The 237,262-nt window shown below is 48.2% G+C and overlaps 8 protein-coding genes and 1 long non-coding RNA gene across 16 annotated transcripts in view; 3 read left to right on the forward strand and 6 right to left on the reverse strand.

Moving 5' to 3' along the window:
* NLGN2 (neuroligin 2) overlaps positions 1-32,773 on the forward strand; it is a 67,652-nt gene extending 34,879 nt beyond the window's left edge. Inside the window, exons 3-7 of one of the 2 annotated variants that reach the window (XM_083472589.1) lie at positions 804-860; positions 11,771-11,920; positions 19,494-19,679; positions 25,610-26,399; positions 28,038-32,773. In XM_083472589.1, the coding sequence (XP_083328715.1) occupies positions 804-860; positions 11,771-11,920; positions 19,494-19,679; positions 25,610-26,399; positions 28,038-28,857 (2,003 nt within the window). In that variant the 3' untranslated portion in view covers positions 28,858-32,773. The remainder of the gene's footprint in view (positions 1-803; positions 861-11,770; positions 11,921-19,493; positions 19,680-25,609; positions 26,400-28,037) is intronic. The other variant, XM_083472590.1, reaches the window with a different exon arrangement.
* A 97-nt stretch (positions 32,774-32,870) lies between these two features.
* LOC310692265 lies at positions 32,871-35,098 on the reverse strand. The gene is made up of 2 exons (XR_014518695.1): positions 33,978-35,098; positions 32,871-33,513 (listed from the first exon to the last, which is right to left on the reverse strand). It is a non-coding gene; the product is annotated as an uncharacterized lncRNA (long non-coding RNA).
* A 13,953-nt stretch (positions 35,099-49,051) lies between these two features.
* Positions 49,052-57,571, forward strand: TMEM256 (transmembrane protein 256). The gene is made up of 4 exons (XM_083472940.1): positions 49,052-49,274; positions 50,603-50,640; positions 55,864-55,944; positions 57,088-57,571. The coding sequence occupies exons 1-4, from the start codon at positions 49,187-49,189 to the stop codon at positions 57,229-57,231; spliced, it is 351 nt and encodes a 116-aa protein (XP_083329066.1). The 5' UTR covers positions 49,052-49,186; the 3' UTR covers positions 57,232-57,571.
* A 5,188-nt stretch (positions 57,572-62,759) lies between these two features.
* PLSCR3 (phospholipid scramblase 3) lies at positions 62,760-94,343 on the forward strand. Of its 4 annotated transcripts, XM_083472824.1 has the most exons (9): positions 65,973-66,420; positions 66,931-66,955; positions 72,077-72,186; positions 80,865-81,142; positions 83,199-83,241; positions 84,208-84,428; positions 86,860-87,021; positions 88,876-89,037; positions 91,462-94,343. In XM_083472824.1, exons 3-9 carry the CDS (start codon positions 72,174-72,176, stop codon positions 91,522-91,524), a joined length of 942 nt encoding a protein of 313 aa, XP_083328950.1. In that variant the 5' UTR covers positions 65,973-66,420; positions 66,931-66,955; positions 72,077-72,173; the 3' UTR covers positions 91,525-94,343. The 4 variants fall into 4 exon arrangements, with proteins under 4 accessions (XP_083328949.1, XP_083328950.1, XP_083328948.1 ...); XM_083472823.1 differs by lacking the exons at positions 65,973-66,420; positions 66,931-66,955 and adding an exon at positions 62,760-62,972; XM_083472822.1 differs by lacking the exons at positions 65,973-66,420; positions 66,931-66,955 and adding an exon at positions 66,972-67,249.
* Positions 94,344-97,935: 3,592 nt separating this feature from the next.
* On the reverse strand, positions 97,936-202,848 carry TNK1 (tyrosine kinase non receptor 1). 2 transcript variants are annotated; one of them, XM_083472565.1, is made up of 15 exons: positions 202,201-202,848; positions 136,505-136,586; positions 127,609-127,779; positions 125,001-125,074; positions 120,718-120,915; positions 119,114-119,266; positions 117,942-118,210; positions 117,545-117,671; positions 111,986-112,132; positions 110,781-110,875; positions 108,303-108,506; positions 106,463-106,539; positions 104,179-104,528; positions 102,518-102,613; positions 97,936-100,586 (listed from the first exon to the last, which is right to left on the reverse strand). In XM_083472565.1, exons 1-15 carry the CDS (start codon positions 202,828-202,830, stop codon positions 100,464-100,466), a joined length of 2,796 nt encoding a protein of 931 aa, XP_083328691.1. In that variant the 5' UTR covers positions 202,831-202,848; the 3' UTR covers positions 97,936-100,463. The 2 variants fall into 2 exon arrangements, with proteins under 2 accessions (XP_083328691.1, XP_083328692.1); XM_083472566.1 differs by lacking the exon at positions 202,201-202,848 and having other exon boundaries at positions 136,505-136,657.
* On the reverse strand, positions 144,524-156,584 carry TMEM95 (transmembrane protein 95). Of its 2 annotated transcripts, XM_083472861.1 has the most exons (7): positions 155,826-156,544; positions 154,518-154,574; positions 154,264-154,344; positions 151,729-151,749; positions 146,684-146,764; positions 145,947-146,034; positions 144,524-145,213 (listed from the first exon to the last, which is right to left on the reverse strand). In XM_083472861.1, exons 1-7 carry the CDS (start codon positions 156,214-156,216, stop codon positions 145,168-145,170), a joined length of 765 nt encoding a protein of 254 aa, XP_083328987.1. In that variant the 5' UTR covers positions 156,217-156,544; the 3' UTR covers positions 144,524-145,167. The 2 variants fall into 2 exon arrangements, with proteins under 2 accessions (XP_083328987.1, XP_083328986.1); XM_083472860.1 differs by lacking the exons at positions 144,524-145,213; positions 145,947-146,034; positions 146,684-146,764 and having other exon boundaries at positions 151,247-151,749; positions 155,826-156,584.
* KCTD11 (potassium channel tetramerization domain containing 11) lies at positions 161,656-176,450 on the reverse strand. Its single transcript, XM_083472801.1, has 3 exons — positions 176,343-176,450; positions 168,033-169,139; positions 161,656-162,702 (listed from the first exon to the last, which is right to left on the reverse strand). The coding sequence occupies exon 2, from the start codon at positions 169,115-169,117 to the stop codon at positions 168,122-168,124; it is 996 nt and encodes a 331-aa protein (XP_083328927.1). The 5' UTR covers positions 169,118-169,139; positions 176,343-176,450; the 3' UTR covers positions 161,656-162,702; positions 168,033-168,121.
* Positions 188,365-208,817, reverse strand: LOC310692185 (asialoglycoprotein receptor 1-like). Of its 2 annotated transcripts, none has more exons than XM_083472843.1 (9): positions 208,550-208,817; positions 201,251-201,355; positions 198,969-199,094; positions 197,310-197,405; positions 195,381-195,452; positions 193,868-193,960; positions 192,470-192,612; positions 191,094-191,200; positions 188,365-188,921 (listed from the first exon to the last, which is right to left on the reverse strand). In XM_083472843.1, exons 2-9 carry the CDS (start codon positions 201,321-201,323, stop codon positions 188,771-188,773), a joined length of 861 nt encoding a protein of 286 aa, XP_083328969.1. In that variant the 5' UTR covers positions 201,324-201,355; positions 208,550-208,817; the 3' UTR covers positions 188,365-188,770. The 2 variants fall into 2 exon arrangements, with proteins under 2 accessions (XP_083328969.1, XP_083328970.1); XM_083472844.1 differs by having other exon boundaries at positions 208,544-208,756.
* A 5,358-nt stretch (positions 208,818-214,175) lies between these two features.
* Positions 214,176-228,961, reverse strand: LOC310692184 (asialoglycoprotein receptor 1-like). Its single transcript, XM_083472842.1, has 9 exons — positions 228,806-228,961; positions 227,781-227,884; positions 225,844-225,969; positions 225,633-225,728; positions 224,933-225,004; positions 221,956-222,048; positions 220,429-220,580; positions 217,858-217,964; positions 214,176-216,099 (listed from the first exon to the last, which is right to left on the reverse strand). The coding sequence occupies exons 2-9, from the start codon at positions 227,848-227,850 to the stop codon at positions 215,949-215,951; spliced, it is 867 nt and encodes a 288-aa protein (XP_083328968.1). The 5' UTR covers positions 227,851-227,884; positions 228,806-228,961; the 3' UTR covers positions 214,176-215,948.
* Positions 228,962-237,262: the final 8,301 nt, after the last annotated feature.

A 237,262-nucleotide genomic window follows, 5' to 3' on the forward strand; every position in this document is an offset into this window, starting at 1 on the left:
CTTTTGTCCATTTGCTGTATTTCTTTCCCTCAATTTGAACTACAAAACGGTGATTTTTCTCAAGTCAAAACGAGAGTACCCCCAAACATTCTCTTTAGGAAAAAAGCACCGGCGATAGCAAAGCAGGACAGTTTTTGCAGGCACACAGATTTCTTAAGAGGCCCGTTTCCGATTTAAAGATCCGGCGAGTTGCGAATAGAGGAATTTGGTGTGGCCCTTAAGTAAGTGAGTTTGTCTGCCCTCTCCCTGGCCGCTGTCCCAGGGGGGTTAAATGGTAATGAAATTTGGAAAGGGAGCCCCAAATGTCATCTAGTCCAATCCTCATTCTCCGATGCAGAAACCGCAAGCAAAGAATCCCTCCCTCCCAGGTAGTCCATATGGTTCTGTTATCCATTTCAGGATCTAACCCACCACCCACCCCACCCCTCCCAACCCGGTTCGTCTCTAACCAACCTTTAATTTCACAGCATCCGGTTTCTCTATAATTCTGTGTCATATATATAAATTTAATATATATATATATATATATATATATGCTTTTTTCGGTGGGGGGGAAAGGAAAAATAAAACTATCCCAGCAACATCACACACACACAAACCCAGGAGAAAAAACAAAACCTTTAAAAAACGAAAATTGTTTGTATTTTGCTAAAAGAAAGAAAAGAAATATTGCTTTTTTCCCTTTTTGCTGAAGCAGACGAGAAACGAAACGCAAAAACCGATCTCTTTTTTTTCTTGATCTTTCTCTCTCTTTTTACCCCCTTGTCCCATTTTTCTTTTTTCTTCTTTTTTCTTGCTCTTAGGTCCGCTCACGAAAAAGCGTGAGGAGGTGTCAACTAACAATCCCTCTCCAGACGAAGGTATTTTTCCTGCATGTTTCACAAATCTTGCTTTTTTAAAACAAAACAAAACAAAACAAAACAAAACAGAAACAGAAACAAAATATTTTCCTTTTTTATTTTTGGTTTTGGTTTTTTGGTTTTTTACTTCTTCTTCTTTTTAAATATATATATATATTGATTAAAAAAGAAAAGAAAAGAAACCAGAACAAATGATATATAAACTTTTGGAAAAAAAGCAACCCTCCCCCTCCCCTCTTTTTTCCTTTTTTTGGGAAAGCGCACCCCCCCCCCTTTCTTGTTTTCCAAAATCATCACAATTTTCGCTTCCTTCTTTCTTTACCTTTTCCTCTCTTTTTTTTCTCCTCCTTTTTTTTGGAAGGGAAACAAACAATAACAGTATCACCCCGTGCTAAACAATCCAGCTAGGGCCAGATGATTTACTGAGATTTAGAAGACTTTTTATTGCAAAGGGAAGAATTTCATTTGGGATTTGGGTGTGTGCTTGTATTTGTGGGTGGGTGTGGGGTGTGGGGAGGTGGTTGGTGTCCCCTCTGTTGTAAACAAAATGTGCCCTTCTTCCCTTATGGGGTATCCAAGAGCCCGTATAGAGTCCCTAAGTGGGTTCCCTATTGGTAGGAGAAAATAACAGAGGCCAACCAGAGAATATTGAGAAGCAAAGCGGCTAGTAAGCCTGATCTTTATTAAAGCTGTTGCAACAGGGTGCTCCCCTTACACGCAGGAAAGGAGGAGAACCCAGAACCCAGGTGTGCCCGCCCTTATATAGACATTTTAAATTGCCTGCCCTGGAGTCCAAGACCACCCCCAGAAACATCATACCTACATCACAGAAAAGGCGGTCTACAGCAGAAATCTGAGCGCATTGTTTACCTCCTGTCTGGCAGGTTATCTGATAATGCCTTATCTGATTGCCTTTCCTGGTAGTCTGGCCATTCCTTTGAGATGGTGATTTCCCAATTCCTGTAACAAGGAAGGTTTCCCCCCCCCCATCTCCTCCCTCCTTGCAGAGAAACATTTGGTCAGTTTGGGAGTCAAAATGGTTTCAGGTCGGTCTTCCTGTGCTGATCTATGTACGTGTTTGGTTGGTGAACGTTTATTATATATAGAAGACCTTAAATGTTATTATTACACCATCAAACCAAACCAAGCTTTGGCCTGTTTCCCATAGTCCTCCTCACTCACAAATTCCACAATAAAGTGGCTTTATTTTTGGTGAAGAAAAGTCCACGGGGGGTTATTTCCCTCCCAGTTTCTGAACTTGGTAACTTTTAATTCATTGTGAGAGAGGAACGGGCTTCATGGGACGGGATTCTGGTGTTCTCTGGTTCCCATTGTTTTCTTGCCTTTTCGAACTTAAAAATATATATATTTGGGTTATTTTCCCCCCAACCAGGGTGTCCCTTAAACAAGCCATCACCACCCCTTCAAAGTCCCCAGTTGTGAAAGGGGGAACATTTATTGTCACTCCCAAACAGAAAAAGTTGCTCTCCTCCCTTGTTTTCTTGGTCAGCAGCCGAGAACGGCTTTCGTCAGCCGGATGTCGATGTACTACAACTCCCATCAGCCCCAGCCAGCGTGGCCCAATGGCCAAGGGAGGATGGGAGTTGGAGTCCAACGAGACCTGGCTCCCCTCCGCCGCTTTGCACCCGGGCGGCATGGGAATTGTAGTTCAGGGATGGCAAGAAAGGAACTAGAGAGTGAAAGAATTGTAGGTGCTTTGACTGTTTGGTTAACAGGATACGGCCACAGCTTCTCGTAAGAAATGTTGCGTATTTGGGAGAAACGCAGAAAAAAAACAATGCCTTGTGCCATTTTCCCCATCTAACCCAGTGTTACCCGTTCTGGCTGGCAGCATCTCTCTGGGTCCTTGGCTGTTTCCTTTTAAAACGGAGACACTGTCGGGGTTTGAACCCACAACTGTCTGCATGCAAAGTGCTCTAGCACCCTTGAGCAAAGGGGTCCGACCCCCCAAAGCTAACCGATAAATACTTTTATGCGATAATTTCACCGATTTAGGGTGCAATGATGCGCCCATTTAAAGACCAAACAAGTTAAGAATTACCGTATTTTTTGCTCTATAAGACGCACCAGACCACAAGATGCACCTAGCTTTTGGAGAAGGAAAACAAGGAAAAAAATATTCTGAATCTCAGAAGCCAGAACAGCAAGAGGGATCGCTGCGCAGTGAAAGCAGCAGTCCCTCTTGCTGTTCTGGCTTCTGGGATAGCTGCGCAGCCTGCATTCGCTCCATAAGACGCACACACATTTCCCCTTACCTTTTAGGAGGGGAAAACTGAGTCTTATAGAGGAAAAAATACGGTATTTTCCTTTTTTGCCCCGCTCAGCAGTGGCCTTACTGTTTTTCATCACCTTTTGCCCCCAAACTATCAGACGTTTGTGTTTCGGGTGACCCTGCGGAATTATATCTCTCAGCGTTTTGGCCCAGCAGTGAATTTTCGTGAAATTTTCGGAGGAGAAAGGGGAACGTCTCGCTGAAAATCCATCTGCAAATATCTTCCCTCTCTCCCCCTTTTCTTTTTTTGCAACCACAACCCTTTATTTCGCCAGGACTGGAACGGCGCTGCTGAGAGTTCTAATTTGAGGAAAGAAAATGCAGTAAAGGGTTTGGGGGTTTGTGTTGTTTTTTAAAGGGTCTTGCAGCAAATTATTACGCAGAGGGAGCAGGAACTTGGTAGACTGGAATATTTTGGGTTTATTAGATGGAGCGGAGAAATTGGACTCGTGGGTCCTGGTGTACGCAGAGGGTTATTTCGTACCAACAAGAGTCCAAACTGCAACTCTCCCCCGGGTATTTTAATCCCGTGTAGGAAAAGAAAAACGAGCCGAAACGGTGGGAAATCCTCTGCTGTTAGCAAAATTTGCACACCGGTTGTGGTTCCAGCCTCTTTTCAAGGCTACGCAGACCGTTTTTGCTCGTAGATGAGCTACTGGATACCCTTAGTCCTCCGATAATTTGCCCAGTCCTCTTTTAAAGCCATCTAAGTTGCTGGCCACCCTGTGGCAGAGAGTTCCACAGGTTAACAGCGCTTCAGGAAGAAAGGCTATCTTTTATCTGTCCTGAAACTTCCAATGTTCAGCTTCATTTAATGTACTTTTAATCTCTTGTTGGAAGCTGTCCCAGAGTAATAAATTATTATTACTATTATTATTATTATTATTATTATTATTATTATTATTATTATATGCCCTACTGCCACGAGAGAGGGAGGAAATAATTTTCCTTGGGCCATGCGTACTTGATTTCTATCATGTTGCCTCTTAATCGTCTTTCCTCTCCATGAAAAAACATCCCAAAACTTTCTACAACCTTTAAACTGACCTCAGTTTCCCATTTCGTCCAGATCTCCGGAACTGTGGTTTCAGAACAAGCCAGTATGTCAAACCCACAATTTGGTTGTGGTTCAGTTTTAACAAACCACGGTGTTTCCAGGAAACCGCAGTTTGGATGTAATGGGGTTGGGGGACTGTGGTTAGTTTAAGAGCGGAAATTGACACTTCCGATCTCTCAGAACCTGAGGCTCGTGAACGCCGAAGCCTTTGCGTGTGGTTTTTATTGTCATAAAAACTAGGCAAATGGAAGCGGAGGAAAGAAGACAAAGCATAAAAAGAAACGCCTTGTTTCGCACCCACTGCCACACTTACTGATGGTGGCAGAATGAGGCGGTGGAACAGTTTCATTTTACTTATTTAAAATTTACACACTGCTTGCTTGTAAAAAAACAAATAAATCCTAAAAAAAAACAAGTTTACAAGGAGAAGAAAACAATAAATTTGCAAGGAAGAACAGTAAAAAAAAAAACCTCTTTAAAACAAACAAAAACTAGCAATAAAGTAAAAACAGATTAAAATGTACGTTCTACACATCTGTGCAGGCTTGTCTGAACAAAAATATTTTTTTTAGCTGGCCCCGAAAAGAGCCCAGCGAAGGCACCTGCCTGGTGGCAATAGGCAGGGAGTTCCAGAGGCTAGGTGCTGCCACACAAATAGATCAACAAGGGTTTACCCGGGGTGTAGAATGGGCTGCACTGCTTTAGGCTGAAAGAGAAGGGCCACATTTTTTACAATCTTCTACTAGATTGGGGGGGGGGGGTATCTTAAAAAAACACCTCCCTGCAAGTAGAAATCTGGCAGAGCAGGGAAGAGAAGACACCGGTTATCTGAAAAAGACTCCCTGCATGGGGAAACCATGAAACAGTGCCTGCTCAGGATTTTACCATTCAACTAAATAGAGTTTGGTGGAGTTAAAGCAGGGAAAGAATTTGGGGTTCACCATATACTTTAGAACCCCTTTCTTGTCCCATCCTGTGGCCTCCTCTCCAAAATAGGGAAAAAGAGAATTTCCTCCTCTGGAAAGCAGAGGGGGAGGAAAGAATCCCATCTCTTGCGGGGGCGCAATTAGTGCCAGCACCGTCCGTTAAGAGTTTGGGTGTCATCTTCGACACCTCCCTTTCCATGGAGGCGCAGATTGCAGCTACAACAAAGGCGGCATTTTTCCATCTCCGCCAAGCTAAGCAGTTGGCTCCTTACCTCTCTCGCCCTGACCTCGCCACTGTGATCCATGCAACCATCACCTCCAGACTAGATTACTGTAACTCTCTCTACGTGGGGCTGCCCTTGAGACTGACCCAGAAACTCCAGCGGGTGCAGAATGCCGCGGCAAGACTCCTTACGGTTTCCTCGCTACGAGATCACATTCATCCAATGCTTTACCTGCTTCACTGGCTCCCGGTCGAGTACAGGATCAGGTTCAAGGTGCTGGTTTTAACCTTTAAAGCCCTATACAGCTAGGACCCTCATACCTATGGGACCGCCTCTCCGGGTATGTCCCATGGAGGACCCTTGCGGTCTGCAAATAATAACATCTTGGAGGGCCACAGAGAGGTTAGGCTGGCCTCAACCAGAGACAGGGCCTTTTCGGCTGTGGCCCCGATCTGGTGGAACGCTCTGCCACAAGAGACCAGGGCCCTGCGGGACTTGACATCTTTCCGCAGGGCCTGCAAGACAGAGCTGTTCCACCAAGCCTTTGGCCAAGGCACAGCCTGACTCCCTCCTTTGGCAATCTTCACAGAACTCCAGCCCAATGGTTGCCATCAATTTGATTTGAATTAATTTTATAATGAAATGATTTTAGAATGTTGTACTATTTTATTGTTCTTCGCCACCCTGAGCCTGGCTTCGGGAGGGCGGGATATAAATAAATTATTATTATTATTATTATTATTATTATTATTATTATTATTATTATTGAATTAGTCATAGAATTAAAGAGTGGGGACACCAGGGGTCATCCAGTCTAACCCCATGCAATGCTGGAACTACGGCTGTTTTGTGAGCTAGTCCAGTTAGTGAGCTAAGATTGTGACCTGCGTTGTTCAGCCGAAGAGTACAAATTTAGAAAATCCTGGTCTGAAGACAAGGCGCACCCTTCTGAACACTTCCTGCGTGTGTTCCTGAGCACGTGCAGAGTTTTTCTTTCTTCCTTCCTCCCGTACCAATGCAGCCATATTCTGGCAGTACAGGACAGGTGTTTATTTCAAGTATCCATTTCTGCATATGTTTCCTTTATAAAGGAAAGGGCTCCAAATTGCTTATTATTTAAAACAGCAACAACGTTTCAGAGGTGTAGGTTAAAACCAAGAACTGAAACGAAAAATGTAACTTAAAACCAGTAAAACAGCGGCATAAAAGCAAATGAAATTAGGAAATCAGAAAAAACGAAGGCTGTTGCACGGTCTCCTGGGTCAAGGAAAACCTGGGCACATAATAATAAAAATAATAATACATCTTTCTTTCTTTATCCTTTTTATTTCTTGAATTTATAGCCTGCCGTTCCTCCCGGAGGGTCCCGGGGCTACAAACAGCGATGCAATTGAAAAGCAAAATGCAAAAGCCTTGCAGAACAGGTGGAAACGTTCTAAAAACAATTGCATCTAAAAGCAATTACAAGCTAGACTCTGCCCCCAAAGCAATTCCAACTAAAAATGAGGCTTCTAGTTCAAAGATTTTGGCGGCGCCTGGGACCATATTTCGTACCCAGCACATGTCTGAACGCGGGTTTGGGACATGAATGGGACGCGGGTGGCGCTGTGGCTTAAACCACCGAGCCTGGGACTTGCCGATCAGAAGGTCGGCGGTTCGACGGGGTGAGCTCCCGTTGCTCGGTCCCTGCTCCTGCCAGCCTAGGAGTCCGAAAGCACACCAGTGCAAGTAGATAAATAGGTACCACTCCGGCGGGAAGGTAAACGGCATTTCCGTGCGCTGCTCTGGTTCGCCAGAAGGGGCTTAGTCATGCTGACCACATGACCCAGAAGCTGTACCCCGGCTCCCTCGGCCAGTAAAGCGAGATGAGCGCCGCAACCCCAGAGTCGGTCACGACTGGACCTAATGGTCAGGGGTCCCTTTACCTTTACATGTCTGAAGCGAATGGCGTTTGCTGCTTCAGGTGGGGCCAGAGCGAAGGTGGGGCCAGAGATCTGGAGCCATATTCCACCTGAGGAAAAAGGTCTTCAAAATCAAATATCCCTGGGCTATTTATTTTTTTCCTTTTAGGGCAGCTGACACGGCGTTCGTTTAAAACAACGCCACAAAGCGCAAGAGGATACAGCAGAGGATTCAGCGTGGAACGGGTCCAAATTCAGAGCGGAGGGCTGTTTAAATGCCTTGGAGGGAGATTATAGAATTGTAGAGTTAGAAGGGGGCGCCGGGGTCATCTAGCCTGACCCCCCGTTTATTTACCTATTGTTCGTTTCGTTTGGCAAAACGCGCCTACCGCTCGATGTTGAGGAGAAGGAAAAGGTCTCAGAGCGGCTTACAGAAAGGATAAAGTGATAAGAGGATGGGTAAAAGCAGCTTTTTAAAAAAACATTTAGGAATAATGGACGAAAGATAATTCAACATCAACAATAAGCTAAAAAAACACAGATTAAAACACGTGTCAACAGCCTACGTGTCTTAAACAGCCTTGCCTAAACTAAAATGTTCAAAGCAGGCACCCCAAAAAGTGTGGAGCCTGACATCAAGTTGCAGGGAGTTCCAAAGTTATTAAATTTGCATCCCGATATATATATATATAAAATAGCATATCTGTTGGGGAAGACTTCTCACAGTGGCGAGCCAGATGGGAAGCTTACAAGCAGGACTCGAACACAGGATCTGAGCCTCGTTCCACCTGCTGTTTCCTACTGGTGGTAGAATATAGCCATTGCAATTATTATTATTATTATTATTATTATTATTATTATTATTATTTAATGCCCTTCATCCGAAGATGTCAGGGTGGTTCACAAGATTGAAATACAGCATAAAAGCACAAATAAATAGTTAAAGCAATAGCCCCTCTCTCCCACATTTAAAAATCTATGGAATATTAAAAAGACACAAGCCGGCTTGGAGAGGAACGTTTTCGGCTGGCCCCTAAAGATGTCGAATGAAGGTGCCCGGCTGTCCAAAGCCGTCTCCTCTTCCGTGAATTGGTCCAGTCCTCTTTGAAAGCCATCTAGGTTGTCTTCCTGTGGCAGGGAGTTCCATAGTTTAACAACGCTGAACGAAGCATGAAAAAGGTCTTTTTTTAATCTTCCAACGTTCACGAGTTCCAGTGTTGCCAGAGAGGGAGGCAAACTCTTTCTCGGTCTCTATGCAAGGCCTAATTTCATAGATTTTGGCTTTTTCTCTGAAACCAGAAATTCCCAAACGCCACAACCGCTCCCCGTTCCCTCGATCATTTGGGCTGGCCTTTTCTGGACCCTTTCGCAGCTCTGGTTTGCGGGTTGCCACCGGCAATCTGTACGCCAAGCAAAAAGAAGGTCGGCAACATATTCATCTCCCCACTTTGCAGCCCCCTCCCCTCCTGCGAAACATCTGGCAAACAGCTGGACCACGCAGAATTTCTCCTCGAAACACCCAGAGCAGGGCGAGGGCTCACCGCAGCAATCCTCAACCGGGTGCCCTCCAGAACCTTCAAACATCAGCGCCCGTCGGCGGCGCCTGCTGGCTGGGGTTGATGGGAGTTCCGGTCCAAAATATCTGGAAGGGGAAAGGATGGTTTACTGTATCGAAACGACTCAAAGGCCACCCAGTGGTTTTCACGGACCTGCCAATCTTCACGCAACAAATAACCATCAAGTTGCATGGGAATTGCAGGGATCTTTGGCCCAACATGGGTCTCGAACCCACAACCTTGAGATTAAGTGTCCTGTGCTGTAATTAACCAGTGGAACTCCCTGCCACCAGACGAATTGTCCCACAAATGGAATACACCTTCAAATCAGGATCGGAGAAATCCGTGGAGGAGAAAGAGAGGAATATCCGCGGCTCCTGGCCAGGATGGCTGTGCGCTGACCTCCACGGTCAGCGGCAGCGACGCTCCTGGATTCCAGCTGCCGGAAACCGCAGAAAGCAATTGCGGGTCTTGTGTTCGAATCCTGAATGCTGGCTTTCCCACAGGTTGGCCACTGTGAGAACAGGATGTGCCGTCGGCCTGATCCTGGCATTTCTAAACATTGACTAGAGCGGGTGGGAGCTGGAGTCCCAACAGCAGTGCGGTGTAGCGGTTAGAGTGCTGGATTAATAATAATTTTATAATAATAATAATTTATTATATATACCCCGCCCATCTGGCTGGGCTTCCCCAGCCACTCTGGACGGCTTCCAACAAAATATTAAAATACCATAATGCCTCAAATATTAAAAGCTTCCCTAAACAGGGCTGCCTTCAGATGTCTTCTAAAAGTCTGGTAGTTGTTTTTCTCTTTGACATCTGGTGGGAGGGCGTTCCACAGGGAGGGCGCCACCACCGAGAAGGCCCTCTGCCTGGTTCCTGTAACCTCACTTCTTGCAGGGAGGGAACCGCCAGAAGGCCCTCGGTGCTGGACCTCAATGTCTGGGTAGAACGATGGGGGTGGAGATACTCCTTCAGGTCTACTGGGCCTCTGACGCCGTTTAGGGCTTTAAAGGTCAGCACCAACACTTTGAATTGTGATCGGAAACGTACTGGGAGCCAGTGTAGGTCTTTCAAGACCGGTGTTATATGGTCTCAGCGGCCGCTCCCAGTCACCAGTCTGGCTGCTGCATTCTGGATTAGTTGTAGTTTCCGGGTCACTTTCAAATATAGCCCCACATAGAGCGCATGGCAGTAGTCCAAGCGGGAGATAACCAGAGCATGCACCACTCTGGCCGGACAGTCTGCGGGCAGGGAGGGTCTCATCCTGCGTACCAGATGGAGCTGGCAGACAGCTGCCCTGGACACAGAATTGACCTGTGCCTCCATGGAATGGAATGACTCCCAGGCTGCGCACCTTCAGGGGCACAGTTGCCCCATTCAGGACCAGGGAGTCCTCCACACCCACCCACCTCCTGTCCCCCCAGAACAGTCCTTCTGTCTTGTCAGGATTCAACCTCAATCCATTAGCCGCCATCCATCCTCCAACCGCCTCCAGGCACTCACACAGGACCTTCACCGCCTTCACTGGTTCTGATTTGAAAGAGGCAGAGCTGGGTATCATCCGCATACTGATGAACACCCAACCTAATGCCAGGGGGACCAGTTTGCCCAAAGTCAAACACACGTGTGTGGGGTGGTGGTGGTTTTTTTGGAGGGGATGCTCTGAGTCACGATTCCCTTTCCTTTGGCCCCACCCTCTTCCCCATCTGTTCCCCTCAGGAAAGGCGGGCGGGGGGGAGGGGCCGAGTGGAAACCGCTAATTAAGACCTTGGTGCGTCTAATTAACGCTCTCCCCTTGCAGCGAATTAATTAGGCTCCAGGTTGCCATGGAAATGGGATGTGACCTAGAAACGCAGGCCGGGGCTTGAGGAGAGGGGCTGCCCTTTTTCCGCATCTCTTCCCCCCCCCCCAGGGAGGCATGGTTTGGGGGCACAGCGGGTCACAGCCCCGCAAGCCCTTTGACCTTATCCCAGGGGCCAAAGACGGGCTGAGGTGTCGCGGGGGACGGAAACAGGGACATAAAACTCCACAAAAATCCAAAAATGAGACCCCCTCCATTGGCTAAGCTTCAACCATCGTCCTTTCATTCATCTCTGGCCTGGGACCCAGCTCACCTGCGGACCCCAAACACACCTGCCCCACCAGTTCCCTGGTCATCGGTTTGTGGGATTTGGGTCTGGGGTCCCGCCGGGATTCTGGATCTCGTTGCAATAGCGCCTCGTAACCCTACTGATCCGCTGGGGATCCCAGCCAAGGCCGCATTTGCACCCTGTCTTTAAAGCGCCATGGCTTCCCAGAGAATTCTGGGAGCTGTAGTTTGCTGAGGGTCGAGAGGAAAACCCCTCTGTTTTCCCCCTTGTGAGACTGCAATTCCCAGAGTTCCCTGGGAAGGGACATGGAGTGTCAAAACTGGCTTCCCCCAAGGAATCCTGGGAGTTGCAGTTCGGTTAAGGGTGGTGGGCATCGTGAGGTGACCCCCTCTCTGAGCTACAGTTCCCAGAGTGACTTAACACATCCACCCCTATTTTCAAGGGATGGAGGACTGTAGCTGTGTGAGGGGAATAGGGGTCTCCCTTAACCCTTCACGCAACTTGACTCCCAAAGGCCCAACAATTTCAGGGGCCCCGTGAGCGCCTGGTTTCGAGAACTCACGCTGCCCGTTCTCCCCTGTTACCATCCGACTCACCTCCCAGCCCTCCTCAGCTACCGATTCCTGCTGCGTATTCATGGACTCTCAGAACCGCAGAGTCGGAAGGGGGTCTCCCAAAGGTCATCCATCCCAACCCCCCGCCATTCGTGGAACAGCGGCACGCAGAGAGGAGCTGGCGTGTCTGCCGCGCGCTAGGGGAGAACCTCTCCGGCCTTCCTCCCAAAGAGGAACAGCGAGAGGCCGTCGCGGAGGGAACGGTCCCAGCCTCACGGCACCCATCTCTCCCTTCTCGCCCTGCAGATATCCGGGACAGCGGCAAGAAACCGGTGATGCTGTTTATCCACGGCGGATCCTATATGGAGGGGACCGGGAACATGTTCGACGGCAGCGTCCTGGCCGCTTACGGGAACGTCATAGTCGTCACCATGAATTACCGGCTCGGCGTGCTGGGTAGGGGGGCTTCGCTGGGGTGGGCCGGGGGAACGGAGCCCAAAATCTTGACTTCTTTCTCTTTCTCTTTCTCTTTCTCTTTCTCTTTCTCTTTCTCTTTCTCTTCCTCTCTCGTTTCCCCTAACATACCATGTTTTTTGCTCTATAAGACTCAATTTTTCCCTCCTAAAAAGTAAGGGGAAATGTGTGTGCGTCTTATGGAGCGAATGCAGGCTGCGCAGCTATCCCAGAAGCCAGAACAGCAGAGGGGTTGCTGCTTTCACTGCGCAGCGATCCCTCTTGCTGTTCTGGCTTCTGGGATTCAGAATATTTTTTTTCTTGTTTTCCTCCTCCAAAAACTAGGTGCGTCTTGTGGTCTGGTGCGTCTTTTAGAGCGAAAAATATGGTACATAAGTGTGAGAAGGGAGCAATAAAACCTCCGCATAAAACCTGGTTTCGTTTTCCTCTGCCGTTCTCGCGTTGCGTGCGTGCCACCGGCTCAAAGCGTTCGTTTTGCCTCAATTGGGATCGAGACTGGTTTGGCGGGGAGGGCAGGAACGGACGCCTAAAAATGCAGCGCTTTCTAAGAATCGGCCGGATAGTTAAAAACAAATTGCAGCCGACAACTCGTGTATAGTGCGATGCAAATTTCAGTCTATTGTCATGTTAGAACTTTTCTAAAGTTTTAAAGTGTTGTTGTGGGCAATTTCCGTGCTGGTAATTTTGTCGTTTTCTCTCTTCTTCTTCTTTTGTAAACTGGTTTGAGCTTGTTGCTTTTAACAACCAAGCAGTGTATAATCTTTAACTGAAATCAAATGAAATAAATACACCAGGCACCACAGGCCGGGCTCAGAGGTGGTGGGAAGTCTTGGTTTCTGCCTCTCCTGCAACGGACGTATTTTGAAAAATCGGAGAAATGAAAACCGATGTTGCGTTCTGGAAGTCGTGCGCGGTGAGAGGAAAATCTGGCCTCCTGTTCTGATCTCGGAACAGTTTTGTACACGGTTTTCTGTGCAGCCAATCTGTTCCCTGCCCATATACCAAAAAGTAAAGCAAGGTGTTTTGTTGAAACATATTTCTTTCTGCTCCAAACTGACCCTCATGGATATCCAAGCCGTGATGCACCTTTGCCCTGGACTTAAAATAGCTGTGACAGCTCAGTTGGTAGAATCTTGATCCCAGGGTTGTGGGTTCGAATCCCATGTTCGGCTAAGGATTCCTGAATTGCAGGGGGTTGGAATGGATGGCGCTCGGGGTCCTTTCCAACTTGGCAATTCCGTGATTCCACCTGTACGTTCGGGTGAGCGTTATGTGCACAGGAGAGCCGTTAGGAACATAGGAAGCTGCCGAATCAGACCTTTGGGGTACCTACGGGACTGCCTCTCCTGGCATGTCCCACAGAGGAACTTCAAACAAAAACATCTTGGAGGTCCCAGGCCACAGAGAGTTTAGGCTGGCCTCAACCAGAGCCAGGGCCTTTTCGGCTGTGGCCCCGATCAGGTGGAACGCTCTGCCACAAGAGACTAGGGCCCTGTGGGACTTGACATCTTTCCATAGGGCCTGCAAGACAGAGCTGTTCCACCAGGCCTTTGGCCAAGGCACAGCCTGACTCCCTCCTTTGGCAATCTTTAGCCTAATGGTTGCCATCAATCTGAGTTGAATTAATTTTATAATGAAATGATTTTAGAATGTTGTACTATTTTATTGTTGTTAGCCGCCCTGAGCCCGGGTTTGGCTGGGGAGGGCGGTATATAAATAAAATTTATTATTACTATTATTAATATTGTCCACACTGACTGGCAGCAGTGACCCTCCAGAGTTTCCAGCAGGTGATATTCTGAGGGACTGGACCTGGCATCTTCTGCAGGCAAGGCAGCGCTACTCCCTGAGCTATGGCCAAGTGCCCTTAAAATAACACAAGATTCTAGTCTTCTTTGCTCCGAAGGAATGGCTGCTATAAATAGGAACATAGCAAGCTGGAGTGTTACTGGAGGGGGAAACATATTGTGCTCCTTCTGGGGTAGTTTGTCCACCTTTTGGCCCCACGCCTGCCCTCAGCTCTCACTTGTGGCTCCTAGAAGCTGCCAGCGTGTGACAGGGGCCACACCCTGGGAACGGCTTCGACTGGCCGGCTGAACCAGGCGAGGGGAGCCAACGGGTCTCAAACTAACTCCGTGAGTTAGGGACTCTCTTTGCACGTGAAGACAGACTCTGGCAGATGTAGCGGACGAGACCAGGAGTGGCTCCAATGGTCCTGAAAGACCCACATTGGCTCCCAGTACATTTCCGAGCACAATTCAAAGTGTTGGTGCTGACCTTGAAAGCCCTAAATGACCTCAAAGGCCCAGTAGACCTGAAGGAGCATCTCCACCTCCATTGCTTCAGGTTAAGAACTTTGCTTCTGAATGGGAACAGAAATTGTGCTCCGGCGGCGCGGCAGCAGCAGGAGGCCCCATTAGCTAAAGTGGTGCTTCAGGTTAAGAACAGTTTCAGGTTAAGAACGGACCTCCGGAACGAAGAATGGCTGTACAGCAGCCATTCTCAACCCGTGGATCCCCAGATGTTGTGGAACTACAACTCCCATCACCCTAGCTAGCAAGGCCAGAGCTCAGGGGTGATGGGAGTTGTAGTCCAACAACATCTGGGGACCCACAGGTTGAGAACCGCTGCTGTAGAGGGAAGTGAGGGGCAAACAGGGCTCGCCCATCTAGGAGAAGGAAAACTCTCATCCTCAAACTCCGCTGCCTTGCGGGACATCTTCAGGAGAAGAAAAGGTTAAGGAGGAAACGCTATTTGTTGTTATTTAGCTGTTTAGTCATGTCCGACTCTTTGTGGCCCCCTGGACCAGAGCACACCAGGCCCTCCTGTCTTCCACTGCCTCCCGCAGTTTGGTCAGACTCATGCTAGTAGCTTCAAGAACACCGTCCCACCATCTCGTCCTCCGTCGTCCCCTTCTCCTTTCCCAACATCAGGGTCTTTTCCAGGGAGTCTTCTCTTCTCATGAGGTGACCAAAGTCTTGGAGCCTCAGCTTCAGGATCTGTCCTTCCAGTGAGCACTCAGGGCTGATTTCCTTCAGAATGGAGAGGTTGGATCTTCTTGCAGTCCATGGGACTCTCCAGAGTCTCCTCCAGCACCAGAATTCAAAAGCATCCATTCTTTGGCGATCAGCCTTCTTTATGGTCCAGCTCTCACTTCCATATATCACTACTGGGAAAACCAGAGCTTTAACTATACGGACCTACAAATCTGGAATGGAGTCCCTAAGGCGATTGGATGAGGCCTTGTTCGCCTCCTTCCAGCAACTCCTGCAGCGAATCTGGTGCCAAGCGTCCTACTCTCGTTTCATTTGGACCACACCTGCGAGGCCGAGAGGGGGGTCTTGTCGTCTGGGCATCCCAGGACCTCCGCACACACTGCCCAGTCTTGCACCCCAACGAGGTCACTTTGGGGCTGATGACGCAGTGGCTTGGCCTCACCCCGGAAACGCACTCCATTGTCTCTCGAGACTGACGGTTGCCAACGACAGGAAGCGGATACAGACTCTGGCTCCGTCTAGCTCAGACCTGCCTGGAGAAGCCATGAGGGATTTGAACCCGGGACCAGGTACCCTATCCACTCAGCTACGATGTCCCTTCCTCAAAGGGGAAGACGCATGCAGGCATTGCGTAATGTGGGAAGGGGGCCTCCCGCCGGCCTCTGGGTTCTGGGTTGGGGGTGAGATTCTGACCTGGAGCGTGGACCCCTCTTCTGAGGCTCAGCCTCGCCTGCCCGATTGGCGGTTCGAGCCCTGACTCGGCCCCTTCCTCTCGCCTCCGCTCCCCCTGCGGGTGTGAAATTTACCCAGGCGCAGTCGAAATTAATATTTCATTAAAAAGCTTTTAATAATTAACGGCGGGGCCTCGTTATCTCCAGCAAAAAAAAGAAAGAAAAGCGGGCGCCCCCGGGATGGAGCGATGATTAATTTTAAAGGAGACGTGGCCGTGCGGACGGGAGCCTTGAGCAGAGGCAGAAAGAAAGAAAGAAAGAAAGAAAGAAAGAAAGAAAGAAAGAAAGAAAGAAAGAAAGGCCTTTTCCGATCGATCGCTTTGCAGAGCTTCCCTTTGTGTTGTGTGTTGAATTGGGAACGGGAGGAAGTTAAGACCTAGGACCCTCGTACCTACGGGACCGCCTCTCCTGGTATGCCCCGCAGAGGACCTTAAGGTCCACAAATAACTGGTGATCCCGAGCCTCAAGGTGGTTAGATTGGTTTCAACTAGGGCCAGGGCCTTTTCAGTACTGGCCCCGACTTGGTGGAACGCTCTGTCCCAAGACACTAGGGCTCTGCGGCACTTGACATCTTTCCACAGGGCCTGCAAGACGGAGCTGTTCTGCCTGGCCTTTGGTTTGGACTCAGTCTGACCCTTATGTTTCCCTCCCCTTTTATGGTCTTGATTTATCAGCTATTTTAAAATGAGGCTGCATTTTAACCTGTATTTTAAATTGGTTTTTCCCCCCTCCCTCTCTTTTTCCCCTATTGTTTCTACTGTGATTTTATTTTATTGGTGTTAACTGCCCTGAGCCCAGCTCTGGCCGGGGCGGGCAGGGTATAAATAAAATTTATTATTATTATTATTATTATTATTATTATTATTATTATTATTATTATTATCAGGAGCAGCCTCTGCTGGAACCTGGTGCCTGCCAGATGTTGGGTGTTTTTTTTGGCGGGGAGGGAAGCCGGTTGGACTTGAAGTTTGGAATCATAAAATCATAGAATAGGAAGGGACCCAGGGGTCATCTAGTCCAACCCCACTGCGATACAGGAATCTCAGCTAAAGCATCCATGACAGATGCCCCCCCCCAACCTCTGCTTTAAAACATCCATGGAAAGGGAGTCCATTACCTCCTGAAGGAATCCGTTCCACATGGAGGATGCTTAACAACCTGGGACCAGTTTACCTGCAAAGTCGCTTTGCCAAACGCAACTGCTTCGGTCGGCAGAATTGGCGCTGCTATGGGACCTTGTGATTCCCGTTTTCCGCATTTTTAAGAACCCGATTGCTTAATGTGGCAGCGAGCAAGAGATCAATGCTGCTAAAAACATGCTAAAAACATGAAGGAACTTTTCACCACATGTGGTGGACCTGCCCCAAGGTGAAAGACTTCTGGGAAAAGATTTATAATGAATTGAAAAAAAATGTTGAAATATATATTTATAAAGAAACCAGAGGCCTTTCTTCTTGGAATAACAGGTCTGGAATTCCCCAAGAAAGATGTTAAATTATTTTTGTATGTCACAACTGCTGCTCGAATTTTACTAGCTAAGAAGTGGAAAACCCAATAACTACCAACTGCAGAAGAATGGCAGATGAAGATGATGGATTTTTTGGAGCTAGCCGACCTAACCGGAAGAGTCCGCCACCAGAAGGAGGAGGAGTATCAGGAGGAATGGACGAAATTTAATGACTATTTAGTTAAATACGTTAAGTTAAACTAATTGGAAATAGCTTGCAAGTAATAGATCATCTTAGGATTTCATATAAGTGTTGAATTAAGGTGTTTAATCCTGAATTGAAAAGTTAGAACGATGATAAGTGATTAAGTTTATAAGAACTTTGATTTGGAAAACCGTTAAAAGGATATGCAATGAAATCCAACCAAGGGGAAGCGAGGAAGTCACTAAGTCACTTAACAATGTTAACAAGTGTAATTTTAATAAGGTTATGATGTTTGTTTGTTTGTTTGTTTGTTTCTCTGTCTGTCTGTTTATAATTTTGTGAAAACCATTAAATTTTTTTTTAAATAAAATAAAATAAAAACATGTTATATTCTGTTGGAAGTTGCCCAGAGTGGATGGGCAATGCAGCCAGATGGGTGGGGTAAAAGTGATAAATTATTATTATTATTATTATTATTATTATTATTATTATTATTATGTACTGAAGTTCTCACCCTGGGCCAGCAGGGGGGATACTGTAGATAGTTTTCACTCAGGTCCACATATGCAAAGAAGGGATAGAAAGTGACGTTCAGTGATTGGATAGTTTCAGAAAGTTGTTGCAGTTGCGTGGTACTGGAGCTCTATATAAGCAGGCTGGCTGAGCCCTTCAGTTCAGCTCTGTTCTGGCCTGTGAATAAACAAGAGCTGTTTGAAGAATCGCTGTGTCGTCTGATATGTTCACCCACAACTTAACTATTATTATTATTATTATTATTATTATTATGACTATTATTGTTGTTGTTGTTGTTGTTATTTAAGACAAGGCTACCCAGATGCTTAGAAAGTTGAGGCAATTTGAATCTGTTGTGGTTTTTTTTTAAGTAGGGATCTGAGGCATCAAAAGATGTGTGTGTGTGTGTGTGTGTGTGTGTGTGGTTTCCCCCGGAAATCAGAGTTATCAGAGTGGCCGGGGCAAGCCAGCCGGATGGGCAGGATATAAATAATACAAATATTATAACATGATTATTATTATCAAAAGAGAGACCAGGGAGAAGAGTTGGTGAAAGAAGACTGGAAGAAATTCAAAGACTACTTACAGAAACATTGTAAAATTAATGAATGTTAGAAGGATGTTGGATAGAAACTAAGCGGTTTCCAGCTGTAATGCTTTAAGAGATATGAAAAAAAAGGTTTTATAAATGGGTAAAAGTTTAATGGTAAGGATTTGCTGAACTAACAAATCGAACTGGAATACAAAGAAGGGAGGTATGAGGAGGTCCGAGGAAATAAGTGTATGGAAGTTATGTTATTGAAAATTAATGTGTGTTTTTAACTGTTTTTTATTTTGTATGTTTATTTTTCTTTTTTTGTTATATCTTAAAAACTTTCAATAAATATTATTTTTTAAAAAAAAAGATTATTATTATCAAAAGAAATGTGTGTGTCCACACGCTTCTCGTTTCTCCCAAACCAGTCTCAATCCGAATTGAGAAAAAGCAACGACTCGGCTGTGTTTTAAGACGTACGCAGCCTAAATTTACCGTATTTTTCGCTCTATAGGACGCCCCGGACCACAGGACGCACCTTGTTTTAGAGGGGGAGAACAAGAAAAAAAAATCTCCCCCTCTCTGCTCAGAGCCCCTTCAGCGAAGCGGCAGGAGAAACGGAGCCCCTTCCATTTCTCCTCCTGCTTGGCTGAAGGGGCGCTGCGCAGATCTCCCTCTCTGCTGAAGCCAGGAGAGTCAGCAAAAGGAACCCGAAGCCTACGGAGCGCAGCAGGAACTCGTGGTGCGCTCCGAAGGCTTCAGGCGGCCATCCCTGAAGCCCGGAGAGCGAGAGGGGTCAGTGCGCACCGACCCCTCTTGCTCTCCAGGCTTCAGCGAAAGCAACGCGAAGCCTCCAGAGGGCGGAGGGAGCGCTCCCTCTGCGCTTCGGAGGCTTCGTGTTGCTATCGCTGAAGCCAAGGGGCCTGCATTCGCTCCATAGGACACACACACATTTACCCTTCATTTTTGGAGGGGAAAAGTGTGCGTCCTATAGAGCGAAAAATACGGTGTGTCGGCTGCAGGAGGATTGGCCTGCACTAAATCGCGTCTTTCCCCCTAGACGCTCGCCCTCTTCTTCCTCCTCCTGACACGGCTTTTTTCCTTTCTTTCCTTCCTTCCCCTCGGCAGGATTCATGAGCACCGGTGACCAGTCCGCCAAGGGAAACTACGGGATCCTCGACCAGATCCAGGCCCTGCGGTGGCTGAACGAGAACATCGGGCATTTTGGGGGCGACCCGGAACGGATCACCATCTTCGGCTCAGGGGCCGGGGCCTCGTGCGTCAACCTCCTCATCTTATCCCACCACTCGGAAGGTAGCGCTCGGGTCGTTCGACGTTATGGCGGCGGGTTGGCAGGGTTTTTTGGGTGGTGGGTGACGATCCCGTGCACGAGAAACTGGCGTAAAGCGAAGCGAGCTAAGGCAGCACAGTTTTGCACCCGATCCGAACCACATTCGGCAACAGGGGCCGCCGTTTTGCCTAAACCTGGCAGAGGGGAAATAATAATAATAATAATAATAATAATAATAATAATAATAATAATAATAATTTATTATTTATACCCCGCTCATCTGGCTGGGTTTCCCCAGCCACTCTGGGCGGCTTCCAACACAATATTAAAATGCAGTAATGCATCAAACGTTAAAAGCTTCCCTAAACAGGGCTGCTTTCAAATAAACATTTGAAATAGTTATTTACCCGTGTGGCCAAAACTGAACAGGCCTACGATCCGGCCTAAGTACCCCCAGTCTGGTCCCGCCCCACAGAACACCCCCTTTGGGGGAGACTTAGGCCCCAGTCTCCGTTCATCCAGCTTCGGCTGAGATGGGCATGAGGCAGGGCCTTCTCGGTGGTGGCTCCTCCCAGACCTTGGGACTCCCTCCCTCGAGAAGCCAGACAGGCTCCCTCCTGGTTGTCCTTCTGCCAGCAGGCAAAGACTGTTTCATTCCCACAGGCCTTTGGGGACTGACTTCATCATCATCATCATTATTTTAATTTTACATTTCAAAATAAACATTGTACAAACGTTAAAATATCAAATGACTTCCCTTCTTCTCCTTCCATGGCTCATTTTACGTATCATACATTCCTGAATATTTTACTATCACCCTTCAAATCAGTTTTCCACTTTTACAGCCATCAAAAATCACCACATTTTTCCGTGTATAAGACCCCCCCATGTATAAGACGTCCCCTATTTTTGCGGACTCCAAATTAAGAAAACACCCCACAGCACTATCCGTGTATAAGACGAGCCCCAATTTTAAGCCTAATTTTTTGGTTTAAAAAAACCCTAGTCTTATACACAGGAAAATATGGTATTCACTCTGTTGAATTTATCATAGTGCTGCCAGCGTTTTCAGCTGTGTACAGTTATTTTCCATATATTCAATAAATGTTTTCCACCCCTCTTTAAATATATGTTCTTCTTGCTCTCTTATTCTATGATGCCAATTTTCTTTACTTGGGACCTCGTTCACTTTCCATTTTAGGGCTAACAAAACACAGGCTACAGTTGTTGCGTACATAATTAACTTTTCTGACACCTAGGAATTTCTGTCTGGGTTATTCCCAACACCTGGGATGCGGGTGGCGCTGTGGGTTAAACCACAGAGCCTAGGACTTGCCGATCAGAAGGTTGGCGGTTCAAATCCCCACAATGACGGGGTGAGCTCCCGTTGCTCGGTCCATGCTCCTGCCAACCTAACAGTTTGAAAGCACGTCAAAGTGCAAGTAGATAAATAGGTACCGCTCCGGCGGGAAGGTAAACGGCGTTTCCGTGCGCTGCTCTGGTTCGCCAGAAGCAGCTTAGTCATGCTGGCCACATGACCCGGAAGCTGCACGCCGGCTCCCTTGGCCAATAAAGCGAGATGAGCGCCGCAACCCCAGAGTTGGCCACGACTGGACTTAATGGTCAGGGGTCCCTTTACCTTTTTATTCCCAACAAAAGGGACTCTGGGTTCTTTGGGGGGGAGGAATAGTTTTAAACATTTTTTTCAATTCATTATAAATTATTTCTCAATATACTTTTACCCTTTTACAATTCCACCATATATGAAAGAATGTTCCATCCGCTTCTTTGCATATCCAGCACTTATCTGATTCTGTTTTATAAATCTTAGCCAACCTACTCAGAGTTAGGTACCATGTATGAATCATTTTCAAATAATTCTCTTTCAATAAATAACATGCAGTAAATTTCAGGTTGCTTTTCCAAAGTTTCTCCCAGAGGTTAAGATCTACATTGTGTCCTATATCTATTGCCCAGTGTATCATTGAAAATTTAACTAGCTCGTCTTTTGTTTCCCATTCTAATAAAAAAATATTACATTTTAGGCAGAAGTTTATCCTTGTTTTGTAAGAATTCTTTTTCAAATTGTGAGCTTTGATCCAGAAATCAATTCTTTCTATCTAATTTAAACATGTCATATATCTGGTGATATTAACTCTCTTAATTGTAATTGCTTCAGTGGGAGATAACCGCAAATGTGTTTTTCTTTCCAGCAGTTTTTTTATATTTCTCCCAGACTCAATATAGATACTTCCTAAGATTGTGGTTCAAAAAGCTCTCATAGATTTTAGCCTTCCCATGCCAAAGACATGCATGCCAGCTGAATATTAAATCACGACCTTCTAAATCTAGAATGTCTGCATTGTCCAATACAATCCATTCTTTTAACCAACACAAACAAGCTGCCTCATAATACATTTGCATATCTGACACTTATCTGAAAGAATATTATTTATTAATATAGTTGCAGATTGATCAGTATAGATTGCTTTAATTCCCGCTACGAAAGAATTACCTATTTCTCTAAAACCTTGATCATAAATGACCATGAAATATTATCAAAAGCTTTCTCCACATCTAGAAAGATTAGCGTGGCCTATTTTTCATTTATTGCTTCCAGATACTCTCTTAAATTAATTACATTTCTTATATTGTCTTTCTTTTGTCGGCCTGGTATAAAACCCAACTTGTTCTCTGTGGACTGCCTCAGTTAATGTCCTTTTCGATCTATTAGCCAAGATTGTAGCAAATAGTTTGAAGTCAATCATGAAATAGGTCTGTAATTTTTGGTCTTTGTTAAGTCGCTGTCTTATTTGGGGATCAAAGTAACGAATGCATCTTTCCATGAGGCTGGGACTACTCCCATCACCAAAATTCTGCTCATTCTGTCCTTAAGTGGTTTTATAAGTGCATCCTGAATCCTTTTATAATAAATTGCGATAAGTCCACCTGGCCCTGGTGCTTTTCCCATCTTCATTCGATTTATTGCCATTTGCAGTTCCGATAAAGATATGGGTGTATTCAGAATTTGCCGGTTTTCCTTAGATACTCCGGGGTATGTGACAGTCACTTAAATAAGAATCCATTTTCTTAAAGTTCTCCTTCTCACAACAGTATAATAAAGAATTTCCCCAAAAAACCGCTTTCCTTAACTCTTTTGGGCTAGTCAAATGCTTATCCTCATCAACAATATTATTTATTGTCTTTCTTTTTTGAGTTGCCATGCTAATAATTTACCAGGTTTACTAGCAAATTCGAAAATTTTCTGTTTCATTAATTTAATTTTCATCTCAATCTCTTGATTAACTAACACCAAAAATTGTGCTTGCAGGGGTTTAATTACTTGACATACATCTTTCTCCTTTGGTTTTGCAATTAACTCCTTCTCTTTATTCAGTTGAGCATCTAATATCTCTTGTTTCTTTTTTCCCCCTTTCACTTTTTTGAAAAGCATTTTGTTGAATTAGGAAGCCTCTCATCACTGCCTTACTGGCATCTCACACTACACTTAAATCAGGTCAAATCAGGTCAAAAAATTATTGTAGAGAGTGTTGACCCTTACTTACAGTTTGTTCATTTTGCAACACCACATCGTTTAACCTCCACCTAGACGAAGATCAATTCTCACCTGTTATTGTCATCAAGATGGCATTGTGATCAGATAGTGTCTTAGGCTGAATTTCTACCCTTTGTACCCTGGTTGTTAATTCTTTCGAAGCCCATAAATAGTCTATTCTGCATGAAGAATTGTTTGTGTTTGAGAAAAAAGCAGATTGACGTTCCAATGGATGTTTAAGTCACCATAGGTCAATTACCATATTTTTCCGTGTATAACACGCCCCCATGTATAAGACGCCCTCTATTTGGGGGGGACTCAAAATTAAGAAAATGGGGGGATATTGTCAAGAGTTGTTGAGCTTTTGGGGGGGATTGCTCACCCGACACTGACAATTGCACGCATCGCAGAAGACACCAATCAACTGCCCAATCACCGCCGGCAGCTGCCAATCAACCACCCAGTTGACGCAACGGCAGCCAATCGCCAACAGCTCTTCACACAGCCACCAATCACCCGCCCTATCGCCGCTGAGAATCTCGTGCTCGCGGCTGCAACCAATCGCCCGTCACCCCTCAGCACTACTCATGTATAACACAAGCCCAAATTTTAAGCATAGTTTTAAAATAAAAAAAACGCCTTGTGTTATATACAGAAAAATACGGTAAGTCAAAATTGGGCACCATGTTGAAAAAAAGACATTTGGTAGTTTCCCTTCTTTTGAATTTATTTTCAGTACAGTTCTGTCTAAGTCAAGGGAAACAACAGCGTTAAAAGCACCCATCATCATCATTTTAGTATCACACAGATCAAACAATTTTTCTTCCAGATTTTTAAAAATCAGTTTTCCGTTCATTGGGGACATAAATTCCCACTACAGTAATTGGTTCCCCACCTAGTCTCACTTCAATAGCCATCATTCTGCCTTCTTCATCTTCAAAGGTGAATTTAGGATACATCATCACTCCTCTCTTTTTAGCTTTATCAGAATAGATAAACTCTTGTCCCAGACCTTTATTTATTAGTAATTTTCTATGTTGTCTTTTTATATGTGTCTCCTGTAAGCGAATGATGTCTAATTTCTGCTTTGTCAAGATGTGCGCTATTTTATTCCTTTTCGTTTTGTTATTTAGTCCATTTCCATTCCATGAAAGGATTCGAAGATCCGTCTTAAATCAGGGGTGTCCAAACTTTTTTCAAAGAGGGCCAGGTTTGATGAAATGAACATGCATGAGGGCCGACCAGAGCTTTTTTTAGGATTTTACCCCGGGAAGTAAACAAGGGCCAGATTAAACCGACCAATGGGCTGGATTAGGCCCCCGAAACAGACTTTGGATATGCCTGATCTTAAATTATGCTGTGTGTGTGTAATAAATATACATGTATATATACAGACACACACACACACACACACACACAGCCAAACCTTAGTTTTTGATTGTCTCTGATGCCAAACGTTTTGGCTCCTAATTGTCGAAAACCTGGAAGTAAGTGTTCTGGTTTTTGAATGCTTTTCGGAAGCCAAACATCCAACGCAGCAGACAAGCAGCTTCCGATTGGCTCTTCCGATTCCAAAAGCCAATCAGAAGCCATGCCTCGGAAATCAAATGTTTCAGAAGTTGAACGTCCTTTTGGAACGGATTACGTTTGACTTTCGAGGTGCCACCGTGTGTGTATATATCTCACAATTCCAGTTTTCCTTCTAGCCCCTTCCCTCTTTACTTTTTGTCCTCTTCTTCCTTCTCTTCCTCTTCAGTCAGCAGGAAGGCAGGACAAAGCAAAATAATCCCAATTAGATTATGCAGGAATCCACCAGTTTTTAAAAAATATATAGAAATTCACAATCCATAAAGCGCATCCCACTCAGTCAGCCAAAATCCAAGCAGGAAATTATATTTATATATTTGAGTGTGCCGTCCACTCCATAAAAGAAAAAAATTCAGAAGCCAAGAGAGAAGAGCAAAAAACTCTTCAGGAATCACTGATAAATCCTTACAGTAATCTAGGGGGTATACACCCAACTGCAGTAAGTTTAATAGCAATGGGGGGAAATAAAATATGCCGGGGGGGAGGACAATCAATCAAGCAATCAATCAATCAACTGATTTAAGTGTAGTGTGGGATGCCAGTAAGGCAGTGATGAGAGGCTTCCTAATTCAACAAAATGCTTTTCAAAAAAGAGAAAGAGGCACGTTTGTTCATTTTCTCCATTGACTTTGCAGCGCACACTTTGACCCTCGGTTGTCGAACATCTTGGAAGTCGAACGGTCTTCTGGAACAGATTACGTTTGACAACCGAGGTTCCACTGTAATCATCATCATCATCATCATACGTCCCAATGGCTTCTCCAGCCATTCCCTTCTCCTCTTGACCGCTGACTGTCCTTTTCCTTCCAGGTCTTTTCCAGAAAGCCATCGCGCAGAGCGGCACAGCCATCTCCAGCTGGTCGGTCAACTACCAGCCCCTCAAGTACACCCGCATGCTGGCCTCCAAAGTGGGCTGTGACCACATGGACACGAGCGACACGGTGGAGTGCCTGAGGCGCAAGGCCTACCGGGAGCTGGTAGACCAGGACATCCAGCCGGCCCGTTACCACATCGCTTTTGGTCCCGTGGTGGACGGGGACGTGGTCCCGGACGACCCGGAGATCCTGATGCAGCAGGGCGAGTTCCTCAACTACGACATCCTCATCGGCGTCAACCAGGGGGAGGGCCTCAAGTTCGTGGAGGACTCCATGGAAAGCGAGGACGGCATCTCGGCCAGCTACTTCGACTTCACCATCTCCAACTTCGTGGACAACCTCTACGGCTACCCGGAGGGCAAGGACATCCTTCGCGAGACCATCAAGTTCATGTACACGGACTGGGCGGACCGGGACAACGGCGAGATGCGCCGCAAGACCCTCCTGGCCCTCTTCACCGACCACCAGTGGGTGGCGCCGGCCGTGGCCACCGCCAAGCTTCACGCCGAGTACCAGTCGCCCGTCTACTTCTACACCTTCTACCACCACTGCCAGACGGACACGCGCCCCGAATGGGCGGACGCGGCCCACGGGGACGAGATCCCCTACGTCTTCGGGGTGCCCATGATCGGCGCCACCGACCTCTTCCCCTGCAACTTCTCCAAGAACGACGTCATGCTCAGCGCCGTCGTCATGACCTACTGGACCAACTTTGCCAAGACGGGGTGAGACGATTGTGCGAATGGATTGATGCACTAGGAGAAGATAGGTTCTTGGGTATTTTTCTTCCTTGGTGAGATCAGCAGAGCACCGCCCTTTGCAGCTTTAAAACTTGGAAGCTGATTTAACCTCCAAGAAATAATAATCCAGGATGCTTTAAGGCAGACTGGACCCCCCCCCCCCGGTATTATTCCTTTTCTCCCACTTAAAAACAACCATCTCTCACACACCTTGTTTTGTGAAGATGTAAAAGTAGCATTTACTTACATAATCCAGATCTCTGAGCAGCTAGGCAAAATGTTGCGAATCTGGCAATATATTGCGAATCAGGACGTGTGTGTTATGCAAAAATCACAATGTGGGGGAAACCGTAAAGCCAATGCTTCTCTCAATTCCTGCAGCCCCTCTTGACTCTGGTAGCTCAGCTGCCCCCTGACTCCTGCGGGGGGCAGCGAATCACAAGAGCAGCCACCAGCAAAAATCACAGTGAACTTTTTGTTTCAATTGTGAGATAAAGTGGAGGCGTAGAGCAGGGGTCCGCAAACTTTTTCAGCAGGGGGCCGGTCCACTGTCCCTCAGACCTTGTGGGGGGCTGGACTATATTGGGGGGGGGGGGAATGAACGAATTCCTATGCCCCACAAATAACCCAGAGATGCATTTTAAATAAAAAGACACATTCTACTCATGTAAAAACACACTGATTCCCGGACCGTCCGCAGGTCAGATTTAGAAGGCAATTGGGCCAGATCCGGCTCCCAGGCCTTAGGTTGCCTACTCATGTGCTAAGCTACTGAAGGTAATGGGGCCCTTTCTATGTCCAGCTGTCCTTTGTCAACAACAAATTGTCGCTGTTTTTTGTTTTGAAGATATGCTATCTGGTAATTGATGGACCTCATAGGTATCTTAAGCCATTTGCCCATGTTGCCCTGCAACCAGTCCATGCAGAATGTAGGCACCCTATATATAGAAAGGAGAAAACCTGTGATATTTTAGGGAGCAGGCTAGCAGGTGGGGGACGGATTTAGAAGGCGACTGGGCCAAATCTGGCCCCCAGGCCTTAGTATCCCCACCCATGGTATATAGAGTAATGATGATAAGCAACATAAATTGAAATTTTGAGGGAACCAAAGAAGGAGGGAGGGAGGGAGTGAAAGTTGTAGGTGGAATGATCAGTTGCTAAAGTTGAAATGTTGTTGCCTTGTTTGTTTGTTAAAATTTATACAGTGGTGCCCCGCAAGACGAATGCCTCGCAAGACGGAAAACTCGCTAGACGAAAGAGTTTTCCGTTTTGGAGGTGCTTCGCAAAACGAATTTCCTATGGGCTTGCTTCGCAAGACGACAATGTCTTGCGAGTTCCTGCTGGTTTTTTTTCCTCCCCCCCTTTTTCTAAGCCGCTAAGCCGCTTATCAGCTGATCCGATCAGCAGATAAGCCGCTAAAAGCCGCTAATAGCGCTAATCCGCTAATCCGTCAATGGGCTTGCTTCGCAAGACGAAAAACCCGCTAGACGAAGAGAATCACAGAAAGGATTCTTTTTGTCTTGCGAGGCACCACTGTAAATGAAATCATTTTGAAAAGCATTTTAATTAACGCAAGTGATGACGGTGATGGTGATCTCCGCCTCCTCTCCCCCCTTTCCGCAGGGACCCCAACCAGCCGGTGCCGCAGGACACCAAGTTCATCCACACGAAGCCCAACCGCTTTGAGGAGGTGGTGTGGACCAAGTTCAACACGAAGGACAAGCAGTACCTCCACATCGGCCTGAAGCCCCGGGTGCGAGACAACTACCGCGCCAACAAGGTGGCCTTCTGGCTGGAGCTGGTCCCGCACCTTCACAACCTCCACGAGCCGCCCTACACCTCCACCACCACCCGCATCCCGCCTTACGTCACCCGCTGGCCCACCACCCGCGTGGGGCCCAGCACCACCCGCCGGCCCATCCCCACCCTGCCACCGGACGAGGACGACGTGGTCCGCCCCCAACGCTACGTCCCCTTCCCGGGCGACTCGCGGGACTACTCCACCGAGCTGAGCGTCACGGTGGCCGTGGGGGCCTCGCTCCTCTTCCTCAACATCCTGGCCTTCGCCGCCCTGTACTACAAGCGGGACAAGCGCCACGAACTGCGCAGCGGGCGCCGGCTCAGCCCCCAGCGCAACGCGGCCAACGACCTGGTGCACGGCGGCCAGGAGGAGGAGATCATGTCGCTGCAGATCAAGCACTCGGAGCACGACGCCCACGACTTGGAGCCGCTGCGGCCCCACGAGATCCTGCGCCCCGCCTGCCCCCCCGACTACACCCTGGCGCTGCGACGCGCCCCGGACGACGTGCCCCTGATGACCCCCAACACCATCACCATGATCCCCAGCACTATCACGGGCATGCAGGCCCTTCACCCTTTCAACACCTTCCCCACCGGACACAACAACACCTTGCCCCACCCTCACTCTACCACCCGCGTATAGTCGCCTTCCCCTCCGTGCCCCTTGGCCGCCCCGCCCCGCTCAAGCAAAGAGCGGGCCACCTTTCCTGCCACGTGGACGGGTCTTTTGTACAACGTTGCGGGGGGAGGGGGGTCTAGCAGATGGAGGGGTCGGGCGATTTGGAGGTCCGCCCGTCTGTCCCCGCGGCACACGGCACGGACGGGCTGGCAACGGTTCTCCACCCTGCTTGGGTCCCGACACCCTTTGGCGACACCCGCGGCATGGCATGGCAGCAGAGGAGGGCGGCACCGGCAATCTCGCTTCCTTTTGGGGCGCTGGGGGTTCTTTCCGGCATGAGGCGAAGAAGCGGGTCGCCTTCCCACCCTCATTTTCCGGACGGGCGGCGGAAGAGCGGCCATGGTTTTCGCCGGCGCTCCCGGGAGGAAGATTGGCCTGCCATTCCTCGTCCATCTGGGTCCGGGCGGCAAAGGCATCCTTTGTCCTTCCGGGCGGAGATAAGGGAAGTCTGACTCGCAGGAAAAGAGTCCCCGCCGTGGCTGTGATTGACAAAAGAAGGCAGTCCCTCTGCCCCCAGGGGGGTCGGCGACGCCACTCAAAGCAGTCGGCTCGGCTTGGATGGATGGACGGACAGACGGTGGAGAGGAGGGGTGGGAGGGTCAAAGGTCAGAGAGAGGGGAGAAAGAGAGAGAGGAGCCGGTTCGCTTTGGCGCAACCTCTCTCTTGGTGGTGAAGGTGCCCTGTGGTCCGCCCAGCGTCAAATTCCCAGTGCTGGATTGCTGCGGAGGGAGCAGCCGGTCAGCCCAGACAAATTCTGGGCTGAGAGGTTTGCTAGAGATCCCGCCCCCTTTCTTTCACCACCACCCCTTATTTTTCCTTTTTCGAGTCTGTCTGGCGGAGGTGGAGAGAGAGAAGGGAAGGAGACCTGGAGGTGTGTGTGTGTCCAGAGTGCAGAAGCAGGGGCGCGTTCCTCCCCAAGGCAGTGGTCCTAGCGATGGCTGGTTCACGGCTGCCGAAAAAGGGTCGCCCTGCTGGAACGAGGAGCGACCCCTGCCTCTCTTCGCCGTTGGGGGGGGGGTACTTGTCAAAATCCCAGTGCCTTCCTTGCACAATTTGCAGAGGGTTAGTTGACCCTTTCTCGTCCGCGGGGGGCAGGACCGCCAATTTGCTGCCCCCACCTCCCTCCAATTTGGTGCAAGAGCTAAAGCTTTGCCCAGAATCACTAGGTGTTGTTGCTTTTTTGGGTGGGGGGGGGGACTTAACAGACAGTGTGGGGATGTGGAGCATCTAGAAGGGAACCCAGAGAGGGGGGGTTCAAAGCGGGGTGGGGGTGGGCAGGCAGCATGCGCCAACTAGCTTGTTCCCAAGGCGAAATTTTTGAATGCAACAACTGGAAATCCGCTTTCCCCCCTGAAGGGCCCCCCCCCCGAAGGGTGTGACTACAAGATTTGGGGAGGAGGGGGAAGCTGTTAAGAAAACCTGCAAAGGTACACTGCATGTTCCAGGCTTTATTATTTTAATTTTTAAAGATCTGAGCAAGGAAACGAAGGAGTGGCGATCGCGGGGCGTCAGAGTTTTAGTCTCTTTGACATGGGGGAGCATCGCTTGCCTTTTGCTTCGGAGAAACCAGACCTCCCCCCAGATCATTTCTCCCCCCCACAACCCCTCTTCTATGGCGGTGGGGGGAGGCTCCCCCCCTTCCTGAACACCCTCCTTGCGAGCTTCTGAACTTTCGCGGCTTTTCGGGTGGGATTCAGCCACGCATGGGCGCAAAATTCACTTTGTGCAGATCTAATTGGCCGGGAGGTCTTGTGCCAACATACCCATTTCTCTCTCCCCCCCCCCCCCACAAATGTCATAAAAACTAATTCACGGGCATCCGCTGAAACTGGGTGTCATAGGATTCAGGGCAGGCGAAAGCCCGTCGTGGTGCGACACAGAGTTAAACCCTGGAACTCCCTGCCACAGTGGCCATTTCTCAGGGCTTTAAAAGAGAATGAGGCAAATCCGTGTGCTCTGCCTTCACGGAGACCGTGATGCTTCTGGATTTTACTTGCTGGAAACCACAGGAGGGGAGAAGGCTCTTGGGCTCGGCTCTCGCTCGTGCGTTTACCATCATGTGCAAAATGCGCCCGAAAATGAGGGAGGCCACCCACCCTTTCTCTTGACCCATGCTTTGATTTTATCGTCTATTGGTTAATTCTCCCGGGTCCCAGGAGGTTCTCTCGCCATTCTGCAGCCGCGCCTTGCGATGATCCGATCGCACCCGCAGAGGAATTGATGCTCGGTTACGCAAAACCTCTATTTTGGATTTTCCGCACATCTGATAAGATCCGGTTCAGAGGGCAAAATCAGATGTCCGCAAAGCACAGCCGTGGAACAGCGGGAAAGCCCTTGAACCTGATCGGTCGGGACACAGTGCGATCAAAATATGGGTCAAACGACAGTGGGTGAAGCCCACAAAATCCACATTTTATGCGATTGATTTGCCCCTGGAGGTGCGTACCTGAGCAGCCTACATTCAGGTGTGATATTTTAACCTGTCCATTCTCCCTGTTTCACACAATTTGCTGTTTTAAGCAACCTCGCCCCTGTAGCTATTCGACATCAAAAATGCCCGTTTAAAAATAATCACAGAAAGCTTGTAAGGAGTGCTTTTAAAGAGGTGGCCTTTCTGGATTTTTGAAGGACAGGGAATCTCTGGTTTTTAGCAGGGTGGGGAGTTTGGGACAGCAGTTGTTTCCGGTGAACAATGTGTGGACGATGGGAAATTAAAGGACGGGTCCTTGCTTTGACGCAATGCCATCCAATTTCCTTGCAAACAGTTCCTCCGTATATAAATTGGCACCAAGGCGCAAGAAACAGGTCACCTGGAATCACCCTGTTTCTCTGCATAAAATTTCTGCAAAGTGGGTGCTTCCAGGTGGGTCCTTATTCCAGGATCTGAGGGTTGCTGTTTTGCAAGTGCAATTTTGTTTTTGTTCGCACAAGCCGCAGGACGTTTTTGGTGTTGGGAACGCCAGCCCGTTCGCCCTCCGCATTTCCTTTTTCTGCGAAACATCCAGCAAGTTAAAAAAAACAGCTGCGGTTGCCAGTGAAGGAATGAACGACACTAAGCCCCAGCTTGGTCCATCGAGAGCTGCAAATTTAAATTGGTGTGAAACAGGTTTGAAAGTTAACGCTTCTCCCCCTCCAAAGAACGTCGTTCAGCAAAAAGTGCAGAGTGTGCTTTTGTTAGTGACTTGCAGCCTTTTCCTACCGGACGGCGGCTACTCCGGTTCGTAGAATTGGACAGCTGGAAGGGAATCCCAAAGTCATCTAGCCCAACCCCTTGCGACGCAGGCTCCTCATTCGAGAGACAAGGCAGTTGCGATGGGTTTAGACGCGCCCCTCCTCCTTTGCAAACCTGTTTCCCCCTCGTTCCTTCCAGGAAGGCCCACTTTTCCTTCCCTCTTTGCGCTAGGTTTTCTATGCATGACGCAGGCGGGATCCGAGATATCTCCTCTTGGGGCAAAATGAAGTTTTGGATTTCGTCTCTCTAATTACGTCTGGGTTGGCAACCGACCCAAGGAGCAGGTGGGATAGCAGGCCGGGAAACAGCACCCTTCCAGAGAGAAGCTCTAGCACAGAAAACCGAGTCAAAATGTTCAAAGTCCTTCTTCGTGCAGTGCCGAGTTAGACTATGGAACTCCCTGCCACCGGAGGCAGAGATGCTTCCGGAAACCAGGAGAATGCTTTCTGTTCACATCCGGTTGGCCACTGCGAGAATAGGCCATTGGCCTGATCCTGCCACCCAAATCCACCCCGTTTGCCCTGCATAAGCTCCGCCTGTCCATCGAACCCTGCCCTCGATCGATGCCCACCTCCGCAGAACTGAGCCTTCTTCCCCGCGTGCCTCTCTCCCCGTAATACGCAGCTTGGCTAGCTTGCATGAGCCAGCTCTTGTTTCCTCCGAAGGCGCTCCTTTTCTGCGTGTGCCTTTTCCTCTTTGCTTGGGGGCCGGGTCGTGTAGGTTGAAGGGGAAGGGAGGGCACCTCTTTCTCAGATGGGGGTGGCGCAGGGGCGAAGTCTAAAGGGCGTGCCGCCGCCACCCCCCGACCCGGCGACCCTTCGTTCCCGACTTCCGTCTCCCATCCCCGCCGTGCAATATGGACCCATCTATGCACCCACGCGCACTTCCAGTGATCTCCTGGGATCCCCAGGATGACTCCTCGCCCCCTGCTCGGCCGTAGTACGCTCTTTCTAGAGCGACCTCGTACTTGCTGGCTCCAGTAAAGATGGGGGATCGTAGAAGAATAGGATTGTAGACTTGGAAGGGACCCCGAAAGGTCATCCAGTCGAACCCCCTGCAATGCATGAAAGGGAAATGTGATATTTTCGTTTTCAGAAGCACATCGTTCTCGGGTGGGTGTTTGGCTCTCGTTTTTCCTTTCCCCTCCTTTTCTGTCTCCCGTCCCCACTGCTGCCTTCCTCGCTTCTCGTGCCTCTGCCCTTCATTCTCATGGCTGGGGGCGTGTGGGGAGACCATTATCGTTTCCGGAATATTCCGACGACGAAAGAGGAAAGACGAAGGGGAGCGGATGAAGGCCGGTGGAGGGGAGGGGGAGGGCGGTTTTGGTTCTTAAGCCATTCTGAAGACTCCATCTTAACTTGGCGATGTTCCGAGTTGGTTTCCTTTTTCTAAAAAAAGAAAAGAATAAAAGAAGTTTATTATAAATATAAATAAATATATATATAGATATCTCCATTTTTTTAAAAAAGGAAAACAATTATTTTGTAAAAAAAAATAATGAACAAAAACAAAAATTTAAAATGATTAAATAGACGGGGCGGGCGGGAGGGCGGGGAACAAAAGCGAAATCTGTGCCAAACTCAGCAAACTTAGATGGGGGGTGGGGAGCATATTTTTTTCGGGGTGGTTTGTTTGTTTGTTTGTTTGGGGGGGCTGTTCTCTTGGGGTTTTTTTTTTGCAAATACCGAATTTCCTGGGACTCCTGTGAACAAAAAAAGTCTGTGCCAAGGAACGGAATGAAGTTCCAACGTGGGGTGCCAACGCACCTCTGGAAAGAGCGATGTCAGAGCCTTACACTGTTGCCAAATGCCGACCCCCCCAAAAAAAAACCTCGCCCCTTTGTCCTTTTCACCCCAAAAGCGCCAACTGCAATATCCCGGATCCGTCCGCCGGCGGAGAAAAGCACAGGCCATTTTGTTTGGAGGTCCAAGATGGCAGCCCAGATGTTCTCCGCGACCCAACATGGCCGCCTGAGGGACGACAACTACGGCGGCAGCTCTGAAACCGAAAAGTTGCCACGCGGGGCCTCCCCTCCGTTTGTTTCCGACGACGTCCTCCTTCCCGTTTGCCAAATCCGTTTGCCAAATCCAAGGCGGCCCTCTTTGCTTTCTGAAAGCCGACCGACGTGGCCTCCTTGGGGGCGGCTCCGTCCCGCCGTTCAAGATGGCCGCCCGGGAAACGATGCCTCCGCCACCTCGTTTTCTAAAAAAAAAATCAAGTGCTGCCTCCATCTGTCGGCTTCGCAGGCTGGCGCAAACCCGACTCAGAGGATTTATTCTTGCTAGGATGACGACGGCCATCGTTCTCGCCGTCCCCTTCCGACATTTCAAGATGGCCGCCGCCCCGTCCTTGTGGCCCGTTCAAGATGGCCGCCTTCCCACCGCCATGCGCCGCGACCCAAAATGGCTGCCAAGAACCTCGCCTCAGGCGGCACAAGAAGGAGGGTCGGCCTCCCCTCCTGCCGCCATTGTCCCCCCACTTGCAAACTGGAGAGAAATCTATTTTTATGAGACTTTAGGTTTGGGGCCAGGAAGGGGTTGATTTGGGGGTTTCGCAGAAAAAAAGCGAATTCTTTCCTGCACTCGGGGGCCACACACACCCACGGCCGAGTCCTCTGCGCCCCGTCCCCAAACTTGCGGACTCTCGCCGCCCACCCCAGAAAAGACGGACCATTTCTCATGGAAGAGGGCGCGACTGAAATCAAAAACACAAATCCCAAGGTGGTGCTCTTCTTCTTCTTCCTCCTCCTCTTTTCTTTCTTTTTTTAATTTCGTCGGTTTGTTACGATCGAGACACAGCTGGTGGGTCGAAACGCCTCTGGGGTGGCTTGCGGCACCCCCCCTTCCAGCCTCCGAGAGAAGAGGGACTTGGGGTGCAATTTGGGGGGAGGCGGGGGTCCGAGCTGAGATGCTGTACACATTTTTAAACCTTGCAAGAAATGGAAAATGATATTGTAAATATATAAAAAAAAATGATTTAGCCGCTGGGTGTGCTTCTTGAGCTCTTGGGGGGCTGCGGTGGGGTAGGGTGGGAGCAAGACCCCGGGGCTTCAGCCTTGAAAAGAGCCTTCTGTAACCTGGGGCTGGCAGACTGCCTTGGACTACAAATCCCATCGTGCTGGGAGTTGTAGTCCCAAAGAGCCGGCACTGGCAGGGGCTGATGGGAGTTGGAGTCCAGAACAGCTGGAGCTGGCAGGGGCTGATGGGAGTTGGAGTCTAAAACAGATGGAATTGGCAGGGGCTGATGGGAGTTGGAGTCTAAAACAGGTGGAATTGGCAGGGGCTGATGGGAGTTGTAGTCCAAAACAGATGGAATTGGCAGGGGCTGATGGAGTTGGAGTCTAAAGCAGATGGAATTGGCTGGGGCTGATGGGAGTTGGAGTCTAAAGCAGATGGAATTGGCAGGGGCTGATGGGAGTTGGAGTCTAAAACAGATGGAATTGGCAGGGGCTGATGGGAGTTGGAGTCTAAAGCAGATGGAATTGGCAGGGGCTGATGGGAGTTGGAGTCCAAAACAGCTGGAGCTGGCAGGGGCTGATGGGAGTTGGAGTCTAAAGCAGATTGGCAGGGGCTGATGGGAGTTGGAGTCTAAAACAGATGGAATTGGCAGGGGCTGATGGGAGTTGGAGTCTCAAACAGATGGAATTGGCAGGGGCTGATGGGAGTTGGAGTCTAAAGCAGATGGAATTGGCAGGGGCTGATGGGAGTTGGAGTCTAAAACAGATGGAATTGGCAGGGGCTGATGGGAGTTGGAGTCTCAAACAGGTGGAATTGGCAGGGGCTGATGGGCGTTGGAGTCTAAAACAGATGGAATTGGCAGGGGCTGATGGGAGTTGGAGTCTCAAACAGGTGGAATTGGCAGGGGCTGATGGGAGTTGTAGTCCAAAACAGATGGAACTGGCAGGGGCTGATGGGAGTTGGAGTCCAAAACAGATGTAATTTGCAGGGGCTGATGGGAACTGTAGTCCTAAACAACTTGACGGCTCCAAATGGCATAAGGCTGGTTAGACAATGGCTACCCGTTCCCAGGATGCCCTGCCTTGCACCATGTGCTCTACCAATAGGCATTGTGTGGCAGTGGCCAAAGGTAGCAGACGCTGTCGCCTCCCTTGTATCCGGCTGGATCCTAGATCTCATCCCGGTTCACTCCAGTTAAAAGGATCTGGAACACATCACGGAAGAGAACCGCCCAAGTCGAGGAGCTGCTGGGCCAGGCAGACTAACCTGGCCTATCACAGAACCGTTGTGTTGTAAGGGTCCACATGTGGTCATCCAATCCAACCCCCTGCAGTACAGGAGCCACAGCCAGGAGGCTTCCTGTTGGGTTGCTGCCTGGACCATAGCTGTCAACCATCCCTTATTTGGCGGGAAAGCCCCTCATCCCAGCGCCGTGTCCCGCTGCTGTCCCTTATTGATGATGTCCCTTAAATTTCCCGGGTTTCAAAGGAAGCCGCTCCTCTCCCTCCCTCCCTGCCAGCCAGGGAGGAGGGAGGCTCCAACTGTGTTGCTTGGCTGCGTTGCTCACCCAATAAGGAGTCTGAGAACGACTGGGGGGGTGGAGCTTGCATGCCTTGTGCCAATCAAATCGGCCGCCTTGCCTGGGGACTCGCCTTTGCTCAGCGCTTCCCAGCGGAGAGGCGACAGTGGTTTTCCTTGCTGCATCCCCTTTGCCGGGTTGCTGCGCTGTGGGAACCACCGCTTGAGGCTTCGTTTGGCTGCTGGCTGGGCTTTCTGCCTTTGGCTCGGAGGGGCTCAGAAGTCGAACATACCTGTGCCCGGAAAATCCCTTATTTTGGCTGCTGATCCCTTATTTTCAAGGCTGCGGGTCCCTTATTTTCAAATCTGTTGACAGCTATGACCTAGATGTGCCCCGTGCCTCATCCACCCCGGTGCCTTCTGGGGGGGTGGGGTTGCCCCTCGTCTAGAGGAGCCCTTGCCCCAAAGCACGGGACGAGGACACATGCTAGGAATGCAGAACGTCTGGGTTCGATCCCCAGTTAGGAAGCGAGTTAGACCACTGGGGTCCATCAGGAAGGCACACACGGACTGGCAGCAACAGCCCTCCAGGATTTCAGGCCCTACCTAGAGATTGGACCTTCGGCACTCCAAGCCGATGTCCCAGCACTGAGCGACGACGGCCCTTCCCCATAAGGTGCCGGGTTCAAATCCTCCCTTATGCGACGTGGCCTGGGCATCAGCTAGCCATCTCCACAGGGACCAGAGGCAGGGGAGAAATCTGGACACCGTCAGCCGAGCCTGCTGTTCAAAGACGCCCCGTGGCTCATTTTAATTGGATTCTTCCCGGCATGGAGCGTAATAGAGCTTCCTTTGCCCAAACCGGCTTTGAGAGCAAACTTTGGAGGCAGCACACAGAATCGTGGCTGAAAGGGACCCCCAAAGGCCATCTAGCCCAACCCCAGGAAATGCTGGAACGTGACGGGTCAGGGCTCCTTCCCAGGCCCTGTTTCCTCGCTCCTCAACCCCACCCCAAATGCACACCGCTCCCTTGATGCCGAAACTGCCCACTAAGGGCCCGTGCACGCCTCACCTGAATCTGGATCACGAACCTTTCTTTCTGCCCCACATTTTCTGCCCTATAGATTCCCTACAGGGCCACTGCTGCATCTCTCCTATTCAGATTTCCAAAGCTCTGAGAATCCCCGGGTTTATTGAATTCAGTGCATTTCATGAAATTTTCACACCGGCCAATTTTTACTTTCCTTATATTAAAGGAACATCAACCCCAAAGCGGTTTGCAAAACACTAAGCTTACTGTTTGGAACTCTTTGGAACATTCAAAAAAGGCTAAAATCAGCAAGAAACGGAAAGCAGGTTGAAACGTGCACACCGATGTTCGGCACACCTGGGTCCTCTCGCCTGAGCAAAAAATCCTTCCAAAAATGTACATCAAGTGGCAGGGAGTTCCAGAGGGTAGGGTATTATGGGGCAAGCATACCAGGACTGCCCTCCGGAAACCTGCAGGGGAAAAATGGAGGGCAGGGAGCAAGCCCGGTCTCTCCAACAGGGGGCGCCGTGGGGCTTGCGGCCTTCCCCAACCCGGTGCCCTCTGCATGTGTGGGGCTACAGCTCCCGGCCACCCGCAGGCCCCTCTCTTCTCCCATTAGGCCTTCCAGTTCGGAATCCCAGAACCGTGGCCTGGGAAGGGATCCCTTAGGGATCCACTAGCACAGCATGGAAATTGCAGCTTAAAAGGATCCACTGCTTTGAAACCTCCAGAGGAGAGCTGTGACCCCAAAACCTCTGCAGGGCAGAAGGAGGGTGAGAAGAAGAAGAAATCTCTAGGGAGATTTGGGGGGGGCAGGGAGTGGGATTGCGCAGGCCAAAGCCAATGGGTCCTGCAGCCTCGCGCCCCCATTGCAGCGGCACAAAAGCGACGTGACCTATATATTTTTTGCAAACGGTGCAGAACAGTGGCTTCGTCGCAGGGGAACCCAGAGGGGGACACTGCGGAGGATTTTGGAGGGGGCAGGCGAGGAGAAGGGCTTGGAAGAGGGCGGGAGGCGGGGCGTGCTTAGCAGCGCTATGGGGCACCCCCTTCCTGCCTCTCCATCCCTCTCCATCCCAATCCATTTCCCCTCTCTAAGCTCCACATCCATCTCGCCTTAATTGCCTCTCCTCCTCATCCATCCTCCACTTTCTCTCCTGTCTTCTTCTTTCTCCTTCTTCACCTCCCTCCCTTTCTCCCTTGCAAGTCACGGGATCCCCAAAGGTCATCCAGCCTGACCCCTTTGCAGTGCAGGGAAATCACCCAAAAAGAAAATCCCCCCAGCAGACGGCTTGTCTAAAAACCTCCCTGGAAGGAGAGTTCACACCACACCTCGCAAGGTCCCAGGGTCAGAGGATTGTACAGAAAGGGACCCCCAGCGGTCATCTAGCCCAACCCCAGAAACGCAGGGATCATACCTAGATCATATCTGCTGGTCTTTCTCAGCTGTTGCCCGGGATCGAGCTTTCTGCAAGCCAAGCAAGCACCCCACCCCTGACCTATGCCCCTTCCCCCTGTAAACATAGGCAGTGAGTCAGACCATTCGGGCCCCACCTAGCGCAGCGTTGCCTACACAGGCTGGCAGCAGCGACTCTCCAAGGCTTTAGACTCGGGGTCTCTTCCCAGCGCCACCTGCACATGAAGTTGGGGACCAAAACTGCCTTCCTTCTGCAAGCTGAGCAACTGCTCTGCCGCTGAGTTGTGCTCCTCATAATAATAATAATAATAATAATAATAATAATAATAATAATTTTTATTGATATCCTGCCCTCCCCAGCCGAAGCCAGGCTCAGGGCGGCTAACAACAATCAAATAGTACAACATTCTAAAATCATTTCATTATAAAAGTAATTCAAATCACATTGATGGCAACCATTGGGCTGGAGTTCTGTGAAGATTGCCAAAGGAGGGAGTCAGACTGTGCCCTGGCCAAAGGCCTGGTGGAACAGCTCTGTCTTGCAGGCCCTGCGGAAAGATGTCAAGTCCCACAGGGCCCTAGTCTCTTGTGACAGAGCGTTCCACCAAGTCGGGGCCACGGCTGAAAAGGCCCTGGCTCTGGTTGAGGCCAGCCTAACCTCCCTGTGGCCTGGGAATCATAGAATCCTAGAGTTGGAAGAGACCCCAAGGGCCATCGAGTCCAACCCCCTGCCAAGCAGGAAACACCATCAGAGCACTCCTGACATATGGTTGTCAAGCCTCTGCTTAAAGACCTCCAAAGTAGGAGACTCCGCCACACTCCTTGGCAGCAAATTCCACTGTCAAACAGCTCTTACTGTCAGGAAGTTCTTCCTAATGTTTAGGTGGAATCTTCTTGTAGTTTGGATCCATTGCTCCGTGTCCGCTTCTCTGGAGCAGCAGAAAACAACCTTTCTCCCTCCAATATGTGACATCCTTTTATATATTTGAACATGGCTATCATATCACCCCTTAACCTCCTCTTCTCCAGGCTAAACATGCCCAGCTCCCTTAGCCGTTCCTCATAAGGCATCGTTTCCAGGCCTTTGACCATTTTGGTTGCCCTCCTCTGGACACGTTCCAGTTTGTCAGTGTCCTTCTGGAACTGTGGTGCCCAGAACTGGACACAGTACTCCAGGTGAGGTCTGACCAGAGCAGAATACAGTGGCACTATTACTTCCCTTGATCTAGATGCTATACTCCTATTGATGCAGCCCAGAATTGCATTGGCTTTTTTAGCTGCCGCATCACACTGTCAAGTTTGTGGTCAACCAAGACTCCTAGATCCTCCAGGGACCTCCAGGATGTTTTTGTTTGAAGACCTTAAGGTCCTCCGTGGGGCATACCAGGAGAGGCGGTCCTGTAGGTACGAGGGTCCTAGGCCGTATAGGGCTTTAAAGGTTAAAACCAGCACCTTAAACCTGACCCTGTACTCCACCGGGCGCCAGTGCAACTGGTATAGCGCCGGGTGAATGTGATCTCGCAGCAAGGAGTCTCGCCGCGGCATTCTGCACCCGCTGGAGTTTCTGGGTCAGTCTCAAGGGCAGCCCCACGTAGAGCGAGTTACAATAATCCAGTCTGGAGGTGACCGTCGCGTGGATCACAGTGGCTGGATCAGGGCGAGAGAGGTAAGGAGCCAACTGCTTAGCTTGGCGGAGATGGAAAAATGCCGCCTTTGTTATAGCTGCAATCTGCGCCTCCATGGAAAGGGAGGTGTCGAAGATGACACCCAAACTCTTAACGGACGGTGCTGGCACTAATTGCGCCCCCGCAAGACATGATGGAAGCTGCCTTCTCCTGAATTCACCTAGCTCAATATTGTCTGCACGGACTGGCAGCAGCAACGCTGAGGAATTCCGGGCAAGGACATCTCTCCCAGCCCAACTGGAGATGTCATGGGGGGGGGGGGCAGGGAGCTGAACTTGGATCCTTCTACATGCCAAACAGGCGTCCTGCCACCAAGCCATAGAACCCTCCTGCTCTTTTGCCTGTTAATTTCACCCCCACAAACTCAAAAACATATATTCTCTCTGCTCCTCCCTTGCTCCAAGCATGTACCCATAAATCCTTCTCTCCCCCCCCCCAGAAAAAAAACCCCTCAACCCTTAAGCCGCCCTGAGCCTGGCCTTGGCTGGGGAGGGCGGGGTATAAATAAAAAATATTATTATTATTAAGCAGCACCAGGGGAGCCAACTCCTAGGGGCCCGAGATCCCTTCGACCCCCTCCCCCAAAGAAAATATTATTTTAAGGGAGCCTGGCATGGGCTTAGCCAGGATCTAATTTGGGGGGGGGGCAGAACCGAGATATCTGCAATTGGCCAGTTAGTTAACTATTTCTATTTATTTACTATTTATTTAGGTACCCCCCTGGCTCTGCCCACGGGGCCTGCCACCCCCCCCAAAAAAATCGATGAGCATGATCACACGTGCATGCGAAGCAACGTCTGATCCATTATGCAAAACGGGGTTCTCTGCCCCCCTCCCCCATTCTTTTATTCAGGTTGGCACCCCAAGGGGCTGCAACGGAGAGGTCGGCACTTCTGGAAGGGAGCGGGGGGGGGTTCAGTTCAGAAAAGCCCCCCCCCCGTCATTTTTTTTTTGCCGGGAGGGGGGATCCTTTTCCCAAGTCACGCATGGACCAGTCGAGGTTGGGAAGGGAGGGGGGATGCGCGTGGAGGAGACGAGGAGGCGACGCGTGTCAGCGTCACGTGGGGAGGGGGGAGCTCCCCCTTTGCCTCTTTTGCATTCTGGCTCTGCGCTCAGGGCTGCTAAAAATAGACCTCCTTTCCCTCTCTCTCTAACCCCCCCCCAACTATGTCGCAGAGAGAGAGGGGGGGATGGATGGGGGGGGAGAAGGGGGCGGCTGTGATGGCGCAGGGTTGCCATGGCAACGCCTGACTGGTTGCCCCCCCCTTTCAAAAGGATGCAAAGGGGAGCAAGGGCATTTTATTGGGGGGGGGAGAGACAGATGAGAGGCTGATGGACAGAGAAAACTGGGGGGGGGGTCATCCTCTAGCTGTCAACCTTTCCCTTTCCTTGCGAGGAATCCTATTCGGAATAAAGGAATTTCCCTTATTATTATTATTATTATTATTATTATTATTTTGGGGTTCAGCACCCAACGCCCTGGGTGGGTGCAGCCAGACTCCAGAGGCCGGCAAAAAATATTTTATATCCCCCCCCCCCAAGAGTCCAAAAATCCAGGAAGCGGCGTGAGAGGGGACCACCTTCAGCCGGGCTTCCTTGCTCAAAGGCACTCTGTACATGCTCAGGAGCCCTGCCTAGCGCGGGGGGGGGGGTCAGAAACTTTTTCAGCAGGGGGCCGGTCCGCCGTCCCTCAGACCTTGTGGGGGGCCGGACTATATTTTGAAAAATAAAATAAAACGTGAACAAATTCCTATGCCCCACAAATAACATCCAGAGATGCATTTGAAATAAAAGGACACATTCTACTCATGTAAAAACACGCTGATTCCCGGACCGTCCGCGGGCCGGATTGAGAAGGCGATTGGGCCGGATCCGGCCCCCGGGCCTCAGTTTGCCTACCCATGGTCTAGCCCAACGCCCAGTTTTATGCCCAACGTGGGTTTCGAACCCAAGACCCTGAGATTATAACAGCCTACCAATTGAACTCTCTGTTTGTTCAGGAGGGGCGAGAGGGAAGGCCTTGGCTCAAGCCAAGTTCAGGGAGTTGTGTGGGAGCTGGTGGTGGGGTGCAGTGGTTAGAGCGCCGGACTCGGCTCTGAGTTCAAATCTCCTTTCTAGGCCTCACCTGCCCCACAGGGATATTGTGGGGATTATTGGAAGAAGGGAAGAACAATGTACACTCCGCTTTGAGCTCCTTGGAGGGGAAAAGACGGGATATAAACACAACAAACAAACAAACAAACAAACAAACGGTTATTCCTCCCTACTTTCCTAAATTGTGATATGTTGGCCTGGAGGAAGGAAGTTGAGGCTCCCCATCGCAGAGATCTTTCCCCCTCTAAATAACAACAACAACAATAAGAATAAGAATAATAATTTTATTTATACCCCACCCTCCCCAGCCAAGACCAGGCTCAGGGCGGCTAACACCAGCTATAAAAACAATTGATTGAAATACGACTTAAAAACGAGATTAAAATGCAACGTGAAAATGCAGTCTCATTTCAGTAGAAACTCAAATCAAAAACTTTTGGGGGGATGAAAACGTCAAATCTTCACCAAGGCGCATATATATATATATGTGTGTGTGTGTGTGTGTGTGTGTATAATGCATAGATGATAGATAGATGATAGATAGAAATAGATATATGCAGATATAACTGCATATATATATATATATATATGTGCAGATATATGTGCAGATATATGTTTTCGTGCAGATATATATATATACAGTGGTACCTCGGGTTACATACGCTTCAGGTTACAGACTCCGCTAACCCAGAAATATTGCTTCAGGTTAAGAAATTTGCTTCAGGATGAGAAGAGAAATCGTGCTCCGGCGGCGCAGCAGCAGCAGGAGGCCCCATTGGCTAAAGTGATGCTTCAGGTTAAGAACAGTTTCAGGTTAAGAACGGACCTCCGGAACAAATTAAGTACTTAACCCGAGGTACCACTATATATATATAGATATATAGATATATATATAGATAAAGATATATATAGATATATAGATATATGAGGCCAGGTGAGTGCTGAGCAAGAGCCACTCTGTGTATGCTCAGAGGCACTGGTAAAAAAGAAATGTCAGCAAACATGTGCTACGAGTGGGGAGGGGCGTTATGGGATGATTTGGGCTAAAAATAGGTTTTGGGGCTGAGCCCTGCGAACTGCGGCTCCAGCCAGGCGTTTAACATTCCTGCTCTGTAACCTGCGGCAGCCGGAGGTGCCTTGTGGGGTTTCTTAGGCGCCGCCTTCCCTGTTCATTTATATTCTCCGGTGACAGGCATGGATAATTTATACGCTGGCAGTGGCAGATTAAAAGCTGCTTCGCTTCCTCTCAGCACAGGGCGGTAGCTCGGAGCCCGACTCCTGCCTCTCGGCTGGGGAAAGGACCCAGGCGTCCGGGCTGAGGCTCACCCAGGGAACGGCCTTCTCTGCCCAGAGACCACCCCCCAAATCATTGGGGAGAAAAGGCCATCACTCAGGGGTAGAGCATCTCTCGGTCTAACCCAGGGGTCAGCAGACTTTTTCAGCCGGGGGCCAGTCCGCTGTCCCTCAGACCTTGTGGGGGGCCGGATTATATTTTGGGGGGAAAATATGAACGAATTCCTATGCCCCACAAAAAAACACAGAGATGTGTTTTAATTAAAAAGACACATTCTGCTCATGTAAAAACATGCTGATTTCCGGACCGTCCGTGGGCCAGATTGAGAAGGCAATTGGGCCGGATCCTTAGGTTGCCTACCTACGGTCTAACCTTAAAACCTGACCCTGTACTCCATCAGCAGTGGCAATGGCCATAAGAAGATCTCTTGCTGTACCAAAGTTTCTTTGGAGAGGCAGGAGTGTGTGTGTGTGTGTGTGTGTGTGTGTGTGTGTGTGTTATAGAATCCTAGAATCCTAGAGTTGGAAGAGACCACAAGGGCCATCAAGTCCAACCCCCTGCCAAGCAGGAAACACCATCAGAGCACTCCTGACATATGGTTGTCAAGCCTCTGCTTAAAGACCTCCAAAGTAGGAGACTCCACCACACTCCTTGGCAGCAAATTCCACTGTCAAACAGCTCTTACTGTCAGGAAGTTCTTCCTAATGTTTAGGTGGAATCTTCTTTCTTGTAGTTTGGATCCATTGCTCCGTGTCCGCTTCTCTGGAGCAGCAGAAAACAACCTTTCTCCCTCCTCTAGGTGACCTCCTTTTATATATTTGAACATGGCTATCATATCACCCCTTAACCTCCTCTTCTCCAGGCTAAACATGCCCAGCTCCCTTAGCCGTTCCTCATAAGGCATCGTTTCCAGGCCTTTGACCATTTGGGTTGCCCTCCTCTGGACACGTTCCAGTTGGTCAGTGTCCTTCTTGAACTGTGGTGCCCAGAACTGGACACAGTACTCCAGGTGAGGTCTGACCAGAGCAGAATACAGTGGCACTATTACTTCCCTTGATCTAGATGCTATACTCCTATTGATGCAGCCCAGAATTGCATTGGCTTTTTTAGCTGCCGCGTCACACTGTTGGCTCATGTCAAGTTTGTGGTCAACCAAGACTCCTAGATCCTTTTCACATGTACTGCTTCACATGAACAGTGGTACCTCAGGTTACATACACTTCAGGTTACACACTCTGCTAACCCAGAAATAGTGCTTCAGGTTAAGAACTTTGCTTCAGGATAAGAACAGAAATTGTGCTCCGGAGGCGCAGCGGCAACGGGAGGCCCCATTAGCTAAAGTGGTGCTTCAGGTTAAGAACAGTTTCAGGTTAAGAACAGACCTCTGGAACGAATTAAGTACTTAACCTGAGGTACCACTGTATATGTTATATATAAAGGTAAAGGGACCCCTGACCATTAGGTCCAGTCGTGGCCGACTCTGGGGTTGCGGCGCTCATCTCGCTTTACTGGCCGAGGGAGCCGGCGTACAGCTTCAGGGTCGTGTGGCCAGCAGGACTAAGCCGCTTCTGGCGAACCAGAGCAGCGCACGGAAATGCCGTTTACCTTCCCGCCAGAGCGGTACCTATTTATCTACTTGCACTATGACGTGCTTTTGAACTGCTAGGTTGGCAGGAGCAGGGACCGAGCAACGGGAGCTCACCTCGTCATTGCGGGGATTCGAACTGCCGACCAGAGAGCAAGTCCTAGGCTCTGTGGTTTAACCCACAGCGCCACCTGCGTCCCTAATCCCCATGTTACACCCCCCCCCCAAACTACATCACTCATACATCATGAAAGGGGAGGTCTGGTGGCCGTAATCTGAGCATCCTGGACCCTGCCCCATGGTTCCCCTTGCCCTCCACCAAACACCCAGCAAGTGTAAGAAAAGAGATATTTACATTTCCCTGTTTCCCAGCCAAGTTAACCACACCCTTTTGTCTCCATCTGGGTTTGTTATTTCTGGAATGCTACCTGTCTGGCACTCAGGTATCAGGATGCCAGGGATTATCCCTCAGGCAGAGGGGCTGCTGAGGAGCTGAGCTCACCTGTCTATATGAATTTCTGAAGTTTTCCCAGTGAGCCAGTACATAGATACATTGATCAGTGAATTCTTACATTTGGTATCGTGCAGCAAAGGCCCTTTGAATAGACAGGAAGAAACTGCGACAAAGTGTTTTGCGGGGGGAAATCACAAAAGCGATTGTGCTGATTTTGGTAGTGGGCTGCAGGTGCATGATATCTGCTGGAGGGGCAACACCCCCCCCAACCTATACATAAATTCCTGCATTTATTTAAATACATATATATAAGTATACACACACACATATATATGTATATGTATATATATACATATATATTTTATATTTATGTTATATATAATATACATGATATATATATATATGTTAAAAAACAACAACCCCAGAACAAGCTATTTGGGGCAGAGAGCGGAGGAGGAGGAGGTGTTGGTGATGAATGCAATTTACACTGAACACTTCCTTGCCACCTTCCTCGGATGAGCAACACGGGATATCACGGGACCGAAGGTGGCGTGATCGGATAGCGGCAGGAAGGAGGGGTGCCTCCCACCCTTTCTCAAATCCCACTCTGCGCATGCTCCGATGCTCTTTTATTACCGTATTTTTCACCCTATAGGACACACTTTTTCCCCTCCAAAAATGAAGGGGAAATCTGGGTGCGTCCTATGGGGCGAATGCAGGCTTTTGCTGAAGCTTGGAGAGCGAGAGGGGTCGGTGCGCACCGACCCCTCTCACTCTCCAGGCTTCAGGAACACATCCGCAGCCTAGGCAGCCCTGCGGGAGGTCCGGCAGGGATGTCTAGGCTGCGGATAGCAGCCTGCTGCCCAGCGCGAGGGGCGCCCTGAAGCAGAGCGCCCCCCGCGCCAGGCAGACATCCGCAGCGTGGGGAGCCTTGCAGGAGTTCCCCGCAAGGCTCCCCACGCTGCGGATAGCAGCCTGCCGCCCCGCAGGGGGGGCGCCCTGATGCAGAGCGCCCCTCGCGCGGGGCAGACATCGGCCAGCCCCACAAGCTCGGGGGACAGCAGGGAGGCGCAGCGCCGCCATCCCGCTGTTCCTTGACCTGGTTCTGTTTCCCCGACCTGCTTTTGGGGGGGAAATAAAGGGAAATTTTTTTTCCTTTATTTCCTCCCCCCCCAAAAAACTAGGTGCGTCCTATGGGACGGAGCGTCCTATGGGACGAAAAATACGGTAGTTCACGTGTCTTGAAGATCTGCCTTCAGAACACCTCCCACAAAGACAGCCTTCGTTATGAACCTGGCGCCCTCTGGATCTTTTGGACTACAACTCCCATCATCCTGAGGCAGCTCGGCCAATTGTCGCGGACGATGGGAGTTTGTAGTCCGGCAGTGCCTGGGGACCTGGGGAAAAGCGGCTTAGAGGGGCCTTCGGCAAGCTGGCACCTTCCAGGTGTTTTGGACTACAAGTCCCATCAGTTCCCATTGTGCTGATGGGAGTTGTAGTCCAAATATCTGGAGGAAGACTGCAATGGGAGAAAAAAGAGAATTTTAGAAGATGTGAGATCCTGGTTCAAAGCAAACATCTGGAACTGGTCACATATGGAAATGGGATTGCGGTCTTATTGTGAGGTCTGGCCAATCCTTAATTAATAATAATAATAATAATAATAATAATAATAATAATAATAATAATAATAATATCCCACCCATCTAGCTGGGTTTCCCCAGCCACTCTGGGCAGCTTCCAACAAAGATTAAAAATACATTAAAACATCAGTCATTAAAAACGTCCCTAAATTGGGGGTGTAAACGCTTTTAAACCCTGAATATTTGCTAAAACTGCAGGTCGCTTTATAAACGGGGGTTTCCCCCTCTATCATTCACGCAAAACGTCTCCCAAAATTTTTTTAAAAACCCAAAACCTGTTACACTCGTGTTCATTTTTTTGTGCGTGGGTAAAGCGATTGATTCCTCGATCGACGCTCGTGCAATTAACCGGGCAAGGTTTTTTTTAAAAAAAAAAAACTTAATTTGTGGCATTGCTAAGCCAGCAATGCGGATGGCAGAGCCACCATCTACCCCAAAAATCAGCATTAAAAACCCGATGCTGTCGCCATGCGCTGAATGGTCGCGCCTTTGCCGCCCTCTGGTGGTCGACGCTTGCAAAAAAATTGAAAAATTGGGGGAGCGAGGAGAGAAATCCTAGTCTTGATGATGAAAAATAATTAAAGGACCAACGAGTGCTTTGAGAATTATTTGAATTTTATTTTAATTTTTTTTGCTTTTGTTTGAAATTTAAAAAAACAAAAACACCTGGCGCCCTCCAGATATTTTGGACTACTGGTGGGAGCTGCAGTCGGCAACATTTGGAGGGCGCCAGGTTGGGGAACGCTGAAACAGACAATGCCTCTTTATGATGGAAGATCATAAGGAGAAACCACATGGGGATCTCGTTTCCTCCACCAGGCGGCGCTGTGGAGACACTTGGGGTGCCGTAAATATTCTAAACAAGGAGCACATACCATTTCTTCCTTCCTTCCAAAAAGATGAGAAGAAGGTTGGCAGGATTTTTAACGCGCAGCCGCCTTTTCCTATTTGTCACGTGCTTACCGTATGCATCCTAAGAGCAGCGCACACCTTAATTTTTCCTTCCTCTTTAAGCTGCGGCAGAAGCTGCTGCAAGCGCGTTCCTACCAGGCGCCCCTCTGATTGGTTGACGTGCTGAGATGGACATCCCGGAGGCAGCCTATCAGGAGAATGGAACTGGAGGAGAGAGGCGGGGAGGAGGAGGAGGAACCGCGCTTCTCATTGGACGCGCCCGCGTTCCAATCCGGGACGCCGCACGCCATTGGCCAACCCTTTCCGAACTTTGGCTGATGCGGAAGGAAGGGCTGGGGAACGCCGATTGGCTGAGGCGCGGCGTTCTGCGGGGGCGGGGGCTGCATACTAACGAGGCGCCGAGGGCGCTGATTGGGTAAAACGCGCCGGGAGTCGGAAACGAAGTTGATACATTTTCACTTCGGGGATCGGAATGGTGGCGGGCGCCGGGGCGTTTTTCCGACGGCTCGGAGCGCTGAGCGGGGCTGCGGCCGTCGGGGCGGCCGCCTACGGGGCTCACGGTGAGGGCAGGCGGGTGCCGGGGCTGGAGAAGAGGGGGTGCAATCCTGGCCTCGATCCCGCGACGGTATTTGTGGGCAGCTCCCAAATACTGCGGAGAGAATACAGTGGTACCTCGGGTTAAGTACTTAATTCGTTCCGGAGGTCCGTTCTTAACCTGAAACTGTTCTTAACCTGAAGAACCACTTTAGCTAATGGGGCCTCCTGTTGCCGCCGCGCGATTTCTGTTCTCATCCTGAAACAAAGTTCTTAACCCGAGGTAATATTTCTGGGTTAGCGGAGTCTGTAACCTGAAGTGCCTGTAACCCGAGGTACCACTGTAACCTTGGATCAATTCTATGCTTCCAGGTGCCATAAGAAAGCTGCAGAGATAGTGCAGGATAGTGCGCACCCCGAAAATGATCTCTTTCAGCTTCTGCCTTCTGGAAGAAGGTACAGGGTTATAAAGACCAGGACTAGCCGCCTGAGAAACACTTTCTATCCAAATGCGATTTTTGTTTTAAACGCAGTGTAAGGTAGTCACGGCACGGGTGGCGTTGTAGTCTAAACCACAGAGCCCTGCGACGGGGTGAGCTCCTGTTGCTCGGTCCCTGCTCCTGCTAACCTAGCAGTTCGAAAGCACCTCAAAGTGCAAGTAGATAAATAGGTACCACTCTGGCGGGAAGGTAAGCGGCGTTTTCGTGCGCTGCTCTGGTTCGCCAGAAGCGGCTTAGTCATGCTGGCCACATGACCCGGAAGCTGGATGCCGGCTCCCTCGGCCAGTAAAGCGAGATGAGCGCCGCAACCCCAGAGTCGGTCAGGGGTCCCTTTACCTTTACCTGATTGCGAAATGAAATCAACCAACCAAACCACTCAAAGCGGTTTACTGCTACTGCTAATAGTAACGCAATAAAATGACCAGCAAGAAAAATGAGCAGTAACTTAAGGCTTTTGAAACGTTAAGTTACAACAGGCCCAAAACTTGCGCCATCAGCTTTCTAAATATCTGCATGGGCTTGTCTAAGGAATAATGTTTTTAGACAGGCACTGAAAAGAGTTCAGTGGAGGCACCTGCCTGAGGTCAATAGGCAGGGAGTTTCAAAGTTCACTTAAATATCACATTAGGGTTTTGGCTCGTTTAAGCTGAGAATTTCCCCGGGTGAATTGGGCTCTCTGGTTTGCCTCCCTTGTTTGTGTTCCAAGCTCAGAGCAAGGAGACTTTTCCTCCACCATATCGCATTTTGCAGCCGTCCGTTGGAGAGGCGTTGGTGACCCACCCCTTTTCCCCAGTTTATCTCCTGTGCAGTTTCTGCTAACTCCTCTCTCTCTCTCTTCTCCGCCCTCCTCCCAGATTTCCGTCGCAGCGACCGAGATGACTACTTGAAAGAGGTAAACGGTCTTATTTGGCTCAGTCTGTAGAGCATGAGACTCTTAATCTTAGGGTTGTGAGTTCGAAACCCACGTTGGGCAAATGATTCCTTCATTGCGGGGGGTTGGACTAGATGACCCTCATGGCCCCTTCCAACTCCACTGTTCTGTGATTCAATTTATTGCATTTGTATCTGTCACGCGGGTGACGCTGTGGGTTAAACCACAGAGCCTAGGACTTGCTGGTCAGAAGGTCGGTGCTTCGAATCCCCGCAACGGGGTGAGCTCCCATTGCTCAGTCCCTGCTCCTGCCAGCCTAGCAGTTTGAAAGCACGTCAAAGTGCAAGTAGATAAATAGGTACCACTCCGGTGGGAAGGTAAACGGCATTTCCATGCGCTGCTCTGGTTCGCCAGAAGTGGCTTAGTCATGCTGGCCACATGACCCGGAAGCTGTACGCCGGCTCCCTCAGCCAATAAAGCGAGATGAGCGCCGCAACCCCAGAGTTGGCCACGACTGGACCTAACGGTCAGGGGTCCCTTTACCTTTACCTGTTACGGAAAAATCTAGGTGCAAGGCTGCTCAGTCACCCAGCTGGTTGGGCAGAGATCGCAGGTCCCTGCTGAATAAAGGAAGGAGTCCAGCCACCAGCTGGGGCAAATAGTCGTAGACCAAAGTTTATTGCGCAACAGGTTCAAAGAGGAATTTTGAACCCCGAGGATGGGGTGACAAGGACTTTGAAAACTTTCCCGCCATATCCCAGAATACAGTTCGTACAGCATCATTGATACATCACTGACCTTTCACAAAAGGGGAGGGGTAGGCAGGGGTTACACTAGTTTAACCTTGGCAAACACGTCCAGACAAGTCCTTGGTGCAAGATTAGCATAAGGGCAAGACCCAGGTATAAGATGAGCAGAGGCAAAGACCTCTGAAGTCCCACCACCCAAAGTCCAATAGAAGTTCCTTTGCATGTCTGGACCCCTTGGCAAGTCCAGGGATGGGATTAGGCTTTCCTTGGCCAACAATCAGCTCAGCAATTGTCACCTCTGGACACTTCCTGGGGTAGGAGGTGTGTATACATGTCCTCACGTTTGGGAAAAGAGTCTCTTTTTCCAAGGGCAAAATAGTGTTGAAATGGAGGAAACTGGCAAAGGAGTTGATTTTATATGATTGTTAAAGCTAGGTAACTTCAAGTCAAAAAGATACATTTATGCATAATATTTGTAACATTTAACAACTTTAAAGATGTGCCTACCCCCCAGTAATTTCCGTAACAGTTGTGGTTTAGTCGTGTCCGCCTCTTCGTGACCCCTGGACCAGAGCACGCCAGGCCCTCCTGTCTTCCACTGCCTCCCGCAGTTTGGTCAAAGTCATGTTTGTAGCTTCGAGAACACTGTCCCACCATCTCGTCCTCCGTCGTCCCCTTCTCCTTGTGTCCTCCATCTTTCCCAGCATCAGGGTCTTTTCCAGGGAGTCTTCTCTTCTCATGAGGTGGCCAAAGTTTTGGAGCCTCAGCTTCAGGATCTGTCCTTCCAGTGAGCACTCAGGGCTGATTTCCTCAAGAATGGAGAGGTTGGATCTTCTTGCAGTCCGTGGGACTCTCAAGAGTCTCCTCCAGCACCAGAATTCAAAAGCATCGTTTACAGTGTCCCAAGGAGCCCACGGTGATGTGTACATGGTTGTGTCTTGCCTCATCTTATCCCCAGAACAACCCTCTGAGGTAGGCTAGGCTGAGAAGCAGTGGCTGGCCCCCAAGGTCACATCTTTGTGGCTGAGAGGAGATTCGAACCCTGGCCTCTCCCAAGGTCAGAGTCCAGTACTCTAACCACTACACCACACTGCTTTTCCCCCTTCCCTTCCCAGTCCCTTTGGCTAAGCGAGTTAAACCGGAACCGCCGGTTGTCATTGTTTGTGGGTGGAGAGAGAAACCCTTCCCTGGGGGGGGGGGTTCAAATTTTCAACCCCCGGGGGAGGAATGAAGTGGGGCAGGTTAGTGGAAGAAGAGGCAATATTGGGTGCGATAGATGGGAAATGAGTTTGTGCGTTCTTAACTAGATGGAAGGAAGAAGTTTGAAAAATTGACGGAAGTTTATAAAATTACACTAGGCACAGAGAAAGTGGACAGATAATTATTTTCCCTCCCTCCCTCTCCTAACCCTAGAACTTGTGAAGTTGAACGTTGGGAGATGTTCTTTGGCTTAAAGTGACTGGCAGATTTAAGAAATAATAATAATAATTCAGGAATTCAGTACCAGTAAAAGAAAGTTCTTCATCCAGCACATGATACCCAGCTCTACCTCTCTTTCAAATCAGAACCAGTGAAGGTCCTGTGTGAATGCCTGGAGGCGGCTGAAGGATGGATGGCGGCTAACAGATTGAGGTTGAATCCTGACAAGACAGTAGTACGGGAGGCGGACAGGTGTGGAGGACTCCCTGGTCCTGAATGAGGCAACTGTGCCCCTGAAGGACCAGGTGCGCAGCCTGGGAGTCATTTTGGACTCACAGCTGTCCTTGGAGGCGCAGGTCAGTTCTATGTCCAGGGCAGCTGTTTATCAGCTCCATCTGGTACGCAGGATGAGACCCTCCCTGCCTGCACACTGTCCGCCAGAGTGGCGCATGCTCTGGTTATCTCTCGCTTGGACTACTGCGATGCGCTCTACGTGGGGCTACTTTTGAAGGTGACCCGGAAACTACAACTAATCCAGAATGCAACAGCTGGACTGGGGACTGGGAGACCATATAACACCAGTCCTGAAAGACCTCCATTGGCTCCCAGGACGTTTCTGAGCACAATTCAAAGTGTTGGTGCTGACCTTGAAAGCCCTAGACAGCCTCAAAGGCCCAGTAGACCTGAAGGAGCGTCTCCACCCCCATCATTCAGCCCGGACGCTGAGGTCCAGCTCCGAGCGTCTTCTGGCGGTTCCCTCCCTGTGAGAAGTGAGCTTACAGGGAACCAGGCAGAGGGCCTTCTTGGTGGTGGCGCCCGCCCTGTGGAACGCCCTCCCAGCAGATGTCAAGAAAATAAACAACTACCAGACTTTTTGAAGGCATCTGAAGGCAACCCTGTTTAGGGAAGCTATTAATATGTGACATCTTAGTGTATTTTTGGTCTTTGTTGGAAGCCGCCCAGAGTGGCTGGGGAAACCCAGCCAGATGGACGGGGTACAAATAATAAATTATTATTATTATTATTATTATTATTATTATTATTATTATTATTAACCTGTGGAACTCCTTCCCGCTTTAAGGGAGGAGAGGACTGTTCATGGCTATTCTTGGGTCTCCGTGGTCGGAGGCAGGGATGCTTCTGAATACCAGTTCTTGGAAACCACAGGAGGGGAGAGAGGGGATCTTGTGTTCGAATCCTGATTGTGGGATTCTGATAATGGCAGCAGTGAGAACAGGAAGCTGGACTAGACGGGCCCTTTTTGGCCTGATCCTGCTGATTCCTCATATGTCCTTAAGAGGAATTGTGGCTGCTAGTCGGGGGCCCCTGGCACCCATCTCCATTTGGGCTCCAATCCTGGGAAGGGGCTGGGAGGGAACCCGGATGCCTGGGTTCTTTGCGGAAAGGAGATTGGGTGGCGCAGGTGGGTGGAGCTGCCCGTTCTTGGCGAGATCATGAACCAGCATTCCCGAATTTGCCTTCGTAAGACGCTCCTCTTACTTGAACGCTGGGTCGTCTATGCAAGCATTTTCAACCCGAAGCCACCAAGATGTAGCCACGCTTGTCCAATTCAATCTGCAGATTTCTTCCTGTGAAATACAGTGGTGCCTCGCAAGACGAAAAGAATCCGTTGTGTGATTCTCTTCGTCTAGCGGTTTTTTTGTCTTGCGAAGCAAGCCCATTGAAGGATTAGCGGATTAGCGTTATTAGCGGCTTTTAGCGGCCTTTAGCGGCTTATCTGCTGATCGGATCAGCTGATTAGCGGCTTAGAAATGGGGGGGGGGAGGGGAAAAAACCCAGCAGGAACTGGCAAGACATTGTCGTCTTGCGAAGCAAGCCCATAGGAGATTCGTTTTGTGAAGCACCTCCAAAACGGAAAACTCTTTCGTCTAGCGAGTTTTCCGTCTTGCGAGGCATTCGTCTTGCGGGGCACCACTGTACCGTATTTCTCGCCCCATAGGACGCACCGGCCCATAGGACGCACCTAGGTTTTTTTGGGGGGGAAATAAAGGGGGGGAATTTATTTTTTTTTTCCCAGGTGCGGGGCTGGGGCGGGGGAAGCCCGAGCTTCCACAGCCCCCAGAACAGGCTGCTATCCGCTAGCCGTGGGAGAGCTGCGTCTCCCACGGCTAGCGGAGAGCTTCCTGAAGCCTGGAGAGCGAGAGGGGTCGGTGCGCACCGACCCCCCCTCGCTCTCCAGGCTTCAGCGAAAGCCTGCATTCGCCCCATAGGACGCACACACATTTCCCCTTCATTTTTGGAGGGGGAAAAGTGTGTCCTATAGGGCGAAAAATACGGTAATCTCAAAGCTGTATTTCCCAGAGAAAAACACCAGCGATAAAAGCAGTGGCTTTAATTCCACATAGGGGGAAAAAACAATGGCACAATTTAAAACGAAAACGTTCCTAAAAACAGTTCCACGTATAGAAACAATTTGAAACACTTTCAAATCCAATACAGGTGTATAGGTAATGTATTTAAAACATGTATACAATACAATGTATAGATACTATATTTAAAACAAATGTTTATATTTAACCTTTTTTCTTTTTGCTTCTTGATGAAAAAGATTTAAGGAAATAATATAATACTGTGTAAAATATAACAAGTGTGATATAGGTTTTTTGAGAACAATCAGAAGTCTAGGTCTTTTTTGTTTTGTTTTAATTTTCTTGTATTTTCATTTTTTTCCCCGTATGGGATGTGATATAAATTGTAATATAGTATATTGATGTATAAATCTGTGGAATATGTTCAATAAAGACTTTTTAAAAAAATAATCCAATACAGAGGAAGCCTAGGAAAAGGAAGACACTGAAAAGACTACAAAGCCCATCATCCACGACCATTTCCTAAGCTTGCAGTGGATTATGGGCGTTGTAGTCCAACGTCGGGTGGGGAGGAAGCAAATGGCTGAAGTATAGAGATGGGGAACCTGTGGCTCCAGAAATTGCTGGACTACAACGGCCATTGCACTTGCAGGGGGTGATGGGAGTTGTGAGCCCACAACGACGACAGAGATGCCTGTGTGTGTTGAAACACTGTCCTCACCCTGATCTTTGACCTTCTTTTGTAGCTCTATGAAACGGCCAACAAATACCACTTCCTCCACAGCTTGGCTCTCCTGGCTGTGCCCCACTGCCGCTATCCCATGATGGTAAGGATGGATGACTTAGAATAGGATGGGGGGTTTTTGGGGGGGGGTTACAAGGTGCCAACCAAGCGCCTTAAAGACTCCAAATTTGCGTAGGGTTTATTCCTGAGACATTTCTTTTCCTAAAGGCACAGGTCAATTCTGTGTCCTGGGCAGCTGTTTACCAGCTCCACCTGGTACGCAGGATGAGACCCTCCCTGCCCACAGACTGTCTGGCCAGAGTGGTGCATGCTCTGGTTACCTCCCACTTGGCTACTGCCATGCGCTCTACGTGGGGCTACCTTTGAAGGTGACCCGGAAACTGCAACTAGTCCAGAATGCGGCAGCTAGACTGGTGACTGGGGGCGGCCGCCGAGACCACATAACACCGGTTCTGAGAGATCTGCATTGGCTCCCAGTACGTTTCCGAGCACAATTCCAAGTGTTGGTGCTGACCTTGAAAGCCCTAAACGGCCTCAAAGGCCTAGTAGACCTGAAGGAGCGTCTCCACCCCCATCGTTCTGCCCGGACACTGAGGTCCAGCTCCGAGGGCCTTCTGGTGGTTCCCTCCCTGCGAGAAGCAAAGCTACAGGGAACCAGGCAGAGGGCCTTCTCAGTGGTGGCGCCCGCCCTGTGGAACGCCCTCCCACCAGATGTCAAAGAGAACAACAACTACCAGACTTTTTGAAGACATCTGAAGGCATCCCTGTTTAGGGAAGCTTTTAATGTTTAACAGACAAGTGTATTTTAATACTTTGTTGGAAGCTGCCCAGTGTGGCTGGGGAAACCCAGCCAGATGGGCGGGGTATAAATAATAAATTCTATTCTATTCTATTCTAAAGCTGTTCCACAAGGCAGGGGAGGTTTGGGTAACCGTTGGGTATGGACGATGGGAGTCGTAGTCCAATGTTTGGCGGGTGCCAGGCTGAAAAAAGCTGTCCCCATCATCCCTGACGGTGGGACACGTACAGCCAGCCCACATTCTAGGTACTGATACTAACCTCAGAGTTGGGAGGGCACCCCAAATCTCATCTAGTCTGACCCCCTGAAATAAAACCTTTTTATTTCTATTCTTTGTATATTGTATTGTTGTTTTATTGCTGTGGCTGACGCAAATAAACATTCATTCATTCAGTGATTCTAACTTGCGCCTTCTGTTCCTCCCAGGCCGGCAGCATCCTGTCTCTGGGCATGGGGGTGTTCTCTGGCGCCCTGTATTACCACGCCGTGACAGGGGACCCGATCCTGACCAAGGCGGCCCCGTATGGTGGTTCCCTCCTCATCCTCGGCTGGATCGCCATGGCCCCTTGACACCCCGTTCTGTCCCCATGTGGCCCCTCTCTCCCATCGCCAGGGCAACCAGCCCTGCCCCTCATTACCCCCTTAGGCTAGCCAGAAGGGAGCCCTAGGAGAAGAGAGATTTCCAAATGTCAGTGGGATCCCTTGAGGTCTTTCGCCTGCCCCGAACGCATCTTGGAATTCCCTGAATGCCAAATCTCTTTTTAAAAGGCCAAGATCCTTCCCCCTCCCCCCAAAAAAAATTGGAACCAGATTTGAGTTTGCGATGGAGGCCTCAGAATGCAATGTCTGATTGGTGCTTTTCAATTGGTGTTTTTTAGCTTAATAAATGATGAGAGTGATTTGCCTTTTTAACTTTGCTGCCACATACACCCGGACAACACCATTACTGGCCCCAACAACATCACACATACCATCTCGGGACTATTTAATTGCTCATCATCTAACATTGTGTATGCCATCAAATGCCAACAGTGTCCTTCAGCTCTCTATATTGGACAAACAGGCCAAACCTTACGCCAAAGAATAAACGGACATAAATCTGACACCAAGAATCACAAAACAGAGAAACCAGTAGGAGAACACTTCAATCTCCCAGGACATTCTATACAAGATCTCAAAGTAGCTGTTTTACTACAAAGGAATTTCAGAAATAGACTGGAAAGAGAAGCTGCTGAATTGCAACTCATTACCAAACTTAAAACCATTGAGAGACCTGGTCTGAACAAAGACATTGGATTCTTATCTCATTATACATGACTAAGCCATTTCTCACCTTCTCACCCCTTGCCTTTTCCTGTAAGACCTATTGCAGTCGTTAAGAGTCGTCAACAGGCTCATCTCAGCTATCTGCCAATCTCCCATTCCCACCACCCTTCTGAGTAATACCCCTCCCCACCTTCTCACTATATAGAAGGATCTGGCAACTTCTGTTTCAGTGTATCTGAAGAAGTGTGCATGCACACGAAAGCTCATACCAAGAACTAACTTAGTTGGTCTTTAAGGTGCTACTGCAATGAATTTTTTTATTTTGCCTTTTTAAAAAACCCACACACCTTTTTTTTCCTGTGAATAAATTTATTCCGTGGATAAATGTCGTGGTAAATGGTGGCTATGTGTTAGATGTCACGCGTAAGCTACAAGCAGGAAGCACAAAGCGTTCCAGTGCTTCTCTTCCTCCCTCCCGAGGTTGCTAGACTACAACTCCCATCAGTCATGACTTCTCCCTGCTTTTGAGAGACAGAAGAAGGGCTAAAGGGCTTTTCAGGCAACCTGGCTGGCCGGGGATGTTGAGAGTTGTAGTCCAAAGCAGCTGGGGAGCCCTACGCTAACAGATTGAGGTTGAATCCTGACAAGACAGAAGTACAGGAGGTGGACAGGTGTGGAGGATTCCCTGGTCCTGAATGAGGCAACTGTGCCCCTGAAGGACCAGGTGCGCAGCCTGGGAGTCATTTTGGACTCACTGCTGTCCATGGAGGCGCAGGTCAGTTCTGTGTCCAGGGCAGCTGTCTACCAGCTCCATCTGGTACACAGGATGAGACCCTCCCTGCCCGCAGACTGTCCGGCCAGAGTGGTGCATGCTCTGGTTATCTCTCGCTTGGACTACTTCAATGCACTCTACGTGGGGCTACCTTTGAAGGTGACTTGGAAACTATAACTAATCCAGAATGTGGCAGCTGGACTGGGGACTGGGGGCGGCCGCCGAGACCACATAACACCGGTCTTGAAAGACCTACATTGGCTCCCAGTACGTTTCCGAGCACAATTCAAAGTGTTGGTGCTGACCTTTAAAGCCCTAAACGGCCTCAAAGGCCCAGTATATCTGAAGGAGCATCTCCACCCCCATCCTTCAGCCCAGACACTGAGGTCCAGCTCCGAGGGCCTTCTGGCGGTTCCCTCGCTGCGAGAAGTGAGGTTACAGGGAACCAGGCAGAGGGCCTTCTCGGTGGTGGCGCCCTCCCTATGCAATGCCCTCCCACCAGATGTCAAGGAAATAAACAACTACTTTTAGAAGACATCTGAAGGCAGCCCTGTTTAGGGAAGTTTTTAATGTTTAACAGACCACTGTATTTTAATACTTTGTTGCAAGCCGCCCAGAATGGCTGGGGAAACCCAGCCAGATGGGTGGGGTATTAATAAATTATTATTATTATTATTGCTCACTGGAAGGACAGATCGTGAAGCTGAGGCTCCAATACTTTGGCCACCTCCTGAGAAGAGAAGACTCCCTGGAAAAGACCCTGATGTTGGGAAAGATGGAGGGCACAAGGAGAAGGGGACGACGGAGGACGAGATGGTGGGACAGTGTTCTTGAAGCTACAAACATGAGTTTGACCAAACTGCGGGAGGCAGTGGAAGACAGGAGTGCCTGGCGTGCTCTGGTCCAGGGGGCCACGAAGAGTCGGACACGACTAAATGACTAAACAACATTATTATTATTATTATTATTATTATTATTATTATTATTATTATATTTTGGAAAAAGATCATAGAATTGCAGTTGGCAGGGATCCCCAAGGGTCATCTAGTCCAACCCCCAGCATGCAGGAATAAATTGGGTCATAAAATTCGTTGTTTAAAAAGTGGGGATGGGGAAACTTTGGCCGCTCAGATATTGGGACGCAAACTCCCCATGAGCCAGCAGGACCAATGGTTAGGGATGATGGGAGTTGTAGTCTAGGAACATCTGGAAGGATCTGGGCCTGAAATTCCCAGTGAATGCTCTTTGACAGATGCTAACCCACCGTTAAAAAATCTCTCTCCACGCATTTATTTCACCACCATTATTATTATTATAAAAAATATATGCTTTTATACAGTGGTACCTCAGGTTACATAGGGACGTGGGTGGCGCTGTGGGTTAAACCACTGAGCCTTGGGCTTACCGATCGGAAGGTCGGCGGTTCGAATCCCCGCAATGACGGGGTGAGCTCCCGTTGCTCGGTCCCTGCTCCTGCCAACCTAGCAGTTTGAAAGCACGTCAACGTGCAAGTAGATAAATAGGTACCACTCCAGCGGGAAGGTAAACAGCCTTTCTGTGCGCTGCTCTGGTTCACCACAGGAGGCAGCGACGGCCAAGAACCTGGATGGCTTTAAAAAGGGGACAGGGCAAATTCACGACGGAGAGGCTGCTATCGATGGCCACTAGCCAGGATGTCTCTGCTCTGCCTCTTCAGTTGGGAGTTAGCGATGCGTCTGAACGCCAGTTTCTGGAAGACACAGGAGCGGGAACGGATCATGGGCACCTGGTTGGCCGCTGTGAGAACAGATGCTGGTCTAGAAGATGGTACCTTGGGCCCGATCCACCATTGACCTGTTCATAATTTTTAAAAAACTGGCAGGTGAGGGGGTGGTTACGAGTCAGGACAAGACGGTAATTTCATGGCTTTGGTGCCACCACTGAAAGGGCCATGCAGGGAATCATCAGGGGCCGAGGAATGCTCAGGAACGCTTCTGGTGATGAACTTGAGACATCATTGGGAGAACAGTGGGCCCCACACTCTGTGGGGTGAACCAGCTAGGAAGGGAAAACGTTGAAATTGCTTTCAAACGGGGAGGTCAAGGGAGGTGGGACTTTGTTTTTCCATTTATGTACCCTGGTTTCAGGGTGGTTTTCGTTGCAAAACCATTGGGGTTTGACTTGTGGGGTTTTCACTTTTTTTGCTATGGGCTGTAGGTGGGGGCCATGTTTTCCCTCCTCCCAAAATAAACCCCCTTTTCCTCGTTTCAGGGGCTTCTGCAGCAGGGCGGAATAAAGTTTGAGAAGTTATTCCTGCCTAAGAGCCTAAAACTAAGCAGTGGTGTTTTAAATTCCTCTGGAGGGGTAGGGAGGAGGTTATGTTGCTGTTGTTGTTTAGTCGTTTAGTGGTGTCCGCCTCTTCGTGACCCCCTGGACCAGAGCACGCCAGGCACTCCTGTCTTCCACTGCCTCCCGCAGTTTGGTAGCTTCGAGATCACTGTCCCACCATCTCATCCTCCGTCATCCCCTTCTCCTTGTGCCCTCCATCTTTCCCAACATCAGGGTCTTTTCCAGGGAGTTTTCCCTTCTCCTGAGGTGGCCAAAGTCTTGGAGCCTCAGCTTCAGGATCTGTCCTTCCAGTGAGCACTCAGGGCTGATTTCCTTCAGAATGGAGAGGTTGGATCTTCTTGCAGTCCATGGGACTCTCAAGAGTCTCCTCCAGCACCAGAATTCAAAAGCATCTATTCTTCGGTGATCAGCCTTCTTGATGGTCCAGCTCTCACTTCCATACATCACAGCTGGGAAAACCAGAGCTTTAACTACACGGGCCTTTGTTGGCAAGGTGGTGTCTCTGCTTTTCAAGATGTTGTCTAGGTTTGTCATTGCTTTCCTCCCAAGAAGCAGGAGTCTTTTAATTTCATGACTGCTGTCACCATCTGCAGTGATCCTGGAGCCCAAGAAAGTAAAAAAAGGAGGTTATAGAGGGAAGTTTTCTCAGCACAGCGAAGCCTTAGGTTGACTTGGGGGTGGGAAGATCTCCACCCTCAAAGGAAAGTTTTTTTGGAGAGGGCGGGCCTACACAGGAACTCAGCCCCACAATCCTGGAAGGGCCAACTGTAGTTGCTCGAGTGGTAAAATCACTCTGCACATGCTCTGAGAAAAAACATAAACACAACACACTGCAACCAACCACACCCTGGGCCCTGTTGGCTTTTGCACCACCAGCAAAAATAAGTATCGGTTTATGTGATGCTGACACACAGACTTTGCTGACACACCATACAGAAGAATGAAATTTTACTGCCTCCTTTTCTCCCACACAACCCCATATTGCCTGTAATTGTAACGTCTCACTCGGAATGCGACTGATTTGTTTGACTTGAAAAGCGAGACTCTGTGTGTTCTATTGTTACTTCAGGAAATATTTTATTAAAAGCATGTAATAATAAAAAGAGACTTGCAGAGGGCTCTTTTAGGTGAGGCAGGGTGGGGGAAGCCTGAGCGCTTGAAATCAGTGGGGTTTGGAGCCCTACCTGGTCTTGAGATTAAATCTGGAGGGGAAAGGGGGCGGGGTCTATTCAGGGGGTTGGACTGGATGACCCTCGTGGTCCCTTCTGACCCTACAATTCTTTGATTCTAGGTCAGGTGCTACAGGGACTACAGCTTGACCGTGGCAACAGCCGGGAAGGGCCATCATTGCGCACCGGTTATTGCTATAAACACAAGGCGGGGATGTTTGCGCGTGGGCTAGATAGCTGTCACGTGTGAACCCTCCCAATCGGGTGGCGGAGAAGTGCTTCTCCCCAAGGCGTCGTGGAAACAGTCGGTGTCCAAAAGGCAAGTTCCTTCCTCCCAGCCAGCAGCGGGGCCGCGTTCTCGCGTGGCGGGGCGTCCAAACAAACAGCAGCGCAAGACGCGCGTCTCTCCCTCTCGCCCGCGAGGACTCCACAAAAAACCCACCAGCTGGGAGGGCGCCAGGTTGGCCGAGACCATTAACCCGGGCTAAGAGCCCCTAAGCTTTCTCCTTCCCCTCCCATCCCTCGAAGCAAAAGAGCAAGCCCGGACACGCCGCGTTCACACGACCGGCGCGCATCGCTCCTTTTTCTCTCTCGCTTCTCTCTCCGGGCGCGGCGCCGCTCCAGGGCTGCTGCCGGCGATGGGAGGGCGAGGGGGCGGCCCCTGCCTCGCCCTGCCCTCCCTCCTTCCCTCGGTCCATCCTTTTCCTCTCTTTCTCTTCTCTTTCTCTCCACCTCCCTCCCTCCGCCACTTTCTTTGCTGGCTCCAGGGCGTGAAGGTAACGCGGAGTGGGGAGAAGGAGCCGGGGAGGCGAAGGGGAGGCCCAAATAATGTGGGGCGGGGGGGGGGAGAGGGTCCTTGGCCTTGGCTCCCCCTCCATCCTCTACCCCCCCCCGCCAGGGGGCTGTTTGGGAAACCAGCTGAGATGGCCGGGAAAATAAAAGATGGGTATCTCCATCCTTTGCGCGCTTGGTTTGTTTCTGTTCCCGGGGAGAGATTTGGAGGGGGCTCTCATTTCAGGCCAGATTTGCAATTGCCGGGGGGGGGGTCTTTTCTTTCTCCTCCTCTTTCTCGTGTGAATGCGGACAGCGGGGAGGTTGTTTTGCAAAGAGGGAAAGTCCCCCCCCAGTCTTGCCCGGCGGGGGGGGAGATGGGAGGAGGAAGAAGAAGAAGGCAAATAAGTTTCTTTGGAGAGAGGATGGTTGGGTTTGGGGTCGCGCCCCTCCTCCCCATCTCCTTTGCTGGCTCCTCGGCGCAGCCTTGGCCATCCTGGCGCCCACCGTAGCGTCCTCAGCAGCTGGGGGGCGCCAGGTTGGCAGCTCTGGGAGCAGAGAAACCAGATGGTTTTAATTTTGCTGTTGTTGTTTCGCCTCCCCTCCTCTCCCAACATCCTTCCTGATTTTTCTCCCTTCCCTTAACCCAACAATCTCCCTTCTCTCTCTCTCTCTCTCTCTCTCTCTCTCTCTCTCTCTCTCTGCACCCAGCCTGAGAGACGCCTCGCAGCCAGGTGGCGGTTGCTTTGCAAAACACTGCAGAATTATGTTTCCAAGGTTCTCGGAAGGCTCCACAAAACGCTTTCCCCCCTCCTCCCTATGTTCCCTTCATCCAGGTTTCCTGTCCAGCCCTCGCCTTTGTTCTCGCTCCTCCTGCACAGCTTTCGATTCCCCGGCCTTGAGTGCGAGTTCTGCGACACCCAGAAGCCTGGCAAGGGAGGGAGAGCGGCTCTTGCACCCGGGTTCCGCTTGCTGGTTTTGCACAAGGACTTGGTGGGCTGCTGCGAAGGCAACATGCTGGATTAATGCTTTTTAAAAATGTCTCGCGGAAGTGGGGATGGCTGGGTTGTCTTCTGTTGTCTATTTTGTGTCTTCTATATTGTAATTTTTGTGGGGGACCGATCTGAGATCTGCAGGTGTAGGCCAGTACAGTGGTGCCCCGCCGCAAGACGAATGCCTCGCAAGACGGAAAACTCGCTAGACGAAAGAGTTTTCCGTTTTGGAGGTGCTTCGCAAAACGAATTTCCTATGGGCTTGCTTCGCAAGACGACAATGTCTTGCGAGTTCCTGCTGGTTTTTTTCCCTCCCCCCTTTTTCTAAGCCACTAAGCCGCTTATCAGCTGATCCGATAAACCGATAAGCCGCTAATAGCGCTAATCCGCTAATCCGTCAATGGGCTTGCTTCGCAAGACGAAAAAACCGCTAGACGAAGAGAATCACAGAACGGATTCTTTTCGCCTTGCGAGGCACCACTGTATACAAATAATAATAATAATAATAATAATAATAATAATAATAATAATAATAATAATAATAATAAAATAATGAGCCCCTTTGGCCTGATCTAACAGCCTCTCCTTAGGCTCTATTCCACCCTTTCTCAACCTGTGGGTCCCCAGATGTTGTTGAACTACAACTCCCATCACCCCTAGCTAGCAAGGCCAGAGCTCAGGGATGATGGGAGTTGTAGTCCAACAACATCTGGGAACCCGAACCGCTGCTCTAGTCATAGAATTGTAGAGTTGGAAAGGAGTTTAAGCATCGCGATAGCTCAGTCGGTAGAGCATGAGACTCCCAATCTCAGGGTAGTGGGTTCGAGTCCCGTGTTGGGCAAAAGATTCCAGCATTGCAGGGGGCTGGACTAGATGACCTTTGGGGGTCCCTTCCGACGCTACAATTCTGTGATTCTGTAAGGAGATCCTGCTGGATGAGGCCAGTGGCCCGTCTAGTCCAGCAACCTGCCTTCGCGGTGGCCAAACTGATGCCCCCAACAGGAAAGCAGCAAGCAGGATTCGAACACAGGAACCACTCTCCCTTCCTGTGGCTTGCAGCAACTGGGAGTCGGGAACAGCGCTGCCTCTTGACTGTGGAGGCAGAACACAACTATCCTGGCTAGTAGCCAACAATAGCTTTCTCCTGCATGAGCCTGTCTAATCCTCTTTTAAAAGCATCCAATTTGGCGTCCATCCTGTGGCAGGGAGTTCCGAAGTTTATATGCCGCACGCAGAAGGGCTTTTGTTTTATCTGTGTACTGTAGTGTGTAAAGTGATTTAGAGAGAGGTCTCTGCTCTCTAGGAAGTTACCATCTGAACACTGTAAACACTGGCTAGGGGGAGTGTATTATGGTTCGTATGTCGGACTGGGACCTGGGAGAGAGCCGGGTTCAAATCCTGACTCGGCCCTGAAGCTCGCTTGCTGACCTTGGGCCAGTCACTGTCCCCCAGCCTACCCTACCTCGCAGGATTGTTGTGGGGGTGAAAGAGGGGGAGAACCATGTACTCCACCTCGATTTCTTGGAGGAAAAGGGTGCGAATTAATGCAATTAATAAATAAATTCTCCTGGTGCTGCCTCGGTGCTGTCAGAGGATGCAAATATACCAGGGGGAATGAAGCAGGGGGTGGGATACGGCATGTAGAGCATGAGACTCTCGCGGTCTTGGGTTCGAGTCCTACATGGGGCAAAAAGATTCCTGCATTGCCGGGGGTTGAACTAGATGACCCTGGGTCCCTTCCGACTCTACAGTGATTTTATGTGTGTTTGAGCTTTGCCAGGAGGGAGAGAGAGGAAGGGGTTGATTAGAGAGCATCTGAGCTGCAGACTCTGAAAGATACAGGATTCCTGGGTGGCTTTTGCAAGACGGCGAAAAGCCGGGGATTTTGTGGCTTCTCTCAAGGGTGAGAAAACACCTTCTTGGCGAATTGTGGGGCGCTGTTTTTTTTTATCTTAAGGGAGTGAAAAACAGGCTCTCTTGCCAGCTGCTTTGCTTTGCTGGAAAGCCGCCTCCATCTTTCCGCGGGGAATCCCAGCCTCTCCCTTCCCAACCCAGAACCCAGCGCAGACATCTAGGCACACCCAAAGGTCACTGGGATTTTCAGGGAGAGCGGACTGGATCCCACGCAGTCTCCGGAGTTTGGAAGCGCCGCCTGGAAACAGGAGGCCTGAATCGTCCAACACACCCCCCCCCCTCCAGCAACAATCCCTGCTTTGGAACAAAACAAAAAAATTACACCCGAAACCCTGGGTGCCACCGAATTTTGGGGCAGGGCGAAGACTCTGATCTGTTGGTTTGCCAGTGAGAGGAGCCTGCCAAAAAAACCCCTATTTTTAAGAGGGTAGCTGCTGTCATGTGGTTTTTTAGCAAGGCTTTGTTTTCTTCCTCCCCCAAGTCGCTTGGGTGCAGAAGAAATATCAAGGCAGACTTTGTTTTCGCAAGGGGAGAGATTGATGGGGAGGCGATCTGGGTGGAAGAAGACTGGAAGAAATTTAAAGACTACTTGCAGAAGTATTGTAAAATTAAGGAATGTTAAAATGATGTCTGATGGAAAATAAGTGGTATTGGTAAAAAGATTTTTAAGAAAATGTCAATAGGGATTGACAATTGGAAAATTGATATTTATAATAGGTTAATATCTTGAGTGAGGATAAATGTTAGAGGGTAAGGACTTGCTGAATTAAATATCTGAACTGGAATACAAAAAGGGAGGTGTGAGGAGGTCAAGAAACTAGTGAATGAAGTATAAGATACGAAAATACTAATCTATTTTTTGTTCTGCTTTTTGGTTTTTCTTTCCCCCCCTTTTTTCTTTCCCTTCTTTTGTTAACTGTTTTCTATTGTGTATTTTTTATGTGTTTTGTCTCTGTATTTTTTCATTTTTGTAGTTTTTTTATGTTTAAATTTTGAAATTTTTTATTGTTCGTGAAACTTTAATAAACATTATTTTTTAAAAAAAAATTATGGGGAGGCGATCTGGGAGCCAGAACTCTTGGGTGAGGAGGACCAAGGGTGTGTGTGTGTGTGTGTGTGTGTGTGTGTCAGGACTCCTGGGTTCCTCGGAGAGGGCAGGAGGGTTTTGGAGGCTGAAAGTTCGGCTCAGAGGCCTGGCAAGGAGTCGGGGATTGCCTCTCCTTCGGCTGCTCCTGCCCTCCCCACGATGAGTCTGTGTGGGCTTGAGGAGGGGGGTGGGAAGCAGAGATCCTGTTTCACTTGGATCATGTGTCGCTCGCTTAGGCAAGAGGAGTGGGCGCCATTTCTGGAAAGCCGGACTCGGGGACGGGCATGAAGTGAGTAACGCCTGGAGGCTTCTGAGTTTGATTCTCCTTGAGACTTATGTGTTTGTGTGTGTCTTTGCACGCAACGCCTTGCACGGTTGCACAAATCTGTGTGTGGCCTCTGGCGTTTGGGCCAGAGGGTCTGGCGACTTTTAAACTGTTTCCCAATTCCCTCTGGGTACACGATTTGTGTTCTGTGACACTTTGTGTGTGTGTTTGTGTGTTGATGCCTATCATGTGTTTTCACTTGTAGGTGGGCTTGGGAGACTGGTGTGTGTGTGTGTGTGTGTGTGTGTGTGTGTGTGTGTGTGTGTAGATTTCTGTACTCTGGTGTATCACAGAATTGCAGAGTGGGAAGGGACGCCCCAAAAGGACATCTATTATTTTTTTTAAGTAATATTTATTGAACAAATTAATAAAGGTACAGAATAAAGGGGGGGAAAGAACATTTAACAGAATAAAAGAAAAAGAACAAAGAATACCGACAAACAAAACAGAAAAAAGATTAGGGTTTTCATATCCTATACTTCATCACTAGTTTCTTGACCTCCTCACACCTCCCTTTTTGTATTCCAGTTCAGATATTTAGTTCAGCAAATCCTTACCCTCTGTCCTTAACTTTACTCAAGATCTTAACCTATATTAACAATACATTTTCCCTCATTATCAATCCATATTTACATATTCTTATTAATCTTTTTACCAACACCGCTTATTTTCCATCCAACGTCCATTTAACATTCATAAATTTTACAGTATTTCTGTAGATATTCTTTAAACTTTTTCCAATCTTCTAGCCTAGCCCCCTTTAGTGGCAGGAATCGCTGCTAAAGAAATCCTGACTCGGTCAGAAAGGAAGTGAGAATTCTTTACACTTAATTCCTCTTCTTTGGTGTTTTTGACACCCTTGCGATTGTGCGAATTTGATTCTCTGTGTGCACGCTTTGGCATGGGTTGTGTGTGGGTGCGAATTGCCACCCAGAGATTCCGTGTTTCCTTGTGCGTTTAAAAACTGCGCAGTTCCACCGGTGAAGCATTTCTCACCTGCCACAGCCAGGAATTCTGCACACCTGTTGGATTCCGGCTTGCCTGCTAGCTGTTCAAAAGCTCGGGAGCCTTGCCAACGAGAGAGGTGGCAATTGTGTGTCTCCCCATTTTTTGCTTTCCTATTTTTGCTTTTTGTAAATAACCTTTTGTTTGGCTTCCTGGAGACAGGCCCCAGGTCTGCATTGTGATGAAGAATGAATGCAAAAGGGCAAGAGAGGGCAGCCAAAAGGGGTACCTCTGTGCCAACTAAGTTTACCCACTTATGTGCCAGTCGGCGAGGAGGCTCTGTGTGTGTGTGTGTGTGTGTGTGTGTGTGTGTGTGTGTTTGAATCTAGGAGAACAGCCCTCCTTGCTTTGCTGCAGCAACAGAGAATCACCTCTCTCCAAATGACAAAGCTCAGGTATACAAGGATAAGTGGGACGTCCGTATGGGTGCAGATTTTGAAAAGCGGGCGGCACAAATCCAGTATCCCTCATCACAGGGCAGTTGTTTCTCCTTTAACCCCCTGTGTCGGGATGCGGGAGGCGCTGTGGGTTAAACCACAGAGCCTAGGGCTTGCCGATCAGAAGGTCGGGGGTTCGAATCCCCGCGACGGGGTGAGCTCCCGTTGCTCGGTCCCTGCTCCTGCCAACCTAGCAGTTCAAAAGCACCTCAAAGTGCAAGTACAACAGTGTTTTGTGTGGTGTAGGCTCCTAGGATGTCAGTCATGGGCTCCCTAAAATATCACTGGTTTGCTCGTTTCTATATATAGGGTGCCTCCATTCTGCATGGGGACGCGGGTGGCGCTGTGGTCTAAACCACAGAGCCTAGGACTTGCCGATCGGAAGGTCGCTGGTTCGAATCCCCGCGACGAGGTGAGCTCCTGTTGCTCGGTCCCTGCTCCTGCCAACCTAGCAGTTTGAAAGCACATCAAAGTGCAAGTAGATAAATAGGTACCGCTCCGGCGGGAAGGTAAACGGCGTTTTCATCCACTGCTCTGGTTCGCCAGAAGGGGCTTAGTTATGCTGGTCACATGACCCAGAAAAACTGTCTGCGGACAAACATCTGCTCCCTCGGCCAGTAAAGCGAGATGAGCGCCGCAACCCCAGAGTCATCTGCAACTGGACCTAATGGTCAGGATTCCCTTTACCTTTTAAGACCTGTGTCAATTGAGGTCCTGGAGACCAAGCCTTGTGAGCAGGCATCCCCAACCTTCAGCTTTCCAGATGTTTTGGACTACAATTCCCATCATCCCTGACCACTGGTCCTGTTAGTTAGGGATCGTGGGAGTTGTAGTCCCAAAACATCTGGAGGGCCGCAGACTGGGGGTGCCTGCTTATGAGGAACGGTGGAGGGAATTGGGTAGGTTTAGCCTGGAGGAGAGGAGACTGGGAGATGATGTGATAGCCAGCTTCAAACATCTAAGAGGAAAGGGTGGACCAAGCTTGTTTTCTCCTGCTCTGGAGGCTAGGACCTCCAGTGGATTCAAGTTACCCAGAACACAGATTTGGAATACCGTATTTTTCGCCCTATAGGACGCACTTTTCCCCCTCCAAAAATGAAGGGGAAATGTGTGTGCGTCCTATGGGGCGAATGCAGGCTTTTGCTGAAGCCTGGAGAGCGAGAGGGGTCAGTGTGCACCAACCCCTCTTGCTCTCCAGGCTTCAGGAGAGCCCCGTCGCCAGCCCCGCAAACTCGGGGGACAGCGGGAGGCGCAGCGCGCCTTTCCCGCTGTCCCCCGACTTGGCTAGAAGGCTGGCGGAGGGCTTTCCCCTCCTCCAGCCCCGCAAGCTCCCAGAGCGATGCCAAAGCTGCACGCAGCTTCCACATGGCTCTGGGTCCCGTTCTGGGGGCTGGGGGAGGGGGAAGCTCCGCTTTCCCCGCCCCCAGCCCCACAAGCTCCCAGAGCGATGCCAAAGCTGCCAAAGCCCGAGCTTCCCCAACCCCGCGCCTGGGGGGGGGGGAATAATTTTTTTCCCTTTATTCCCCCCCCAAAAAAAAAATCTAGGTGCGTCCTATGGGCCAGTGCGTCCTATAGGGCGAAAAATACGGTAACTTTCTGAGGGTGAGAACAGTTCGACAGGGGAACGGACTCCCTCAGAAGTTGGCAGACTCCATTAGGTGTTTGAAAAGAGAGTTTGGGTGGCTATCCCTCAGGGAATCTTTAGCTGCTATTCCTGCAAGTGGAGTCCCTTCTATGAATCAGGACGTTAAAAAAAGTGATTTTTTTATTTTTTTATTTTTTAGATGATATGTATTGAATTTTTAGTTACATACTATACATACAGATGGGATGCGGGTGGGCGCTGTGGGTTAAACCACAGATCCCAGGACTTGCCGATCAGAAGGTCGGCGGTTCGAATCCCCGCAATGACGGGGTGAGCTCCCGTTGCTCGGTCCCTGCTCCGGCCAACCTAGCAGTTCGAAAGCACGTCAATGTGCAAGTAGATAAATAGGTACCACTCTGGAGGGAAGGTAAACGGCGTTTCCGTGCGCTGCTCTGCTTCGCCAGAAGCAGCTTAGTCCTCCTGGCCACATGACCCGGAAGCTGTACGCTGGCTCCCTCGGCCAATAAAGCGAGATGAGCGCCGCAACCCCAGAGTCGGCCACGACTGGATCTAATGGTCAGGGGTCCCTTTACCTTTACCTATACATACATTATATTTCACATTTGTTCTCGCTCTCCTGAGCTGACTTCCCTTCTTCCTCCTTCCGGCTTTTTTATGCCACCTTTAACTTTTCGCATTGTCTTTGTCCGTTTTATATATAATTGTTATTCTTCAATTTCCCCCCCCATAAAATGTCTGGAAACAAATAAATCTTTCCATATATACAATTCTTGTTGTCTGTCTATATTCATTTACAAATATTGTTCAACAATAGTCCTACTGTACATTTTTAATTCATTTTGATATTATTATCCAATAAATTTCTTGTATTTTCCCGTTATGAGGTTTATTTCGGTTCTAGTTGTTTCCCTATTTCACATCGTCTTCTCTATATAGAACATAAATTTCCCCCCATTCTTTTTGATATGTTTCATCACCCTGATATCGAATTTTTGCTGTTAGCTTGGCTATTTCTGCATACAGTGGTACCTCAGGTTAAGTACTTAATTCGTTCCGGAGGTCCGTTCTTAACCTGAAACTGTTCTTAACCTGAAGCACCACTTTAGCTAATGGGGCCTCCTGCTGCCACCGCAGCACGATTTCTGTTCTCACCCTGAAGCAAAGTTCTTAACCTGAAGCACTATTTCTGGGTTAGCGGAGTCTGTAACCTGAAGCGTATGTAACCTGAAGAGTATGTAACCCGAGGCACCACTGTATTCCATAACATTGTACAGTGGTACCTTGGGTTACATACGCTTCAGGTTACAGACTCCGCTAACCTGGAAATAGTACCTCGGGTTAAGAACTTTGCTACAGGATGAGAACAGAAATTGTGCTCCGGCGGCGCGGCAGCAGCAGGAGGCTCCATTAGCTAAAGTGGTGCTTCAGGTTAAGAACAGTTTCAGGTTAAGTACGGACCTCTGGAATGAATTAAGTACTTAACCCAAGGTATCACTGTACTGCAAAAAAAGGTGATTTTTAAAATCCAAATGCCCTGTGCTCTGTTCAGGCTTATTTGAGACGTCTTGGGCTGCTTTGCACCTCCTTCTCTTGAAAAAACATCCATTTTTTCTCATTGTCTCCCTGCCTCCACCCAAACAGCTGAGGCCAGACCTCCTAATATTTTACAGATCTGTTTGCTGTGCTAGCGACCAATATGCTTCTGTCCTGAAATGATCCTATTCTCTTCCTATTTCCTTGCAGGGACGTCCAAATGGAAGGCAGTCGCCGCTGCTGATCACAAAGTCACCGGAAACGGGGTCGTCGTTCACCCCCCACCCCTCGCCAGACGGTTACAAAAATGGCGGCTCCAGGTCTGGCCTCTCATCCCTGCCTTACCTTGCTTTTTAATTACGTCGCTAAATTACGGAGGAAACGGAGGAGCCGTTCCCCACATAAGTAGCAACTTGCACGTATATTTTGGGCGGGGAGGAATCCTTACGCGAGGGCAGTGTATTTAAAGTTTAATCCAACCCAGCTGTTTTGCAAAATCGCTCTTTTCAGAGGATGCAAAGTGGATTCCAGCCCTCGGGAAATCTATATATTGGCCTCCGATAAGGCAGTTAATTTTGCACGACGCAAGCAGTTGCACAGCCAAATGGCAGAAAGCTTGGATGCGTTTGATTTCTTTGCGTAAACTGGCCTCGTAGCTAGGCGGTCGATAACTTGCTTCCGGAATCTTGCCTCGAATACATTGTCCGCATGCACAAAAATCGGAACACAGCGCTGATAAATATTGTGTGCCTATTTAATACTACTTTGATCTCTCTTTCTCATAGAATTGTGCAGGTGAAACTCGAAAAATTAGAATATCACAATAATATTTATTATTTTTCATGCAAAGACATAACAAAAGAAAGAGTTAACAATAATAAAAAACAAAAAAACGAAAAGAAAAACATAAAATACATCAAATCACCACATAAACTAAAAGTTAGTTAATTAATTAAAATCCATCTTCATAGACATATTACTTGACTTCCTCAAGTCTCTTCCATCTGAATTTCTTAGTAATCATATATAGCAGTTTCTAATATCATTATTTCATAAAACCATATCACAGTCAAAATCATGTTTCCTAACTTTTCTTATCGTACGTTTTCTTATTTATTTATTTAACCCCAATTTAGTCCTAAGCCTAATTGATTCTTTCAAGTGATTACGTATCTTTAATATTGCAAGAAAAATTAGAATATCGTGGAGAAGTTCATTAATTTCGGTAATTCAACTTAAAAGGTGGAACTGATATATGAGATAGACTCATGACATGCAAAGCGAGATACGTCACGCCTTTATTTGTTATAATTGTGTTGAACCCATTGCAGGTGTTATGGATTGAATAGCTACTGCACCTTTTCACAATATTCTAATTTTCCGAGATTGTTAATTTGGGGTTTTCATCAGCTGTATGCCATAATCACCACAATTATAACAAATAAAGGCGTGACGTATCTCGCTTTGCATGTCATGAGTCTTATCTCATATATTAGTTTCGCCTTTTAAGTTGAATTACCGAAATAAATGAACTTTTCCACGATGTTCTAATTTTCCGAGTTTCACCTGTAGAGTTGGCAAGGAGTATAAATTAAACACACACAGTTCTGCCTTGGAAGCCAAACGCCTTAGCACTTGAACGCTTTGACTACCGAGTGCCGCAAACCCGGAAGTGATTGTTCCAGTTTGCAAATGTTCCTTTGGAACCCAAATGTCTACACAGGTTCCGCGGCTTCCGATTGGCTAAAGGAGCTTCCTGCAGAAGCCAATCAGAAGCCGCGCCTTGGTTTCTGAATGTTTTGGAAGTTGAACGGACTTCTGGAATGGATTCTGTTCGACTTCCAAGATACTACTTTATATATATATATATTATCTAGTCCAACCCCTTGCAATGCCGGAATCTTTTGCCTAGTGTAGGATTCGAACCCACAACCCAGAGGTTAAGCGGTTCACGCTCAACCGACTGAGCGATCCAGCCTTATCCATACCTCCCTTCTTCTCCAAAAATGGATAAAAGACCATTTCTTTTTTTTTAAGTCAGTCTGATCCTTTGGCTTAACGGTTTGTTTGGGGGGGGGCGGGCTGCCATTATTTCCACAGACAGGCACACATTTCCCCTCCGACAATTAACATGCAATATTTAATTCGCTGAGCTTGGTGGCAGAACACCTGCTTTTTGCAGGCAAGGTTTGGGAAAGACCCCTTTGTCCGAAATGCTTGGGACATCCGTTGCTGGTTAGGGGAGACCCCTCTTCCCCAACCTGGTGCCCTCCCCTGGCGGTGCAGAGAGCTATAGCCGCACAACTTCTGGGGGGCGTCAAGTCTGATTGACATATGGCCTCAAGGGGGGAGGAGCCAGCTGGGCCCCAGGGTCTCATGTGGCTGCAGCTCAAACCCTGACAATCAGCTGACCGTTGAAATGGGTCACATGACCTCAGATCACCTCTGTGCCAGATCCCACACGCCCCAGGGCTGGATCCGTGGTCTGGCTCAGAGTGCAGCAGTGCTTCTGAATGCCAGTCGCTGTTAAACCCAGTGTCGGTCTTGTGTTCGAATCCTGCTGGAGGGTTTCCCATAAGTGTTGGCCACTGTGGGAACAGGTTGCTGGACTAGACAGGCCTTTGGCCTCATCCAGTAGGCCATTCTTACGCTCCTACAGTCTGCGAAAGCCAGGATGGTGTAGGGGTTTAGTGTGTCCAACCAGGACCTGGGAGAGCAGGGTTCGAATCCTCCTCAGGGATCTCTGGCTGACCTCAGGATCCGGTCTGCTGCCAAGCCCAACTCGCAGGTTTGTTGTGGGGTTTAAATGAGGATCATTTCCGTCACCTTGAGCTTCTTGGAGGAAAAGGCGAGATAATAAAGAGATAATATGTAAGGCAGTGAGAGATTTTACTTTCTTGGGCTCCATGATCACTGCAGATGGTGACAGCAGTCCCGAAATTAAAAGACGCCTGCTCCTTTGGAGAAAGGCAATGGCAAACCTAGACAGCATCTTGAAAAGCAGAGACATCACCTTGCCAACAAAGGTCCGTATAGTTAAAGCTATGGTTTTCCCAGTAGTGATGTATGGAAGTGAGAGCTGGACCATAAAGAAGGCTGTTGGCCGAAGAATGGATGCTTTTGAATTCTGGTGCTGGAGGAGACTCTGGAGAGTCCCGTGGACTGCAAGAAGATCAGACCTCTCCATTCTGAAGGAAATCAGCCCTGAGTGCTCACTGGAAGGACAGATCCTGAAGCTGAGGCTCCAAGACTTTGGCCACCTCAGGAGAAGAGAAGACTCCCTGGAAAAGACCCTGATGTTGGGAAAGATGGAGGGCACAAGGAGAAGAGGATGACGGATGACGAGATGGTGGGACAGTGTTCTCGAAGCTACAAACATGAGTCTCACCAAACTGCGGGAGGCAGTGGAAGACAGGAGGGCCTGGCGTGCTCTGGTCCAGGGGGTCACGAAGAGGCGGACACGACTAAACGACTAACCAACAACAAAATATGTAAGGCAGCGACATCTTGCGTTCGAAAATGGAACCAGATGAGGGTTGGACTAGATGTCCTTTGGAGGGTCCTGTCTAACTCAAACCAAAAATCACCTGAATCTGCAGTCTTGGCTGCTTCTCCTCCAAGGAGCCTCAAGGTTGCCAAATGCTGATTCCTACAATATGCAAATGGCGTGTTCTCTCTCCTCGCCTGTCTTAATCATCTTTGCCCTTTCGGTCTTTATGCCAATCCCGCGACAGTCTTTGTACAGTGGTACCTTGGTGCTCAAACTTAACCTGTTCCGGAAGTCTGTTCCAAAACCAAAGCACTCAATTACCCATAGAAAGTCACGCAAAACGAATTAATCCGCTCCGGACATTTAAAAACAACCCCTAAAACAGCAATTTAACATGAATTTTGTTATCTAATGAGACCGTTGCTCCATAAAATGAAAGCAAGAATCAATGGACTGTACTATAAAATAAATAAGACAGTATTGTAGATGATAAAATAATAGTAACAATAAAAATTCCTTCCCTCCACTGATGATAGTCATTGTTTGGATGGGGGGCTTTTATCCATTTCCGCAGTCTCACACTCAGTCCGCTGAATGTTGGAAGATTTGGGGCAGAGGAAATAAAGTTCAGGCAGAGGGAACTGTGGAACTCCCTGCCACAGGAGACAGCAATGTCCACCAACTAGGATGGCTATAAAAGAGAATGAAATCAATTCATGGAGTAGGAAAGAGCTATCGATGGCTACTAGCCAGAATGGCTGTATTCTGCCTTTGCAGTTGGAGGCTGTAAATGCTTCCGAAAGCCGGTTGCTAGAAACCTCAGGAGGGGAGAGCGGGTCTTGTGTTCGAATCCTATTGCGGGTTTCCCAGAAGAGGCATCTGCTTGGCCCCCTGGGGTAACTGAAAGCTGGGCTGGCTGGCCTGATCCAGGAAGCACCTATCCTGTTCAGTGGGCGAGGAAGAGAAAAGAAAAGAGGGATTTGGAGAGAAACCGGAGAGGCGGAACTTGCGATTCCTGTCTCTGCTGCAGACATGGGCATCGGGGCATGAAAAGAGGCGCCGCTGCAGCCCCACCCAAGTCAGCTGCGATGTTCGTCACCCCTTTCCCTGGGGCAGGGCAAGGCCTATTGTGACGGGGCATAGCTGGAATGCAGCTGGGCAGGATTTGAGCGCAGGGGGCTGCGTCACCGTCTGCTCCCCCCCCCGGCTATTTTAACTTACCTGAGACGCCTGCAAGTCGCCTTCTCTGTGCTGGATTTCGGTATAAGCTAAACAAGCTATAGTTTAGGGCCCCCTCTCTTTGGGGCCCCCCCAAAAAATTAAAGGAGGGGGAACCCTGGATGTACATTTCCAAAATGTAAGATAAAAAGCAAATGAAATACCGTATTTTTTTCTCTATAAGACTCACTTTTTCCTTCCTAAAAAGTAAGGGGAAATGTGTGTGCGTCTTACGGAGCGAATGCAGGCTGCGCAGCTATCCCAGAAGCCAGAACAGCAAGAGGGATTTCTGCTTTCACTGTGCAGCGATCCCTCTTGCTGTTCTGGCTTCTGAGATTCAGAATATTTTTTTTCTTGTTTTCCTCCTCCAAAAACTAGGTGCGTCTTGTGCTGTGGTGCGTCTTATAGAGTGAAAAATACGGTATAAGCCTACCTACAGCAACAGTGTTTTGTGTTGTGTTGGCTCCTAGATGTAAGTAATGGGCCCCGCCTGCTCTCCTGCTCCCTAAAATATCACTGGTTTGCTCCTTTCTATATATAGGGTAGGGACGCGGGTGGCGCTGTGGGTTAAGCCACAGAGCCTAGGACTTGCCGATCAGAAGGTCGGCGGTTCGAATCCCCACGACGGGGTGAGCTCCCATTGCTTGATCCCTGCTCCTGCCGACCTAGCAGTTCGAAAGCACGTCAAAGTGCAAGTAGATAAATAGGTACCACTCTAGCGGGAAGGTAAACGGCTTTTCCGTGCGCTGCTCTGGTTCGCCAGAAGCGGCTTAGTCCTGCTGGCCACATGACCCGGAAGCTGGACACTGGCTCCCTTGGCCAATAAAGCGAGATGAGCGCCGCAACCCCAGAGTCGGCCACGAAGGGACCTAATGGTCAGGGGTCCCTTTACCTTTATACAAGCTATAGCTCAGCGCCCCACTCTCTTTGGGGCCCCCCAAAATTTTAAAGGGGGCAAAAACCTGGGTGTACATTTCCAAAATGTAAGATAAAAAACAAATGAAATATAAACCTACGTACAGCAACAGTGTTTTGTGTTATGTAGGCTTCTAGGGTGTAAGTCATGAGCCCCTCCTGCTCGCCTGCTCCCTAAAATATCACTGGTTTTCTCCTTTATATTATAGGGTGCCTACATTCTGCATGGACTGGTTGCAGGGCAACATGGGCAAATGGCTTAAGATACCTATGAGGTCCATCAATTACCATATAGCATATGTTCAGCACACAAAAAAGTGAAAATTTGTTGTTCACAAAGGACAGCTGGACATATAAAGGGCTCCATTACCTTCAGTAGCTTAGGGCATGGGTAGGCAAACTAAGGCCCAGGGGCCGGATCCGGCCCAATCGCCTTCTAAATCCGGCCCACGGGCGGTCCAGGAATCAGCGTGTTTTTACATGAATAGAACGTGTCCTTTTATTTAAAATGCATCTCTGGCTTATTTGTGGGGCCTGCCTGGTGTTTTTACAGGAGTAGAAGGTGTGCTTTTATTGAAAATGCATCTCTGGGTTATTTGTGGGGCAAACAAATTCATTCTCTCCCCCCCCCCTTTCAAAATATAGTCTGGCCCCCCACAAGGTCTGAGGGACAGTGGACCAGCCCCCTGCAAAAAAAGTTTGCTGACCCCTGGCTTAGGGCCTCATCAAACCTAAATCTAGCCCTGGGTGGGTCGATGCAGGTGCCCCCACTGGACTTTGGCCTCCCCCCTAAAATAGCTGCCCAAAGAACACCAATAGCATCCTGAACACTCCTTTTTATTAAAGAAAAATATTTTAAGCTCATGACCTGCTCTCACTTCCTCCCCGGCCGTGACTCCTCCCTGCTTTCCATTTGCAATTTCCTTTTTCTTTGTTTTCAGCTTTCTCCTCCCTGCCATTTCTGTGTATTTCCTCCTCCTAACACGCGTCCGCTCCTCCGATCGCTCTTTCAGGAGCTCCCGCAAAACCTTTCCTTTTGCCCCCTCTCCAGCCCAGCTCCCGTCTGACCTGGAACTCCCAGTTTCAGCTAGGAAGTTGCAAGCCGTTTAAAGACCTTTTTAAAAAAAATAAGGGGAAACAGAAAAGTCACAGAAGTGTGCTTTCAAGTTCTCCATAAATTATCTGGGAAATTCTAAAGCTTGCCCCCCTTTTTGTGGCTTCTCAGGTTGACCCTAATAAAGGTATTACCCAACTGTGGAGCTTAGAATATTCTTCTTATAGACACAACAATGGTTTGCTTTTTATAATATGGATCTTTCGGCAGGAATATTTATTTTTGGTTGCTTGGTTTAAGGGGGACACTGAGGCTGTGGTTTTTGTGATTTTTTACACCTCTCCATTTTTCCCATTCTGTATTTCTTTCTTTTTATATAATTAAATTTTCTGTTTTACGATTTAAAGGTATCCGTGACTTCCCTTCTCTTTCCATGGTTCATTTTACCTATCACAAATCCCTGCATATTTTACAAAAACTATACCATTCAGCATTCCATTATTGCATCCATCAAAACTTATTTAGACTGTTGAATTTATCTTAATGCTGCCAGCATTTTCTGCTGTACATAATTATTTCCCACATATTCAATAAATGTTTTCCAATCTTCTTTAAATGCATGTTCTTCTTGTTCTCATATTCTATATGTTAGGTCCGCAAGCTGCGCATATTCCATCAGTTTAAGTTGCCGTTCTTCTTTGGCTGGGACCTCGCTCGTTTTCCATTTTGGGGCTAACAAAACACGGGCCGCAGTAGTGAGATAGAGTATTTTTCGCTCTATAAGAGGCACTTTCCCCCTCCTAAAAAGCAAGGGGAAATGTGTGTGCGTCCTATGGAGCAAATGCAGGCCTCGCAGCTAAGCCAGAAGCCAGAACAGGGAGACGGAGCACTGCGCAGCTCTCCGTCTCCCTGTTCTAGCTTCTGGCTTAGCTGTGCAAAGCCTCCGCAGGGCAGCGGGATGAAGGCACCCCACTGTCCGGAGGCTTCGCGCGGCTCCTGTGGGGGACAGAGCACGCGACTCTGTCCCTTCCCCCACCTCCCAGAAAAGCCCCCAAGAACCGCGCTCCCTTTACAGAGCGTGCGGTTCTTGCAGGAGATGAGGGAAGAGACAGAGGGCAGCTTACCTGCACACAGCCTCTTCGGGCAGGGGAAGCCTTTATCCCGCTGCCTGGGAGAGGCTTCAGTGGCTATTCCCAGAAGCCAGATCCCTCTTGCTGTTCTGGCTTCTGGGATTCAGAATTCCCCCCCCCCCTTGTTTCCTCCCCCCCCCAAACTAGGTGCGTCTTATCACCTGGTGCATCCTATAGAGCGAAAAATACGGTACATAAATAACCTTTCATAATAATGTTTATTGAATATGTGGGGGGAGATTGTGTAGATTTGAAAACCCTGGCAGCGTCAAGATAAATGCAGGAGTGTAAATAAGTTTTGGTGGAAGTAATAATGGAAGACGGAACGGTTTAGTTTTTTGTAAAATAAGCAGGGATTTGTGGTTTGCAAAATGAACCATGGAAAGAGAAGAAGAGAAGAGGTTTTGGGGTCACAGGTCTCCTCCTTCGATGGATGTTTTAAAGCAGGGGTTCCTTTAAGCTGCAATTTCCATGTCGCAGTGGGTGGCCAACTCCCAAGTGACTGTGATCTACTCACAGAGTTAAAAACTGGCAGTGATCTATCCCCCTTTTGGGCGTCTAGGAAGGAAAGCCCTGTTTTTTAGGGGTTCAGGTCAAAGTTGTTGAACTTTTTTTACCCCGTTTCTTTGGGGTGCAGGGCAAAAATGTTGAGCTTTTTTTCGGGGGGGGGCAAAGTTGTAGAGCTTCTTTTGGGGGAGCCAGTGAGCTACCAGTGATCCACCACAGACGTCCAGTGATCTACCGGTAGATCACGATCTACCTGTTGGACATGGGCAATCGCTTCCTGGGCCACGGTTCTGGGATTCCTAGCTGAAAGGCTATAACTGTTTTATAATTCTTACTAAATTCTCTGTTTTACAAATTAGGATATTCATTTAAACCAGGCTTCCTCAGCCTCTGCCCTGCAGATGTTTTGAGACTACAATTCCCATCATCCCTGACCACTGGTCCTGCTAGCTAGGGATAATCGGAGTTGTAGTCCCAAAACATCTGCAGGGCCGAGGTTGAGGAAGCCTGGTTTAAATGAATGTCCTAATTAATTTAATAAGAATTCTAAAACAACAACAACGTAACATTTGTTTCTTAAAGGCACAGTAATGTTTATTTTTTTAAAGGATTTGCGAGTGTAGATGAGTCTTAAACAATCTCTCTCTCTTTCTCTCTCCCCCTCTCTCTCTCCCCATCCCATAGGGTACCACGTTCCACAGCCCGGATACCCCACTGCATCTCCCCCATACCCCATACACCAACCTCACCCTGTCCCCACGGCGCCGAGCCCTGGGTTCAGCGTCTATCCAGCCGGCAGCCCTCCAGCGGGGCAAATAATTCCCCCCCAGCCGCCTCCTCGTGCCTTTCGGGATCACGCCGCGACGCCCCACCACCACCAAGCTCCGGACCCCCATGCGGGCATCACCCCCTATCTGCCCGTGGCCAGCAGCATCCCACCTGGCCTTGAGTACCTGGCGCAGGTAAGGGTCCATATCCCAGCCGCCGGGCCTCGCGCTTTTCCCTGCCTTCGCCCTCCGGCTTCTCTGGCCGAAAGGATCTTGAGCAGCTTGAGAGGGACGGCTCACACCCTTCTTCCGCTTCGTGCGCCATTAACCTGTGGAACTACCCGCCACAGGAGGCAAGGACGGCTTTGAAAGAGGATGGGACAAATTCGTGGAGGTGGAGGAGAGGGCTATCGGTGGCTACGCTCAGGTCTCCGTGGTCCCAGGCAGAGATGGAAGGGTCATCTAGTCCAACCCAATCTTTTCCTCGAACCCACGACCCCGAGATTACTTTTGCTTTCAAACCTTTTATTGGCATCACATCCAAAACAAATTGCCACTTCCCCAGGGGTGCAAAACATTTGCTAAAAGAAAAAAGGAGGCAGAGCAGTCTATAGCCACATCTCTTGGTCTCCAGGGAGATCGGACGTCTGTGGTGTATTTTGACGACAAAAAACCAAATAGAGATATTTAGCCACTAACTTGGTGAGCTCCTGATCATTCCCCAGTAATAGGAAATGTATGACCTCCGTCTCTGGTTTCCATTTGGGGATACAGAGTTGATCTAGAAATGGTTGGTGGAGATCAGCGCCTTAGTCTGTGTTAGAATGCTTTACACAGGCGCAGGTTAATTCTGTGTCCAGGGCGGCTGTCTGCCAGCTCCATCTGGTACGCAGGATGAGACCCTCCCTGCATGCAGACTGTCTCACCAGAGTGGTGCATGCTCTGGTTATCTCCCGCTTGGACCACTGCCATGCGCTCTACGTGGGGCTACCTTTGAAGGTGACCCGGAAACTGCAACTAATCCAGAATGCGACAGCTAGACTGGGGACTGGGAGTGGCTGCCGGGACCACATAACACCGGTCCTGAGAGATCTACATTGGCTCCCAGTACGTTTTCGAGCACAATTCAAAGTGTTGGTGCTGACCTTGAAAGCCCTAAACGGCCTCAAAGGTCCAGTAGACCTGAAGGAGCGTCTCCCCCCCCCCCCATCGTTCTACCCGGACACTGAGGTCCAGCTCCGAGGGCCTTCTGGCGGTTCCCTCATTGCGAGAAGTGAGGTTACAGGGAACCAGGCAGAGGGCCTTCTTGGTGGTGGCACCCGCCCTGTGGAACACCCTCCCACCAGATGTCAAGGAAATAGGCAGCTATCCTATCTTCAAAAGACACCTGAAGGCAGTTTTTAATATTTAGTGTTGTATTGTTTTTAACACTCAATTGGGAGCCGCCCAGAGTGGCTGGGGAAACCCAGCCAGATGGGCAGGGTATAAATTTATTATTATTATTATTATTATTATTATTATTATTATTATTATTATTTATTTATTACACGTGACTGTCAGGCATAGAGAAAATGCTTGTGGGATGGATCAGAAATCATGTCCATGACCCAAACCCAGTCAAAGCGATGCTTTCACCGCTGACACAGCGGCTTGCTTCATTTTTCATAATTCCTCATAGCAATTCTACATGACCACTACACAAACAGGTCACACCTGCTCTTGAAGGTGGAGGCTCAGGTGTGGCCCCTGTTGAAAGCTGCCAGGTGAGGTCGGCTGAGCTGAACCGTGTCTCTAAATCGGGGAGTGTCCGGGTTCAGAAATGACAAGGGAGTCCATCTTTTCAGGCTTAGAAATGCCATATGTTTAAGTCGCTAGGATACCTCTTTAAACAGACACGGCTTCCCCCGTAAAATTCTGGGAGCTATAGTTTCATTGGGGTGTTGGTAGGAGACCTCCCTGTTCCCCTTCGAACAGCTACAGTTCCCAGAGTGATACCGTCTTCCATTTTTCTTCCCAGGGAACTCTGGGAATTCTAGCTCTCTGAGGGGAATGGGGGTGCCTCAAAAAACTATAATTCCCAGACTATATTTTGGGAGAAGCCAGGATGGTTGAAACCGGCATCACAGTGCTTTTAAATGCATGTGGCCTAGGTCTATGTTGTGGATTATTTCCCCCCCCCTTTTTTTTTTGAGGTGGGGGGAGACACACAATTTTTATTTTTCACTGATTTTTGTGGCCTCTGTCTCCTCAGGTTGACCAAATTTTGATACACCAGAAAGTGGAGCTTGTGGAAGGTGAGAGACGAATGACGGAGATTTGGCGTTCAGAGTCCACCAGGAAGTGGTTTCCTAAATCTTGACCAAAGTTTTGTTTTGTTAAAGCTTATGCACAGAGGGCCTGCCCTCTAGTTTGAGATTTGGGTGCTGTGGCGGTGTAATTCAGATGTTTAAATTCAGATGTCCCCACTTGGCCACGAAGCTCGTTAGTGAGCCTTGGAACTCCCTGCCACTTGATATCAGAAAGGCGCCTTCGCTGTGCTCTTTTTGGCCCCTGCTAAAAATGTTCTTGGTTAAACAAAACCAGTTGCTTAGAAATGCTGTTGTGAATTTTAATCTTAGTCTGTTGCTGTTTGAGCTTTCCAAAAGTCTCAAATTATTTCCATTAATTTTTCGTATTGATTATCTTCTTGTTTTATCTTACAGTGGTGCCTCGCAAGACGAAAAGAATCCGTTCTGTGATTCTCTTCGTCTAGCGGTTTTTTCGTCTTGCGAAGCAAGCCCATTGACGGATTAGCAGATTAGCGCTATTAGCGGCTTTTAGCGGCTTATCTGCTGATCGGATCAGCTGATAAGCGGCTTAGCGGCTTAGGAAAATGGGGGGGAGGGGGGGAAAACCAGCAGGAACTCGCAAGACATTGTTGTCTTGCGAAGCAAGCCCATAGGAAATTTGTTTTGCGAAGCACCTCCAAAACGGAAAACTCTTTCATCTAGCGAGTTTTCCGTCTTGCGAGGCATTCGTCTTGCGGGGCACCACTGTATTTGGAAGCCACTTTGGAACCGCAGAAAGAGGGGGAAGGAAGACAAGTTTTAAAAGTGTCAAAATGATTGTAAAATCAGTGAAATGTATAGATCTGAAAAGCATATATAAATAAAAAAGAAAAGAGGTTGCCGTGGAAGGCCGTCGATGGTGGCGCATGAGCCCGCCCGGCCTGTCGCATCACCGTAAGTGACACCATTTCTCCCCCCTCTTTCCCTCCCCAGCGTTCATAGGCTTTGAAGGCAACAACAAGTACGAAGTGCGCAACAGCCTTGGCCAGCACATCTTCCACGCCCAGGAGCAGAACGACTGCTGCACGCGAAACTGTTGCGGATCCCTGCGGCGCTTTTCCATGCGGCTGGACGACCCGGCGGGACGGGAGGTCCTGCGCATGGTGCGCCCCCTGAAATGTGTCAGCTGCTGGTTTCCTTGTTGCCTTCAGGAGGTGAGCAGTGCGCCTGGCCGGTCCATGCCGTGTGAGGTTCTGGTCGCCTTGCCTCAAAGAGGATACAGTCATACCTCGGGTTACAGACGCTTCAGGTTGCGTTTTTTCGGGTTACGGACCACCGAAACCCAGAAGTACCGGAAGGGGTTACTTCTGGGTTTCGGCAGTCGTGCATGCGCAGAAGCGCCGAATCGCAACTCGCATGTGCGCAGACGTGCCGCTGCGAGTTGCGAATGTGCATCCTGCACGGATCATGTTCGCAACCCGAGCATCCACTGTATTGTTTTTTGTTTAATTTTTTTAAAGATACAGTAATATCCCTATGGGACGCGGGTGGCGCTGTGGGTTAAACCACAGAGCCTAGGGCTTGCCGATCAGAAGGTCGGCGGTTCGAATCCCCGCAACGGGGTGAGCTCCTGTTGCTCAGTCCCTGCTCCTGCCAACCTAGCAGTTCGAAAGCACGTCAAAGTGCAAGTAGATAAAGAGGTACCGCTCCGGTGGGAAGGTGAACGGCGTTTCCGTGCGCTGCTCTGGTTCGCCAGAAGCGGCTTAGTCATGCTGGCCACATGACCCAGAAGCGGCCAATAAAGCGAGATGAGCGCCACAACCCCAGAGTCGTCCGTGACAGGACCTAATGGTCAGGGGTCCCTTTACCTTTACCTTTAATATCCCCATGCCTGAGTCTCATCACTCTCTCCCTCCTCTATTTCCCACTGTTATCCGCCTTGTCACTTAGATATTTGTTCCAAATTTCTTCGTATTTCTCCATTCTTATTTTGCGCCGACAAGCAATTCTTTCGTACGTAGCTAATCATGTTATCAATCCATATGCTCTGTGGAATCTTTTTGCGACTCTTCCAATTCATCCAAACAAGTTTTTTTTTTTTTTGCTTCTAATATAGCGCGATACAACCACTATTTTTGGCCCCTCGAGATCTTCCAAGTTTCCAGAATATAATTTAGAATTTAGAATTAAGAGGATGTTGTTAAAAGAGTTGGGAAGGGTTCAGAAAAGGGCAAAATGATCAAAAGGAGGGAGGGACTCGCTTACGAGTTTGCAATGTTTGGGACTTTTTGGTTTGGGGAAAAGGCGAGTACAGCGGTACCTTGGTTCTCAAACGCACCATATTCTTCGCTCCATAAGATGCACCTGACCATAAGACGCACCTAGTTTTTAGAAGGGGAATGCAAGAAAAAAATATTTTTTTAAGGGAGCGCTGAGCAGAGACTGAATGCATCCCCGGCTCTGCTAAGCGCTCCCTTTCACGAGCCGCGTGGAGCGTGTGTGCGGTACTTGCAAACTTTTCCCCAGGAAGGAGAACGGCAGCCCGGGGAAAATCCCCCAAGAGCAGCACGCTCTTCAAAGGGTGTGCGGCTCCTGCGGGCTTTTCTACGAGGTGGGAGAAGGGACTGACGCGGCCAGTCAGTCCCTTCTCCCTCCCTCCCCCAAGGGCCGCACGGAGCATGTGTGCGGCTCTTGGGGGCTTTTCCCGCCTGCCTCCCGCCTGCCTTTGCTCCGTAAGACGCACACACATTTCCCCTTACTTTTTAGGAGGGGGAAAGTGCCTCTTATGGAGCAAAAAATACGGTAATCCGTTCCGGGAGTCTGTTCCGAAACCAAAGCGTTCCAAAACCAAGGCACTCAATTACCCATAGAAAGTACAGTGGTACCTCTAGATACGAATCTAGAAGCATCTAGAAGGAAACATAACTAGCAACAGCACATCTGCGCATGCGTGCGTTGCTTTTCGCCGCTTCTGCACATGCGCATGACGTCATTTTGAGCGTCTGTACATGCGCAAGCGGCGAAACGCAGAATTTACTTAGCACAACTCTACAGAGCACAACTCTAACGCGCTCAACTCGAAGCGTATTCAACCCAAGGTATGACTGAAATGCAAAACGGATTGATCCTTTCCAGACTTTTAAAAACAACCCCTAGCGGAAATGACTGGCAGAATCCGAGACCAGGGAGAAGAGCTGGTGGAAGGAGATTGGAGGAAATTTAAAATTTATTTACAGAAACACTGTAAAATTTTTGAATGTTGGTGATGGTTGAAATGAACTGAAGGGGTTCTAGCAACAAGGTAAAATGTAAGATGAAACTGATAATAGATAAACGAATTGGATATGAATCTGCTGAACTAATTTTTAAAAAGGGATACAAAAAAGGGAGGCGTGAGGAAGTCAGGAAAATAAGTTAACTAAAGATGAGAAATTAAAAAAGAGGGAGTTTTGTTTTTCCTTTATGTGTTTTTCTTCTTTTTTGTGCTTAATGTTTGTATTTTTGTATTTTGACTTTGTATTTTTCTGTTTTTGTATCTTTTCTGAATTTTTTCATTGATAAATTTAATAAAATATTAATAAAATAAATCAAAACAACCCCATGAACAGCAATCTAACACGCAAAACTGTTCTCTTCTCCCCGCAGCTGGAAGTTCAGTGCCCACCAGGCACCACCATCGGGTACGTGGTACAGACGTGGCACCCCTTCAACCCCAAGTTCTCCATCCAGAACGTCGAGAAAGAGACGGTGCTTCGCGTTCTGGGGCCTTGCTTCGCCTGCAGCTGTGGCGGAGACGTCAACTTTGAGGTGCTCACGGGAGCAGGAGGCAGTTTGGGAAATTTCTACACACACACACATATCCCGAGATTTACTTTGTTGGCGAAGGGCACTTCAATATGGTACCCAACCGCTAAATCAGCTGTGAGGTGGCAGCCATGACAGCGAGTGATGTCCCGCAAGGCCGCCATATTGGTCGCCTTTGGTGCGGCCATGACTGTTAGCCACAGAGGCTGAAGAAGTGGCGAAGCTTCGCACAAACTGGCCAAAATGTATACAGTGGTACCTCGGGTTAAGTACTTAATTTGTTCCGGAGGTCCGTTCTTAACCTGAAACTGTTCTTAACCTGAAGCACCACTTTAGCTAATGGGGCCTCCTGCTGCCGCCGGAGCCCGATTTCTGTTCTCATCCTGAAGCAAAGTTCTTAACCTGAAGCACTATTTCTGGGTTAGCGGAGTCTGTAACCTGAAGCGTATGTAACCTGAGGTACCACTGTACATCACACCTCACGGTCTACTCAAGAGCAAATGGCATTTCGAGCTGTACTTAAATTTTGGGCAATCGTTCATAAGGATGCTCACTACTCCATAGCTGTCAACTTTTCCCTTTTCTTGAGAGGAATCCTATTCGGAATAAGGGAATTTCCCTTAAAAAAAGAGAAACGTTGACAGCTATGCACTATTCTAATGTACGGGCCAAATCTTCTTGCTTGCCCCACCACGTCTTTCTTCTCCAGAGGATGCACGGCTTCTGAGCATGTGCAAAGTGCCCTTTGCCAACAATGTAAATCTCGGGGGGGGGGTGTAGGTAGTTCTGTCCCTATAATTCCCAAAATAAAAGCTTCTGGTTGTTTTCTTTCCAAACGTTATTTTGAAAAATCTTTTTCATTTTGTTGTATATCATTTCCCAGTAATCTTACCGCAGGAACACCACATATGATAAAAGGAACCGTCTTTCTCTTCACATTTCCAACACTTATTTGATTTAGATTTACAGTGGTACCTCGGGTTACATACGCTTCAGGTTACATACGCTTCAGGTTACAGACTCTGCTAACCCAGAAATAGTACCTCGGGTTAAGAACTTTGCTTCAGGATGAGAACAGAAATCACGCTCCGGCAGCGCAGCGGAAGCAGGAGGCCCCATTAACTAAAGTGGTGCTTTAGATTAAGAACTGTTTCAGGTTAAGAACGGACCTCTGGAACGAATTAAGTTCTTAACCCGAGGTACCACTGTACATAGACAGATAATTATGAAATTATTGCGAGGTTTAATGAGTTAACTTTATATTTGGACAACTTTTCTGTTGTACTTTGTTGGAAGGAGAAAAATAATAATTTATTTGATAACAATTTAAACAATTTATTTAACTAAAGCAATAACATTATAGCATATGTATCCATGCTTGTTAACTGATGTAGTTAAACTATATATATATATACACACACACACACACACACACACACACACACACACACACAGACTGAGTTTTAGCACACATGAAAACCTTAAAACCTTATTTCCTGATGAATAGCCTTTGGACTATAATGTAACTTAAACAGAAAACTATCTTTAGAAAGATTTTTCCTCCAAAAGCATTTTATTTTAAAAATCTGATTTAAATTTTTTAGAAATCCAATTTAAATTTAAAAAAAACCAGATTTTTCAAAAAAAAAAATTTTTTAAAAAATCATTGATTTTTATCCACCCTGATCCAAAGCAAAGCTGGAGTCGTCGGTTCCTGTCCTGGGTGGAACAGGAAGTGGTGTGTGAGGTCACTTCCTTCGAATGGACGGCGGGGTGGCTTATGAGGTCACTTCCTGTGTTGAGCCTCTGATGTCACGGCTTGCGTTGCTGACCGCACCTCTCTGTACCTTCCTGCAGGTGAAGACCCGCGACGAATCGCGAGGTGTCGGGAGGATCAGCAAGCAGTGGAGCGGACTCCTCAAGGAAGTCTTCACCGACACAGACAACTTTGGGATCCAGTTTCCCATGGACCTCGATGTCAAGATCAAGGCGGTGCTTTTGGGAGCGTGTTTCCTCATTGTGAGTTCATCATCACCATCAGTTTATTTGCACGCCGCCTTTCCGCAGTTAAAAGAATGCCGAAGGCGGCTTACAACACGAAAAGGTGGCTTACATAATTACATAATTACAAATATAACAAAGTAGTAATTAAAAAAAAAGGGACATGGGTGGCGCTGTGGGTTAAACCACAGAGCCTAGGACTTGCCGATCAGAAGGTCGGTGGTTCAAATCCCCGCAATGACGGGGTGAGCTCCCGTTGCTCGGTCCCTGCTCCTGCCAACCTAGCAGTTCGAAAGCACGTCAAAGTGCAAGTAGATAAAGAGGTACTGCTCCGGCGGGAAGGTAAACGGTGTTTCCGTGCGCTGCTCTGTTTCGCCAGAAGCGGCTTAGTCATGCTGGCCACATGGCCTGGAAAAACTGTGGACAAACGCCAGCTCCCTCGGCCAGTAAAGCCAGATGAGTGCTGCAACCCCAGAGTCGCCTGCGACTGGACTTAACTGTCAGGGGTCCTTTACCTTTACCTTTTTAATAGGTATCTAAAGCTATTTGCAAGGGAAGTGGGTGGCGCTGTGGTTCGCCAGAAGCGGCTTAGTCATGCTGGCCACATGACCCGGAAGCTGTACGCCGGCTCCCTCGGCAAATAAAGCGAGATGAGCGCCGCAACCCCAGAGTCAGTCACGACTGGACCTAATGGTCAGGGGTCCCTTTACCTTTACCTTTAGTTATAAAAAAAAATTAAAAACGACATAACAAAACTGGACAATTTCCGCATAAAAACAAAGATACAAAGGTAAATATCAGTAATATCAGTTAATATCAGAAACAACAGGAAAAACTCCCAACAAAACTTTCCCCAAAAATACCCCCTCCAAAACAAAGATCCTTCCATCTCAGGGAACATGCCATAACTTTTAAATTAGAAGGATGGGATGTTTCGCCAGGAAATGTAAGCGCAGAGGACGGGTTTGACTTGGAGGTTGCTTGAGGTCTAGTAACTTGCCACCTTCCCTCGGAAATCATTCCTAGTTTTTGCATTTAATTTATATCGCTTTTATCCTGCCTTGTTGCTGTTGTTGATATTATTATGTATAGACCACTATATCATTTTATATATATATATATATATATATATATATATATATATATATATACACACACACACACACAGTGGTACCTTGGTTATTGAACGCCTCGGAAGTTGAACGCTTCGGTTTTCGAACACCAAAAACCCGAAAGCAAATGCTTCTGTTTTCGAATGCGCCTCGGAAGTCAAATGGCTCCCGCTGAGTTTTTTTCAATTTTCTCTATTGAATTTGCAGACCACCCTTTGCGCCTCGGTTTTCAAACGTTTCGGAAGTTGAACAGTCTTCCGGAACGGACTACGTTCGAAAACCCAGGTGCCACTGTATAGTTGTACCTCGGAAGTCGAACGGAATCCACTCCAGAAGTCCGTTTGACTTCCAAAACGTTTGGAAACCAAAGCGCGGCTTCTGATTGGCTGCAGGAAGGTCCTGCAGCCAATCAGAAGCCGTGGAAGCCCCGTCGGACGTTCGGCTTCTAAAAAAAGGTTGAAAACCAGAACACTCACTTCCGGGTTTTGATCGTTCGGGAGCCGAAACATACCAGTACCAAGGCGTTTGACAACCAAGCTACAGCTCTGTGTGTGTTTGTGTATAAAATCAAAGTGGTTTGCTGCAATAAAAGCAAGAAACCATACAATAAAACCATAAAAATTAAAAGAGAGAGAGAGAGATATCGATCAATAATATATCAATAAGAAGAATCAAATTTAAACCGCAGCATATAGAGCAGAAACAGGTGTGATCCAGTACAAAGTCTGTCAGAAGCACATCCTGTCGTCTTACTTTCATGGCGCTTGCTCTCTTCACCAATCAGCTGCCTAATAATAATAATAATAATAATAATTTATTATTTATACCTCGCCCATCTGGCTGGGCTTCCCAAGCCACTCCTTCCAACTGTTTTGGATCACAACTCGGCCATGGCGTTTGGAGGTGCCAATGTACCGTATTTTTTGCTCTATAAGACTCACTTTTTCCCTCCTAAAAAGTAAGGGGAAATGTGTGTGCGTCTTATGGAGCGAATGCAGGCTGCGCAGTTATCCCAGAAGCCAGACCAGCAAGAGGGATTGCTGCTTTCACTGCACAGCAATCCCTCTTGCTGTTCTGGCTTCTGAGATTCAGAATATTTTCCTCCTTGCATTCCCCCTCTAAAAACTAGGTGCGTCTTATGGTCAGGTGCGTCTTATGGGGCGAAAAATACGGTGGTCCAAAACATCTGGCGGGGAGCTGATCTATCCGGATACCTGAGTTGGGGTCTGTCTGCAGAACATAATACCCACCGACAATAAATCGCACCATCATAAATGAATAAATAAATTGCGTTACTTTACCGCTGGTTTTTCCTCTCCTCTCTCTGCAGGATTTCATGTTTTTTGAAAAGACGGGGGAAGTCGGACAGAGGAGTTCGGTGATCACAAGCTAGAACCTTCTCAAAACCAGGATTTCCATTTTTCTCGATGGACCCTTTTCTCAGTTCTGACATGACAACGGGGGAGTGGGTTGTGTGTTTGTGTGTGTGTGTGTGTGTTTGCATGTTTGTGCAAGGAAGAGCGACGGAATAGCGTCCCCGAGTTAGGCACACGGCCCCTCGCATTGTTCTAACCCACACAGAAGGAAAAACGAGGAAAAATTTAAAATGTCCTAGGTTACTGCTCTGTAGTGACTTGTTTCCGTAACAGCTTGAGGAAGATTTGGGCGGCCCAGGGTATTGCTTTCTGTCCGAGGCCCCCAACCCCACACCGATGGTTGTTACTCACAGAGTTCATAGACTTGTACGGTTTAAAGGGACACCCGAGGGTCATCCAGCCCAACCCCAAGTCCTCCTTCACACGGCGCACCGTTAACCTGCGGAACTCATTGCCACAGGAAGCGGCGATGGCCGCTAACCTAGATGGCTTTAAAAAATATTAGGCAAATTCACACAGCAATGCTTCTCCATACCTGTTTCTGAAGCCGCGCGAGGGGAGAGCGGCCTTTGTGGTCTGATCCTGTTTTGGGGCTTCTCATGGTGGGCATCTGGTTGGCTGTGGTGAGACCAGGATTCTGGCTAGACAGACCCAGCAAGAGGCTTTTAGGTGCTTATGATTTCTGGTGAAAGGTTTGGGTGTCTTGCGAAGGCCGTGTGTGGGGCTGAATCGACGTTTTCTTTGGCAGGGTCTGGATTGGGACCAAAGCCTTCTGGCAGGCTGTGGTTTTTATCCCTGCGTTTTGAGGTGCCAAAAGTGATTGGGCCTTCGAGGGAGTAGTCCATCCTTGGAACGCGAAGAGGTGGCTATTGCTACGGCTGTTGCTGCGCACAAGGTTTTCTGCCGTTTTCCGTGCACCGAGCCTTAAAATGTGGGGAGCGAGGCTTGGAGACTCTCAGGTCTCTTCCATCAGGCCGGCGTCTCGTTTCTGCAATGGCAGAGAGCTGGATTTAATTAAGGTTGCTTACAGAGGCTGCGGGGTCAGGTTTCAAACTCCCGACTGAGACAATAGGAAGGAGGGCGCAGGGACAGGAAGAGAAATGAGATGTTCCTTTCTGGAAACACAGAAACCAGCAACGCGCTTGGATGCGTGAAAGAACATTAGCCGGCCTTTTTTCAATAATGAAAAAAGAGGCGATTTTGGGCGTGGGAGATTCCAGGCGTCGCAATGATGTAGCCAGGCCGTAAACATTCAATAAAAAGTTAAGAGCCTGCTGGGTCAGGATCCATCTGGATCAGCAATCCGTTCTCACCGCAGCCAACCGGATGCCCATTATGGGGAACCACCATCAGGATTCGAACACAAGCCCTTTCCCCACCTGTGGATTCCAGCAACTAGTATTTGGGCGCATGGCTGCTTCCGACCGCGGAGGCATAGCCGTTGTGACCAGATAGCCTTCGCCTCCTCCGTGCGGGTGTCAAATCCTCTTTTAGAGTTGTCTGGGTTGGCGGCCATCCCTGTGGGAGGGAGTTCCATAGTTGCTCCTGCGCGAGTTTTGCATCCCATTTCTGGGACGCATGATGCGCAAGATGAGCGAGGGCCGCAGTCCCGAATTCTGCTCCATTTCTGGTTGTTTTCGCTCGGCGTTTGGTTTCGAAACTAGCCTTCGTTGGTTTAGGACAGAAGTCCCCAGCGTTCTTTGGACACGAGGGCCCATTTGGAAAATTTGAAATATTGTTGTGGGCGCCTCAAAATACCCATTGCGCAGTGGCGCAGTGTGCTCTGACAGAATGAGTGGGACAGAGCCTGAGTGCATGTGTCTGTGTGTGAGAGAGAGAGAGAGAAATAGAGAGATGGAAGGAAAAAATGACTTTAAGAAAACAGGCTTTGTTGTTGTGCCGTGAGAGAAAGCGCAAGAGAGCGTGGATGTTGGATCGTTCAGCTGCTCCCCAAACCTCCCTTGTACATTTTTTTCTTCTGGGAGGGGGCTCACTGTCAGAACTAGGCCCCGAGCCCCATTTAATCTCTTCTGGGCTTCTGCCAAAGCCTCTGGTCTCCAAACCGAGATATCAAACCACTTCACAGATCTGCACACTGGTCATCCACGCCACATTGCCTTAACCACTAAACCTGGGAACGCCCCTATCTATCCTTTTTTAAAAAATAAAAAAGGAATGGGGGGTTGTTGTTGTCCCCCTCTAACGTCGGGTTTGCAGCAGCACCTCCCCGTACGTCGAGGAAACCCAACGCTTGCATAATATCACTTAACGTTCTTTGTGTTTTATATATATATATATATTTAAATGTTTACACCTCTGGTGTCTTGCGGTGGGTTTGGGGTACGGGAGGGGGAATAGAGAGAGGAAACGGATGGGGGTATTTTAGACCCTCCTCACACACACACCCACTGCGCCAAAAGAAAACAAAGAGGGTAAAAGTCGAAGCCTTTCGAGTTTTGAGTTGACAGCGGCGGCTCACGAGGACGGAGGCTGCGGAGGAGCGAGAGGCGATTTGCACGATGTAGGGGGGGTTGCACGTGACGAAATCCAGCCACCGCCAAGCTGTTAAAACTTCGGAGAGGTCGAGGCGAGCAGCAGGACAATTGACTGTTGGCCAAAGGAAACGGCTGGACAACTTGGCTCGCGTCTCATCAACGTGGCCATGGTTGTCGTCTTCGGAGCTGGTGTTTAGCCGGACAGGTGAACGGGATTGTAGAAGGAGCGGTTCCTCCGGGGGGGTGGGGAGCTGCAAGAGAGGCGAGTGCCTTGTTTCCTTGACCACACCTTCTGTTCCTCCGCAGCAAACCAAAGAATAAATGTATGTAGTTGTTCTGCAGTCCTTTGTGTCGCCTTGTAACTTTTCTCCCGTCGCCTCGACCACTCTTCTCCCGACGCCCAGCAGAGTTCTTGGAGTTGTAGATTTGGAAAGGGATCCCAAGGGTAATCCAGTATGCGGGTGATACCCAGCTCTACCTCTGTTTCAAATCAGAACCAGTGAAGGTCCTGTGTGAGTGTCTGGAGGCGGTTGGAGGATGGATGGCAGCTAACAGATTGAGGTTGAATCCTGACAAGACAGAAATACGGGAGGCGTGCAGGTGTGGAGGACTCCCTGGTCCTGAATGGGACAACTGTGCCCCTGAAGGACCAGGTGCGCAGCCTGGGAGTCATTCTGGACTCACCGCTGTCCATGGAGGCGCAGGTCAGTTCTGTGTCCAGGGCAACTGTCTCCCAGCTCCATCTGGTACGCAGGATGAGACCCTCCGTGCCCACGGTCTGCCTCGCCAGAGTGGTGCATGCTCTGGTCATCTCCCGCTTGGACTACTGCAATGCGCTCTACGTGGGGCTACCTTTGAAGGTACCTCCATTCGATCCCAGTATGTTTCCGAGCACAATTCAAAGTGTTGGTGCTGACCTTGAAAGCCCTAAACGGCCTCAAAGGCCCAGTAGACCTGAAGGAGCGTCTCCACCCCCATCGTCCAGCCCAGACACTGAGGTCCAGCTCCAAGGGCCTTCTGGTGATTCCCTACCTGCGAGAAGCCAAGTTACAGGGAACCAGGCAGAGGGCCTTCTCGGTGGTGGCGCCCTCCCTGTGGAATGCCCTCCCAGCAGATGTCAAGGAAATAAGCAGCTCTCTTATCTTTAAAAGACATCTGAAGGCAGCCCTGTTTTGGGAAGGTTTTAATATTTAATGCTGTATTGTTTTTCACACTCAATTGGGAGACGCCCAGAGTGGCTGGGGAAACTCAGCCAGATGGGCGGGGTATAAATAAATTATTATTATTACTACTGCTACTATTATTATTATCCAGCTAATTGTCTTAAATCTGGTTTGCAGGTCACCACAATGGAAGGTCTATGAATCTTTTTTCCCCTCCCCCAGTGGAATTTATTATCATTACTGTTCATTTCAATTCCACACTGCTTTATATTTTAAAGAAAGAATATCAAAGCGGTTTACATCGAATGAAAGAGTGCAGAATAAAACAAGTTCAAGCTTCGAAGAAAATATTCAGAGCCTTCTCTGAGGGACATTTTTGTTTCCCCATATTGATTTTACCTACTTAATTTTATAGAGCTGCCCCAGAGCAGAAGGAGTCTAGGAAGGCAGTGGGGTGTAGTGGTTAGAGCGTCAGGCTGGGACTTGGGAAATCATCACTGACCATATGGGTGAGGAGAAGAACGTAGTCGTCGTGGTTGGGGAAGAAACGCAAAGAGATTGCAGTGTGCTTCTGGGAGTAAAGGTAAAGGGACCCCTGACCATTAGGTCGTCATGGGGTTGCGGAGCTCATCTTGCTTTACTGGCCGAGGGAGCCGGCGTTTGTCCGCAGACAGTTTTTCCGGGTCAGGGACCGAGCAATGGGTTAGCTCACCCCGTTGCGGGGATTCGAACCACTGACCTTCTGATCGGCAAGCCCTAGGCTTCTGTGATGTTTTGTTATTGCTTTGGAAGTCTATTAGAAGAAGCACTGGAAATGTTGATGGAAAAATTGATGCATCCATTTAACTGTGCTGCATTCTATTAAGAACATAGCATCATAGAATCTTAGAGTTGCAATTTCATTTCTCGTAACTGGGATCCATTGGTTCAAGTCCTACTCTAGAGCAGGAGAAAAGAAGCTAGCTCCACCTTCCAGGTGACGGCCCTTCAGATATTTGAAGATGGCTATCATCTCTCTTCTCATTCTCTTCTCCAGTCTAAACATCCTCAGCTCCTTCGACCGTTCCTCATCAGGCATGGTTCCCAGTCCCTTGATCATCTTGGTTGCCCTCCTCTGCACACCTTCCAGCTTGTGAGCATCCTTCTTAAACTCTGGTACCCAGAACTGGACACAGTACAGTGGTCCCTTGGTTCTCAAACGCCTTGGTACTCAAACAACTTGGAACCCAAACGCTGCAAAACCAGAAGTAAATATTCCGGTTTGCGAACTTTTTTCAGAAGCTGAACGTGCTCCGTATTGAGTGCTGCGCTTCCGTTTTGAGTGTTACGCTGAGGTTTGCCTGTTTTTGCTATTTATTTTGCGTTTTTGTGGCTGTGTGGAACCCAGTTCAGCTACTGATTGTGTGACTGCAGTACATTGTTTATTGCTTTCATTTGATGGATCGGTGGTCTCGTTAGGGAGTAAGGTAAAGGTAAAGGGACCCCTGACCTTAGGTCCAGTCGTGGCCGACTCTGGGGTTGCGGCGCTCATCTCGCTTTACTGGCCGAGGGAGCCGGCGTACAGATTCCAGGTCATGTGTCCAGCATGACTAAGCTGCTTCTGGCGAACCAGAGCAGCACACGGAAATGCCGTTTACCTTCCCGCCAGAGTGGTGCCTATTTATCTACTTGCACTTTGATGTGCTTTCGAACTGCTAAGTTGGCAGGAGCAGGGACCGAGCAACGGGAGCTCACCCCGTCATTGCGGGGATTCGAACCGCCGACCTTCTGACCGGCAAGTCCTAGGCTCTGTGGTTTAACCCACAATACCACCCGCGTCCCGTCACGTTAGGGAGTAAACTTCATGTTAAATGGCTGTTTTAGGGGTTGTTTTTAAAAGTCTGGAATGGATTAATCCGATTTGCATGACTTTCTATGGGAAAGAGCGCCTTGGTTTTGGAACGCTTTGGCTTTGGAACGGACGGAATGGATTAAGTTTGAGAACCAAGGTGCCACTGTATACAGGTGTGATCTGGCCAAGGAAGAACAGAGCAATACCATAACTTCCCTTGGTCTGGACACGAGACTGCTGTTGATGCAGTAAAGAATTACAGTAGCCATTTTTGCCGCTGCATCACACTGTGGACTCGCATCAAGCTTGTGGCCTACTAAGACCTCAGGTTTTAAACATGTCCACACTGACTTGGTGCATGCATGCATGGCGCTGCCCCCTCCCCCAAAAAAACATTGGTAAAACAGCCCTCCAAAAAACAACAACTCCATATCAGTGTTTCTAAGTTGGATTTCTCATACATCAAATAAACGCAGGTGCTCAAAGCCAAATAATAGCCCAGGGGTCAGCAACCTATTTCAGCCGTGGGCCAGTCCACCACCCCTCAGACCATGTGGGGGGCCGGACTATATTTGGGGGGGGGGGGGAATGAACGAATTCCTATGCCCCACAAATAACCCAGAGATGCATTTGAAATAAAAGCACACATTCTACTCATGTAAAAACATGCTGATTCCTGGACTGTCTGTGGGCTGGATTGAGAAGGCAATTGGGCTGGATCCGGCCCCCAGGCCTTAGGTTGCCTACCCGTGAACTGTCTGAGGTGTTCAGACCCCCTTCATTCCCGTCTCCCAATTAACCTCCGTCTCCAAGCGCTACCACCATGACATCACCACAGACTTCCCCCGGTGACATCACCACCCCAAGCAGCCTCAGCAAACCCCCCCCCCCAAATAAACCCTGTTGCGCCATCACACATGAACTACCTGGGCGGCAATATTTACACAGTATCTCATTTATTCACTCATTTACACCATATTTACAAAAGCGACACACACATTATACACCTTCAAGATAGACGGAAAAGTGTGGAGAGGGGGATATGTAATCTGATCACTGCTGTCTGTCGGACTCCTCTGTCATTTTGGACTGGAAGGATGGGTCCTCTGTTGGGTCTGTTCCTCCCTGCAAAAACGTTAGCAGCGCAGTACGGATGGGTTTACTCAGAGGGAGAGGCCATGTGTAAGGAGAGAATTATCAGCCCAAAAGACAGCGAGGGGAAGCAGCAAGAAAGACTGTGTCGCTGCGGAACTTAAATTGCAGCGCCGCAAAGCACAGTGTAAGACATAAACAAAGCAATAAAAATACAATTAAAAACCGTACATCATCCAGAACAGCGCGTTGCGATTCCTACAAGAGGCAGAAAGGACGACTGAAGGCTTCGCTGAAGCCCTCAGCAATTTTCAAGTGGTCCGTAGGGAGAAGGGGAAGTTTGGGAACCACTGACTTAGAGGTAATATCTGTTGTGTTCGGGGAAATGTGTGCAGAGTTGCAAATTCAAATGCAGAGGGAAGGAGGGAGGAGTTTGGATTTGATATCCCGCTTTATCACTACCCTAAGGAGTCTCAAAGCGGCGAACAATCTCCTTTCCGTTCCACCTCCAGCGCTGCTTGCTTTCTATAGGATTTTTATTTTTGCAGGGTTTGCAGTGATGCAGAACTCCAGGTCAAGATGTGAGTTTAGCCTTCTCAGCAAGAGCAGAACCTTAAAAAAAACTGGGTCCTTTAACACTAAAGGGACATTGGGTGGGGATCCTTTCACCTGCCCTTTTCTTAATGGACAAACGAGGAGAGAGAGGGAAACAGACAGAAAAGTCACAAACGCCTCTCTGCTGTGGGCGGATTTATGGAGTTAAACAGTTGGAAGGGACCCAAGGGTCATCTAGTCCAACCCCGCCGCAAAGTCGACAAAATGGATGAGTTAGAGCAGCCGTTCCCCAACATGGTTAGCTGCCTTGCACCAGGTCCAGCGTCATCCGGATGAGGCCAGTGGGGGAGCCCTAGCGGAGGTGTTGTGATCTGGAGGCAAGGGGAGCAATTTTAGCTACTGAGAATAAATCTTCTCACCCTTTGGGCTGATTGGGGCCGATTAATAGGGTGGGTCATTCTGGAGAAGGGGGAGTTGTTCTTTACGCTCCAAAGTTAAGTATTTAGGAACAGGAAGGTGCTTCACTTTCAAGCAGGGCTGTCTTAAACATATCCAGCACTGGTGCAAAGATCCCTCTATCGCCCCCTTTCCCAGAGTTGACCCTTTTTTAGGGCTGGAGGAGGCGGGCAGCGGCTGGAGGGCGGCTCCTCCGGCGGGGAAGAGGCGGAGGCTGGACGCGACGCTGGACGCGGCACCACGGCAGGCAGGACACTGAGCAAACGGGCCTGCGCCAAGTGAGCGAGGGCACATGCGCCACTCCTGATGGGTGTCCGCTCAGTTTTTTCCCTTTTAGCCTTCTGGTGCCCCGCAGAATTCTGCACCTGCAGACTAAAAGGGGGGAAACCGAGCTGGCGGGAGCGGCACACGCACCCTCGCACGCTCAGCGCGCTCGTTCGGTGTTCCCCGGACTCTCGCCTGGCGCCCTCCAGAACTTGGCGCCCCGCCGCCCCGCGCCACTCGCCTCTATGGGTAAGAAGGGCCTGGTTTCGAGAGCACAGAGGGCAGGTTATGTTACCTATGACGGAACTTCAATGAAATCTAAGTCAACTGGAAAGGAAACATTGGAGCACCCCAAATCATTTGCACAGAAAATAGTAGAGCTAACAAATTATCGTTGTCGTCATTTGTCTCCTTTCTCTCTCCGTATTTATTGGTTTTATCTGTACAGTCGTACCTCGGATCCTGAACGCCTTGCAACTCGAACGTTTTGGCTCCCCAACAACGCAAACCCGGAAGCGGGTGTTCTGTTTTGCGAACGTTCTTTGGAACCAGAACGTCCGACGCAGCTTCCGATTGGCTGCAGGAGCTTCCTGCAGCCAATCGGAAGCCGCGCCTTGGTTTCCGAATGTTTTGGAAGTCAAATGGACTTCCGGAACGGATTCCGCTCGACTTCTGAGGTACGACTGTATTATTACTGCGACATCTGAGAAAGGGCCTAGGCGTGATCTTGCTGGCAGGCTTTCCAGTGGGGCAGCTGGTTGGTGACTGGGAGAACAGGATGATGAACTGGGTGGGCCATGGGTCGGATCCAGTAGGCCCTTCTAGGACTCGCATAAAGGCCCCTTGCACTTCTGAGTTCTGCTGAGGGCACCAGGTTGGTGGAAGCCGCATGAGAGCCACGAGGCAGGATTGCCGGAGGTCTCGCAGAATCCCCCCAAAGCCCCACGGCAGGTCAGCGAAAATTCGCCGCCTAAGGGAGATGTGTTGGCCTCGCTTTGTGTTTACGACAAGCTTTGCTGCTTCGAAGACATCAAACGGAGGCGCCTTTTTGTTCTGTCTCTGAAGGATTTCACACACACCCATCTTCCGCAAAACGCGGGTCAGGTCCGCAGGCCCCTGCTGAGCACGTAGCGTGAGGCCATGGCCAGGTTCCAGCGGTGTTTCTCCAGGATCCACCGGCACTCTTCCCGGGAGTGAGAGCTCAAGTGGAAGAGCTGGTTCACCTGCGGAACAGAAGGAGACCGCGTCAGAGGGACCCGAGACCGGAAAGGGTTTCTGGGGGGAGCTATAAGAGATCGCCATACGTGCCCATTGGGCCGCTTCTGATCTGCAGAACTGACACTCGGCACAAGGGGTTGACGCACCTGTCTGTTAAGCAGAAGGTTGGTGGTTCGAACCCACCCAGGGATGGCTGTGAGCAGGATTTTCTTCCATGGCAGGGGGTTAGACTGGATTGCCTTTGGTGTCCTACAATTCTATGAAAAACCCGTTCCACATTTGCAAGAAATCGTTCTTATAGTGCACAGCTATGGAACTCCCTGCCTGTTGACACCAGGCAAGCGTCTTTGCTGTGCTCTTTCGGCACTTGCTAAAAACATTTTTGGTTCCAAAAAGCTTAGATGCTTAGAAAGTTTTGATTTTTTTTTAGCCTATTGTTACTTTTAACCTTCCAACAGTCTTAAAATGGTGCTCTTGATTTCCCTTAGTGATCACTTTCGTTCTTCTATCCTTTTCTCTACAATCAAGCAGCATATAAATTTCACAAAATAAATAAACGAACGGTAGAAGGAATGAATAATAGAAGGAACAAGAAAGGAGATTGTGACTCAAGAGCAGGAAGAATTTTCTGATAGTAAGAGCTGTTCATAACGATGTATGGAAGTGAGAGCTGGACCATAAAGAAGGCTGATCGCCGAAGAATGGATGCTTTTGAATTCTGGTGCTGGAGGAGACTCTGGAGAGTCCCAAGGACTGCAAGAAGATCAAACCTCTCCATTCTGAAGGAAATCAGCCCTGAGTGCTCACTGGAAGGACAGATCCTGAAGCTGAGGCTCCAAGACTTTGGCCACCTCATGAGAAGAGAAGACTCCCTGGAAAAGACCCTGGTGTTGGGAAAGATGGAGGGCACAAGGAGAAGGGGACGACGGAGGACGAGATGGTGGGACAGTGTTCTTGAAGCTACCAGCATGAGTCTGACCAAACTGCGGGAGGCAGTGGAAGACAGGAGTGCCTGGTGTGCTCTGGTCCAGGGGGTCACGAAGAGGCGGACACGACTAAAGGACTAAACAACAACAACAACAGCTTCTTTGATGTAACTATTGTTAGTTTTGTTAATCTTAGGGCCAGGAAGAGAGTTCAGGAGGAGAATTCACAAAGAGATGGTAAGTACTACCCATCCTTCCTCTCCTTTTTATAGCTGTTTATGACCTCCGGAGTTTCCTAAAAGCATTCCTCCTCGTTTCCTATTTTATTTACTCTGAATTACATATGCCTGCTCAAGTAGGAAATAGTAGTCTTTGTAGTTAACAGGATTTCTTCTGATCTAACTTTGTCCCACGTGGGGTTTTTGAAATGCTCAGAGAAAATCTGATTGGTTCTTACGAACACTGTGTAAAAAGTTCTTTTGTGAATAAAACGACCTGGGCCAAGGGGTGGAGTGGGAATTGCCGTATTTTTTGCTCTATAAGACTCACTTTTTCCCTCCTAAAAAGTAAGGGGAAATGTGTGTGTGTCTTATGGAGCGAATGCAGGCTGCGCAGCTATCCCAGAAGCCAGAACAGCAAGAGGGATTGCTGCTTTCACTGCGCAGCCATCCCTCTTGCTGTTCTGGCTTCTGAGATTGAGATTGAGAATATTTTTTTTCTTGTTTTCCTCCTCCAAAAACTAGGTGCGTCTTGTGGTCTGGTGCATCTTATAGAGCAAAAAATACGGTATTATACGCACTCCTCCCAGAGTCTTGCTGGTGAAGCCTCATGTGTCTTTTATTAATCAGAGTCCAATCCTTCCTTGCTTTGGGAACACCACACCCAGTTTTCGTGTTACATCAGCTGTGCCTGCCGGGGTCTAATGGGGAATATTTGGGGAAGGCCGAGCGAGAGCCCCGTCTCTCCGTGGAACGGGGGCCAGGGCGCCGCTGGAGAACCGGGCCTCTCACCTTTAGCAACTGGCTGGCTTTCTGAACATCCCAGCCGCTCGCCCTCAAGGCCTCGTGGCATTCCTCCGTCGTGGCACCGTGGACCTTCTCTTCTACCTGGGGAGGCAAACAGCCAGGGTCAAAGGCAAAATATTCCCAGGGCAACCTTACAATCTGGTGCGAGCAAGACGTCAGGGAGGGGGAAAGATTTGAATCATAGACTTGTAGAGCTGGAGGGGAACCCTGAAGATCATCCAGTCCAACCCCCCTGCAACGGAGGAATATGGAGCTGTCCCGTATGGGGATTGAACCTGCAACCTTGGCGTTATCAGCAGCAGGCTCTAAGCAGTTGAGCTATACGGTGGTCCAATCATTGCCCCACCCATTATTGGTTCCTGCAAGGGGTTGGGCTGGATGACCTTTGGGGGTCCCAGCCCTGTGATTCCGCGATTCCATGCATAGAATTCTATTACTCTTTCCTATGATCCATGGGGGGCCCCTACCTTTCCATTATTATTAATAATAATAATAATAATAATAATAATAATAATAATAATAATTTGTTATTATTAAATTGGATTTATATACCGCTGTACACCCAGAGGTCTCAGAATAAAATCAAGATATAAAACCACAGAATACAGAATAAAGTTAGACTGGATGACCCTCGGGGACTCTTATAAACTCTACAGCTCCACCTCTCTTTCAAATCAGAACCAGTGGAGGCAGTGAAGGCCCTGTGTGAGTGTCTGGAGGCGGTTGGAGGGTGGATGGCGGCTAGCAGATTGAGGTTGAATCCTGACAAGACAGAAGTACAGTTTTTGTGGGACAGGGGGCGGTCAGGTGTGGGGGATTCCCTGGTCCTGAATGGGGTAACTGTGCCCCTGAAGGACCAGGTGTGCAGCCTGGGAGTCATTTTGGACTCACCGCTGTCCATGGAGGCACAGGTCAAATCTGTGTCCAGGGCAGCTGTCTACCAGCTCCATCTGGTACGCAGGATGAGACCCTTCCTGCCCGCAGACTGTCTGGCCAGAGTGGTGCATGCTCTGGTTATCTCCCGCTTGGACTACTGCAATGCGCTCTACGTGGGGCTACCTTTGAAGGTGACCCGGAAACTGCAACTAATCCAGAATGCGGCAGCCAGACTGGTGACTGGGAGCGGCCACAGAGACCACATAACACCGGTCCTGAAAGACCTACGTTGGCTCCCAGTACGTTTCCGAGCACAATTCAAAGTGTTGGTGCTGACCTTGAAAGCCCTAAACGGCCTCAAAGGCCCAGTAGACCTGAAGGAGCATCTCTACCCCCTTTGTCCAGCCCGGACACTGAGGTCCAGCTCTGAGGGCCTTCTGGTGGTTCCCTCATTGCGAGAAGCAAAGCTACAGGGAAGCAGGCAGAGGGCCTTCTCTGTGGTGGCACCTGCCCTTTGGAACGCCCTCCCATCAGATGTCAAAGAGAAAAACAACTACCTGACATTCAGAAGACATCTTAAGGCAGCCATGTTCAGGGAAGTTTTTAATGTGTGACATCTTAGTGTATTTTTGGTCTTTGTGGAAGCCGCCCAGCGCGGCTAGGGAAACCCAGCCAGATGGGCTGGGTACAAATAATAAATTATTATTATTACATTTCTAGGACTTCCTGCTGCTGCCTTTGGCATCGTTTGGTCAAATCCGTGCCCTCACCTCCTTGATCTTCTTCTCGATCTCTGCCAGGGTTGGCCTCTGCCCGCCGGAAGGGGCTGGCGCCCCTTTGGGCGGTGGGGGTCTGGGCGGCCGTTGCTCCTTCTCCCTAGCCCCCGAAGGAGGGCCCTCGGGCTTGGGCAGGGCCCAGGAGGGCAGGGCTGGATTGGGCAGGCGGGACAAAGGCTTCCGACCCCGTGGCTCCAGCTGCTGCTGTGCCGGAGGTCCTGGCAGATCGCTGAAACGGCGCTGTTGGGGAGGGACGTTAGGAGGGTCCGGTTTGAAGGCAGGCAGCCGGGTTTTTGTGCGCAGAACGCTGAAGTCCGAAAGAGACTCCAGGCTTTTGGAGAGACCTGGAAGGAAGACCAGAAAGAAGCAGGGGTGAGAGAAAGGTGGCGTTGCATATTTCTTGGAGAGAATCGGGATTTATTTTATTTTTTAATTTGCATTTTATTTGTTTGTTAACATTCGCATATTACATCGGTAAACATCACAGGACTGTAATATAATTTCCAAACATGTCTACAAAAATTATCTACAAATTTTATATACCTAGAAAGAAAATGAAACAAAAAGAAAAAGGAAGAACGAAGAGAAAAAACAAAAAGAAATCCCCCCCCAATCATTTACAGTGGTACCTCGGGTTACATACGCTTCAGGTTACAGACTCTGCTAACCCAGAAATAGTGCTTCAGGTTAAGATCTTTGCTTCAGGATGAGAACAGAAATCGTGCTCCAGCGGTGTGGCGGCAGCGGGAGGCCCCATTAGCTAAAGTGGTGCTTCAGGTTAAGGACAGTTTCAGGTTAAGAACGGACCTCCGGAACGAATTAAGTACTTAACCTGAGGTACCACTGTACATAATAACACACTAGACTTCCTGTCTATCCCGTTGTATATTCTTTTTTTTTTTTAACAAATGAAAGGAACTCTTATTATTGTATATTTCTTTACATTTTATCTAATACATTCCTATATTGGTATGTGCTCTTAGTCTTAATTATCAACTCAGTCTCACTCCAATCAGGAAATAAGCCAGGGCCAGATTTGGTGAGGCCCTAAGCTACCGAAGGTAATGGGGCCCTTTATACGTCCAGCTGTCCTTTGTCAACAACAAATTGCCGCTGTTTTTTGGGTTGAATATATGCCATATGGTCATTTATGGACCTCATAGGTATCGAAAGCCATTTACCCATGTTGCCGAGCAACCAGTCCACGCAGAATGTAGGCACCCTATATATAGAAAGGAGCAAACCTGTGATATTTGAGGGAGCAGGCTAGCAGGCGGGGCCCATGACTTACATCACAGGAGCCTACACAACACAAAACCCTGTTGCTGTAGGTAGGTTTTATTTTATTTGTTTTTTATCTTATATTATGGAAATGTACATCCAGGTTTTTTTCCCTTTAAATTTTTTTGGGTGCCCCCAAGAGAGTGGGGCCCTAAGCTATAGCTTGTTTAGCTTATACGTAAATCCGTCACCAGGACTCTTGAGCTCTATTGTTAAGTATACTTGGTTTAATACACACTGTTACGAGAAGTAGATTTAATGAAGCTTTAACATGGGATAAGATCTGTCCATTCTGAAGGGAATCAGCCCTGAGTGCTCACTGGAAGGACAGATCCTGAAGCTGAGGCTCCAAGACTTTGGCCACCTCATGAGAAGAGAAGACTCCCTGGAAAAGACCCTGATGTTGGGAAAGATGGAGGGCACAAGGAGAAGGGGGCGACAGAGGACGAGATGGTGGGACAGTGTTCTCGAAGCTACCAGCATGAGTTTGACCAAACTGCGGGAGGCAGTGGAAGACAGGAGGGCCTGGCATGCTCTGGTCCAGGGGGTCACGAAGAGGCGGACACCACTAAACGACTAAACAACAAGGATTGCTGTATTTCAAAGAAGTGGAAAAGTTGTTGAGCTATTTCTGGATCCCCGATACGTCCAGGAAAACCAGCCCTAACGTGGGAATATTCTGCTGGAACATTCCTAAATAGATCAATGATTAACTATTGAATGTTCCCTATTTTGTTTGTTCCCTACTTTGAGTGGCAAATCTTGGAAGGGTGGTTTCTGGAATAGAAGCCGATGCCTAAGGGCCGAGGTGTCGTCGCTCCCCCCAATAAAAGATTTGAGGCCTCCCCCTCAAGATAATGGGAATTGCCATTCAAATGGTGCTCCAGCAACTTCTCTCAGAGAGACTTAAGTTGCTCGATCACCTATTATTATTATTATTATTATTATTATTATTATTATTATTATTATATTAGAGGCAGATGAAGCAGACACTCACGAGCCAACTGCAACAGCTGCTTGCCTCCAGCTCGATTCTGGGGATTGGAGTTAACCGCCCGCGCTTTCGGTTTCTTCCTAGGGTAGAAAACAAACAACCCTCTAATTACATATATTTTAAACAGTGATGATAATAATTGCACAGCTTTACTAATAGCTACTCCCCCAGCCGGCCTTCCAGCAAACGCGAAATCCTGAGCCGCCGATCCATTTGCACCCCTCCACCTGCAACTTTTAGAGCCTCATCTTCCTGCCAAAGCAGCTCAGAACATTTCCCTTTCTAAAAACATTGTTGCCAGGAGCTTATTGGTTTCAATTGCCAATTAATTGCTTCTTTTATTCCTTGCAAACTGCGTTGCAGTGCAGTTGAAGGCGGTTGGGGCAAGTCTCACCCCCGACCACCAGGGGGCAGTGCATGTAATGCTGCAGGGTCCCTGTGCATGACTCCCTCTGTGTGTGTGCGGGTGGCGCTGTGGTCTAAAACACCGAGCCTCTTGGGCTTGCCGATCAGAAGGTCGACGGTTCAAATCCCCGCGACGGGGTGAGCTCCCGTTGCTCGGTCCCTGCTCCTGCCAACCTAGCAGTTCGAAAGCACACCAGTGCAAGTACCGTATTTTTCGCTCTATAAGACACACTTTTCCCCTCCTAAAAAGTAAGGGGAAATGTGTGTGCATCTTATGGAGCAAAAGCAGGCAGGAGGTTCTGCTCAGCACTCCCTTTAAAGAATATTTTTGTCCTTGCATTCTCCCTCTAAAAACTACCGTATTTTTTGCTCTATAAGACTCACTTTTCACTCCTAAAAAGTAAGGGGAAATGTGTGTGCGTCTTACGGAGCGAATGCAGGCTGCGCAGCTATCCCAGAAGCCAGAACTGCAAGAGGGATCCCTGCTTTCACAGCGCAGCGATCCCTCTTGCTGTTCTGGCTTCTGGGATTCAGAATATTTTTTTCTCTTGTTTTCCTCCTCCAAAATCTAGGTGTGTCTTATGGTCAGGTGCATCTTATAGAGAGAAAAATATGTTAGGTGAGTCTTGTGGTCGGGTGCGTCTTATGGGACGAAAAATACGGTAGGTGAATAGGAAGGTAAATGGCATTTCCATGCGCTCTGGTTTCCGTCACAGTGTTCCGTTGCGCCAGAAGCGGCTTAGTCCTGCTGGCCACATGACCCAGAAAACTGTCTGCAGACAAACGCCGGCTCCCTTGGCCTGAAAGCGAGATGAGCGCCGCAACCCCAGAGTTGCCTTTGACTGGACTTAACCGCCATGGGGTCCTTGACCTTTTTACATGCATGCACACATGTGCACTAGAGTAAGGTTACCAGATTTTTTTCAATGAATCCAGGGACACTTTTCAATTTCAATGGATTTTGTCAGGGGTAAAGGTAAAGCTAAGGGGCCCCTGACCATTAGGTCCAATCGTGGCTGACTCTGGGGTTGCGGCGCTCATCTCGCTTTACTGGCCGAGGGAGCCGGCGTCCAGCTTCCGGGTCATGTGGCCAGCAGGACTAAGCTGCTTCTGGCGAACCAGAGCAGCGCACGGAAACGCCGTTTACCTTCCTGCCAGAGTGGTACCTATTTATCTACTTGCACTTTGATGTGCTTTCGAGCTGCTAGGTTGGCAGGAGCAGGGAGCTCACCCCGTCATTGCGGGGATTCGAACCGCCGACCTTCTGATCGGCACGTCCTAGCCTCTGTGGTTTAACCCACAGCGCCACCCGCGTCCCCATTTGTCAGGGGACTGTTTTGTAAATCTGGGGACTGTCCCCGGGGAACGGGGACGTCTGGTAACCTCACGCTAGAGAAGACCGCTCCCCATTCCCACCCCCCTCATCACGACGACGTACTCCTCTATCCGGTCCGGAGCCCCCCATCCGCGCTCGGGGTCGATGTCCCCGTGTCCCAGGTGCACGAAGGAGCTTCGGATGGGGAGGCTGATCTGCGGCGTGCCAGCAGGGGGCGCTTCGTCCTCCGGCTTTGCTATGGACGATGGGAAGATCCCAACCCTCAGGGTCCGCCTGTTTTGGCCTCGCCACGTTGAGGAATCGGGGCTGGAAGAGAGAGAGGGTGTGGGTCAGAGAGATCAATCCCTGCCCCACCTGATGCTTCACCAACCACTGCAGAACATGAGTCCACAGAATGAGGCCAATGGCCCACCGAACCTCGTTCGTCTCCTTTTCTCACAGTGGCCAGCCAGGTGCCCAAATGGGAAACCCGCAAGCAGGATTCGAACTCAAGAGCCACTCTCCTCTCCTGCAGTTTCCAGTGTTACGGAAATTATGGGGGGGGCCCCCACATCTTTAAAGTTGTTAAATGTTACAAATATTATGCCTGAATGTATCCTTTCAACTTGACAGCTCAGGGAAGTTACCTAGCTTTAATAATAATAAAATAATAATAATAATAATAATAATAATAATAAAATAATAATTTGTTATTTATACCCCGCCCATCTGGCTGGGTTTCCCCAGCTACTCTGGGCGCAAAACACTAAAATTCAATAACCTATTAAACATTAAAAGCTTCCCTAAACAGGCCCGCCTTCAGATGTCTTCTAAAAGTTTGCTAGTTGTTGTTCTCTTTGACATCTGATGGGAGGGTGTTCCACAGGGAGGGCGCCACCACCGAGAAGGCCCTCTGCCTGGTTCCCTGTAACCTCACTTCTCGCAATGAGGGAACCGCCAGAAGGCCCTCGGAGCTGGACCTCAGTGTCCGGGCTGAAGGATGGAGGTGGAGACGCTCCTTCAGGTATACTGGACCGAGGCCGTTTAGGGCTTTCAAGGTCAGCACCAACACTTTGAATTGTGCTTGGAAACGTACTAATATAAATATAAAATAATATGTTGCCCTTCACAAATAGGGACTCCAGGAGGTGTCCAAAGGTGACAATTGCTGAGCTGATTGTTGGCCAAGGAAAGCCTAATCCCATCCCCGGACTTTCCAAGGGGTCCAGACATGCAAAGGAAGTTCTATTGAACTTTGCGTGGTGGGACTTCAGAGGTGTTTGCCTCTGCTCATCTTCTACCTGGGTCTTTCCCTGCCATGTCTGCTTATGCTAATCTTGCACCAAGGACTTGTCTGGACGTGTTTGCCAAGGTTAAACTAGTGTAACCCCTGTCTACCCCTCCCCTTTGGTGACATGTCAGTGATGTAGCAATGAGGCTGTACGAACCGTATATTGTGGGAAAGTTTTAAAAGTCTTTGTCACCCCATCCTCGGGGTTCAAAATTCCTCGGCAATTTTGGAATCTTTTTGCCCAACATGAAGCTCGAACCCACGACCCTGAGATTAGGAGTCTCACGCTCGACCAACTGCGCTCCTCCAGAACCCCAACATTCAGGTTCACAAGAGAGGGAGGAAAATGTTTCTCTGCCCACTTTATCCAGGCTGTGTGTAATAATAATAATATTAATAATGCTGTTTTGTGTTTTTAATATTAGATTGGGAACTGCCCAGACTCGCAGGGGTCTGCAACCTTTAAGACAAAAAGAGCCACTTGGACCTGTTTCCGAAGCAAAAAAAACTGGGAGCCGCAAAACCATTGCGACATTTAAAACAAATATAACACTGCATATATTGTTTCTTACCTTAATGCCCGATCTGACAGCGGGCGGGAAGGTGACTAACGCACGCACCGCCCCCATGCGACGTCACAGCCAGTACAGCGCCCGCCACAGTGAGGCGTGTCGGGGCGCAGAATGCGCCTCCTCCCCTCGCTAGTATCCGCCCCGGAGCCGCGGCAAAGGTGTAAAAGAGCCACATGCGGCTCCGGAGCCGCGGGTTGCAGACCCCTGGCCCAGAGTGTCTGGGGAAACTCAGCCAGATGGGGGGTATTATTACTATTAATTATTTTATTTGTTTGTTTGTTTGTTTGTTTATACCCCGCCCATCTGGCTGGGTTTCTCCAGCCACTCTGGGTGGCTCCCAACAGAATATTAAAAACACGATTAAACATCAAACATTAAATGTCAAACATAATAGCCTCTCTTGATGGATGGATGGATGGATGGAGAGAGAGAAAGAGAGAAAGAGAGAAAGAGAGAAAGAGAGAGAGAGAGAGAGAGAGAGAGAGAGAGAGAGAGATGGGGAGAAGGAAGGAAGGAAAGGAGGGAGGGAGGGAGAAGCCAATAGCAGTAAAGCTTATATAGAGAACGAAAGGGTCAACGAAGGGAGATAACTGCCAGAGGGAGGTACAGACTGAGGACTAGATACTTGGAAAATCAACAACACGAAAGCCAGGTCAGGACACATGGAGTCTTTAGAGAAGGGTTTCCTCTGGCCCCAACTCCCCGCTTCCAAAGGGGACCCAGGCGTCCTGGACTCACCTGCCTTCAATCACCGTGATGCCATCGTTTGCCTCCAGACGCAGCCAGCCGGGTTCGTTCAGATCCTGGGACGCCTTCACTTCCTTGGGACGGAGCTATGTTGGAGGGAGAGACAGGACGGTGGAGACGATGCCCAGGGGACCCTGAGGGTCATCTAGCCAAACCCCCTGAAATGCAGGGATCTTTTGCCAAGCACAGGACTCGAACCCACAACCCTGAGATTCAGATGCTCTGCCCCCTGCCACCCCCTTGCCTCTTAGCACCCCCCCAGCCAGGTAATTCCACAGCTCCGGGGGGGGGGGCTGTTGCCCATTTTGGGACACATGGGACGGTCACCTCCAGGCTTGACTACTGTAATTCGCTCTATGCGGGGCTGCCCTTGAAACTGTCCCAGAAACTCCAGCGGGTGCAGAATGCTGCAGCGAGGCTCCTCATGGGGTCCCTGCCATGGGAGCATATTCACCCAGTGCTTTTCCAGCTGCACTGGCTCCCAGTGGAGTACAGGGTCAGGTTCAAGGTGGTGGTCTTGACCTTTAAAGCCCTTTGTGGCTTAGGGCCCTCGTATTTACAGGACTGCCTCTCCTGGTCTGCCCCGCAGAGGACCTTAAGGTCCATGAATAATCATAGTTTAGATGGCCCTGACAAAGTCAGATTATCCTCCACCAGGGCCAGGGCCTTCTCAGTGGTGGCTCCAACCTGGTGGAATGCCCTGTCCCATGAGACCAGGGCCCTGCAGGATTTAACCTCCTTCTGCCAGGCCTGTAAGACAGAGCTATTCCGCCTGGCTTTCAATTTGAATTCAGCCTGATCTTTTATTCCCCTTCCTTCCCGTTTTATGAAGATCACCCGCTCTGGAATCCCACAGCTAATTCTCTCCTGGTCTCCTCACTGGCCCAAATAGGACCAATTCAGCCAGCTAGCCCTGGTGATCATCTAATGTTTATTGGATGGATTTCCCCCCTAAATTGATTTTTGAATCCTGAATTTCTTGTTATTTACGTTTTATACTGTACCGTATTTTATGCTGTTTTTTGTTGCATCAATTAAGTGTTTTAAATTTGTTGTTAGCTGCCCTGAGCCCAGTTTTCTGAACCGGGAAGGGCAGGGTGTAAATAAAAATTTATTATTATTATTAAAGTCTCATTTTTTATGGGAGAAATTCGCACCCAGGTCAGCTTAGCCACCGACGGTTTCCCTTCTCTCACCTCTTGCAGTAGGCTGACAATCTCCCGGAAGCGGGGTCTGTCCTCTGGGTTGTGGGCCCAACATTTCATCGCCAGGGCGTGGATTTCTCGGGGGCAGTCGTCGGGGCGCTCCAACCGTCGGCCTTCCCTGTCAATCTTCATCATGATCTGGTCGGGGAGGAATGGATGGGAAACGACAGCATTTAGGTCCCCGTTTCTCTACATTTGCATCAGAGGTAAAACTTCCATTAAAAGCACTCAGGTTATGTTGCATAGCCAGGCAGCAGAAAATTATAATATTCACATCTCACAGAGGGAACGACGGTATAAAAACATAAAAAAACACACAGTCAAATCGTAAAGAACTCTAAAACAAATTATAAAGAAAAAAACTATCTAAAATGTACAATCTGTTATAAGATTGGGAAACAAAAGACCAGCTTCTCAAAGGCTGTATGACACATTGGGCAATAGATATAGCTAGTGACTTTTTCCCTAAAAAATGTTTAGGGGTACTCTCATTTTGACTCAAGAAAATCACCATTTTATAGTTCAAAAAGGGGAAATGTCAATAGACAAAAGTACAAAGATTCACAAAATGTTCAGGGGTATGCATACTACTGCGTCCCCCCAGAAAAAAACCACTGGATATAGGGCATACTATAGATTTTAATCTCTGGGGATGCATTCAAACCATCTACACTTTCATGATCATCCACCGGCCTTGTTTCTTGCCCTTTAAAATTAAAAATACAAACATTTGGATCTCCGTCTTGCTACAGTCACACACATTTATAAAAATCAGCAATTCTCTGCATGCACGGTCTCAGAATCTTGTGACGTCGCGAAGCCTGCAGATTTGTTGCAGCGGCATCTTTTGCGAGCCGCAGTCCACATCACTGAATGCGGAAGCGGTTATCTTTCAGCAGCGCATATCTCTCTTCTGCCAGTCAAAATAAGAACTGGCAGCGCGCTGGCTCATAGGAGGTGGAGCACCAAACATCTGGCGGGGACCAGGTTGGGAAAAGGCTGTGGTGATTCATCGTGCAGGTGACTAAAAACCTCAGACGTTAGATTCCCGTTAAGAAAATCTGGGAGCCGCTCAGAATACTTGAACCCTCCTGCGTTGCATGGGGTTGGGCTAGATGACCGCATGGGGTCCCTTTTAACTCATGGCAGCGACGAAAGATCCATAGACCGATGTCTCATGTCAAGAAGGAGTTAGGTGTCATCGTTTTGTTGTTGTTGTTTAGTCGTGTCCGCCTCTTCGTGACCCCCTGGACCAGAGCACGCCAGGCCCTCCTGTCTCCCACTGCCTCCCGCAGTTTGGTCAAACTCATTTTTGTAGCTTTGAGAACACTGTCCAACCATCTTGTCCTCCGTCGTCCCCTTCTCCTTGCGCCCTCCATCTTTCCCAACATCAGGGTCTTTTCCAGGGAGTCTTCTCTTCTCGTGAGGTGGCCAAAGTCTTGGAGCCTCCGCTTCAGGATCTGTCCTTCCAGTGAGCACTCAGGGCTAGACAGCATCTTAAAAAGCAGAGACATCACCTTGCCAACAAAGGTCCGTATAGTTAAATCTCTGGTTTTCCCAGCAGTGATGTATGGAAGTGAGAGCTGGACCATAAAGAAGGCTGATCGCTGAAGAATGGATGCTTTTGAATTCTGGTGCTGGAGGAGACTCTGGAGAGTCCCATGGACTGCAAGAAGATCCAACCAATCCATTCTGAAGGAAATCAGCCCTGAGTGCTCACTGGAAGGACAGATCCTGAAGCTGAGGCTCCAAGACTTTGGCCACCTCCTGAGAAGAGAAGACTCCCTGGAAAAGACCCTGATGTTGGGAAAGATGGAGGGCGCAAGGAGAAGGGGATGACAGAGGACGAGATGGTGGGACAGTGTTCTCGAAGCTGCCAGCATGAGTCTGACCAAACTGTGGGAGGCAGTGGAAGACAGGAGTGCCTGGCGTGCTCTGGTCCAGGGGGTCACGAAGAGGCGGACACAAATAAACAACTAAACAACAACAATTTTGACAAATAATTTGCTGGGGCAAATCCTCTCCCATTATCTTTTATTGCTGGGATCTAGAACTGCAATAAAGAACTAAAACGTACGTGCAGATTTTGTTCCATTTCTGTGGCCGGTTTATATTCCTCCTCCTCCTTTTTTCAGGGCGATGGAAAGGAAGACTCAAACCCCACCCTGTAAATTAGGCCACTGCACTTATCCTAACATTGTTTATGTCGTGCGTGACGGGGTGTGTGGTTAAAGAAACTGTGCAAAAGTTCACAGATGAATGAGACTTGAATCACAAGAGGGCATCTGGGGTCACAATAATCTCCTGACCCTGATTGTCTGCACAAGCCTGGGAGTCACTGGCGAAGAATGAGGTTAAGGTGGGACACGGTTTCTCGAGGGTTAAAGGAGGCCGGTTCTGACGAGGAGGTTCAAAGTGTTATGATAAGACGGGCTGAGGATCTGGGACATAACATTGATTTTGAGAGATGGGAAAAATTATGGACAAAAACAATTACCGTATTTTTTACTCTATAAGACTCACTTTTTCCCTCCTAAAAAGTAAGGGGAAATGTGTGTGCGTCTTATGGAGCGAATGCAGGCTGCACAGCTATCCCAGAAGCCAGAAAAGCAAGAGGGATTGCTGCTTTCACTGCGCAGCGATCCCTCTTGCTGTTCTGGCTTCTGAGATTCAGAATATTTTTTTTCTTGTTTTCCTCCTCCAAAAACTAGGTGCGTCTTGTGGTCTGGTGCGTCTTATAGAGCGAAAAATACGGTAAATTTACAGCATGTGTGGCTCTTAAAGAGAAGGTAATGAAGATGATGTACCGTTGGTACATCACACCAAACAAACTTGCCAAAATGTATAAAAACCAGGATAATTGGTTGGAAATGTAGGGAGAAGGAGGGAAATTTCTTGCATATGTGGTGGACGTGTTCCAAGATTAAAGCCTTTTGGGATATCATGTATAATGAATTGAAAAAGATATTCAAGTATAATTTCAGCAAAAAGCCGGACACTTTCCCGTTGGGGTTAATTGAGGAAATCCAAATGAAAGATGTAAATTTGTTAATGTGTGCAACAACGGCCGCAAGAATACTCCTGGCCCAGAAATGGAAGCAACAAGAACTCCCCAGATTGGCAAGTAAAGATGGCCGAATACGTGGAGCTGGCGGGGCAAATTTATACGCTATATGAAAGAAAACTACAAACAGTTGAATACGTCAGTAGGTTTAAGTTGAAATGTTTGGTAATGGGAAATTAAGGAGCTGATTTACTTATAAGTAGGTGATTGTTTGGGACGCGGGTGGCGCTGTGATTTAAACCACAGAGCCTAGGACTTGCCGATCAGAAGGTTGATGGTTCAAATCCCCACGATGGGGTGAGCTCCCATTGCTCGGTCCCTGCTCCTGCCAGCCTAGCAGTTCGAAAGCACGTCAAAGTGCAAGTAGATAAATAGGTACCACTCTGGCGGGAAGGTAAACGACATTTCCGTGCGCTGCTCTGGTTCACCAGAAGCGGCTTAGTCATGCTGGCCACATGACCCGGAAGCTGGACGCCGGCTCCCTCAGCCAATAAAGCGAGATGAGCGCCGCAACCCCAGAGTCGGCCACGACTGGACCTAATGGTCAGGGGTCCCTTTACCTTTACCTTAGGTGATTGTTAAAAGATTGATTTAAGGTAAAAAACTGAATTTAGGAATGTGGAGAAATTGGTAATGAGATATGGAGGTCTGTTAGAGGGAAGGAAGGAGATCGATGCTTTATTTAAGCAATGTCTTAAGTTACTTTTTGATACTGAAATGTGATAAAATATGGAAAACTTAATAAAAATTATATTTAAGAAAATAAAATAAAGGAGGCCGGTTCTTTCCCCATCTTGGCGTCCTCCCTACGTTTTGGACCACAACTCCCAAAGGCCTTCATCCCAGTTAGCTGGGATGAAGACCTCTGCTTAAAAGGCTTGCTGGAAAAAGGAAGGTCGCCGAAAAGACTACAGCACCCATCGTCCATTGACCGAGCTTGCAGTGGATGATGGGACTGGTAGTCCAAAACATTCGGAAAACGCCAGGTTGTTGTTGTTATTTATTAAATTTGTATACTGCCCTGAATCCGTCGATCTCGGGGCAGTTCACGACGTAAAATTACAATATAAGACACACAAAATATATAGTGAAAATTAAAAAAAAAAAAGAAAATAAACCCATGATCTCCAGGACTGCAGCAACTATGGAAAAGCCAATTTAAAAGCTAGGGAACATTAGTAAAGGAATTGAAAGTGAAACTTGACAGTATCATAACGGTGCCATACAAATCTGTGGGGCGAGCGCATTTGGAATACCGTGTAGGGTTCTGGTAGCCTCACTTCAAAACGGATATCGAAAAGTTGGAAAAGCTTCATAAAGGACAACTGAAACCATCAAAGGGACGGAGACAGAAAGGTTGCAGCTTTTGGAGATTTTCAGCTTAGAGAAAAGGCGAATAAAAGCGACGGGATAGAGGTTTATAACATTTTGGAGAAGGTGGGTAGAGGAATATTTTTCTCTCTTTCTTGCAACACTAAAACTCACGGACATTCAAGAAGCTGAAGGCTGTAAGATTCAGGAAGGAGAAAATAAAGTTAAACTATGGAACTCCCTCCCACTTGATGCAGGGACGGCCGCACACAGAGGATTAGACAAAGTCACGCTTTGCCTCCACAGCTAGATTCAGTAATGCTTCTGGATAGCAGCTGCTGGGAGCCACAGGAGGGAGAGGGATCTTGCGTTCGAATCCTGATTGCGGGTTTCCCGTCATGCGCACCTGGTTGTTCCCTGCGAGGACAGGAGGTGGTTTGTGTCCAGAGATTCTTACAATGCAATTCAAAGTGTTGGTGCTGACCTTCAAAGCCCTAAACGGCCTCAAAGGCCCAGGAGACCTGAAGGAGCGTCTCCACCCCCATCGTTCAGCCTGGACACTGAGGTCCAGCTCCGAGGGCCTTCTGGTGGTTCCCTCCCTGTGAGGAGCCAAGTTACAGGGAACCAGACACAGGGCCTTCTCAGTGGTGGCGCCCACCCTGTGGAACGCCCTCCCGTCAGATGTCAAGGAAATAAACAGCTATCTGACTTTTAGAAGACATCTGAAGGCAGCCCTGTTTGGGGACGCTTTCAGTGTTTGATGTTTTATCGTGTTTTTAATATATTCTGTTGGAAGCCACCCAGAGCAGCTGGGGAAACCCAGCCAGATGGGCGGGGTATAAATAATACCTTCCTTCCTTCCTTCCTTCCTTCCTTCCTTCCTTCCTTCCTTCCTTTCTTTCTTTCCTTCCCTTCCTTCCTTCCTTCCTTCCTTCCTTCCTTCCTTCCTTCCTTCCTTCCCCTTCCTTCCTAAGGAGCTTGGGGGAAAAGATTTACCAGAAAATAGATATACCACAGAAAAGCAAAAGCGTTTTTAAAACAAATCAAAATATTCCAAAAACAATTACAGTTAAAAAAATTCTAAAAACAGTACAGTGGTACCTCAGTTTACGAACTTAATCCATTCCGGAAGTCCGTTCTTAAACCAAAACTGTTGTTATTATTATTATTATTACCTGCCGTCCGGAATATCCCATCCAAGGTTCTTCGCAGTAGGAGAACATTTCCCAGAGGGTGACGCCGAACATCCACACATCTGAGGCGCTGGTGAAGACCCCCATGCGCAAGCTCTCTGGGGCGCACCTGCGAAGGCGGAGGAGGGGAGGGAGAGCCAATCAGAACAACCCCATAGCAAAGTGCAGGCAGCGCGGTGCAGTGGTTAGAGCAGAGGACTGGGACCTGGGTTCGAATTGCATTCTGAAAACGTTCTATTCAAATCTTAATTTTTGAAAGAAAGAACCGTTGTGGGAACGTGGATCAGATCCCCTTGCCCCAGAGTAGGGTTTTATTTATATATATATATATATATATATATATATACATATTTTGCAGGGTGGGTTCAAAAACTCCTACCAGGCGAAAGGGATGCGCCGGTGCGCAGACATGATGTAGCGGTCGCTCTTGCTGGACAGCGGTCTCATGAGCCCAAAGTCGCCGATCTTGACCGTCTCCTCGGAGGCCAGGAGGATGTTGCGAGCGGCCAGGTCGCGGTGGACAAAGAGCTTGGATTCAAGGTAAGACATTCCTTGGGCGACTTGCAGTGCGTAGCTCCAGAGCTGGTGGAGAGGGAAGGGGGGCCGGAGGCGGTCGTAGAGGGCGCCCAGGGGGGCCAGCTCAGTCACCTGTGGGGGAGGCAGAGAGGCAGGGCTGGATTAAAAGGAGCCCACCGCGTTGGAAGGGGACCCCCAGTGGCCATCTAGACCAACCCTCTGCAATGCGGGAACTGTGGGATGTGATACATAAGGAGCAGTCAAGTACAACATTCCTTGTTTTCCTAGAGTGGACATGCAGGGGGAAACTCCGTTTCCTTATGCATTCCCTCCAGCCGCAAAAAGTCATTCTGGACTCTATTAGCCCCCCTTTTAAAAAAAACCCACCTTCCAAGATATCCTAAGATTCCGGGCACCACCCTACGTTCTGTGCGCCCAGAAAGAGGACCCAGGAGCCCTGCGACCTTTGTGGGGCAAGGAGGTCGCTATGAAGTCTATGAATGACAAACCTAGACGGCATCTTAAAAAGCAGAGACATCACCTTGCCAACAAAGGTCCGTATAGTTAAATCTCTGGTTTTCCCAGTAGTGATGTATGGAAGTGAGAGCTGGACCATAAAGAAGGCTGATCGCTGAAGAATGGATGCTTTTGAATTCTGGTGCTGGAGGAGATTCTTGAGAGTCCCATGGACTGCAAGAAGATCAAACCTCTCCATTCTGAAGGAAATCAGCCCTGAGTGCTCACTGGAAGGACAGATCCTGAAGCTGAGGCTCCAAGACTTTGGCCACCTCATGAGAAGAGAAGACTCCCTGGAAAAGACCCTGATGTTGGGAAAGATGGAGGGCAGAAGGAGAAGGGGACGACGGAGGAAGAGATGGTGGGACAGTGTTCTCAAAGCTATGAACATGAGTTTGACCAAACTGCGGGAGGCAGTGGAAGACAGGAGTGCCTGGCGTGCTCTGGTCCAGGGGGTCACGAAGAGCTGGACACGACTAAGCGACTAAACAACAACAACAAGAAGTCTGAAATCTTTACCATTTTGAGGGGCTGAGTTAGGACCACCCCATGGAGGCGCAGAAGGTTTGGGTGGTTCAGGCAGCACATGGCGTTGACCTCGTTGAGGAAATCGATCAGGGCGCCCGGGTCGCAGGAGACGTCGGAGCGCAGGGATTTGACGGCGACGGGTTTCTGGGGAAGGGGAAAAAGAGGTCAGATCAAAGAATCGCCCAGTAGAAACCAGTAGAGTCCTGGTCGCCTCGCCTGAAAGAGGATTTTTTTGAATTTTAAACCACCCCTGTGATCGTCGGAGGAAAGGTGATACACTGGTACCTTGGTTCCCAAATGCCAAAAACCCAGAAGGAGGTGTTCCGGTTTTCGAACGTTTTTCGGAAGCTGAACGTCCGATGTGACTGTCCACTATCGTTTCCGGGGCGCCTGCCCCAATCAGAAGCCGCGCCTTGGTTTTTGAAAGTTTCAGAAGTCGAACAGACTTCTGGGTTAAGTTTAGCGCTTTTGTTTTTGCTATTTATTTTACATTTTTGTTTTTGAGGCTTTTTCGGTTCATTTGTTTTTTGTGACTGTGTGGAACACAGTTCAGCTTCTGATTGATTGATTGATTAATTGTGTGACTGCGGAAATGGATTAAAAAAACCCATTCAAACAATGACTATCATCAGTGCAGGTAATAAAAACCTTTACCTATTGGGTGGGTAGAAAAGGAAGGATTCTGACCATGTTGGGTCAGGCCAAAGGTCTTTCTATCTGGCATCTCTGATGCTTAACATGGCCAGGCTGGGGCCTGGGTTCAAATCCCCACTCAACCATGAAGCTCGCACAGGCAAATCGCAACCTCTCATGCATCCCTACCCAACAGGGTTGTCGCGAGGATGGAATGGGCTTGCCTGGGGTTTCCTCTGGAGGAAAGGCAGGATATAATGTAATGCTAAAGGTAAAGGTAAGGGGACCCCTGACCATTAGGTCCAGTCGTGGCCGACTCTGGGGTTGCGGCGCTCATCTCGCTTTATTGGCCGAGGGAGCCGGCGTACAGCTTCCGGGTCACGTGGCCGGCATGACTAAGCCGCTTCTGGCGAACCAGAGCAGCGCACGGAAACACCGTTTACCTTCCCACCGGAGCGGTACCTATTTATCTACTTGCACTTTGACGTGCTTTCGAACTGCTAGGTTGGTAGGAGCAGGGACCGAGCAATGGGAGTTCACCCCGTCGCGGGGATTCGAACCGCAGACCTTCTGATCAGCAAGTCCTAGGCTTTGTGGTTTAACCCACAGAGCCACCTGCGTCCCAAATGTAACGCTAGACGACCTTAAATTGTCCATTTTTTGTGGCGGGCAGAAAAGCCCAGAGGAAAAGCAAGCGGGAGAGAGAAAGGGGTGGGATAGAAAGCGAGAGGGGGGGAAAGAGTGGCCCCCCCGTTGGGCTGTGGCCCCACCCACTCCTTGAAAGCGGCCCCCAATAGATGGGATGTGGCCCTCGAAATGTTCCCCCACCCCTGAAATAAACAAAGAAACAGCCCAGCAGCGACGGCTCGGCTCAGATGCAACTGGGAACGTCCCAGGTCCAGAGGACGGCTGTCCAACAGGTAGAGAAGCAAAGGAACCGGAGTCGGGGGGTGAAAACGTACCACTCCCCCGCCGGGCGTGCTCCACTCGGCGCGATGCACAACCCCAAAGCAGCCGTCGCCCAGCCGCTCCCGGATCCGCAGGTCCCACTCGCTGATCAGGCATTTGAGAGAGGCGTCGGCGTCGGCCCGGGGGGTCGGGCAGGGCTGGGCTGGGCTGGGGGCTTCGTCGCTCTCGGGGATCCGCGTCCCAGTGAACATCTGCGTCAGAAATAAGAAAGGGAATTACCGACATTGAGATGAATTGAAGGGGTTCTAGCAACAAGGTAAAATGTAAGAGGGGATTAATAATAGATAAACTAACAGGACATGAATTTGCTGAACAAATTTTAAAAAGGGATACAAAAACGGGAGACGTGAGGAAGTCAGGAAAATAAGTTAACAAAAGATGAGAAATCAAGAAAGAGGGAAATTTTGCTTTTTTATATGTGTTTTTTCTTTTTTTCTTTTTTGTGTTTAATGTCTGTATTTTTCGTATTTTGTATTTTTGTATTTTTGTGTTTTGTATCTTTTTTGCTTTTGTATTTTCTAAACCTTTTTATTGATAAAACCTAATAAATATTATTATTTTTTAAAAAAGGGGGAATTACCAACGGTGGAAATGAATGTTAGAAAAATGTTGGAATGAAATTATATGGCTTCAGTAGAAATGTTATAAGGAATTAAGTATAAATAGATCAATAGAGAATTAAAGGGAAAAATAAGGTTAAAATGTGTTAAGATGATTATAGGATGGAAAGCAGAGGAAGATGGAAAGGAATTGCTGAAACAACTAAATAGAAGTGGAATACAAAAAGGGAGGTGTGAGGAGGTCATGGAAACAAGTGAATGAAAGATTGAAATTATTTGATGTGTTTTAAATTGTTTTTGTTTTGTTTTCTTAGTTTAAATTGTTTTTGTTTTGTTTTCTTAGTTTAAATTGTTTTTGTTAGTTTAGTGTTAGGTATTGTTTTCGTATTGTATTGTATTGTTTATTTTCTTTTTCTATGTATGTTCAAATTGTTGGAAAGTAATAAATATTATTTTTTTTTAAAAAAAAAAAAGAATGATGTAGGAGGGCCCATGTCCAGAGTGTGGGGAACAGATGGGATTACTATGAGGAATTATAAAATATGCATCAAGCCATTTGTGTCCGCGATGAAAGAATGGCGTTGACTGGGTTCGATTCATTGACAATAATTTCTGATCAAATCCCACAAACCTCTCCATTTCTGCAATTTGCTTTCTCTGCCTGACAGGAACAATTACAGTGGTGCCCCGCAAGACGAATGCCTCGCAAGACGGAAAACCCGCTAGACGAAAGGGTTTTCCGTTTTTGAGCTGCTTCGCAAGACGAATTTCCCTATAGGCTTGCTTTGCAAGACGAAAACGTCTTGCGAGTGTTCCGATTTCCCCCCCCCGCTTTCCCCGCCCTTTTTCTAAGCCGCTAAGCCGCTAATAGCCTTTTAGCCGCTAAGCCGCTAAACCACTAATAGCGCTAAGCCGCTAATAGGGTTGCTTCGCAAGACAAAAAAACCGCTAGACGAAGAGACTCGCGGAACGGATTATTTTTGTCTTGCGAGGCACCACTGTATCAGCATTTCTTCATCAAGGCATCCTCAGTACATAAGGATAATAGGCAGTTTCTTTTGATGTACCCCTCCTTGGTTTTGTCAATCTTAGGGCCTGGAAATAGTTTCACAGTGTTAACGGAGAAATCTGAGGGCTCCCTTGGACAAAAAACAAGGACACCAGCCAGGAAGACCAGAGCAAAACAGCAGCCAGTAGGCTTGGTCTTGACTGAAGACTGTCGCCACAGGACTCCCACCTGCCACCAGGTGAAGCAAGAGGGAAGCCCCAAACAAAAGAGAACCCAAACTTTTATTAGCTGCTAATCCCCATGTTACCCCCCCTCCCCAAACTACATCACTCATACATCATGAAAGGGGAGGTCTGGTGGCCATAATCTGAGCATCCTGGACCCTGCCCCATGGTTCCCCTTGCCCTCCACCAAACACCCATCAAGTGAAACAAAAAATATATTTACATTTCCCTGTTTCCCAGCCAAGTTAATCCCACCCTTTTCTCTTTATCTGGGTTTGTTCTTTCTGGAATGGCTACCTGTCTGGCACTCAGGTATCAGGATGCCAGGGATGATCACTCAGGCAGAGGGGCTGCTGAGGAACTGAGCTCACATGTCTATATGAATTTCTGAAGTTTTCCCAGTGAGCCAGTACAGAGATACTTTGATCAGGGAATTCTTACATTTGGTATCGTGCAGCAAAGGCCGTCTGAAGAAACTCTGAAGAAGTGTTTTGTGGGGACAAATCACAAAAGCGACAAAAGCAATTGTGCCGGTTTCGGTAGTGGGCTGCATGTGCATGATATCTGCTGGAGGGGCAACCCCCCCCCCAACCTATACATAAATTCCTGCAATAACAGGAAGGTGATAAAGATCGCTATCTCCTTGCCATCCTTCCTCTCATTTACCGCGTGGGTTTCCTATTTTATTTACTCTGGTCTACTATGCATGCTCAAGTAGGAAATAGTTTCTTTGTAGTTAAAAGAATTTCTTCTGATCTGAATAAATTTCTAAAAAGGGATACAAGAACGGGAGATGTGAGGAAGTCGGGAAAATAAGTTAATTGAAGATGAGAAATTAAGAAAGAGGGAATTTTTGTTTTTTGTTATTATTTGTGTTTTTATCGTTTTTTCCTTTTTTAATGTGCTTAATGTCTGTATTCTTGTATTGTATTGTTTTTTGTGACTTTGTACTTTTTTTGTCTTTGTATGTTTTTTATTGTGAAAACTGAATTTTATATATATATATATATATATATATATATATATATATATATTTGCTTTCGTAGATTTTCACGGGTACAGGAATGCAGGTTTTGTAAGGAACAAAAGAAGAAAAGGCACACTAACCTGGGAACTTCCTCTCTGCCCAGAACGTCAGAGGCTATACACCACACCCCTCAACAGTATTTATAGGAACTCAAACACTGAGATCCTGCTCTGTTCCAGTAACAAGAAGCCGAAAGCACCAGCCTGAAGATGACGAGTGAGACCTCGTCGAAACGTCGCCTAGACACCCCAACTCTTACACGGGAAGACACCCGAAGACACCAAAACCTCCATATATATATATATATATATATGCAGGTTTTGGTGTCTTCGGGTGTCTTCCCGTGTAAGAGTTGGGGTGTCTAGGCGACGTTTCGACGAGGTCTCACTCGTCATCTTCAGGCTGGTGCTTACGGCTTCTTGTTACTGGAACAGAGCTCTGTTCCAGTAACAAGAAGCCGTAAGCACCAGCCTGAAGATGACGAGTGAGACCTCGTCGAAACGTCGCCTAGACACCCCAACTTTTACACGGGAAGACACCCGAGGACACCAAAACCTGCATTCCTGTACCCGTGAAAATCTACGAAAACATATATATATATATATATATATAATTTCTTCTGATCTAACTTTGCCCCCACGTGGGGTTTTTGAAATGCTCAGAGGAAATCTGACTGGTTCCTACGAACACTGTGTAAAAAGTTCTTTTGTGAATAAAACGACCTGGGCTGAAGGGTGGAGAGGATTATTATTATACGCACTCCTCCCAGAGTCTTGCCGGTCAAGCCTCTGTGTGTTATTAATCGGAGTCTAATCCCTCCTCTGCTTTGGGAACGCCACAAATGACAGGCGAAAGTGATGGACTATGTGGAACTGGCAAAGCCGATGGGCAAAATCCGAAACCAGAGCAACCAAACGTTTAAAAGAGAATGGAGTAAATTTATTCAATATTTAGAGCATCACTGTAAACATATAAAGGCACTAGCAGGACTGAGATAAAAGACACAATGTTTAAATCAGGGGTGCCCAATTTTTTTCAAAGAGGGTCAGATTTGATGAAGTGACCTTTTTTTTAAAGGAATGATTGAAATTGTTGAGTCAAGATATTAACTGATATGCATGAAATTTCAGATTTAGCTATATAATCCCTAGTGTAGTAAGATAAGACCTTTGGGTGGGTCCGCTTTACAACAGAAACTTGTTTTAATCATTGAGACCCAGTTGCGGATGTGCGGTTTGCGGGGCAGGAGATTTCAGGAAGAAGGACACACCGATGTCCATTCCAATCTAACTTCGCGCCCTCAGGTGGTGGTGCAGAGAATTACACTTCCTGTTTTGCCAGGAAGGAGGGGCAGCCATCTTTGTTCCTGGACTGGCCGTAACTCGATTTACTTCCGATTTTACGACCATGACCCTAATATTTGTGTGTTTCTTCGAGGGAGGCAGAAAGTACGCACCTTATAGACCCAGGACATGGGGCGCTGGCCTTGAGGTTTCCTCCTTTTCAAGGCTTCTTCCAAACGTCTCTGTCCTAAAGGAGAGGGATGAAATCTCGATCTCAAATTATTGCAAACAATGACCCTTGGGGCCAATTTGGCTTTTTTGACCTAACTGATGCTAGGGCGAATTTGATTTTAATCAAATCAATTTAAATCACTAGTCACTAAGACGTGATTTAAATCATTTTATTTTACACAAAGGTTCAACCTTGCTGGCATCATCTTAATATTTACAACCAGAGGAAGGTTTCGTTTTTTGGAATAATAAACTTTCAGAGTAGTTTTTACGGTTATATCAAAAATTACTGATTTGGTTATACTGTTAGAAATGCAAAGACAGGTAATGATGAAATTATTGTTTATATTTGGACAACTTTTCTGCTGTACTTTACTGGAAGGAGAAAAACAACCATTTCCTTAATAACAATTTAAACAACTTATTTAAGTAAAACAATAATATTATAGCATATGTATCCATGTTTGTTAACTGATGTGGTTAAACAATTTTTTTTAAAAAAAATTAGACTGAGTTTTAGCACACATGAAAAACTTAAAACAAATCTTTATTTCCTGATGAATAGCCTTTGGACTATAATGTAACTTAAATAGAAAATGATCTTTAGAAAGATTTTTCCTCCAAAATATTTTCAAAATCCGATTTAAATTTTTAAAAATCTGATTTTTTTATTATTTAAAAAAAAAACACATTGATTTTTATCCACCCTGCCTGGTTCCATTGGAAAGCAAAGAACTGCATTTTATAAATAATAATCAATGCTATTCTATGCTGCACAACACTGAAATGCTTAAATGTTTCTTTGGTTGTCACTGGATTTTCCTAGATTCAGGTAGGTAGCCGTGTTGGTCTGACGCAGTCGAAATATATATATAAAAATTGTCCAGTAGTACCTTAAAAAGGTAAAGGGACCCCTGACCATTAGGTCCAGTCGTGACCGACACTGGGGTTGCGGCACTCATCTCACTTTATTGGCCGAGGGAGCCAGCGTACAGCTTCCAGGTCATGTGGCCAGCATGACTAAGCCGCTTCTGGCGAACCAGAGCAGCGCACGGAAACGCCGTTTCCCTTCCCGCTGGAGTGGTACCTATTTATCTACTTGCACTTTGACGTGCTTTTGAACTGTTAGGTTGGCAGGAGCAGGGACCGAGCAACGGGAGCTCACCCCGTCGTGGGGATTCGAACTGCCGACCTTTTGATCGGCAAGCCCTAGGCTCTGTGGTTTAACCCACAGCGCCACCCGCATCCCTAGTAGCACCTTAGAGACCAACTACCATATTTTTCGCCCTATAGGACGCATTTTTCCCCCTCCAAAAATGAAGGGGAAATCTGGGTGCGTCCTATGGGGTGAATGCAGGCTTTTGCTGAAGCTTGGAGAGCGAGAGGGGTCGGTGCGCACCGACCCCTCTCGCTCTCCTGGCTTCAGGAAGACATCCACAGCCTAGGCAGCCCTACGGGAGGTCCGGCAGGGATGTCTAGGCTACGAATAGCAGCCTGCTGCCCAGCGCGAGGGGCGCCCTGAAGCAGAGCGCCCCCCGCGCCAGGCAGACATCCGCAGCGTGGGGAGCCTTGCAGGAGTTCCCCGCAGGGCTCCACACGCTGCTGCGGATAGCAGCCTGCCACCCTGCAGGGGGGGCGCCCTGATGCAGAGCGCCCCTCGCGCGGGGCAGACATCGGCCAGCCCCACGAGCTCGGGGGACAGCAGGGAGGCGCAGCGCCACCATCCCGCTGTTCCTCGACCTGGTTCGGTTTCCCCGACCTGCTTTTGGGGGGGAAATAAAGGGAAAGTTTTTCCCCTTTATTTCCCCCCCAAAAAACTAGGTGCGTCCTATGGGACGGAGCATCCTATGGGACGAAAAATACGGTAAGTTTATTCTTGGTGTAAGCTTTCATGTGTATGCACACTTCTTCAGATACCATGCACACAAAAGCGTATATCAAGAACAAACTTAATTGGTCTCTAAGGTGCTACGCACACACACACACACACACACGCACACACACACACACACACACACACACACACACACACACACACATATTGATTGGATTTTCCTGTTATGCTTCCCATCCTCTCCTGCCACACCCTTTGAGCACCACTACCATAGACACTCCGAGCCAGAGGTCAGCAAACCTTTTCAGCAGGGGGCCGGTCCACTGTCCCTCAGACCTTGGGGGGGCCGGACTATATTTTGAAGGGGTGAAAATAATGAACGAATTCCTATGCCCCACAAATAACCCAGAGATGCATTTGAAATAAAAGGACACATTCTACTCATGTAAAAACATGCTGATTCCCGGACTGTCTGTGGGCTGGATTGAGAAGGCAATTGGGCTGGATCCGGCCCCCGGGCCTTTGGTTGCCTACCCGTGAACTGTCTGAGGTGTTCAGACCCCCTTCATTCCCGTCTCCCAATTAACCTCCGTCTCCAAGCGCTACCACCATGACATCACCACGGACTTCCCCCGGTGACATCACCACCCCAAGCAGCCTCAGCAAAACGCCCCCTCCCAAAAATAAACCCTGTTACACCATCACATAGGAACTACCTGGGCGCCCCATGCCAATGCGTTCCAGATCCGCGGGCTTGACGTAATCGAAATGTCCCGGACGGGTGACGTGGAGCTCGTTGCGGATTTTGCCGTAAAACTGCTCCAGCTGGATTTCGGACAGCAGCTGGAGCAGCCAGTCGGTGCCATCGTCTGGCGCCATGACAGCACCTGGTGGGTTTTTTAAACAGGACCCGGTGATTAGCCAAAAAATAAAAATAAAAATCTCAATTTAAAGATGGGCAAAAGTACCCTACTGTTTGGTTATTTAGAGGATTAGTGCCAAAAAATTGCTGCTTACATGCAATCGAAACAAGACAGTCTGAAAAGAGACACGGCACACAAGGAAAAAGGGACAGGGAGGGAAGAGGAAAAACAAAGCGCAGATGCCAATTTCCAGACAGTTGAGTTGAGGAAGTCTGAGGGAATTAAACCCTTTCCCAATGCTACAATATCCTTTCTGGTGTGAGGCAACCAGAACGGTAGACAGTATTTCAAGTCCGGCCACCCTTACGGTATTGGCAGATTAATTCTCAATTATTTTCCTAATGATCCCTGGCATGGAATCTGCCTTCATCACAGGGTCTTTTTTCCTGGTCAGCCGCCTTGGGTTTTTAAAAATCCATTTGGGCCTCCTCCTATTGAGCGTAGCTTGACTCACTCACTCGAGTCATCATTTCCTGCAGTGAGTTTGCTCTCAGCCTGTGGCCTAAATCCAGCTGATTGATCTGCAAAGAGTCACTGGGTTAACTCCTCCTCCCTAGGCAGAATGGATTAAAGATTCAGCTCAGCTGCATCAAAAGCAAATTCCGACTGCCGCCATTCAAACTCGCAGCCGATATCCACCTTCATTCTTTTGGGGCGGAAATCATATAATTACAGAGTTGGAAGGGACCCCGAGAGAGTCATTGTTCGAATCCAGCCCCCTGGAAACACAGAAATTGCATCTGACAAATCCCAGAAAATAAAATCCTTATTCTCATGAACAAGGCATAGGCAAACTTGGCCCTCCAGATGTTTTGGGACTACAACTCCCAGGATCCCTAGCTAAGAGGACCAGTGGTCAGGGATGATGGGAACAGTAGTCCCAAAACATCTGGAGGGCTGAGTTTGCCTAGGCCTGCGCTAAGCGACGCCTCCCTGCCGAATTTCCCCTTGCCGCCCGGCTGCGTTCCCGAAAACTGGTCCCTCTGACCCGGAGACCCAGGGCCCCTAAGACCAGCTGCACCTGTGTGATGGCTGCCTGACCTCTTTACCTGCGTCTGTGTGAAGAGAAGGAAGAGAATCTGAACCGCCAAGAGCGGTTCAACCTGGCCAAACCTGTTTCTGCTGGGGGAGGATTTCAGCCGGCGAGACAGGAGGGGTCGGCCTCCCAGGCTGCTGGGGAGACACCCGGACTCCTGGGTTCCTCACAGGCGAGGGGTGAACCTGGGAAGCTCGACTCGCCCTGGGGGGGTTTCCCTTTCCTTTTTCTAACTTGGGTGTTTCCAGATCAGCCGGGAATGGCAGAAAAGCCTTGCTCATCTGCAGGCGAGACAATCAGTCAGCCTGAGGGCCTGGAGAAGAAAGCGAGGTGTCAGCGGGTTCAGACACCCCAAAATAAGCAATGGGGCAAGGGAGTTGGGTCCTATGGATGGCGGCTAACAGACTGAGGTTGAATCCTGACAAGACAGAAGTACTGTTTTGGGGGGACAGGGGGTGGGCGGGTGTGAGGGACTCTCTGGTCCTGAATGGGGCAACTGTGCCCCCGAAGGACCAGGTGCGCAGTCATTTTGGACTCACCGCTGTCCATGGAGGCGCAGGTCAGTTCTGTGTCCAGGGCAGCTGTCTACCAGCTCCATCTGGTACGCAGGATGAGACCCTCCCTGCCCGCTGTCTGTCTCGCCAGGGTGGTACATGCTCTGGTTATCTGTCGCTTGGACTACTGCAATGCGCTCTATGTGGGGCTACCTTTAAAGGCGACCTGGAAACTACAACTAATCCAAAATGCAGCAGCCAGACTGGTGACTGGGAGCGGCTGCTGAGACCATATCACACCAGTCTTGAAAGACCTAAATTGGCTCCCAGTATGTTTCCGAGCACAATTCAAAGTGTTGGTGCTGACCTTGAAAGCCCTAAATGGCCTCAAAGGCCCAGGAGACCTGAAGGAGCGTCTCCACCCCCATCATTCAGCCCGGACACTGAGATCCAGCTCCGAGGGCCTTCTGGCGTTTCCCTCATTGCGAGAAGCCAAGTTACAGGGAACCAGGCAGAGGGCCTTCTCGGTGGTGGCACCTGCCCTGTGGAACGCCCTCCCACCAGATGTCAAAGAGAAAAATAACTACCAAACTTTTAGAAGACATCTGAAGGCAGCCCTGTTTAGGGAAGCTTTTAACGTTTAATAGGTTATTGTATTTTAGTGTTTTGTTGGAAGCCGCCAAGAGTGGCTGGGGAAACCCAGCCAGATGGGCAGGGTATAAATAATATATTATTATTATTATTATTATTATTATTATTATTATTATTAGAGCCAGGGGTCCCTAGCAATGGGCTCAGGCGGTGGGGGGCAGCAGAAGAGCAGGGGGGGCGGTCCACTGTCCCTCAGACCTTGTGGGGGGCCCGACGATATTTTGCAAAAGAAAAAAAAAATGAATGAATCCCTATGCCCCACAAATAACCCAGAGATGCATTTTAAATAAAAGGACACATTCTACTCATGTAAAAACACACTGATTCCCAGAATTGGCAGACAAAATTAATGGACTGTGCAGAATTGGACAAAATGAGAGGAAGGATTCGAAACCTGCAGGACCAGAGATTCACAGAAGATTGGAAGAAGTATACGAACTATTTGAAAAGCAATTGTAACCAACAAATTACGCTAGTAGGACTACAAGACGTTTTGTAAGGAGAAATATCCGAAGTGCTAAAAAGATTGGTTATGGGTTTTAAATGTAAGAGGGAAAGTAAGGAATGCGTACTAAGAGATTAGATTGGAAAAATTTCAGACAGGACTGATGGAAGTAAAAAAAAAATGATTAAGATGTAAAAGTATGTTTAATTACTGTTGGAAATGGTATGTTAAAAAACTAATATATTTTTTTAAAAAACACACACACAAAAACACGCTGATTCCCGGACCGTCCATGGGCCAGATTGAGAAGGCGATTGGGCCGGATCCGGCCCCCGGGCCATAGTTTGCCTACCCATGGGTTAGGGTGTCTGACTGGGAGAGACCTGGGTGCGAATCTCCCCCACTCCTCACAAAGCTCACTGGCTGTCTCTCTCAGCCTAGAACATACCTCACAGGGTCGTTGTAGATATCGCTGGAAGGGTGGGAGAAGCACGCACGCCACTTTGAGCTCTTCGGGTCGGGGGAAAAAGTAGGATCCAAATGCGATAAATAAACAAGGGGGTCAGGGAATCAGCCCCCCAGAATTAACCTCGCCCCCCAAAAAAAGTGGGGGTTATCCCCTTCCCAGTTCCCTCAAAGGGGAAAATTCAGCCAAAGAAGCATTCTGATCACAGATCAAAGAGCTGGAAGGGAACCTAGGGGTCATCTATTCCAACCCGCTGCAATGGATTTCTGCAGCTCTGTGCTGAGGTTGTGGTGGGGGGGGGGGACAACACCTGTTGGACATCCACCTGCCGCCCGGGTCTTAAAGGCACCAAGCAGTGCTAGCAAAAATTATTATTTTTAAAATGGGCTTTTAAGTAAAGAGGGGAAGTGTTGGAGAGTCTTCTGGGGACGCAGGACTCCTGGGTTCTTTCCAAAGCCTTTTCCTCTCCTCCGAGCCGCTACCCACCATCTTCCTTGTCCCCCGCTCCCTCCCTCCCGCTGTTGTCCAAACCAGCTCTTGTCCGAAGCACCTCTGCGGCCCCACCCTGTGCCGCAACGCCAAAGTCCAAACCGTGAGCAAATATTGACAAGATGCGCGGCGGCGGACTCAGAGTAAGCCGGCCGCCCAAAAGTCATAAAAAGCTAAAACCTCTCTCAAACTTCAGAGATCCGCAGGCTGCCCAGACCCCGATCCCATGATCGTTTGTTTATTTATTTATTGGTTGCATTTTTTAATCACAACTTTTATCTCAAAGGAGCCCGTGGCGGAACACATGATTTCTCCCCTCCCTAACAACGACCGTGCGAGGTAGTTTAGGCTGAGAGGCAGCAAAGGGCCAAGGTCAGCTTCGTGGCCAAGTCGGAATTCGAACCCGGCTCTCCCGCTAGGTCCCTGTCCCACGCTCTAAGCACTACACGACACTGCCTCTCGCTGATTTTAGCTGCCTTATTGTAATAAAAGTGGCCCAAAAGTGGCCAAGAGGTGTTTTCTGGCCCCTATCACTACCTAGTTTCAAAAGCATTCTTGGCAAAGGGGGCGTCCCGATTCGTTTGGACTACTGCCATGCGCTCTATGTGGGGCTACCTTTGAAGGTGACTCGGAAACTTAATGGCCGAATGATCAATTTAGATCCCTAAATTGCAGCATGGGAGTCATTTTGGGCTCACCGCTGTCCATGGAGGCACAGGTCAGTTCTGTGTCCAGGGCGGCTGTCTGCCAGCTCCATCTGGTACGCAGGATGAGACCTTCCATGCCTGCGCACTGTCTTGCCAGAGTGGTGCATGCTCTGGTTATCTCCTGCTTGGACTACTGCCATGCCCTCTACGTGGGGCTACCTTTGAAGGTGACCTGGAAACTGCAACTAATCCAGAATGCGGCAGCCAGACTGGGGACTGGGAGCGGCCGCCGAGACCACATAACACCGGTCCTGAGAGATCTGCATTGGCTCCCAGTACGTTTCCGAGCACAATTCAAAGTGTTGGCACTGACTTTTAAAGCCCTAAACGGACTCAAAGGCCCAGGAGACCTGAAGGAGCGTCCACTCCCATCATTCTGCCTGGACACTGAGGTCCAGCTCCGAGGGCCTTCTGGCGGTTCCCTCCCTGTGAGAAGTGAGGTTTCAGGGAACCAGGCAGAGGGCCTTCTCGGTGGTGGCACCCGCCCTGTGGAACTCCCTCCCTTCAGATGTCAAGGAAATAAACAGCTATTTGACTTTTAGAAGACATCTGAAGGCAGCTCTGTTTAGGGAAGCTTTTAACGTTTGACATTTTATTATGCTTTTATATGTGTTGGAAACTGCCAAGAGTGGCTGGAAAAACCCAGATAGATGGGCAACGTATGGATATATTGATATCAGGTACGTCCATCTCCCAATAGACTGCGATCTACTCACAGTATATAAAAAACTGGCAATGATCTACCCATTGTCGAAAAACAGGCCTAGGCAAACTCAGCCCTCCAGATGTTTTGGGACAACTGTTCCCATCATCCCTGACCACTGGTCCCGTTAGCTAGGGCTCATGGGAATTGTAGTCCCAAAACATCTGGAGGGCTGAGTTTGCCTATTCCTGTTGTAAAAAGATGAGCAGTGATCTACCAAAAGTTGTGGAGCTTTTTTTTAGTAGGACAAAGTTTGTCCGTTTTTTGCTTTTTTGTAAAGAGATCACTGAGCGGCCAGAGATCAACCAGGATCTACCAGGAACACCCGGCGATCTACCCGTTGGACATGCCTGATATACCGTATTTTTCGCTCTATAAGACGCACCAGACCACAAGACACACCTAGTTTTTGGAGGAGGAAAACAAGAAAATAAATATTCTGAATCCCAGAAGAACAAGAGGGATTGCTGCGCAGTGAAAGCAGCAATCCCTCTTGCTGTTCTGGCTTCTGGGATAGCTGCGCAGCCTGCATTCGCTCTATAAGACGCACACACATTTCCCCTTACTTTTTAGGAGGGGAAAAGTGACTCTTATAGGGCAAAAAATACGGTATATAAAAAGGCTGCAATGCAGGAAAATTGGAGCGCATTCATTTTGCAGCAGCACAAGAACATAAGAGCCCAGCTGCTGGGTCAAGCAGGATTCGAACTCAAGACTTACTCTCCCTTCCTGCGGTTTCTAGCAACTGGTACCCAGAAGCATTGAAGCCTTCAACTATGGAGGCACAGCCATCCTGGCTAGTAGCCATAAATAGCCCTCTCCTCCTCCAGGAATTTCTCCAGTCCTCGTTTAAAGCCATCCAATTTGGCGGCCGTCCCTGCCTGCTGTGGCAGGGAGTTCCGCCGTTTATCTGTCCTGAATCTGTCCAGACCTTCACTTCCTTAGGTGTCTGCGGTTTGCCGTGTTATGAGAAAGGGAGAGACCTTTCTCTATCCACACTCTCACTCACCTCTTACTTGCTTTCTCCCTAAACGAAAAAAGTCCCAAATACTCTGATCTTTCTTTTTGCATGTGCAATAGTTTAGCCACGTACTGCATGATTTTCCCCCCTTTTAAGCAAGGCAGTGGGGGGTTATTTGGTGGGAAGGGGGTTGCCTTTGGTTAAAGACACTGGACTCTCCTCCACCGGAAGTTTTTGAGCAGAGGTTGGAGGGCCAGGGATTCCTCGGCTGCGATTCCTGCGTTGCAGCGGGTTGGTCTAGATGAACCCTGGGTGCCCCTTTCAACTCTGCAATTCCACGGTTCTGCAATTTCAGGTCTGGAGTGTTTTGCACATGGTCCCCGCTTTCTTTTCTATCCACCCACCGCATTTGCAAACAGCCGGCTTCTTCCTTCCAAAGCGTCGTTAATTAGATCCGTCAAACAGTTAGCAAAACGTTACGCTAATTCCTTCTATTGTCTGACGCTCTGCCCACTAACGCAATGCAATTCAAATCGACGGAATAAGCATACATCAGTCCCGGGAGCGTAAGATTTGCAGGGCAAGGTTTGAGCCGGCGCCAAACTCTCTCTTTCTTTAGTCAAAGGAATATCTGGGCAAACAGCAGGATTATCTTCACAGAACTGTAAAGTTAGAAGGGATCCCAAAGGTCATTTAGCCCAAACCCCTGAAACGCAGGAATCTACGGAATGTTCCCAGGAGTTTAGGTTAGCCAGGAGGCTGTAACTTTAAAGCGTATGTTTCCCCCCTCAAAGAATTCTGGGTAATGTAGTTTGCTAAGGGTTGCTGGGCGCTGTAACTCTGTGAGGGGTTAAACTACATTGCCCAGAATTCTTTGAGGTGTGTGGCGAAGTGATTGAGCCTATAGCGATCCCTGTGGTTGAATTAAATCAAGTGCTCTTGTGCACAGATCCTAATTGCTGGCTTCAAACTGAAGGATCTGTTAAGAACAGGCTGGATGGACCAGGGGCCTGATCCTGCAGGGAATGTCACAGAGAGACACCAGAATCATGCAGGGGGGTTCCCCCCCCTCTCATCGTACTGGAACCCAGCATGTTTGTCCAAGGAAGACTGGGAAATCCAGATCGCGTAGAAGAAGGTCGTTATATCCACAGTGCTCAGAGTTAAACGTTTCCGAGCACAATTCAAAGTGTTGGTGCTGACCTTTAAAGCCCTAAACGGCCTCAAAGGCCCAGGAGACCTGAAGGAGCATCTCCACCCCCATCCTTCTGCCCGGACACTGAGGTCCAGCTCCGAGGGCCTTCTGGCGGTTCCCTCCCTGCGAGAAGGGAGGTTACAGGGAACCAGGCACAGGGCCTTCTCGGTGGTGGTGCCCGCCCTGTGGAATGCACTCCCATCAGATGTCAAGGAAATAAACAACTATCTGACTTTTAGAAGACATCTGAAGGCAGCCCTGTTTACGGATGCTTTTAATGTTTAATAGATATTAAACATTATTAAACATTTTAGTTTAATATTTTTTGGGAAGCTGCCCAGAGTGGCTAGGGAAACCCAGCCACATAGGCCAGGTATAAATAATAAATTATTATTATTAATATTAAACTGTGGAACTCGCTGCCTCAAGAGACAGCCACCCTCTTGGAAACACAGAACCATCGAATTGCAGAGTTGGGACCCCCAACGTCCATCTAGTCTAACCCCGTGCAATGATGGGATCCTGTCCCCTGGGCGGGATCGAACCACCAACCTTCTGCTTAACAGCCAGACGCACAGACCCGTTGAGCCAACTTGCGTGGCTCTCTAAAAGAGGATGAGCCTAGCCGCGGCCACCAGCCATGACGGCTGTGTTTTAAGCTCTGAATGCTGGGTAGAGCACTGATGTTGCTCTCATGTTTTGCTTGCGTGTCTCTGCTTGGCTGCTGCGATAACAGGATTCTGGGCTAGCTAGGCCTCCCCCCTTGGCCTGACCCAGCAGCCTCGTCTTCTGCGCATATGACGCATGATTCTGGCCTGCCTGCTGCGTGCTGCTACCTGCCTGCCTCAGTTCCCTCCCTCCGTCTGCGAAATGGGAACATGAGCAACCGTCGCCCCAGAAAATTTCGTCTCCAAGGGTGTGTGGGTTTGGGAGGATGATGATATAGCAACTTAAATGGGCTCTTGTAACCTGCAGCGGCCGGGTGCTTCAAAGTTGGGGTGTCGCTCTCAGGAATAACCCATGAGTGATGCCAGGAAGTCTAACTCTTGCATTAAGACCCAGACATTAATTTTCCTTATTAACGATCCTCCTCCTATTCCCCGGGGGGCAAGCCGGCCGTCTGTTCAGGTGAGCAAAAAGTCGGGAATGGGGATTTCCTGGGTGTTGAGATTCCTGCTTTGAAGTGGGGTTGGGATGGATGACCTCTGAGGGTCCCTTTCGACTTTACAATTCTAGGATTCTATAAGAGAGAGATAAGGAGGAAAGAGGGTCAAAGAAACCATCTCCGAGGAGGAAGCTGATATAAGTGGGTCAGCCAGGTAGGAGGATAGAGATGAATGTGCAGAACTCAGCGTGGGTGGGGAAGGAGAGAAGGATCAAGAGAAAAAAGAGGAAGAAGAAAAAGTAGGTGATAGACAGAACCAACCGGAGATAAGGGAGGGGCGTAAGCGAGTCAGACAGGTAAGGGGGCAAAGGTTTCCCCATTAGGAAAGGAGCAATCTTACCTGCTGCCCCACAATCCCTCGCTCCTTGGGCACTCACCTGGATGGAGGAACCTGTGGCGATTTCCTCCCCTCTCCGGATCTTTCTTACTTTCTTCCGTCCGTCCGTTCTTTCTTTCTGCCTTCTCCTCCTCCTGGCAGTCCCAAGTCTCCTGGGTGTCGGAAGCTCCTCCCTTGGGCGGAGGGAGCTCACCTGGGGCGGGACAGGTGTGAAGCAGGAGGCAGACAGAAACAGGTGGAGCCTCCGCCCTGGAGTGGGCAGGCCCTGGGTGAGATTACAGGCTCAGCAAAAAGGCCTGCGAGTGCGCCTTTCTGCCGACGGAAGCGCAGAGTGTTTGAGGACCGGGACATTCGCAGGGAAACCAAAATGCTCATTTACAAAACTATTGTACAGTGGTGTAGAATCATAGAATCACAGAGTTGGAAGAGACCACAAGGGCCATCGAGTCCAACCCCCTGCCAAGCAGGAAACACCATCAGAGCACTCCTGACATATGGTTGTCAAGCCTCTGCTTAAAGACCTCCAAAGGAGGAGACTCCACCACACTCCTTGGCAGCAAATTCCACTGTCGAACAGCTCTTACTGTCAGGAAGTTCTTTCTCATGTTTAGGTGGAATCTTCTTTCTTGTAGTTTGGATCCATTGCTCCGTGTCCGCTTCTCTGGAGCAGCAGAAAACAACTTTTTGCCCTCCTCTATGTGACATCCTTTTGTATATTTGAACATGGCTATCATATCACCCCTTAACCTCCTCTTCTCCAGGCTAAACATGCCCAGCTCCCTTAGCCGTTCCTCATAAGGCATCGTTTCCAGGCCTTTGACCATTTTGGTTGCCCTCCTCTGGACACGTTCCAGTTGGTCAGTGTCCTTCTTGAACTGTGGTGCCCAGAACTGGACACAGTACTCCAGGTGAGGTCTGACCAGAGCAGAATACAGTGGCACTATTACTTCCCTTGATCTAGATGCTATACTCCTATTGATGCAGCCCAGAATTGCATTGGCTTTTTTAGCTGCTGTGTCACACTTTTGGCTCATGTCAAGTTTGTGGTCAACCAAGACTCAAACTTGACATGAGCCAACAGTGTGACGCGGCACCCGACATGGTACCTCGGGTTACATACGCTTCAGGTTACAGACTCCGCTAACCCAGAAATAGTACCTCGGGTTAAGAACTTTGCTTCAGGATGGGAACAGAAATCGCGCAGCAGCAGCAGGAAGCCCCATTAGCTAAAGTGGTACCTCAGGTTAAGAACAGTTTCAGGTTAATAATACTAATAATAATTCATTATTTATTATTTATACCCCGCCCATCTGGCTGGGTTTCCCCAGCCACTCTGGGAGGCTTCCAAAAAAAATATTAAAATACTGTTTAATAGATTATTGTATTTTAATATTCTATTGGAAGCTGTCCAGAGTGGCTGAGGAAACGGGTATAAATTATTATTATTATTATTATTATTATTATTATTATTATTATTACAACTCAGTGCTTTTTTTCTTTAAAAATGTTTAGGGCTACTCTCATTTTGACTCAATAAAACCACCATTTTGTAGTTCAAATCGGGGGAAATAAATACAGTAAATGGACAAAAGCACAAAGATTCACAAAATGTTTAGGGGTGTGCGTACCCCTAGGAAAAAAAAAGCACTGACTGCATTTAAATCATTTTTTAAAAAGAAAAATAAGTTAAAGGCCAGGGTTTTGTTTACACCAGGTAAAGTATAGCATTCAGCTTCCAGAGAAATAAATATATAGGAGAGCATGAGACTCTTAATCTCGGGGTCTTGGGTTCGAGATGCACGGAGGGCAAAAGATTCCTGCATTCCAGGGGATTGGACTGGATGACCCTCGTGGTCCCTTCCATCTACAATTCTATTATTCTTTTTTTTTTAAAGGCACCAAGGGGTTAGTTGAACAGATAAGCTAAGAAAGCAGGTGAGATCTCCCAAGTCACAGAAGGGCGAATAAATGAGATTTGAATTGGAGAGAGAGAGAGAGAGAGAGAGAATGTTCAGCCTCTGCATAACCTCTGGAAAGATGGGAGATGTTGGGCGGTGGAATAGCAGAATATATTATGCAAAACACAATGCGGAGCAAAAATCGGCAGAGCTTTCCCTTCCAAGGGCTTGTCATTACATTGACAAAGGATTTATTTTATTTACTTTTTTCTTAAACAGGAGTCCCAGCTGCCCACACTGGGATATGTCTATTTCCTCCAGAGCTTTATGTTAGTCACCTCCGAAAACAGCTGGGAAGCCGTAAAAGGTGAGTAATGAGGCAGATGACTGAGATCCTTGCAAAAAAAAAACACCAGGGTTTTCTGGGGGCAGACAGCGGTGGCATTGATGGGAGGGCGAGAAACCCAGGGGGTCCACATTTAAAAGGGGGCTCCAGGCCCACGGCTGGGTGGAGATTTGCAAAAGATGGTAAGGACCTAACAGAAGCAGAAGACATCAAGAAGAGGTGGCAAGAATACACAGAAGAGTTGTACCAGAAAGATATGGATGTCTCGTACACTCCAGGTAGTGTGGTTGCTGACCTTGAGCCAGACATCCTGGAGAGTGAAGCCAAATGGGCCTTAGAAAGCACTGCAAATAACAAGGCCAGTGGAAGCGATGGTATTCCAGCTGAACTATTTAAAATTTTAAACGATGATGCTGTTAAGGTGCTACACTCAAGTTTGGAAAACTCAGCAGTGGCCAGAGGATTGGAGAAGATCAGTCTACATCCCAATCCCAAAGAAGGGCAGTGCCAAAGAATGCTCCAACTACCGCACAATTGCACTCATTTCACACGCTAGCAAGGTTATGCTTAAAATTCTACAAGGAAGGCTCAAGCAGTATGTGGACCGAGAACTCCCAGAAGTGCAAGCTGGATTTAGAAGAGGCAGAGGAACCAGAGACCAAATTGCAAACATGCGCTGGATTATGGAGAAAGCTGGAGAGTTCCAGAAAGACATCTACTTCTGCTTCATTGACTATGCAAAAGCCTTTGACTGTGTCGACCACAGCAAACTATGGCAAGTTCTTAAAGAAATGGGAGTGCCTGATCACCTCATCTGTCTCCTGAGAAATCTCTATGTGGGACAAGAAGCTACAGTTAGAACTGGATATGGAACAACTGATTGGTTCAAAATTGGGAAAGGAGTACGGCAAGGCTGTACATTGTCTCCCTGCTTATTTAACTTATATGCAGAATTCATCATGCGAAAGGCTGGACTGGATGAATCCCTAACCGGAATTAAGATTGCCGGAAGAAATATCAACAACCTCAGATATGCAGATGACACAACACTGATGGCAGAAAGTGAGGAGGAATTAAAGAACCTTTTAATGAGGGTGAAAGAGAAAAGTTGCCGTAAACAATAAATAAAACATAAAAAGACACACAACCAAACTGAGCAATTTCCACATAAATCATAATAAGATATAAAGATTCTGTGTTTCAAAAGCATTTAAAAATAATCCAAACATCCCCAAGCGTTGCAGTGACAACCTCAAAGCTTCCCTGTTGCTTAATCAGTGTGATGAGCTAATAAAAAGGCTTTGATTGCAGATTAAAAATAGAGCCCTTCTTAATTAAAACGAGTCACCTGCGTTCCCCCCCCCCTTCGTGTCCACGGGAGGCTTTTGAACACCCCACCACCGCCTCCTGATTAATTTTTGAACCAAGAAGAGAAATCTTAATTGGAAGAGTTATGGAGTAATGAATCGATGTTCAGTCGGAATCTCTGTCCCTGTAACTTGAAGCCACGGGTTCGAGTCCTGCCCTCCAGAGCAGGAGAAAACAACAAGCTTGCTGTTTCCTCCATGCCACCTTCAAATATCCAAAGGGTTGTCAGTTAACACAGGGAAGATGGGAGCAAGCTTGTTTTCGGCTGCTCCAGACACCTGGTGGAGGTTTTTAAAGAGAGGTCAGGCAGCCATTCCTGCCAGAAATTCATATCTGCAGTGCTATGACCCTGAAGGGGGCAAGACTCTTAGACTGGGGAACAAAATTTTTGTTGCACTGACACCTGCAGTTGTTCCAACCTAATTTCCACGTGCTGATTTCATATCTGAAGTTGGTTTTGTTCTGTAAGCTCTAGGGGTTTTTTGCAGCTCATGTTTTTCACTTTTCACCACAATCTTTGTTTTTCCTAATGCAAGAATTCAATATTTTATTCAACACATAGCCAAAGTAGTACAATATGAGTATAAATGTAAGTGACTTATATAGCACTGAACATGGCATGTATGGCATTGAAAATAACATGTATATTTATGTACAGTTGGAGGTATGCAAAAAAAATGGATTCCCTTGGGATACACAGTATTTGTTGTTGTTGTTTAGGCGTTTAGCTGTGTCCGCCTCTTCGTGACCCCCTGGACCAGAGCACGCCAGGCACTCCTGTCTTCCACTGCCTCCCGCAGTTTGGTCAAACTCATGCTGGTAGCTTCGAGAACACTGTCCCACCATCTCGTCCTCCGTGGTCCCCTTCTCCTTGTGCCCTCCATCTTCCCCAACATCAGGGTCTTTTCCAGGGAGTCTTCTCTTCTCATGAGGGGGCCAAAGTCTTGGAGCCTCAGCTTCAGGATCTGTCCTTCCAGTGAGCACTCAGGGCTGATTTCCTTCAGAATGGAGAGGTTGGATCTTCTTGCAGTCCATGGGACTCTCAAGAGTCTCCTCCAGCACCAGAATTCAAAAGCATCCATTCTTCGGCGATCAGCCTTCTTTATGGTCCAGCTCTCACTTCCATACATCACTACTGGGAAAGCCATAGCTTTAACTATACAGACCTTTGTTGGCAAGGTGATGTCTCTGCTTTTTAAGATGCTGTCTAGGTTTGTCATTGCTTTTCTCCCAAGAAGCAGGCGTCTTTTAATTTCGTGACTGCTGTCACCATTTGCAGCAATCATGGAGCCCAAGAAGGTAAAATCTATCACTGCCTCCATTTCTTCCCCTTCTATTTGCCAGGAGGTGATGGGACCAGTGGCCATGATCTTCGTTTTTTTGATACTGAGCTTCAGACCATACTGAGGAACAAAAAAAAAATTCATTTTCTTTTGCATGAGATTTTTCAACTGTTCTTATATGTTCTTTCAATGCTGATTTCAAATCTGAAATTGATTTTTGTGTACATGCTATAGTTATCTTTCAGATTCCGACTTTTGCCGATATGTCATATTTACACTGGGGATAAATGGACACGTTGATCTACCCTAACCACATGGTAATTATTGTTTTGCAATGATTCTTCAACATCAACTTCGCTGGACTGATCATGTTGTGCGGAAGCCAGATGATCGTCTTTCAAAGCAACTACTCTATTCCGAACTTAGAAATGGAAAGTGCAATGCTGGTGGTCAACAAAAGAGGTTCAAAGACTCTCTCAAGGCAAATCTTTAAAAATGGAGTACAAACACCAACAACTGGGAAACACTGGCCTGCGAGCGCTCCAGTTGGAGAACAGCCTTTACCAAAGGTGTCATGGACTTTGAATTACAGATAGGTAGCCGTGTTGGTCTGCCATAGTCAAAATAAAAAAATTCCCTCCAGTAGCACCTTAAAGACCAACTAAGTTAGTTCTTGGTATGAGCTTTCGTGTGCATTGGTATCTGAAGAAGTGTGCATGCACACGAAAGCTCATACCAAGAACTAACTTAGTTGGTCTTTAAGGTGCTACTGGAAGGAATGGACTTTGAAGACACTCGAACTCAGAATGCAAGGGAGAAATGTGCTAAGAGGAAGGCTGTTAGCATTCCTGCTCCGTGATCGCAGTCATGGGATTGTTGTCTTTCACATATGTTTTGACTCCACAGATTGGGAAGTGACGGAGACAGGATGTTTGTGTTCCTGCGTTCCGTGAAGTGGGACTATTGTCCTTTGTTCTTTTTCTCTTTGCTGTCTGATGCTAGAGAGAGAGAGGGAGCCATGTTGCAGTGCTCCGTGTGTGTTTAGATGTAAATAGAGTAAAGGTAAAGGTAAAGGGACCCCTGACCGTTAGGTCCAGTCGTGGACAACTCTGGGGTTGCGGCACTCATCTCGCTTTATTGGCCGAGGGAGCCGGCGTACAGCTTCCGGGTCATGTGGCCAGCAGGACTAAGCCGCTTCTGGCGAACCAGAGCAGCGCACAGAAACGCCGTTTACCTTCCCGCCAGAGCGGTGCCTATTGATCTACTTGCACTTTGACGTGCTTTCGAACTGCTAGGTTGGCAGGAGGACCGAGCAACGGGAGCTCACCCCATCATTGCGGGGATTCGAACCACCGACCTTCTGACCAGCAAGTCCTAGGCTCTGTGGTTCAACCCACAGCGTCACCTGCGTCCCATAAAAAAAAGTAGCTTAGCCAAAATGCTGAGTTGCTGAGGTCTGTCACGTGAACTGCGAAGACTCTGTGGATCCCTAAGTGTGCTGATGTCTGTTGGCATCGGTCGCTGTGATGTTCGGGCTGAAGAAAGCTTTTGAAGCTCCCGAACGATCGGCCAGGAGGGAGAGAACATGCCAGTCGGGCATGTGTCTCTACCAGGGTCCTACTCGAGTGTAGGATGAGCTCCTAACAAATCCACACCGTGATCAACTCCCGCCCGGGAACCAATTTCCCCACTGTGGAAGGACGTGTGGATCCAGAATTGGCCTCCACAGTCACTTACGGACTCACTGTTAAAACCATGTTTATGGAAGACAATCTTACTCGGCTACGAGGGATCGCCAAAGAAGAAGAAAAGAAGAAGAAGAAGAAGATGAAGAAGAAGAAGGAGGAGGAGGAGGAGGAGGAGGAGGAGGAGGGGGTTTGGCTAGATGCGATAGGAACCCAGAAAACCACACTGGTTTGCATCTGAGGAAGTGCAGGAAAAAAACCCCCAGAGGTTTTCAAATTGGTAAATTGAGCATTTAATTGGCGGAGGCAACACTAATTAACTGGGCCTGTTATGTAACGCATTGACAGCAAAGCATCTCAGTGGCACCCCCCCCTTTCCACCCGCCATGCGCTAGCAAGGCTCACAGCGTCTCTTTCTCTCCACCAGCCGCCAGGTGCCAGTCCATAAGCGCTTGGCTGTTTCCCAGAGCCCACGCACCAAACACCGGCTGGGGTTGCGCAGCGGTGCTTCAGATGAGCTCTGAACGGTTTGCAAAACACGGGCGGCGAAGGAGCCCGAGAGCATGAGCATGAGCCCCGGAAAAAGCCGAGCTCAGGCGAGCAGCCCTTTGCACATGCTCAGACACACCCTTTGCACATTCCGGAACTCGTATTTGCTGGGCAACGGTTGGCAGGCTGGCATCCTCAGGGCGTTTTTGTTTTTGTCATTACAAAAGACTGGCCAGGCTCCCCAGGGTATCCAATCAAGTGAGCATTAACAGGTAACCTGCCAGACAGGAGATAAACAACGCGCTCAGATTTCTGCTGTAGACCACCTCTTCTGTGATGTAGGTATGATGTGTCTGGGGGTGGTCTTGGACTCCAGGGTGGGGAATTAAAAATGTCTATATAAGGGCGGACACACCTGGGTTCTGGGTCCTCCTCCGTCCTCCTGCGTGAGAGGGGGGCACCTTGTTGCAACAGTTCAATAACTTACTAGCTGCTTTGCTTCTCAATATTCTCTGGTTGGCCTCTGTTATTTTCTCCGACCGATGGAGAACCTGCAAAGGACTCTATAAGGGCTCTTGTGTCCCCCATAAGGGAATAAGGGCAGATTTCCGTTTATTACAGGGTCACCTGCAAATATGACAAGCATCCCCTCAACTCCTTCGTCCAAGTCATTTATAAAGACGTTGAATGACAACAGACCCTTCAGCCTATATTTGTGCACCTGGTTCTTCCAGAATAGGAGAAGAGGTTGCTGGATCAGGCCTATCTTGTTCACATGGGGGTGGCGGGGGGACAACCAGATACCCGTGGGAAACCAGTGAGCAGGATCCGACCTCAAGAACCCTCTCAGAGCATCGACATATTGGCTAGTAGCCATCGCCCTCTCCTCCTCCATGAATTTGCCCCAGCCTCTTTTAAAGTCGTCCTCCTGTGGCAGGGAGTTCCACAGGTTAACGCGCGAATAAGTATTTCAAAAACCAGGCAGATTCGTCAAGGCAGGGTTCGGTTTTATGACAAAACATTTGTAACAAAGGCAATGAAATAAATTCCCCCCCTCCCAACCCAGTATGCTTCAATCTGGAACTCGTTAAATCAGGCGATAATTTAATGGATTGGGCGTTTTAAACACAAACAGAGTTTCTTTCTTTCTTTTTTTTAAGACCCCCCGCTCTCTGATTTCCTTACCCACTGCCTGTGAGCTTTTAAATCAGCCTGTGGCCGATTGAACTGGAATATAAATAAATCTACATTTCATAACATGGGATAATTCTGCACCTAGGGAGTTATAGCAGCGGAGAGGGGGGGAATTATCGGCGCTTTCTAGTGTTCCTGTTTGCAGCTGAATATGTGCTGTTTTTTCCTATATATAACTGAATAAAAATGGCTTTTTTGGAATTACATGCAGATCTGTGCATTTTTTAAAAAAGTGCAGTTATTTTGCACATGTGCTTATGGGACGCAGTCAGAGCCAAGACCTCTGTGTCCTGAACATTGCTTGCACGATGTTGGGTGTCGCTAGCATCGCTTCTTCCAGCTCGTGCCTCACGTATTTTGACTCTTATACAACGCCCCCCCCCCTTCATGTGCAAAGGAGGAGATTATGGAGGGGCCTGCAAGCATTTTGCTCCCCTTTCCTATACCGGCCCCTCCTCTTCTCTCGTGTTCGCGCGGAGCCAAAACCTGACAAAGAGGAAAGGAAAATATTCATCATCGGGAAACCGGTTTGCACAGACTCCCTCCCGCCCCCCCCTTCTCTTTTCGTTTCTTTGCAGAGTGATTCAGTCAGAAACTATGCCGGGTGCGTGTGGTGTTGTGACGCTTCTGGTGTCGTGAAACAGGAGTGGAAAACACACACACACACGGTTGCATCCAGAGACACTGGCTGGGAGATTCAGGGCAGAGAAAAGGAAGGATGTCTTCACGTGGCACACGGTTAGACTGCGGAACTCCCTGCCACAGCAGGGAGTTGCTATTTATTTTGCCTCGAACTGCGGAGCGCAGTGAATTTGCCCTGTCCCCTTTTCAAAGCCATCCAGGCTGTGTCAGGCAGTTCTGCAGTCTAACTATGTGCCGTGTGAAGACGTCCTTTATTTATTTTGCATTGTGTTTATTGCTTTCATTTTATGGATCGGCGGTCTCGTTAGAGAGTAAAATTCATGTTCAGTTACTGTTTTTTAAGGGGTTGCTTTTAAAAGTCTGGAACGGGTTAATCTGTTTTGCATTACTTTCTATGGGAAATTGTGCCTCGGTTTTGGAACGCGCTTTGGTTTTGGAACGGACTTCGGGAACGGATCAAGTTTGAGAACCAAGGCACCACTGTACTGTCCATTATCCCATTAATTGGTATTCTCTTATCAGCAATGCCCCTCCCCCTTTGCCCCCTCCATCCTCCTCCATGGGGTGCCCCACTTACTCGAGAGCACAAGAGACGATGCCCAGGAAAAGGCAGGACCCAGAGATGGAGCAGATTAACCGGGTGATTTTTTCCAGACCTCCGCCCTCTGTGGGGAGAAAGAGAGGGAGAGAAATGGGTAGGAGAGGAAGGTGTGCTTGGAAGAGACCAGGAAGGTCTTGGGTGGCTCCCAAAATAATAATAATAATAATAATAATAATAATAATAATAATAATAATAATAATAATGTGATAAAACATCAAACACTAAAAGCTTCAATAAACAGGGCTCCCTTCAGGTGTCTTCTAAAAGTCAGCTAGTTCTTTATTTCCTTGACATGTGGTGGGAGGGAGTTCAACAGGGCAGGCGCCACCACCAAGAAGGCCCTGTGCCCGGTTCTAAGGGAAAGCGGGACATACAGGGATCAAACCAGAAACCAGGATGGCGTCTGTCGATCCAGGGCTGTCCCTGGAAAACTGGCAAGTAGGGTGGACCCTGGAAAATAAATGGGGAGGGAGGGAGGGGGCCAGGACTGGCCAAGGAGGGGTGGGAATGGTACACCCAGAGGGTTTGCATAAGAGACAGGGTGCTTTTTAATACTGTTTTTATTCTATTTTTAGTGTTCTGTTGGGAACCGCCCAGAGCAGCCGGGGAAACCCAGCCAGACTGGCGGGGTATAAATATTATTATTATTATTATTATTATTATTATTATTATTATTATTAATTATGGCAGCAAAGGAGAGAGAAACTCCTCACCTGGGTAACAGGTCTTCATATCCCAGCAGCGCAGCTCTACTCTCCGGCAAGTGGTACAGTTCCACACCAAGGCTGATCCCTCTGGAAATGGGGGTCAGGAGGGAAGGGGGGTCAGGTGAGGGTGTGGGGCAGAGGCCTCAGAACCCCCCACCTCCTCTGACAGAGGGGAAGGACCATAGCTGTCAACCGTCCCTTATTTGGCGGGACAGTCCCTTATCCCAGCGCTGTGTTCCGCTGCGGTCCCTTATTGATGATGTCCCTTAAATTTCCCGGGTTTCAAAGGAAGCAGCTCCTCTCCCTCCCTCCCTCCCTGCCGGCCAGGGAGGAGGGAGGCTCCAGCTGTGTTGCTTGGCTGCGTTGCTCACCCAATAAGGAGCCTGAGAACGACTGGGGGGTGGAGCTTGCATGCCTTGTGCCAATCAAATTGGCCGCCTTGCCTGGGGACTCGCCTTTGCTCAGCGCTTCCCAGCGGAGAGGGGACGGTGGTTTCCCTTGCTGCATCCCCTTTGCCGGGTTGCTGCGCTGTGGGAACCACCGCTTGAGGCTTCGTTTGGCTGCTGGCTGGGCTTTCTGCCTTTGGCTCAGAAGCTGAACATACCTGTGCCCTGAAAATCCCTTATTTTGGCTGCTGATCCCTTATTTTCGAGGCTGCTGGTCCCTTATTTTCAAATCTGTAAGTTGACAGCTTTGGGAATGACTCCCTCAGAAGCTGAGGTCCATGAAGCTCCATGCTGTCTACACTGGGCGGCAGCAGCCATCCTCTGCTTTTCATTAAATAAGTTGGAGTTCTTGTTATTAAATATACCAAGAAAAAAAGCACACCAAGAACTCAGGCCAATGTAAGATTCAATAGTGGGAGTGGTCCCTACTGGCAAATCAATAGTCAATAGTAACAAAAACTAATCCATTCAAAAGTATGTATTCCGACATGGATTGCAAACTCAAATAGAGATTACAAACTCAAACTCATAAGGATATGTATAACACAATAATTCGTTACAGTATTTAAAAAAAGAGTTTATGAGTAGAGATGCTGTTGTTGTTGTTGTTGGTTAGTCGTTTAGTCATGTCCGCCTCTTCGTGACCCCTGGACCAGAGCACGCCAGGCACTCCTGTCTTCCACTGCCTCCCGCAGTTTGGTCAAACTCATGCTGGTAGCTTCCACAACACTGTCCCACCACCTCGTCCTCTGTCGTCCCCTTCTCCTTGGGCCCTCTATCTTTCCCAACATCAGGGTCTTTTCCAGGGAGTTTTCTCTTCTCCTGAGGTGGCCAAAGTCTTGGAGCCTCAGCTTCAGGATCTGTCCTTCCAGTGAGCACTCAGGGCTGATTTCCTTCAGAATGGAGAGGTTGGATCTTCTTGCAGTCCATGGGACTCTCAAGAGTCTCCTCCAGCACCAGAATTCAAAAGCATCCTTACCTAATTTTTAAAGGGGTTGTGTAAGTTTGAAGACTTTCACATAAATATACAATGGTACCTCGGGTTACATACGCTTCAGGTTACAGACACTTCAAGTTACAGACTCTGCTAACCCAGAAATAGTGCTTCAGGTTAAGAACTTTGTTTCAGGATGAGAACAGAAATTGTGCAGTGGCGGCACGGCAGCAGCAGGAGGCCCCATTAGCTAAAGTGGTGCTTCAGGTTAAGAACGGACCTCCGGAACGAATTAAGTGCTTAACCCGAGGTACCACTGTATCCTGTTATCTCTAATTCTTATCTCTAAACTCTTACCTCTAATTCTGTAATGAATTATTGTGTCGTACGTATTTTTATGAGTTTGAGTTTGTAATCTCCTTTTGAGTTTCGTAATCTCTATTTGAGTTTGTAATCCTTGTCAGAATACATACTTTTGAATGGATTAGTTTTTGTTACTATTGACTATTGATTTGCGAGTAGGGATCATCCCCTGCTTTTCTTTTCTTTTCTTTTTTGTTTTTTTTATAATAATTTTTTATTGATTTTGCATACAATTATACATTTTTATCCAAAATACAACCAATTGTCTCTTTTTTGAACTTCCTTCAGCGTCTCTGACAATCATCCGTATTTATAACTTTAGTTACACATTCCCTTCTTTCGTATTGCCATTATACTTCCCTTCTCCCACTATTTCATATTAACAATACTTCTCTATTTTTGCAGTGCCTCCTGAAATCCCACTAGCGTTGTGTTCACTCCACATATGTTTTTCAGATAATCTACAAACTTTCCCCAGTCTTCGATGAACTTTTGGTCTTTGGTGTATCTGATTTTCCCAGTTAATTTATCCAGTTCCCCATAGCCTGTCAATTTCAGTCTCCATTCTTCTATTGACGGTATTTCCTCTTGCTTCCATTTCTGGGTGGGATCATCCCCCGCTTTTCAGGCAGTGTGTTCTCCGGTTCCTTCTGCCAGCCAGAGTTTGCGCAACTGTTTTGGGGGTCTACAACTCCCATCTTAGCCTCACCGCCGGACCTACTAGCTGGGGATGATGGGAGTTGTAGTCCAAAACAGATGGAGACCCAAATTTTTGGAAACCCGGCTTAGCCACAAGCCCTTCTTGCTTTGCACAGGGAAGAGGCAGCCTGGGTTCAGTCCATAGCTGTCAATTTACAGATTTGAAAATAAGGGACCAGCAGCCTCGAAAATAAGGGATCAGCAGCCAAAATAAGGGATTTTCAGGGCACAGGTATGTTCAACTTCTGAGCCCCTCTGAGCCAAAGGCAGAAAGCCCAGCCAGCAGCCAAACGAAGCCTCAAGCGGTGGTTCCCACAGCGCAGCAACCCGGCAAAGGGGACGCAGCAAGGAAAACCACCGTCACCTCTCCGCTGGGAAGCGCTGAGCAAAGGTGAGTCCCCAGGCAACGCGGCCAATTTGATTGGCACAAGGCATGCAAGCTCCACCCCCCAGTCGTTCTCAGACTCCTTATTGGGTGAGCCACACAGCCAAGCAACACAGTTGGAGCCTCCCTCCTCCCTGGCCGGCAGGGAGGGAGGGAGGGAGAGGAGCTGCTTCCTTTGAAACCCGGAAAATTTAAGGGACATCATCAATAAGGGACAGCAGCAGGACACGGCGCTGGGATAAGGGACTTTCCCGTCAAATACGGGACGGTTGACAGCTATGGTTTGGTCCCTGGCCGGCAGCATCTTTGATTCAAAGGATCAGGAGATGAGAAGTGCCTTTTGTGAGAGCCACTCCCAGTGGGAGCAGATCAGACTTCCCCAACCAGGCGCCCTCCTGGACTTCGGGGTGCACTGCAGGAGCCCAGACGGCAGCCACCTTATGCTGAAACCTTATGCGGAAAACCTTGTTCCACCTAGCTTAGTGCTGTTGACACAGGTTGGCAGCAGCAATTCTCCAATACAGGAATCGCGGCTCAGAGAGGCGGCAGTTGCTGCCTGCAGTTTTTAATACATGTTTAAAAAACAACACTCAATTTTTTAAAACCACGTCACCCAGATAACCGGGATGCTATTCCCGGTGGCTGCTAACAGTTTTTAATTGATTCATCTAACCAACTACAGTGGTCCCTTGGTTCTCAAACGCCTTGGTACTCAAACAACTTGGAACCCAAACGCTGCAAACCCGGAAGTGTTCCGGTTTGCGAACTTTTTTCAGAAGCCAAACGTGCTCCGTTTTGAGTGCCACGCTTCCGTTCTGAGTGTTACGCTGAGATCTGTCTGTTTTTGCTATTTATTTTGCGTTTTTGTGGCTTTTTGTTTTGTTTTTGTGACTGTGTGGAACCCAGTTCAGCTACTGATTGATTGATTGATTGATTGATTGATTGATTGATTGTGTGTGTGCAGTACAGTGGTACCTTGGGTTACATACACTTCAGGTTACATACGCTTCAGGTTACAGACTCCGCTAGCCCAGAAATAGTGCTTCAGGTTAAGAACTTTGCTTCAGGATAAGAACAGAAATTGGGTTCCGGCGGTGCGGTGGCAGCAGGAGGCCCCATTAGCTAAAGTGGTGCTTCAGGTTAAGAACAGTTTCGGGTTAAGAATGGACCTCCGGAACAAATTAAGTACTTAACCCGAGGTACCACTGTACATTGTTTATTGCTTTCATTTTATGGATCCATGGTTTCGTCAGACAGTAAAATTCACGTTAAATTGCTGTTTTAGGAGTTGCTTTATAAAGTCTGGAACAGATTAATCCGTTTTGCATTACTTTCTATGGGAAAGCGCGCCTCGGTTTTGGAATGCTTTGGTTTTGGAACGGACTTCCGGAACGGATTAAGTTTGAGAACCAAGGTGACCACTGTAATTGCTTAACGACCCAAGGCACAATTATTATTATTATTATTAGTTATTATTATTAATGTTAATCTTGACCCCATGCACGGGCTATAGTGATATTTCCACAGATAACTGAGTAATAGACCAAAATTCTTTTAAGCAATGTGGACATCTGTCGGGGATATTTTAGCTGAGATTCCTGAATTGCAGGGAGTTGGAATAGATGACCCCTTGGTCACTTCCAACTCAACATTCTATGGATGTAGCCAGGGGTGGGTAGGCAGGCAATGTAATAATAATAATAATAATAATAATAATAATAATAATAAATTTATACCCCACCCTTCCTGGTTCAAAAACCAGAACGGCTAACAACAAATTTAAAACACTTTAAAACACTTAATTATTAAAGCAGCATAAAATACAGTATAAAAACATGAATAACAATAAAAAAAATCAGTTAGATAATCCCCAGGGCTAGCTGGCTGAATTGGTCCTACTTGGGCCAGCGAGGAGGCAAGGGGAGAATTAGCTGTGGGGTCTCAGAGCGGGTGATCTTCATAAAAAGGGGAGGGAAGAGAAGTGGAATAAAAGATCAGGCTGAATTCAAATGAAAGGCCAGGCAGAATAGCTCTGTCTTACAGGCCCAGCGGAAGGAGGTTAAATCCTGCAGGGCCCTGGTCTCCTGGGACAGAGCATTCCACCAGGTTGGAGCCACCACTGAGAAGGGATGTAATAAGGGAGGGGGTGTGTCCCCATCTTTTATAAAGGTGGGGCTCTTGATCCCAGTATTTCTCGTTCTGCCATCCCATCCCCGGAACTTACGGCAAGCCGGAGGGCACAGCGCTGGAAGAGAAAAGAGAAAAGAGGTTTATTGCAAGACAGTCATCTAGCAAGCTAGTTTTCCCAGCCTTCTATCAGGGACTGGGGCTGGTTCCTGCCTTGGAAATTGTGAGGTATAGCTATCAACGTACAGATTTGAAAATAAGGGACCAGCAGCCTCGAAAATAAGGGATCAGCAGCCAAAATAAGGGATTTTCCAAGCACAGGTGTGTTCAACTTCTGAGCCCCTCCGAGCCAAAGGCAGAAAGCCCAGCCAGCAGCCAAACGAAGCCTCAAGCGGTGGTTCCCACAGCGCAGCAACCCGGCAAAGGGGATGCAGCAAGGGAAACCACCGTCACCTCTCTGCTGGGAAGCGCTGAGCAAAGGCGAGTCCCCAGGCAAGGCGGCCGATTTGATTGGCACAAGGCATGCAAGCTCCACCCCCCAGTCGTTCTTAGACTCCTTATTGGGTGAGCAACGCAGCCAAGCAACACAGCTGGAGCCTCCCTCCTCCCTGGCCGGCAGGGAGGGAGGGAGAGGAGCTGCTTCCTTTGAAACCCGGGAAATTTAAGGGACATCATCAATAAGGGACAGCAGTGGGACACGGCAGTGGGATAAGGGACTTTCCCGCCAAATAAGGGACGGTTGACAGCTATGTTGTGAGGTCAGGATAGGACCCTGGAGGTTTCTGGAGCGAAGGATGCTTTTCAATTTGGGGAGTGCTGTTTCTAGTCACCCACACGCATGATTCAGATCATTTCTCCTTTGCCCGAGGGGGCAGATTCTGAGAGGAAAAATTACCCTCTTCCTTCTCGTCCCAGATGAGTGAGATTATGATTCATTCATTCATTCATTTCATAAAATCTACACACCACTTTTTTAAAAAATCCCCTCAAAGCAGATTGCAAAGAGAACAAAACAATGAAATGATCAGTGAAAAGAGTTTTTTAAAAACCGGCAATAAACTAAAGAGCAGATTGAAACATACACCCACATTCTGCATGTCTGAGCAGGCTTGTCTAAGCGACAGTGGTTTTAGCAGGCGCCAAGAGGAGTACTGCTGAAGGTACTCCTGCCTGGTGTCAAGTGGCAGGGAGTTCCAAAGGTGTCGGCCCTGCCACAACAAAAGATCCGGTTCCCAGCAAGGCAGAACGGGTAGCATGTGGAAACAGCGAAAGTTCTGCCAATCAAAGTGGTCAAGTGAGGTGTTTATGGGGCGAGGCAATCTCACAGGTGAATCCGGTCCCTGATTGTTAAGGGATTTAGATACTGACAGCAACACCCAGTAGCAAAAATGCAAATCTCTGAGCAGAGGTGCGATATGGTGACAAAGCATCCCTCCTTTCAGCAACTGGGCTGCAGCAGTGGGGTTTTTCATAGGGGAACGGTTAGGGGCTAGATTGCGTGGGGCATTGCAGGGGTCAATGTCATGCGTGTGATATTGTGACGTCCTGGTGTCGCGCACGCGAGCATAAGCGAAACCGCCTCTCCTGGTATGCCCCGCGGAGGACCTTAAGGTCCACAAATGACAACATTTTGGAGGTCCCCAGTCGCAAGGTGGTTAGATTGGTCTCAACTAGGGCCAGGGCCTTTTCGGCTCTGGCCCCGACTTGGTGGAACGCTCTGTCCCAAGAGACTAGGGCCCTATGGGACTTGACATCTTTCCGCAGGGCCTGCAAGACGGAGCTGTTCCACCTGGCCTTCAGCTTGGACTCACTCTGACCCCTTATATGGGATTTGGTATATAAATTTTCCCCTGGCTTTTTTGCTGACCCATGTAGGACCAGTATGGATAGCTGGCTCGGGTGAATATCCGATGTTTCCTCCCTTTATGGTCTTGATTTATGGGCTACTACTAAAATGAGGCTGCATTTTAAGCTGCATTTTAAGCCATATTTTAATTAACTGGTGGTGGTGGTGGTTGTTATTGTTTTTCTATTATGTTTTATTGTAATTCATATTTGGTGTTAGCCGCTGTGAGCCCTGCCCTGCCGGCGAGGGAGGGGTATAAGTAAACATTTATTTACTTATCATTTATGTGTGTGATATTTTGACGTCCTGATGTTGCGCACATGAGCATAAGCGAAACCCCACATTTGAGGGAAAACACACTTTGCCCATGCCCAGAAGCAACCTCTGTTTTTCCAGCACGTTCTGTGACTGAGATGTATTTAAACAATTTCAGGGCCAGTCCCAATACAGACTGGGTTTCAGACTGAACATCCTTTCTCTCTCTTTTTTATAAATAATTTTTATTAATTTTAACATATAAATTATAATGCATACCACAGAACTTCACCACTTATACAATCTTTTTTGGACTTCCATCAGGACCTCTGATGATCCACCGTTTTTATCACTTCTTGTGCATTTCTTAAATTCATATTGCCTTTATTTATCTTAACCAACCATCCTCCCCTTTATTCATTTTTGCAATAGTTCCAATAATTCACCTCACAAAACTTCTTGCAAACCTACAAAGGTAATTTGATCGTCACAATTACTTTTCAAATACAGACTGGACATCCTTTCTCGTACCTTCTCTGCTCTGTTCTGGTATCTTGACTTCATGAAGCCAGTTCCAATATTTTGGGAAGTCAGCGAGGCTCTGGTTTATTTCTGGCGGGGAGAAGGGATGAGAGAATGATAATCCCACTTCTGCCGCCACCAGCAGCTTCTCTAGACTGATGCAAAAGCGAGAGTTTTCACACACACCCCTTCCTTCATTTTAAGCCCATTGTCCCAAGGGAGGGCCACCCTCTGAAATCTGCTCAGTCCAAACTGCTCCTTACCTATAACACGAAAGACTCGGTGTGTTTTTTCCAGCAGCAGATCCAGGGACATGTCATCTGCAGGTGGGAGGGCAGAAAGGGGAGCCTTGCATGAGCCACGGTGCTCTGCAACACCTGCCACCCCCAGAAGTACTGTTTTGGGGGGACAGGGGGTGGGCGGGTGTGAGGGACTCCCTGGTCCTGAATGGGAGCCTGGGAGTCATTTTGGACTCAGTGCTGTCCATGGAGGCGCAGGTCAGTTCTGTGTCCAGGGCAGCTGTCTACCAGCTCCATCTGGTGCGCAGGATGAGACCCTCCCTGCCCGCAGACTGTCTCGCCAGAGTGGCGCATGCTCTGGTTATCTCCCGCTTGGACTACTGCCATGCGCTCTACGTGGGGCTACCTTTGAAGGTGACCCGGAAGCTGCAATTAATCCAGAATGCGGCAGCTAGACTGCTGACTGGGAGACCATATAACACTGGTCTTGAAAGACCTACACTGGCTCCCAGGACGTTTCCGAGCACAATTCAAAGTGTCGGCGCTGACCTTGAAAGCCCTAAACAGCCTCAAAGGCCCAGTAGACCTGAAGGAGCGTCTCCACCCCCATCGTTCTGCCCGGACACTGAGGTCCAGCTCCGAGGAATAACGAGCTTACGAAAGTACTTCGGTGGATTCTGAAAAACGCAATCCCTCTGAAGAACTGTGGTGATATCTCCCCTTAGTTTGTCTAATTTTTAACAGCTATCTCTACTTCTTGTGGGATTGAGTTCCACAGGTCAACTATCAAGGGAGAAGCACTTTCATTTGTCCTGAACCTTCTGGCATTATATACGTGTGATTGTGTGCAGGTAGAAACCTCTAGGCTTTTGCCTAACTAGAATGCAGACCACCTAGAAATTCATATTATTATTATTATTATTATTATTATTATTATTATTATTATCTCTTCCTCTGCCCCCTTTCCCCCCTCTGGCCCCACCCACCACCAGCATGTGGACACCTGCCCCCCAAAGAGATAACCCACAGGGAAATATAGGGGGAGCCCCACCCCTGTTGCCACCCATAAGAATATATTGTTATTATTACCACTAATAATATTGATCTGAGCGACTATGCTAATAGGATGCATACAGAAATAATAACAGTGGCATTCCGGTCAGGCATACAAAACTAATAATAGTGATGTTGCACGATGCCGACAGAAATACTAACAGTGACGTTCCATCAGTGTGTACAGAAATAATAACAGTGATGTTCTAATTGTTGTCGTTAACAAATAATAAATGATGTCCCTTTCCAGACATCCCCGAAGAGCCCCGTTTTCTCTACCTAAGGCCAAGCCCAGGGAGGACTCTCTGCCCCAGGGATAACTGGTACAGTTTGCCTGGCGGTAACGCTCTCGGTATTGGGCGCACAGGTGGGCAAAGCGGGTCTTCAGGTTCTTGGAATGGAGTCCGCAGTGGATGCACCCCTCCGTCTCGGGGCTCTCGCAGGCGAGGAGCAGGAGCAGCAGAGCCAGAGTCGCGGGCGACCGAGAGCCCGGTCCCAGAGCCCTTGGAGCGGAGAACACTTTGGAAAGGGCCATCGGTGGGCCCACCAGAAAAGCTGTAGGCGTGGCTGGCGGAACACATTCCAGAACCCTTTTGGTTCTTTGGGTCGGGGTTCTAAGCTGCCGCCAGGGCAACCGGTTCCAGAGTCCTGGGGCGGGGGCTCTGTTCATAAAGGGACAACTATGGCCTCGGTCCTGTATACCTGAAGGAGCGTCTCCACCCCCATCGTCCAGCCCGGACACTGAGATCCAGCTCCGAGGGCCTTCTGGCGGTTCCCTCCCTGTGAGATGTGAGGTTACAGGGAACCAGGCAGAGGGCCTTCTCGGTGGTGGCGCCCGCCCTGTGGAACGCCCTCCCAGCAGTTGTCAAGGCAATAAACAACTATTTTACTTTTAAAAGACAACTGAAGGCGGCCCTGTTTAGGGAAGTTTTTAATGTCTGATGCTGTATTGATTTTAATATTCGGTTGGAAGTCGCCCAGAGTGGCTGGGGAAACCCAGCCAGATGGGTGGGATATAAATTATTATTATTATTATTATTATTATTATTATTATTATTATTATTATTATTATTATAGAAATTACAGGGGGGCACATCTTTAAAGTTAAATGTTACAAATATTATGCCTGAATGTATCCTTTCAACTCGACAGCTCAGGGAAGTTACCTAGCTTTAAAAATAATATAAAATCAACTCCTTTGCCAGTTTCCTCCATTCCAAAGCTATTTCCCCCTTGAAAAGGACTCCAGGAAGTTCCCAGAGGTGACAATTGCTGAGCTGATTTTTGGCCAAGGAAAGCCTAATCCCATCACCGGACTTGCCAAGGGGTCCAGACATGCAAAGGAAGTTCTATTCGACTTTGGGTGGTGGGACTTTAGAGGTGTTTGCCTCTGCTCATCTTATACCTGGGTCTTGCCCTTATGCCAATCTTGTACCAAGGACTTGTCTGGACATGTTTGCCAAGGTTATACTAGTGTAACCCCTGTCTACCCCTCCCCTTTTGTGACATGTCAGTGATGTGGCAATGAGGCTGTACGAACTGTATTCTGGGATATGGTGGGAAAGTTTTAAAAGTCCTTGTCCCCCCATCCTCGAGGTTCAAAATTCCTCTTTGAACCTGTTGCGCAATAAACTTTGGTCTACAGCTGTTTGCTCCGGTTGGTGGCTGGGCTCCTTCCTTTATTCCGCAGGGACCTGCGATCTCTGCCCAACCAGCTGGGTGACTGAGCAGCCTCACACCTAGATTCTTCCGTAGCAATTATATTATGTGATCCACTGGGAGCAGTCAAGTACAACATTCCGTGTTTTCCTAGAGTGGACGAGCGAGGGGATGTTTGGTCCAACCCGTTCTAAACTTCCTGTTCCCCCTGGCCTGGAGCATCCATCCTTTTGCATGTGACTAGTGGGTGGGCATGACCTTATCAGACCTAGTCAAAGGCCAAGACATGTTTCCCCTATCCCTCTTCTCCATCTTCCTTTCGTCCTGTGAACTGCTGCACTGCTAGCCTGCGGTCACTAGGCAAATCTCCCTTATGGGGTAAACCTGTTGCTATATGTGTGAAACTTTAAGCCTAAAACAGTGACGGCCAAACTTGGCCCTCCAGCTGTTTGGGGACTACAGTTCCCATCATCCTTGACCTCTGGTCCTGTTAGCTAGGGATGATGGGAGTTGTAGTCCCAAAACAGCTGGAGGGCCAAGTCTGGCCATCACTGGCCTCAAGCCTGCCTTCAGGGATCACACTGCGCTCTGCCTGGTCGTGAGTAAACTTTATTTCTATTGCTTATGAGTAAGACTGTGGTGTCTTTATTCTTTTAGGAGGGATTCAAGGGGAAATATTAAAACGCATTTCAACCTGGACAAGCCAGATTGAATTGCATATTGTCTTCAAAAACTCACACGAGTTTGCAACAGGTTTTCTGCTGCGGAAAGGGGAATGCACTCTAAGTAAAGGAACTTGCTAGCGCAAGTTAGGAAGGATATGAATAAACAGTATATCCTCTCCTGCCACCCTGAACATTCCCAGAACAACATCCTGCAAGATTAAGGAGAAAGAAAAGAAAATCCTCTGTGCCTTGAAAAGGTCAACTGCGGAACTCCCTCCCACAACATTTCCACCATCTTGGACGGCTTTAAAAAAAGGAGTGGGCCAATTTGTGGAGGAGGAAAAGGTTATTGATGGCTACTATCCAGTTTCCCAGTAGTGATGTATGGAAGTGAGAGCTGGACCATCAAGAAGGCTGATCGCTGAAGAATGGATGCTTTTGAATTCTGGTGCTGGAGGAGACTCTTGAGAGTCCCATGGACTGCGAGAAGATCCAACCTCTCCATTCGGAAGGAAATCAGCCCTGAGTGCTCACTGGAAGGACAGATCCTGAAGCTGAGGCTCCAAGACTTTGGCCACCTCATGAGAAGAGAAGACTCCCTGGAAAAGACCCTGATGTTGGGAAAGATGGAGGGCGCAAGGAGAAGGGAATGACAGAGGACAAGATGGTGGGACAGTGTTCTCAAAGCGACCAGCATGAGTTTGACCAAACTGCGGGAGGCAGTGGAAGACAGGAGTGCCTGGTGTGCTCTGGTCCAGGGGGTCACGAAGAGGCGGACACGACTAAACGACTAAACAACAACAATCCAGTTTCTTGGTAGATCTTGCCTCTAGGAGGCGGTTGTGGGCCTTTCCACAGCTCCCTACGGCTCCTCCTTGGCCAGGTCCTTCCCAAGCAATCTGAGACTTCACTAACACCTTGTCTCTCAACGCTCTGTCCTCTTCACGCCTCTTATGGTTCTGGGAGACCAGGCAGGGGGTTCTTGTCACAGCAGGAGGGGGAGACACCCTGGGGTCTTTGCCAGTCAGACTCATCTCTGCCCCTTGGTCACCTCACTCTCCTGCTTCCACTTCTGGACTTAGACTCACTTAGCCCCGTTGCCTCTTCCCTCTCTGACCACTCATCCACCCAGGGCTGGATTTAGGTTGGACGAGGCCCTCAGCTACTGAAGGTAATGGGGCTCTTTATATGTCCAGCTGTCCTTTGTCAACAACAAAATTGTCCCTGTTTTTTTGTGTTTTGTTTTTGTGATTGATTGTGTACATTGTTTATTGCTTCCATTTTATGGATCGATGGTCTCCTTAGAGAGTAAAAATCATGTTACATTGCTCTTTTTTAAGGGGTTGTTTTTAAAAGTCTGGAACGGATTAACGCGTTTTGCGTTACTTTCTATGGGAAAGTGCGCCTTGGTTTTGGAACGCTTTGGTTTTGGAACGGACTTGCGGAACGGATTAAGTTCCAAGGTACCACTATAATACTTTAGGTGCAGCTCATTCATTTTCAGCTTTGCAATCTTATTAAAAAAGTGCGCCTGGACATTCTGTTGTTGCGCCCGTAACCATGGTTTAAGGTGCTCTTTAGTTCCTAGTGTTCATATCTCAGTTTCTAACACTGCATGACGGAGAGTGAGAACATGTGATTGTGAGAGCCTCTTCATTCCCGCGCTGCGTCAGATTCAGAAGACAAGCATTTCAGAGAGAGCGACTCGAGCCTCCAAACACCCAAGGCACCAGCTCTTAGGCCATGTGGCTAGTCAAGAAGATAGTACCTCTGCGCATGTGCGGAGGGCATTCCCCACCACCACCTCCAGCTTAGAAAACAGAGCCAGCCCAGGGAAGCTTTGCTGTGCGTTACGCATTAAAAGTGTGCCGGCGTGACAGGCCTGCTTTGAAGAAGATTCAATATTTAATCAGTGCGTGTTGGGGCCTGTTGCCAAGTACTTAAGATGCGCCACATCAGAGCTTGCGCATAGATCCACAGAGGAGGAGGAGGGATGTGTGGGTGTTGCGAGCCTGAACAGGTTTAGCAGGTACAGGGTGACGACGCAGGTCTGTAAATAAGTCTAATGTAATGCCTCTTTTGTGCTTTGACCTGCCAAGAGAGAGAGAGAGAGAGAGATTTTTCTCCCTCTACCGGTCAGTTCACAGAGCTGCAAGCAGCTCCTAAAGGACACAGCAATTCAAAAAGCCGGCCAGGAGGAGAGCCTTTTGCTGGACATGATCTAGCCCATTACAGCGGTACATTGGTTCTCAAATAATAATAATAATAATTTATTATTTATACCCCACCCATCTGGCTAAGTTTCCCCAGCCACTCTGGGCAGCTTTCAATCGAGTGTTAAAACAATACAGCATTAAATATTAAAAACCTCCCTGAACAGGGCTGCCTTCAGATGTCTTTTAAAAATAAAATAGCTGCTTATTTCCTTGACATCTGAAGGGAGGGTGTTCCACTGGGCGGGCGCCACCACCGAGAAGGCCCTCTGCCTGGTTCCCTGTAACCTCACTTCTCGCAATGAGGGAACCGCCAGAAGGCCCTCGGAGCTGGACCTCAGGGTCTGGGCAGAACGATGGGGATGGAGACGCTCCTTCAGGTATACTGGGCCTTTGAGGCCGTTTAGGGCTTTCAAGGTCAGCACCAACACTTTGAATTGTGCTCGGAAACGTACTGGGAGCCAATGTAGGTCTTTCAAGACCGGTGTTATGTGGCCTTAGGGGCCGCTCCCAGTCCCCAGTCCAGCTGTTGCATTCTGGATTAGTTGTAGTTTCCGGGTCACCTTCAAAGGTAGCCCCACATAGAGCGCATTGCAGTAGTCCAAGCGGGAGATAACCAGAGCATGCACCACTCTGGCGAGACAGTCCACGGGCAGGGAGGGTCTCAGCCAACTTAATCCGTTTCGGAAGTCCGTTCCAAAACCAAAGCACTCCAAAACCAAGGCGCGCTTTCCCATAGAAAGTAACGCGAAACGGATCGATCCGTTCCAGACTTTTAAAAACAACCCCTTAAAAAACAGCAATTAAACATGAATTTTACTCTCCAACGAGACCATTGATCCATAACACGAAAGCAATAAACAATGTCCTGCAGTCACAAAATCAATCCATCAGTAGCTGAACTGGGTTCCACACAGTCGCAAAAACAAAAAAAGAGCCACAAAAATGCAAAATAAATAGCAAAAACAGGCAGACCTTGGTGTAACACTCAGAACGGAAGTGTGGCACTCAAATCAGAAGCGTAACACTCAAAACGGAGTACGTTCGGCTTCCGAAAAATGTTCACAAACCAAAAGACTAGAGAATGAACTGATCCACTGGGTCTTCTGCTTTTTTTGTTGAACTTTGCGAGACTTCCGTTGAAATCTACAATTTGATACTATGAATAGTATACCTTACTTATTCAAAAGTACAGCCTGTTACGTCTTGTGTGTTTATTATGTTTCACGTAACCATAGGTTTGTTGTTGTTTTGCTCTAAAGCTACTGCAAGGGTGCTGAGATACATGGCCTAATATGGCAGGAATTTATTTTTACATTCGCTTCTCTGCACATCCACAAACAGTGGCATAGAGTGGGGGGTGCAGGGGGGGCCGGGCGCACCGGGCGCAACATCTGGGGGTTAGGGTTAGGGGGTGCAAATCCACGGGTTAGGGGGCGCAAATTACTTGCCTTGCCCCGGGTGCTGACAACCCACGCTACGCCCCTGTCCACAAACAAAAGTGTGCATTTTCTGGGAATTCCCACCCAATTCCCTCCATTCCCACCCCCATCATCACCAAAGTCTGTATACTTTTATTAAAAAGCAAGCTTTATTGTACTGCGACACCGCGGTCAACCTCCGAGGCCGACACACCTGCTCACCGTCAGCGGCGGAAGGAGGATGGTAGTGACTCTTATCCCGAAACAGATGTTTGGCTCTCTAACCGACAATAATACAGACCACACAAAGGGCACCAAGAATAATGGGGGCATCTCCAGGTGTGCTGAGAAACACCGTGGCAAATGCAATATTTTTCTTCCAACAGGCCCAGGCGGTTTCCGAAGGAGGGGGTGTGCATCTCCACCACCACCACCGAAACACAGCTTCGAAAAGCAACTATCCAGATGTTCTCGTGTCGAGGGAATGATGCGAGAGGAAAATGTGAAGTTTTTACCCCCTTAGCAACCAGGAAGTCTGCTAGACCAGCCTTTGCCAAAATGGCGGCCTGCCGAATGGGACTACAACTCCCATCATGCCATGCCAGCACGACACTGAGGATGATGGGAGTTGTAGTCCGGAGGTCGCCAGTTTGGCGAAGGCTCGCCTAGGCAGTGGCCAACATTCCCACCACCTGAGAAGTGTTGATGTGTCTAAAAAATATATATATCTACAAGGCAGTCAGAAACAAGATAACAGGTCTAAATTCAAAAAGCCACAGTGCTCCTTGCAAAACCAAACCAGATTGAAACCGGTTTCATCATTAAGACTCCAGGCCCACCTCCTGAGAAACCCTCAAAGGTTCCATTTTGTGAGTGTTAAAAAAAAATGCTTTTGGGGTTTTCCAAAAGGCACACGATTGCTAAAGCCAGGAGGTAGCCTGTTTCACCCTAACGTCAAAGTGTCCTCAGTGAAAAGCGTTAACAAATGCCTGTTTGCATGGCGATGATTCTCCCCCAAAAAATGCACTTTTGTGTTTCAAAACCCAACCTTCAGCCCCTTCTCCCCTTTGTGGGGCTTTTGGTTGCTGTGGTTCTAAGGTGGAAGATTTGGGTGAGGTGGGGCAGGACGGAGAACCCCAGAAATTCAGCTCAGCTGTGGGAACTGGAAGCCGAAGGCACAGGAAACTTTAATAAAAACCTAGAAGAAGAATAAAAAAGAGACTGTTAAACTTTGGGAATCATAGAGCTGTAGAGCTGATCCAGCCCAGTGATAGCCACACTTGGCCTTCCAGCTGTTTTGGGACTACAGTTCCTATCATCCCTGACCACTGGTCCTGTTAGCTAGCGATGATGGGAGTTGTAGTCCAAAAACAGCTGGATGGAACAACGACCCTTAAAATCCGTTTCCAGTTGCCTTAGGAAAAACTCCTTGAAATTACCACACAGATGGCATTGCACTCCTTTGCAAAAGTCTAAAATGTTTTCTTCCGTTGCTGCTGGAGGGGTTGCGATAAACTTGGCACATATCATCACTTTAATTTTGACAGATATGATCAATATTGCAGTGGTACCTCGGGTTACATACGCTTCAGGTTGCATACGCTTCAGGTTACAGACTCCGCTAACTCAGAAATAGTGCTTCAGGTTAAGAACTTTGCTTCAGGATAAGAACAGAAATTTTGCTCCGGAGGCGCGGCGGCAGCGGGAGGCCCCATTAGCTAAAGTGGTGCTTCAGGTTAAGAACAGTTTCAGATTAAGAACAGACCTCCAGAACGAATTAAGTACTTAACCTTCTTTAGTACCACTGTACTAAAGAAAAAGATTGTTTGCTGCCCAAAATTAACATTACTGATGCTTTTTTGATGACACAGATGTAGATATGTTGTCAAAAATATATATAATGGTCTTATGTGCGACCTGGGCAGCACAAATAGGAATTGCAGCTCAACAGAAAACAGTCCCAAATCTTATCCCAGAGACTTGGTAACACTCCCTCTGGAATATGGCTATCATAACAGGGGAAAAATAGGGATAATTTGAGATTTCAGAAAGGACTGGAGCCTGTCTATCAGGTCTCCAGATGTTCTTAGGCTACAACTCCCATCATCTCTGGCTAGGAATGATAGGATTTGTAGTCTGTCTGGGAACCCAAAGCTGAGGCTGACACTTTTCATATAACTCAATTTGATAACTGGACAACACGAATATTCTTCACTTTGTTATTCAAACCCACGCGCCACGATACTCATTCCGCGTGCCTATTTTATAGCTGGAACGCTTTTCACCTTTCAATTTCCATCTGTTGTCGTGGCTGTTGCAAAAGGAAATAAATCTCGACCAGAGCAGAAGGGAGAGAGAGACTGTGAGCCCCATTGAACTGAGCTCCCCACAGCACAGACCCATAACAAAGGGTGGCATTCTGGGAGCAGCCAACCCATAATACAATAGCCTGCTTGTCATCCCAGAAAGACAAAGATCAACTTCCCCACCAGCCATCTGGCCTCCCGAGGTACCACTCTGCAACCACCCCGAGTTCTCAAGACGCCGATAGGAGAGCCAGAATGGCTCAGTGTTCGCCTTGACACACCTCAACCCATCTCTCCCCCTGTTTGGAACAAGACATGCACAGTTCTGGTTGCCTCGCCTCAAAACAGAGATTGTTAAGAGTTGGAAAAAATCCAACCCAAACAGTCAAGGGGAGGGAGCAACTCTCCGATGAAGAAAGGCAGTTTCCCTGCTTGTTGTTGTTGTTTAGTTGTTTAGTCATGTCCGACTCTTCGTGACCCCCTGGACCAGAGCACGCCAGGCACTCCTGTCTTCCACTGCCTCCCGCAGTTTGGTCAAACTCATGCTGGTCGCTTCGAGAACACCGTCCCACCATCTCGTCCTCCGTCGTCCCCTTCTCCTTGTGCCCTCCATCTTTCCCAACATCAGGGTCTTTTCCAGGGAGTCTTCTCTTCTCCTGAGGTGGCCAAAGTCTTGGAGCCTCAGCTTCAGGATCTGTCCTTCCAGTGAGCACTCAGGGCTGATTTCCTTCAGAATGGAGAGGTTGGATCTTCTTGCAGTCCATGGGACTCTCCAGAGTCTCCTCCAGCACCAGAATTCAAAAGCATCCATTCTTCGGCGATCAGCCTTCTTTATGGTCCAGCTCTCACTTCCATACATCACTACTGGAAAACCGGAGCTTTAACTATACGGACCTTTGTTGGCAAGGTGGTGTCTCTGCTTTTTAAGATGCTGTCTAGGTTTGTCACTGCTTTTCTCCCAAGTGCTCTGGTCCAGGGGGCCACGAAGAGTCGGACACAACTAAACGACTAAACAACAACAACAAACAAGCTATAGCTTAGGGCCTCACTCTCTTGGGGGCCCCAAAAAAATTTAAAGGGGAAAAAACTGGATGTACATTTCCCAAATATAAGACAAAAAACAAATAAAATACCTGCCTACAGCAACAGTGTTTTGTGTTGTGTGGGCTCCTATGATGTAAGAAATGCTCCCTAAAATATCCCTGGTTTGATCCTTTCTATATATAGGGTGCCGACATTCTGCATGGACTGGTTGCCTGGCAACAAGTGCAAATGGCTTTAGATACCTATTCGGTCCATAAATGACCATATGGCATATATTCAACCCCAAAAACAAAGGACAAAGGACAGCAGGACATATAAAAGGCCCCATTACCTCCAGTAGCTTAGGCCCTCATCAAACCTAAATCTGGCCCTGTGGGCGGGGTATAAATATTATTATTATTATTATTATTATTATGGAGAAGAGGCAAGTTTGAACAACCATGGCAGGAGTTTATAAGATTTTGCCTGGCGCGGGGAAAGAGAGAAGTTCTCCTCCCTCTCTCTCATAACGCTAGATTTCGCAGACATCACGCGAGGCTGAAGGCTGGATGATGCAGAGCAGATAAAAGGAAGTCTTCCTCCAGGCTGCACATGATTGACCTGTGGAACTCCCTGCCACAGGAAGCGGAGATGGTCAGCTTTCAAAGACAATCAGAGAAATTCACACGGGGAAAGGACTTCGTTTGGGAGTCAGGAAATGCTTCTGAATATTAGCCGCTGGGAATCGCAAGAGGGGAAGAGGGATCCTGGCTTCAAATCCTGCCTGGGAGTTCCCCCATTGGTTGACCACTCTGAGAAGAGTGGACTAGAAGGGCTATTGGCCTGGCTGCGGAGTGAGCAGAGTTCATAGATGGAAGGGAATAATAATAACAATAATAATAATAATAATAATAATAATAATAATAATAATGGAACCACAATTCAGGTGGAAGTCCTACTCTATCGCCCAGACTCCCCACCCCCATCCTTGCAGCTAAACCCACTAAACACAACCAGCTCATCTTGCTTGGGCTTGGGAGGGGCCCAGCTGACCGGCCCCCTCCTTCCCTTTGGTAAAGACAGGTTGGCCGACTTTGGAGGAAGCGACGCCCAGATCCTAGCAACACTCTCGCCCAGGTGAGTCAGCGCTCCCTGGTATCCGGCCTCTGAGACAAGCCAGAAATTTATCTCGAGCACTTTCAGGAACAACAACGGTACCACTGCACACGTGCAAAGTTCCTTTCCCTCTTAAGGGAAGAGCCGTGTCGACAACACTAAGCTCAATTGGTGTGACTCCATATGAGGTCGCTTTGAGCATTCCAACCCAGCCAAATGGGCAGGGTATAAATAAATTTATTATTATTATTATTCCTTTCATTCCCTTACTATACTTATACTATCTGAAAAAAGTGTGCATGCACATGAAAGCTTATACAGTGGCACCTCGGGTTAAGTACTTAATTCGTTCCGGAGGTCCGTTCTTATCCTGAAACTGTTCTTAACCTGAAGCACCACTTTAGCTAATGGGGCCTCCTGCTGCCACCGCGCCGCCGGAGCACAATTTCTGTTCTCATCCTGAAGCAAAGTTCTTAACCTGAAGCATTATTTCTGGGTTAGTGGAGTCTGTAACCTGAAGCGTATGTAACCTGAGGTACCACTGTACCAAGAACAAACTTAGTTGGTCTCTAAGGTGGGATGCGGGTGGCGCTGTGGTCTAAACCACAGAGCCTAGGACTTGCTGATCAAAAGGTCAGCGGTTCGAATCCCCGCAGCGACGGGGTGAGCTCCCGTTGCTCGGTCCCTGCTCCTGCCCACCTAGCAGTTCGAAAGCACGTCAAAGTACAAGTAGATAAATAGGTACCACTCCAGCAGGAAGGTAAATGGCGTTTCCGTGCGCTGCTCTGGTTCACCAGAAGCGGCTTAGTCATGCTGGCCCCATGACCCGGAAGCTGTACGCCGGCTCCCTCGGCCAATAAAGCGAGATGCGTGCCATAACCCCAGAGTCGGCCACGACTGGACCTAATGGTCAGGGGTCCCTTTACCTTTACCTTTAAGGTGCTACTGGGCAATTTTTAATTTTAAAAAAAATATATTTACAGTCATACGTCGGGTTGCAGACGCTTCAGGTCGCGTTTTTTCAGGTTGCGGACTGCCGAAACCCGGAAGTACCGGAACGGGTTACGTATGGGTTTCAGCGGTCGCACATGTGCAAAAGCGCTAAATCGTGCTTTGCGGATGCACAGAAGCCCCAAATCGCAACCCGCACATGCGTAGACGCAGCACTGCAGGTTGTGGGCGCTGCGGGTTGCGAACGTGCCTCCTGCACGGATCACGTTCGCAACCCGAGTGTCCACAGTATTCTTATGCAAACATTGTTCAGCAGGGAGAATGCTTGGCTTCCTGCTCTGACTTTTGACTGCCGATATTTTGAACTCTGAACCTAGATCCAAGTCCTGCCGAAAGTTACTGATTTGCCGCACGGCCTCTTAATTTTTTTCTCAAATTTGCCTCCGTCTCGCTCCCGTCTAACTGTTCTGAAACATCCACCGCAGTTTGAGGAACCGGGATTTCAGCGTCCAAATTCAGAAATATTTTCCCCAGACTTGAGAGGACCCTGCCTTGCAGAGGCCATCTCTGATTTAGGGGAAGGAAATATTACATACGGTATACCCAAGGGCTGTAAAGGGACCACAGATAGTTCTTTTAAAAAAATTATTATTATTTATATTTTGCCTTACACACACACACCGCCGAGACCGTGACTCAAGTTGGCCAAGGAGGGAGCAAGTCTTTCTTCTCTCGGAAGGGAGTTCCAAAGTTGTTTGGGGGCAGCCACCACCGAGAAGGCCCTGTCCCATGTCCCTGGGAGGGTCAAGAGACTGAAAAAATGGTACCCCCCAAGGATCTCAAGAACAGACAGGTTCACTGGGGAGAATGGCAAAAAGTTCATTTTGCGTTTCATAAACCACTTTGAGGTTTGTTTGGAAAAAATAAGAATAAATGGTGTATACAGGAGCTGGGACTGAGCAACGGGAGCTCATCCCGTTGCAGGGATTCGAACCGCCGACCTTCTGATTGGCAAGTCCTAGGCTCTGTTGTTTAACCCACAGCGCCACCCGCATCCGAATAAAAATGTGTGTGTGTATATATATATATATATATATATATATATGGGAACTCGTCCCCTCCAGTTTCTTACCCTCTCCATCTTCCTTTAAGACGGCGCTGATCTTCGCGCGGCGCTGCTACTCTCCCCCTTCCCGCCCCCGGCATTTGGTCACATAAGGCTCAGTGCCGGACGAACCGCAAAGAGCGGGCGTTCAGGATATCCGCCGGGTCGGGGAAGACGGAATCCACGCGGAAGCCTTGCGCCAGCGCCACCTTCAGCACCTCCTCCAGGAACTCGTGGCCCGTACGAACCTCCCGCCCGCCAACCGCCAGAGGCTGCAGCTTCTGTTTGGCGTACTCGGTCACCGGAAGTTCGGCTGGGCGTGGCGCCCACTCCAGGCAAAGGTGGTGGCATGTCTTGGTGTCCACAGGGGAGTAGTCCCACGCCTCCTCGTCCGATTCGTCTTCGTCCGTGGAGTCGCCCGGCCAAATCCCCAGCTCACCGCCGGTCCCCGAACTGCCCAGCTGCCCCTTCCGCTCTCTGAAATCTCCGTTGCCGACGACGGAATCCCTCACCGTGCCAGAGCCCGTATTCCTAGAGAATTGTCCCACACCCTTCCCAGAATGCCCCTCTTCCACGCCACCGCCAGACTGGCCCAGCCGCCTCCGCAGCAAAGCCAAGAAGTGTTTATCGGTGCAGAAAACGTTGGCCGTGAAGATGTGCAGGCAGCTGGAGCTCAGCTCGTAGTTCTGCGGCCCTCGGCGGACGTTGAAGTGCACAAGGCGTTTCCGTACGTCCACGTCGGCGTGCAGCACCGCGTTCCTCCTCTGCCGCCAGCGCTCCGCCTCCACCCGCCGGAGCTCCTCCAGGAGCGGCCGGATCTGGTAGAAGTCCGCCTCGGCCCGCAGGAGGGAGAGCTCAGCGTAGCCCTCGGGAAGGTCCAGCCGGCCGAAGCGGAGGAAGTTGAGGATGTGGCGGAAGGCTTTGCCGTCGCGGTCAATGAAGTAGTTGCCGCAGCTGTCGGTGAGGGCCGGCTGGGGGCCGCGGAACATGGCACCCAGCATGGAGTCGGGGAAGCGGGTGAGAGTGTCCATGGTGGTGCTGTAGAGCTTTCCGCCGACGTTCAAAGTCACCAGGCCGGGCGTCCGCCCCGGGGCCTCGCAGGTGCCCGGCATCGTTGCGAAGGAGGGATTTCACCTGGCGAAAGAAGCATTTGTGATCAAGGTGGCTCACCTGCCAGGTAAATATCAGTAATATCCAAAGGCAACAGGATGACCGAGTACAACAATACGATGTCAATATAATCTCTTTATATAATCTATTCAGAACATTAAAGAATATGAAATATATACTCTCTGGAAAACCAGATGAACAGAAATCTTATAAATCTCTGAAAGTCACAAAATGTGTGCTCTGGATGGATTCTCTTGAAAACGTAGAACCAAATAAATATAAGTCTTTTAAGTCTCTGAAAATCTTTGTAGACTATACAGTGGTACCTCGGGTTAAGTACTTAATTCATTCCAGAGGTCTGTTCTTAACCTGAAACTGTTCTTAATCTGAAGCACCACTTTAGCTAATGGGGCCTGCTGCTGCGCCGCCGCTGCACAATTTCTGTTCTCATCCTGAAGCAAAGTTCTTAACCTGAAGCACTATTTCAGGGTTAGCGGAGTCTGTAACCTGAAGCATATGTAACCTGAGGTACCACTGTACAAGTCTCTGAAAGAAGCAATAGGTCAGAATCGTATCTGGTGAAAACAAGCCGCAAAGATTTGTTTTATGACGTCCAACGCTGCCAAAGTGGTCCGCAAACAGACGTGGTGAACAGTGATTCCAGATATAACCACGGTTTCATGAAATTCTTCTTCAGCACAGCAGAAGGATACAGAAAGGCTTCATAAACCCACCTATACGGTGAATGTATAACAACAATTGCTACAGAGCAGTGGTCATAAAGTATGTAAGGAAAGTTGCGAAGGAGGGATTTCACCTGGCGAAAGAAGCATTTGTGATCATGGCGTCTCGCCTGCCAGGTAAATATGTCAGCTGCCAGAACGCTTGTAGCCCAGAGATGGAAAGACGCCCAGGTAGGGACCTGAGAGGAATGGCCGACCAAACTGATTGACTATTCCAGGCTTCCTCAACCTCAGCCCTCCAGAAGTTTTGAGACTACAGTTCCCATCATCCCTGACCACTGGTCCTGCTAGCTAGGGATCACGGGAGTTGTAAGCCAAAAACATCTGGAGGGCTGAGGTTGAGGAAACCTGGACTATTCAGAGACGGCGAAAAAGGCCGCAAAAATAATAATCAGAAATCAGGCCAAAACTTTAATAAAGAGTAGGGGAAAATTATATCATACTTGGAAGAACACTGTAAACAACTGAACTCTTTAACAGGACTCAAATAACACTTGCAATATAACAAAGGCTTTCGATGTACAGTAATGGATAATTAACCGGATGATGTAAAATATGCAGCAGAAGTCTACAGATTCGAAAGAATCTTGCATTTGTTTTTATCTACACAGTGGACGCACGGGTTGCCAATGTGATCCATGTGGAATGCACGTTCGCAACCCGCAGCATTCGGAATCCGCATCTGTGCATGTGCAAAGCGCAATTTAGCACTTCTGCGCAAGCACAACAGCCAAAACCCGGAAGTAATCCATTCCAGTACTTCCAGGTTTCGGCGGGTCCGTAACCCGAAAAAACACAACCTGAAGTGTCTGTAACCCAAGGTATGACTGTATGTGAGTGTCAGGGCCTCAGGAACAGAGGCACAGGGGAGAGAGGAAATGGAGAGCGAAGGGGAAGAATCGGAGGGCAGCGTAGGGGAGTATAGCAGTGACCCGAGAGATTCCATGAGCCTCTCCAGTGAATCAGAAGATTCCCAGAAGGAGGCGCCGATGGTCAGGGCAAGGGGGGCCAGCGGGGACTCCCAAAGCAGCAGCTGGAGATCAGGACCAGCTTCCCCACCAGAGCGTAGTGGGGGGGAAGAGTCCCATGGGGCAGGGCCAGCGTCTCCTCCAGCAGGGAGAGAAGATGAGTCGAGACTGACCACGCCTCTATTGGAGAGTGGGGGAACGGAGGGGAGGTCAAGTCCAGCTAGCCTCCCCGAAGGGGGAAGCAGTGACAGGAGCAGTGTAACGGTCAGGAGGAAGGTTGGTGGCTGGGCGCGCGCGCCAAGTTCAAATGTACAGGCGCGCGGGACAGCAGAAAGCCCGGATTGGGAACCAGGTCCTAAAGCCCGCCGGGGGCAGGGGGAAGAATCAGGGGACTCAGCGTCAGAAGAGTCTAGGAAGGGCGAGACCCCAGCTGACAGGCGGACCCAGAGGAGGAAAGAGCGGAGGAAGAGGTGGAGCAAGGCTAGGGTCTTAAACTGGTGTCTGGGGGGAGGAGATTCAGACGGAGCTTCAGCGGTCTAGAGTTTCAGACGTAGAGCTGCACGCTGCGGTTGTGAAAGCGAAACGGAACTTCAATAAAGACTTTTGTATATAACAACGAACTGGCGTTGGTCCTTTGTGAGCTGGGACCTTGGGCAGCTCTGAGAGTGAGTTTGAATGTAAACATTAATTGGAAAAACCGAATAAAAATATTTTAAAACAAGAATGAAGAATTTGTGGACTGAGTTGTACACATCGGAGCGGAACAACAGCCTGCTGGGATCAGGCCAGTGGTCCACCGTCCTGTTCACAGGGGGCAACCACACGCCCAGAAGGGAAACCGTCAATCAGGATTCGAACACGAGAGCAACTCTTCCCTCCTGCAGGAATCTAGAAGCAGGAAGAACTTTCTGACAGCAAGAGGCGTTTGACAGTGGAACAGACACCCTCGCGAGGCGTTGGAGTCTCCTTCCTGGGAAGTTTTGACGCAGAGTCGGATGTCCATCTGCCATGGATGCTTTAGCTGAGATTCCTGCATTGAAGGGGGTTGGGATGGATGACCTTTGGAGGTCCCTTGCACCTCTATGATTCTGCCTGCAACTGTGAAGTCAGACCACAGCCATCACGTCAAGCAGCCATAAATAGCCACGGCTGGCTGGCAACATGAGCAGAGACTGTTTGCCCACAAACGCCGAAGGATGTGGAGACAGCAGGAGACTTTGGGTTTAGTAAACAGGGAGTTGTCTTTGTCTATGGAGTTTTCCTGGCAGGGATACTGGAGTGGCTTGCCGGTTCCTGCTCCAGGTGGATCACGTTTGGTCAAAACTCTCCGCTATGACCTGTCCATCTGGGTGGCCCTGCATGGCATAGCTCATAGCTTCTCTGAGTTATTCAAGACCTAGACAGCATCTTAAAAAGCAGAGACATCACCTTGCCAACAAAGGTCCATATAGTTAAAGCTCTGGTTTTCCCAGTAGTGATATTTGGAAGTGAGAGCTGGACCATAAAGAAGGCTGATCGCTGAAGAATGGATGCTTTTGAATTCTGGTGCTGGAGGAGACTCTTGAGAGTCCCATGGACTGCAAGAAGATCCAACCTCTCCATTCTGAAGGAAATCAGCCCTGAGTGCTCACTGGAAGGACAGATCCTGAAGCTGACTTTGGCCACCTCATGAGAAAAGAAGACTCCCTGGAAAAGACCCTGGTGCTGGGAAAGATGGAGGGCACAAGGAGAAGGGGACGACGGAGGACGAGATGGTGGGACAGTGTTCTCGAAGCTACCAGCATGAGTCTGACCAAACTGCGGGAGGCAGTGGAAGACAGGAGGGCCTGGCGTGCTCTGGTCCAGGGGGTCACGAAGAGGTGGACATGACTAAACAACAACAAAACAAGGAGTCTGGTGGCACCCAAAACAACCTCCAGTGCATTGGGTGGGTCCCTGTCTTGTGCCCGTGACCACCTCTCTGGGAGAGGCCGAGGACGGGTCGAGGGGCGGAGGGAGGTGAAGGAACCGATTTTATATCAAGGAGAGGCGCTTACAGGTGCTGCTGGAGCAGAGCACCAAACAACATGTTGACAGGTGTGCGCACACCATCTCGCAGGAAGGAAGAGGGAGAAAGACGCAGAGGTTTGGACGCATGAATTTCTCCAATCCTCTTTTAAAGCCATCTAATTTGGTGGGACACGGGTGGCACTGTGGGTTAAACCACAGAGCCTAGGGCTTGCCGATCAGAAGGTCGGCGGTTCGAATCCCCGCAATGACGGGGTGAGCTCCCGTTGCTCTGTCCCAGCTCCTGCCAACCTAGCAGTTTGAAAGCACGTCAAAGTGCAAGTAGATAAATAGGTACCACTCCGGCAGGAAGGTAAACGGCGTTTCCGTGCTCTGCTCTGGTTCACCAGAAGCTGCTTAGTCATACTGGCCACATGACCCGGAAGCTCCCTCGGCCAGTAAAGCGAGATGAGCGCCGCAACCCCAGAGTCGGACACGACTGGACCTAATGGTCAGGGGTCCTTTTACCTTTAATTTGGTCTCTGCCTGCTGTGGCAGGGAGTTCCACAGTTTAAACCATGCGCTGTGTGAAGAAGGACTTTCTGGTATCTGTCCCGGCTTTGCCGACGTTCACGTTCCTCAGTTGTCCGCATATTCTATTGTTATGAGAGAGGGAAAAAGCTTTCCTCTATTCTCTTGCTCCCCATCATTTGTTTTATCAACTTCCATCCCGCTGCCTATGACCTTTTCTCTAAACTAAAATCTCAAACGCTGCAAACTTTCTATCCAGTCAGTAGTTTTGCTTGCCGCCATCTGAACCTTGGCGTATGAGTAAGCAACTATTCTGACGCATTAAACATGTTGTTAAAGGAGGGGGTGGGAGCCTGTCTGGGGCTCTCCCAATGTTATTGGACTACAACTCCCATAATCCCTGGCTCCCGCCTGTCTGGGGCTGATGGGAATTGGAGTCCAACAACATCTTGAGTTCCCAGCCCTGCCCCGCAGATTCTACAAATAGACCAGAAGAAGCTGAGGTCAAGGAAGTGATTAAGAGCTGAATGCATTTATTTTCCCCGTCCTTTTTGACGCCTCACTATGACACATGCATGTTTCATCTCAAGACAGGTAATTACTTTTTGCGGCTCGGGCCTCCAAGCAGCAAACATTGAAAAACATAAATACATCATGTCGCTGAAAATTCACAGGGAACTTTTCGCATTCCTCACACAAACACCGACAACGTCCGGGCCTCAGAATCAGGCTTCTGGGAAAGCTTGCTTGCTTGTTTTGCTGCTGTTATTTTCTCTCTCTTTTTCAGAGGGGGAAAATGTTTCTAGACCTCAAGGTTGCAAATATGTGAGGTTGCACAGGCAATCTCAGAGTCCAGGCAGAAGTGGAAGCTCAGCCCCAGAGAACTTGCAATTTTATTTAATTTCGACAAAGGGAAAGGGGGGAAACTGAAGCAAGTGTGTAAGGAAAAGATGACAATAGGGCATTCAATAGGGCAGGAGCTACGGACTGGAGGGTTTTTAATCTTCACTGGTAGTTTTTAAACAGAGATTGGATGGCCATCTGTCAGATTCTTTAGCTCAGAGTTGAACTAGAAGACCCTACAATTCTATTTTATAGATAATAATAATATATTTATACCCCGCCCATCTGGCTGGGCTTCCCCCGCCACTCTGGGCGGCTTCCAACAAAATATTAAAATACTGTGATACATCAAACAATAGATAGATAGATAGATAGATAGATAGATAGATAGATAGATAGATATGTATATATACACACTTTGTATCATTTTAACACTGTCAATTTTGGCTTCTCCTTTTTTGAATAAATTTTACATCTCCTTGTTTGTAAAGTTTTGATTTTACCAGCATTTTCTTGTGCACATATTAAGGGATTTCATGTACAGATTTTCATCGATTAAGTGGCATGTATAAATACCGTAAAATAAACAAGAAGGGGGTTCCTTTGTGTGACTTCCTTCCCAGAGAGCCCTTACAGTTGACTAATCACCTTTCCCCCAAAATAAATTGACTTTCCCTTCTCAAAGATTTCAAAGTTTTGAAGACAATTCATCTAGGCAACCGACCAATTTAAATGTTGAAGCTCTGTAAGGCTGGAGGAATCCTATTTTCAGTCCCTCTGCTTGGAATATGTTTTTTATTTGGACAGGAGGCGGAGCGAAATATGGGTTCCAATACAATACAACTAGCTTGGGGTCCGAACAGGAAACCTGCAATAAAATTGGGAGTTTTGACAAGGAGCTCAGGGTGTAACTTTCGTGGGGCAGGTCCACAACAATTGAGCCAAGCTGAGTCAAGGTATTGGGTGTTGTAGTCCAAAACAACTGGGGAGGGGCGCCATGTTGGCAAACGCTGCACTCAGCTGAGGAAGGGAAATAAGGTCTGATCAGTTTAATATCGGGGTTGTGGGTTTGAACCCCATGTTTGGCATTGAAAGGGGGTTGGACTAGATGACCCATGAGGTCCCCCTTCCTAACTCTACCCAGTATGCCTGTAGGAGCGTCTCCACCCCCATCGTTCAGCCCGGACACTGAGGTCCAGCGCTGAGGGCCTTCTGGTGGTTCCCTCACTGCGAGAAGCAAAGCTACAGGGAACCAGGCAGAGGGCCTTCTCGGTGGTGGCCCCCGCCCTGTGGAACGCCCTCCCAGCAGATGTCAAAGCGATAAACAACTACCTGACATTCAGAAGACATCTGAAGGCAGCCCTGTTCAGGGAAGTTTTTAATGTGTGACATCTTAGTGTATTTTTGGTCTCTGTGGAAGCCGCCCAGAGTGGCTGGGGAAACCCAGCCAGATGGGCGGGGTACAAAAAATAAATTATTATTATTATTACAAACCTGTGAACCTTCTTTTTTAAAAAAAATTCCCCAAGCCAGGAGAGACACTCCCCCCCAAAAAACCCACGTACAGTCAAAAACAACCTTTTCAAAAAGGGATTTTTTCATGGCATACTCTGTAAGCTTTGTGTATAGGTTTTACATGAGTTGAACTTCTAAAGGTCGCTTGTAAAGACATGAACAAGGTTTTGAAATTGGGTTAAGATATAAGATTATAAGGACGTGAATAAGTATAAAATAATGGAACCAGGAGGGAGAGTGGAGCGAAGCCAATTAAGATATATGATGTGGATTTCTGAATGTGTGTGGTTTTGTTTTGGTTATATAAAATGAATAAATTGTATCTAAAACGACGACAACAACAACAACCCGAAGGGAATGCACAGATGAGATCAAAGCACAATAAGTTGTTAAAACAGAATTAAAAAACCTGATCTTCCAGAAAGAGGCTGGCTGTACCAGGAAAAGACTTCAGGGATGGCTGGTGGACTAGAAATATTTCAGCCCAGGAAAAGGCCCCCACCTATCCAACCCCAAAGGGCCTGGGAGCGCCTGGGGGGCGGGATCCTTTGGAGGGGGGGTGTCCTAAGGGGGGGGGGAAGGACCACCCAAGAGGAAAACAGGACAGGGGGGGCCCGATCCTGCCGGAGGGGTCGCTGTACCTGGAGCAGAGGCGAGGTCTCTGGGCGGCTCCCGGTGCCGGCGCAGGAAGTGGAGCGCAGCGCTGCGCGCAGCTGAGCTTATCTCGGCGCCGGCCGCGCTTTATAAGGGAGGGACCGGCCGGGGGGGCGGGCAGGCGCCGGTCTCCGCCCCGACGGACGCCCGGGAAGGAGGGAGGGAGGGAGGGAGGGAAGGGACCCAGGCGTCCGGGGCGGGCGTTCTCTCCGCCCCCGCCCCGCGAGTCGCGGCTCGCGCGTCTCCCCAGAACAGGTATGGGGGATCCGGGAGCGAGGAGGGGACCCAGGCGTCCTGGCACCCACCGACCCTCCAGACCCCCCCCCCCTGCTTCTGCAAGAGGGGGGGAAATGGAGGGGAGGGAATGGGATGGGAAATCTGCAAAATAAAAGGAAAAGCTATCATGTTTTGGGTTGTTTATGTGAACTTTTTGGAATGTCATTCAATGTTTAATAGGTTGTGTTTTAGTGTTTTGTTGGAAGCCGCCCAGAGTGGCTGGGGAAACCCAGCCAGATGGGCGGGGTATAAATAATAAATTATTATTATAATAATCAAATATATGTTTCGAAAAATGGAGGGGAGGTTTTCCAGCGCTCAGGTAGGGGAGATCCAGGGGCCCCGCCGCTTCCGACGCCTCCCCGCTCTCAGGGGTCTCTTAGAAGCGAGGAGGGGACCCAGGCGTCCTGGCACCCCCCCCCCATATTCCAGATACCGCTGCTTTTGCGAGAGAAAAAATGGAAAAGGAAACATTACGGGAAATGGGAAGGGAAATCGGAAACAGAGAAGAAAAATCTATCATGTATGGGATTGTTTATGTGAACTTTTTGGAAATTTAATAAAATATATATTTGAAATATGGAGGGCAAGTTTGAGCTTTGAGCTGCTGGCCATGGAAGTGGAAATAAAAAACTCCCTCCTGGATCTCCGCAGTTGGTTTAACCCTCCCTTCTCCAAGCATAACACTTAACTTTCTGCTTTTCATGAAGTTAGAAAGCAGTGTTTCTGAGCATGTGAAGAGTGCCTTTGGCAGAAGCCCGGAGTCTGCACAGGTTGGATAGCCACATGCCGTCGATTTGGACTAGAGGACAATGTTAACGGAGAAATCTGAGGGCTCCCTTGGACAAAAAAAACAAGGACCCCAGCCAGGAATACCAGAGCAAAACAGGAGCCAGTAGGCTTGGTCTTGATTGAAGACTGTCGCGACGGGACTCCCACCTGCCACCAGGTGGAACAAGATGGAAGCCCCAAACAAAAGAGGACCCAAACTTTTAATAGCTGCTAATCCCCATGTTACACCCCCCAAACTACATCACTGATACATCACAGTTACATCATGAAAGGGAAGGTTGGTGGCAGGAATCTGAGCATCCTGGACCCTGCCCCATGGTTCCCCTTGCCCTCCACCAAACACCCATCAAGTGTAAGAAAAGAGATATTTACATTTCCCTGTTTCCCAGTAGGGAATACTTTGGCCACCTCCAATACTTTGGCCACCTCATGAGAAGAGAAGACTCCCTGGAAAAGACCCTGATGTTGGGAAAGATGGAGGGCACAAGGAGAAGGGGACGACGGAGGACGAGATGGTGGGACAGTGTTCTCGAAGCTACCAGCATGAGTTTGACCAAACTGCGGGAGGCAGTGGAAGACAGGAGGGCCTGGCGTGCTCTGGTCCAGGGGGTCACGAAGAGGCGGACACGACTAAAGACTCAACAACAACAAATTTCCCAGCCTAGTTAATCACACCCTTTTGTCTTCATCTGGGTTTGGTATTTCTGGAATGGCTACCTGTCTGGCACTCAGGTATCAGGATGCCAGAGATGATCACTCAGGCAGAGGGGCTGCTGAGGAGCTGAGCTCACCTGTCTATATGAATTTCTGAAGTTTTCCCAGTGAGCCAGTACATAGATACAGTAGTACCTCGGGTTACATACGCTTCAGGTTACAGACTCTGCTAACCCAGAAATATTACCTAAGGTTAAGAACTTTGCTTCAGGATGAGAACACAAATCGTGCTCTGGTGGCGCGGCGGCAGCGGGAGGCCCCATTAGCTAAAGTGGTGGTTGTTTAGTCCTTTAGTCGTGTCTGACAGCGCACCTCCTGTTAGAAGCACAAGGAAAGGGGGAAAGGTCTTGTTTTTTCCTCTGCCCTCCGCGAGCCCCACTCCTCTCCTGCTGACGCCACCCAATATGACCTCATTCTCGCCTAAGATGCCAGAAGATTAAAGGAGGCCACACTCCCCGCAGGCTGCTTGGGATCTAAAAGACTGCAGCAAAGCATCGTTTGCAGAATCTAATTATATCTTCTCCCACATTCCTTGCTTATCTTCCATTGCATCAGTTTGGGAGCCCAGAATATGAATTATTCCCTTCGCAGCAAAACCTGAAGGGAAGTGGCGTCAGGAGTGACTGAGATTTCTGAGTCCTGTTTCTTGGCTATCAAAAATATTCTTCTGGGTTGAAAAAAAGGGGAAGATCCCTTTTCGTCAGCTTGAGGGAGGAGGTTGTGAATCATGTCCTGTGCAAACTCAGGAAGGCCCATTTACTCCCTGAGTAAACAGGTGGCGTCAGATCACCTTTCAAATCCAGAACAACGGGGGCGGCGATTATTTTTAAATGATCCTCAACGCTTTAGTTGATTTTCCTTCTAAATTGAAACGCCTGCTTCTTGGGAGAAAAGCAATGACAAACCTAGACAGCATCTTAAAAAGCAGAGACATCACCTTGCCAACAAAGGTCCGTATAGTTAAAGCTCTGGTTTTCCCAGTAGTGATGTATGGAAGTGAGAGCTGGACCATAAAGAAGGCTGATCGCCAAAGAATGGATGCTTTTGAATTATGGTGCTGGAGGAGACTCTGGAGAGTCCCATGGACTGCAAGAAGATCCAACCTCTCCATTCTGAAGGAAATCAGCCCTGAGTGCTCACTGGAAGGACAGATCCTGAAGCTGAGGCTCCAGTACTTTGGCCACCTCATGAGAAGAGAAGACTCCCTGGAAAAGACCCTGATGTTGGGAAAGATGGAGGGCACAAGGAGAAGGGGAAGACGGAGGACGAGATGGTGGGACGGTGTTCTTGAAGCTACCAGCATGAGTTTGACCAAACAGCGGGAGGCAGTGGAAGACAGGAGTGCCTGGCGTGCTCTGGTCCAGGGGGTCACAAAGAGGCGGACACGACTAAACAACTCAACAACAACAATAGTGGTTAGAGCAGTGGTTCTCAAACTCTTTTTTTTTCCTGGACCACACTTTCAGAATAAAAATTTGCTCGCTCCACGCTCATTTTTTTGATTGATAAGGAATACAAAAATAAACAACTCCAAGTAGTGCTTGATTTGTAACATCCAACACAACTCCTTTATAATATGATCAGAAAATATAAGACAAGGCAGCTACATGGTAACATTAACCGTTCCAAAAATATAATTATAAACGAGTCTTCTCTAGCACTCTGTTCGAACGGTGATTCTGGATCACAACTAGAATTGTCCTCATGATCACTTAGAAGCACAGAATCGTAGAAGTGTAGAGCTGGAAGGGAACCCAGCGGTCATCTAGTCCAACCCCCTTGCGATGCTGGAATCTCAACTAAAGCATCCATGACAGATGGGCAGACAACTTCTGCTTAAAAACCTCCAAGGAAGGAGAGTTCACAACCTCCCGCAACTTGATGCTCTTGCTCTCGTTTTGAAAAGCTCTCCATCCATATTCTGCAAATAAACAAAATTATTCTGATACGATGCTCTGCTCTGCTCTGCTAAGCTGAAATGTTTAAATGTTCCTTTGGTTGTCCTCGAATCTTCCCACTGCCCCTGCCGTCCGCTCCTGCCACACCAGGGCAGAACTTCCCTCACGCCATTTGAGATCCCTTGGGTTGGAGCGTAAGACTAGAACCAGGGATAGGTCTGGGTTCAAATCCCGACTCGGGAGTGAAGCTCACCGGGTGACCTCACTGAGCCAGTCGTTCCCTCTGGCCTGACCTGTCTCACAGGGTTGTTGCTGTTGCGGGCATTAAATGAGAATCATAGAAGCTGCCTTGAGCTCCGTGGAGGAAAAAAAGTGAAATATTAATGCAATAAATAAATAAACAGAGGTTGCAGGCCTCGTTCTGGCTTGCTTTTATCTTGTATGCCAGGAAGAAAAGAAAGGTTAATAATTAGATAAAATTAAGGGTGAGGATTTGCTGAACTAAATATTTGAAATTGGAATGCAGAAAGGGGAGGTATGAGGAGGTCGGTGAAGTAAGTTTTAAGAAAATAAGGATTTGAAATTATACTTGTTTTTTTCTTGTTTGTGTTTGTTTGTATTGTTGTGTTTGATTTATAATTTGTGAAACTTTAATAAATATCTTTTAAATATATATATATATCTTGTATGCCAGGGATGGGGGATATTTTTTCAGAGCCCAGGGGCTGCGCCATCTCCTTCTAGGTGTGTACAGGGCAGAAGCAAAAGGCTGTGGCGTAATAAATGCAGATGTTTGCCTCTGGATGGAAGCCTAGTTTCTCCACCCACACTCCAACCCAACCCTCCCTGCCCTACATCCGAGGGAGCAAGCGCAGAGGTGTTATCGGAATTCAATGTCACACTCAAAGCAGGCCCAAAATAAAAAACCCTCAAGGAATGTTTGGAGGAGGGATGGCTTTTGGGTGTGTGTGATTACGCAAGAGGAAGGGTTGTGTGATGAAAGCTTTGAGGGCCACGTAGAAAAACCTGTGGGGGCCGCGTTCAGCTCCTGGAAGTAGGATCCCCCTGTTCTAAGCAAGGGCATTTTTGTGGGTTTGCTGTAGGGTCAGTCTGTTTTCTTTTAAAAAAAATATAAATGCTTTATTGAAATAACAAACAAAGGGCTTAGCCAGAAAAAAGAGAAGTAAATGGTAATATTTGTTATTTCACATCACAATACCTAAGTAGGCATGCCAGCCATAACAGTTGTCATGTCCTTCCAGGTCTAGGTGGTCTGTATTTTGAAGTGTACACCATTCCCTGATCCAGGAGAGACAGGCCGCCTCGTAATAGAGTTTCAAACCTGACAGTGAAAATCCCCCTCTTTCTTTGATATCAATTAATAGTTTGTGACAAACCTACACAGCTTCTTAAAAAATAGCGACATCACCTTGCCAACAAAGGTCCGTATAGTAAAAGCTATGGTTTTCCCAGTAGTGATGTATGGAAGTGAGAGCTGGACTATAAAGAAGGCTGATCGCCCAAGAATGGATGCTTTTGAATTCTGGTGCTGGAGGAGACTCTTGAGAGTCCCATGGACTGCAAGAAGATCAAACCTATCCATTCTGAAGGAAATCAGCCCTGAGTGCTCACTGGAAGGACAGATCCTGAAGCTGAGGCTCCAAGACTTTGGCCACCTCATGAGAAGAGAAGACTCCCTGGAAAAGACCCTGATGTTGGGAAAGATGGAGGGCACAAGAAGAAGGGGACGACGGAGGACGAGATGGTGGGACAGTGTTCTCGAAGCGACCAGCATGAGTTTGACCAAACTGTGGGAGGCAGTGGAAGACAGGAGTGCCTGGCATGCTCTGGTCCAGGGGGTCACGAAGAGGCGGACACAACTAAACAACTCAACAACAACAACAAAAATAGTTAATTGGGATTTTCCCCTGCCAGATATATTTAGAGATGCCTCGCTGCCAATTTTTGAGGCAGCCTGTCCCTCCAATCACAGGGATTGTCTGAAACAGGAAAAGCATTTTTGGTAAAACGTTCATTTTAATGGTGGGTATTCTCTGCTGAGCCTGGAACGCTTGGGGTTTACCGTCGGTGGTTGGGCTGGCATGAAACACTATCAATGGCTTCCAGCCGCAGTGGCTCGGCTTGGCCTCCACACTTGCGAGGCATCAATGCTTCTGAATGCCAGTGGCTGGGAGCCGCAAGAGGGTAGAGGGCTCTCGCACTCGGGTCCCGCTTGCAGGTTTCCCATCTGGTTGGCCCCTGTGGGAAGAGGATACTGGACTCAAAGGGCCACTGGCCTGATCCTGCAGGCTCTTCCTTGCCGTGCTTCAAGGGAGTGCCATTCCATCTTTGCCCACTGACTTCCTTCGAGCGGTTTCGCCAAGGTGCCGTGTGTTGCCACGACAAGTCCGGGCAAAGCCAGGGCTGTGGCGTCGTGGGTGGAACCGAGCTTCCGAAAGACCTCGCTTTCCATTCGGTAATAACAACAACAGATATTCCATTTAATAATACAGTGGTACATCGGGTTACAGACGCTTCAGGTTACAGACTCCGCTAACCCAGAAATGGTACCTCGGGTTAAGAACTTTGCCTCAGGATGAGAACAGAAATCGTGCAGCGGCAGCAGGAGGCCCCATTAGCTAAAGTGGTGCTTCAGGTTAAGAACAGTTTCATGTTAAGAACAGACCTCTGGAACGAATTAAGTTCTTAACCCGAGGTACCACTGCAGTAATAATAAAAGCAAGTTTCTGGGTGCATGAGTGGGTGGTCAAGGCCTGGTGAGGATGGGGTGGGGGCTGTGTCGGATTTATGTATAAGCTAAACAAGCTATAGCTTAGGGCCCCTCTCTCTTAAAGGTAAAAGTACCCCTGACCGTTAGGTCCAGTCACGAACGTCTCTGGGGTTGCCCATTCATCTCGCTCTATAGGCTGAGGGAGCCGGCGTCCAGCTTCCAGGTCATGTGGCCAGCAGGACTAAGCCGCTTCTAGCGAACCAGAGCAGCGCACGGAAACACCGTTTACTTTCCTGCTGGAGCGGTACCTATTTATCTACTTGCACTTTGAGGTGCTTTTGAACTGCTAGGTTGGCAGGAGCTGGGACTGAGCAATGGGAGCTCACCCCATTGTGGGGATTCGAACCACCGACCTTCTGATCAGCAAGTCCTAGGCTCTGTGGTTTAACCCACAGCGCCACCTGCGTCCCTTTCTGGAAGAGGGACTGAGCAATGGGAGCTCACCCCGTCACAGGGATTCGAACCGCCAACCTTCTGATCAGCAAGTCCTACTTTGTAGCTCCAAACCAGCCTTCCCAAAAGCACTGACAAGGAAGATTGGTTGCTCTCCTACGTGCCCCTTTGTGCAAACTCCACCGAAACCAATGCCAGGATCCGCCTCATTTGGCTGTGTCTCCTCCTCCTCCCAAGGCAGCGTTCCACACTCCTTGCTGTTATTAAACAACACGCGCCAATTACTCACCAACCTGGTTTCCCAGGCAGGAGACAAAACATAACAAACTGGATCGAGGGTGGAACAAGCCCAGGTGAGCAGAAAAACAGGATCGGGGTGGCAGTGGAGGAAAAAGTTTTCTCTTCCATCATCACAGCTTCGTTTCCTGCAGCACGTACTCAGGATTTGAACTCGTACCCTCGGCGGCTAGCCACAGATTTGCCGCCACTTGCCACGGCCCGGGTTGATTTGGGCAGGTTTGCTCACACCCACAACGTGAGTTATCATTTGGCGGCTTGGCAGCAGGTAAAATCTGAGGCTGGTGCGGCTATTTTTAAGATGTCAGCCAACTGCGGCACTTGAATTTCCAGATCTGTACACTCAAGGTGGAGGCGACTGCAAAATGCACAGCCCTAAATACTGCTGCAATGACTAAGACAGACATCATTTTCCAGCCCACGATCCCTCAGACATTCGTGGGGCCGTCCTTTTTGAAAATAATAATAATAATAGTAATAATAGTAATAATAATTACTATTATTATTACTCTGGGCGGCTTCCAACAAAGTATTAAAATACCATAATACATCAAACATTAAAATCTTCCCTAAACAGGGCTGCCTTCAGATGTCTTCTAAAAGTTTGGTAGTTATTTTTCTCTTTGACATCTGATGGGAGGGCGTTCCACAGGGAGGGCACCACCACCGAGAAGGCCCTCTGCCTGGTTCCCTGTAACTTGGCTTCTTGCAGTGAGGGAACCACCAGAAGGCCCTCGGTGCTGGACCTCAATGTCCGGGCAGAATGATGGGGGTGGAGACGCTCCTTCAGGTATACTGGGCCTTTGAGGCCGTTTAAGGCTTTAAAGGTCAGCACCAACACTTTGAATTGTGCTCGGAAACGTACTGGGAGCCAGTGTAGGTCTTTCAAGACTGGTGTTATATGGTCTTGGCGGTCGCTCCCAGTCCCCAGTCTAGCTGCCACATTCTGGATTAGTTGTGGGTCACCTTCAAAGGTAGCCCCACATAGAGCGCATTGCAGTAGTCCAAGCGGGAGATAACCAGAGCATGCGCCACTCTGGCCCAACAGTCTGCAGGCAGGGAGGGTCTCATCCTGCGCACCAGATGGTGCTGGTAGACAGCTGCCCTGGACAACTGACCTGCGCCTCCATGGACAGCGGTGAGTCCAGAATGACTCCCAGGCTGCGCACCTGGCCCTTCAGGGGCACAGTTGCCCCATTCAGGACCAGGGAGTCCCCCACACCCACCCGCCCCCTGTCCTCCAAAAACAGTACTTCTGTCTTGTCAGGATTCAACCTCAGTCTGTTAGCTGCCATCCATCCTCCAACAGCCTCCAGATCTTTGCGCCTCACCGTTTTTCTTCCATTGCCTCGACCTCTCCTCTCTCCTCCAACTCCCAGCATTCACGGAATTGTAGAGTCGAAAGGGAGCCGAGGGTCATCTAGTCCAACCCCCCGCAATTCCATCTCCTCCCAAGGCACTGCCACCTCCGTCCCTGTTATGTGAGGGTTAGATTCCAGCAAAGCCACTCTCCCCTTCTCAGACTTCCCTCTCCATCCCTGGCAGGAATTCTGACATCCTAGCTGACTATAGGAAGGAAGTTGAGCAGTTGGGGGAGTGGTGCAGGAAAAACAACTTATTCCTTAACTAAAAGAGATTATTGTGGACTTTAGGAAATGTAAATTGAATATTCAGCCACTTATTATTGAGGGGAAGTGTGTGGAACAGGTCTTGGTGTTTCGATTTCTGGGAATGGAGTTGAGAGATGACCTAACCTGGGGAGAAAACAGCAAAGACCCGATGAAGAGAGCACAGCAGAGGTTATATTTTCTGAGAATCCTCCAGAAAAACAATTTCTGTCGACGGCATTTTACCAATGTACTGCTGAGAGTGTATTAACTTATGGTCTGTGTGTGTGGTTTGGGAGCTGCATGGTTAGGGGAAAAACAACGCTGTCCAGGGTTGTAAAGACTGCGAAGAGAATAACTGGGTGCACTCTTCCCACCTTGGATCAAATCTATGCTTCCAGGTGCCATAAGAAAGCTGCAGAGATAGCGCAGGATAGTGCGTACCCCGGAAATGATCTCTTTCAGCTTCTGCCTTCTGGAAGAAGGTAAAGGTAAAGGGACCCCTGACCATTAGGTCCAGGCGTGGCCGACTCTGGGGTTGCGGCGCTCTTCTCGCTTTATTGGCCAAGGGAACTGGCGTCCAGCTTCCGGGTCATGTGGCCAGCATGACTAAGCCGCTTCTGGCGAACCAGAGCAGTGCACGGAAACACTGTTTACCTTCCTGCCAGAGTAGTACCTATTTATCTACTTGCACTTTGAGGTGCTTCAAACTGCTAGGTTGGCAGGAGCAGGGACCGAGCAACGCGTGCTCATCCCATTGTGGGGATTCGAACCACCGACCTTCTGATCGGCAAGTCCTAGGCTCTGTGGTTTAACCCACAGCGCCACCCGCGTCGCTTTCTGGAAGAAGGAATAGCTGCCTGAGAAACAGTGTCTATCCAAATGCGATTTTGGTTTTAAACGCAGTGTGAGGTAGTTTCTATGGGAGTATATTGTATTCAATTATGGGGTATCAGAGTTTTTAGGGGGCTAACCAGGCTGGGATAACAGGCTTGTTGGTTTTTGAATGTCTGATGTAGATTTTTTCAATGTTGTTGTTCTGTATGGGACAATGACAATAAAGGTTAGCGTATTGTATCACTTCGATACCTGAGGAAGATTTGAGAGGCCTGGCTGCACGCCAGGTCACCTGGCTGGGTTCCACCTGAAACCACGAGGCAGTTGGAGCAGAGAGCTGGGTGCTCCTTTGGTGAGACAAAACAGTAATTTAGGACAGCCCTCATTAGCAAGAAAGGCTTCACTCTGACAAGCCTGCCAGCCAAGCTGATCACTCCAGGTGAGGAGGCGCGCACTTGCAAAGCACACAGTGGCCTAACCCAGGATTTGATTCCGTTTCCCTGATTTATTATTACAATATGGGCATGTCTTTAAATTAACATCTTACATTAAAAACCTGACAGTACCAAACTATCAAAGGCTTTTCACCAAAGCCAGGATCTAGGAGTCTTGGTTGACCACAAACTTGACATGAGCCAACAGTGTGACGCGGCAGCTAAAAAAGCCAATGCAATTCTGGGCTGCATCAATAGGAGTATAGCATCTAGATCAAGGGAAGTAATAGTGCCACTGTATTCTGCTCTGGTCAGACCTCACCTGGAGTACTGTGTCCAGTTCTGGGCACCACAGTTCAAGAAGGACACTGACCAAGTGGAACGTGTCCAGAGGAGGGCAACCAAAATGGTCAAAGGCCTGGAAACGATGCCTTATGAGGAACGGCTAAGGGAGCTGGGCATGTTTAGCCTGGAGAAGAGGAGGTTAAGGGGTGATATGATAGCCATGTTCAAATATATAAAAGGATGTCACATAGAGGAGGGAGAAAGGTTGTTTTCTGCTGCTCCAGAGAAGCGGACACGGAGCAATGGATCCAAACAACAAGAAAGAAGATTCCACCTAAACATTAGGAAGAACTTCCTGACAGTAAGAGCTGTTTGACAGTGGAATTTGCTGCCAAGGAGTGTGGTGGAGTCTCCTCCTTTGGAGGTCTTTAAGCAGAGGCTTGACAACCATATGTCAGGAGTGCTCTGATGGTGTTTCCTGCTTGGCAGGGGGCTGGACTCGATGGCCCTTGTGGTCTCTTCCAACTCTATGATTCTATGATTCTAAACGTCTTTCCTTCTGCAGTGTTGGATAGCAGGTTGAGAGGAGTTCCCTACCAGGACAGACTTTGCTCGTGTGCTCAAGACATTGATTCCATAAAACATATTTTGTTGCACTGTGCAAAATATGAGCAAGCCAGGGCTGAACTGATGCTGCCCTTGCTGGTACCTTTCCCAGGAAAATCAGAGGCTCGCTATGTCAGGTTCCTATTGGAAGACCAGACAAACGCTAGAACATTAGCAGTGGAAAAGTTTTTATCGGTGGTTGCAAGAACCAATGATCCCTATATTCTGAACAAAATGCTTGTTTCACCTGGAGGTAGGCTGTATGAATTGTGTATTGCTTTGTAATGATTTGTTGGGTCTCTGGACCGTAATAAAGATTGTTGTTGTTGTAATAAAGGTGACACCTAATTTCTCCTTGAATTATTATTGCCGAGAAGTTTCCTCAGCCAATTTGCAAGTACAGAGAGAAATGGGGCATCGCTCCCCCCCCCCAAAAAAACACACCTGCCTTCCCTGTTCCAAGTTCCAGAAACCGTACATTAATTGCTAAGAGCCACACGGTCAGCTCAGTTGCCCAGGGAGCTAAAGGAAGCTAAAGGATAGTGTGCGTTCCCAGGGCGGGGAGGGAAAAGGACAGCAGCAGAATGTTCACAGACAGAGCAACTTCTGTGAGGGAAGTGAAAGGCCGGAAGGCGAGCCCAGGAAACGAGGAAAGTAATAAAGGAGAAAGAGATGTTGGGGGAATCTCACATACAGCCAAGGGGCAGAAGGGTTTGTGTTCATGGCTGGATCAACCATTAAGCAAAATAAGCCCGTGCTTAGGGCGTCAAGGGAAGTGGGTGCAGCACAGAAATTTTGCGTTGCCAGATTTTTAATATTAATGGTCACAAACTGCTCAGCCAAGCTTTCATTTTCTCAGCTGAAGTCTATTAAAAATCCCAACCGAGCAACTGTGCAAAGAGGCAGGCTGGATTCCTTATCTCTACCAAGTATAGAAGCAGATGTGTTACGTAAGATTAGTTTTGAGGATCTGATCAGAGACTTTGTAATCGGGAAAAGGAGGATAATTTCCCCCCAAATGCAGATAAAGTCGAAGTATGCAAAAATAAACATTATTTCCCACCCTACCGTAGACTTCGTTTCATTTCGAAAAATAAAATTTTATTTCACGGTTTATTCTTGTTTGCATTCTGAATTAGATATCTGTGGCCCTGGCTATATTGTTAATGGTTGGAGCCAGGGTCACAACAGGGGAATCGAGGCTCCGCGCTGAGGTTCCGGGTGCCCATTGCCGGTGTAGAAAATTAAAATTTGGGTTTAAAAAAATGTGAAATAAAGCAGTCAGGCACGGAGGGCTTTGTATGCCTGGCTATGTTTTAGGACACTGTAGGCAAGAGGGGTTGTTTGAGAGGAAACTGAAGACCCTCCCCAGGGGTGAAGGCAGCAAAATTGCTTCCGTTGCCCCAGGATCCCTAGATCCTTCAGCGACTGGTGAGAACTCAGTTTCATGGAGCCAGGGGTCAAAGGGCAGCCTCTCCCCCCCCCTTAATCCACTGCCTCCATCTCGCAGACCCAGCCATAGTTGCGAGAGCAGTGGTCGTCGTTCCAGGTGCCGTCGTGATGGAGGTGGGCGCAATCCTCTCCTCCCCCAAGTCCGTGGCCGTACCAGTTATCTGGCTGCCCTGGGGCCCAGTCCCTGGAAGGCAAGAAAGAGAAACCGCAGGTTATGACGTTCAATTTCCTCTCCTCTCCCAGGTTCAACCACGGAAAGGAAGGGTGAAGACTGCACTTAGGTTATGTTCTTATATGCAACAACAGCGGCAAGAGTATTGTTAGCCCAGAAATGGAAGCAAGAAGAAATTCCGACGAAAGAAGAACGGCAGACGAAATTAATGGACTGTGCAGAATTGGGCAAAATGACAGGAAGGATTTGAAACCTGCGGGACCAGAGATTGACAGAAGATTAGAAGAAGTATATGAATTATTTGAAGAGTAACTGTAACCAACAAATTACCCTAGTAGGACTGCAAAAAGTTTTGTAAGGAGAAATATACGAAGTGCTACAAAGTAGAAAAAGATAGTGATATTGGTTATGAGTTTGAAATGTAATAGGGAAGATAAGGAATGCATACTAAGAGATTAGATTGGAAAATTTTCAGACAGGACTGATGGAAGCCAAAAAAATTGAGTAAGATGTAAAAGTATGTTTAATTGCTGTTGAAAATGATATGTTAAAAAACTAATAAAAATTTATATAAAAAGAAAAATGCACTTAGATTCTTAGTGAATGGGCACAGAGGTTGAATTCTAGGTCAAGAGGGACAAGTGTTAAGGGTTAGGTTCTTATAACAAGGCTAAAGCACATACTTTGATGACCACCTCCCCACGCCCTTGTTATAAGAAAAACTGCTTATTTTTCCCATACGGGGTACCCAAGAGCCCATATAGAGTCCTTAAGTGGGTTCCCTATTGGTAGGAGAAAATAAGAGAGGCCAACCAGAGAATATTAAGAAGCAAAGCAGCTAGTAAGCCTGATCTTTATTAAATTGTTGCAACAGGGTCCCCACTCACCCCACCCAGGGAGGGTGGAGAGGAACCCAGAACAAGATCTTATATAGACTTTTGAAACTGCCTCCCCTGTAGCTCAACACCAGTGGCGTAGCGTGGGTTGTCAGCACCCGGGGCAAGGCAAGTAATTTGCGCCCCCTAACCCGTGGATTTGCGCCCCTAACCCTAACCCCCAGATGTTGCGCCCGGTGCGGCCGGCCCCACCTGCACCCCCCATGCTACGCCACTGCTCAAGACCACCCCCCCAAAACATCATACATAGATCACAGAAGGAGGTGGTCCCCAGCAATAAATCTTCCGTTAATTGCCTCTTTTCTCAAGCTGGCAGCTGGCCAGCTCCTGACAACTATGGTGCCATGGTTCCCCCCCAAAGGATTCTGGGAGCTGTGGCTGGTTAAGGGGGCTGAGAGTTGCCAGCAGACCCACTCCTCACCCCAATTCCCCTCATAGAACTACAATGCGCAGAGTAGTTTAACAGTCAATTCCTCTTCCCAGGGAATTCTGGGAATTGTGGTTCTATGAGGGGAACAGGCATCTCTTCAGAAGTCTCACCGCTCTGAACAAGCTCCCAGAATCCTTTGGGGGAAGCCATGACCATTGAAAGTGGCATCATAGCGGAAGCTTTTTTGCTGGGCTTGACGGGAGAGGAAATTGCAAAGGTAGATCAGAGACTATTTATGTACGCAACAACTGCGGCGAGAACTCGATTAGCTCCAAAGTGGAAGTTGCAGGAATTATCAGCGATGGAGGAGTGGCAGACGAAGATGATGGATTATGTGGAATTGGCAAAACTGACCTGCAAGGTTCGAAACCAGGACGATTGAAAATTCCAAAGAGCCTGGAGTAAATCCATTGACTGCATAAATAATAACTGTAGAAGTGTGAAGACACTAGCAGGATTGAAATAAACCCTACGACGTGGACTTTATAATATAAGATTCAACTGTGAGATATAGATTTGAAAAGGGAAAGCCTGTTGGTGGGATGGAGGGAAGTCATAAGCTCAGCAGGGAATGAGCGTTGTAGACGAATATTTGAAATTACTGTTTAAAGTGAAAATTTAATAAAATATATATTTTTTAAAAAAGGAATTGGCATCATAGGGGGTTCTGTGGGGGGGGGGGAATAGGTGTCTTTGCTCACAACTCTCAGCGCCCTTAACAAGCCACAGCTCCCAGAATCCTCTGGGGGAAGCCAGGCTCTTTAAAATTGTATCACAGGGCCTTGAATTTATGGTGTGAATGTGGCCGAAACCCCACATTGCATTATGGGCTGGCCGCACTGCTGTCCGCGAACTTACGATCGGCGAACGGTGTAGGGCGTTCCGTCCACCCACTTCCAGCTCCCGGTAGCGTCACTCAAGCCGATCCACGTAAACTGGGGGCGCACACGGACGGCCACAAATCGCTGGCGTGAGGAAAAAACCACAAAAAGTAGAAAATGCAAAGAGAGGTAGCACTAGGATCGGTCAGCTCTGTTTCTCATTTTTTAAATCTTAAACCCAGTTCTCGACATTTTGCAATTAAAAACAACAGGAACAACTATGAAATTCCGTCAGCATTTTAGGGCAAATTTGTCCTGCTAGACTAGTTATTTTTTGTATGCCATTGTGACTAACAGACACATTTTTGCAACAACAACAAAAATCCCTATTATTATGGTGATGATAACCTACCTTTTAATATGCATTCTTATGCACACCTTACCCTAGTGTATGTATTTTTGCAGATCACACTTGCACTGAAAATTGCAGGATTTGCCAGCAAAAAATTTGCAAAATTCACCAGCATATTAGATTTCACCTAATATTTTTGGTACATTTGCATCAGATGCCCATTTTTGCAAAGCAATGTTCTGCAAGAGAATGCATTCTTTGGTATGTTATTATCACTAATACAGTCAAACCTCGGTTCTCGAACGCCTTCGTTTTTGAATGTTTTGGCTCCCAAACGCCGAAAAACCGGAAGTAAATGCTCTGGTTTTCGAACGTTTTTCGAAAGCCGCTAGTCCGACACGGCTTCTGTTTGAGTGCAAGAAGCTCCTGCAACCAATCGGAAGCCACGCCTCGATTGTCGATTATGTCGATTATGATTGTCGTTTCAGATTATGTTTGACAACCGAGGTTTGACTGTACACACAACTATGACCATCGGGTTCCCTTCCAATTTTACCATTCTGTGATTTTAAGAGGGCCTCCTCTGCTGATCTTAGCCCCCAGTAAGGTCTGCAAGGACGGAGGCGACATTTTACCCCTCCCTACCACCAAACCTGGGATGCAGGTGGCGCTGTGGGTTAAACCACAGAGCCTAGAACTTGCCGATAAGAAGGTCGGCGGTTCGAATCCCTGCGACGGGGTGAGCTCCCATTGCTCGGTCCCTGCTCCTGCCCACCTAGCAGTCCGAAAGCATATCAAAGTGCAAGTAGATAAATAGGTACCCCTCCGGCAGGAAGGTAAATGGCGTTTCCGTGCGCTGCTCTGGTTCGCCAGAAGTGGCTTAGTCCTGCTGGCCACATGACCCGGAAGCTGTATGCCGGCTCCCTCGGCCAATAAAGCGAGATGAGCGCCGCAATCCCAGAGTCGGCCACGACTGGACCTAATGGTCAGGGGTCCCTTTACCTTTTAGCACCAAACCCACAGTGCAGGGAGCAGATCTGCAAGATCCCCAGGGCCCCTACCTGTTCCTCATAGGAGTTGATGATCACTAGGTGAGCGTCTCGGGCTTCGCAGTCAGCCTTGGCTTCCTCCCAGGGCCTCCCGAGTCGGGACTCCCAGTAACAGCTTTTCCGAAAAATGTCCCATCCTTTGGGGCAGCAGGCCTCTGGGGGGCCAGGCAACAGAAAGGAAAGAGGGATATTCAGCGTTAGACAAACTCCGAGCAGTACCAATGAAACAACCAAGGTCCGCCGATTTCAGTGGGACGTCTCTGACTAATGTTGGATAGAACCAGGGTTGTGTAGCAGTTAGCGGGTTTGTGGTCCATGGTTAGGGTTTCCTCTTTACATGTTTAGCTTACCCAGTTGTTTAGAAAACTCATGCGAGCTTTCATCTGTTTTTAGCCGACTGTTATTTTCCAGCTTTTCTATGTTGAAATCCCTTTTCAAGAGCCTCAAATTGCTGTTGTTAATTCTTCTTAGTCACAATATTACCCTTTCGTCTTTTTTGTAAACTGCTTTGTGTGTGGTTTTTACAGACAAGGGATGCCTTAATCTTATGAATTGATGTATCAATCATTCCATCATCCTTGACCTCTGGTCCTGTTATCTAGGGATGATGGGAGTTGTGGTCCCAAAACAGCTGGAGGGCCAAGTCTGGCCATCACTGGCCTCAAGCCCGTCTTTAGGGATCACACTGTGCTCTGCCTGATCGTGAGTAAACTTTATTTTTATTGCTTATGAGTAAGACTGTGGTGTCTTTATTCCTTTAGGAGGGATTCAAGGGGAAATATTAGAACGCATTTCAGCCTGGACAAGCCAGCTTGAATTGCGTATTGTCTTAAGAAACTCACACGAGTTTGCAACAAGTTTTCTGCTGTGTAAAGGGAAATGAACTCTGCTAAGTAAATGATGCTTTTGAATTCTGGTGCTGGAGGAGACTCTTGAGAGTCCCATGGACTGCAAGAAGATCCAACCTCTCCATTCTGAAGGAAATCAGCCCCGAGTGCTCCCTGGAAGGACAGATCCTGAAGCTGAGGCTCCAAGACTTTGGCCACCTCATGAGAAGAGGAGACTCTCTGGAAAAGACCCTGATGTTGGGAAAGATGGAGGGCCCAAGGAGAAGGGGACGACGGAGGAGGAGATGGTGGGACAGTGTTCTTGAAGAGACCAGCATGAGTTTGACCAAACTGCGGGAGGCAGTGGAAGACAGGAGGGCCTGGCGTGCTCTGGTCCAGGGGGTCACGAAGAGGCGGACACGACTAAACGACTAAACAACAAACAAGTAAAGGAACTTGCTAGTGCAAGTTAGGAATGATATGAATAAACAATATATCCTCTCCTGCCACCCTGAACATTCCCACGGGGCCTTGACCACTCAGGCACTCTGCTTTCCAGACCCCGACTCCCCGCACTCCTGACCTGTCCGGTTGTTTTTGAAGTTCTGCAAGTCGCAATTCATGCCTCTAAAACTCCTCTGCAAGGTAGTCATCTGGGACAGGAGTCGTGTCTTGGCTGGCAAAGGCGAGAAGAGAGGGAGGGGAGAGAAAAGGAGCAGCAGCTGAATGAGGAAACCGGTAAATAAAAGGAGACCCACACAAGCAGCTCCAAATTCACACTAAAGTCCGGTGCAGATGAAACCTTCCCTCTCCAATTTGGGACCGCTTGAAAAAAAGCAATTGCACCAATTCTCAGTGGACTTTTTTTTTTAATTGCATCCTGTTGTTGTTTTTTTAAATTTATTTAATCATTTTTTCAATATAAACAACAACCACAAAAAGCACATATAACAAAAACCCCAATAACATTTCAGATTTGAGTACTGATATACCTATGACTACACCTTTTTAAACAATATTTCCCAACCTCTCTCCTCTCCCTATTTCCCACCACTATCCGCCTTATCGCTTAAATATTCCTTCCAGATTTCTTCATATTTATCCATTCTTAATTTGTATCGATACACAATTCGTTCGTATGTAACTAGTCTGTCCATATGGTCAATCCATGTGCTCAGTGGAATCTTTTTGCAGCTCTTCCAATTCATCAGAACAAGTTTTTCTTGCTTCTAATATGGCACGGTATATCCATTTATTTTTTTACCCCTTGTAATCTCCCACGTTTCCGGTATATAATTTAGAATTAAATTCAGTTCCCCTAAATAACAGTTTCTTTTTATTACTCTTGCTGTAAATATCCTCACCTCACACCAAAATGATCTTATCAACGGACAGTTAATCATCCTATGTACTAAGTTCGCATTTTTACTTCCACATCTCCAGCAGTTGTCTGCATTTGTTATTTTCTTCTGGTAAGGTTTTGCTGGAGTCCAGTGGACTCTGAATATTATTTTCTGTTGAATAAGTCTTAGTCTTAGATCCGTAGAGGCTATTTCTGTTGATTTTATACTCGACTCCCATATAATATTTGTTATCTGTACCCCTAACTCTTCACTCCATTTTTGTCTATCGTATTCTAAATCACATTTCTTCCTGTTGAGAAGGGTTTTATAGAGTGCAAGTGTAGAGTTTTTTGTTTTTGCTGCAGAATTTAAATCTTGTAGCAGCAAGGGTGTTTCCGATGGTGCTATAACGTCAGGGCCAAACTGCCTTTCCAACATACCATATTTTTTGCTCCATAAGACTCACTTTTTCCCTCCTAAAAAGTAAGGGGGAATGTGTGTGCGTCTTATGGGGCGAATGCAGGCTGCGCAGCTATCCCAGAAGCCAGAACAGCAAGAGGGATTGCTGCTTTCACTGCGCAGCGATCCCTCTTGCTGTTCTGGCTTCTGAGATTCAGAATATTTTATTTCTTGTTTTCCTCCTCCAAAAACTAGGTGCGTCTTGTGGTCTGGTGCGTCCTATAGAGCGAAAAATACGGTATGTTTCAATTGGATGTATTACCAATTGCATCCTGTTTTCCCTCCCCAACTTACCTGCTTCTGCTTCCTCCGTAAGCTTTTTCACCTTCGCCTCCAGCTGCGTGATCTTCGCGGCCGTGTCCGTCCCTGCAAGGCACAAAGTGGGGTCGGGTGGCAACGTGGTCCGAGCTGGAGTCTTCTCTTGCGGCCCCCCACCCCGCCAAAGCCTTCCCTGTCGCCTGCCTTAGCGCCTGGGGACTGATTCAGCATCATTCTCTCTCTTTTTAAAAAATCATTTTTATTAAATTTTCCACTTTAACAATCCAATCAAATCACCTTAAATATTCCACCTTATACATATACAGTGGTACCTCGGGTTACAGACGCTTCAGGTTACAGACTCCGCTAACCCAGAAATAGTACCTTGGGTTAAGAACTTTGCTTCAGGATGAGAACAGAAATCATGCTCTGGCGGCAGCAGGAGGCCCCATTAGCAAAAGTGGTGCTTCAGGTTAAGAACAGTTTCAGGTTAAGAACGGACCTCCGGAACGAATTAAGGACTTAACCCAAGGTACCACCGTACATATCACATAATCTGAATATTCTGCCAAATTATAATTTTTGAAATAGGACTTCCCATGCTTCAAGTTTGGAGGGTTCTGATCATCTCAAACTTCTACTGATTTTCATAGTCACTTCCGATGTTTCCTCTAATTCTTTCTGCTGTTAACCTTCCTTCCTTCACAGCCTCTGAGTTGTTCCCACAAGCATGTTAAAACAAGCAATGATGTGTTTCTGTGTGGGTTTTATGTCTATGATTCCCCTCTGTAAGTTCGCAGCATCTCCTGCGTTCAGCATCATTCTCTGGCAATGCTGCCCTCGCCCTGAACGGGGAGCAATGAAAGGAGTGGGAAGTTTCTAATTAAGATGGTAGGGGACCTTTGCTGAATGGGACTTAAGTGGGAGAAAAACATTACAGGAGGACTTGGGCTGTGGTCTAATACTGCAAGAGCCACCTTATGCTGAATTGGAGACCCTCGCTCCACCTAGCTTAGTGCTGCTGACACAGACTGGCAGCAGCGATCCTCCAATACAGGAATCACGGCTCAGAGAGGCTGCAGTTGTTGCCTGAAGTTTTTAATACACGCTTTAAAAAACAACAACACTCAATTTTTAAAAAACCACGTCACCCAAATCACCAGGGATGCTATTCCCGGTGGCTGCTAACAGTTTTTAATTGATTCACCTAACCAACTACAGTGATTCCTTGGTTCTGAAACGCCTTGGTACTCAAACAACTTGGAACCCAAACACTGCAAACCTGGAAGTAAGTGTTCTTACTAACTGTCTGTTTTTGCTATTTATTTTGTGTTTGTGTTTTTGCAGCTCTTTTTCCTTTTGTGACTGTGTGGAACCCAGTTCAGCTACTAATTGATGGATTGATTGTGTGGGTGCAGTACATTGCTTATTGCTTTCATTTTATGGATCAACCGTCTCGTTAGATAGTAAAATTCATGTTAAATTGCTGTTTTAGGGGTTGTTTTTAAAAGTCTGGAACGGATTAATCCATTTTGCATTACTTTCTATGGGAAAGCACACCTTCATTTTGGAACGGAATGGATTAAGTTCGTAAACCGAGGTACCACTAGTGATTTTAACTGTTTACAGTGGTCTTTAACAGGCTTCCTCAACCTCGGCCCTCCAGATGTTTTTGGACTACAACTCCCATGATCCCAAGATAGCAGGACCAGTGATCAGGGATGCTGGGAATTGTAGTCTCCAAACATCTGGAGGGCTGAGGTTGGGGAAGCCTAGTTTTTAAGATAAGTTATAAATTCTCCCCATTCCTTATTAAAATTTTGGTCTTCCTGATTTCTGACTCTTCTGGCCATTTTAGCCGTTTCAGCATATTATAGCCCATCCACCTCACCTGCCATTCTTCTCCGGACGTCCCTATTTCCATCGGAGAAATGTTGGAGGGTGCGCAAGGCGTCCTTTACTTACCCTTCTGCTGGAGGGAGACGATTCCGTCACCAATACTTTGATTCAGGCTTGTGAGCGTATCGCGCATTCCCGATAGTTGAGAGCTGCGTTGACTGCCTGCGGTGCGGGTAAGAATGCAATAACGTAGTAAGAGGTTTGCTGGATCCAGCCAATGCCCCGTCCAGTCCAGCACCCTGTTCTCACTGTGGTCCAGCAGGTGCGGCTTAGAAGAAGCCCACAAGCTCGACATCAGCTCAGCAACACTCTGCCAACTGGCGAATTCCGGTGTTATAAGAAAAACTGCTCCTTTGTCCCTTATGGGGTACCCAATAACTCATATAGAGTCCTTATGTAGATTCTCTATCGGTAGGAGGAAATAACAGTGGCCAACCAGATAATATTGAGAAGCAAAGCGGCTAGTAAGCCTGGTCTTTATTGAACTTTTGCAACAGGGTCCCCACTCCCCACACGCAGGAGGGAGGAGAGGAACCCAGAACATTCCACAGGGCAGGTGCCACCACCGAGAAGGCCCTCTGCCTGGTTCCCTGTAGCTTTGCTTCTCGCAGGGAGGGAAGTGCCAGAAGGCCCTCGGAGATGGACCTCAGTGTCAGGGCTGAACGATGGGGGTGGAGACACTCCTTCAGGTATACTGGCTTTTGAGGCCATTTAGGGCTTTCAAGGTCAGCACCAACACTTTGAATTGTGCTCGGAAACGTCCTGGGAGCCAATGTAGGTCTTTCAAGACCGGTGTTATATGGTCTCGGCAGCCGCTCCCAGTCCCCAGTCTAGCTGCCGCATTCTGGATTAGTTGCAGTTTCCGGGTCACCTTCAAAGGTAGCCCCACGTAGAGCGCATTGCAGTAGTGCAAGTGGGAGATAATCAGAGCATGCACCACTCTGGAGAGACAGTCTGCGGGCAGGTAGGGTCACCGTCAAAGGTAGCCCCACTTCAAAGGGCAGTCACAACATGTGGGGGAAGAAGAGAGGGAGGTGTAGGTGGGGTGCCCCACAGCTGCCACCCCCCACGTTCTCCCTTCCTGTGTCTGCATAGGACTCCAGCTGTGCACACAGACCCTTCATTGCGCTCCTCATTCTCTGCCTGAGGCCTTTTCATTGAACACTCATCCCTTCCTGATATGATAGCCATGTTCAAATATATAAAATATGATATGATATGATATGATATGATATGATATGATATGATATGATATGATATGATGATATGATAGCCATGTTCAAATATATAAAAGGATGTCACATAGAGGAGGGAGAAAGGTTGTTTTCTGCTGCTCCAGAGAAGCGGACACGGAGCAATGGATCCAAACTACAAGAAAGAAGATTCCACCTAAACATTAGGAAGAACTTCCTGACAGTAAGAGCTGTTCGACAGTGGAATTTGCTGCCAAGGAGTGTGGTGGAGTCTCCTACTTTGGAGGTCTTTAAGCAGAGGCTTGACAACCATATGTCAGGAGTGCTCTGATGGTGTTTCCTGCTTGGCAGGGGGTTGGACTCGATGGCCCTTGTGGTCTCTTCCAACTCTAGGATTCTATGATTCTTCCTTGGACATTTGCCTACCCCCTTGATCTTCAATATTCTCCCACTCCACCCCACCCTTTTCTCATTCTTATTATTTTCTTAATGTCATTCCCCCACGTCATCCCTCAATCCTTGAAGCACTCACCTTTGGCGCCAAAGACAATGATTGCGATGGTGAGGATGGTGCTCACTCCCAGCAGGATCAGGACCAGGCGACGGCTGGGGCAGATCCGTTGCCTCCATGATAGGCCCGGGGAGCGTTTCTGGGAGGCTGAGGAGAAGGGACATCGGTCAGGAATCCACCCTCAACTCCACCTTGCGTTTTAGATTTTCTCCAGTAATTTACCCTCTTTTATCGGTCAACGTTGCTTGACACTTCTGACACCACTTGGCTGCAACGCTGTGGTTCTTATGGGAATTCCAAGCAACCAGGCAGCAAAAACGGTTGGGATGTTTGCAGGTCAGCTTCTTTGAGGGAAGGGGAAATTGTCACTCGGGGGAAAGTGGTTTCACACAGGCCCTAATGGAAAGGCGGAGTTTTGTAGGGAAGGCTGGGGAGTGAGCAGAGTTCATAGATGGAGGGGAAGCTCAGAGGAGGGATGACTGAAGGAAGGGTGGAAAGCAGGCCAAAGTTTGAGTGGAAGAGGAGGTGGAGAAGGGACAGGGATCAGAGGCAGAAAGATTATGAGACAGGGGAAAGTGTGGACTGAATTTGCCATATAGTGGTACCTCGGGTTAAGTACTTAATTCATTCCGGAAGTCCGTTCTTAACCTGAAACCGTTCTTAACCTGAAGCACCACTTTAGCTCATGGGGCCTCCTGCTGCTGCCGCGCCGCCGGAGCACGATTTCTGTTCTCATCCTGAAGCAAAGTTCTTAACCTGAAGCACTATTTCTGGGTTAGCGGAGTCTGTAACCTGAAGCGTATGTAACCTGAAGCGTATGTAACCCAAGGTACCACTGTCCTGATTTGTTGATTTACAAATTCCTACTACAGTATGGTCCGAAGTAGCCCATAATTACATGGCCACAGAGCTATTCCTGTAGGCTCTTTAGGAATGCGGAGACATGACTTTGCCGCAATAAGCTGGAAGTGGACTTAAAACATATCACACATTTTATCCAGCAGCATTTTTTCACAGCTCTTCGAAATGTTTCCTCCCCAGTAATTACAAGGTCCCCTGTAATCTTAATTATCGGCTTTCTCCTTACAGCTTCTGCCTCTTTTACTGCTGACTAATCACATGACAAGTCATGACTAATTTCCCAGCGTCACTGAACAGGAAGCACTAAAAGGCAGAGCGGGTTCGGTGGGGTGGAGGGAGAGGAGGAAGGAAGGAAGGAAGGAAGGAAGGAAGGAAGGAAGAAAGGAAGGAAGGAAGGAAGGAAGGAAGGAAGGAAGGAAGGAAGGAAGGAAGGAAGGAAGGAACATTTTAACTGAAGGCACAGTAGCCCCAAGGAACCCGAATCCCAATTCCAGAGAAAAGGGCTAGTGGAAAGTCAACCTAAGTTTTATGGAGTTACAATAGGAGTTAGATCTGACCGTATGGTGTGCTTATTTCTTGGAAGGAATCAATCTCGAATTAGTCCTTGCTCTTTTGGAAAAGTGGACACTAGTCCACATAGCATTGCTAACTGTCACGATCCTGGTCCATCTCGCGAGGACCCCATTAGTACAGTGGTACCTCAGGTTACAGACGCTTCAGGTTACATACGCTTCAGGTTACAGATTCCGCTAACCCAGAAATAGTGCTTCAGGTTAAGAACTTTGCTTCAGGATGAGAACAGAAATCGGGCTCTGGCGGTGTGGCGGCAGCAGGAGGCCCCATTAGCTAAAGTGGTGCTTCAGGTTAAGAACAGTTTCAGGTTAAGAACGGACCTCCGGAACGAATTAAGTTCTTAATCCGAGGTACCACTGTATTGTCTTGCAGCAGGTTGAACAAGGTATAAAAAACAGGTAAAGGACCCCTGGACGGTTAGGTCCAGTCAAAGGCAACTATGGGGTTGCGGCGCTCATCTCGCTTTTAGGCTGAGGAAACCGGCGTTTATCCACAGACAGCTTCCCGGGTCATTTGGCCAGCAGGACTAAACCGCTTCTGGCGCAACGGAACACCGTGACAGAAACCAGAGTGCATGGAAACGCCGTTTACCTTCCTGCCGGAGTGGTCCCTATTTATCTACTTGCACTGGCGTGCTTTCAAACTACTAGGTTGGCAGGAGCTGGGACAGAGCAACGGGAGCTCACCTTGTTGCGGGGATTCGAACCGCCGACCTTCTGATCAGCAAGCCCAAGAGACCTGGGTCCCTTCCACCTCTACAATTGTACGATTCTTCGCAAGCATGCCAGAAGGAGACTTCTTACGAGCCTTTACCTATGCGCGCCCTCGTTCCCCACACATCTTTTCGAAGTCCTGTCTGGACTACACACCTTTTCGGAGCTGTATTTCGTCGTCGTCATCCTCCACGTCCACAGCTGTGAGATCTCGGTAGTCCTGACTCATCGTGACTCTGGCTCCGGAACAAGACCAGGCACCTGGAAAGACACGGAACCCTGATGCCTGCATGTCAGAATCAGGCGAGGAGGCAGAACATGGTGCTAAAGGATTGGTTAAGCTAGGCTTCTCAACCTGGTGACCTCCAGCTCAGTTGTTTTGAATTACAGCTCTCATCGGACCTTGCATGGAGGGAAGGAGCTTTTAACTGAAAGCACAGTAGCCCCCCAAAAGATAGATAGATGATATAGATACAAGATAGATAGATGATAGATGATAGATGATAGATGATAGATGATAGATGATAGATGATAGATGATAGATGATAGATGATAGATGATAGATGATAGATGATAGATGATAGATGATAGATGATAGATGATAGATAATAATAATAATAATAATAATAATAATAATAATAATAATAATAAATTTTATTTATATCCCGCCCTCCCCAGCCGAAGCCGGGCTCAGGGCGGCTAACAACACTAAAATAGTGCAACATTATAAAACATCATAAGAATTAATTAAAATCAAAATTGATGGCAACCATAAACTAAAGTATTGTAAAGATTGCCAAAGGAGGGAGTCAGGCTGTGCCCTAACCAAAGGCCTGGTGGAACAGCTCTGTCTTGCAGGCCCTGCGGAAAGATGTCAAGTCCTGCAGGGCCCTTGTCTCTTGTGACAGAGCGTTCCACCAGGTTGGAGCCGCAGCCGAAAAAGCCCTGGCTCTAGTTGAGGCCAGCCTAACCTCTCTGTGGCCTGGGACCTTCAAGATGTTTTTATTTGAGGACCCTAAGTTCCTCTGTGGGGCATACCAAGAGAGGCGGTCCCGTAGATACGAGGGTCCTAGGCCGTGTAGGGCTTTAAAGGTTAAAACTAGCACCTTAAACCTGATCCTGTACTCCACCGGGAGCCAGTGCAGCTGGTATAGCACCGGATGAATGTGATCCCGAAGCGAAGACCCCGTAAGGAGTCTCGCTGCGGCATTCTGCACCCGCTGGAGTTTCTGGGTCAGTCTCAAGGGCAGCCCCACGTAGAGCGAGTTACAATAATCCAGTCTGGAGGTGACCGTCGCGTGGATCACAGTGGCTAGGTCAGGGCGAGAGAGGTAAGGAGCCAACTGCTTAGCTTGGCGGAGATGAAAAAATGCCGCCTTTGTTATAGCTGCAATCTGCGCCTCCATGGAGAGGGAGGTATCGAAGATTACACCCAAACTCTTAATGGATGGTGCTGGCACTAATTGCACCCCCGCAGGAGATGGGAGTTGCCCCCTCAATCCCATATCGTCCCGTCCCAGCCAGAGGACCTCTGTCTTCGAAGGATTTAACTTCAACCGGCTCCCACGTAACCATCCAGCCACAGCTTCCAAGCATCTGATCAGTGTGTCTGGGGCCGAGTCAGGATGGCCATCCATCAACAGATAGAGTTGGGTGTCATCAGCATACTGATGGCAGCCCAGCCCAAAACTCCGGACAAGCTGGGCGAGGGGGCGCATAAAGATGTTAAAAAGCATCGGGGAGAGAATCGCACCCTGAGGCACTCCACACACCAAGGAGTGGCGGGATGACAGTTCCCCCCCAAGCGCCACCCTCTGTCCCCGACCAGAGAGAAACGAGCGCAGCCATTGAAGGACTGTGCCCTGGATCCCCACGTCGGCGAGGCGGTGGTCCAGAAGTTCGTGATCGACCATGTCGAAAGCTGCTGACAGATCTAGAAGAATCAGCAGCCCCGACCCGCCTCGATCCAGCTGTCTACGAAGATCATCTGTTAGGGCGACCAGAGCCGTCTCGGTCCCATGACCAGCGCGGTAGCCGGACTGGAATGGATCCAGAGCCGATGTTTCATCCAGAAACCTACCAAGCTGTTCAGCAACCGCTCTCTCAATCACCTTACCCAGGAATGGAAGATTCGAAACTGGGCGGTAATTGGATAGATCTAAGGGATCTAATGATGTTTTCTTTAAGAGCGGACGCACCACCGCCTCCTTCAGTTCCCCTGGGAATGTCCCGGTGCCAAGGGACAAATTGATGATATCCCCCAGGGGGGCCCGCACCTTGTCTGGACACGCTCTAATCAGCCAAGACGGGCACGGGTCAAGAGGACAGGTGGTGGGCTTTCCAGCTCGGAGGAGTCTGTCCACATCGGCTGGGGATATCCGGTCAAAGTGGTCCAATACTGGACCCGAGGACAGTCGAGGGGCCTCCAGTTCCTTTATTGTATCCAAATTGGCAGGGAGGTCATGGCGGAGCGACAGGACCTTCTCCGCAAAAAAGCTCGCAAATGCCTCACAGCTGTGTGTCGAATTGTTATTTAAATTTGGCTGTCCTTCGAGGGACGTTAAAGACCTGATTATACTAAATAATTGCGCTGGGCGAGAGCTAGCGGATGCAATGGAGGCCGAGAAGTAGGACTTCTTAGCGGCCTTCACTGCCATCTCGTAGGTTTTCATAAAAACCCTATAAGATGTTCTTGAGGCTCCGTCACGGGCACCCCGCCATACTCGCTCTAGCCGTCTGAGGTCCCGCTTCATTTTCCGGAGCTCCTCAGTAAACCAGGGAGCCCGGTTTCTGCGGGGTCGCAGAGGGCGCTTAGGTGCGATCTCATTGATGGCTGCCAGGAGCTGGGTATTCCAGCCCTCAACAAGCTCAGTCAATGAGTCGCCAGGGGGAGAAAGGTCCCGCAAGGCCTGACGGAATCTATCAGGGTCCATCAGCCTCCGCGGGCGAGCCCAAATCGGCTCACCACCTAAGCAGGGTGGGGGTGGAACGTCAATCCTGGCTTTCAGAGCGTAGTGATCAGACCATGGCACCTTCATCGAAGGAAACATGATCACATCTATACCGACGCCAAAGATCAGATCCAGCGTGTGGCCTGCTTGATGTGTGGCGCCCGAAACAAACTGGGAGAGCCCTAGTGTCGCCATGGAAGACACCAGGTCCAGAGCCTGTGAGGAGGGAGTGGCATCGGCATGGATGTAGAAGTCCCCCAATACCAATAGGTTAGGGAACTCCAAGGCCCAGCCGGCCACCGCCTCCAACAGGCCTGACAGGGTGGCTGCTGGTGCGCTAGGTGGCCGGTACACCAGCCAGACAGCCAAGCTCACCTCGGAGCCCCACACTAGGCCAACACATTCAATGCTGGGGATCGATGGCGGTGGTAGAGCCCTGAAAGAACAATCTTCCCGGATTAATAGTGCCACCCCTCCCCCCCGGCCCACAGTCCGTGACTGGTGGAGGACGGAAAAACCCGGGGGCGCCATCTCTCGTAAGGTAACAGTATCCCCTTCGCGCACCCAGGTCTCCGTCACACAAGCCAGGTCGACCCCCTGCAAGATGATGAAATCTCGCAGGGTGGCGGTTTTGTTGCCTATAGACCTGGCACTGCACAACACCAGTGACGGAGGTGAGTAATCCTTGCTCACCCTACCCTCGTCTCTCGGGATGGGGCGCAGATTGGAAGGGGTACGAGCATATCCGTATCTCGATCCCCTTCGCCTATGACATCTGCCCCCACCGCCATACCTCCCTCGCCCCTCCACAGTAGGAATCCCAGGCCTCATACTCGCCTCCATTTACAAAATATAAAAGCAAACAAACAAACAAAGAAACAATTACCCCAAAACAAAACCAATCCCCACCCCACTCAACAACCATCCCAACCCAAAATAAAACAAAACAAAATAAAAATACATGGATAAAAAACCACCGTTTCTGGTGATACAACAAAGTAATAAGTAAAAACACTTTTAAAACACTTTAAAAAATATAAAACGTTTAAACATTTGCTGCCGCAGCAGCAGTGTCCTTAGAGTTGTGGCGGTGGTGAGTATGGGGGCCGCCCCCAGGCCCAAGGTGGAGAATGGGCTTGCAGGGGGAGCGGTCCTCCCCAAGACTCACTGGCAGAAGAACAGCAGCGATGTCCCGAGGCCTCCTTGGAGCCTTATATGCTGAGGTGGAGTCTGGGGCCCGCCCCCAGGCCCAAGATGGAGAATGGGCTTGCAGGGGGAGCGGTCCTCCCCAAGACTCACCGGCAGAACAACAGATAGATGAGAGATGATAGATAGATAGATAGATAGATAGATAGATAGATAGATAGATAGATTTCAATCACACTTTCCCAGTCCACACTGCACAAAACACTTGGACCAGGGGTCAGCAAACTTTTTCAGCAGGGGGCCAGTCCGCTCTCCCTCAGACCTTGTGAGGGGCTGGACTATATTTTGAAAAAAATTAAAAAGAACACATTCCTATGCCCCACAAATAACCCAGAGATGCATTTTAAATAGCAGGACACATTCTACTCATGTAAAAACACGCTGATTCCCGGACCGTCCGCAGGCCGGATTTAGAAGGTGATTGGGCCGGATCCGGCCCCCGGGCCTTAGTTTGCCTATCCATGACTTAGAGGTACCAGGCTGATAAAGCCTGAATTAAACACACATTAATATCTGATGCTGTATTGTTTTTAATATTTTTTTGGAAGCCACCCAGAGTGGCTGGGGAAATCCAGCCAGATGGGCGGGGTATAAATAATAAATGATGATGATGATGATGATGATGATGATGATGATGATGATGGATCTTTCCAATGAGACACAGGAGACAAAGGGGAGGAAATCCAAAAAAATTATTGGTTTGCACAAACCAACTGATTCAGTGTGGGACGTTTCCCGAAAGATGAACCATGAGATGTTATCCACCTGGACTTTTTACAGACAAAGAATTCGTATAAAGTCCCCCCCCCCCCAAAAAAAAAACACAACTCCAGACTTCTTCAGAGGGTGGCTTGCAAAAATACTCATTGGATACAATGACAGCATTTTGAGAGCCCCTCACTTCTAAAGTTCTGAGGTCTACATAGATGCAAGCCCAACGCCAGATTTACGTATAAGCTAAACAAGCTATAGCTTAGGGCCCCACTCTCTTGGGGGCCCCAAAAAAATTAAAGGAGGGGAAAACTGGATGTACATTTCCAAAGAAGGCTGATCGCCGAGGAAATATTAAAACGCATTTCAACCTGGACAAGCCAGATTGAACTGCGTATTGTCTTAAGAAACTCACACGAGTTTGCAACAAGTTTTCTGCTGTGTAAAGGGAAATGAACTCTGCTAAGTAAATGATGCTTTTGATGCTTTTGAATTCTGGCGCTGGAGGAGACTCTTGAGAGTCCCATGGACTGCAAGAAGATCCAACCTCTCCATTCTGAAGGAAATCAGCCCTGAGTGCTCACTGGAAGGACAGATCCTGAAGCTGAGGCTCCAAGACTTTGGCCACCTCATGAGAAGAGAAGACTCCCTGGAAAAGACCCTGGTGTTGGGAAAGATGGAGGACACAAGGAGAAGGGACGACAGAGGACGAGATGGTGGGACAGTGTTCTCGAAGCGACCAGCATGAGTTTGACCAAACTGCGGGAGGCACTGGAAGACAGGAGGGCCTGGCGTGCTCTGGTCCAGGGGGTCACGAAGAGGCGGACACGACTAAACAACAACAGGCTCTGTGGTTTAACCCACAGCTCCACCCGCGTCCCTAGACCCCGACAAAACTTCAGGGAGAGCTTTCTGACGGTAAGAGCCGTCCAGCAGACGGGTTTTGCTGGATGACCCTCAGGGTCCCCATTCCGACCCCACAGCTGGTTCTCTGACCTCAGAAGGTAGTGGTCAGCAGAGCTGTCTGTCAGGGGCTCTCCAGCTGCAATTCCTGCGTCGCGTGGGGGCGGGGTTGGACTAGATGACCCTGGGACCCCTTCCAGGATTTTAGGATTCCATGACTTCAAAATGCAGCGTGAGGTCCGGTCCACCAGGAGAAGATTTATAATGAATTGGAAAAAATGTTGAAATATACATTTATTAAGAAACCAGAGGCCTTTCTTCTTGGAATAACAGGTCTGGAATTGCCCAGGAAAGATGTTAGATTGTTTTTGTATGCCACAACTGCAGCTGGAATTTTGTTAGCCAAGAATTGGAAAACACAAGAAGTCCCAACAGTGGAGGAATAGCAGATGAAGATGATGGACTTTTCGGAGCTAGCCGGCCTGACGGGAAGAGTCCGCGACCAGAAGGAGGAGGAGTACCAGGAGGAATGGAGGAAATTCAAAGACTATGTACCGTATTTTTCGCTCTATAAGACGCACCAGACCATAAGACGCACCTAGTTTTTGGAGGAGGAAAACAAGAAAAAAAATATTCTGAATCTCAGAAGCCAGAACAGCAAGAGGGATCGCTGCGAAGTGAAAGCAGCGATCCCTCTTGCTGTTCTGGCTTCTGGGATAGCTGCGCAGCCTGCATTCGTTCCATAAGACACACACACATTTCCCCTTACTTTTTAGGAGGGAAAAAGTGAGTCTTATAGAGCAAAAAATACGGTAGTTAAATATACTAAGATAATTTAAATAGAAATACTTGCAAACTCTAGATAGGCTTAGGATTTAAATATGTGATGTTATAGAACAACATGTTTAAATTTAAAATGAAAAGAAAGAAAGACGTTAATCGATTAAGTAAATTTTATGAGAAATTTGTTTTGGAAAACCGTTATAATGCTATATATTGAAACTCAGCCAGGGGGATTTGAGGAAGTCATATAACAATGTTATCAAGAGTGGAATAATTACAAATATAAAAAAATTAGAAATTACTTGAAAGAGACAAATCGGCCAAGGATTAAACTAAGTTACAATTAAATAAATGGGATTTAGAATGTTAAGAAAAGTGAGTAAGATGGACTATAATTGGAAATTGTTTTAGTTTAATAATGTTACTGGAAAGCTGTTACTTTTAACTCCAAGGAAACTCAGAAGGGAGGGACTTGAGGAAGTCAACCAAGATGTTTAAAAGGTTGGATTTGTGAAAAATTAAGTTTGTTGTTATTATCTGTTTATTGTTCCTTCCCCCCCTGTTTTTGTGTATCATTCTGCTTTGTGGCTTGTGTTATCATTGTAGAAAATCTAATATATATTTTTTTAAAGAGTGGAATAATTACAGTTAGAATTTATGTTTGTTTGTAAATTTTGGAAAATCAATAAAACAATTGAAAAGAGAAGCCCAGTCCGGTGAGCAGGGACCCGGACGCCTGCCCTGAAACCCTGTCCCTAAAATGGCAGCTTTGTCCCTCTCACCACGAGAATGCCACCCAGCCAAATTCCAGTTCCTGGGTGGGTGATACCAGGCAGCCCTTCTCCCAGCAAGCTGCCCCCAACCCAAACTAGGATTAGGGTTCCCCCAGTCCTACCTTTACCTTTTTCCTGGTCTCCTGGGGGTGGGGGGAGGGTGTTCAGGGGTTCCTGACGTCTCCCAGTTTGGCCTGGCGCTGGCTGGTGATCTTTGCCCTGTCAACACGCCGCCTTCTGCAGGGAACGGTCAGATCTGAGAGCTTTCCAAAATCACAGAGGAGTGCCAGCAGCATCACGGGGGCACCCAGTTTCCGGGGTTTGCCCCCTCCCTCCCTGATAGCCTAGTTTACCCTCTGGCTTCCTTTTAAAAGTGGAAGTTTAGCCAACAGAGGAGGACCAGGAAGAGAACAAAACAAAACGTACAGAGTTAAACTCATTTCTCCACCCACGAAGATACAAAAATGAGGAAATGTTTTATTATAGATTTTTAATACACACACACACACACACACAAATACAGTGGTACCTCGGGTTACATACACTTCAGGTTACACACTCCGCTGACCCAGAAATAGTGCTTCAGGTTAAGAACTTTGCTTCAGGATAAGAACAGAAATCGTGCTCTGGCAACGCGGCGGCAGCAGGAGGCCCCATTAGCTAAAGTGGTGCTTCAGGTTAAGAACAGTTTCAGGTTAAGAACGGACCTCCAGAACGAATTAAGTACTTAACCCAAGGTACCACTGTATTTGGAATAGGTTTTTTTAAAGTTTTTTTTTTTAAAAAAATCTTTGATAAAAAGATATTGGATTTTTTTTAAATTCAAAATTAAAACAAGACATATTATCCAAAAACATATCATCCTTGTTCCCCCCCCCATTTTTCCTCCCCCACAAACCCAGATATCTTAAACCCAGATATCATAATTTTTGTTTTATTTTTCTCTCAAAAAGTCTATAAGGAGTTTCCAGTCTTTAGTAAATATTGACAATGGTTTTTCTCTGATTAAACACCTCAGCTAAGACCAATCATTTTAAAAATAATTCCTCTAGGGTAGGTAATGGTGAATCGTTCGATCTTTGTGCATATAAAAGCCTTGCTGCTGTGCTCATGTATTGAAATAATGTTCTATAGTCTTTTTCCAATTACATATCCATTATTCCTAACAGGAAAAGTCTTGGCTTCAACTGAATGCTAAGCTTTAAAATCGTCTGCATCGGTGTATGTATTTGTATCCAATATCTCTTAGCTTTTTTACAAGTCTACCAAGCATGATAAAAAATCTCTTCCTATTTTTCACACTTCCAGCAAACATTTGGAACATTCTTGATAATTTCGCCAGAGTTGGATACCATGGACACACTGTTTTATTTAAAAAGTTATTTAAGATCACAACACAATGTGAATTTTAACCCTGTAATCCACCTGCAATTTCTTTGCCCATTTAATCAAATTCCCACATGAAAGACATTTGGAGAACTGCCAGATGAATTATTTAGTTTGTGTGTGTTATTAAATTTTCTGTTTTACAATTTAAAATACTCATTTCACATCCCTAAGATATCAATGACTTCCCATCTTCTCTTTCCATGGATAAATTTAAATATCACAAATCCCTGCATATTTTACAAAAACTATACCATTCAGTATTCCACTACAGTTGTACCTCGGAAGTAGAACGGAATCCGTTCCGGAAGTCCGTTCGACTTCCAAAACGTTCGAAAACCAAGGCACGGCTTCTGATTGGCTGCAGGAAGTTCCTGCAGCCAATCGGAAGCCGCGGAATCCATGTCAGACGTTCGGGTTCCAAAGTACATTTGCAAACTGGAACAATCACTTCCGTCCAGGTTTGCGGCTTTCAGGAGCCAAAACGTTAGAGTCGCAAGGCGTTTGGGATCCAAGCTGCACCTATCAAAACTTGTTTACACTGTTGAATTTATCTGAATACTGCCGGCGTTTTCACTGGATGAATTCTTTGTGTTTCCCCCTGTTTATCTGTTATTTATTTAATGTACCTTCTTTACCACTTAAGGCAGTATCTAAGTGTTTTAAAAAGTGGGCTTGGGGTAAAAGGACATAAGAACATAATACAGTGGTACCTCGGGTTACAGACGCTTCAGGTTACAGACGCTTCAGGTTACAGACTCTGCTAACCCAGAAATAGTACCTCGGATTAAGAACTTTGTTTCAGAATAAGAACAGAAATCGTGCTCCGGCGGCATGGCAGGCCCCATTAGCTAAAGTAGTGCTTCAGGTTAAGAACATTTTCAGGTTAATGATGGACCTCCGGAATGAATTAAGTACTTAACCCAAGGTACCACTGTAATAGCTTGCTCCATCAGGCCAACGACCCATCTAGTCTAGCGTCCTGTCCTTGCGGAGGCCAACCAGACATCCATTATGGGAAAGAGGCAGGATCTGACCCCCAGAGCCACTCTCAGCTCCTGCAGTTTCCAGCAGCTGATTTAGAAGCATCGCAGCCTCCAACCTTTGAGGCAGACCAGAACCATCATGGCTAGTTGCTGTGAATAGCCTTCCTTTCCATGAATTTGTCCAGCCCTCTTTTAAAACATCAAAAGCTTCCCTAAACAGAGCTGCCTTCAGATGTCTTCTAAAACTCAGGTAGTTGTTTATTTCCTTCACATCTGAAGGGAGGGCGTTCCACAGGGCAGGTGCCACCACCGAGAAGGCCCTCTGCCTGGTTCCCTGTAACCTCACTTCTCGCAGGGAGGGAACCGCCAGAAGGCCCTCGGAGCTGGACCTCAGCGTCCGGGCAGAACGATGGGAGTGGAGACGCTCCTTCAGGTCCACTGGACCGAGGCCATTTAGGGCTTTCAAGGTCAGCACCAACACTTTGAATTGTGCTCGGAAACGTACTGGGAGCCAATGTAGGTCTTCCAGGACTGGTGCTATGTGGTCTCGGCGGCCGCTCCCAGTCACCAGTCTGGCTGCCGCATTCTGGATTAGTTGTAGTTTCTGGGTCACCTTCAAAGGTAGCCCCACATAGAGCGTGTTGCAGTAGTCCAAGCGGGAGATAACCAGAGCATGCACCACTCTGGCCAGACAGTCCACAGGCAGGGAGGGTCTCATCCTGCGTACCAGATGGAGCTGGTAGACAGGCCACCCTGGACACAGAATTGACCTGCGCCTCCATGGACAGCTGTGAGTCCAGAATGACCCCCAGGCTGCGCACCTGGTCCTTTAGGGGCACAGTTGCCCCATTCAGGACCAGGGAGGCCCCCACACCTGGCAAGAGGGGGAGAAGAGAATATTCCTGTGCCCACTTCCTCCAACCAGGCTCAGCTTCATAAACTCCCATCCCCTTTTCCCCAAACCCAGTGACCTCAGCAGTGGAACAAGCTGGAAGTGGAATTATTTATGGCACATTTTATCTGGCAATGTTTCTCCATGTGGCCAAGAAGCTTTGTTCCAGCTTCCTCTTTTGCGCTGAGCTGGTAGGGGAAAGCTGCTGACGGAGACACGTTTGGGGTTTGTCATTTCCCTAGAATTCAGGGGCACACCTACAGAAGTCATTCTAGGTCATGTAGGGCAGCAGGGTCATGATTCACAACAACACAAAATTAACTTATAAGACTCATTCCTGCAAGACGTGACTGTGGCTTGGGCTCATCTCAGCTATCTGCCAATCTCCCATTCCCACCACCCTTCTGAGTAATACCCCTCCCCACCTTCTCACTATATAGAAGGATCTGGCAACTTCTGTTTCAGTGTATCTGAAGAAGTGTGCATGCACACGAAAGCTCATACCAAGAACTAACTTAGTTGGTCTTTAAGGTGCTACTGGAAGGAATTTTTTTATTTTGACTATGGCAGACCGACACGGCTACCTATCTGTAACTGTGGCTTGGGGAGTAATGGTGCATTTTGTATAGCGGGTGCACGCTCAGAGGATGACCTCCAAACCATCCTAAATATCTTCTCAGAAGCTTACGATAAGCTTGGCCTATCGCTCAACATCCAAAAAACCAAAGTGCTGCACCGACAAGCACAAAACAACCCCTCTGCAGCGCGACAAATCCAACTCAATGGTGTAATGTTGGAAAATATCAATCACTTCTCCTAACTGGAAATCTTTCCACAAGGGCCGACATTGTTGCCAAAATCCAGCATCGCCTGAGCTCTGTGCCTGTGGCTTTCTCCTGATTGAAGTGCAGAGTGTTTGAGGACTGGGACATTCGCAGGGAAAGCAAAATGCTTTTTTACAAAGCTATCGTACTGCCAACCTTACTGTCTGCTTGTGAAACATGGACCACTTATGTCAAACATGGACCACTTATGTCAAAGAGAACAACAACTACCAGACTTTTAGAAGACATCTGAAGGCAGCCCTGTTTAGGGAAGCTTTTAATGTTTGATGTATCACAGTATTTTAATATTCTTTTGGAAGCCGCCCAGAGTGGCTGGGGAAACCCAGCCAGATGGGCGGGGTATAAATAATAAATTATTATTATTATTATTATTATTATTATTATTATTATTATTATTATTAAAACGCCATCTCCTATTCCTTGAAAGATTCCATCAACGGCGTCTCTGAAAATTTTTACATATCACTTGGGAAGACAGGCGAACTAATACCAGGGTACTGGAAGAAGCAAAATTCATCAGTGTTGAAGCAACGATTCTTCAACATCAACTTCGTTGAACTGGTCATGTTATTGAGATGCCTGATTATCGCCTTCCAAAGCAACTACTCTATTCCGAACTTAAAAATGGAAAGCGTAATGCTGGTGGTCAACAAAAGAGGTTGAAATACTCTCTCAAGGCAAATATTTAAAAATGGAGTATAAACACCGACAATTGGGAAACACTGGCCTGCGATCGCTCCAATTGGAGAACAGCCTTTACCAAAGGTGTCATGGGCTTTGAAGACACTCGAACTCAGGACGCAAGGGAGAAACATGATAAGAGGAAGGCACGCTTGGCAAATCCACACCATGATCAACTCCCACCCGGAAACCAATGTCCCCACTGTTGAAGGATGTGTGGATCCAGAATTTGCCTCCACAGTCACTTGTGGACTCATTGTTAAAACTTGGCTACGAGGGATCGCCAAAGAAGATGAAGATGAAGATGAAGAGAAAGAAGAAGAAGAAGAAGAAGAAGAAGAAGAAGAAGAAGAAGAAGAAGAAGAAGAAGAAGAAGAAGAAGGTGTATTTTTAAGCAGAGGTGCTCATCAGGATGGCTCACCCTTCCACATTCTCAAGGAGCGCCCCAAAATGTAGTGGGGAGGAGAGGGGAGAGAGAGAGAGAGAGAGAGAGAGAGAGAGAGAGAGAGAGAGAGATTTGTGACTGAGATATGCCCTAAAAACACCTGGAACTTTGTCCTTCTGACTTCATATGCTGTGACCATCTGTAAATGATTACAGTTGCATTTTAATGCCGTTACAGCATAAGAATTCATAGGTGTCATAAATAAAATGAATAAAATAAAATGAATGAGACCAATCCTGAAGCCATTTTGACTCTGAATGACCTCAAATAGTTCCTCTGCAGAGGGAAATATCTTGGGGAAACCTCTCCCAATGATTCTTTTCATTTTCAAATCCTGCTTTAAGGGCATATTCTGTATATGCACAGGGCAGGCCTTTGACCTGGATTCAAGAACTAAAATATTTACCATCTCAAAAAACTGGCTCAGACTGGCTAGGTAATTTGGTGGCCATTATCAGGTATCTTGGCAGACAGAAGAGAAGCCATGCACTCAAATTTCTGTTGTAGACCGCCTCTTTCTGTGGCATGTGTGGGGTGGTCTTTGGCTAGGGGTTTGGGCAGTTTCTAAAGTCTTTAAAAGTTCTTGTACACCTTTGTTCTGGGTCCTTGCCTCCTTGCAAGGTGCAAGGTAGGGCACTCTGTTGCAACAGAAAAATAAAGATCTGTTTTGCTTTGACTGAATCGTGCCTCCATCCATTCTTCTCTGACTGATAATAGGCTTAGGGGACACAAAGCTCCTCGATAGAGAGTTGGGCTGTAAAAGCCAACCCCAAATTTTTCTATAACAGTGCAAAGGTTTACCATAGCATATGCATTTGTGAGCATATTCCTTGGGCGGAGAACTGCAAAAATAATGTAATATTGACAGATAGCTGTATTTTGTTTCATGTACAACTTTGGCAGACTTGTCTTTAGATGAGAACTGAATCAAATTTATTCAACCAACGTGTAATATATATATTTTTAATTACAAAGTTTTATTCATATTTCATGCAAACAATAACCAATGGAAAGAGACAACACCAAAAGTTGGGAAATCATCAGTGAGACAGTTACACGGCGGTAGTGAATACCGTACTACATTTTAAACAAGGCATGTCCAAAGTCTGTTTCGGGAGCCTAATCCGGCCCATGTAGCAGTTTATTTGCAGGGGTAAAATCCTGGGGGGGAAAACGTCAACAACTTCAATCCTAAAAAAGCCTCAACAACCACAGTTGGCCCTTTGGTCGGCCCTCACAGCCCTTCACTTCATCAAATCTGGCCCTCTTTGAAAAAAGTTTGGAACGAACTCATGGGTTTGGAGAGCCAAATTTCATTTTTGGGTGCCAGGGAGGATTCAAGCAGATCTGAAACGTAGGATACGAAACCCCACCAAATTGCACAAAACGGTCCTCTTTATTCCTTGTCTTTTATCACCCGAATCTTGTGGGTTATCTCCTCAGCAATGGCAACCATTTTTGTACCACCGTTCCAAAACCAGGTCCGTTAATTCTCTCCCCCCATTGTGGGCAATAGAAAGTCTGGCAGCTACTAAGAACCATGTTGAGAGGGGTTGGTTGGGGTCTGAGTTTCTCCCCCCCCCCCCAATTTTTTAAATTATTTTTCCACATTTATAACAGACATAACATATAAAACACACAAAAGAAAACACATTCCAATACTAACGGATGTATTTTTCAACATTTTTTTCAACTCATTATAAATCTTTTCCCAGAAGTCCTTCACCTTGGGACACGTCCACCACATATGATCAAAGGTGCCTTCTTTTTCTAACATAAATTATCGTTCGTGTGGTAAATCTTTACTAATTTTACTGGGGTTAAGTACCATCTATACATCATTTTCATAATGTTTTCTTTTAATGCAGTACATGCAGTGAACTTAACCCCTTTCTTCTGCAACCTTTCCCAATCTTCTAACATTATATTTGTCCAACATCTCTTGCCCAGTCTATCATTACAGATTTAACTTGTTCATCCTTTGTATGCCACTCCAACAATAAATTGTACATTTTGGATAGGTTTTTAAAATTGGTATCTAACAACTCCATTTCCAATTTGGATTTTTCCGCTGCAAAACCTGCTGGGGTCTGAGTTTCTGCTGGAGGTCAGATTTCTGTTGTATGGGCATAGCTGGGGGGGTCAGGGGGGCAGTTGCCCTCCAATCAAGTAAATAAATAAAAATACTTAACTAACTGACCAATTGCATTGCAGGCAACTCGGTTCTGGGCCCCACTAACTTAAAGCCTGCCCCCCTAAAATAAATCCTGGTTACACCCAATTTCCGCCGCCTTAATCGGTCATCTCCATCTCGCAGATCCAGCCAAAGTCGAGAGAGCAGTGGTCGTCGGTCCAGCGGCCGTCGCTGTGGAAGTGGACGCAGTTCTCTCCTTCCAAAAGTCTGTGGCTGGAAGAGTTATCTGGCTGACCTGGAACCCAGTCCCTAGACGGGGGCACGGGGAGCGAAAGGAGAGGTGAAGACACAGGTCGCGATCCTCAAAACCACCTCCAGGTTCAGACCCGGGAAGCAGGAGCGCGGAATCTACTTGGTTTCTTAGCAAAGGGGTTGAGAGGTTGAAATTCTAGGTCCAGAGGGAGAGGGGCTCAGGCTGAGGCAAAAACCATAGAATCATAGAATCCTAGAATCCTAGAGTTGGAAGAGACCACAAGGGCCATCGAGTCCAACCCCCTGCCAAGCAGGAAACACCATCAGAGCACTCCTGACATATGGTTGTCAAGCCTCTGCTTAAAGACCTCCAAAGGAGGAGACTCCACCACACTCCTGGGCAGCAAATTCCACTGTCGAACAGCTCTTACTGTCACATGCTTTGATGAACCATTGCCCTCAAATCCCAAGTCAGGAGCACCCCACACCCTGAGACTGCAGGGCCTAAATCTGAGTCTTAGGGGTGGCCCCTGGTGAAGTCCTGGAGTGATGTCACAGGGGGTGGGGCCTAGAGAATCTATGCAGTAATTTGGTTCAGAAACTTCAGCTGGTGCAGAATTCAGATTGCTCACTGGAGCAGATGGTTTGAGCATATTTCACCGATCTTGGTCCGAATGCACTGGCTACCGATTAGTCTCTGGGCCCAATTCAAAGTGTTGGTTTTGATCTATAAAGCCTTAAATGGCTCAGGATCGCAGTACCTCAAGAACCAACCCAGACATTAAGATCATCTTCTGAAGCCCTTCTTCATGTGCTGCCTCCTCAAGGGGTCCGGAAGGTGGCAACAGAAGAACGGGGCCTTCTCTGTGGTGGCTCCCCGTCTGAGGGATGCTCTCGCCAGGGAAGTTCGCCTGGTGCCTTCATTATACACCTTTAGGTGCCAGGCAAAAACATTCCTTTTTCACCGGGTCTTTGGTTGATCTTATTGACATCCAACATCCTTTTAGAATGTGGCTTGGGGGGGCAGGTTTATTGGGTTACTGCTTGTGGTTTGATTTTCTATGTTGTGCTCTTGTTGTGAACTGCCCTGTGACCTCTGGGTATAGGGCAGTGTATAAATTGAATTAATAATAATAATAATAATAATAATAATAATAATAATAATAATATGCAACAACAGAGGTGAATTTTGGTTTGATTTTCTATGTTGTGCTCTTGTTGTGAACTGCCCTGTGACCTCTGGGTATAGGGCAGTGTATAAATTGAATTAATAATAATAATAATAATAATAATAATAATAATAATAATTTGCAACAACAGAGGTGAATTTTGGTTTGATTTTCTATGTTGTGGTCTTGTTGTGAACCACCCTGAGACCTCCATGTATATGACGGTGTATAAATTGAATTAATAATAATAATAATAATAATAATAATAATAATAATAATAATTTGCAACAACAGAGGGAAGAGGGAGGCGAGGAGGCAGACCCCGCAGACAGTCCCCTATTCTGCTCCCAGAGCTGCAATTCCCAGAGTGGTTTAACAAGCAACCCCTCCTCCCAGGGAAATCTGGGAATTGTAGTTCTGTGAGAGGAACGGGCACTTTCACGGAAGTCTCCCGAACAAGCCACAGCTCCCAGAATCCTCTGGGGGGGAGCCAGGACCGTTTAAAGCTGTACCCCAGGGCTTTGAACGTATGGTGTGAAGGTGGCCAAAGTCTTCGCTCCAGCAGGACTTTGGCGGGGCCTGCTACTTTACGGCGCCAGCCCCTAGCGTGCCCCGCATTGCATTATGGGTTCGCCCGTGAACTTACCCTTGGCGAAATGTATAGGGCCTTCCGTCCACCCACTTCCAGCTCCCGCTGGTGTAAGTCAAGCCGATCCACATATATTGCGGGCGCACGCGGACGGCCACAAATTGCTGGCATGGAAAAAAGCACAGAGGGGAGGGAAACAGAAGGATCTCTTAACATGCTCTCAGTTTCCCCCGTCTTAAATTCAGTTCTTTACATTTCCACATCGATTTTTTTAATTTTTGGAGAACCCCAATGAAAACTCATTAGCACGCTAGCGCTAATGACACATTTTCAACACTATTTTCCAAGGGGAATATTAAAGTTCCCAAACGCCGCGCATTCTGGTATGTCATCATCACCAATATACGAATCTTTATGCTCGCTTTACCCTGGTATGTGCATTTTTGCGGGTATTACTTGGCCAAAGAATTGCATTACAAGATTCAGAGAGCTGCGATTTCAGAGAGAGAGAGAGAGAGAGAGAGAGAGAGAGATGAATATTACAAAATTCAGAGAGCAGGGTTTTGGTTCCTGCAGTGTTTCAGAAGGGTAGGCTCTCCTATAAATGAAACAAAATCAGATTTCCAGAGAATACACAGAGAGTCCCAAAGTATGCCGCAACATACACTGCTGAACATACAGTAAAGGTAAAGGTAAAGGGACCCCTGACCATTAGGTCCAGTCATGACCGACTCTGGGGTTGCGGCGCTCATCTCGCTTTACTGGCCGAGGGAGCAGGCGTCCAGCTTCCGGGTCATGTGGCCAGCATGACTGAGCCGCTTCTGGCGAACCAGAGCAGCGCACGGAAATGCCGTTTACTTTCCCGCCGGAGTGGTACCTATTTATCTACTTGCACTTTGATGTGCTTTTGAACTGCTAGGTGGGCAGGAGCAGCGACTGAGCAACGGGAGCTCACCCCGTTGCGGGGATTCAAACCGCCGACCTTCTGATCGGCAAGCCCTAGGCTCTGTGGTTTAACCCACAGCGCCACCCGCATCCCAATCTGAACATACAGTAAGGCAGGAGTAATTCCCATAATCATTTCCGCCTGGTGATTATGATGATTAAAATCTGTTATCTGTCCTTCTGCAGCAAGTCACAGGCCTCAAGAAGGCCCCCACCTGCTGATCTCAACACTAGGGAGGGTCTGTCAGAAAAGAGGCAGCCTCTCAGATTTTATTCTCTCCATCAGGAAACACACAGGGCAGGGGGCAGACCTGCAAAATCCCCAGGGCCCCTACCTGTTCCTCATAGGAGTTGATGATCACCAGGTGGGCGTCTCAGGCTTTGCAGTCAGCCTTGGCTTCCTCCCAGGGCCTCCCGAGTCGGGACTCCCAGTAACAGCTTTTCTGAAAGATGTCCCACCCTTTGGAACAGCAGGATTAACTTGAGCCCTGAGTTCAAGTTGCCATTAGGTGGAGCTCAATAGGCTCCCAAAGGGAGGCGGGTGGCGCTGTGGGTTAAACCACAGAGCCTAGGACTTGCCGATCAGAAGGTCGGCAGTTCAAATCCCCTTGATGGAGTGAGCTCCCGTTGCTCGGTCCCAGCTCCTGCCAACCTAGCAGTTCAAAAACACACCAGTGCAAGTAGATCAATAGGTACCACTCCGGCGGGAAGGTAAACGGCATTTCCGTGCACTGCTCTGGTTCACCAGAAGTGGCTTAGTCCTGCTGGCCACATGACCCGGAAGCTGTACGCCGGCTCCCTCGGCCAATAAAGCAAGATGAGCACCACAACCCCAGAGTCAGCCACGACTGGACCTAATGGCCAGGGGTCCCTTTTCCTTTTAATAGGCTCCCATCAGCCTTTGCTTCCCCATCCACCCCTTTCTCTGCCTTTCTGGAATAAAGGAGCCACACGGAGTCGCTCCCAGCTGTATAAAAACCAAGTGAATGAAACATCTCTGTAGAATGAGATATTTGCTGCCTGCATCTTTGCTAATGCAAAAACGGTGTGATTCTTTTGTAAGGAAACCAATATGTTTTTTTCTTTTTAAATCCTTTGGAATCTTTTTCTTCTTTGCTCTGCTGCCAACAGATTGTGACTTGTTTGCTGTTATGCCTGGAACTCTGTGAGTAAAACCTTCACCTATATGCAAAGCCAAGCACCTGTGATTTATTCGAGCCTAAGTATTTTTGTGGGGAACATCTGTTTAAAGGTGGAAGTGGGCAGATGTAAATCGAACCAAGTTTCAATGTGCTTGGAGCAATCTTCTTTGGCGATCCCTTGTAGCCGAGTAAGATTGTCTTCCATAAACACGGTTTTAACAATGAGTCCGTTAGTGACTGTGGAGGCCAATTCTGGATCCACACGTCCTTCCACAGTGGGGACATTGGTTTCCAGGCGGGAGTCCATCACGGTGTGGATTTGCCAGGCGTGCCTTCCTCTTAGCACATTTCTCCCTTGCGTCCTGAGTTTGAGTGTCTTCAAAGTCCATGACACCTTTGGTAAAGGCTGTTCTCCAACTGGAGCGCCCGCAGGCCAGTGTTTCCCAGTTGTCGATGTTTATACTACATTTTTTTAGTGCTAACTCTGCTACACATCTCTTCTGAACCGCTCTCTCCAACACAAAACCCACCGGGCACCTACCTGTTCCTCAATGGAGTCGATGATCACCAGGTGGGCATTTTGGACTTCACAGTTGACCTTGGCCTCCTCCCAGGATTTACTCTTTCCAGACTCCCAGTAACAGCTTTTACGAAAGAAGTCCCACCCTTTCGGACAACATTCCTTTGGGTTAGCTGGAAGATCAGACAACACAAAGGGAGGAAGGTAAAGGGAGCAATAGTCAAACTCTGTATAGACCCAATGAAACAGCGGACGTCCACTGATTTCAGCCAGAAGACAGACTATCAGGTCATGTGTCCCCAGCAGTGACCAGAGGAGGAATGACCGCAGGGAGGAGCACAAAGAGAAGAAATGCCAAGGTACATTTGCAGCAGCACAACCAGACACCTTCGCTCGCCCCAGCTGCAACAAAACACATCTCTACAGCCACAACAGGCACTGTACAGTGGTGCCCCGCAAGACGAATGCCTCGCAAGACGGAAAACCCGCTAGACGAAAGGGTTTTCCATTTTTCAATGCGCTTCGCAAGACGAATTTCCCTATGGGCTTGCTTCGCAAGACGAAAATGTCTTGCGAGTCTTGAGATTTTTTTTCGCTCCCCCCCTTTTTCTAAGCCGCTAAGCCTTTAATAGACTTTTAGCAGCTAAGCCGCTAAGCCGCTAAGCCTTTAATAGCCGCTAAACAGCTAATAGCGCTAATCTGCTAAGCCGCTAATAGGGTTGCTTCGCAAGACGAAAAAACCGCTAGACGAAGATACTCGCGGAACGGATTAATTTCGTCTTGCGAGGCACCACTGTAATTCTCCAACATCCTCAGCCCAGTATACCTGAAGGAGTGTCTCCACCCCCATCGTTCTGCCCGGACGCTGAGGTCCAGTTCCGAGGGCCTTCTGGCGGTTCCCTCCCAGTGAGAAGTGAGGTTGCAGGGAAGCAGGCAGAGGGCCTTCTCGGTGGTGGCACCCGCCCTGTGGAACATCCTCCCACCAGATGTCAAGCAGATAAAAAGCTACACAACTTTCAGAAGACATCTGAAGGCAGCCCTCTTTAGGGAAGTTTTTAATGTCTGACGTCATATTATTATTATTATTATTATTATTATTATTATTATTATTATTATTATTTATTCTATGCCCTTTTAAAATGTGGTTGGGGTGCGTTATTGGGTTGTTGTTTTAATTTTGATTATATATTTTGTGGTTTTAATTTTGATTATATATTTTGTGGTTTTATATTTTGATTTTGTTCTGAGACCTCTGGGTACAGGGCGGTATATAAATTCTATTATTATTATTAGTATTAGTATTATTAGTATTATTATACCACCCTTCATCTTAAGATTTCAGGGCAGTACACAGGATAAAAACATGAAGCTAAATGAAAGAAAGCAGCAAAACGATACCCCCCCCCCAAAAAACAGGCACATTTAAAAGGCTATACAATATTAATCAGTCAAAGGCCTGAGGAACATTTTTGCCGCGCGTCCCTGGGGAGAACATCCCACCTCTTTAGCCCCCCACCCCACCTGCTTTATGGCGGCCCCCGTCCTGACCTGTTCGGTTGTTCTTGAAATCCTCCAGCTCGCAATACATGAGTCGAAAGCTCTTTTGCATGTCTTTCAACCGGGTCAGGAATTGCGTCTTGGCTGGTGAAAGCGGAGAGAGAGAGGAAAAAAACATAAAAGGGGGGGTGGCTAGTTAGGCAGCCACATTTGACTTTCAGAGGGGGAAATGCACACAGACCAGGAACATTTGCAGAAACGTCGAAGGCTCCACGGAGGAGCAGGAATACCCATTCCATCTGGGAAGCAGGAAAACGGTTTCTATCGGGACTTCCTCTTTGAGAGCCAGTGTGGTGTAGTGGTTAAGAGTGGTGGACTCGTAATCTGGGAAACCGGGTTCGCTTCCCTGCTCCTCCACCTGCAGCTGCTGGGTGACCTTGGGCTAGTCACACTTCTCTGAAGTCTCTCAGCCCCACTCACCTCACAGAGTGTTTGTTGTGGGGGAAGAAGGGAAAAGGAGAATGTTAGCCGCTTTGAGACTCCTTCGGGTAGTAATAAAGCAGGATATCAAATCCAAACTCTTTGTCTGCCATGGCGAATGGCTGTACCCATTCCAGTGGAGCCTTTTTGTGCTAATCGAGGATAATATGGGAGTAATTATCCTCCCAATGTTTCACCCACAGATCGTCCGATACCTGCTGCCCACTCTGAAGGAATTTTACTGTGTGTTTTGGCAACTCTCCAAAGCTGTCGCCATGAGCAGCGGACACCTGCTTTTTTAAGATAAAATTCGGACTTAACTAACAGACATGTTCTGAACTAGGGGAGATAAAGTACTCTGCTAACTGATTCAGCCACTGGGTGCCAAGGATTCGACTTGGAGAAGGACTTTCCTTGCAACTATCGGTATGTTGGAGGAAGCGAGCCTCCATTACGTTCTCTTGATATATTTCGCATTCGCTGTTTTTTCGGCAAATCTTCCCCGAAGGACGGTTTGAAATAAGCAAGCGGGACTGAAAGAGTGTCTTGCTAACGTTATTGTTATGCTTTAGCTACAAAATTGACCGTGTGAAATCTGGACTATGATTCTGGCAAGGACCTTTAATGGAATGATAAAAAGAATTTATGATGGGAACTGTGGCGTTTTTTTTACAGAAACATCAACTCGCTAGCAGCTGGAAAAAGATGACAGGAGGGAATTTTAGATATCTGCCCAGCGCGAATGGCAAAAAAGGCGACATCTCTCTCAATCTTGGCTGTGACACATTAAGAAAGTGAAAGTGAACATTGGATTACAGGACAATATTTCACACAGAACTACAAAGGACTGACCCGCTTGTTTAAAAGAACTGTTAAAAATAAATGAAGGATCAACATCAGAAATGTTTATCGGGACTATCTTTTTTTAAATCATTTTTATTGATTGTCCAATAAAAACACCCAATCAAGATATCCGAATCATAATCCAATTAAAAATAAAAAACCCCACCAAATTATACTCCAAATTGTAATTATTATTTTTTTCCGGGCTCCCCATAGTCTGGACCTCTGAAGCATATCTCCAAATCTTCATTCCTGCCTCTTCCGTTTATCAGGTCTATCTGACTGATTAAGGATGCGTTAACAATATTAGATCATCACTCCCTGAACTTCAGAGTGTGGGAAGTCACCCAAGGATTTATAATTTGTCATGCTTCTTTGGCCGTTTTGTTGTATTTTAATTTGGAATGATTGAATGTGGTTTTTATTGGATCGTTAAATTGGCAAACTTAATAAATATCATTTAGAAAAAGAAAAAGGTTTCTATCCCCTGCTCTCCTCCCTCCTGAAATTTCCCCATAGGATGCAGCAAATGAAATTTTTAAACACCCGCCTAGCATACATTCCACTAGCTATAAGCTAGGATTGCAACGCTCTCCCATCAGAGTCAGAGGAAGCGATGCCTCTGAACACCAGTAGTAGATAGGTAGCCGTGTTGGTCTGCCATAGTCAAAATAAAAAATTCCTTCTAGTAGCACCTTAAAGACCAACTAAGTTAGTTCTTGGTATGAGCTTTCGTGTGCATGCACACTTGTGTATCTGAAGAAGTGTGCATGCACACGAAAGCTCATACCAAGAACTAACTTAGTTGGTCTTTAAGGTGCTACTAGAAGGAATTTTTTATCTGAACACCAGTTGCTGGAAACCCCAGGACGAGAGAGTTGCTCTTGTGCTCGGATCCTGCTCGCAGGTTCCCATACTTAAACATCTGCAGGGGCTTCAGGCTGCTGCTTTATTACATCCTGAAGGTGGAGGATTGTCAGCATTGGGAGAGGACATGTTGTTGTTGTTTAGTCGTGTCCGCCTCTTCGTGTCCCCCTGGACCAGAGCACGCCAGGCACTCCTGTCTTCCACTGCCTCCCGCAGTTTGGTCAAACTCATGTTTGTAGCTTCGAGAACACTGTCCCACCATCTCGTCCTCCGTCGTCCCCTTCTCCTTGTGCCCTCCATCTTTCCCAACATCAGGGTCTTTTCCAGGGAGTCTTCTCTTCTCATGAGGTGGCCAAAGTCTTGGAGCCTCAGCTTCAGGATCTGTCCTTCCAGTGAGCACTCAGGGCTGATTTCCTTCAGAATGGAGAGGTTGGATCTTCTTGCAGTCCATGGGACTCTCAAGAGTCTCCTCCAGCACCAGAATTCAAAAGCATCCATTCTTTGGCGATCAGCCTTCTTTGTGGTCCAGCTCTCACTTCCATACATCACTACTGGGAAAACCATAGCTTTTACTATACGGACCTTTGTTGGCAAGGTGATGTCTCTGCTTTTTAAGATGCTGGGGAGAGGACACAGGAAGAGCCTTTGGCTGGATCAGGCCAATGACCCCCCCAGTCCAGCATCCTGTTCTCACAGTGGCCGCCCAGTTGCCTCAATAGGGAAACCCACAAACAGGATCCGAGCACGAGAGCGATTCAGAAGTATTGCTGCCTTCAGAAGAGATTGCCCAAGTTCTCCGTGGAGACATTTTGCACCAGGTTGTGCCTCCTCAGCTCACCTGCTTCCGCTTTCTCTGCTAGCTCTTTGACTTTCCCCTCCAGGTCCTTCATTTTCGCTTCCGTGTCTGCCTCTGCAAATGCACAAATTGGGGTTGGTAGCTATTGTAAAAAGGTAGCTATTGTTGGAGGCTATTGTAAAAAGCCGAAGACACTAGCGGAACTGACATAAATTCTGCAACACAGTACAGTGGTACCTCTGGTTGCGAACAGGATCTATTCCAGAGGCCCGTTCGCAACATGAAAAGCCCGCAACCTGAAGCACCGTATCTGCGCAGGTGCGCAGTGCGATTTGGCGCTTGTGCACATGCGTGAGCGGTGAAACCCGGAAGTAACCCTTTCCAGTACTTCCAGGTCGCCGCGGGACGCAACCTGAAGAAACGTAAGATGAAGCAAACGTAACATGAGGTATGACTGTATAGTAATAGTATCTGACCATAGACAATAGAAGGATTGGATATGTATTAAAGGACAGAAACCGACAATAGAAAGGTGTGTACAATTTATGAGGAAGCAGGAAACCAGTTGAAGGGAGGGAGGGAAGTCATGAACTCAGCGGAGCAAATGCATTTGATTGATTATTGTAATGTTGTTATATTTTATGTTTTATTAATGAAAATAATAAAAATATATTGAAAAAGAAAAGAAAAGAACAGAACAGGTTTCACTTTCCTTTGAAGCCACAGTGCTGCCTTCACTTACCCTTGTGCTGGTAAGCGACCATCCCTTCACCAACACTTTGATTCATGCTTGTGATTTCATCCTTCAACCCCAATAACTGAGAGATGTGGTCACTGCCTGGGGTGGGGGTAAGAACATAAGAACATATGAAATGTCCTTCTGGATCTTTTAAAGCAATCCAGACGGCCACGACAGGCTTAAACGTTCTCCCTTCAAATGATGAAGAACTCACCTTTGGCGCCAAAGACAATGATTGCGATGGTGAGGATGGCGCCCACTCCCAGCAGGATCAGCACCAGGTGACGGCTGGGGCAGATCCGTTGCCTCCATGATAGGCCCGGGGAGCGTTTCTGGGAGGCTGAGGAGAAGGGACATCGGTCAGGAATCCACCCTCAACTCCAGCTTGCGTTTTAGATCTTCTCCAGTAATTTATCTGTCAACGTTGCTTGACACTTCTGACACCACTTGGCTGCAACGCTGTGATGTTTATGAGCATTCCAAGCAACCAGGCAGCAAAAACAGAGGGGATGTTTGCAGGCCAGTTTCTTTGAGGGAAGGGGAAATTGTCACCCAGGGGGGAAATGGTTTCACACAGGCCCTAAAGGAAAGGCGGAGTTTTGTAGGGAAGGCCAGGGAGTGAGCAGAGTTCATAGATGGAGGGGAAGCTCAGAAAGAGGGTGACTGAAGGAAGGGTGGAAAGCAGGCCAACGTTTGAGAGGAAGAGGAGGTGGAGAAGGGACATGGATCAGAGGCAGAAAGATTATGAGACAGGGGAAAGTATGGGCTGAATTTGTCATACTGATTTGTTGAATTACAAATTTTAGTTATAGCGTGATCAGTAATAGTTCATAATTATATGGCATAAGGATGGGACGCGGGTGGCACTGTGGGTTAAACCACAGAGCCTAGGACTTGCCGATCAGAAGGTCGGCGGTTCAAAACCCCGCGACGGGGTGAGCGCCCGTTGCTCGGTCCCTGCTCCTGCCAACCTAGCAAGTCAAAGTGCAAGTAGATGAATAGGTACCACTCCGGCAGGAAGGTAAACGGCATTTCCGTGCGCTGCTCTGGTTCGCCAGAAGCGGCTTAGCCATGCTGGCCACATGACCCGGAAGCTGTACGCCGGCTCCCTTGGCCAATAAAGCGAGATGAGCGCCGCAACCCCAGAGTCGGCCGCGACTGGACCTAATGGTCAGGGGTCCCTTTACCTTAATCACTATAATCCCTCAGCGACACTCAGCAGAAAGTGCCAAAAGACCTCACAGCTACTATGGCTTGTGGTGGAGAGAAGGAAGGAACATTTTAACTGAAGGCACAGTAGCCCCAAGGAACCCCTACCCAATTCCAGAGAAAAAGGCTAGTCGGGAGTCCGCCTACATTTTATAGAGTTGCAGTGGATTTGTAGGTGTCTGATCTGACTGTATGATATGCTCATATCTGGGAAGTAATCTTGAACTAGTCCTTGCTCTTTCGGGAAGGTAGGCACTGGTCAACAGAGCTAGCTTCACTCACTTCCTTGGTCCTCACCCATCGCACAAGGATCCCATGGCTATTCTTAGCTGACAGGCCAGAAGGAGACAGGCCAGACTGGTGACTGGGAGCAGCTGCCGAGACCATATCACACCGGTCTTGAAAGACCTACATTGGCTCCCAGGACGTTTCCGAGCACAATTCAAAGTGTTGGTGCTGACCTTAAAAGCCCTAAACGGCCTCAAAGGCCCAGTAGACCTGAAGGAGCGTCTCCACCTCCATCGTTCTGTCCAGACACTGAGGTCCAGCACCGAGGGCCTTCTGGCGGTTCCATCACTGCGAGAAGCCAAGTTACAGGGAACCAGGCAGAGGGCCTTCTCGGTGGTGGCACCCGCCCTGTGGAACCCCCTCCCACCAGATGTCAAAGAGAACAACAACTACCAGACTTTAAGAAGACATCTGAAGGCAGCCCTGTTTAGGGAAGCTTTTAATGTTTGATGTATTACAGTATTTTAATATTTTTTTGGAAGCCGCCCAGAGTGGCTGGGGAAGCCCAGCCAGATGGGCAGGGTACAAATAATAAATGTATTATTATTATTATTATTATTATTATTATTATTATTATTATTAGTCTTTCCCTATGTAGACCTGCTTCCCCATATCCCTCTTTGCCCACGTCAAAATCCCACCTAGACGACATACCGTTTCGGAGCTGAATTTCACAGTGACCCTCCTCACTCATTGTCACAAGGTCGTTGTAGTCCCGGCTCATTGTGAATTGGGCTCCAGAACTGGGTCAGAGATGCCTGTGTGGAGGGCAGAAGGAGGTGAGAAGTAAACGAAGAGGCAGGGTGAAGTTAAAGGATTGGTAAAATCACTTAGCCTCAGTCAGGTTCTCAAGGTAACAAAGAAGAGTAGACGCAAACAAAGTTTAACTGCATTCCAAAAGGTGTTACTCTTTACCTTCTTAAAGGTAAAAGTAAAGGTAAAGGGACCCCTGACCTTAGGTCCAGTCATGGCCGACTCTGGGGTTGCAGCGCTCATCTCGCTTTATTGGCCGAGGGAGCCGGCGTACAGCTTCCGGGTCATGTGGTCAGTATGACTAAGCCGCTTCTGGCGAACCAGAGCAGCGCACGGAAACGCCATTTACCTTCCCGCCGGAGTGGTACCTATTTATCTACTTGCACTTTGACGTGCTTTCGAACTGCTAGGTTGGCAGGAGCAGGGACCGAGCAACAGGAGCTCACCCCATTGCAGGGATTCGAACCGCTGACCTTCTGATTGGCAAGTCCTAGGCTCTGTGGTTTAACCCACAGCGCCACCCACGTCCCATGTATAGTATAGGTAGGTATTATATAGAGTAATGTAGGTATGTTTTACATTATGAAAATTAAGTAGTGTGTTGTGTATGTGTATTGCGTATGTGTTTTATATGTTATAAAATAAAAAAATAAAATAAAAAGCGCTATGAGACCACTTTGAACAGAACCGGCTTCCCCCAAAGGATTCTGGGAGCTGTCTTTTTCTTCAGGTGCGGACGGTTGTGAGGAGACCCCCTTATTCCCCTCACAGAGCTCCCCCCCTGCTCCTCGTCTTGAAGTCTGTTTCGAAGTCCTGCCCCAAAAGGCACCCTCTGCGCATGAGAATTTGCCCACCCAATCCCAGTTCCCTGGAGTGCCACCCAGCAGGTCCAAACTGGGATTAGGAGCCCCCCCCCCCAGTCCTACCTTTGCTTCTTTATTTTTCTCCCAGGCAGGGGTGGGTCAGGGTTCCTGTCCGTCTGCCTGACACTCGTGGGTTATCTTGGCCCATGTGCTTCCTTCTCCCAGGGGACGGTCATATTTAGAGCTTTCCAAAACCGCAAAGCGGTGACAGCAGGGGAAACCCAACCTCTGGGTTGCCCCCCCCCCCATAGTTGAACTGGGGCTAAGTTCCCCCTCAGGCATTCCTTGAAAAGTGGAAGTTGAGCTGCAAGAGGGGAACCAGAAAGCAAACAAAGCATAGAAGCCAATATCACATTTCCTCTTTTGAAACAATTTGGTGTCCCCAGTGGGAGTGAGTTCCACAGTCTGCATGAAGAGGCCCTTTCTTTTATATGCCCTAAATCTTCCAAGGCTCAGAGGAAAACTTTTTACTGCAGAAGCTCATCCCCTCCAACATTTCTCGGTTCACATAGATGTTGTATACACTCTCCATTCTGAAGGAAATCAGCCCTGAGTGCTCACTGGAAGGACAGATCCTGAAGCTGAGGCTCCAATACTTTGGCCACCGCATGAGAAGAGAAGACTCCCTGGAAAAGACCCTGATGTTGGGAAAGATGGAGGGCACAAGGAGAAGGGGACGATGGAGGACGAGATGGTGGGACAGTGTTCTCGAAGTGACCAGCATGGGTTTGACCAAACTGGGGGAGGCAGTGGAAGACAGGAGGGCCTGGCGTGCTCTGGTCCAGGGGTCACAAAGAGGCGGACATGACTAAACAACTAAACAACAACAAATGGACCCTCCATCTTCAGGGGCAGTCTACCTCTGTATAGCAGTTGCCAGCAGGATGAAAAGCAAGGGGTTGGGACAGTTGACTTCCTACTCTCCAGGGAGCTTCCTAGAAGTACGGTATCTCTCATTGCCTGGAGGGGGGTGGGTGGGAGGAGGCTGCGGTCCTGATTCATCCGGCCTCTTCCCATGTGCTTACTTTGCAACAGCAGGATAAATCACAGCTCCTTTTTCACAACAGGAAAGGCCTGCAAAATGCCACCAAATTTTACTGGAATGGCATGTGCCACGATGGCATTGAGTCCATGAATACCACAAAGGGGAATGTTTTGCTCTAGCTTCCCCTTTCCCCCAAGCTGGAAGGGGAAAGTTGCTGATAGAAAAACAAATTCTTGTGTGTGTGTTTCTGTGTGTAATCTTCTCAGAATTCAGGGTTCCACCTACTGTACAGAAGTCATTTTCGGTCACATAGAACAGCAGGATAAAGGTAAAGGGACCCCTGACCATTAGGTCCAGTCGTGGCCGACTCTGGGGTTGCGGCGCTCATCTCGCTTCACTGGCCAAGGGAACCGGCATACAGCTTCCGGGTCATGTGGCCAGCAGGACTAAGCCGCTTCTGGTGAACCAGAGCAGCACACGGAAACGCCGTTTACCTTCCCGCCGGAGTGGTACCTATTTATCTACTTGCACTTTGAGGTGCTTTCGAACTGCTAGGTTGGCAGGAACTGGGACCGAGCAACAGGAGCTCACCCTGTCGCGGGGATTTGAACCGCCGACCTTCTGTTCAGCAAGTCCTAGACTCTGTGATTTAGACCACAGCACCACCTGCGTCCCAGAACAGCAGGATAATGATGCACAAAAGAAGGGGGGGTCCCATCTCCCCACAACACAGAATTCACTTTTGGGATTCGCTCCTGCAAGACCTTCCAGTTTCCCCGTTTTAAGCAGGGTGGCTCTGCTTTCTTTGAAGGTGCCCCGGGTTCTGCCTTGATTCCAGGGCTGTGACCATCATTTTTTGCCACGGGGCATAGGAAATCTGTCCCTGATAGACCACCACTGTGGGTATCTCTGTTTTCACCTGTGATACTTGGAGGCTGTAGTGTAACGCCACATTCAGTAGTAGAAGTTGCTTTCACAGCAGCAGCAGCAGCAATAGTAGTAGTAGTAAATTTATACCCCACAATCTGGCTGGGTTTCCCCAGCCACTCTGGGCGGCTCTCAACAGAATATTAAAAACAAGATAAAACATCAAACATTAATAATAATAATAATACTTTTTATTTATATCCCGCCCTCCCCAGCCAAAGCCGGGCTCAGGGTGGCTAACTACAATAAAATAGTACAACATTCTAAGATCATTTCATTATAAAATTAATTCAAATCAAATTGATGGCAACCACTGGGCTAGAGTTCTGTGAAAATTGCCAAAGGAGGGGGTCAGACTGTGCCTTGGCCAAAGGCTTGGTGGAACAGCTCTGTCTTGCAGGCCCTGTGGAAAGATGTCAAGTCCCGCAGGGCCCTGGTCTCTTGTGACAGTGCGTTCCACCAGATCGGGGCCACAGCTGAAAAGGCCCTGGCTCTGGTTGAGGCCAGCCTAACCTCTCTGTGGCCTGGGACCTTCAAGACGTTTTTGTTTGAAGACTGTAAGGTCCTCCGTGGGACATACCATTAAAAACTTCCCTAAACAGAGCTGCCTTCAGATGTCTTCTAAAAGTCAGATAGTTGTTTATTTCCTTGACATCTGATGGGAGGGTGTTCCACAGAGCGGGTGCCACCACCCAGACGGCCCTCTGCCTGTAGTTTCACTTCTCATAGAATCATAGAATAGAATCATAGAATCCTAGAGTTGGAAGAGACCACAAGGGCCATTGAGTCCAACCCCCTGCCAAGCAGGAAACACCACCAGAGCACTCCTGACATATGGTTGTCAAGCCTCTGCTTAAAGACCTCCAAAGGAGGAGACTCCACCACACTCCTTGGCAGCAAATTCCACTGTCAAACAGCTCTTACTGTCAGGAAGTTCTTCCTAATGTTTAGGTGGAATCTTCTTTCTTGTAGTTTGGATCCATTGCTCCGTGTCCGCTTCTCTGGAGCAGCAGAAAACAACCTTTCTCCCTCCTCTATGTGACATCCTTTTATATATTTGAACATGGCTATCATATCACCCCTTAACCTCCTCTTCTCCAGGCTAAACATGCCCAGCTCCCTTAGCCGTTCCTCATAAGGCATGGTTTCCAGGCCTTTGACCATTTTGGTTGCCCTCCTCTGGACACGTTCCAGTTGGTCAGTGTCCTTCTTGAACTGTGGTGCCCAGAACTGGACACAGTACTCCAGGTGAGGTCTGACCAGAGCAGAATACAGTGGCACTATTACTTCCCTTGATCTAGATGCTATACTCCTATTGATGCAGCCCAGAATTGCATTGGCTTTTTTAGCTGCCGCGTCACACTGTTGGCTCATGTCAAGTTTGTGGTCAACCAAGACTCCTAGATCCTTTTCGCATGTACTGCTCTCAAGCCAGGTGTTCTCACAGGGAGGGAACTGCTAGAAGGCCCTCGGAGCTGGACCTCAGTGTCCAGGCAGAACGATGGTGGTGGAGATGCTCCTTCAGGTAAACTGGGCTGAGGCTGTTGGAGAATTACAGCGCCTGTTGTGGCTGTAGAGACTGATATGGCAGAGACATGTTTTGTTGCAACTGGGGCGACCGAAGGTGTCACCTTCAAAGGTAGCCCCACATAGAGCGCATTGCAGTAGTCCAAGCGGGAGATAACCAGAGCATGCGCCACTCTGGAGAGACAGTCTGCGGGCAGGGAGGGTCTCATTCTGCATACCAGATGGAGCTGGTAGACAGCTGCCCATCTTCTGAGGAAGTCCATTTCACTGTCAAACAGCCCTTCCCATCAGAAAGTTCTTCCTCATGTTTAATAAGAATCTCGTTTCTTGTAATTTGAATGCACCGTAATCTTGTTTCTTAGAAGTGTCTACTATTTTTAAAGTCTGCTTTGATGGCTAATTTAAATGAACATTTTGCAAGCTGCAAAGAGATTTTCCGATTCAGCAGCATATAAATCTTGCTAAATGAACGAAGCGCTCAGCGGAAAACCAGAGTGCGGAGTCATGCTTCTGGGGATCACTAACAGCGCCACCAGTCTGTGGGGATCTCAGGGGTCCAGGACTGCTGGGGCTCCTTCAAATCTAAGTCACCCACTGCAATGCCCTCTCAATTGAAATAAAAAAAATAAGGTCTTATGTATATAATAAAGGTTTATAAATGTACCAAGCAAACACGTACAGTCATAACTCAGGTTAAATATGCTTTGGGATGAATATTTTCGGATTGCGCTCCATGGCGTTCGCATCCAGAGGTACCAGTGTACATAAATATATAAACCACATGTCTGAAGCAGCACAGAAGAATACCCATGAAGCCATTTTGACTCCCAAACTGACCAGGTGTTTTCTCTGCAAAGTCAAATGGAATAGCCTCCCCATTGTCTTTTCCTTCACAAATCCTGTCTTAAGGGTATGTCTGTGTATGAATAGGGTGAGGCTGTGACCTGGCTCAGGAACTAAGTATTTGTCATTACAAAACACTGGTCAGGCTCCCCAGGGTATCCAATCAAGTGACCATTAACAGGTAACCTGCCAGACAGGAGGTAAACAACACACTCAGATTTCTGTTGTAGACCGCCCTTTCTGTGATGTAGGTATGATGTGTCTGGGGGTGGTCTTCGACTCCAGGGCGGGCAATTTAAAATGTCTATATGAGGGCGGGCACACCTTGGTTCGGGGTCTCACTCCTTCTCCTGCGTGTGAAGGGGGCACCCTGTTGCAACAGATCAATAAAGATCAGGCTTATGAGCTGCTTTGCTCCTCAATATTCTCTGGTTGGCCTCTGTTATTTTCTCCGACCAATGGAGAACCTGCAAAGGACTCTATAGAGGCTCTTGTGTCCCCCATAAGGGAAGAAGGGCAGATTTTCATTTATTACACAATGCACCTTTCTTTTTGCGCTAACTACACCCCAGCTCTGCCTTGGGCTGGGTCAGGGCTTCAGAGAAGCCATTGGCAGTGCAGGATGATCTCTGTCTCGGATGCTAGAGAGGTCCTGATCTGAGCTGTGGTCCCTGGGATGTCCTGCTAGGGCGGTGGTGGCTGGTGCCCATTTGCGACTGGTAGGGTGGGAGGCTGGGAGGCCAACAGCAGGTGGCGCCAGAGGCAATGACAAGCAGAAACACGCAACTCTAGCCTGCTACTGATGAATTCCACAAAGGCAACGTTGAGACAGAGGAGGAGGAAGGTTCCCAGTGAAGAAAGGAAGCCATATTTGCAGCTTTTCAGTCTCGAGAAAAGGCGGGTAAGAGATGAAGCGATGGAAGTTTATAAAATTATGCGTGGGGTGGAGAAAGCAAAGAGAGAAAAGCTTTTCTGTCTTGCCAGAGTGGCGCATGCTCTAGTTATCTCTCACTTGGACTACTGCAATGCGCTCTAGGTGAGGCTACTTTGGAAGGCGACTTGTAAACTACAACTAATCCAGAATGCGGCAGCTAGACTGGTAACTGGGAGCGGCCGTTGAGACTGTATAACACCCATCTTGAAAGACCTACACTGGCTCCCAGTTGTTTCTGAGCACAATTCAAAGTATTGGTGCTGACCTTGAAAGCCCTAAACGGCCTCGGTCCAGTATATCTGAAGGCAGCCCTTTTTAGGGAAGCTTTTAATGTTTAATTGGTTATTGTCTTTTAATATTCCGTTGTAAGGCACCCAGAGTGGATGGAGAAACCCATCCAGGTGGCCGGGATATTAATAATAATAATCATCATCATCATCATCATCATCATCATTTTCTCCCTCTTGTAATAGTCGAATTTGTGGACATCCCATGTAGCTGTATGCTGGAAGATTCAGGGCAGATAGAAGAAAGTGCTTCTGCACAGACAAAACTATGGAACTCCCTGCCACTGGAGGCAGTGATGACCACCAGCTTGGATGGCTTAAAAGAGGAATAGATGAATAGACACCCTGGGGGTGCCTTGAATGATGGTGAGGGATGCCACAGGCAACAATGGCCTCCGTCCCTCTTTCCTTCCCCCTCCTTCTGATGCCCTCTCGTGTCTCTATCGGGCCACTAATCCTGTGGGCATCCTCTTCCCAGGCCCCGGGGCAGGGGGCATGAGGAGGCACCTCTCTTTGGGGTGTTGTAAACAAAAATAGCCCTTTTCCCTTATGGGGTATCCAAGAGCCCATATAGAGTCCTTACATAGGTTCCCTATTGGTAGGAGAAAATAACAGAGACCAACCAGAGAATATTGAGAAGCAAAGCAGCTGGTAAGCTTGATCTTTATTGATCTGTTGCAACAGGGTGCTCCCCTCACATGCAGGAAAGGAGGAGGAACCCAGAAAAATGGCGCGCAAGGCCTTATAAAGACTTTTGAAATTGCCACCCTGTAGATCAAGACCACCCCCAGAAACATCATACATACATCACAGAAAAGGCGATCTTAAAACAGAAATTTGAATGTTGTTTTTCTCCTGTCTGGCAGGTTCCTTGATTGGATTGCCTGGGGAGCCTGGCCAGTCTTTTGTAGTGATAAATACTTAGTTCCTGAGCCAGGTCACAGGCTCACACCCTATTAATATCTTAAATGTGCCCTTAAGACAGGATTTGTGAGGAAAGAAACAATAAGGAGGTTTCCAACTTTGACCTTGCAGAGAAAACATTTGCTCAGTTTAGGAATCAAAATGGTTCCAGGTTGGCCTTCCTGCGCTGATCTATGTATGTGCTTGGTTGGTACACTTATGAACATTACCATATATCTAAGACCATAAAATTCCTATCACAGGGGTGAGGTGCGGCTCAGAGACCAGGGGTAGTGGTGGTGGCTGCCTGCAGGACTCCCAAGAAGAGGCGGCTGAGGGAACACCCCACAAAAGGAGGGCGTTTGAAAAGGGGTGAGGGGCTGCCAGCTCTTCAGGCAAGGGGTGACCTAGCTGGGCTTTTGAAGCTTGGAAGGTGTTTCCCCAGAGGGGAGTTGATCAAGGGAGCCGTGGACTGGAAGAGGTTGAAAGCCTCTGACATAAGATAATAGCTAGCTCCACCACCTGGACTGTTTTGTAAGTAGGCAGGTGAGACGCTGCCTGAAAGCAACACGAGTGGATCAGACTGCCTAGTGGATCAGACTGCTCCGCAGCGACCGTGGGATCATTGCACCCTTCATGTCCACAGCTACAAGCCAATCGCTTTAGAGAACGGCTGCAAAAGAGCTGGCCTCTCCTGACAAGGTTTGGCAAGGATCCTTATCACGAGTTTCCAGAAACGTGGAAGCACATGGCTCCTTATGGAGGTTTGTGGAGCAGACCCTACAAAGCGGGTCCTTCCGTTTCCTTTTTTCAGCTGTCCAGTGTCTCCCTCGGCCCCCTTCCGCCAACCTTCTCCAGGCCCCCTCAAGTGATCTTTGCACTGTCAACATACTTTTGCTCTCTCTCCAGGGAAGGACTGCATTTTCAGCTTTCAAAACAGCCGATCAGGGTCAGGAACGAAGTTTTCCCCCCCATTTTCTTCAAAATAAGTGAAATTAAGTGCACAAAACAAGTGACCGTTCGTTTATTTGGATCCTACCGCCTTCTTTGTTTGGCATGCAAAAGGACCCAGCTTTCATTTTTAAGTGAGAGAAGTCAAATACGGTTATTTATTGATCTTCGTATACACCAACCATTCCAAACCTGGGGGACCCAGATGTTTTAGACTACAATTCCCAGCAGCAGCAGCAGCACATACACCCCTGACACCCGTCTCACACCTCCACATTCAAAAGCTGCATCCCTCTGAATACCTGGCCACCATGAGAAGATGCATCATCTGTGGCCTGATCCAGCTGCAGGGTTCTTCCTATGTTCTTGTTTTCCAGAGGTCCCACTGGGATGACAGTAGCCATTGGCACCGAGAACTTGAGTTTGCTATTATTGTATGCGTCACACTGCAGGACTGTGTGAAGGGCCTTTTCCTGCCCCCAGTAAAATCTCATTGTAGGCACTGAGGTGGGGGGGGGGGAGGTGCTCCACACAGCACCTTGCAAAACTATGGTGTAAATTAAACCCACCCTCAACATTGTTGCAAGCCCATTTAATGGAGGGAGCCACAGTTCCCCTGGACAAGCCTGCTATCCCGCATGCTGCAGTTGGTGTGGCCACCTAGTGGCAGCCATGCAAATTGCAGAGCGTGATGACACCCTACATTCTTATGTATATAGCAGGCATGTCCAATAGGTAGATTGTGATGTACCGGTAGACGTCTGTGGTTGATTACTGGCTACCCCAGTGTGGCTCCCCTAAATAAAGCTCAACGCTAATGCCATGCACCCCCCCCAAAAAATGTGGTTTAAGGTAAAGGGTCACCTGACCATTAGGTCCAGTTGTGGCTGACTCTGGGGTTGCAGCGCTCATCTCGCTTTACTGGCTGAGGGAGCCGGCGTACAGCTCCCGGGTCATGTGGCCAGCAGGACTAAGCCGCTTCTGGCGAACCAGAGCAGCACACGGAAATGCCGTTTACCTTCCTGCCGGAGCGGTACCTATTTATCTACTTGCACTTTGACGTGCTTTCGAACTGCTAGGTTGGCAGGAGCAGGGACCGACGTGGGGATTCAAACCGCTGACCTTCTGATCAGCAAGTCCTAAGCTCTGTGGTTTAACCTACA

Source organism: Podarcis liolepis (assembly GCF_965112155.1).
Source record: "Podarcis liolepis genome assembly, chromosome: 13".
In the NCBI taxonomy this organism is placed as follows: domain Eukaryota; kingdom Metazoa; phylum Chordata; class Lepidosauria; order Squamata; family Lacertidae; genus Podarcis; species Podarcis liolepis.

Coding starts and splice junctions, on each gene's coding strand:
- PLSCR3 (XM_083472823.1), top strand. Junction 81,143..83,198: donor GCCTTGAGTACCTGGCGCAG/GTAAGGGTCCAT, acceptor CTGTCTCCTCAG/GTTGACCAAATTTTGATACA. Junction 83,242..84,207: donor GAAAGTGGAGCTTGTGGAAG/GTGAGAGACGAA, acceptor TTCCCTCCCCAG/CGTTCATAGGCTTTGAAGGC.
- KCTD11 (XM_083472801.1), bottom strand. CDS start 169,117: ATGCCGGGCACCTGCGAGGCCCCGGGGCGGACGCCCGGCCTGGTGACT.
- TNK1 (XM_083472565.1), bottom strand. CDS start 202,830: ATGCTTTTTAACATCTTTATGCGCCCCCTCGCCCAGCTTGTCCGGAGT. Junction 120,916..125,000: donor CCATGTCCTGGGTCTATAAG/GTGCGTACTTTC, acceptor TTTCTGACGCAG/ATGTTCACTGGGACGCGGAT. Junction 100,587..102,517: donor AAGCCAGCCAGTTGCTAAAG/GTGAGAGGCCCG, acceptor TCTGTTCCGCAG/GTGAACCAGCTCTTCCACTT.
- LOC310692185 (XM_083472843.1), bottom strand. CDS start 201,323: ATGAGTCAGGACTACCGAGATCTCACAGCTGTGGACGTGGAGGATGAC. Junction 197,406..198,968: donor CATTGTCTTTGGCGCCAAAG/GTGAGTGCTTCA, acceptor CCCGCACCGCAG/GCAGTCAACGCAGCTCTCAA. Junction 191,201..192,469: donor TCAACTCCTATGAGGAACAG/GTAGGGGCCCTG, acceptor TCCTCACGCCAG/CGATTTGTGGCCGTCCGTGT.
- TMEM256 (XM_083472940.1), top strand. CDS start 49,187: ATGGTGGCGGGCGCCGGGGCGTTTTTCCGACGGCTCGGAGCGCTGAGC. Junction 50,641..55,863: donor GAGATGACTACTTGAAAGAG/GTAAACGGTCTT, acceptor CTTCTTTTGTAG/CTCTATGAAACGGCCAACAA. Junction 55,945..57,087: donor ACTGCCGCTATCCCATGATG/GTAAGGATGGAT, acceptor TGTTCCTCCCAG/GCCGGCAGCATCCTGTCTCT.
- TMEM95 (XM_083472860.1), bottom strand. CDS start 156,216: ATGAACAGAGCCCCCGCCCCAGGACTCTGGAACCGGTTGCCCTGGCGG. Junction 154,575..155,825: donor CTCCCTGGGCTTGGCCTTAG/GTAGAGAAAACG, acceptor TCCCACCTGCAG/ATGACATGTCCCTGGATCTG. Junction 154,345..154,517: donor CCGAGTCTTTCGTGTTATAG/GTAAGGAGCAGT, acceptor TCTCCCCGCCAG/AAATAAACCAGAGCCTCGCT.
- LOC310692184 (XM_083472842.1), bottom strand. CDS start 227,850: ATGAGCCGGGACTACAACGACCTTGTGACAATGAGTGAGGAGGGTCAC. Junction 220,581..221,955: donor TTTCAAGAACAACCGAACAG/GTCAGGACGGGG, acceptor CTGATCTTCCAG/CTAACCCAAAGGAATGTTGT. Junction 217,965..220,428: donor TCGACTCCATTGAGGAACAG/GTAGGTGCCCGG, acceptor TTTCCATGCCAG/CAATTTGTGGCCGTCCGCGT.